Raw genomic sequence first — 288,358 nt, forward strand, 5'->3', positions numbered from 1 at the left:
ATGGGAAAAAAAATACCAGGCAAATTGGAACATCTTTAAGTATTACTTCTCTACTCTTGTGGCTTCATGACGTCTCTCTTTAAGCTTGGAGGGCTTGATTATAAAATATCTTGTGCAGACTGCACTGGGTTGAACCTGAGTGGTGAGCTGTGATATTCACATGCCTCGGTAGTTATAACTTTGTTTAGGTTTGGTAAGCTTTCTGTTATTATCTCTTTGAATATGATTTCTGTCCCATTGGCATTCTCAAGTCCATTTGCTACCTCAGTAGCAGATATTTGCTCTTACACTGACCTATCTTTCCTGTAATATTTCTTCCTTCCTTTAGGTTTTTGTCTCCTCTAACTGTGTATTTTCTAAAAGCTTGCATTCAAGCTCACTGATTTTTTTCTTCTGGTTGATCTATACTGTTATTTACACCTACCACTGCTTTTTAAATTTCCATAGTGTACTCTTCAATGGAACAATTTCTATATACTTTTTCCCTAGACATACATTTACGTATATCTAAGAATACTGAATAGTTTCACCGAGTCACCTTGATTTTTTCCCCTTAAAACAGTTAAGTGGGAAAACTTAATCTAAGTATTTGAAAATCCCAGTTTCTAGATGATTGGTTTCTGTGACCTTGTTGAGCTTGTTAGATGAGTTCATGCTTCATTGGGAGTTCTTGGTGCTTGCTTCTGTAGAATGTTGTGGTACATTGGACAATTGGTTGTATTTTGGCATTATTTGTGGTTTTCCTTTCAGAACTAAGACCGTGTTTGTTTTCTCTGAACCTGTATACCTTTCTGCTATTTTAGCAGTAGATAGCACTTTAAGCTGAGATTTTTCTGCTGGCCCACTATGGTAGCATTTTCACACTTTTGGTTGTAAAGGAGGCCCCAGACTCAGATTTGTTCCAAACCTTCCACTGGTGTGTCGTTCAGAATGAAGTGATATAGTGCCTAATGTGTAATCCATCCCACCAAGCCTCTTCCTGGGGCTGGGATCTGTTCACACGCCTAGCCCCTTAACTGCCCGTGCCACAATGATCATACTCAAAGCCAACAGTGCACTCATGTAAGCAAAGTCTAAGGATAGGACTAAAGCCCACTCTGGTATTTTCTGTCTGCTTTGAATGGAATCATAGCCTAAGGTCACTGTAAAAGGCACTGGCAATTCTGGCTGGGATACAAGACTGACAAACTGGATATAAAACTGATAAACTGATTTAAAAACAATTCTACCTGGTGCCAGAGTAGATCCAGAGGCTCCATCAACAGGCCCTGGCCTGGGTCGAGGACCCTTAGGATCTGTTTGTTGATGAGGTTTACCAGACTGGCACTGAAGACCCTGACAGCTTTGTGGGTCCTTGGTGTCCTTCTGTGATAGGAAGAAGTGTGTTTGGGGCAACCCTGTCTGGCCAGGCAGGCAGTAGGTGAGTCACACCTGAGTCTGTCACCAGACCTTGTCAGTCTTGAGAGTGCATGTCAGACCATGTGAGGCCAGCAGTGACACACACTATGAGTTCATCCTGGGGCTGCCACTGTGGCATAGTAGGTTAAGCCCCAGCCTGTGGTGCCAGCGTTCCATATGGGTGTTGCAGGTCTAGCCCTGGTTGCTCCTCTGTTGATCCAGATCTCTGTAATGGCCTGGGACAGCAGTGGAGGATGGCCCACAAGTCCTTGGGCCCCTGTGCCTGCATGGGAGACCCAGAAGATCCCGGCTCCTGGATTGGGATCAGCTTAGTTTCAGCTGTTGAGGCTATTTGGGGAGTGAACCAGTGGATGGAAGACCTTTCTCTCTTGTCTCTCCCTCTCTCTAACTCTACATCTCAAATAAATAAGGAAAATCTTTAAAAATAAATTTGTATTTTTGAAAAAAAGATTAAAAATATAAAAACTCAGCAAACAGCCAAAAATCATTTTTACCTGCCTATCTAAAATAATTCGGGATAAATGCAGTTTAAATCCATATTTAATCTCTCAATTTCATTTTACGCAATACATTAACCTCTTCACCCTACCACACGTTTTTCCTTAGCAAGATGATTTTTGACAAATAGTCATGTGTTCATTAAGATTCCTTTTTTCTGTTTTCTGAATCATCTTCTGGACGAATTATAATAGGCAGAAAAATGGACAAAATCCAAGGATCAGAAAAGAACAAAAAACAGGGCTGGGTTGTGATAATCCATAAATTGCATTATAAGCCTTAGCATAATTGAGCTGATTGTAGTTCATACATAGTGTGGATTTAAATATATCTTCCTCTCTGTATTCTCATGTTTGCACTGAGGACAAATCATTTGGTAGAAATATCTGTACTTACTCTATTTTTTTTTTTTTTTTGCTAGTGAATCCAAAGCCTTTACTGACTTCACAGAATGTTAACAAGTTAATGCATTCTTTTTAGATTCCAAGAGACTTGTGGACACTAGTGAAACACTATCGTTCATGTAGAAATATTGATAACTATGGGAAATGTGTAGTGTCTAAAGGGTGAACCCACAGATGGAAACTTTCATTTCTGCCTCCCAGATAAAATACATTTTTTAAGAAATGAAACATTTTCTCCTGATGTTTTATCTTTTTATTATAAAATATTTCAAATAATGCAGAAAAGAAAAACCCAATGATCAAACATGTATTTATCAATTTTTAACATATTGCTATATATGTAAAACATAAACGTATACAACTTTATTAAAAATCAGGAGTATACATACTAATATCACATAATGTAGAATTCATGACAATGATCATAAAAAGTAGAAATTGATATTACATAAGGGGCATAATTCAGTGAATGCAGCATTTGTAAATACTAAATATTTTAATATGTGTGTTTATATGTAATAACTTCTTCATATTTCAGAAAATGTGGTATTTGTCATTCTGTCCACTTAGTATGATTTCACTTAGTATAATCACTTAGTTTATTTCACTTAGTATAATCATATCTAATTCCATTTTTCTTGTTGCAAATAAAAGGATTTAATTCTTTTTCTATGGTTGAGTAGCAGTCTATTGTGTACATCTAGCACATTTTCTTGACCTATCCATTCCGATGTTTTCTTATGCCAATCTTGTCTAAGCTTAGACATCTCTCACTTGGAATCATTATGCTCACAGATACACACATAGCCTTGAAACTGTGTACTGCCTCACACCCACACTATCCTCAAGCTATGGATTGCTTGTATGGGCTCCTAAGATGAAATTCGAAGGTATTAAAGAAACACAAGACACCCTGTATAACACTCTGTCTACAGTCCCTCTCTCTGCCCTACCAGATCGTCCTACATAGACCTGCATTGTTCCCTGACTCTCCCACCTGGGATCTTCTTTATTTTCTGCCTTGAGAGACTTCATTTCCATTGTTGCCCCTTCCTGATTTCCTGCTTCCCTCTCTACCCATAACCACATCAAATTATGCCTGCCTTAGTCCTGCCTAACAACAGAATTGAACTTGGCTCTCATACCCTCCACATTCTATGTCTAACTATAAAATTACATATTTTATCAGTGATCAGAAGAAAAGATAGTGTGGAAGGAAATGGTGTAAGAGAAGATGACCTAATCAACTTTGTGGGTGAATTCAGCAAAGGATCAGGGCTCCTGAGGGATGAGAGCCAACCTAACACTGTCTATTTAATTATTCTTTATTTGGTATCCCTTTATAAGTTTAGTATCAACTCCAAGTAGTTAAGTTGTCCCATTACATAGTTTGATTCTATTGCAGTCACCCCATAAAGAATTTCATAGTTTCTAAGGGTATACAATTTTAAAAATGATTATAGGAAAATAACTTTTTCAGCATTTTTAAGGTACAGTAATTGTTGGAAATGTTGCAGGGGCAAACTGACCTCACGGTTTTATTGCAGCTTCCCAATCATAGCAATCTGACCACTTTTAGAAATGCAAATTAACTTTAGATTTTGTGGTAAATGGGAATTTTATATCTAATGATATTCACTCGTTGCTGTTTCAGACTGGAACTGAAGTTTTTCTGGCTTTATCACATGTGTGGCTTCATTAAAGATCACATACCATTTTCTTCCTCCCCTGAACACCTGGCACATTGGTTTTTGTTTAAGTAATTAAGCTAGATTTTGGTTTCTTTTATTTCAATGCATTCTTTTTTATCTCTTTCGAAATGTTATTGTCTCCACATTTTATACTTCATGATAGCTCCAGCACTATTATGTTTAATTCTTCTTAAGAGAAATTCATTCAATTACTAAATTCACAGCACAGAGAATGAAACCATGTAAGACAAATGAAGTAATCAAAATTATTGTAAATATTTGTATATAATATATTTAAATCTAATTAGAGGCAATTTAATTGTCTTCAAGCAGGGTATATGCATTGCAATTTAACAGTAAAATGGACCCTTATCTTCTGCTGATGCTATTTTGGGCACAGGAGCTGCTGCCTGGGACATACATAGCCCTTATCAATGTACCAATTTGAGTCCTAGTTCTCTGATTTTGATGCAGTTTCTTGGCAATGCATCCTGGTACACAGCAAATGATGGTCAAAGTGCTTGGCTCCCTGCCACCCATCTGAGAGATACGGATGGAATTCTGGGCTCCTGGCTTAAGCCTATCCCAGCTTAGATTTGAGTAGGCATTTGAGTAGTAAACCAACAGATAGAACATCTTTTTCTCTCTCTCTCTCTCTCCCTCTCTCTCTCTCTCTCCCTTTTTCAAGTTTATAAAAATAAATATGTTTTTTGAAAAATCTGAATTATTTTATAAATTAAATTTACTCATCACTGTTGATGGAATGACCCATTATCTGGTGTAAACACAGTATGCCTTAAAAATGTGATAGAGTGGGAGACTCATTGTTGTTTCTAGTGTCCTATATTGGAATGCCTGAGTTCAATCCCGGCTCAGGCTCCTGACTCCAGCTTCCTACCAATGCATATCTTGGGAGGCACTAGTGGTGTTTTGAGTCACTGGGTTCCTGACCCCCATCTAGTCCATCTGCATTGACTTCTCAGCTCCCATCTCCTGCCCAGGCCCAGCCTTAGATGCTGGGGACATTTGAGAATTGAACCAGGAAGTGGATGAGAACTCTGTGTCTGTCTTGCTCTATCAGTCTCTTGAAAAATACGTGACAATGAGAGCATTGCCTTTTGGCAGATCTAGATGCTGGACACCACATAAAGTGTCTGCCATTGAGCCAATCAAAGAAGCATGAGCAGTTGAAGTAGTGTGAAGTACCCAGAGAGTTAGTTTAATTCTTAACAAAAGCCTGATTAATATGCTAGAGGGAACATCATTCACCACCTTATCACAGGGAACTCACCTGGGCAATTCACTCAAGGAATTTTCTTTCCAAATTTAATTCCAAATTTCTGTATACCTAGATCACAAACTAATGGTCATTCTGTGGAATGCTTTACTCATCTCCCACAGGTTTCCAGAGGTGGAGCCTACATGTTAAGAGACAGCTGATGTTTTCAGACAATTAGAGTAACCTGGGAGGGGCAGTGTATGGGAATTCAAACTCCTCCAAGTACTTGTAGGCCTTTGGCAACAACTTCCTTGATTAAATGGAAATACAGACAGTACTTTTTATTTTAGCAGAATTTGGATATGATAACATTTGTAAAATACCAATCTTACTGCCTGATACATTCAGATACGTTTTGATGACTCATATTGTGATGTTGTTATTGTTAGAATAAATACCAATAATGATTGAAGTAATGTTACCTTCCTCATCATTGGAGTATTACTGCATTTTCTTCATCTACTAATTATGACTTTAAAAATCACAAGTACAGAAAAAAACTATCAAGAAAAGAGAATACAGAGAGAACAAACTACTTAAGAGTAAAGTGGCTGCTCATTCAAAAATGCTAAAGACAGTTGTATTCATATGAACTTGCTGCCAAGTAGCTTCCTATCTTTTCCTGTCAGTGCTGTTCATCAGTGGCAGCTCAGGCATGAATCTCCCCGTTACTCTTTGAGTCTCTCTGTTTCCTTATGGTACTTCGTCCCATTCCACCACAAAAAAAAGTATTACAAATATTATGAGGGATCTTTGTTATCCCTGAAAGATTTTAGCAGAAACATATATAATCCATGAAAAACTTGCCTATTGTGCCATAAGTATTAGCTCAGCTGCATATTTTTTCAATTTCACCATTTTTTAATCTGTTTCTCCAAAATATCGGAATCCCTGGCAGGGAAGTATCCCTGAAAACCTGAAGCAATTCTATTTCAATAACTACCAGCTCCTATGGGCTTTAATATACCCTGTGGGTATTTTTCTTTTAGGAGACACACACACAGAGAAGAGACAGAGAAAGCTCCCATCTATTGGTCCACTTCCCAAAGCCTTCAAAGTAGTGCTCCAACACAGAAAGCTGACAGTGCAAGAGGTGGCTTAATCCTCTGTGCCACTGCATTGGCTGTGTCTAATATTTCTTGTATCTTTTACAGACTAAGACCATTTTTTACAGGCCTCCAGCAATATTGTCTTTATGTCAGTAGCTTCTATTGTTTGCAGTTTTTGTATTTTATACAATCTAATATTATATTGTAATAATAGATAAATATTTGTGACTTAATCTTCAGTATATATCACATAGTTTATTACTATGGAATGATAATTCCCTGATTTTAAGGTATTTGCATTCATTTATAAATGTAAAATCAATTCTTTGACCTCTAATATTTTGTGTGATAATTACTTAGGTTTTCCTTCTCTCAACAGTCACACAGTAAAACATTTTATTAATTGAAGAGTAATACTATTTTACATTTATTCCTCATCTGCCAAAATTATGGACTGTCTTAATCATAGTTCTCATATCCCAATGTTATCAGAGCTGAGAAAATGCATACTTAATTGTATACTCAGTACATTATACTCAAAAGAGCTAACAATTATATATGTTATTAAAGGTTTTTATTATAATCAAAATACTTTTTTCATCCTTGAATTACTTTCATTTCTGTAACTGGCAATAGATCTATACTTTTTTTTTCTTCTTCCAGTGATTTATAATTTTCTTAATTGTATCATTAGTTATATTTTAATCAGCATTTATAATTTTGAAATCCAATGGTATGTCCACACTTTACCTGCTATTAACTCACTTCCTTGTATTTTCTTTTTTTTTTAACTTTTATTTAATGAATATAAATTTCCAAAGTACAGCTTATGGATTACAATGGCTTCTCCCCCATAACGTCCCTCCCACCCGCAACTCTCCCCTTTCCCTCTTCCTCCCCCCTTCCATTCACATCAAGATTCATTTTCGATTCTCTTTATATACAGAAGATCATTTTAGCATATATTAAGTAAAGATTTCAACAGTTTGCACCCACATAGAAACACAAAGTGAAAAATACTGTTTGAGTACTAGTTATAGCATTAAATCACAATGTACAACACATTAAAGACAGAGATCCTACATGAGGAGTAAGTGCACAGTGACTCCTGTTGTTGAGTTTACAAATTGACACTCTTGTTTATGGCCTCAGTAATCACCCTAGGCTCTTGTCATGAGTTGCCAAGGCTTGGAACCCTTTTGAGTTCACCAACTCTGATCATATTTAGACAAGGTCATAGTCAAAGTGGAAGTTCTCTCCTCCCTTCAGAGAAAGGTACCTCCTTCTTTGATGACCTGTTCTTTTCACTGGGATCTCACTCGTGGAGATTTTTCATTTAGTTTTTTTTTTTTTTCTGCCAGAGTGTCTTGGCTTCCCATGCCTAAAATATTTCAGCTGGGTCCGCATCCCTTTAGGGCTGATTCCGAGGCGAGAGTGCTATTTAGGACATCTGCCATTCTATGGGTCTGCTGTCTATCTCACTTTCCATGTTGGATCGTTCTCTCCCTTTTTTATTCTATCAGTTAGTATTTGCAGACACTAGTCTTGTTTATGTGATCCCTTTGACTCTTAGTCCTATCATTATGATCAATTGTGAACAGAAATTGATCACTGGGACTAGTGAGATGGCATTGGTACATGCCACCTTGATGGGATTGAATTGGAATCCCCTGGTATGTTTCTAACTCTACCGTTTGAGGTAAGTCAGCTTGAGCATGTCCCGAATTGCACATCTCTTCCCTCTCTTATTCCCACTCTTATATTTATGAGAATTTTGAATATATTTTGGTTTATATTCAGCTGAATTATGGATACAATCTTTTCCATGAGTGATATCTTTAAAAAATACCTTGCGTTTGGAAAACTTAGTCATTCCACTTTAACTGTGTTTTTAATATTTTTATTTTCTTTGTAGCAATAGGAAACAGTTCCAATATTTTAGTGTCTTGAAATTTTAAACTTTATTTTCTTGCTTATGTTGTATGAGAGCTATTTCTTGCTAGATGGGCTAAGTTGTCTGAGTTCCATTTTGTTAGTAAGGCTCACCCCTGTGTGCCTACTCAATTTAAAACTTAGTGTAAAGGAACAGCCACCAGCAGGTGCACTTTCCACAGGGTGAATGCTAAAAGGGCAGAGTCATACCAAGCATAAAAGCTTTGTGCTTAATAAGTAAAATTTTAATTGGCAGGAGAAGTCATATGATAGATCCAAATAGCAGTGAGAGAATCTACGCCTCAAAAAGGGAAATATGGCGTGGGCACAGATGGAATAGTAATTTTGAATGAGTACTGTAATCAAGCACACTGTCATCTGGCAGAAACTATCCGCTATCAACACGTCCCCCATCCTGTTTAAAAATTGTCTTTGCTAAAGTCCACCTGACACATTAAAAATTGATTAGCATGCAGCACTTGTATATACAGTGCAGTATTTCAACACATAAGCATACCATAAACTGATCAAATTAGTCAACTAGTTTTCCATTTACTTATACTTTCTTTTTGTATTTGATTCTTTTTTTTTTTTTTTTTCAAAAAAAGAAGATTTATTTATTTACTTGAAAGGCAGAGTTACAGAGAGGCAGAGGCAGAAAGAGAGGGACAGAGAGATCTTCCATTCACTGGTTCACTCCCCAAATTGCTACAATGGCTAGAACTAAGCCAATCTGAAGCCAAGAGTTGTGTCTGGGTTTCCCACGTGTGTGCAGGAGCCCAAGGACTTAGGCCATCTTCTATTGCTTTCCCAGGCCTTTCAGAGAGCTGGATTAGAAGTGGAGCAGCTGGGTCTCAGACTGGTGCCCATATGCGATGCCAGCACTGTAGGCACTGCTTTAGCCACAGCTTTGGCCCCTCCTTACATTTTCTTTAAGCTTGGAGCCTACAGATACTGCCTTCTAGATTTAGATTGCTTCTTTTCTTTTCTTTTTTTTTTCTAATTTCTGTATTTTTATTTGAAAGTAAGAATTACAAGGGGAGAAAACTCTTCCATTTACTGGTTCATTCCCCACATGGCCATGATGGCTGGAAATGGGTCAGTTCAAAGCCAGGAGCCAGGAGTCAGGAGCCAGGAGCTTCCTCAGGGTCTCCCACGTGGGTGCAGAGGCTCAGGTATTTGGGCCATCTTTTGCTGTTTTCCCAGACAGGTAATTGGATTGAAAGTGGAGCAGCTGGAACTTGAACCTGTGTCTACAGCATTGTAGGCAGTGGCTTTACCTGGTATGCACAGTGCTGGGCCCATAAATTGATTGTTTAAAAGTCCACAAATGAGAGAGGACATGGTGTATAAGCTGTATCTGGCTTATTTTAGTAAACAGAATGATCTCCAGTTCCATCTACTTTACTGTAAATGTGAGAATTTCATTCTTTTTATCAGTGAATAATATTCCATTTTGTGTCTATACCACATTTTCTTGATCCATTCTTAGATTAAGGGATAACTAGGTTGATTCTATATCTTGGCTGTTGTGACTAGTATGGAAATAAACATAGAACTACAAGTATTTCTTTGATATACTTGTAAAATTCCACTTACATTTTTTGGATACTTAAGTTACAGATTTTGGGGATATTTTTGCACCTAGGAAATGTTTCAAATATTGTTCTGCTAGGTAGGTGTGAATTCCTATGGGATTTTAAAAATTTGCCCTTAAAATGTATTATTTATTAATCATTGGATCCAGGGAAAATGCTAAAAGTAGACAGAAGAAGGATATTTACAAGAGATATCCATGTCTCATACAGAAAAGGAAATGAAGCTTTGACAAGATATTAAACAGAGCTGGTAAGAGTAACAGTGAAAATTTTGAGAATTTAGGTAAAGGATTTCAGTCAGTGTCTCCAGAAATATTAACCGAGTCAACTATTGCAGAGATATCAAATAAAGTAATGATTGGACAGTTTCATTAGGATCAATAAGGGTATCAGTGCTTTCTTGAGTAATAAGGACGCTATGATTCCACAGTGCAGATGAGTAAATGAGAAAGAGACATGAGCAGGTGCAGACAGTTAATACAGTTAACTGTGAAAAGGAACAAGTCCAGGATTTAGGGCATTAAGAGATGTTCTTTTTATGTATGGGGCCAACTGAAACATGCCTAAATATAATTGGGAAGGTTAGGGGAGACACACAAAAAAGTGTCAGATATGATAGAGTTTAACACTAATTATTTTTAACTTGGCTACCAGTTGGCAATGTATTTAATTTCAAATGGTGCAGTACCCAATTGACTGAACTTATATGCAGACATAGAAATCTTTGCTTTTCTACCTAGCAAGAAACCAAGAGAGAGAGAGAGAGAGAGAGAGAGAGAGAGACAGAGAGACAGAGAGACAGTTGCTGCCCGTGGTTCAGCAGGTTGATGAATTCACAATCGGTAATCTTACCACAGCCTTCATGGTGGAGGAAGGCTGTAGTGTCAGTCAGTAAGCTTAGATGCAAGCTGGCGTTTCTATTTGAGAAGGAAAAGCAGAGGGCTTCCCGGATTCCCAGGAGACTCTTCTTTATGTGCCTACCCACAATCCTACCTTTATTGCTCTTGACAAAAAAATAGGAAATAAAGGCTATCACAGGTTGAACAAGTTACCTTTTTGAAAGCTAGGGTTTTTGAACCAGGGTAATAGGTTTCAGTCAAGTAATTAAATATATTTTATTGCACTATTTATGACAATCTGAGATACCTATTTTTATTGTCATTTTACAGAAGAAAAAATGGAGTCAGTGAGGACTTGATAGGGCACCTAAAATGCCAGCATCACACAGCTAGGTCTGATTATAGTAGTATTCTATTCTACCACTAACAAATGCTATTATTTTATTATATTAATTTTGTTTACAAAAAAAACCTTCATTTTGTTCTCAACAACTGTAGAAAGTATACATACCATTGTATTTCTACTAGGGATTATCCTAATTCTAGAATTAAACACATATCTGTATTTTTCCAGTAGACTAAAAGACTATTAAATATAATCTCACATTAAATTTTAATTACTTGTTATGTTTTAATTTCTTTCTGATTTCCCTAATAGCTTTCATTTTAAATTTACATATTTCAGACCTTAAATGCAGGTTATTTATGTTTTTTGTTCCTCTTATGAAGTCATTCTTACCGAATTTAGGGTCTACCCCCATCCAGTAAAATCCCACTTTACTATTTACTTTAGTTAAATCGACAAGTCCATTTTCCAGTGAGGAATACATGCACAGGTACTTGGACATATCTTTTGGAGGGAAACAATTCAACCTACTAAAATTACCACATCTCTCAATGTCTACTTCCAGTAGAGATTCTTTTAATTTTGTATTTTAAAGTATGATGACCTATTAAGTCTCCTCCATCAATTATACTTCTTTTAGGGTAGCTATTCCTTGGTTATTCATCCTTGAATAGTTTCTCTACAGAAGTACTTTACAATAAACTTCAATTTAAAAATAAAATCCTGTTGTCACTATTATTAGGGTTACCTTCAGTTTATGTATTATCAACTAGAATTACCTGATATTGAGATTTTTACATTCAAGGCTTTGGCTTTCAGTGTCTTTTTTTTTGGTATTGATCTTTAAATATTTTCTTCCTGTTTGTCTCTAAGTATTGAGAAGGTATTTCATGTTGTTACTCTTTTCAGTTTGGTACCTGTACACATCTTCTAAATTGTTTGCTTTCTGAATTTAAATAAGTACATAGACACAAAGAATATTATTCACAATTGGGTGGAATCTTATTATTTGCAACAACATAGATTCAACTGTAAGTAATGTTAAGTGAAATAATAGAAACAAAGACAAATGTTACATGATCTCACATATAGAGGCTAAAAAATAGGTGATCTTATTCGCATTAAAATATGATGGTTGTTACAGAGGCTGCGGAGGGATGTGAGGAGGGGAGGGAAAGATAGATGGAGAGGCCCTAGGTTAGAGTTAGATAAGCATAAGAAGTTATGGAGATCTATCTCAGTAGAATGACTATAGATGATGTTAACATGTTGTATATTTATCTCTTGAATTAAAAACCTGGGAGATAGAATTTTGGATATGTTTACTGTAAAGCAATGACAAATGATTGAAGGAATAAATATTTTTGCCTTGATTGGGTATTACATAACATATAACAAAACATCACATAGTTCCCCACAAATACACACATTTTATATGCCCATAAAAATCATTTTAAGGTTCAAGAAAATAAATATGAAACTGTAAAAAATTCATGTATCTGCAAATCAGTTTGTATCCCCAAAACCTACTGATTCTTCTTGCTGTTTCCAATTGTTTTTTGTTGCCACTTTCATTGTTTTAGGTATACATATTATCCTGTGTATATATAGGTAATTTTACCTCTGCATCCAGTTTTGCATCTGTATCTCCTCTAGGAGAATGCTAAGTTAGACCTGTTTGTTGCGTCCTTCCCCAGCTCATTACTTTAGTGGATAGTTTTCTAGTATTTTCTCGTTAACCCAGGTACTGACTTTAGATTTAATAATTCTAGGCTGTAGGCTTTTAAAATACAGATTCTTGAGCTCACTTCATAGTTATTGAACCAAAAATCTTAAGGATTTTATACATCAATCTACATCATTATAATAGGCTAATAATTAGGGACAAGAGGAATCATTTCAAGTACTGTACTGAATTGTCAAATGCTTTGTCAGACTATCAGCCCCGAATCTGACATTCAAACCACTCTGTCTCTAAATACAGCCTCATTTTCAAGTATACCCCAACCCCAAAATTTAGTGTCTGTAAATTTAATTCTTCCCTCCTTACACTGTTCATAACCTAATTTCCTCCATCCCCTTCCCAGCTTCACAACGCTGATCCATGACCCTGAGACTTAAAAGGAAGAAGAGAGTATGATCAATGATTTAAGATTTCCTTTTTTCATTTCTTTGCCTACCTTACACATACCCCAAGGCACACTTGTGAAATGGAAGTCAGTGCTAGAATAAAATTTTTAAAATCTCCCTGCCTTAGCTGTGGTGTTTGTAGTTCTTTGATGACAATAACTTCTATAATTTCCTCCATTTGGCAGTGCTACAGGTTCTTATTCTGTTGTGGGATATATTTGTGTATTTTTCACTGTTTCTATAGGGAACCTCTATGGTGTAGTTCTCTGAGTGAGAAATGTACTGTGTCTTGTCTTCTGCTTGAAGCTGCCAACTCTCCCTTTTGGAAAGTGTCCATCCCAACATATCTTATATTTTAGCCTCTCCAGAGTCCTTCTCAGCCAGTCCCACAAATTGCTGAATTCCTGGTTGCTTGCTTCAGTAATCATTTACTCCACTGGAATCTCATTTGTGATTATGTCCTTAGTTCTTGGTGTTTGATCTGTGCCCAAAAGGATCAGCTCTCTGTGATACAAAAGTGTCCAGACATGAATAAGGCATCCATCTAGGCATGGAAATACTATTTCCTTGTGGGAACACTAATCTTGAATGGTTCTCTTAACACTTTTTCAATTCATCTGAATATATCAAAGAGTACCAATTTCTCTCTCCAATGCCAGAGAACAGTGGGAACTTTCTTGTAATAGGATTATAATCCTGTACTTTGGTGACTTACTGTATTTTTAGATTTTATTCTTAAATAGTTTGAAGCTAGAAAGCCAGGTAGGAGTGTTAAGATCCACAAATTTCCCTTACTATCCATAAGCCGATAAATGTTCGCTTACGCAGGATGTTAGCCAATATTATTTTCTTTAAAATTTTCACCAAGCATGTACCAATGCCATCTCACTAGCCCCAGTGATCAATTTCTGTTCACAATTGATCATAATGATAGGAATAAGAGCCAAAGGCATCACATAAACAAGAATAGTGTCTGCAAATACTAGCTGATAGAATAAAAAAGGGAGAGAATGGTCCAACATGGGAAGTGAGATACACAGCAGACCCATAAAATGGCAGATGTCCTAAACACAGCACTCTGGCCTCAGAATCAGCCCTTAAGGCATGCAGATCCGGCTGAAAAGCACATGAGAGTATTTCAGGCATGGAAAGCCAAGACACTCTGGGGAAAAAAAAAAAAAACTAAATGGAAGATCTCCACGAGTGAGATCCCAGTGGAAAGAACGGGTCATCAAAGAAGGAGGTACCTTTCTCTGAAGGGAGGAGAGAACTTCCACTTTGACCATGGCCTTGTCTAAAGATGATCAGAGTCGGTGAACTCAGGGGGCTTCCATAGCCTTGGCAGCTCATGTCAAGAGCCTAGGGTGATTACTGAGGCCATAAACAAGAGTGTCAATTTGTAAACTCAACAACAGGAGTCACTGTGCACTTATTCCTCATGTAGGATCTTTGTCCTTAGTGTGCTGTACATTGAGATTTAATACTATAACTAGTACTCAAATAGTATTTTTCACTTTATGTTTCTGTGTGGGAGCAAACTGTTGAAATCTTTACTTAATGTAGGCCGACGCCGCGGCTCACTAGGCTAATCCTCCGCCTTGCGGCGCCGGCACACCGGGTTCTAGTCCTGGTCGGGGTGCCGGATTCTGTCCCGGTTGCCCCTCTTCCAGGCCAGCTCTCTGCTGTGGCCCGGGAGTGCAGTGGAGGATGGCCCAGGTGCTTGGGCCCTGCACCCCATGGGAGACCAGGAAAAGCACCTGGCTCCTGGCTTCTGCCATCGGATCAGCGTGGTGCGCCGGCCGCAGCGTGCCGGCCGCGGCGGCCATTGGAGGGTGAACCAACGGCAAAGGAAGACCTTTCTCTCTGTCTCTCTCTCTCACTGTCCACTCTGCCTGTAAAAAAAAAAAAAAAAAGAAAAAAAAAAGAAATCTTTACTTAATGTATGCTAAACTGATCTTCTGTATATAAAGAGAATCGAAAATGAATCTTGATGTGAATGGAAGGGGAGAGGGAGTGGGAAAGGGGAGGGTTGCGGGTGGGAGGGATGTTATGGGGGGGAAGCCATTGTAATCCATAAGCTGTACTTTGGAAATTTATATTCATTAAATAAAAGTTAAAAAAATATTTTTCATAAAATTAAAATATATATATAAAAACAAACAAACAAACAAAAATTTTCACCAAGCAAGAAGCAAGAAACTGTATAGCTCATGTGATGCTTTGTGACATGTTTGGATATAAGTGTAGACCACAAAGAGAGTTGACTGAAGAATTCAAAAATAGTTTTGCTACTGCTAATGGCATGACATCGTAATTTTGGATTGTCAGTTTAATTAATGTGACCCAAAACACAGCTCTTATGTCATGGTGTTGGAGTTTGGTGGCTGCTTGTTAGGTTTCAAAGTAATATCTCAGTGATTTTGAAGAGGATCATATGATATTTTAGGGAGGTTCGTTCTCTTCAAGGTCCAGATTGAACCCGAGTTGATTATATTAACTCAGTAAGTATCAGATTGCCATTGTTTTGTTTTAGTTATAGTTTAATATGCCAAGTATCTATGAACAAAATGGAAGAATCCTTTTGTATTTCATTACCAGAATTAAATCACTTCAGGAGCCTGTGTCATTCAGATTTCCTAGAGTGAATTATGATCTAATGTTAAGATCAGAAAAAGTCTACATTTCATACTCAAGGTAATTTGAGAAGTTTTAAGGTCATTGTAATCTTGTACTGTGCTGTCTCCTTCACTTTTATTGAGTCCAAATGGCTGATCAAATCTTTTCAAAATTAAATGGCGATGCAAGCACTTCATTGTGTTGAACTTTTTAATAGTACAGTTAGTGTTGTGGCATTAAAAATATTAATCATTTAAATAAATTTATTTTTTATTGAATAGTGTCAGATGGCATCCTTTTATGTTTGGATCTATTATGTGTGAAAAAGATAAGGTAGCTGGTCCTGTTGCATAGAAAATTTGTTAAGAATAAATTTTCCTTCTTTAATAGAGACTGTAGAATAATTATTTCTGTTTGCAGATAAACATATTTTATGCCACCCACAACTATTATTCTACTTACACTCCCAACCAGAAGCCTGCCCATGGCAACTTCTATGTTTCTACTCTTAATGTAAATTAGTGCACTACAGTTAATGGTGTATGTTTCTTTATTCTATGGCAATTAATTTATGTTTTTATTTAGCTATTAAGTTTTAATTAGTTTTATATTAGATTTCAAGTAATCTATTCCTAATATTGTATAAGAATAAAAATAAAAATAAATTTAAAATGTTAATATGTTGCTTTTGATGACAATAATAGAAACTAATAGAAATCATTTTTAATTATCAATCTAACTGTTGTTAGATTTGTTTTTGAACATGGTCAATGCACAGTGTTATTTTTCTCCAATGGGAGATGAGTTGTATTTTTTTTAAGATTTGTTTATTTGAAAGGCATTGTTGCGGGGTGGGAAAGAGGAGACAGAGATGGAGAAATAAAGTGTATGTGTGTGTGTGTGTGAGAGTGAGAGAGAGAGAGAGAGAGAGAGAGAGAGAGAGAGAGTGTTAGTTAGAGACAGGGAGAATGAGAATCTTCCATCTGCTAATTCACTACCCAAATGCTTGAAACAGTCAGAAACAGGCCAGCATTAATCCAGCAGACAGGAACCCCATCCAGGTCTTCCACATGGCTGTCAGAAGCCCAAATACTTGTGCTATCATCTACTGTCTTCCTAGGCACAATAGTGGAAACCTGGATATAAAGTGGGGCATAAGCGACTTGAAGAAAAGCTTGGATAATGTTATCCCAACATTGCAAGTGGGAGGTTAGCCAACTCTCCCAAATGAAAGTGCCTAGAGATAAATGTAACTGATGCATCACTGTGTATTTTAAAATAATGCTTTATAATGCATATAGCAGAAAGAGAGAGTATCTGTATCTATGTAACTGTCCACCCACCTGTCCATCTTTCCACTAGCACATTAAGCTATTATGCACCTTTTAGCCTGTATAAATATATTTTAATGAATAAAATTATCCATTTGTAAATAACCTTAAAATTTAAGACTTTAAAAATATCACTTAAATCGAAGCAAATAATAACTATATTATCATTTCAATCTCGTTTAATGTTCATTAGAAAGAAATTAGTATTTATTTGAGAGGCAGAGAGAAAATTAGGCATTATTGGACTGGATCCAAAGCTGGAAGCAAGGAACACACTTCAGGTCTCCCATGTGGGTGGCAAGAGCCCAATTACTTGGATCATCATGTCTTCCAGGATATTTATTAGTAGCTGTAGTAAGTAGCTAGAGCCAGGAATCAAGTCCATGTATTCTGATGGGGGACACAAGTGTTTTTTTTTTTTTATTTTACCCAGAAACCTTTTATTTAAGGTAAGCAAACTTTATACAATTCATAAATATAAATTTAGGAACATAGTGATTCTTCCCACTCTACCCTCCCTCCCATGTACACGCCCACCCTTCTTTCTTCTCCTTCTCCTATTCCCATTCTTATTTTTTACTAAGACTTATTTTCAATTAAATTTCTATATATAAGTATATATAAGATTAACTTCACGCTAAGTAAAGGGTTCAAATAGTATTAAAAACAAACAAACAAACAAACAAACAAAAAAAACCTGTCCTCAACAGTCAAAATAAGGGCTTTTCCAAGCCATCACATCTCAAAATGTCAATTTCATTTCTATAGATTACCTTTTAGGTACTCTAGAATTATCACAGATTAGGAAGAACATATGGTATTTGTATTTTTGTAACTGGCTTATTTCACTAGGTATAATGTTTTCCACTTGTATCCATCTTGTTGCAAATGACAAGATTTTGTTTTTTTAACCACTGTGTACTATTCCATGGTGTATATATTCCGTAATTTCTTTATCCAATCTTCAGTTGACAGACATCTAGGTTGATTCCATATCTCAGCTATTGTGAATTGAGCTGCAATAAACATGGGGATACAGATAAATCTTTCATATTGCTAATTTAAATTTCTTTATGTAAATTCCCAGGAGTAGGATGGCTATGTCATATGCTAGGTCTATATTCAGATTTCTGAGGTATCTCCAAACTGATTTCCATAGTGGTTTTACCAGTTTACATTCCCACCAACAGTGGATTAGGGTACCATTTTTCCCACATTGTCACCAGTATTTGTTGTTTGTTGATATCTGTATGAAAGACATCCTAACAGGGGTGAGGTGGAACCTCATTATAGATTTGAGTTGCATTTCCATGACAGCTAGTGATCCTGAGCATTTTTAAAATTTTTTATTTATTTTTATTTTTTTAACTTTTTTTAAAAAACTTTTATTTAGTAGATATAAATTTCTTTTTTTTTTAACTTTTATTTAATGAATATAAATTTCCAAAGTACGATTTATGGATTACAATGGCTTCCCCCACATACCGTCCCTCCCACCCACTACCCTCCCCTTTCCCACTCCCTCTCCCCTTCCATTCACATCAAGATTCATTTTCGATTATCTTAATATACAGAAGATCAGCTTAGTATACATTAAGTAAGGATTTCAACAGTTTGCTCACACAAAAACAAAAAGTGAAAAATAATAGATGATTATTTTTAAATGATGATGAAATCAGATCAGACCTATTGTCATGTTTAATCCCAGTGAGAGTCAAGTTGGGAGTTGACAATTTTTTTTTTTTTTTACAGAGGATCAGTTTAGTATACATTAGGTAAAGATTTCAACAGTTTGCACCCCCATAAAAAAACAAAGTGAAATATATTGTTTGAGTACTCGTTATAGCATTAAATCTCAATACACAGCACATTAAGGACAGAGATCCTACATGAGGAGTAAGTGCACAGTGACTCCTGTTGTTGAGTTTACCAATTGACAATCCTGTCTATGGCATCAGTAGTCTCCCTATGCTCCGGTCATGAGTTTCCAAGGCTATGGAAGCCCTCTGAGTTCTCCGATTCTTATCTTGTTTAGACAAGCTCATAGTCAAAGTGGAGGTTCTCTCCTCCCTTCAGAGAAAGGTACCTCCTTCTTTGAAGACCTGTTCTTTCCACTGGGATCTCACTCGCAGAGATCTTTTGCCAGAGTGTCTTGGCTTTCCATGCCTGAAATACTCTCATGGGCTTTTCAGCCAGATCCGAATGCCTTTAGGGCTGATTCTGAGGCCAGAGTGCTATTTAGGACATCTGCCATTCTAAGAGTCTGCTGAGTATCTCACTTCCCATGTTGGATCACTCTCCCCTTTATTTATTCCATCGGTTAGTGTTAGCAGGTACTAGACTTGTTTATGTGCTCCCTTTGACTATTAGTCCTTTCATTATGATCAATTGTGAACTGAAATTGATCACTTGGAATAGTGAGATGGCATTGGTACATGCCACCTTGATGGGATTGAATTGGAATCCCCTGGTATGTTTTTAACTCTACCATTTGGGGCAAGTCAGCTTGAGCATGTCCCAAATTATACATCTCTTCCCTCTCTTATTCCCACTCTTATGTTTAACAGGGATCACATTTCAGTTAATTTTCAACACTTGAGAATAACTGTGTATTAATTACAGAATTAAACCAGTTATATTAAGTAGAACAGATAAAAAAAACTACTAAGAGGGATAATGTATTAAGTTGTTCATTAACAGTCAGGGCTATGCTGATCAAGTCACCGTTTTCCATAGTGTCCATTTCACTTCAGGAGGTTTCCTTTTTGGTGTTCAGTCAGTTGTCACTGATCAGGGAGAACATATGGTATTTGTCCCTTTGGGACTGGCTTATTTCACTCAGCATGATGTGTTCCAGATTCCTCCATTTTGTTGCAAATGACTGGATTTCGTTGTTTCTTACTGCGGTATAGTATTCTAAAGAGTACATATCCCATAATTTCTTTATCCAGTCTACCGTTGATGGGCATTTAGGTCGGTTCCAGGTCTTAGCTATTGTGAATTGAGCTGCAATAAACATTAGGGTGCAGACCGCTTTTTTGTTTGCCAGTTTAATTTCCTTTGGGTAAATTCCAAGGAGTGGGATGGCTGGGTCGAACGGTAGGGTTATCTTCAGGTTTCTGAGGAATCTCCAGACTGACTTCCATAGTGGCTTGACCAGTTTGCATTCCCACCAACAGTGGGTTAGTGTCCCTTTTTCCCCACATCCTCGCCAGCATCTGTTGTTGGTAGATTTCTGAATGTGAGCCATTCTAACCGGGTTGAGGTGAAATCTCATTGTAGTTTTGATTTGCATTTCCCTGATTACTAATGACCTTGAACATTTTTTCATGTGCCTGTTGGCCATTTGGATTTCCTCTTTTGAAAAATGTCTATTGAGGTCCTTGGCCCATCTCTTAATTGGGTTGCTGGTTTTGTTTTTGTGGAGTTTCTTGATCTCTTTGTAGATTCTGGTTATGAACCCTTTATCTGTTGCATAGTTTGCAAATATTTTTTCCCATTCTGACGGTTGTCTCTTCACTCTCCTGACTGTTTCTTTTGCAGTACAGAAACTTCTCAATTTGATGCAATCCCAATAGTTGATTTTGGCTTTGACTGCCTGTGCCTCCCGGGTCTTTTCCAGAAACTCTTTGCCTGTGCCAATATCTTCAAGGGTTTCTCCAATGTTCTCTAGTAACTTGATGGTGTCAGGTCGTAGATTTAGGTCTTTAATCCATTTTGAGTGGATTTTTGTGTAAGGCGTAAGGTAGGGGTCTTGGTTCATGCTTCTGCACGTGGAAATCCAGTTTTCCCAGCACCATTTATTGAATAGACTGTCCTTGCTCCAGGAATTGGTTTTAGATCCTTGATCAAATATAAGTTGGCTGTAGATGTTTGGGTTGATTTCTGGTGTTTCAATTCTGTTCCATTGGTCTATCCATCTGTTTGAGAAGAATTGGAGTTAGTTCTTCTTTAAATGTCTGGTAGAATTCAGCAGTGAATCCATCTGGTCCTGGGCTTTTCTTTGTTGGGAGGGCCTTTATTACTGTTTCAATTTCTGTCTCAGTTATGGGTCTGTTTAGGTTTTCGATGTCTTCCTGGTTCAATTTAGGTAGGTTGCATGTGTCCAGGAATCTATCCATTTCTGATAGGTTTCCCTGTTTGCTGGCATACAAGTCCTTGTAGTAATTTCTGATGATTCTTTTTATTTCTGTGGTGTCTGTTGTTACGTTTCCTTTTTCATCTCTGATTTTATTGATTTGGGTCTTTTCTCTTCTTTTTTTAGTTAGTTGGGCCAATGGGGTGTCACTTTTGTTTATTTTTTCAAAAAACCAGCTCCTCGTTTGGTTGATTTTTTGGAATGTTTTTCTTGATTCAATCCTGTTGATTTCTTCTCTGATTTTAATTATTTCTCTTCTCCTACTAGATTTGGGTCTGGTTTGCTGTAGGTTTTCTAGATCCTTGAGATGCACTGAAAGCTCATCTATTTGGTGCCTTTCCAATTTCTTGATGTAGGCACCTATTGATATAAACTTTCCTCTTAACACTGCTTTTGCTGTATCCCATAAGGTTTGGTTTGTTGTGCTGTTATCCTCATTTACTTCCAGAAAATTTTTGCTTTCTCTTTCAATTTTTTCTGTGACCCATTGTTCATTCAGTAGCATGTTGTTCAGTCTCCATGTGTTTGCATTTGCCTCTTCACATTGCTGAATGTTTTCTTTTGCAGTACAGCAGCATCTCAGTTTGATATAATTCCATTTGTCAATTTTGACTTTGACTGTGCTTCTTGGGTCTTTTTCAAGAACTCTTTGCCTATGCCAATGTCTTTCAGGATTCCTCCAATATTCTATAATAATTTGAATATATCAGCTAGTATATTTAGGTCTTTGATCCATTTTGAGTGGATTTTTATATAAGGTGTAGGGTTGGGTTCTTGCTTCATACTTCTGCGTGCGGAGATCCATTTTTCCCAGTACCATTTGTTGAAGATACTGTCCTTTCTCTAGGGATTGATTTTAGCTCCTTTGTCAAAAATAAGTTTATTGTAGAGGTGTGGATTGACTTTGGAGTTTTTATTCTGTTCCATTAGTCTACCCATCTGTTTTTGTGGCAGTACCAGGCTGATTTGCTTATAGCTGCCCTGTAGTAATTGAAATCTGGTATTGTGATGCCTCTAGCTTTATTTTTGTTGTTTAATATTACTTTAGCTATTCCAGGTTTCCTGTGTTTCCATATGAATTTCATCATCATCTTTTCTGTATCTGAGAAGAATGTCTTTGGTATTTTGATTGGTATTCCTTGAACTATAAATTGTTTTGTGTAGTATGATCATTTTAATGATATTGATTCTTTCAATCCATGAACAATAAGTCATGACAATGAACTTGAAACACAAGAGTAAGCCACTGTTATTGCATTCGATAACATATTATTATTGCAATCTGAAACTTATTCATGTTCATATAAAAATCATTTTTAATTTGATTTTAAATTATGTGCCAGAGGTTATCAATACAATGGTACTGGCAATATACCAATATGCTTAACTTAAATATCAATAATTTCTCTGAGCAGAGAACTGATGGTATAATAATTTCTTACAAGGGTTTGTCCTAGTCTTTCAACTGTGGGCCTGTAATATTAGAATTAAATTTTTGTTTGAAATTTTGTGAATCAAAGCATAAATTCTTATTAACTGCTTTAGGATTCATTATTATTTTTTGCATAAAAATGTGGTTATCAGGGTATGTACTAATTGCCATGATTTTTTTGAAAGGAAAATGGCTAGGAATTTTCACTAAAGTATGTTTCTATTTGTGGAGTTTAGAAATTAATATAATCATTGATAAAAGCATTTAAATTTTTAATAATATTAAATTATCAACAAAAATTTCCAGATGAGATCCTGATTGTTTAGAAAATTAAGGGAGAGAATTTAAAAATTACTATAAGCAAAGTTGTTTTAAATGGTGACCATGTATGCTTCTAAAATTCATATTTTTACTAACAAATAATGAACAATTTCAAAGCAATAAAAATTAATACAAATGTTCACCAGAATAATTAAAATATAAAATACCCGAGAGTATAACTATGGAGAGAAATACATAAAACACATTGGAACCAGCATTGTAGTATCGCATTTAAAGTGGCTGCCTGCAACACAGCCATCACATATGGGTACATTTTCAAGTTCTGGCTGCTCCACTTCCAGTCCAGCTCTGTGCTAATGGCCTGAAAAAAGGAGCATAAAATGGCCCAAATATTTGGACCCTGTCCCCTATGTGAGAGACTTAAATGAAGTTCCTGGCTCCTGCTGGCCTTTGTAACCAGCTGTAGAAGAAAGATTGATTCATTCTTTTTTTTTTAACTTTTATTTAATGAATATAAATTTCCAAAGTACAGCTTATGGATTACAATGGCTTCCCGCACCCATAACTTCTCTCCCACCCGCAACCCTCCCCTTTCCCTCTCCCTCCCCCCTTCCATTAACATCAAGATTCATTTTCGATTCTCTTTATATACAGAAGATCAGTTTAGCATATATTAAGTAAAGATTTCAACAGTTTGCACCCACATAGAAACACAAAGTGAAAAATACTGTTTGAGTACTAGTTATAGCATTAAATCACAATGTATAGCACATTAAAGACAGAGATCCTACATGAGGAATAAGTGCACAGTGACTCCTGTTGTTGACTTTACAAATTGACACTCTTGTTTATGGCATCAGTAATCACCCTAGGCTCTTGTCATGAGCTGCCAAGGCTATGGAAGCCCCCTGAGTTCACCGACTCTGATCATCTTTAGACAAGGCCATGGTCAAAGTGGAAGTTCTCTCCTCCCTTCAGAGAAAGGTACCTCCTTCTTTGATGACCCGTTCTTTCCAATGGGATCTCACTCACAGAGATCTGTCATGTAGGGTTTTGTTTTGTTTTTTTTTTTTTTTTTTTTTTTTTTTTTTTTTGCCAGAGTGTTTTGACTTTCCATGCCTGAAATACTCTCACGGGCTTTTCAGCCAGATCTGCATGCCTTAAGGGCTGATTCTGAGGCCAGAGTGCCATTCAGGACATCTGCCATTCTATGGGTCTGCTGTGTATCTCGTTTCCCATGTTGGATTGTTCTCTCCCTTTTTTATTCTATCAGCTAGTATTTGCAGACACTATTCTTGTTTAGGCTCTTAGTCCTATCATTATGATCAATTGTGAACAGAAATTGATCACCGGGACTAGTGAGATGGCATTGGTACATGCCACCTTGATGGGATTGAATTGGAATCCCCTGGTATGTTTCTAACTCTACCGTTTGAGGTAAGTCAGCTTGAGCATGTCCCAAATTGCACATCTCTTCCCTCTCTTACTCCCACTCTTATATTTAACAGCAATCACTTTTCAGTTAAGTTTCAACACTTGAGCATAACTGTGTATTGATTACAGTATTCAACCAAAAGTATTAAGTAGAACAAATAAACAAAAAAAAAATAGAGGGATAATGTATTAAGTTGTTCATCAACAGTCAGGGCAAAGGCTGATCAAGTCACTGTTTCCCTCTCTCTCTCTCTCTCTCTCTCTCTCTAACTTTCAACTCTTTCAAATAAATCAATAAATAAATTTTTTTAAAATATCCAAAATATGTTTAAAGAAGGCATAGAATGTTTTAAAATGTTCTCAATTTAATCTGTACATTAAATGAAACTGTAATTAAATTCTCTATATCTTTGGATGAATGTAATATTCATTTGAAAGTGCAATACATAAGAATATCAAGTTTACCCAAAGTTAATCACTTTAAAAGGTAGTATGAATTCATAGAGAACAAATCACATTTATGATCAATACAATACAATATTCTCAAAAGCAAGATGATGGGCAGCTAAACAAGGATGTGTTCAATCCATGAATTTCAGAATGTTATATTTGCCCAGGAAAAGCCAAAATCCCTTATCTAATCTCAATCTATTTTCTGACCTGTATCCTAGTAGCTTAAGGGAGAAACAGTTCTATAAAAGGAAGAGAACCAGCAACATTTGCAACAAAATTACTCTGATGTCATACAATAATTGTTCTACTCAGGGGTCTATAGCTATTGACTGAGATAGTAATATTCTAAGGAAATTATTGCACCTTCCTTAGAATAAACATTTTGAGGAATCTTGAATTTGAGTCTAACTTGACACAGATATCTAAAACCCCATAGCTTCAGCATGCTCCACCCACTCTTAAGAGGAGATGATGGCAAGGTCCCTAATCAATGGAACATTGACTGAGCTCCATTGATTATGTGGGTATGCTGAGTCTACAGACGACCCCAACATGTCTAGTCTTTCAAATGGATTCACTTGGTACGAATGTACTTCAAACATTTCATGGAAAAATAGAATTAAAAATAATGTGTGGGCAAAAACAGCCTTGAAATCCATGCTTGTGAGGGATATTCAGAAGGTTCAGGCAAAATCCATATTATGAAAAAACTGATGGATTTCAAATTTTTGTGCCATAATACATTTATCTCTTACTTCCATTTTCCATGAAATTTTTGAAGTATCCTCAGGTTTGGCAGAATCATCATGTGAAATTCCTTCTCTTTGTGATAGAATAAGAGCTATCACAGTGGGAAAGACAAGTAGGGCTGATAAATTTCCTCTCCCATTGCCAGCAAGAAAGTATATAAATAATAAATACTCAGTGCCTGAGCACAAGCCACTTTTTAAAAGAGGAAATCCAAATGGCCAACAGGCACATGAAAAAATGTTCAGGATCACTAGCCCTCAGGGGAATGCAAATCAAAACCACAATGAGATTTCACCTCACCCTGGCTAGAATGGCTTACATACACAAATCAACTAACAACAAATGCTGGCAAGGATGTGGGGAAAAAGGAACACTAACCCACTGTTGGTGGGAATGCAAACTGGTCAAGCCACTATGGAAGTCAGTCTGGAGATTCCTCAGAAACCTGAATATAACCCTACCATAAAACCCAGCCATCCCACTCCTTGGAATTTACCCAAAGGAAATTAAACTGGCAAACAAAAAAGTTGTCTGTACCTCCATGTTTATTGCAGCTCAATTGACAATAGCTAAGACCTGGAACCAACCCAAATGCCCATCAACAGTAGACTGAATAAAGAAATCATGGGACACATACTCCATAGAATACCATACAGCAGTCAAAACAATGAAATCTGGTCATTTGCAACAAAATGGAGGAATCTGGAAAATATCATGCTAGTGAATTAAGACAGTCCCAAAGGGACAAATATCATATGTACTCCCTGTTCAGTGATAGCTAACCAAGCACCTAAAAGGAAATCTGTTGAAGTGAAATGTACACTAGGAGAAATGATGTGTCCATCTTTACAACAAAGATGCATGCAGACTGAAAGTGAAAGGCTGGAAAAAGATATACCAAGCCAACAGAAATGAAAAAAGAGCAGGTGTAGCCATCTTAATATCAGACAAAATAAACTTTAACACAAAAACTGTTAGGAGAGACACAGAGGGGCACTATAAAATGATTAAGGTATCAATTCAACAGGAAGATATAATGATTATCAATGTATATGCACCTAATTACAGGGCACTGGTTTATTTAAAAGATTTGTTAAGGGACTTAAAGGGAGACTTAGACTCCAATACAATAGTTACTGGGGGACTTCAATACTCCACTCTCAGAAATAGATCAACAGGACAGAAGATCAACAAGGAAACAGTAGATTTAAATGACAATATAGCCCAAAAGGATCTAACAAGATATCTACAGAACTTTTCATCCTAAACATAAAGAATTTACATTCTTCTCAGCAGTACATGGAACTTTCTCTAGGATTGACCACATACTAAGCCATAAAGCAAGTCTCAGCAAATTCAAAAGAATTAGAATCATATGATGCAGCTTCTAAGACCATAGGGGATTGACGCTGGAAATTAGCAACCCAGGAATCCCTAGAGCATACGCAAACACATAGAAATTGAACAAAATGCTCCTGAATGAACAATGGGTCATAGAAGATATCAAAAGAGAAATCAAAAAATTTCTGGAAGTAAATGAGGATAACAACACAACATACCAAAACTTATGGGATTCAGCAAAAGCAGTGTTAAGAGGAAAGTTTATAGCAATAGGTGCCTACGTCAAGAAATTGGAAAGACACCAAATAAATGAGCTTTCAATGCATCTCAAGGATCTAGAAAAACTGCAGAAAACCAGACCAAATCTAGTAGGAGAAGAGAAATAATTAAAATCAGAGAAGAAATCAACAGGGTTGAATCCAAAAAACATTACAAAATATTTGCAAAATGAGGAGCTGGTTTTTTGAAAAAATAAACAAAAGTGACACCCCATTGGCCCAACTAACTAAAAAAAGAAGAGAAAAGATCCAAATCAATAAAATCAGAGATGAAAAAGGAAACGTAACAACAGACACCACAGAAATAAAAAGAATCATCAGAAATTACTACAAGGACTTGTATGCCAGCAAACAGGTAAATCCATCAGAAATGGATAGATTCCTGGACACATTCAACCTACATAAATTGAACCAGGAAGACATCGAAAACCTAAACAGACCCAAAACTGAGAAAGAAATTGAAACAGTAATAAAGGCCCTCCCAACAAAGAAAAGCCCAGGACCAGATGGATTCACTGCTGAATTCTACCAGACATTTAAAGAAGAACTAACTCCAATTCTTCTCAAACTATTCAGAACAATCGAAGAAGAGGGAATCCTCCCAAATTCTTTCTATGAAGCCACCATCACCTTAATCCCTAAGCCAGAAAAAGACGCAGCATTGAAAGAAAATTACAGACTAATATCCCTGATGAACATAGATGCAAAAATCCTCAATAAAATTCTGGCCAATAGAATGCAACAACACATCAGAAAGATCATCTACCCAGACCAGGTGGGATTTATCCCTGGTATGCAGGGATGGTTCAATATTCGCAAATCAATCAATGTGATACACCACAATAACAAACTGCAGAAGAAAAACCATATAATCATCTCAATAGATGAAGTGAAAGCATTTGATAAAATACAACACCTTTTCATGATGAAAATTAAGCAAATTGGATATAGAAGGAATATTCCTCAATACAATCAAAACATTTTATGAAAAACCCACACCAGCATCCTATTGAATGGGGAAACGTTGGAAGCATTTCCACTGAGATCTCGTACCAGACAGGGATGCCCACTCTCACCACTGCTATTCAAAATAGTTCTGGAAATTTTAGCCAGAGCTATCAGGCAAGAAAAGAAATTAAAGGATTTATATTGGAAGAATCAGTATCATCAAAATGTCCATTCTCTGAAAAGCAATTTATAGATTCAATGCAATACCAATCAAAATACAAAAGACAGTCTTCACAGATCTAGAAAAAATGATGCTGAAATTCATATGGAGACAGAGGAGACCTCGAATAGCTAAAGCAATCTTGTACAACAAAAACAAATCCGGAGACATCACAATACCAGATTTCAGGATGTACTACAGGGCAGTTGTCATCAAAACAGCGTGGTAGTGGTACAGAAACAGATGGATAGAACAATGGAACAGAATAGAAACACCAGAAATCAACCCAAACATCTACAGCCAACTTATATTTGATCAAGGATCCAAAACCAATTCCTGGAGTAAGCACAGTCTATTCATTAAATGGTGCTGGGAAAATTGGATTTCCATGTGCAGAATCATGAAGCAAGAACCCTCCCTTTCACCTTACACAAAAAATCACTCAACATGGATTAAAGACTTACATCTATGACCCAACACCCTCAAATTATTAGAGAGCTTTGGAGAACCCCTGCAAGATATCTGCACCGGCAAAGACTTCTTGGAAAATACCTCAGAGGCGCAGACAGTCAAAACCAAAATTAATTATTGGGATTGCATCAAATTGAGAAGTTTCTGTACTCCAAAAGAAACACTCAGGAAAATGAAGAGGCAACAGACAGAATGGGAAAAAATATTCACAAACTATGCTACAGATAAAAGGTTGATAACCAGAATCTACAAAAAATCAAGAAACTCTACAACAACAAAACAAACAACCCATTTAAGAGATGGGACAAGGACCTCAATAGACATTTTTCAAAAGAGAAATCCAAATTGCCAACGACACATGAAAAAATGTTTAAGATCACTAGCCATCAGGGGAATGCAAATCAAAACCACAATGAGGTTTCACCTCACCCCGGGTAGAATGGCTCACATTCAGAAATCTACCAACAACAGATGCTGGCAGGATGTGGGGAAAAAGGGACACTAACCCACTGTTGGTGGGAATGCAAACTGGTTAAGCCTCTATGGAAGTCAGTCTGGAGATTCCTCAGAAACCTGAATATAACCCTACCATAAAACCCAGCCATCCCACTCCTTGGAATTTACCCAAAGGAAATTAAACTGGCAAACAAAAAAGCTGTCTGTACCCCCATGTTTATTGCAGCTCAATTGACAATAGCTAAGACCTGGAACCAACCCAAATGCCCATCAACAGTAGACTGAATAAAGAAATTATGGGGGCCGGTGCCGCAGCTCACTAGGCTAATCCTCCACCTTGTGGCACCGGCACACCGGGTTCTAGTCCCGGTCGGGGCGCCGGTTCTGTCCCGGTTGCCCCTTTTCCAAGCCAGCTCTCTGCTGTGGCCAGGGAGTGCAATGGAGAATGGCCCAAGTACTTGGGCCCTGCACCCCATGGGAGACCAGGATAAGTACCTGGCTCCTGCCATTGGATCAGTGTGGTGTGCTGGCCGTGGTGGCCATTGGAGGGTGTACCAATGGCAAAGGAAGTCCTTTCTCTCTGTCTCTCTCTCTCACTGTTCACTCTGCCTTTCAAAAAATAAAAATAAAAAAAGATATTAAGGGACATGTACTCTATAGAATACTATACAGCGGTCAAAAACAATGAAATCTGGTCATTTGCCACAAGATGGAGGAATCTAAAAACATCATGCTGAGTTAATTAAGCCAGTCCCAAAGAGACAAATACCATATGTTCTCCCTGATTGGTAACAACTAACTGAGCACCAAAAAGGATACCTGTTGAAGTGTAATGCACACTATGAGAAACAGTGACTTGATCAGACCTTGTCCTGACTGTGGATGTACAATGTAACACTTTATCCATTTTAGTATTTTTTTTTTGTTCTACTTAATACTATTTGTTGAACTCTGTAATCAACACACATTTATTCTTTGGTGTTTAAATTTTAACTGAAAAGTGATCCCTGTTAAATATAAGAGTGGGAATAAGAGAGAGAGGAGATGTACAATTTGGGACATGTTCAATCAGACTTGCCCCAAATGGTGGATTTAGAAATGTGCCAGGGATTCCAATATAATCCCTTCAAGGTGGCATGTACCAATGCCATCTCACTAGTCCAAGTGATCAACTTCAGTTCACAATTGATCACACTGATAGGTCTAAGAGTCAAAGGGATCACACAAACAAGACTAGTGTTTGCGAATACTAACTGATAGAATAAAAAAGGGAGAGAATGATCCAACATGGGAAGCGAGATACACAGCAGACTCATAGAATGGTAGATTTCCTAAACACAGCACTCTGGCCTCAGAATCAGCCCTTAAGGCATTCGGTTCTGGCTGAAGAATCCATGAGAGTATTTTAGGCATGGAAAGCCAAGACACTCTGGCACAAAAAAAAAAAAAAAAAGAAAAGAAAAGAAAAGAAAAGGACCTAAATGGAAGATCTCTGTGAGTGAGATCCTAGTAGAAATAACAGGCGATCAATGAAGGAGGTACCTTTCTCTGAAGTGAGGAAAGAACTTCCACTTTGTCTATGGCCCTGTCTGAATAAGATATAAGTCAGCAAACTCAAGAGGCTTCCATAGCCTTGGCAACTCATGACTAGAGCCTAGGGAGATTTCTGATGCCATAAACAAGAGTGTCAAATTGTTAAGTCAACAACAGGAGTCACTGTGTACTTACTCCTTATGTGAGATCTCTGTCCTTAATGTGTTGTCCAATGTGAGTTAATGCTATAACTAGTACTCAAACAGTATTTTACACTTTATGTTCTGTATGGGTGCAAACTGATGAAATCTTTACTTCATATATATTAAATCGATCTTCTGTCTACAAAGATAATTGAAAATGAATCTTGATGTGGATGGAATGGAAGAATGAGCAGGAGATGGGAGGGGTGTGGGTGGTGTGGGACGTTTTGGCAGGGGAAGCCACTGTAATTCAAAAGTTGTAATTTGGAAACTTAAATTTATTAAATAAAAGTTAAAAAGACTTCTGATAAACATAAAAAATTATTGGAGAACCAGAGATTAATGTCAACCTTAAACTGCTAAGAAAGGGTGCATGGTGGTTGCTATTATTTTCAAATTTATTCAACCATCTGGCTTCTGCAATAACAAGATTACCTTGAGTGTAATAGTGGTCTATCATAAATTTAACCAAGCATTGGTCTAAAAAAACAGTTTTATGAGATATTCTTCTTTGCCCAACAGATAACAGTGCTTAGACACATGATGTGAATATGGCCAGTCATCTGGCAAATGCTTTCTTCATCCATTGCAGGAATGATTTATATTCATGTGAGATAGACATCTGTTTGACTCAGGCTTAGTTCTTTCGTCATACTTTGAAAGTGCATGTGGTCCAAACTAGCTGCGTGAACATCACATTAGTGTTGTATAGCAAGGAGAAGGCATTAATCAGACCAGATGGGTAAGAGTTTACAGGTGCGTTGAAGCCTGTGGTAAAATGCAAATATTCTAAAACATAACATATATTCCCACAAGAAACTTGCAACTGAAATTTTAGAAGTATAGTGGACTGGGAATTGACAGAACACATTTTCCAAACTAAAAGTCAAATTATTGCACTTCTTACCATTAAGAAGCAAATGAAACACCTCACAATTCTCTAGAAGTTCAGAAAGTGGCATATTCTACATTTGAGAATATTGCTCTAATCCTTTGATTTGACATTTTGAGCTCTACCTACCTCCTCTCAATGCATTGGATAGAATTGCAAATACTGCATTCCCTCTCATTTGATTGTAGAAAAGGTATTTTATTCATATCTTATATGGTGCTGTGTTTAGTAGTATGTATCACCAGTGAGTATTATGGAATGTTAATGTTTCCTGGAAATATTCTTTGTTTAATTTCTTTTGTTTCATCTTTGATAAGGTATTTTTTTGGTGGTGGCAGTGTATTGTGTCAAGGTATAGTAAGGAAAAAATAGCATTCCTACTCAATTGCTTTCATCTGCTAACATGGTGATTTAATTTTCTAATATTGAAACATCCTTTGTTTTAAAGATTTTATTTATCTTATTTGAGAGGTAGAGTTATAGACAGTGAGAAGGAGAGACAGAGAGTAAATTCTTCCTTCTGTTGGTTCACTCTCCAAATGGCGGCAGTGGCCAGAACTGCGCCAATTGTAAGCCAAGAGCCAGGCACTTCTTGGTCTCCCACGTGGGTGCAAGGGCCCAAGGACTTGGGCTATCTTCTACTGCTCTCCTAGGCCATAGCAAAGAGCTGGATTAGAAGTGGAGCAACCAGGATTAGAACCGGCACCCATATGCGATGCTGGCACCACAGGCAGAGGATTAACCTACTGTGCCATGGCACCATCCCTTTGAAACATCCTTGTTTGGAAAAATTATAGGTGGTAAGGGTTATTTCTTAAATAGATGTTAAATATTAATCATTGAAAATCTCAGATATTTCTAAGATAATTTACCTATAATTACATTTTTTTATTTTATCATTTGCTTGTTACACTGTGACAGTTATCTTCAGACAGGATTTAAGAAATCCTTTATTTTGAATGTTCTGGACAGTTTATAAAATGTAGATATTGTTGGCTATTGCTGGTCTTGTAGCTGTAACAAGTGAGAACGTCTAGACCTGGAAACTTTTGAGATTGATCCTGAAACATCTTTAAATATCTCTGTAAGTTCCTGTCTGCCTTGTTGCAGTTTCTTTGGCTTGTGTCGTTAATGTACTTTCTACTCAATTGTTTTCTTAGTAACTATTAATCACAGGACTTTCCTTAGGAGTCTCATGTTAGCACTTTATCAGGGTATAAAATTGAGTTCAGTTAATTTTTTGCTATAAGTCTACAAAATGTATGCCAACTCTGAGTTCAAAATTCCCATGCTTCCAATAATTCACTTGTTCATTTCAGGAAGACTGAATTCTCATTTTGTGGAAATAGAACTGTCAGGTGAAAGGCGTGACTTTCATATTTGACTCCATTGTCATCAAGCAAATAACTAATTTTTGTCGGTTTCTATCCTCATATATATTATTGGGTAAATTTTGGAAATCTTTCCAGTCTGACTACACACTATATTTTTAATATCAAATATTGTTTCAAAATAAATTTATTTTATAATTTAATGTGAGAAGGTAATTATATAAGAAGGATTTCTTGAAATAATAATCTAGTTTATTTACAAAAATGGGGCTAAGAAAACACTGTTCCTTTATAAAAGCAAAAAAGAATATAAACCTTGACTCAATTTACTATATTCAGTTAATAGTAGCATGGGAGGATACTGAAAAATAGCCAATTTTTCACAGCTAACTCATTGAGATTAATTGGTTTGTAGCATATTTTATTAGAAACTTAACAAATATGTTTTAATGAAATATTTATTATTTGTTAAAATCACAATTATTGGATGAGTTATTCTCAGTTTCATTAATTAGAGCATCATAGACTACCTAAAATTATTTTTGTTAATTCAGGGCTCCCCCTCCCCCCCACATAGTAGTATACAATTAGACCCAGTATATAATGCTGGGGTTATTTTCATTTAATTAATTTCTCAACAGTCTTTACTTAGTATTTTTATTATTTTGTCTGCTCATTGTAATTTAAAGGACACATGTTCTAGCTTCTATGAGAGATCTTAAAAAAGTTCATGGAAATGCATATTGTGGAAAATTATCCATGGATTTCAAAATCAACCTCTTTAAAATTTGTTTTTCTTTAAATTTTTCATGTCTCCTCATATGTCTATGCAAATGACTGTAAAACATTAGCTTTCAAGAAAATCTTATGAATATGTAAATTTATATAGCCTTTATTGAAGAACATTATTACATAAAACAAAAGAAAATATGCATGATTTGTTGTTAAAATCAAGTTTAGAAATAATAAAAAACAATTCCATATATAATTTATAATATATATATATATATATATGTATAGGCATGTTAAGAACAACATATTTATTTTGCGGTTGTAACTTGAAGGAATTAATCATTCCATCATAGAAAATGTTTATTTCGGCCAGCGCCACGGCTCACTAGGCTAATCCTCCGCCTTGCGGTGCCGGCACACGGGGTTCTAGTCCCGGTAAGGGGCACTGGTTGCCCCTCTTCCAGGCCAGCTCTCTGCTGTGGCCAGGGAGTGCAGTGGAGGATGGCCCAAGTGCTTGGGCCCTGCACCCCACGGGAGACCAGGAGAAGCACCTGGCTCCTGCCATCGGATCAGTGCGGTGCGCTGGCGGCAGCGCGCCGGCTGCGGCAGCCATTGGAGGGTGAACCAACGGCAAAGGAAGACCTTTCTCTCTGTCTCTCTCTCTCTCACTGTCCACTCTGCCTGTCAAAAAAAAAAAAAATTTAAAAAAAAAGAAAATGTTTATTTCCTTGACTTGAACAACTTAATTTTGTATATGTATTATATTTCTAATTTTATTTTCGAGTATGACAGAAAACATAAGGCCATTTTCAAAACATTATGCTGTGAAATGGACTTTTTTTTTGCTTTTTATTTTTTACTCATTCCTAGAGTTTTCATTCGTTTGTGATGATAGTCTCTCTTTCTTTGTCCCAAAGTTACTGTCTTGCCAGAAGTTCAGAGTCTAGTTTTCCAAGTAAGCATTATATGAAAACATTCATAGGGAAAACTCTTAAGTCATCATACTGTGGAATTTTTTTTGTCTTGATAATGATGATATCCTGCATTTCTCCATTCTTGGAACTTACAGGGTAAATGAGTACAATGCATAGCTCTTGTTATTAAATCTTGGTATGGGGGCCAGCACTGTGGCTCAGCGGGTTAATGCCCTGACCTGTGGTGCCGGCATCCCATATGGGCGCCAGTTCAAGACCTGGCTGTTCCATTTCTGATCCAGCTCTCTGCTATGGCCTGGGAAAGCGATGGAGGATGGCCCAAGTCCTTGGGCCCCTGCACCCACGTGGGAGACCTGGAAGAGGCTCCTGGCTCCTGGCTTTGGATCGGCACAGGTCCGGCCGTTGCAGCCAACTGGGGAGTGAACCGTTGGATGGAAGACCTCTCTCTCTCTCTCTCTCTCTCTCTCTGCTTCTCCTCCCTCTGTGTAACTGACTTACAAATAAATAAATAAATCTTCAAAAAAATTAAATCTTAGTATTAAAACAATAGTTCTGAAAACTTCCAAGATACTCTTATCTCTATTATCTGAAGAGTGAAAAAAGTAAGGGAAAGACTTGAACACATTACATGATCATTTGGCTGGTAGAAAAGTCTTAAATTTGAAAAACAATAGGTTAAAAAAACAGACATATCCTAATTAAAGTCATTTTTTTGTATTTGATTGCAGAGGAATTTTATCTTTATCTGGGTTGGGAATGTATTTCAGTTTACATCCATTGATAAGAAAAATACACAGCAAGAGTGTGTGCAGATTGTAACCATAAATATTCACCTTTCTTACATCATGCATTGCAGAAATTTAGCTCCCTCTATGTGGTGGCCATTTGATGCATCAATTTGAGCAAAGAGAGACCCAAGTTTCTGGAAAAGCATTATTTTATAGTCTATCTATGAAGACATTTCCAGAAGAGGTTAGTGTTTGAATCAGTACATGGAGTAACAAGATCTGCCTTTAGAAAATGTGTGGGAACGTGATCTGATCCATTGATCCACAGATAGTCCAATCCCACATCCAGTCATTTAGTTCTGTGGGAAAAATTGCACCCAGGAAGGGCTAACTTGTTCTTTTTCTTTGTGTGTTTTTTTTTTTTTTTTTTTTGACAGAGAGAGTTAGACAGTGAGAGAGACAGAGAGAGACAGAGACAAAGGTCTTCCTTTTCTGTTGGTTCACCCCCCAGATGGCCAGTATGGCCGGCGCACTGCGCTGATCCGAAGCCGGGAGACAGGTGCTTCCTCCTGGTCTCCCATGTGGGTACAGGGCCCAAGCACTTGGGCCATCCTCCACTGCCTTCCCGGGCCACAGCAGAGAGCTGACCTGGGAGAGGAGCAGCCGGGACAGAATCCAGAGCCCTGATCAGGACTAGAACCCGGGTGCCGGTACCACAGGAGGAAGATTAGCCAAGTGAGCCGTGGAGCCGGCCTTTCTTTGTGTTTGAGCTAGGTTTTTCTGTGTATATTGAAGACCTCTCTCTCTCTCTCTCTCTCTCTCTCTCTCTCTCTCTATATATATATATATATATATATATATATATATATATATATATAATCAGCAACATTAATTCCACTCTTTGGGATGTACAATGACATATTCACAGATTTTGGGGCTTTAGATGTGTGCATCTTAGGAGAAGGTACATTTAATCTGGCTCTCCATTTATAACCCTTTGTCATATTATTGCATTATTAATATGTTTAGAGACAGCCAAAGAGTATGGAGTCCACATATGTCTCAGTCCATTCCTGTTGCTATAAGAAAATGTATTAGATTTGGAAATTTATAAGCAGTGGAAATTGATGCTTCCTACTTCCTGAGGCTGTGAAGTTGAAGATCAAGGCACCAATGAATTTCCTGTCTGGTGAGGAGTTCAGCCTCTTCGCTCATACCTTCTCTTACCCCACATTATGACGTTGGTTAGGGGACCCACTCAAGCCTCTTTTCTAAGAGTGCTAATTTCATTCATGAGGTCAGAGCTCCAGTAAGCTAATTACCTCCTATATACCACTCATTACACTATCACATTGGGTGCTAGGTTCCAACCTTGACTTTTGTGGGAAAACCAACATTTAGAACATGACATTTGCCATAATGTAATTGTTTTTAATTCTATTAAAAAGACACTATCAGGGGCCAGCATTGTGGCACACTAGGTTAAGCCACTGCTTGTGCAGCCAGCATCCCATATGAGTCCTGCTGCTTCATTTCTGATCCAGCTCCCTGCACTTGGAAAAGCAGCAGAAATTAGCACAGCACTTAGGCTGCTGCACACACATGGGAGAACCAGATGGACTTCCAGGCTCCTGGCTTCAGCCTGACTTATCCATGGCTCTTGCGGCCGATTAGGAAATGAACCAATAGATGGAAAGGCTAGCTAATTTGCTCACTCTCTCTTTCCCTCTCTCTCTCTTTCAGTAACTTTTGCCATTCAAATAATAAATACTTTAAAAAATGATTTATAAGGACACTATGATAAATTGCAGATTCTAGTTCGAACACCTCTGGCCTCGAATGCATGCTTTATTTCCAGAGGCTGAAATTGATGTCTGTGAAATATCAGTTAGGTAATCTGCAAGTTTTGAACAGGCTCTAAAGTAAGAATTTATATTTATGAGAAAAAATAATGTCAACCCTAATGAGAGGGCTTGTAAAAATGAGACTAATCATAGTTACAGCTACAGAGACCTTGCAGGGTTATCTGATACAAGATTACAAAGAGTAACACCATTGATTTTTTAATTTCAGTACCAGATTTAGAAAAAATAACAAATGCTGCATCATTTTGCCACTTTTTAAAGAATTTTTTAAAAAAAATTACTGGAGAGGCAGACAGAGAGAGAGAGAGAGAGAGAGAGAGAGAGAGAGATCTTCCATCCATTGGTTCAACCCAAAATGGCCATAACAGGGCAGGGCCAGGCTGAATCCATGAGTCTGGAACTCCATCTGAGTCTCCCACATGTGTCACTGGGGCCTAAGCAACTGGACAATCTGCTGCTGCTTTCTCAAGCTCATTAGCAGGGAGCTGGTTTGGAAGCAAAGCCACCAGGACTAGAGCCAGTACTCATACATGACATTGACATTTCAGGCGGTGGCATAACCTGCTGCACTGCAACCCCCTCCTCACTTTTGCCATGGTTGAGCCATAGCTGAGAGCTTGATAATGAACCCATGGTGAATAATGTGGTGCAGTTGCTGGTAAGCACCATTGGCATATAATACACACACTCCCTGGAGACCTTGCTAGCAATGGGAAAGAAGAGCTGGAAGGTTATATGTATATTCGGAACCCTAAAAAAGGCAGTGCATACTATGTAGAGGGAACTGAGGAGCCAACCTCCCTGAAACACCTTGGGTCAAAGACAGGGCTAAAACCTAGGAATTCAGACAAGTTCTGAGATGATGAGAACTGAGGTCTGAACTATAGAAATAGGAAAGTCTCAAGGAATGTACAGTGGATGAATAAATGAGCATTCAAAGACTAATGGGGCTCTTGAACTTCTCATGAGTTTTTTTTTTTTTTTAAAGATTTGTTTAGTTTTAGGGAAAGAGTGAGAGTGAGAGAGAGAGAGAGAGAGAGAGGATTTTTCCATCTGCTGATTCTCCTCCCAGTTGACCACATTAGCTAGTACTGGACATGCTGAAGCCGGAGCTTCTACTGGGTTCCCTACATGGGTGGCAGGGGCCCAAACACTTGGCCACCTTCCATTGCTTTTCCCCAGTCATTAACAGGGATCTGGATCGCAAGTGTGACAGCCGGGAATTGAAACAGCACTCATATGGGTTGCTGGCTTTACCCACTGCACACAGTGCTCATCCTCTCTTAGATTCTTAGTGTTGCCTTCATAAATATATATGAGTATCAGTAACTATATACATATTATATAAAATGCTACCGAGAGAGTTATCATAATTAACTGAATAAAAAGATTAAGCTCAGTATTAGATTCATATATTGCATTTTAGATATTTCTGAGACTTCTTGAAATAAGAAATGAATTACCAGGAAATGTTATAAAACCAACTATCCTTAGAAATTAATCAAAAATAGCACGCATGAACACACTTAATGCGTATGCATTAATGTAATATTTATCATCTCTAGTCTGTACAATTAACACATTCTTGAGACTGAAGATTTATTAGCGTTCTAGTATAAAATATATCTAGCTGAATTTATTCTGAGATTATAAACTTATATACTTGAACACTTCACATCAGGCACATCTTAAAAATGATGCGATTTTGTTAATGAGTTGGTGACAGAGGACATCAGGAGTGATTTTTTTTTTTTTTTTGAAAGACAGGGGTTAGCAATACTCAGAAGGCTACATTCGGAGCAATGAGCTGTTTGGAAAATAGTGGAAGGACAGTGGAAGAACAGCTGGTGACTTTAGGAATGAGTCACACTATTCTGGGGACACATATGCATCCTGCAAAGGCTCCATGTTTGCAAAAAGGAGTGGGAACCAAGCTGTTGGTCAAGGCTTACTTTTTTTTTTTTTTAATTTATTTTTTTTTTTTTATTTTTGACAGGCAGAGTGGACAGTGAGAGAGAGAGACAGAGAGAAAGGTCTTCCTTTGCCGTTGGTTCACCCTCCAATGGCCGCCGCGGCCGGCGCGCTGCGGCCGGCGCACCGCGCTGATCCGATGGCAGGAGCCAGGAGCCAGGTGCTTTTCCTGGTCTCCCATGGGGTGCAGGGCCCAAGCACCTGGGCCATCCTCCACTGCACTCCCTAGCCACAGCAGAGGGCTGGCCTGGAAGAGGGGCAACCGGGACAGAATCCGGCGCCCCGACCGGGACTAGAACCCGGTGTGCCGGCGCCGCTAGGCGGAGGATTAGCCTAGTGAGCCGCGGAGGATTAGCCTAGTGAGCCGCGGCGCCGGCCTTACTTCTGATGTCTATAGACATCGTCATGCTTTTAAATGTACACTGTTATAAGCAATACTGCATGACAAGAACTAGAGCTGTAAAAATATTCTACTATATTTTCTAGTGGCTAGAGGGTACAATAATGCTGGAAAAGGGGAATATTCATATTTGTTTCCCCTACCCTTCCAAAGTAGTTTTCAGATAAATTAAGTTATTTTCCAGTATTTTATCTACTAAATCGCATCATACATCCTAAAAGAAATGCACACAGCATAAAAGATAAAATAACACTTGTAGGTAGGAGAACAGACTAATAAAACACCATTCTGCATTTCTTGACAAGAAAACCACCTAAGGCTAAAAATTGTTGAGTATGATAGAAAAATGGGCAACTGACAAGACGCAGACAGCTCCCTTGTGGGCCTTGTTTATGATATGATTTATAGACTGAGGGCGCATGAGCATAATGAGTCACAAGACTGCACTCCTTGACGATCATTCAAGATGGTAGATATATTTATAAAAAGTAAAATCCATAGAGATCTAAGCTAGCAAAATGTTTAGATTGGTCATTTTAACTACTGCCTATTATGCTTATAATTTACCCAGTATATGCTTTGAAAATCACTAAGTTATTTTCTGCTAGTGTATAGCATCAGTGTTTTCTGCTTTAATGCCCAGGATTTAATTGGCAGGGTTTGTAAAGAGGGATTCTCTCATTTGCTGCTTAAGCATCCTTTTATTTAACAGATATGTAGCCTAAGTAGCCCAATATTGTAAGTGGTAGGTTAGATCAGGGTGGTATAGGCATCAGACCATCATTAGATCCCTGTGCAGATCAATTTATCCTATGATTTCAAAGAAACTTTAAGAAGTTCCTAAAAATGGAAAAATGGAATTAAAACATATGTTTATTTCAGTGCAAATATTTTTTATAATTCATGTGTAGATTCTCATACTGTGCATGTTTATGAACTTGTTGAAGATTACTTGCATAAATGGGTTTGCATATAATGTGTAAATTTTATTACTGATGATTTTAGCTTATTTTTCTAAAATAAGTATATAAAAGATAATGACTCTGAAACACTTATTCACTGCTATGGAAAAGACAATTCACAGTTTTTTTCACTTGGGCCCCTGCACCCATGTGGGAGACCAGGAATAAGCTCCTGGCTCCTGCCTTCGGATCGGCGCATCTCCAGCTATTGCGGCTATCTGGGGAGTGCACCATCAGACGGAAGAACTCTCTCTGCCTCTCCTCACTCTGTGTAACTCTGACTTTCAAATAACTAAATAAATCTTTTAAAAAAGGGAAGCTATGAAAGAGTATACTGTAGTAAAATTGTCAAATAAATATGAAATTTTAAGTGAATTAATTGATGCAATTCTAGATGGTTGTAAATTTTGATGTTTTCCCTCCTTAAACTAAAAGTTTTAATACAAACTTATACCTTTAGTTCCTGACAAAGACAAGAAAATTATTTAACTCTTATTAAGTTTACAATGTATATTTGCTTAAACACAGTTTCAATGGAAAAATTAAATGGCACTATGAGATCTACTGATGAAGTATCTAATAGATACGTGCATGAAATAGCCTGGATAACTGTGAGTCACTTTTGATGAACAGATATAAAAGCTATGTTATGGTGTATCATGTGTTCTGGACAAAAAACTTGATTTTGTGATGTGCTATCCCTCAAACAGGTCCTCAGGGAAAGGGATGAGAGATTCCATTCTAGCAGTTTCTTCTTCTGGAGTAGGAGATGCAATGCAATGAGCAGCGAGTTTGATGACACAGAATGAGCAAGGAAGGAATAGCTGGCTGGTTGTTTTTGGATGATAAATAATGTTCTGAGACTTTGAGTGTAAAAACAACAAAGAACAAACTTGAATCAAGTTTCTTGACCATCTGTTAGGCTGTCAGAGTGAGCCATGATTCAACAAAGCTTTTACAGCTAAAATTAAATTTGTTGGCTTTATTTAATGTTGTGAGTGTATTATACGAACACCCCATGCAAAAAAAGCTAAGCACTGGGGCTGGCACCATGGCGCAGTAGGTTAATCCTCTGCCTGCGGCACCAGCATCCTATATGGGCGCTGGTTCTAGTCCTGGCTGCTATACTTCCCATCCAGCTCTCTGCTATGGCCTGGGAAAGCAGTAGAAGATGGCCCATGTGCTTGGTCCCCTGCACCCACATGGGAGACATGGAATAAACTCCTGGCTTCTGGCTTCAGATCGGCGCAGCTCTGGCCATTGTGGCCATGTGGGGAGTGAACCAACGGAAGGAAGATCTTTCTCTCTGTCTCCCTCTCACTGTCTGTAACTCTACCTCTAAAATAAATAAATAAAATCTTTAAAAAAAAAAAAAGCTAAGCATTACCTAGAACCCAGTGCTTTTTTTCCAGACATAGAGCAGCACAGGGGCCTTCTCTGACTTTTCCTGAATTGTTATTAGGAAAATGAGAAGACTAAAGTAGATAGGTGGAATGACCAGTTTCATATAAATGCTCAATTTATTCCTCTTGTTTTTCTAACTAATTGTTATAGTGATTATTGAGATTGCTATAGGCTCTTGCCTCAGAACTTTACAGCACTTATCAGTATCTAGATTCCAAGTAGATTTGGAAAAGGTCTATAAACACTTATCTTCATGTATATGAGCTAGAGGGCACTTGTTTGCCTTGATAGCTAAGATGCAAGTTGTGCTACCCACATGCCACTTCAGAGTCCTGGTGTCAATGTCCCAGCTCCTTACCCAGCTTCTTTATAATGTAGATCCTGGGGGAGGCTCAAGTGGTTGTGTCCCTATCACCCAGGTAGGAATTTCCAGCTTCTGGCTTAGCCTGGCTGCTGTGACCAGTGAATGGAGATTCTCTCTCTCTCTTTCTCTCTCTCTCTCAATACCCTCTCTCCCTCTCCCTTTTCAAATAAATAAATTTTAAAAATATCAGCTGAATTATACATTTGTTCATTTCAACAGATGTTTAATGGGGGCTTGCTATTCAGCTTCTGTCCTGGGATATGTGGATATGTTGTATCCCAGGAATTTCAACAGAAGAGAAAGCCTGGAGTTGACATTAGCCACAGTTGAAAGACAGAGTATGGTTCCCAGAAAGATGAATATCAAAAATGTTTCTCCTACTGCACATGAAGAAGAATATATCTGTATGATTTCTATAAAAGTGAGAAAACATTTTAAAAAAATAAACAGGTGATTCATACTGAGGCCAAAAAAAAAAAAAAAAATAGCTGACCTAAATACAGCTCAGCCTTACTTACTGAGGAGTGACACGTGAATTTAAGGATGAATTATATAATACGTTCTAATATTTTGCAAAAATTAACATATTTGAAAGTACCAATTGCTGGCAAAGCAGTATTATTGATGAAACTTTGGGCATGGAGTCAGTGCTCAGCTGGATTTCAAATAAAGAAACCCAATGAAACTGCCAAGCCATTCTTTCACAGACTCAGGTCCTCTAGGTAGGGTTGCAAGATTTAGCAAATAAACATTCAGGCCACTTTGTTCAGAATAAATTTCAGGTAAACAACAACAGAAATCTTAGTATAGATGCCCCCCCAGGTCATATATGGGACATATTTACACAAACCATTTTGATTTTAACTAAAATCACATTTAATTGGTGCTCTTATATTTTATGACATGTGTAACCCCAGGGAAAATGTCACCAAGTTACAAGGACTGATGGAAAGACAGTCATCACAGCATTCTTCATGGACATCGGGCATCTGGGTAGCGTTTTATCCATCACTATGGAAATTATTTTTGAAAAATCACATTCTGTTTGTTGGCATTTCTTTTCTTGGTTTATTGTTTTCTTTGCAAAATAATTTATATATTAGAAAAATTTTTTCACCTAATTTAACAGACTGTATACCATAATAGGTTAGGTTTATTTAGATTGATTTATTTTTAATCCAACTAAATTTCTCTATTTTTATTACTTTATTTTTGTGGTTTTGATAATGTTACTATTTCTTCTATCTCTTCTCCTTGTTCTTTTTTTTAACTTTTATTTACCAAATATAAATTTCCAAAGTACAGATTATGGTTTACAATGGCTCCCCCCCATAACTTCCCTCCTGCCCGCAACCCTCCCAAATCCCGCTCCCTCTCCCATTCCATTCACATCAAGATTCATTTTCAATTATCTTTATATACAGAAGATCGATTTAGTATATATGAAGTAAAGATTTCATCAGTTTGCACCCACACAGAACATAAAGTGTAAAATACTATTTGAGTAGTAGTTATACACATTAATTCACATTGAACAACACAAAAAGGACAGAGATCCTACATGAGGAGTAAGTGCACAGTGACTCCTGTTGTTGACTTAACAATTTGACACTCTTGTTTATGGTGTCAGTAATCTCCCTAGGCTCTAGTCATGAATTGCCAAGGCTATGGAAGCCTTTTGAGTTCACTGGCTTTGATCTTATTGAGATGAGGTCATAGTCAAAGTGGAGGTTCACTCTTCCCTTCAGAGAAAGGTACTTCCTTTTTGATTGCCTGTTCTTTCTACTGGGATCTCACTCACAGAGATCTTCCATTTAGGTTTTTTTTTTTTTTTTTTTTTTTTTTTTTTTTTTTTGCCAGAGTGTCTTGGCTTTCCATGCCTAAAATACTCTCATGGGCTCTTCAGCCAGATCCGAATGCCTTAAGGGCTGATTCTGAGGCCAGAGTGCTATTTAGGACATCTGACATTCTATGAGTCTGCTGTGTATCCTGCTTCCCATGTTGGATCGTTCTCTCCCTTTCTTATTCTATCAGTTAGTATTAGCAGACAATAGTCTTGTTTGTATGATCCTTTTGTCTCTTAGACCTATCAGTGTGATCAATTGTGAACTGAAATGCATCACTTTGACCACTGAGATGGCATTGGTACATGCCACCTTGATGGGATTGAATTAGAATTCCCTGGCACATTTCTAACTCTACCATTTGCAGCAAGTCAGCTTGAGCATGTCCCAAACTGTACATCACCTCCCTCTATATTCCCACTCTTATATTTAACTGAGATCACTTTTCAATTAAATGTCAGCATTAAGAATAATTGTATATTAGTCACAGAGTTCAACAAATAGTATTAAGTAGAACAAAAAAAAATACTAACAGGGATAAAGTATTACATTGTACATCAGCAGTCAGGACAAGGACCGATCAAGGATCAAGTCACTGTTTCTCATAGTGTCCATTTCATTTCAACAGGTTTCCTTTTTGGTGTTCGGTTAGTTGTCACCAATAAGGGAGAACATATGATATTTGTCCCTCCTGGACTGGCTTGTTTCACTGAGCATGATGTTTTACAGTTTCCTCCATTTTGTTGCAAATGACCAGATTTCATTGTTTTTGACTGCTGTATAGTATTCTATAGAGTACATGTCCCATAATTTCTTTATCCAGTCTACTGTTGATGGGCATTTGGGTTGGTTCCAGGTCTTAGCTACTGTGAATTGAGCTGCAATAAACATTAATGTGCAATAGCTTTTTTGTTTGCCAATTTAATTTCCTTTGGGTAAATTTCAAGGAGTGGAATGGCTGGGTCGAACGGTAGGGTTATATTCAGGTTACTGAGCAATCTCCAGACTGACTTCCATAGTGGTTTTACCAGTTTGCATTCCCACCAACAGTGGGTTAGTGTCCCTTTTTCCTCACATCCTTGCCAGCATCTGTTGTTGGTAGATTTCTGAATGTGAACCATTCTAACCGGGGTGAGGTGAAACCTCATTGTTGTTTTGATTTGCATTTCCCTGATGCCTAGTGATCTTGAACATTTTTTCATGTGTCTGTTGGCCATTTGGATTTCCTCTTTTGAAAAGTGTCTATTGAGGTCCTTGTCCTATCTCTTGAGTGGGTTGTTCATTTTGTTGTTGTGGAGTTTCTTGATCTCTTTGTAGATTCTGGTTATTGATCCTTTATTTGTAGCATAGTTTGCAAATATTTTTTCTCATTCTGTCTGTTGCCACTTCACTTTCCTGAGTGTTTCTTTGCAGTACAGAAACTTCTCAATCTGATGCAATCCCAAATGTTAATTTTGGCTTGACTGCCTGTGCTTCTGGGGTCTTTTCCAAGAAGTTTTTGCTGGTACCTATAACTTGCAGGGTGTTTTCTAATGTTCTCTAATAATTTGATGGTGTCAGACCGTAGATTTAGTCTTTAATCCATGTTGAGTGGATTTTTGCGTAAGGTGTAAGGGAGGAGTCTTGCTTCATGCCTCTGCACGTGGAAATCTAGTTTTCCCAGCACCATTTATTGCATAGACTGTCCTTGCTCCAGGAATTGGTTTTAGATCCTTGATCAAATATAAGTTGGCTGTAGATGTTTGGGTTGATTTCTGGTGTTTCTATTCTGTTCCATTGGTCTATCCATCTGTTTCTGTACCAGGACCATGCTGTTTTGATTACAACTGCCCTGTAGTATGTCCTGAAATCTGGTATTGTGACGCCTCCAGCTTTGTATCTGTTGTACAAGATTGCTTTAGCTATTCGGGGTCTCCTGTGTCTCCATATGAATTTCAGCATCATTTTTTCTAGATCTGAGAAGAATATCTTTGGTATTTTGATTGGTATCACATTGAATCTATAAATTGCTTTTGGGAGAATGGACATTTTGATGATATTGATTCTTCCAATCCATGAGCATGGAAGATTTTTCCATTTTTTGGTATCTTCTTTTTCTTTCTTTAAGATTTTGTAATTTTCATCAGAGAGATCTTTAACATCCTTGGTTAAGTTTATTCCAATGTATTTGATTGTTTTTGTGGCTATTGTGAATGGGATTGATCTTAGAAATTCTTCCTCAGCCATGGCATTGTCTGTGTATCCAAAGGCTGTTGATTTTTGTGCATTGATTTTATATCCTGCTACTTCGCCAATCTCTTCTATATGATCCAATAGTCTCTTAGTAGAGTTCTTTGGATCCCCTAAATAAAGAATCATATCATCTGCAAAGATGGATAGTTTTACTTCTTCCTTCCCAATTTGTATCCCTTTACTTTCTTTTTCTTGCCTGATGGCTCTGGCTAAAAATTCCAGAACTATGTTGAATAGCAGTGGTGTGAGTGGGCATCTCTGTCTGGTACCAGATCTCAGTGGAAATGCTTCCAAAATTTCCCCATTCAATTGGATGCTGGCCGTGGATTTTTCATAAATTGCTTTGATTGTATCGAGGAATATTCCTTCTATATCCAATTTGCTTAGAGTTTTCATCGTGAAAGGGTGTTATATTTTATCGAATGATTTCTCTGCATCTATTGAGATAATCATATAGTTTTTCTTCTGCAGTATGTTATTGTGATTTGCGAATACTGAACCATCCCTGCATACCAGAGATAAATCCCACTTCGTCTGGGTGGATAATCTTTCTGATGTGTTTTTGCTTTCTATTGGCCAGAATTTTATTGAAGATTTTTGCATCTATGTTCATCAGGGTTATTCGTCTGTAATTTTCTTTCAATCTTGCATCTTTTTCTGGCTTAGGATTAAGGTTATGCTGGCTTCATGGAAAGAATTTGGGAGGATTCCATCTTTTTTGATTGTTCTGAATAGTTTGAGAAGAATTGGAGTTAGTTCTTTAAATGTGTGGTAGAATTCAGCAGTGAATCCATCTGGTCCTGGGCTTTTCTTTGTTGGGAGGGCCTTAATTACTGTTTCAATTTCTGTTTCAGTTTTGGGTCTGTTTAGGTTTTCTATGTCTTCCTGGTTCAATTTAGGTAGGTTGCATGTGTCCAGGAATCTATCCATTTCTGATAGGTTTCCCTGTTTGCTGGCATACAAGTCCTTGTAGTAATTTCTGATGATTCTTTTTATTTCTGTGGTGTCTGTTGTTATGTTTCCTTTTTCATTTCTGATTTTATTGATTTGGGTCTTTTCTCTTCTTTTTTTTTAGTTAGTTGGGCCAATGAGGTGTCAATTTTGTTTATTTTTTCCACATTTGGTGGATTTTTTGTAATTTTTTTTGGATTCAATCATGTTGATTTCTTCTCTGATTTTAATTATTTCTCTTCTCCTACTAGATTTGGGTCTGTCTTGCTGCATATTTTCTAGATCTTTGAGATGCATTGAAAGCTCATTTATTTGGTGTCTTTCCAATTTCTTGATGTAGGCACCTATTGCTATAACCTTTCCTCTTAACACTGCTTTTGCTGAATCCCATAAGTTTTGGTTTGTTGTGTTGTTATCCTCATTTATTTCCATAAATTTTTTGATTTCTCTTTTGATTTCTGCTATGACCCAGTGTTCATTCAGTAGCATGTTGTTCAGTCTCCATGTGTTTGCATATGCATCATATGATTCTAATTCTTTTGAATTTGCTGAGCCTTGCTTTATGGCTTAGTATGTGGTCAATCCTAAAGTAGGTTCCATGCACTACTGAGAAGAATGTAAATTCTTGAAGTGTAAAATGAAAGTTCTGTAGATATCTGTTAGATCCATTTGGGCTATAGTGTCATTTAAATCTACTGTCTCCTTACTGATCTTCTGTCCTGTTGATCTGTCTATTTCTGAGAATGGAGTATTGAAGTCCCCTAGTACTATTGTATTGGAATCTAAGTCTCCCTTTAAGTCCCTTAACATATCTTTTAAATAAATTGGTGCCCTGTAATTAGGTGCATATACATTGATAGTCGTTATATCTTCCTGTTGAATTGATCCCTTAATCATTATATAGTTCCCCTCTTAGCCTCTCTTAACAGTTTTTGTGTTAAAGTTTATTTTGTCTGATATTAAGATGGCTACACCTGCTCTTTTTTCATTTCTGTTGGCATGGTATATCTTTTTCCAGCCTTTCGCATTCAATTCTGCATGCATCTTTGTTGAAAGATGTGTTTCTTGTAAGCATCAAATAGATGGGTTTGTTCCTTAATCCATTCAGCCAGTCTGTCTCTTAACTGGACGGTTGAGGCCATTAACGTTAAATGTGACTATTGTTATGTAGTAACTTTGCCCTGCCATTTGCCAAAGATATTTTCTAATATATGCCTTGAACTTCGTGTGATCTTTTACTGTGAGGTTTTCTTCCTTTACCTTCTTTCATTTTGATGACCATTTTTCTGTGTGTAGCACATCTTTAAGCATCTTTTGCAGGGCTGGACGAATGGTGACAAATTCTTTCAATTTCTGTTTGCTGTGAAAGTTCTTTATTTCACCTTCATTCACAAATGAGAGCTTTGCAGGATATAATATTCTGGGCTTGCAGTTTTTCTCTCTTAGTACCTGGGCTGTATCTCCCCATTCCCTCCTAGCCTATAGGGTTTTGAAGAGAAATCTATTGTGAGTCTAATTGGAGATTCTCTAAGAGTAATTTGACGTTTCTCTCTTGCACTTTTTAGAATCTTTTCCTTATGTTTCACTGTGGTGAGTTTGATTACAATGTGTCGTGGTGAAGATCTCTTTTGGTCATGTTTACTAGGGGTTCTATGAGCTTCCTGTACTAGGATGTCTGTGCCCTTCTCCAAACCCGGGAAGTTCTCTGCTAGTATCTCACTAAAAAGTCCTTCTTCTAATCCTGGAAGAAATATTTCGGTGCCTGGTGTGCATGAATGTCTGTGTATGTGTGGGTTTGTCTCTGTATGTATGCACAGACACAAGTGCCTATGTAGTCTGGAATTGCTGAATGTATGTATTTGTATATGTTGTGGTTGATACCCAAAATTTGGAGACTCTTTCAAGGATTCCAATTAAACAAACTACTTATAAGTTAAAAACCTCATGTAGTACCCATAAATATGTATAATTTTATGTCAAAAATTGAATAATATTTTTAAAAACAAAGTAAAATATGCATTTAATGCTTAAAATAAAAAGCAAAAAAAAAAAACACTTCAACCTGAAAGATAATAGAAACATGGCTTATCAACTTTTGTGGAATTGAACTGATGTTGTTTAAAGAGACATGCAGAGTGTCATGACCCAGATTAAAGAAGTAGCTGGAGGTCAGTGCTGTGGCATGGCAGGTAAAGTGGAAACATCCCAGCTGCTCCACCTCTGATCCAGCTCTCTGCTATGGCCTGGGAAAGCAGAGAAAGAAGGCCCAAGTGCTTGGGCCCCTGTACCTACACGGGAGACCCAAAAGAAAGCTACTGGCTCCTGGTTTCAGATCAGCTCAGCTCTGGCTGTTGCAGTAATGTGGGGAGTAAACCAGCAATAGAAGACCTTTCTGTCTCTCTGGATCTACTTCTCTCTGTAACTGAAAAGTGATCGCTGTTAAATATAAGAGTGGGAATAAGAGAGGAAAGAGATGTGCAATTCGGGACATGCTCAAGCCGACTTACCTCAAACGGTAGAGTTAGAAACATACCAGGGGATTCCAATTCAATCCCATCAAGGTGGCATGTACCAATGCCATCTCACTAGTCCAAGTGATCAATTTCTGTTCACAATTGATCATAATGATAGGACTAAGAACCAAAGGGATCACATAAACAAGAATAGTGTCTGCAAATACTAGCTGATAGAATAAAAAGGGAGAGAATGATCCAACATGGGAAGTGAGATACACAGCAGACCCATAGAATGGCAGATGTCCTAAACAGCACTCTGGCCTCAGAATCAGCCCTTAAGGCACGCAGATCGGCTGAAAAGCCCATGAGAGTATTTCACGCATGGAGAGCCAAGGCACTCTGGGGGAAAAAAAAAAAACGTAAATGAAAGATCTCCGCGAGTGAGATCCCAGTGGAAAGAACAGGTCATCAAAGAAGGAGGTACCTTTCTCTGAAGGGAGGAGAGAGCTTCCACTTTGACCATGGCTTTGTCTAAATATGATCAGAGTCGGTGAACTCAAGGGGCTTCCTTAGCCTTGGCAGCTCATGACAAGAGCCCAGGGTGATTACTGATGCCATAAACAAGAGTGTCAATCTGTTAAGTCAACAACAGGAGTCACTGTGCACTTACTCCTCATGTAGGATCTTTGTCCTTAGTGTACTGTACACTGAGATTTAATGCTATAACTAGTACTCAAACAGTATTTTTCACTTTATGTTTCTGTGTGGGAGCAAACTGTTGAAATTTTTACTTAATGTATGTAAACTGATCTTCTGTATATAAAGAGAATCGAAAATGAATCTTGATGTGAATGGAAGGGGAGAGGGAGTGGGAAAGGGGAGGGTTGCGGGTGGGAGGGACGTTATGGGGAGGAAGCCATTGTAATCCATAAGCTGTACTTTGTAAATTTATATTCATTAAATAAAAGTTAAAAACAAAGAAAATAAATGAAATAATTTTTTTAAAAAATAAGTGGATGAGGGCCAGCGCCGTGGCTCAATAGGCTAATCCTCCACCTTGCGGCGCCGGCACACCGGGTTCTAGTCCCGGTTGGGGCGCCGGATTCTGTCCCGGTTGCCCCTCTTCCAGGCCAGCTCTCTGCTATGGCCAGGGAGTGCAGTGGAGGATGGCCCAGGTGCTTGGGCCCTGCACCCCATGGGAGACCAGGAAAAGCACCTGGCTCCTGGCTCCTGCCAGGATCAGCGCGGTGCGCCGGCTGCAGTGGCGGCCATTGGAGGGTGAACCAACGGCAAAAGGAAGACCTTTCTCTCTCTGTCTCTCTCTCTCACTGTCCACTCTGCCTGTCAAAAAAAAAAAAAAAAAAAAAAAAAAGTGGATGAAATAAATTAGCCCATCTTCATATTTGGAAGCTCGGAAATAGGGCAAATTAAATTTAAATAAGTAGAAGTATTAAACACTGAAGAAGAAAAAAACATAGGAAACAAACAATAGACATTTTTAACAAGCCCAACATTTATTCTTTGAAAATACTAATTTAACAACACATCTAAAACTCTAGCACAATTAACTCAAAGAAAGAAAGAGGGAGAAGATATTAGAAATAAATTGGAATTATTAAATAAGTGGATTACAAATTTTAAAGCCTGAAAAGGGAATGTTTTAACAACTTTCCTACTTTCTTTCATGAAATAATTGAGATCAAGTATGTAATTTTAAAACCTAATTGACCATACTAGCTCCTATAATTAAAAAGAACATGTTTAATAGAAAAAAACACTGGTTCTAGATGGACTTATTTGTAGATTCTAGCGAACATTTCAGATAGAAACCATAGTACTCTTATACTTATTCCTTACCAAAGTGATTCATTTTGATTTTAAAAGAAAAACATGACTGTGGTGCCATAGCTCCTACAGATTTTACTGAAGGCAAGATACAGACACACATTCTCTAAACATCCAGGGAAAGAACTTAGACATAAAAATAACATTCTAGTAATCCAGAAAAGCACTAATGCATCACTCCCAATGCAGTTTACCCTATGGATTTAATTAGGGGCCTGTGCTGTGGTGCTGTGGGTAAAACTCGCAATGCAGCATCCTATATGGACACTGGTTCAAGTCCAGCTGCTCCACTTCCAATCCAGCTCCCTGCTATTGTGCCTGGTAAAGCAACAGAAGATGGCCAAGTACTAGGCTTCAGCCTAGCCCGGCCCTCGTGGTTGTGGCCATTTCGGCGGTTAGTCAGAGGATGGAAGATCTCTCTCTCATGCTCTTGGTCTTTCTCTCTCTGTGAATTCTGCATTTCAAATAGATAAATAAATGATTAAAAATGTTTAGCTTAGCTTTGGAAAACTGATTAATGTATTTTACCATAATGATAGGATAAAAGGGAATCATAATATTTCATTGTTTTAAAGAAAGCTCTCAGAAAAATTACAAATAGAAGAAAAGTTCCTCAATTAATAAAGGATATCTGTATATTACATAACTGTATGACATCATATGTGATTATTTAATTGTAAAAAAAGAAATCTAAGTAATTCCTGCCTTAGGTGAGGATAAGGAAATAACATAGATTTTTCTTTCCTTTATTAACCTTGAATAGCGAACAGCAGTTAAAATAAACGGAAACAAAAGATAGAAAATGGAAAAAAAATGTTCATTTATCCATATTTGAAGAGAACAAAATGTCTCTAAAGATTTTATTTAATAAAACAAAAATGTTTTTAAACCCGTAAGTTAGAATACATGAATTTAATAAAATTCTAGGATACAGAATGTGTCCGCATTTTCTTTCTTCACCTACAATTTCTGTTAGGCAAATAGAATTTTGTTATGTTATTTTTAAATGACAAACTCCCCTATTTTGCTCTTATTATATTTGCCCTCAGTTCATGAGACACATATTTATGTTTGCTTATTTCTCTCAGGTTTTCAGCTTATTAATAACAAAATGTGCATTCCAAACAATGCAAGAATCTTTCCTTGTTCTCCCCTCAATTTCCCCCTCTGCCTATACTGTACTAGGACCATGTAGGTATCTTTTATATTATAACTATAATTTTGAAAATGTTACTACAAGATGATATACACAAGAAGAGTTTATACATCATAAGTTCTTGATGAATTTTTACAATAAATTTATGTAACGAGGTCTCACAAGAACCAGGTAAAACCAACTCCCAAAAATATGTCTTAGACTCTCATCCAGTAATTGTAACTCTGTCTCTTTTCCTAGTACTAGAAGTTAGCTTTATCAGTTTTTGTTTTTAAACTAACTTGATATTAGAGTATATGCCGTTGCATTTCTGATTTTTTTAGTTTGAAATTGTTTCTGAGATTTGTCTACCTTACAACTTGCAATTGTGGATAACCCATTCTCGATGCATAGAATTTTATTATGTTTATATATTGTAGCTGTTTATCCATTCTTCTATTAAGGTACATTTTTGGTCATCTTAAATTAACAGTTAATTCTTCCTAGTTATAGCTATTTTTAATAAGGCTCTTGTGGATATTTTTACACATGTTTGCTGTATATAAAACCTTCTCTCTTGGACGTATAACTGGGTATGAAATGTAGGATCAGAACATGTGCATATACTCAGCTTTGGTAGCTACTGACAGTTTCCAATTTGATACCAATAATATTCTCACAGCAGTGTGTAGAGTTTCAATTGCTCCTAATTCTTGCCAAGCCTTAGTGGCTTCCGTCTGTTTTATTTTAGCCAGTCCTTTTGGCTGCTACAATTTTAATGTTTCTATCATTGTGTATTTAAAATAATAAGTTTAATGGCAGTGATCAGTCATAATTATCTCCCATGTGTACCCCCTGGGTTCATTGCTGTTGGGTCTGTTCAGGCTGCTACAACAAACAACCACAGACTGCATGACTTAAGCAGAAATTTGTTTCCTCCCAGTTCAGAAGACTGAGCGTCCAAGATGCAGGTGCCATTAGGTTTGATTTCTTCCTGGTTTGCCAGTGTCTGCCTTCAGATCATGTTCTTACGTGATCATGTCCCTAAAGCCACTCTCTCCAGATAGAGTCACTTTGAGGATCAGGACCTCAGTATAAAAATTTAGGGAGAAAAAAGTTCAGTTCATGATAATTTCCCTTCTTGCTAGATCACTTCTCTCAAGAGAATTTTCAGAGAGGATTGTTCTATGTCAAACTATTTTTTTTTTTTTGAGCCAGTGCTGTGGCATAGTGGGTAAAGCTATCTGCAGTTCTGGTATTTCATATGGCACTGGTTCAGGTCCCAGCTGCTCCAGCTCTCTGCTGTGGCCTGGGAAATCAGCAGAAGATGGACAAGTCCTTGGGTCCCTGCACCCTCATGGGAGATCCAGAAGAAGCTCTGGGCTCCTGGATTCAGATTGGCCCAGCTCTGGTCATTGCAGCCATTTAAGGAATGGACCAGTGGGTGGAAGGCTTTTCTGTGCCTCCCTCTCTCTGTCTGTAACTCCACCTCTCAAATAAATAAATCTTTAATTTTTTATTTTATCGATATGATTATATGAAATGTTGGGTTGATGAACAAGTCTAAGCTTTAACAGACTTTAATAGTTCTGCAGTAATACTTGATTATGTTGCTATGGTTTGGATGTTGAGTGTTCTCCAGAGGCTCATGGGTTAAAACCTTAGTCACCAGGATGGCACCATTGGGAGTTGGTGGCACCTGTAGAAGGTGGGACCTTGTGGGAGCTCCTTAGATCTTCAAGGGCATGAGGTAGTTCCCTTGTGATCACTTGACAGTTCTTGTGTGATGTGCTGAGTTGGATTCATCCACTTTTCCCTCCTTCCCAGCTCACCATGTGTGTTCTACCATGCACCATTGCCATCCACTGCCCCCACCAGTGTCCAAAGCAATGAAGCCACTCAGTGCTGGACTTTGAACCTCCAAAACTAGGAGCTAAATTGGAGATTTATTCATTCATAAGTTAACTGTCTCAGTCACTTCAGTTTGGCACCCATGTCTCCTTGTATCTCCTGTTTCTGTCTCTTCCTTTGCCCCCCCCCCATAGCATTCTTAACATCTCTTCTGAGTTCTATTGTTTTAGTTCTGTCATCTGATAGGATACTCTAATATATATATACAATATAATATTTTATAATATTTATATATATATAATAATTTATTATATCTTTTGTTTACTTTATTCTTCCCTTTTAAAGTGGAAATTCAGGTAGAAGAATGATTTGCGATTCTGTTTATTGGTGTTCTCCATACAATTGAAAGGATACTGGGCCCATAGAATGTTTTCAATTGATATTTTTTGATATGAATTAAAATGGAAAATTTTCCTTGGAAGTACCTTAGATGGGAGGAGAAGAAAAGACAGTTTAGTTAGTGTTTAACAAGGTAAGTTTAGGGAACAGAAGAACTCACCTCAGAGAAGAGTTCTAGCATTGATATCTATGGTTAATCACTGCCTCTTTTACTGAATACCTGCCATTCAGTCACTGTTTTTATGCCACTGTCTAAGGTCTTGCATTTCTCAGGAGGCTTCCTAGCTCAAATAGATGTTTTCAAAGTCTGAAGGGTTACATACAGAACTTCCATTTCAGGCAACTTTATAAATTAAGTACCCAAAAGACATTACCTGAAACAACAAAAATACAGGGTGACAAACTATCAGAATAATCCCGCGTGGAGCATAAAGTTAATATTACCAAGAAGGCATGAAAGGAAATAAATGAGTATTGTAACCCATGCAAGCCAGCAAACTTTAGAACTTGGCTTCATTCAGAGTGTTTCCTGAAACCTGGTGAGTTTAAGTTTCCATCAAATAAAACTCAGTGTGTTTCTGTAAGCCCATATGAACAACTACTATGTGTGAAATAAAATAAACATTGAAGATCATTGAGGAGGAAAATCCAAAATTACAAGGTCATAGAGAAAATTTTAAATTTGTAATAAGGGATCTGGATAATAATGAGAATAAATTGAGAGAGACAAGAGAGACAGGTAGACACACAGAGAGAGAGAGAGAGAGAGAGAGAGAGAGAGAGAGAGAGATAGAGAGAGAGAGAGAGAGAGAGAGAAAAGGAATTGGCTCATGGAGTTTTGGAAATTGTCAAGTTCAGGAACTACACTGCAAAAGCTGGAGAGCTGGAAAGCACCAGTGCTCAGGAGCAGCAGAAGATAGATGGATGTCTCAGTACAAATGAAAGCAAATTTGCCCTTCCTCCAGCTTATTATTGAATTGCAGCTCTCAAGAATTGATGGTGCCCCCCACCCGACCCCACCATTGGATCCAAATCAAATGCTAATCTCTCCCAGAAACACTCTCAGAGGCTCGCCCAGAAATAATTTTCACCAGCTAAGGGCATCCTTTAGCCTAGGCAAGTTGCCATAATTTTAACCATTACATTAGGTATGATAAGATGAGCAGTGCTCTATAGGAAAATCGGTGCTTACTTAGATTCAAACTCTAATATTTTCTGAGCATATAGGCACAGGCTAATCACTCACTTCCTTTCCAATCTATATCCCTGGAATGAAAAGGTATATTCCAAAATCTTGTAAGAACAAAAGATAGCAAGATATTTAAGATGAAGAGTAGCCCGGAGTTTACGATTTAAATTGGATAATTTTTCTTTCTATGATCTTTGCTGCATACCTATCCTTTCATTAATGATCTGTAACGGTTTTGGAACAGAAGTGAATCATCGGCTGTTAACAAGGAGATTCCCCAGTCCACAGATGCTGCTTCTGAATCCCAACAAGAGGTGTCATATCAACAATTGAAAGGAAGAGGAAGTTGGGTTGTGTGCACTAGTGCTCCGTATTGAGGAGAGACTTGAGTGTTTGAACAGTTATATACTTGATTAGGCTTAAATGAATTTTACAAAGACTTGGTTTGATTGGTTTTGAGATTGCAGGCAGAAAATATGGACCATTAAAGGTTTACTTTAGAAATTAAAGACATGGAATGTAACCAAAATGTCATCTGCCCTTAGTTTGGAACATCACAGGTATTTGGATAATCATCTAACTTATAACACTTAAGTGTTTTTGTAATATGACTGCTTCTCAAATATTTGCCATTCTTGCTTCAGCTAAGTTGGCTTACTGAAAAATAACGGGGTTCACAGAGTAAATTGCACCATGTTGGCAAGAATTAAACCATCGGCAGCTTTGTTCCACACAGCTCACTTAACTCTGAAGGCAGAGGTTTCTTGGATAGCGATCATCAACCTTCTCATCTTTACTGAAGTTAGAAATGTTTGGCATTCCGAACTTTGGGCAATATGTTTCTGTTTCAGTATAAACAAGCCCATGATAGATAATACACTGTCCTGTGCACATGATAGAACCTCTCTTTGAAATGGCAAATTTTAACAATAGGGTGAGGGGCACAAGGACCAGCACAAAGAAGGTGGTAGCAGAAAATGAAAATCTGCATCATGCTCAAGACCTTTCATAAAAATATTTCCTATAAAAAACAAAAGAAGATGAAAACCAGAGGCAGAAGAAACACAGCAATGCAAAAACAACCTGTGCAACATTAGATGTCTCAAAAGAATATGGACAAATGGTAGTGTTATATGTCTAAGTGCATGGATTTTATGTTTGAAAAGGAAGATATTAAAAGAGCTGGAAGGGGTTGGCACTGTGGTGTAGAGGGTAAAGTTGCCTCCTGCGGTGCTGGCATCCCTATGGGCACTGGTTCAAATCCCGGCTGCTCCACTTCACATCTAGCTCTCTGCTATGTATGGCCTGGAAAGCAGTGGAAGATGGCCCAGGTGCTTGTGTTCCTGCACCCACATGGGAGACCCAGAAGATACTCCTGGCTCCTGGCTTCAGAGTGGTGCAGCTCCGGATGGCCATTGTGACCATCTGGGGAGTGAACCAGTGGCTGGAAGACTTCTCTTTCTATCTGCCTCTACTTCTCTGTAACTCTACCTTTCTAATAAATAAATAAATCTTAAAAAAAGAGCTGGAATAACATTGAAATCAGAACCAGGCAATTCTTTTCTATAGTGGGTCAATTGGAAGCAATCCTAACAAATACTACTAAAATAATTACAGAATACTGATCAAAAAATAAATGAAGTTAATGAAATAAAAAATCGTACTAAAGAACCACACACACACTACAAAAGGGAGATGTCACATTATTAACTTCATTTATTGCACAATTCAGTCTCTTTCATTTGATTATGAGTTCAAAAATATTATAGAAAAATTTATGTTGAAAAACCATCACTGAATAAGCAAATGTAGGATTGGCTTTAGGTATGTTTTTATAGCTGTTGCAATCAATCACATATCTAGCCTCTTCAATAAAAGCTAATTTTTGGACAACATCTTCTACAGAAGCTGTAGTGAACACAAAGGTGTCTTTTTCAATCCCGTCAAAGAGTGATGTAGTTCTTACGGCAGATTTTCCAATGAAGTGAATGTTATTAGTTACTCAATTCATTACATCCACAGGCAGGTAACATTTCTTCTGTCAACACACATTTGGATATTTATATTTGCAGGCTAAACAAACTTATCAACTTAAAAATTAGCCTGCTATAGATTTATTGAATTATGAACCCTTCCTCTGGTCACCTTGGTAGGGCCAGAACAAATGATTTCCGGGCCTTGTAGGGCCGTGTGCCAGATGTTCTCCATCCCTGCTCGACCCATGACAGGTTACCCTAGCAGGGCCTCAAGTATTTTTCACATACTCTTTTCTCCCAACTATTTGTAAGTTTCATTTCTTTTTTTTTTTTTTTGGTTCAAGATTCATTTATTTATATGAAAGTCAAAGTTACACACAGAGAGAAGGAGAGGCAGAGGCATAGAGAGAGAGAGAGAGGTCTTCCATCCGCTGGTTCACTCCCCAGTTGGTCCCAATGGCTGGAGCTGCACAAATCTGAAGCCAGGAGCCAGGAGCTTCTTCTGGGTCTTCCACGCGGGTACAGGGGCCCAAGGACTTGGGCCATCTTCGGCTGCTTTCCCAGGCCATAGCAGAGAGCTGGATCGGAAGTGGAGTAAACAGTACTTGAACCAGTGTCCCTGTGGGATGCAGGCAATGCAGGCTGGGGCTTTAAACACTACACCACAGCACCAGCCCCAGTTTCATTTCTTAAGGTTCAGCATATCTAGAGAGAAACACATAATCAACTTGAGTGAACAATATTGGTGTTATTTGTGTTGATTTTGGGGGAAATACTGGGTTCCATGCTAACCTTATGACTATTTCCAGTATTAGAAACTTAGACCTTAAATAATTGTGTGTCTATGGCTTAGACTGAGAAGGGAAAGTATGAGCAGCCCACTTTCATGGTGTGCCAATTTGTTCCACTAAAACCACAGCTACATCATGATCGTGCCCTGGAGTATGATGGACATGATTCTCACCAGTGACATTCATTAATGACTCTGCCTTAGCTCACTTTAGTGGAAAGTATATCAACTTCTTCACAGTTACTTAAACAAACGGGTCCAGTTACTGAATTGTGGACAATTCCCTTTGTTAGAATGCTCTTCTTGCACTTACTCAAATGTCAGATTCGAAGGGAGAGCTTTCACTTTTAATTGCACATTCCCCTCAAAGGCAGTTGTCATGCCCCCTTCCCTGCTTCACTTTTCTCCTCTGCAATTATCAATGAATTAAATGATACATTTTGCCCTATACTTTTGTTTACTATCTGTATCATTCAATCCCAGGTAGATTTGTGAAAACAGGGAAATTTGGGCTAGATTGTGTGTGTGTGTCTGTGTGTGTACCCAGAACAAAGGACAGTGTATTTTAAATATTCAGCTACCAAAATTATTGATGGGATGTAATTAATGAATGATAAGCCTGTGATTATAGAGTGGATTGAGATTATATTTTTGGGAAAAAAAGCAAAAAAACACAAACAGGGTAGAAGGGGAGATGTTTGAGGGAAGGAGACAGGGGAATGGATATATGGTTACCTTCTTACAATAGTGGCTTAACCAATTCGCATTCCCACCAACTGTGGGTTAGTGTCCCTTTTTCCCCACATCCTTGCCAGCATCTATTGTTGGTAGATTTCTGAATGTGAGCCATTGAATCATATCATCTGCAAAGAGGGATAGTTTGAATTCTTCCTTCCCAATTTGTATCCCTTTAATTTCTTTTTCTTGCCTAATAGCTCTGACTAGAACCTCCAGAACTATATTGAATAGCAGTGGAGAGTGGGCATCCCTGTCTGGTACCAGATCTCAGTGGAAATGCTTCCAACATTTCCCCATTCAATAGGATGCTGGCTGTGGGTTTTTTTTAAATTGCTTTGATTGTATTGAGGAATAATCCTTTCATACCCAGTTTGCACAGAGTTTTCATCATGAAATGCTGTTGAATTTTATCGAATGCTTTCTCTGTGTCTATTGAGATAATCATATAGTTTTTCTTCTGCAGTCTCTTGATGTGGTGTATCACATTGATTGTTTTGTGCACATTTAACCATCCCTGCATACCAGGGATAAATCCCACTTCGTCTGGGTGGATGATCTTTCTGATGTGTTGTTGTATTCTATTGGTGACAATTTTATTGAGGATTTTTCCATCGATGTTCATCAGGGATATTGGTCTGTAATTCTCTTTCAATGCTGCATCTTTTTCTGACTTAGGAATTAAGGTGATGCTGGCTTCATAGAAAAAATTTGGGAGGACTCCCTCTTTTTCGATTGTTCTGAATAGTTTGAGAAGAATTGGAGTTAGTTCTTCTTTAAATGTCTGGTAGAATTCAGCAGTGAATCCATCTGGTCCTGGGCTTTTCTTTGTTGGGAGGGCCTTTATTACTGTTTCAATTTCTGTCTCAGTTATGGGTCTGTTTAGGTTTTCAATGTCTTCCTGGTTCAATTTAGGTAGGTTGCATGTGTCCAGAATCTATCCATTTCTGATAGGTTTCCCTGTTTGCTGGCATACAAGTCCTTGTAGTAATTTCTGATGATTCTTTTTATTTCTGTGGTGTCTGTTGTTACGTTTCCTTTTTCATCTCTGATTTTATTGAATTGGGTCTTTTCTCTTCTTTTTTTAGTTAGTTGGGCCAATGGGGTGTCAATTTTGTTTAGTTTTTCAAAAAATCAGTCCTCATTTGGCTCATTTTTGTAATGTTATTTTGGATTCAATCCTGTTGATTTCTTCTCTGATTTTAATTATTTCTCTTCTCCTACTAGATTTGGGTCTGGTTTGCTGCATATTTTCTAGATCCTTGAGATGCATTGAAAGCTCATCTATTTGGTGCTTTTCCAATTTCTTGATGTAGGCACCTATTGATATAAACTTTCCTCTTAACACTGCTTTTGCTGTATCCCATAAGTTTTGGTATGTTGTGCTGTTATCCTCATTTACTTCCAGAAAATTTTTGATTTCTCTTTCAATTTCTTCTGTGACCCAGTGTTCATTCAGGAGCATGTTGTTCAATTTCTATGTGTTTGCATATGCTCTAGGGATTCCTGAGTTGCTAATTTCCAACTTCATTCCTTTATGGTCTGAGAAGCTGCATGGTATGATTCTAATTCTTTTGAGTTTGCTGAGACTTGCTTTATGGTCTAGTATGTGGTCAATCCTAGAGAAGGTTGCATGTACTGCTGAGAAGAATGTAAATGCTTTATGTGTAGGATGAAAAGTTCTGTATATATCTGTTAGATCCATTTGGGCTATAGTGTCGTTTAAATCTACTGTTTCCTTACTGATCTTCTGTCCTGTTGATCTGTCTATTTCTGAGAGTGGGGTATTGAAATCCCCCAGTACTATTGTATTGGGGTCTAAGTCTCCCTTTAAGTCCCTTAACAAATCTTTTAAATAATCTGGTGCCCTGTTAGGTGCATATACATTGATAATCATGATATCTTCCTGTTGAATTGATCCCTTAATCAATATATAGTGCCCCTCTTTATCTTTCTTAACAGTTTTTGTGTTAAAGTTTATGTTGTCTGATATTAAGATGGCTACGCCTGCTCTTTTTTCATTTCTGTTGGCATGGTGTATCTTTTTCCAGCCTTTCACTTTCAGTCTGTATGGATCTTTGTTGGAAAGATGTGTTTCTTGTAAGCAGCAAATACGTGGGTTTTGTTCCTTAACCCCATCAGCCAATCGGTGTCTTTTAACTGGAAAGTTCAGGCCATTAATGTTCAATATGACTATTGATAAGTAGTAACTTTGCCCTGCCATTTGCCAAAGATATTTTCTAATATATGTTTTGAACTTCCTGTGATATTTTGCTGTGAGTATTCCTCAGTTTACCTTCTTTCATATTGATGACAGTGTTTCTGTGTTTCTGTGTGTAGCACATCTTTAAGCATCTTTTGCAGGGCTGGACGAGTGGCGACAAATTCTTTCAATTTCTGTTTGCTGTGAAAGTTCTTTATTTCACCTTCATTCACAAATGAGAGCTTAACAGGATATAATATTCTGGGCTGGCAGTTTTACTCTGTTAGTACCTGAGCTGTATCTCGCCATTCCCTGCTAGCCTGTAGGGTTTCTGAAGAGAAATCTGCTGTGAGTCTAATTGGAGATCCTCTAAGAGTAATCTGACGTTTCTCTCTTGCACATTTTAGAATCTGTTCTTTATGTTTCACTGTGGTGAGTTTGATTACAGTGTGTCATGGTGAAGATTTCTTTTGGTCATGTTTACTAGGGGTTCTATGAGCTTCCTGTGCTAGGATTTCTCTGTCCTTCTCCAAACCTGGGAAATTTTCTGCTACTATCTCATTAAAAAGGCATTCTAATCCTTTCTTCCTTTCCATGCCTTCAGGAACTCCTAGAACCCGAATGTTGGGTTTTTTAATAATATCCTGAAGATTCCCGACAATATTTTTTAGATTTCTAATTTCCTCTTCTTTTCTTTGGTTTGACTGTATATTTTCCTGTTCTCTGTCCTCTATTTTTTTTTTTTTTTTGGACAGGCAGAGTGGACAGTGAGAGAGAGAGACAGAGAGAAAGGCCTTCCTTTACCGTTGGTTCACCCTCCAATGGCTGCCGCGGCCGGCGTACCGCGCTGATCCAATGGCAGGAGTCCGGTACTTATCCTGGTCTCCCATGGGGTGCAGGGCCCAAGTACTTGGGCCATCCTCCACTGCACTCCCTGGCCACAGCAGAGAGCTGGCCTGGAAGAGGGGCAACCGTGACAGAATCCAGCGTCCCAACCGGGAGTAGAACCTGGTGTGCCAGCGCCGCAAGGTGGAGGATTAGCCTATTGAGCCACGGTGCCGCCCTTCTTCTAAGTCCGATATTCTCTCTTCTGCTTCACCCATTCCGTTTTTAAGGCTCTCTAATGTGTTTGTCATTTGATCTATTGAATTCTTCATTTCATTATGATTTCTCGTCACTATCACAGTTTCATGTTCTACTAGTTGTTTCATTTCATTTTGATTCTTCCTTAATATTTCGTTTTCACGAGAGAGATTTTCTATCTTGTCCATAAGGATTTCTGTAGTTCAAGAATTTGTTTTTGAGAACTTCTTAATGATCTTATCATTTTTTTGAGATCAGCTTCTTGCATTTCTTCTATCTCATCATCTTCATAATCTGGAATTGGGGTGTCCATTTCATTTGGGGGCATCATAGTGTCTTCCTTGTTCTTGTTACCTCAGTTTCTGGGTTTGTGTTTGACATATTGGAGATATTCTTTGGTTTCTGCGCTGTGGTGTTTTTTCTTGTTATACTGTGACTCTAGATTAAGTGGACTGTCTGCTTTTAATGGATCCTTAGAGGCTGTGATGGGTGTGGCCAGAGAGCTCTGTTTGGTTCCTCAGGGTTAAGGGTGTGCCAAAGGTGACTCACCCAGATTGTTCTCTCCCTTGCTGGCTCGCTCTCTCTCTCTCTCTCTCTCTCTTTTTTTTTTTTTTTTTTTTTTTGACTCAGTTAGGAAGTAATTTCACACAGCTGAGTGGAATTGAGGGTAGTTGATGTATGGAACCTGACTCCTGTGGGTATTCATCTGCTTACCTCTGGGACCACACAAAATTTTATGCAGCCCTCAGTGTGGTCACAAATTTCTCCACAGTCTCTCACCAGGTTGCCCAGGTTACCGAGTTTGTGTACTCGGTGAGTTCTCTCAACCCCCCTCAGATTTTCACAGTCTCAGTTCGTTAGCTCCCCACTTTCACTAGGTGTTAACCTCCTGTTATTTCTCCCCACCAGAGTCTGGTTTTTCTGCTTGGCTAATGGCAGGCACTGCTTTACATACGTAAAATGGCGCCTGATCTTTGTCTCGCTCGGCTTTGTAAGGTGAGTGGAGAGAGAGGCTAATGTCTGTGACGGTTCCCCTTATTTATTCGTTTTTTTCTCTCCTCCAGTCAGCCTGGTGAACTTTCCCCAGTGGGGCTTCAGGCCTCGTTCCCTGTAGGCTCTTCGCCTTTCCCCGGCAATGTCTCCGGTTACTGGGGTTTTTGTCTCACCTCCCCTTCCAGCGCTGGCACGCATCCTCTGCGGCTCGGCTTCTGCAGCAGCTCGGCTCCCGCAGCTCGGCTTCCACGCAGTGGGCAACCTTGCTCTCCCTGTAGGTTATCCGTGTCACATCCACTAGATCCAGAAGAGTTTCCTCTGCAGTTTTTTCCTGAGCCTTTTCCTGAGGCTACAGTAACTCCACTTTTATTAAACTATCTTTTCCCAGACTATTGGTGCATGCCCTCACTATTCCGCCATCTTGTCTCTGCCTCCAATCCTTAGAGTGTTTTACAATCCACCACTTGCCACTGAATGAGTTTTGTGTTCTCTGTTATGTTCATTGTGAAGCCAGTCTCACATCTCTTTTAAAACTGTGGCATAAACTATGCTAATCATGATCAACCTGGGTGTTTTTCCCTTGGTATTACTGATAGTAAAATAAATAAAGTTGGTGTTGGATTTGGGATAGCTCAGCATTCTGGCCTTTCATACTTCCAGAAAAGAGAGATGGAAAGAAGGAGATGGAGCCAACCTCAACAGACACAGGTTGCATTATTGAAGCAAAGAGGTGGCAACAATCTCTAAAGAGACTGCACACAAAGCTCATTTAGGGTTGGGGGTTTTATCTGGTGACAGAGGGAGTTTGCTGCTGTGGGGGCAAAAGGCGGGAAGGACACTTTGCAGCTGGTGGAAAGTAGGGAGTAGGGGGCCCTTTGCAATCACTGGAAACGTTTCCCCTTACCTGTTTCACAAGCTGCTCCGTGCAGCGCATCTGTTTGGCTAGTTGTTTTCTCAGGAGCATGGACGAGGTTCTGCCTGGTTCTGCACTAGGGTCTCAATAAAAAGGCAAGAAATGAGGCGCGGGGAAAAGGAGTGGGGATGGAGGAGAGGATGAAGTGGCAACATGCCCTTTAGTTGGAAGATTATAAAAAATCATAATTGCTAATTGCTAAACCATTTTTACTGATGTTAAGGCTTTGGTGATAGAGATTAAACAAATAAAAAATTGCCTTTGATTTATATTTCATATGTGGATTTTTGAGCTTGCTTACAGAAAATATTCTACCATCATGTTAAAGCAGTGATGGAATTGAAATTGTCCCCGATATGAAATTCCCACATTTGCTTCTTTTATGATATACTACTGGCTGTAGAATTGTGATGTGGTATGCTAATAATACATTTTTTATATTTAGAGATCATTTGTTGTAACTGCTATGTAATTGGCCTTGCACAATGCCAGCCAGCATGAAATAAATATAATAAACAGTCAGAAAATATGTATCTCATGAATAAATGGGATTTGACATCTCATTTTATAATTGAAACATCAAAACCCCATGGAGTGTTCCCTTCCTGCATTGATAAGTTTGCTCTCCTGGCATTCTATCCTTCACATACGAGACAAAGACAACTTACTCTTCACTCTTAACATGCATTGACATTTAAGGTTTCTAAAAAAGAATCTTTATGGGAGACTATCTTTGACTGAAATTAATGGAACACATGGAGTTGCTTTTCAACTACATTGTTCACACACAGAAAGATTACAAGCACCACTCTCTCATTATAGCCTACACCAGTTCTTCCATGCAGCTGTCAATCTGATATGGTCTTGTCTTCCTGCATTGTTGTTATTATAGCATTCCTGTCTTCCTTATGACTGCAACCAACTGGCTCAGATTTTTTTTTTTTGGTACTAATTTAACCCTATTCTGTTTCTCAAATTTTTCAGTTACTCATACAAGTTGAAATCATTCTGGGTATGCAATATTTTCATTGCTGGCCATCTCCAGGTCTCTGGAAATTATCCTCTCAGTATATTAGTGTAGAAAAGAAACAACCTTATACTTTCAAATGTTGGAAACAGTGAGGTTTTGTTATCTACTTGATTTATTCTCCAAACATTTCCCATATTAATTAAGTTATAAATGCAAAAGGTTTAGAAAATATCCCTAAATCTCAGGTAGAATATTCTGTCCTTATTTGCAAATCAAATGTTAAGCCTATAGCTTATGCAGCTAATTTTGGAATGCATGTTGTCAACTCTATAAACACGTAAGCTGTTGTTTATGTTTGCCAAATAAACATTATTCATTAATTTTGACCTCAATAGTCTATGTAAAAATTCGTATCATAGACTCAGCATAACAATTACCTTTTTACAGAGAAAGTGCTTTAAATGAACTCTGCATCCTCTGAAATTTACACCATGTTTATTTACATGTTACTATATAGGGCAAATTCAAGTTTAATATGTGAATGTTTTATAAGCCATAAACACATAGGTGTTGTTATTTTAATAGAGGACTTTTAAAATATACATCTAAGGAAGAAAGGTTTTGGATTTTATGCCATCTTATATCATAGAGGAAATAAGTTCTTGCTCTAAATTGACACCAAATTGGATAAAAGTTTTCACTTAATTGCTACTCATTTTGCATGATAGCAAAGATAATGGTAGCTTTTCAAATTTCCTCTTTAGTAATATGAATTCTTCTTATGTTATAAAGATTATGACTCTCCATTTTCAGAAAGATGTTTGTTTTTTTATTTGATTTGTAGAGAAGAAGCCCAGCTCAGTTTTCATTCAATTTCAGATCAATGTATTTGGGGAAGAGAATTGCTTCAGATATTGTTATTCTGTTCACTAAGAACATTCTAGAATCCCAACTAAACACATTTAGTAGAGTATCTCTGATACATATTCACAATTGTTGCATGGATAACCACACTTTTTATTCAAATTTATTATATCTAAAGTATAAAAACTTATACAACCATTTAAACTCAATGTGACTCCAGCAGGTTAGGAAGTTTGACAATTTCAGAAGAAAAGTTTTTTTTTTTTTTTAAATTCCACGTTGTTTTGATTTAGTTCTTCTCTCCAACACTCCCAAAATTCATTATGTCCAAAGTCATGATGTTCAAAAGGACATCAAATAATCTCTTTCCTTAATTTGGTTCTTATTTGGGTTTTTGTTTTATTCTCATTGTTTGAAGTAAATATTCCATATAATTTACATATTCCTTTACAAGTTACTATGTACAATAAAGTATATTCTTAATTTAATTTTAAAATGTTCACATGTAAGGAATTGTTGATTACCTTAATACTTTTTTTAAAAAAATATTTTTATTTGTTTATTTGAGAAGTAGAGCTAGAATGGGGTTGCGAGAGTGAGAGATCTTCCATCTGCTGGTTCACTCCCCAAATGGCCGCATTGGTTGGAGCTGGGCTAGTATGAAGCCTGGAGCCAGGAGCTTCTCCCAGGTCTCCCACAAGAGTGCAGGGGCCCAAGCACTTGGACCATCTTCCACTGCTTTCCCAGGCCATAGGCAGAGAGCTGGATTGGAAAAGTAGCATCTGAGACTAAACCAGCGCCCATGTGAGTTGTTGGTACCGTAGGCGGAAGGCTTAGCCTACCATGTCACAGTGCTGGCCCAGTTGCCTTAGTTCTTAATGGTTAAAGGTAGCATCCAGTGTGATTTGGGCTTATACAATGTGGTCTATGCTTGGTGCTTTTTTCTCCCAATTTGTGCTTGGATGGCTCCTTGTTTTAGGACTTTTATTACTGAAATCATAGTTTGTGTATGTGTGTGTGTTTACAGTAAATGTATTAAAATACATTGGGTTGTTCCTTCACACACATTCTTTTCTACCATTGTTGTGCCTACCCTCTACTGCTTCAGGAAACCAATGTTAACTCTCTGATGTGTATTCTTGCATCGTGTGTACTGCATGGTCACTTAACTACTCAGAAATGTCTTCACACACACTCATGTTCATTTACATGCCTATTTTTGTTTTCTGTTTTACAAAAATATGGCTGTGGATATTTAATTTTCTGTATCATGCTCTATCACTTTTTATATTATTAGGAAATCCCTCTCAGTTGTTATACATTCAACTATATAGTCTTAAATTTCTGTATAGTGTTCTGTGATTGGCCGGCGTCGCTGCTCTCTTGGCTAATCCTCTGCCTGCGGTGCCAGCACTCTGGGTTCTAATCCCGGTCGGGGCACTGGATTCTGTCCCGGTTGCTCCTCTTCCAGTCCAGCTCTCTGCTGTGGCCTGGGAAGGCAGTGGAGGATGGCCCAAGTGCTTGGGCCCTGTACCCACATGGGAGACCAGGAGGAAGCACCTGGCTCCTGGCTTTGGATTGGCGCACATCCTCACTAATATTTTTTTGTCTATTGATTTCTATATGAAAGCCATTTTAACAGTAGTGAGGTAAAATCGTTGTGGTTTAGTATTGTATTTCCCTGACAGCTTGTGATCCTGAGCATTTTTTCATGTGTCTGTTGGACATTTGGATTTCCCTTTTGAAAAATGCCTGTTTAAGTCCTTTGCCCATCTGTTAACTGGGTTGTTTGTTTTGTTGTTGTTGAGTTTCTTGAGCTTGTTTATATATTCTGGATATTAATAATTTATCAGTTGCATAGTTTGCAAATAATTTCTCTCATTCTATCAGTTGCCTTTTCACATTGCTGAGTGTTCTTTTGCAGTGCAGAAGCTTCACAATTTGATGTAATCTCATTTGTCAATTTTGGCTTTAATTACATGTTTTTCTGGAGTCTTTCCCAAGAAGTCTTTATCTATGCCAATATCTTGTAGGGTTTCCCTAATAATTTGATGGTATTGGGTCATAGATTTAGGTCTTTGATCCACTTTGAGTGGATTTTTGTGTAAGCTAAAACAAAGGAGTCTTGGCTCATACTTCTACATGCAGAGATCCAGTTTTTCCCAGCACGATTTGTTGAAGAGACTGTCCTTGCTTCAAGGATTGATTTGACTCCTTTGTCTAAGATAAGTTAGTTGTAGATGTATGGATTGATTTCTGGAATTTCTATTCTGTTCAATTGGTCTATGCATGTGTTGTGCCAGTACCAGGCTCTTTTGATTATCACTGTCTTTTAGTATGTCTTAAAATCTTGTATTGTGATACCTCTGGTTTTGCTTTTGTTGTGCAAGATTGCTTTAGCTATTTGGCGTCTCCATTGTTTCCATATGATTTTTAGCATTGTTTTTTCTATATCTGAGAAGAAAGTCCTTGGTAATTTGATTGGTATCACATTGAATCTGTAAAATGCTTTCAATAGTATGGGCATTTTGATGATATTGATTTTTCCAATCCATGAACAATGAAGATTTTACCATGTTTTTGTGTCTTCTTCTATTTCTTTTTTTAGCATTTTGTAATTCTCATTGTAAAGATTGTTGATGTCCTTGGTTAAATTTATTCCAAGGCATTTTTTGTAGCTATTATGAATGAGATTGATCTTAGAAGTTTTTTCTTAGCCAAGGCATTGTCTGTGTATACAAAGCTTGTTGATTTTTCTGTATTGATTTTATATCCTGCCACTTTACCAAACTCTTCTATGAGTTTCAATAGTCTCTTAGAGGAGTCTTTTGGATCCCCTGTATATAGAATCCTGCCAACTGCAAATAGGGATATTTAGACTTCCTCCTTCCGTTTTTGTATGTCTTTGATTTCTTTTTCTTGTCTAATGGCTCTGGCTAAAACTTCCTGGACTATATTGAATAGCAATGTTGAGAGTGGGCATCCTAGTCTGGTTCCAGATCTCAGTGGGCGTGTTTCCAAATTTTCTCCATTCAATAGGATGCTGGCCGTGGGTTCGTCATAAATTGCCTTAGTTGCATTGAGGAATGTTCAATCTATACCCAATTTTCTTAAGTTTTCATCACAAAGATGCTGTATTTTATCATATGCTTTCTCTGCATCTATTGAGATAATAATTTGTTTTTCGGTTGGTTAATGTGATGTATCATATTTACTGATTTGTGAATGTTGAAACATTCCCTGCATACCAGGGATAAAAACATCTGGGTCTGGGTGGATTGGATTTTCTTGGTTAGAATTTTGTTGAGGAATTTTGTGTCTGTGTTCATCAAGGAAATTGGTGTGTAGTTCTCTTTCTCTGTTGTATCTTTTTCAGCTTTAGGAATTAAGGTGAGGCTGGCTTCATAGAAAGAATTTGAGAGGATTTTCTCCCTTTCAGTTGTTTTGAATAGCTTGAGAGAATTGGAGTTAATTCTTCTTTAAATGTCTGGTAAATGGGGCCAGTGTTGTGACATAGTGGGTAAAGCCGCTGCCTGCAGTGCCAGCATCCCCTAAGGGTGCCAGTTGCAGTCCCAGCTGCTCCACTTCTGATCCAGCTCTCTGCTATGGCCTGAGAAAGCAGTGGAAGATGGCTCAACGTTTGAGCCCCTGCACCCATGTGGGAGACCTGAAAGAAGTTCCTGGCGCCTGACTTCAAATCAGGATATCTGTGGCCATTGCGGCCACCTGGGGAGTGAAACAGCAGATGGAAGACATCTCTCTACCTCTAACTCTCTACCTCTCTACCTCTCTACCTCTCTACCTCTCTACCTCTCTACATCTACCTCTACCTCTCTCTTTGTATAACTCTGATTTTCAAATAAATAAATAAATAAATAAATAAATAAATAAATCTTTAAAAAAAATTCTGGTAGAATTCAGCAGTGAAGCCATCTGGTCCTGGGCTTTTTTTGTTGGGAGGGCCTTTAATGCTGATTCAATTTCCATCTTGGTTATTGGTCTGTTTAGGTTTTCTATGTCTTCATGGATGATTTTAGGTAAGTCATGTGTGTTTAGGAAACTATCCATTTCTTCTGAGTTTCCTGTTTTGTTGGCATAAACTCTTTGTAGTAATTTCTGGTGATTCTTTTTATTTCTTTGGTGTCTATTGTTACATTTCCATTTTGACCATAGTTTTATTAATTTGGGTATTCATTCTCCTTTTTTTGGTTAGTTGTTCCAATGGTGTGTCAATTTTATTTTTTCAAAAAAACAGCTCTTAGGTTTGCTGATCTTTTATATTTCCTTTCGGTTTCAATTTTGTTGATTGCTTCTGCTTTTCTTCTACTAGTTTTGGAATTGGTTTGCTGTTTTTTTTTTTTAGATCCTTGAGATGCATTGATAGGTCATTTATTTTGTGGCTTTCTAATTTCTTGATGTAGGCATGAATTGTTTTTAACTTTCCTCTTAACACTGCTTTTTCTCTATCATATAAATTTGGATATGTTGTACTGTCATATACATTTGTTTCCAGAAAATTTTTGATTACTCTTTTGATTTTTTTCAATGACCCAGTGTTATTTCAGGAGGATGTTGTTTAATCTCCATGTGTTTGTATATGTTCTAGAGATCCTTGAGTTGTTGTTTTCTAGCTTCATTCCACTGTGGGGAGAGAAGATGCATGGTATGAGTTCAATGTTTTTGAAGTTTCTGAAACTTGCCTTATAGCCTATAATGTGGCCAATTCTAGAAAAAGTTCCATGTACTGGTGAGAAGAATGTGTATTCTGTGGCTGTAGGATAAAAAGTACTATAGATATCTGTTAGGTCCATTTTGTCTATAGTGTCTATTAAGTCTGTTGTTTCCTTGCTGATTTTCTGTTTAGTTGATCTGTCCATTGCTGAAAGTGGGATATTGAAATCCTCCATTACTATTGTATTGGAGTCTATGTCTACCTTTAAATCCCTTAACATTTTTTTAAATTGCCAGGTGCCCTGTAATTGGGTGCATATATGTTTATAATAGTTACATCCTCCTGTTGGATTGATCCCTTAATCATTACATGATGACCTTCTATGTCTCTTTTAACAGTTTTTGTGATAAAACATATTTTGTCCAATATTAGGGTGGCTACACCAGCTCTTTTTTGGTTTCTATTACCATGGAATATCTTTTTCCATCTTTTCACTTTCATTCTGTATGCATCTTTCTTGATATGATGTGTTTCTTGTAGGCAGCAAATAGATGGTTTTGTTCTTTAATCCATTCAGCCCATCTGTATCTTTTAACTGGAGAATTGGGGCCATTTACATTCAAGGTGACTATTGCTGAGTAAGGACTTGTCCTTACCATTTTTCCATAAATATTCCTATTGTTTGCTTTGGATTCCCTTTGTACATTTACTGGGAGATTTTCTGCTTTCTCCTTCTTTCAGTAATGATGACCATCTTTCTATGTGTAGCACATCCTTTAGCATCTTTTGTAAAGCTCGATGAGTGGTTACAAATTCCTTTAATTTCTGTTCGTTATGGAAGGTCTTTATTTCGTTCATAAATGAGAGCTATTCAGGTGACAGTGGACAGTTTTTTCTCTTAAGACTTTTTTTTTTTAACAGGCAGAGTGGATAGTGAGAGAGAGAGAGACAGAGAGAAAGGTCTTCCTCTGCCATTGGTTCACCCTCCAATGGCCGCCGCGGCTGGTGCGCTGCGGCCAGTGCACTGCGCTGATCCGAAGGCAGGAGCCAGGTGCTTCTCCTCATCTCCCATGGGGTGCAGGGCCCAAGCACTTGGGCCATCCTCCACTGCCTTCCCTGGCCACAGCAGAGAGCTGACCTGAAAGAGGGGCAACCGGGAAAGAATCCGGCACCCCGACCGGGACTACCCAGTGTGCCAGTGCCACTAGGTGGAGGACTAGCCTATTGAGCTGCGGCGCTGGCCTCTCTTAAGACTTAAAATATATCTTGTCTCGCCATTCTCTCCTAGCCTGTAGGGTCTCTGATCAGTTATTAGCTGTGAGCCTAATTTAAGATCTCTGAAAATTATCTGATGTTTCTTTCAAGAATGTGGGGAGCAACTGGGAGCAACTCGGACTAGACTAAGTTACTGGAATTAAGACTTATTCTATGCATCTCCTCTCCTAAAATATGGCACTGGGAGAGGAGGAAACAGCTTCTACACAGCTGCCTCCAGTTCAACCAATAAACTGTAGGACCTGCTCCTGATTGGAGGAGAGCTGCGTACTTGGCGTGTGGGTAGCAGAGTTGGGATTGGTGTAAAAGGACTATAAAGGAGGAGGCAGACAACATGCACCAGGAACATCTATCTGAAGGAACACCTGTGCAGCCCCCGAGAGAGCCGGCCGGCAGTGTGCCGCTCCCCCGCGGAAGTGGGGAAAGTGGCAGGGGGAACCGCCCTTCCACGGAGGTGGAAGGGACGGTAGCCAACCTGGGAAGAACCAGCAGCAAACCCGGGGAGGGCCGAGCAGACAAAAGAACAGTGCAGGGTCCTGTGTCGTTCCTCCACGAAGAGGGGGAGCGACACAAGAATATTTTAGAATCTTTTCTTTTTGTTTTATTGTGGAGAGTTTGACTACAATGTGTTGTGCTTCAGATCTTTTCTGGTCATGTCTATTAGATTTATGAGCTTCCTGTACTTGAATGTTCCTTTCTTTCTCCAAATTAGGGAAGTTTTCTGTAACCATTTAACTAAAAAGGCCTTCTAATCCATTCTGTCTTTTTATGCCTTCAGGAACTCCTAAGACCCATTATGGTGCGTCATTTGATAGCAGCCAATAAATGTGCAGCCCTGTCTTTATTTTTCTAATTTCTTTGTCTTTTTTCCTAGGACTGACTATAATATTTCCAGAGATTTGTCTTTTAATTCAGATGTTATTTCTTCTGCCTCACCAAATCTATTGTTAAGACTTTCACTACATTTTTTATTTTATCTAATGAATTCTTCATTTTCTTTTTTTTTTTTTTTTTTTTTTTTTTTTTTTTTTTTTTTTTTTTTTAAACTTTTATTTAATGCATATAATTTTCCAAAGTACGACTTATGGATTACAATGGCTTCCCCCCCATACCGTCCCTCCCACCCACAACCCTCCCCTTTCCCACTCCCTCTCCCCTTCCATTCACATCATGACTCATTTTCGATTATCTTAATATACAGATCAGCTTAGTATACATTAAGTATGGATTTCAACAGTTTGCTCCCACACAGAAACATAAAGTGAAAAATAATAGATGATTTTTTTAAATGATGATGAAATCAGAGCAGACCTATTGTCATGTTTAATCCCAGTGAGAGTCAAGTTGGGAATTGATAATTTCTTTTTTTTTTTTTTTTTCTTTTCTTTTTTTTTTTTTTTTTACAGAGGATCAGTTTAGTATGCATTAAGTAAGGATTTCAACAGTTTGCACCCCCATAGAAACACAAAGTGAAATATATTGTTTGAGTACTCGTTATAGCATTAAATCTCAATGTACAGCACATTAAGGATAGAGATCCTACATGAGGAGTAAGTGCACAGTGACTCCTGTTGTTGACTTTACCAATTGACACTCCTGTCTATGGCATCAGTAATCTCCCTATGCTCCAGTCATGAGTTTCCAAGGCTATGGAAGCCCTCTGAGTTCTCCGACTCTTATCTTGTTTAGACAAGGTCATAGTCAAAGTGGAGGTTCTCTCCTCCCTTCAGAGAAAGGTACCTCCTTCTTTGATGACCTGTTCTTTCCACTGGGATCTCACTCGCAGAGATCTTTTGCCAGAGTGTCTTGGCTTTCCATGCCTGAAATACTCTCATGAGCTTTTCAGCCAGCTCCGAATGCCTTTAGGGCTGATTCTGAGGCCAGAGTGCTATTTAGGACATCTGCCATTCTATGAGTCTGCTGAGTATCTCACTTCCCATGTTGGATCACTCTCCCCTTTATTTACTCCATCGGTTAGCGTTAGCAGGTACTAGACTTGTCTATGTGTTCCCTTTGACTCCCAGTTCCTTCACCATGACCAACTGTGAACTGAAACTGATCACCTGGAACAGTGAGATGGCATTGGTACATGCCACCTCGATGGGATTGAATTGGAATCCCCTGGTATGCTTCCAACTCCACCACTTGGGGCAAGTCAGCCTGAGCATGTCCCAAATTATACATCTCTTCCCTCTCCCATTCCCACCACCATGTTCAACAGGGATCACATTTCAGTTAATTTTCAACACTTAAGAATAACTGTGCATCAATTACAGATCTAAACCAGTCATATTAAGTAGAACAGATAAAAAAAACTACTAAGAGGGATAATGTATTAAGTTGTTCATTAACAGTCAGGGCTATGCTGATCAAGCCACCATTTCCCATAGTGTCCACCTCACTCCAACAGGTTTCCCTCTTGGTGTTCAGTCAGTCGTCACCGATCAGGGAGAACATATGGTATTTGTCCCTTTGGGACTGGCTTATTTCACTCAGCATGATGTGTTCCAGATTCCTCCATTTTGTTGCAAATGACTGGATTTCGTTGTTTCTTACTGCGGTATAGTATTCTAAAGAGTACATATCCCATAATTTCTTTATCCAGTCTATCGTTGATGGGCATTTAGGTTGGTTCCAGGTCTTAGCTATTGTGAATTGAGCTGCAATAAACATTAGGGTGCAGACCGCATTTTTGTTTGCCAATTTAAATTCCTTTGGGTAAATTCCAAGGAGTGGGATGGCTGGGTCGAACGGTAGGGTTATCTTCAGGTTTCTGAGGAATCTCCAGACTGACTTCCATAGTGGCTTGACCAGCTTGCATTCCCACCAACAGTGGGTTAGTGTCCCTTTTTCCCCACATCCTCGCCAGCATCTGTTGTTGGTAGATTTCTGCATGTGAGCCATTCTAACCGGGGTGAGGTGAAACCTCATTGTGGTTTTGATTTGCATTTCCCTGATTGCTAATGACCTTGAACATTTTTTCATGTGCCTGTTGGCCATTTGGATTTCCTCTTTTGAAAAATGTCTATTGAGGTCCTTGGCCCATCTCTTAAGTGGGTTGTTGGTTTTGTTTTTGTGGAGTTTCTTGATCTCTTTGTAGATTCTGGTTATTAACCCTTTATCTGTTGCATAGTTTGCAAATATTTTTTCCCATTCTGTCGGTTGTCTCTTCACTCTCCTGACTGTTTCTTTTGCAGCACAGAAACTTCTCAATTTGATGCAATCCCAATAGTTGATTTTGGCTTTGACTGCCTGTGCCTCCCGGGTCTTTTCCAGAAATTCTTTGCCTGTGCCAATATCTTGAAGGGTTTCTCCAATGTTCTCTAGTAACTTGATGGTGTCAGGTCGTAGATTTAGGTCTTTAATCCATGTTGAGTGGATTTTTGTGTAAGGTGTAAGGTAGGGGTCTTGCTTCATGCTTCTGCACGTGGAAATCCAATTTTCCCAGCACCATTTATTGAATAGACTGTCCTTGCTCCAGGAATTAGTTTTAGATCCTTGATCAAATATAAGTTGGCTGTATATGTTTGGGTTGGTTTCTGGTGTTTCAATTCTGTTCCATTGGTCTATCCATCTGTTTCTGTACCAGTACCATGCTGTTTTAATTACAACTGCCCTGTAGTATGTCCTGAAATCTGGTATTGTGATGCCTCCGGCTTTGTTTTTGTTGTACAAGATTGCTTTAGCTATTCGAGGTCTCTTGTGCCTCCATATAAATTTCAGCACCATTTTTTCCAGATCTGAGAAGAAGGTCTTCGGTATCTTGATTGGTATTGCATTGAATCTGTAAATTGCTTTTGGGAGAATGGACATTTTGATGATATTGATTCTTCCAATCCATGAGCATGGAAGATTTTTCCATTTCTTGGTATCCTCTTCTATTTCTTTCTTTAAGGTTTTGTAATTTTCATCGTAGAGATCTTTAACGTCTTTGGTTAAGTTTATTCCAAGGTATTTGATTGTTTTTGTAGCTATTGTGAATGGGATTGATCTTAGAAGTTCTTCCTCAGCCATGGCATTGTCTGTGTATACAAAGGCTGTTGATTTTTGTGCATTGATTTTATACCCTGCTACTTTGCCAAACTCTTCTATGAGTTCCAATAGTCTCTTAGTAGAGTTCTTTGGGTCCCCTAAATACAGAATCATGTCATCTGCAAAGAGGGATAGTTTGAGTTCTTCCTTCCCAATTTGTATCCCTTTAATTTCTTTTTCTTGCCTAATAGCTCTGGCTAGAACTTCCAGAACTATATTGAATAGCAGTGGTGAGAGTGGGCATCCCTGTCTGGTTCCAGATTTCAGTGGAAATGCTTCCAACTTTTCCCCATTCAATAGGATGTTGGCTGTGGGTTTTTCATAGATTGCTTTGATTGTATTGAGGAATGTTCCTTCCAAACCCAGTTTGCTTAGAGTTTTCATCATGAACGGGTGTTGTATTTTATCAAATGCTTTCTCGGCATCTATTGAGATAATCATATGGTTTTTCTTCTGCAGTCTGTTAATGTGGTGTATCACATTGATTGTCTTGCGCACATTAAACCATCCCTGCATACCAGGGATAAATCCCACTTGGTCTGGGTGGATGATCTTTCTGATGTGTTGTTGCATTCTATTGGCGAGAATTTTATTGAGGATTTTTGCATCTATGTTCATCAGGGATATTGGTCTGTAATTCTCTTTCAGTGCTGCATCTTTCTCTGGCTTAGGAATTAAGGTGATGCTGGCTTCATAGAAAGAATTTGGGAGGACTCCCTCTTCTTCGATTGTTCTGAATAGTTTGAGAAGAATTGGAGTCAGTTCTTCTTTAAACGTCTGGTAGAATTCAGCAGTGAATCCATCTGGTCCTGGGCTTTTCTTTGTTGGGAGGGCCTTTATTACTGTTTCAATTTCTGTCTCAGTTATGGGTCTGTTTAGGTTTTCGATGTCTTCCTGGTTCAATTTAGGCAGGTTGCATGTGTCCAGGAATCTATCCATTTCTGATAGGTTTCCCTGATTGCTGGCATACAAGTCCTTGTAGTAATTTCTGATGATTCTTTTTATTTCTGTGGTGTCTGTTGTTACATTTCCTTTTTCATCTCTGATTTTATTGATTTGGGTCTTTTCTCTTCTTTTTTTAGTTAGTTGTGCCAATGGGGTGTCAATTTTGTTTATTTTTTCAAAAAACCAGCTCTTCGTTTGGCTGATTTTTTGTAATGTTTTTCTTGATTCAATCCTGTTGATTTCTTCTCTGATTTTAATGATTTCTCTTCTCCTACTAGATTTGGGTCTGATTTGCTGTAGGTTTTCTAGATCCTTGAGGTGAATTGAAAGCTCATCTATTTGGTGTCTTTCCAATTTCTTGATGTAGGCACCTATTGATATAAACTTTCCTCTTAACACTGCTTTTGCTGTGTCCCATAAGTTTTGGTATGTTGTGCTGTTATCCTCATTTACTTCCAGAAAATTTTTGATTTCTCTTTTGATTTCTTGAATGACCCAGTGTTCATTCAGGAGCATGTTGTTCAATCTCCATGTGTTTGCGTATGCTCTAGGGATTCCTGAGTTACTAATTTCCAACTTCATTCCTTTATGGTCTGAGAAGCTGCATGGTATGATTCTAATTCTTTTGAATTTGCTCAGACTTGCTTTATGGCCTAGTATGTGGTCAATCCTAGAGAAGCTTCCATGTACTGCTGAGAAGAATGTAAAATCTTTAGCTGTAGGATTGAAAGTTCTGTATATATCTGTTAGATCCATTTGGGCTATAGTGTCGTTTAAATCTACTGTATCCTTGTTGATCTTCTGACCGGATGATCTGTCTATTTCTGAGAGTGGAGTATTGAAGTCCCCCAGTACTACTGTATTGGGGTCTAAGTCTCCCTTTAAGTCCGTTAATAAATCTTTTAGATAAACTGGTGCCCTGTAGTTAGGTGCATATACATTGATAATTGTTATATCTTCCTGTTGAATTGATCCTTTAATCATGATATAGTGTCCCTCTTTGTCTCTCTTAACAGTTTTTGTGGTAAAGTTTATGTTGTCCGATATTAAGATGGCTACGCCCGCTCTTTTTTCATTTCTGTTGGCATGGTATATCTTTTTCCAGCCTTTCACTTTCAGTCTGTATGGATCTTTGTTGGAAAGATGTGTTTCTTGTAAGCAGCATATAGATGGGTTTTGTTCCTTAACCCAATCAGCCAATCTGTGTCTTTTAACTGGACAGTTCAGGCCATTCACGTTCAAAGTGACTAATGATAAGTGGTAACTTTGCCCTGCCATTTGCCAAAGATAAGTTCTAATATATGCTTTGAATTCCCTGTGATCTTTTGCTGTGAGGTTTCCTTCCTTGGTTTCCTTCCTTTACCTTCTTTCATATTGATGACCGTGTTTCTGTGTTTCTGTGTGTAACACATCTTTAAGCATCTTTTGCAGGGCTGGACGAGTGGCAACAAATTCTTTCAATTTCTGTTTGCAATGAAAAGTCTTTATTTCACCTTCATTCACAAATGATAGCTTGGCAGGATATAATATTCTGGGCTGGCAGTTGTTCTCTCTTAGTACCTGGGCTATATCTCGCCATTCCCTCCTAGCTTTTAGAGTTTCTGATGAGAAGTCAGCTGTGAGTCTGATTGGAGATCCTCTGAGAGTAATCTGACGTTTCTCTCTTGCACATTTTAGGATCTTTTCTTTATGTTTCACTGTGGAGAGTTTAATTACAACGTGTCGTGGTGAGGATCTCTTTTGGTCGTGTTTATTAGGGGTTCTGTGGGCTTCCTGTACTAGGATTTCTCTGTCCTTCTCCAAACCTGGGAAATTTTCTGCTAATATCTCACTAAAAAGGCCTTCTAATCCTTTCTCCCTCTCCATGCCTTCAGGAACTCCTAGAACCCGAATGTTGGTTTTTTTAATAGTATCCTGAAGATTCCCGACAATATGTTTCAGATTTCTAATTTCCTCTTCTTTTCTTTGGTCTGACTGTATCCTTTCCTGTTCTCTGTCTTCTAAGTCCGATATTCTCTCTTCTGCTTCACCCATTCTGTTTGTAAGGCTCTCTATTGTGTTTTTCATTTGATCTATTGAATTCTTCACTTCAGTCACTATCACAGTTTCCTGTTGTACTAGTTGTTTCGTTTCATTTTGATTCCTCCTTAATATTTCATTTTCACGAGAGAGATTTTCTATCTTGTCCATTAAGGATTTGTGTAGTTCCAGAATTTGTTTTTGAGAACTTCTTAATGTTCTTATCAATTTTTTGAGATCTGCTTCTTGCATTTCTTCTATGTCATCATCTTCATAATCTTGAATTGGGGTGTCTTTTTCATTTGAGGGCGTCATGGTGACTTCCTTGTTTTTATTACCTCGGTTTTTGCGTTTGTTATTTGGCATATTGGAGATATTTGGTTTCTTCACTGTGGTGCTTTTTCTTGTTATACTATGACTCTAGATTAAGTGGACTATCTGTTTTTGATGGAGCCTTAGGGCTTGAGATGGGTGTGGCCTGAGAGCTCTGTTTGGTGTGCCAAAGGTGACACTCCCAGGTTAGGCGTGGTAAATCTCTCTCTCTTTCTTTCTTTTTTTTTTTTTTTTTGATTCAAAAGGGAAGTAATTCCGCACAGCTGAATGAAGTTGGAGGTAGTTAGCAGGCAAATGATATACCCACCGGAGCCAGAGATCGGAAGCTCTTTCCCAAGATCCCCACAGGGAATCTGTTCGGCCCTCAGAGTGGGCTCAAATTCTCCTTCAGCCTGTCACTGGGTTGCCAAAGTTACGGAATTGTAGCATCTCTGGAGAGTGCTCACGTGAATTCCGTGAGTTCTCTCCCCCACTGTCTCTTTTTTCACAGTCTCAGTTCAGTAGCACCACAAATTTACTAGCTCCTAATCTCCTGTTAATTCGCCCCGCCCAGAGTCAGGTTTTTCTGCTAGGCTCAGGGCCGGTGCAGACCTGAGGTCGCTCTGCTTATGACGTATGTCCAAGATGGCGCCTGCTCTTTGTCTTGCTCGCCCTTGAGAGGTGAGCGGAGAGAGAGAAACCCGTGTCCGTACTAGTCACCCTTTTTTTTTTTTCTCTCTCTCTCTCTCTCTCTTCCAGTTAGCCTTGTGAACTTCCCCCCACCGGGGGGTCGTTCCCTCTAGTCTCCTCTCTCCGCTTGCCTGCCGGTGTCTCGGGCTATTGAGGTTCGGCTCACCTCGCGTTCCAGCGCTGGTGTGTTGAGTCTGCCGCTGATGTCCCAAACTGTGGGCTCCCACGCTGTCCACGCAGGTCCGCTGTGAGTCACGCGTTCCGGAAGAGTTTCTTCTGCTGTTTCCTCCCCTACTCTTCCTTGAACCTGCAGTACTCCACTTTTATTAAACTATCTCTCCCCAGACTATCAGTGTGCTCCCTTCCTATTCCGCCATCTTGCCGGGAGTCCCGAATTCTTCATTTTCAATTTCATTGAAACAATTTTCACTCATGTCATTTGTGGATTTCTTTAATTCTTGTTTTGCTTTTGATTACTTTGTAATCGTATGATAATTTTTTAAATTCTGTTTCTGGCATTTCTTCAATCTCTTCATATTCACATTTTTTTTTTATTTGACAGGTAGAGTTATAGACGGTGAGAGAGAGGCAGAGAGAAAGGTCTTCCTTCTGTTGGTTCACTCTCCAAATGGCCGCTACGGCCAGCACTGTGCTGATCTGAAGCCAGGAGCCAGGTGCTTCCTCCTGGTCTCCCATGAGGGTGCAGGGCCCAAGGACTTGGGCCATCCTCCACTGCCTTGCTGGGCCACAGCAGAGAGCTGGACTGGAAGAGGAGCAACTGGGACTAGAACACAGGGTGCCAGGACCACAGGTGGAGGATTAACCAAGTGAGCCATGGTGCCAGACCTCATCTTCACATTGAGGTCTTGAAATGTTGTTGTGTTCCTTTGGGGAAGTTATGTTGTCTTCCTTATTCTTGTTTCTTGAATTTGTGTGTATGTGTGAGTGTGTGTGTATGTGTGTGTTCAGGCATTTGTGGAGATACTTTTATTTTTCCCCAGTGATGACTTCTATCTTTGTTCAATGACTCTGTAGCTAATGAAGTGTCTGCTCTTTCAGTGAATTTACAGAGGCATGTGGTGGATGTGGCCAAGGAGCTCCATTCCGTTACCCAGGGTGAGGGGAATGTGCAAGGTACCACCCAAGCTGGGTGTGGTAAATCTCCTCCTTCTTTTTTTTTTTAAACTTTTATTTAATGAATATAAATTTCCAAAGTACAGAATATGGATTACAATGGCTTCCCCCCTATAACGTCCCTCCCACCCGCAACCCTCCCTTTCCCACTCCCTCTCCCCTTCCATTCACATCAAGATTCATTTTCAATTCTCTTTATACACAGAAGATCAGTTTAGCATACGTTAAGTAAAGATTTCAACAGTTTGCTCCCACACAGAAACATAAAGTGAAAAATACTGTTTGAGTACTAGTTATAGCATTAAATCTCAATGTACAGCACACTAAGGCCAAAGATCCTACATGAGGAGTAAGTGCACAGTGACTCCTGTTGTTGACTTAACAAATTGACACTCTTGTTTATGGCATCAGTAATGACCCTAGGCTCTTGTCATGAGCTGCCCAGGCTATGGAAGCCCCCTGAGTTCACTGACTCTGATCATATTTAGACAAGGCCATGGTCAAAGTGGAAATTCTCTCCTCCCTTCAGAGAAAGGTACCTCCTTCTTTGATGACCCATTCTTTCCACCTGGATCTCACCCCGTGGAGATCTTTCATTTAGGGTTTTTTTTTTTTTTTTTTTTTTTTTTTTTTGCCAGAGTGTCTTGGCTTTCCATGCCTAAAATACTCTCTTGGGCATTTCAGCCAGATCTGCATGCCTTAAGGGCTGATTATGAGGCCAGAGTGCTGTTAGGACATTTGCCTTTCTATGGGGTCTGCTGTGTATCTCACTTCCCATGTTGGACCATTCTCTCCCTTTTTTATTCTATCAGCTAGTGTTTGCAGACACTATTCTTGTTTATGTGATCCCTTTTGTTCCTAGTCCTATCATTATGATCAATTGTGAACAGAAATTGATCAATGGGACTAGTGAGATGGCATTGGTACATGCCACCTTGATGGGATTGAATTTGAATCCCCTGGTATGTTTCTAACTCTACCGTTTGAGGTAAGTCAGCTTGAGCATGTCCCGAATTGCACATCTCTTCCCTCTCTTATTCCCACTCTTATATTTAACAGCGATCACTTTTCAGTTAAGTTTCAGCACTTAAGAAGAATTGTGTATTGATTACAGTATTCAACCAAAAGTATTAAGCAGAACTTACAAAAAAAATACTAAGAAGGATAACATATTAAGCTGCTCATCAACAGTCAGGGTGAGGGGTGATCAAGTCACTGTTTCTCATAGTGTTCATTTCACTTCAACAGATTTCCTTTTTGGTGCTCAGTTAGTTGTCACCTATCAAGGAGAACAAGTGGTAGTTGTCCCTTTGGGATTGGCTTATTTCACTCAACATGATGTTTTCCGAATTCCTAACAGGGATAACTTTTCAGTTAAAATTTAAACACCTGGGCCGGCGCCGCGGCTCACTAGGCTAATCCTCCGCCTAGCAGTGCCAGCACACCGGGTTCTAGTCCCAGTTGGGGCGCCGGATTCTGTCCCGGTTGCCCCTCTTCCAGGCCAGCCCTCTGCTGTGGCCAGGGAGTGCAGTGGAGGATGGCCCAGGTGCTTGGGCCCTGCACCCCATGGGAGACCAGGAAAAGCACCTGGCTCCTGGCTCCTGCCATCGGATCAGCGCAGTGCACCGGCCGCAGCGCGCCGACCGTGGTGGCCATTGGAGGGTGAACCAACGGCAAAGGAAGACCTTTCTCTCTGTCTCTCTCTCTCACTGTCTACTCTGCCTGTCAAAAAAAAAAAAAAATTAAACACCTAAGGACAATTGTGTGTTAATTACAGAGTTCAACCAATGTACTAGAACAAAAAAAAAATACTATAATGGATAAAGTATTACATTGTACATCAACCGTCAGGACAAGAGCTGATCAAGTCACTGTTTCTCACAGGGTCCATTTCACTTCAACAAGTTTCCCCTTTGTTGCTCAGTTAGTTGTCGCCAATCAGGGAGAACATATGATATTTGTCCCTTTGGGACAGGCTTAATTCACTCAGCATGATGTTTTCCAAATTCCTCCATCTTGTTGCAAATGACTGGGTTTCGTTTTTTTTTTTTTTTGACTGCTGTATAGTATTCAATAGAGTACATGTCCCATAATTTCTTTATCCAGTCTACTGTTGATGGGCATTTGGGTTGGTTCCAGGTCATCTCTTAAGTGGATTGTTTGTTTTGATGTTGTAGAGATCCTTCTTTTTTTTGTTATCAGAGGTGAGTGTTTGATCAGCTCTGTTGGCTTAGTCTCATACTCACTTCCTCTCTTCCAAGTAGACCAATGCCCAGGTGCTAGCCCCACTGTGTGCAATATTCATCCACGCTGCCACAGGAACCACACAAAGGATCCGTGCAGTCCTCAGTGTGAGCGTGGGCCTTACAGCAATGACCCTCACCAGGTAATCAGGAAGTTCTGAGTGTGTAGAACTACCTGCAGGGACTGCCAATCCAGCCATACCCTTTGCCCTCCCACACAGCCACAGGCTTTTCACAGGCCCAGCACACAAGGTTCCCACAGTCACAGGCATCCAGCCTTCTGTTTATTCTCCCAGCCAGACTCAGGCGTCTCCTCTTAGCTGGTCACTGGTTCTGCAGACACAGGCTGGTGCAGCTATTACGTATGTCCAAATTTGTGCCCACCCTCTCAGCTAGTTAGTGGATGCTGGTGCTGTGTTGTTGGGGAGAGAGAAACATGCCTCCCTCTTTTTTCCCCTCTAGGTTGACAGGTATGCTCTCCCCCATAGGACTCCAAGCCAGACTCATGCCTGGATCTTCCTGCAACTTTATGGCCAGTGGCTTGGGCTGCTTTAGCCTGTTCTCACTTCATTCTCCAAAGCTGGTGCTGAGGCTCTTGGCTGCTGGGCTCCTGAGTTGTGCACATCCACACCCTCCATGTAGGTCCACAGTCTTCCTCCAGTTTGTGTGGCATTTCCCCTGCAGTTTTCTCCCTATCTGTTCCCTGAGATTGCACTCTCTACTTTGTTTTTAAACTATCTTTCCCTAGACTAGAGCAGTCCTGTTTGACTCTTTGCATCTGTTCTTCACTGAGATACCCACATGTCTCACTGGCTCAGCCCATTCCACTCCAGCACCTCACTCCAGCTTGTCTGTGGCCTGAGACCTGATCTCATTCTGTAGCTTCTCTGATGCGCTGGGACACCACCTTTCCTGCCATGCTCAGGTCTAATTGGCCCAAACATGATGTGCACACTAGTTCCTTTATTGTGGTTGTGCTACAGGTGTGAGCATGGGGGACAGGATATCCTCACAACACGCAGGGCTCCCCGAAGGGGAGCAGTTCCTTCCTTCGTAATCTGCAACTGCCTGTACTCTCATGACTCGTCTCTAGTCCCTGTCTTTCTAGTCTCCAGTTTCTCTGCAGTAAGATTTCTCAACCTCACCTTAGAACTCTTGACGTGCTAGGTTGTACAAATCTTTTTGATGATGGGGATGGAGCTCTCTTAGAAGTTCTAGGATGTTTACCAACATTTCTGATCTCTGCTCACTGGAAGCTAAATGCATTACCTCAGTATGGTTTCACAGTGAGATTCAAAAATTGCCCCCAGATATTATCAAAGGTTCCCTGGCTATGGTGGTTACAAAATTAACCCTAATGAGAAGAGATGTACAACCTTCAAATCTCACTTCATAAACATTTAATTTTTTAAGAACTTTAGTACTTATTGAAATAAGTTATTCCCCACAAGACAAATATCATATGTTTTCTCTGATTTCTGGTAACTAATATATAGAGTACAAAAAAGATGTTTGCCAGTTAAATGGACATCTTGAGATTTGATTATTGTTTATAGCTCTTGCCTATGTTCCAGAGGAACAATGTTTTTCTACTTACTACTTGTTGGATACTTTTTTAAAAAGTGGAGGATTAAGCTTGTGATTAAAAATTAAATTGAAAATATGGCATTACAAAAATTAAAAGAACAATAAGAAAGAATGGAAGAGGAAGGGTGTTCTTAAAACTGTATGAAATACATGAAATATGTTCCCTTTATATAAATTTTTAAAAGGCATGAAAAAAAAACCAAGAAAATACACATAGAAACTCCCAATGAAGTAGAATAGTCACTAATTCAAGCTAACTCTGTAATTTAACAAGCAAGAAGAAAAACATGTTTGACACATTAGAGATTTTTCAATGTGAGATGTAATCTACATATTATAAATAGTGGTTTTTTGAGGCTTGAATATAGTACATTTGTATTAACTTGTTATTTAACAAGCAACCTTCTGTGTATTTATGATGGTCAATGACAAAAACTTGTGAATGAAATTGAAGTTCTCTTTCTGAACAGTATATTGTATAGCAATTTGGTGAAATGTGGCTTAGAACTTAGTGATTTTTTTAAACCTGTGTTATATTTGTTCTGATTACATATATTATAATGTAGTTTTATACTTGTTGAATCTAATAAAAATAGGGGCTTGAATTTTGTAAAAAAATATTATTTTGGAAATAAGTCAGTAGAGATGTCCAGAATATTTCCTGTTTTCCATCCAGTTCATGCCCTTCACCCTGAGCTAATGCTTTCTAATTTGCCTTGATGTTGCAGAACAAATGAGGAAATGTCAGAAATAAACATCAGTTAATATTTCAAAAACAATGCTCTGTCATGTATACATGTTCTTCTTACAGACTGCATCTTCTGTATTAATGGGTCTTTAAATTGCTTTTGGGAGGAAGTAAAAAAATGAAAATGGAAAGATCTCTCCCACAGCACACGCAGCATCCTACGTCAGAATATCACTGTGCAGTAGCCCATAACTAAGATCTCGGGGCTATAAAGTCTGTCACATACCTCTGCCCTTCTGTCTTCCGTTTAGGTTGCTTTATTCCCAAGGCTCAGATTCTGAATGGACTCTTCTATCATTCTCATTGATCCTAGGCCACTAGCTGTGGAAACAACAGGGTCCAATAATTTCTAACATACTTTGCTCCAGATCTGAGATCACAATGTATGTGTATGCACATGTCCTATGCACAGAATACATGGGGACCCCTTCTGATCTCTGACTGTAGGAGTTGTTTTGTTTTATCATTTTCCCCCAACTTGTAAGGATTTCTTTTAGCTGGATTATCCCTGTACTGCTATTTTCATCTTGATTTTATTTTAAAAGTAATTTTGAATACAATACTTAGCCTTCATTGTGTATGTGTTGAGTTACTTTCAGTCATACAAGGGGTTCCCCTGCAGTTCTATTTCTCGTGTCCCGTGGAGGATAGGTTTACTTTATGATTCTTATTCATTTGGGATTATAGTACCCATTTTCAGTTCAAATCAATTTTTGCTTAAATGTATTCTTATGGATTAATAGGATATATTTTCTTAGAAGAAGCAGCTTTCAGTCATCCGTGACTTTCCTCTCACAGCCAGCGCTCTGGCTTGTTTTCTGATCTTCCCAAGCGCTGGACCACTTGTCTTGAAATGGTTGGTCTTGGGTAATATTTGCTGACTGAATTAATATTGGAATACAGATAAAAATGTTATTATCTATGACTTAATAAACAAGTATATGAAAAATCAATAGCAATGCTAATAATGCCAGAATATATTTTTGCCCAGAAGAAATAACAAAAACATTATAGATAACTCTAATCATATTTATCACCATTTTTATTATCTCAAGAAAATGCTCTTATTATCTCTTAAGAAAATATTGATTATCACCAGACAACTAGTAATTACAGTTACAAATTCAAATATTTCCTTATCTATTAATGGGGAACAAAAATCTCTTTGTTATATAGTGATGAGCCCTTCAAATTGCAAAAGTGTTGTTAAATGCCTGATTCATCTCATCCTTCCAGGGTTGCTTTTAATTAAGATAATTAACAATGAACATTGCTCATTCCAATATTTATATATGTAATTTTAATATGAAAAGTGGACAGTGAAGCTCTTAACTTTTTCCTGTGACTTCATACAGTTTCTTAGGGTAAATTCATGATTATTGCTCGTATGTACAAAATGAAACTCTAAATGTATAAGAGAATTTGCTATAGAAACACTGGTGTCTATGTATTTCATAAAATTTTTGATGTTTTTCTTCTGGGCAAATATGGTGTCTGATACATTGAAGAAAATTGAGTGTGTGTTAAATCTATTAATGAAATGGTAGAATATGTGATTCTAAAGTCAGAATTATGTATTTGTGGAATTCCAGGATCTTTGATTTTTATGTGAAATGTGTGTGTGTGTGTGTGTGTGTGTATACGGGAGAGCTGACATAGTTTTTTCTTTTGAATTTTGCCAAACAACATTTCTTAAGTCTGGGTACATTTATTTCCACTTCTTTTTCTTTTTTAAAAATTATTTATTTATTTATTTGAAAGGCAGAGTTACAGACAGAGAGGAAGAGGCAGAGAGAGAGGGACTCCTCCATCCACTGGTTCACTCCCCAGGTGGCCGCGATGGCTCGTGCTGGGCTGGGCCAGGCCAGGTCCAGGAGCTTGCAGTTTCTTCTGGGTCCCTCAAATGGGTGGCCAGGATCACGTACTTGGGCCATCTTCCCCTACCTTTCCCATGCCATTATGGTGCAGTTTTATCAGATGCCCTTGACATTTACTTTGTGAAAAATGATGGATGAAGGATCAGTTAGGTAAATTTGCTTTAGCTGCCCAAGAATCCTGGTAGAAGTCAAAGTAGGTGAAGTGTTCATTTATTACTCTGAATTTGGGTCAAAATATAGAATTTCATATAAAACGTATCATCTGTTTACATTAAAAAATCCAGATGTCTTATCATATATTCCTCAATGTGTCTTATGTCATGTGTCTTGTCTTCTTCCATTTGGTTTCAAAAGAAAATTTGCCTAATTGGCTCTGTTTGTTTTTTAGAGTGCTAGACTTGTTAGATTTCCTTCTGCATTTTTACTTCTCATTAGGAAACAGTTTGATCAAAATATGTATTTTTCCTGTCCTGTTTAAGTGTGTGAAAATATTCTCGGAAGCCATTCCTTTACCTATGCTTTCATGTAGGTGCCAATTTGCATTACAAACGCAATTAAGCTTGTATTCACGATACCCATTAATGAATACTCCATAAAGAGATTATATACATATACATATATATATATATATATATATATCATAAAAATAAAGAAAGATAGCCGGCACCCTGGCTCACTAGGCTAATCTTCCACCTAGCGGTGCCGGCACACCGGGTTCTAGTCCTGGTCGGGGCGCTGATTCTGTCCCAGTTGCCCCTCTTCCAGGTCAGCTCTCTGCTGTGGCCCAGGAGTGCAGTGGAGGATAGCCCAAGTGCTTGGGCCCTGCACCCCATGGGAGACCAGGAGAAGCACCTGGCTCCTGCCATCGGATCAGCGTGGTGCGCCGGCAGCAGCGCGCTGGCCGCGGCGGCCATTGGAGGGTGAACCAATGGCAAAGGAAGACCTTTCTCTCTGTCTCTCTCTCTCTCACTGTCCACTATGCCTGTCAAAAAATAAATAAATAAAAAAAGAAATATAGTGACCAAGTATTTTTAAAAATACAAACATTTGTTGATAATAATGAGAGTCCTTACATACTGTGGGAATTTTATCAACCAAGGCGATTGAGAGAGAAAATGTAAGTGAACTCACCTCCCTGTGTCATTTTATATTTAGAAATAAATTAAATAAGCAATACATAAAATATGTAATTTCAAAGTGGTTTAACATGTGTGAAAAGCACTGTGAAAATTAATGATGTCAACATAAACTGAAATTTGCCTTTTCAAATATTGAAAGCAAGGTTTTGGGGTCGGTGCTGTGGTGTAGTGGGTAAAGCTGCTGCCTGCAGTGCCGGCATCCCATATGGGCACTGGTTCGAGTCCCGGCTGCTCCACTTCCAATCCAGCTCTCTGCTATGGCCTAGGAAAGCAGTAGAAGATGGCCTTGGGCCCCTGAACCCACATGGGAGACTGGAAGAGGCTCCTGGCTCCTGGCTTCGGAACAGCACAGCTCTGAATGTTGCAGCCAGCTGGGGAGTGAACCAGTGGGTGGAAGACACCTCTCGATCTCTCTCTCTCTCTCTCTCTCTCTCTGCCTCTCCTCCTCGCTCTGTGTAACTCTGACTTTCAAATAAATAAAATTAAAAAAAAAAAAAAAAGAAAGCAAGGTTTTGTTTTGCATCCCCTAATTCCTAGTTAATGCTAAACTGCTTTATTAATAAATGGTAAGATATTTTCAGCTTATGCTTGATGATCAAAATACCTAGCTACAAACATTAGAAATGTAAGAAAGGAGAGGGAATGAGCTTAAATATGTTTATATTCTAGCACAGATTTGGCTCAAGAAGATATTTTCATCACAAATTATTACATGATGTGTTCTTAAATTGTAAATAACTTACATAATATAGATACTTAAAGAGTTTATTACATTAAAGGTAAATAACTTTATCGTTAGTACAATGATTAGTCATAGAATGTCTACAGACAGAAATAAATAATTATCTACTAACAACTCTTCATTAAGATGCTAACAGTAGCTCCATTGTTAACATCTAGGTTTTAATTGGCTGAAATGCCCATGAGAGTATTTCAGGCATGGAAAGCCAAGACACTCTGCGGAAAAAAAAAAAAAAAAAAAAAAAAAAAAAAAAAAAAAAAAAACAACAACAACAACACCTAAATGAAAGATCTCCGCGAGTGAGATCCAGGTGGAAAGAACGGGTCATCAAAGAAGGAGGTACCTTTCTCTGAAGGGAGGAGAGAACTTCCACTTTGACCATGGCCTTGTCTAAATATGATCAGAGTCAGTGAACTCAGGGGGCTTCCCATAGCCTTGGCAGCTCATGACAAGAGCCTAGGGTGATTACTGATGCCATAAACAAGAGTGTCAATTTGTTAAGTCAACAACAGGAGTCACTGTGCACTTACTCCTCATGTAGGATCTTTGTTCTTAGTGTGCTGTACATTGAGATTTAATACTATAACTAGTACTCAAACAGTATTTTTCACTTTATGTTTCTGTGTGGGAGCAAACTGTTCAAATCTTTACTTAATGTATGCTAAACTGATCTTCTGTATATAAAGAGAATCAAAAATGAATCTTGATGTGAATGGAAGGGGAGAGGGAGTGGGAAAGGGGAGGGTTGCGGGTTGGAGGGACGTTATGGGGGAGAAGCCATTGTAATCTATAAGCTGTACTTTGGAAATTTATATTCATTAAATAAAAGTTAAAAATAAAATAAAAAAAATAATAAGTTATTCAAGGTGCCTGAAAACATTTATTTCAGAAGTCAGTCAATCATGGATAGTACTGAAATTTCCTGAATAATTATATCTGTATCTATATAAATATCTATATAAATATACACATCCCTTTCTACTTTCTTTATAAGAAAGAATGGACTGGACTAGCATTTACAGTTTTATTTCATAATTTCACAATTCATTCTAAGAATTAAGAGTTGTTTTGAGTATTGGTTACTGAAATGATACTAAATGATATAGATGATAATAAATGATTCCGTATGTTGACTATTATGAATAAGTGCTAACATGAACACGGGATACAAGTGTCTCTTTCCAATGCTCATTTCATTTCCTTTGTATATAGACCCAGAAGGGAGTTAACTGGGTCAAATGGTGAACTTATTTTTGATTCTTTGAGGAGCCTTCATACTGTTCTCCATACTGATTATACTAATGTGCATTCCTACCAATAGTACATTAAGGTTCCTTTTCTCCAAATCTTTGCCGACATTTGCTATTTTTTTTCTTGCTTTTGGTAACAGTCATTCTAAGTAGAGTGAAATAGCTCACTGTGGTTTTGATTTGTATTTCTCTCATAGCTGTTGCTGTCGAGCATTTATAAATAGATTTCTTGGCCACTTGTATTTCTTCTTTTGAGAAACGTCCATTCAGATCTTTTGCCCATTTGTTAACTGAATTGTTTGTTTCTTTGCTATTAAGTTTTTTTTAAAAAATCATTTTATATTTTGGATATTACTCATTTGTCAAATAACTTGCAAATATTTCTTCTTGTTATATAGTTTATCTCTTCCCTTTGTTTATTGTTTCCTTTGATGTGCAAAAACTAGTTTTATATCTCTCCATCCATCCATTTCTGGGCTTCTATAATGCGTGCTTTCGAGGTTAGCCAAAAAGTTGTTGTCTATATCAAAGTCTTGAAAAGTTTTCCCTATGTTTTCTTCTAGCATTTTCATGTTCTACATTTAGATCTTTGACCAGTTAGGAGTAGACTCATGTATAGGATGGGAGGCATAGGGCATTATTAATCTTCTGCTCATGGATATTAAGTGTTTGTTTTCAAAGATTTATTTTATTTACCTGAAAGGCAGAGTGACAGAGAGACAGAGAGGGTAAGAGAAAGATGTTTTGATCCTCTGGTTAATTGCCCTCAGTGGTCACAATGGCTTGGGCTGGGCCAGGCTGAAGCCAGGAGCCTATATCTCCAACCAGGTCTCCAACATGGGTGGCAGGATCCCAAGTATTTTGGATATTTTCTGCTGCTTCCCCTGATGTGTCAACAGGGATTTTAATTGGAAACAGAGCAGTAGGACTCAAACTGGTGCTCCATTACAGGATGTTGGCTTTGCAAGCGATAGCTTAACCCACTGTGCCACAGCACTGGCCCTGGATATCCAATTTTGACAACACTATTCATGAAACAGGCTCTCTTTCTTTAGTATTTGTTTTTGGCATCCTTGTCAAAGAATCAGTTGGCTATGGATGCATGGATTCATTTATGGGGTCTCCATTCTTTTTTTTTTTTAAGATTTAATTAATATATTTGAGAGGTAGAGGTACAGAGAGAGGAAGAGACAGAGAGAAAGGTCTTACATCTTCTAGTTCAGTTCCCAAATGGCCAAAAGGCTGGAACTGAGCAGACCCAAAGCCAGGAGCCAGAAGATTCTTCTGGGTGTCCCACATGGTTACACAGGCCCAAGCACTTGGACCATTTTCTACTGCATCCTAGGCCATAAGCAGAAAGCTGGCTGGGAATAGGAGCAGCCAGGAAAGGGAACTGGCATCCATAAGTGATGCTGGTGCTGAAGGAAGAGGCTTAACCTACTATACCACAGCACTGGCCAGGAGTCTCCACTCCGGTCCCTTTTTCTACATATCTGTTTTCATGCCAGTGTTGTGTTTAGGTCTTTTTTTGTTGTTGTAATAATTCTTCATATCTGGTGTTGTCATGTATCCAGGTTTGTTCTTTTGTTCAGGATGGTTTTGGCTATTTTGAAGTCCTTGGTGTTTTCATATGAATTTTAGAATTGTTTGTCAAGTTTTGTGAGGATTATCATTGGTATTTGTATTGATTTTTGTATTGAATCTTTGGGTTGATTTGGGTTGTAAAGAGATTTTAATTACTATAATTCTTCCATTCTGAGAATAGGGAAATTCTCTCCATTTTTGTATTTTCTTCAACTTCTTTTTCTTTTTTAAAGATTTATTTATTTATTTGAAAGTCAGAGTTACACAGAGAGAGGAGAGGCAGAGAGAGAGAGAGAGAGAGAGGTCTTCCATCTGCTGGTTCACTCCCCAGTTGGCTGCAACAGCTGGAGCTGAGCCGATCTGAAGCCAGGAGCTTCTTCTGGGTCTCCCACATGCGTGTAGGGACCCTAGCACTTGGGCCATCTTCTACTGCTTTCCCAGGTGATAGCAGAGAGCTGGATTGGAAGTAATGCAGGCGGGTCTCAAACCAGTGCCCATATGGGATGCCAGTGCTTCAAGCCAGGGTATCAACCCACTGCACCACAGCCCAGCCCCTCTTCTTCAACTTCTCCCATTAGTGTTTTGCAATTTTTATCATGGAGGTCATTCATATCAGTGGTTACATTTCTTTCAAGAAATTTTTTTAGCTTTTATGAGTAAGATTTTTCTTGTAATTGCTTTCTCAGGCAAAGTGTAGTGGGTTTTTCAAAATGCTATTGACTTTAGTAAGTTTATTTTGTATCCTGAAACTCTACTAAAATCATTTGTCACTTCTGATGTGTCATCTTGGTATGTCTTTCTCTATACAGAATGATGTCTTCTACAAGTAGGGATAATTTGACTCCCCCTTTCCTATTTATATGTCTTTCATTTCTTTCTTGCCTAATTTATCTGACTGTAATTTCCAGTACTATTATGAATAAGAGGTATGAAAATGTACATCCTTTTCTGATTCAAAATTTATAGGAAGTGCTCTATTTTTGCCATTCAGTATGTTGGCTATAGCTTTTCATATATAGATATCATTATGTTGAGATATGTTCTTTTGCTACCTAATTTCAAAATTTTAATCATGAATAGATATTTGACTTTATCAAATGCTTTTTACTGCATTCGAGATGATCACATGATTTTACCCTCATCTGTTGATGTGATATATTACATTTATTGATTTATGGAAGTTGGTCATCCAATATCCTTGGGATAAATTTAATTTGATCATGAATTACGATTTTTGATGTGTTGCTTAATTCAATTTGCTAGTATTTTCTTGACAACTTTTACAACTTTACACATATATTCACAGTGGATATCTAGCTACAGTTTTCTTGGTGTATGTGTGTCCTAATATGTGGATCAAGCTTTTTATAATTTTTTTTCTAAAATCTTTTATAAATCTAATTTAGTATTGCTGGTTGCTTTTGACTTCCATTAATGTTGGTAGCTTTTTTGATACTTGAACTTTCAGTCAGTCTCTGTGTGTCTTTTTGGATGAAATGAGTTTCTTGTAGTGTCTTGCATATTGTTGAATATTGTTGAGTCTTTTTTTTTTAATGCATTCACCCAGTCTCTATTTTAGTTGGAGAAGGTAGTCCAATTACATTTAAAGTAATTCAGAAGTACTAAGACAGTTACTTCATTTTGCATTACTTCTTTTGATTTTGAATATCCTTTATTCTTTTTCTAGTTGTTTTTATAATTTCACGTGTTTTCATGATGGTAATTACTGTTCCATTATTTCTGTCTATAGGACTCCCTTAAGCATCGTTTGTAAAGCCAGTGTGGCAGTGTTAAATTCAACCTGAATTGTTGTGAAACATCTTTATTTCTCCTCATATATGAAAAACAGATTTTCTGGGAAAAATATTGTGTGTTGGCATTTATTTTTTTTCAAATTGGGTATATAGCCTTCTAATCCCTCCTGGCCTATAAGGTTTATGTTTAAAAACAATCTGCTCAAAATGTCATTTTCATTCATATGCATTATATTGTTTTGTACTCTAAATATTAGTTACCTCAAATTAGAAGAAACACATTGTATTTGTCTTTTTGTTGCTGACTTATTTCAGTAAGCATAATGGTTTCCAATTATTGTTTATAGCTCTTGTCTGTATTCCAGAGAAACAGTGCTTTTTCGACTTAAATCCTTTATTTTAATGGAGGATTAAGCTTGTGATCATAAAGCAAATTGAAAGTGTCATTGCAATAATTAAAAGACAAATAGGAAAGGGAGAAGGGAGGGCAGAAGAGAGTAAGGGAAGGCAGGGTGGGAATTGTCATTATGTTCTTAAAACTGTATATATGAAATACATGAAATGTATTGCCTTTATATAAAAAACATAATTATAAACAAAAGAAATCTACTGTATTTCTAATGGAGTTTCCTGTAGAAGTGACTTGGCACTTCTGTCTTGATTATTTTAGAATTCTCTCTGGTATTATACTTTTGATAGTTTGATTATAACATGTTGTGTTGAAGAGCTTTTCATCTGGCCATGTCTATTTGGGTCCTAGGGGACTTCTCTACTTGAGTGTCTATATCTTTCTATAGATTTGGGGCGTTTCTGACTCTTATTTATTAAATGAATTTTGTAGGCATTTTTGTGCTCTGCTCTCTCAGATTTCCACAATTCAAACATTTACAAAGATGTGATTTTGCAAGACATGATTTTTATCTACTCCACACAATTTTTATCTACAGGCTTAAGGGAGTGGAGGGAGGAGAATGGAGTAGGAAACAGGGAAGTGAGAGAAGTGTTGTTGTCTTCTTGAAACCCTTGGAACCATACCAATGGAATGCATGGTCTATACTATTTATATTAATAAAATTTTTAATGGTGCCCCAAAGTATTTGAAGACCATCTCCATTCTGATGTTTTTCTTTTTATTTCTTTATTTTTTTATTACTAGTATATTTCAAATGAATTGTTTGAAGTTTGGATATTCCTGTTATTGATCAAGTTTGATTTTGAGGCTTTCAACATATTTTTATTTGACTTATTAAAGTATTCATTTGCAATGTTTCTGTTTGGTTCTTTTTAGAATTTGTGTCTGCTGAATTTTGTGTTCATATCATATATTTATTTTCTGATTTCCTTTTTTAAATGCTTTTAATTTATCTAAGGTAAATAAATTTCATGTATTTTATAAACACAAATTTAAGGGTATAGTGATACTTCCCACCCTATTTTTCCTCCACCTTCTCTCCTCCTTCCTTATTATTTCTTCTGATTTTCACAATGACATACTTAGTTTATTTTGTAATCGTAAGCTTAACCTCCACTAAGTAAAGAATTCAGCAAATAGTAAGAAGAAAAAATACCCACTATTCCTCAAGAGTATAGACAAGGACTTTAAATAATAATCAAATCTCAAAATGTCCAATTTGATTATATATTTTTGTACTCTGTATATTAGTTACCAGAAATCCAGGAAAACATATGATATTTCTCTTTTTGGGACTGGTTTATTTTATTAAGTATAATGGTTTCCAGTTGCATCCATTTTGTTGCAAAATACAGGATTTCATTCTCTTTTTATGGCTGAGCAGTATTCCATAGTGTGTGTGTGTGTGTGTGTGTGTGTGTTAATATATATTTGAGTGTCCTTATGATTCTTTTGATTTCTCTGTCAGCAATTCATCAATCTCTTTTGCTTTGGGATCTTTTGCCGAACAGTCATTGTGTCCTTTTGGCAAAATCTTGTGATCTTGTGTCCTGTATTGCTTGTAACCCCACAGTTTTATTCATGCATCTGATGGGGACAGTTGCCTCTGTTCTTTTATAGGTTGACTTTCATGGTAATGTGTGTGCTCTTAGAGATATGACTCAGTGTGTCAGTTCCATAGGCAGTGTTGGCTTTTATTCCACTGGAATACTTTTGTGTGATCTCTTTGATTTTTTGACTGTACTTGAAGTTGTGGTGTTGCAGCAGCTCTTTCTGGGGGTTCAAGCAGGAGTAGAGACACTCTAGCATCCCAAACCATTGTGGTGCATACAATAATGAGAGGAGGGGTGTCCACTGTGTATCCATCTTGTAAAGGAAGTTTTCTCAACTAGATCAAAATAGATGATTCTTCGGATACTGCTGAGCCATGGTCTTCGGTCAGAACTGTTCTCCAGGACTGCCACCCCAGCGGAGGTGTGGTGCTTGCAGTACCCACCCTTAGTTCCCAGAGCAGGGTGGGCAGAGGAGCAATAAGCAGCGGGAGGGAGCACTGCCCTGGTCTTCAATCCCAGTGGTGGCAGTGGCCCCAGTCAGCTGGTGCCTGGGGAGGTGGCAGCATCTCCTCGTGTGTGCGCGTGTTTCCAGCTCCCAGCAGTGCCAGTGAATACATGATTTAGTTACGGGGAGAGAGATGGGCAGAATTGAGGCAGTCACATTCAGCAGCTGCTGTCAGTCTCCTGAAGAGGCAGTCAGAAAAGGCAGGAGCCCAGGGGAAGGGGTAGATGAGATTGTAGTTCTCCCTCTAGGCAGGAGCCCTCTGTCCCCAGCGGATGTGGCCAGGAAGCATCTAATTGAGGGGAAACAGGTTGGTGAGATCACAGCTATACCTCTAGGACTCTGTTAGTAGACCCTGGCCTGGGCAGCTGCAAAGCAGCTAGCTAAGAAGGACGCATGCAGGGGAGAAATTGCAGTTTACTCTATGCGTGTCCATTCTCAGACCCTGGCAGGAGGGTCTAAGGTACAGCGAGCTGGGAGAGAGAGGTTGGCAGATAGCGGTCCTCCTTACAGGTACTCACTTTCTGTTCAGGCTCAGACTGAAACAGTATCACCTTTCTCAGAGTACTGCCGAGCTGTCATAACCTAGGCTCTGGGTCCCGGGGGAGACAATGTGGGTTCCTCTGTGCAGGAACACTACCATGGGCACTCCAGGTATCTCTCACGATGGCGTCGGACGCCTGCAGTGGGCATGGATTCTCAGCATCCGCTGTGATGCTATCTATCACGATTTCCCTACAACCCATTCCCTTACATTGGGGTCTGTCTTGGCTAGGGAATCTGGATTGAATGTGCTAATACCCTCCATTCTAGTTTCTATGCTGCCATCCCACGTTTTCACGAAATAGAAGGTCCCAGCCTCTCCCTTGCTAAGTGTCAGGGTTCTCCCTTATATACTTATCTCAGAGGGCAATTTTCTGCCTGAAGCTTTCGTTCTCCTTTGTGTAAGAGAACGTATATCTGATATTATGGTATTGAAAGTGTACTATTTTCTCATTTTCAGCTTTTTTTTTTGCAATTGTATATAAATCAAATTATTCTTTGTATGTTCAAAAAAAGTGAATGTAGGGCAGCTCAATTTGGCCATCTTGGTACTCTCTGGATTTTTTCAGGAATTTCTTCTTTGCTCCCTAATTCATTATCCCATATTTTTTATTGAAAAAATAATTATAGGGGCCGGAGCTGTGGCGCAGTGGGTTAATGCCCTGGCCTGAAATGCTGGCATCCCATATGGGCGCCAGTTCGAGTCCTGGCTGCTCCTCTTCCAATCCAACTCTCTGCTATGGCTTGGGAAAGCAGTGGAGGATGGCCCAAGTCCTTGGGCCCCTGCATCTGCATGGGAGACCAGGAAGAGCTCCTGGCTCCTGGCTTCAGATTGGCACAGCTCCGGTCATTGCGGCCATCTGGAGAGTGAACCATCGATGGAAGACTTCTCTCTCCCTCTGCCTCTCCTCTCTCTGTGTAACTCTGACTTTCAAATAAATAAATAAATCTTTAAACAAAAAAAAAGAAAAAAGAATTATAAAACCTAAACATGTTCCTGTAATTTAAAACTCAGAAGTTGTTTATGTCTTCCTAGAAACCTCAGGACAGAACTCAAAATATTTTTGACAGATGCTCCATAATCTGGCATCTCACCAATGTCTTTGCAAACACCTGCTCATCCATTATCCTGTATTACTTTTTTATATTTTTACACTCTGGAATCTATCATAATACATTGTTTTGGACTCAAATCTTAACAGTAGTCTTTTGCTGATTATTTTTGCTATCTTTTAGGTCACAAATAAGATGATGTTTGATCAGAGAGCATTTTACTTCCTTAATTGTGATTATTTTTATTTATTTTTTATTATTCCAAGGTATGGGATTCATTTTTTTACAAATAAATGGAAAGAAAAATCTTAGCACTCTTTTCCAGGTCATATTTAATATATTATTGTGCGTGGAGTGATTGCTGTCCTATCTCATAAAGATGTCTTTTGCCCTGTCAAATGCCAGCATCTGACAGTGGTGAACTCCTCACTTTGTCGAGCAAGTGCTAACTGTGGGAAAATACCAGGAGTATATGAGTGATTGACCTTTAGACAAGCATAGGCTTTTATTGGAATTTTTCAGTCTCTGTGGCTTGAACTCTTCTCCAAAGACTTTTCCTATTGTATACTATTATAAATATAATACTTATAAATTGCCAAATAATGTCACATTCCATGTGAGTCAAAATATCAGACAAAACTGAAATAGCTGAATGGCCTGACCATTACAACATCACTACCCCTCCTGCAGGTACATAGGTTTTCATTTGTCTGCATGTCCCTCTGCACTTCCTGTTTTGCTGTATATAAAAGCAGATCGGTCAAGTTCTATGCCTCACATTGCTTTATCTTCTCCACAATGCCTGTTAAGTATATATCTTCTTTGGCAACGTCAGCTGACACCCCTGCCTCACGTGTTTCTCATCAGTAAAATGAAGGTTTCTGGGTAACAGCCTAGTGGGCTTCCTTCATTGCTCTTCTCTAGGTCATGGGTTCTCAGTGGGGGGGGGGGGGGGGTATTATTCCTAAGGATGTACAAATTGTTTCCTTTTTTTCTCTTAAATTTATTTATTTATTTGAGAGGCAGAGATACAGAGAGAGGGGGAAGAGAGAGAGAGAGAGAGAAGAGAGAGAGAGAGGTCATCCATCCACTGCTTCACTCGGCAAATGGCTGCAATGGCTGGAGCTGAGCTGATCCAAAGTCAGGAGCCAGGAGATTCCTCTGGGTCTTCCATGCAGGTGCAGGGCCCCAAGCACTTGGGCCACCTTTCACTGCTTTCCATGGCCGTCATCAGGGAGCTGGATTGGAAATGGAGTAGCTGACATTCAAACCAGTGCCCATATGGGATGCCAGTGCCACAAACAGAGACTTAACCTACTACGCACAGAGCCAGCCCCATAATGTTATTTCTTAGGAAGTGACATCTTAAATATTACAATAGTTTATTGCCTTCCAAATGTCCACTGTATGTAAGCAAAATCACAATAAATCTATGAAATTAAAATTCCAGGGAACAAAGGGGAATAATTAGAATAAGTATGTCTAGAAGGTCCTTAGGGGGTGCTAATTTTCTTAAGTTGAGAAAAATTGCTCTATATTTTTGTTCATCTCAGTCCATGAGCTCTAATGACATCATTTTTACAACACTATCTAATCCTTCTTCATTCATGCCCTGGTATTTTTATGTGGGTCATGGGTCTAGGCATTCAGTGTGATTATTTTTCATCAAATATTTGCTTGTGTATAGACCTTGCCTCTTTCAAATGGCGTTACTGAATTATATAAAAATAGAGCATAAATAAGTCTAGCATTATTTACTACATAATAAATAAATAAATTTCTTCCATTTTTAAATATTAGCTCTAGTGAATAAAGAATTATAATGCTGAAATTCAACATTTTGCAGAAAATCTGAGCATGAGTATTTGCTAAAATTCTTTTAGCAGAATTTTTTAAAATGTCCTTTAGATTTTTATAAGGCAAATTAAAGCCTAACAAAGCAAAAAAAAGTATAGCACATATAGTAAATGACCTAGAATAATAACAGTTCTGTCATCAAAAGGTAGTTTTTGCAGATTTATAGACATTCTTCTCTATATGAGTTCATACTTTAGAGCAGAGAAACACATCAAGTACTCAAATCACAAAATTATCAGTTTGGTTCCCAAAAATTTGAGTTCCCAGAATAGATAATCCATTACTAGCTGTAAACAACAAGAATCTGTGGATTATCTTGCCAACCATCACTTCCTAAACTCTGATGAGAATCCTCGTAGTGGTATCCATGTGGCTTTGCTTCTGGACAAGTGCTAATTTCCACAAAGTACTAAATCATTAGTGTTTAACGCAGGGAACCTTTTTTTTTTTAAGATCTTATTTATTTATTTGAGAGGTAGAGTTACAGACAGAGAGAGGGAGAGACAGAAAGAAAGGTCTTTGATCTGCTGGTTCACTCCCCAAGTTCCTGCAATAGTAGGAGCTGAGCTGATCCAAAGCCAGGAGCCAGGCACTTCTTCTGGGTCTCCCACAGGGGTCCAAGCACTTAAGCCATTTTCTGCTGCTTTCTCAAGCCATTAGCAGAGAGCTGGATTGAAAGAGAAGCAGCCAGGATATGAACCAGTGACCATATGGGATACTGGAACATAGCCTGTAGACCACAGCACAAGCCCCACAGGTAATCTTTTTTAAACCATAAACCAATAAGCAAAATGTTTAAGCTTCATTCAATTAACTGAATGCTTAATTTACTTTTCCATTACATTGTGATGTCAACACATAACAAAAACACACATATTTTTATAGATTATATATTTTGCACAAAATATATAATGTAAATACATAAATACATAATCTTAATAAACAATGAATGTGAAGACAGAATAATAGCCCCCCAAAAATGTTAATGTATATCTGAATCCCCTGAACCTGTGGATATTTATATAGCAAGGGAGAATTCACATTGCAAATGAAGTGGAGGTTGTTAAACAAACTGACTTTTTTTTTTAAAGATTTATTTTATTTATTTGAAAGAGAGTTACAGAGAGAAAGGTAGAGACAGAGAGAGAGAGGTCTTCCATCCGCTGGTTCATTCCCCAGCTGGCTGCAACGGCCAGAGCTGCACCAATCCGATTGATCGGAAGAGGAGCAGCAGGGACTAGAACCAGCGTCCATATGGGATGCCAGCACTTTAGGCCAGGGCTTTAACCCACTGCACCACAGAGCCAGCTCCCAAACTGACCTTAAAATAAAGAGATTATCCTGGATTATCATACATTATCCAGTGTAGTCATGTGGGAAGATAATCTGAGGAGAGAGGGACAGAAGGGTGAGAAGTTGATAGATAACCTCATATAAGACTCAACTGACCACAGCTGCCTTTGAAGACAAAGAGGCCCCAAGGACTGAGGGAAGCCTGTGGAAGCCAGAATCTTAAAACATTTTTTCTATTTCCCAGGGTCGTCTTAAAGGAATGCAGCCCTGCGAAGATCTTGATTATCTCAGAGCTCATTTCAGACTTTTGAATTCTGGAAATACAATACCGCATTTATTTTAAAATGATAAGTGCGTGATAATCTATACGGACCACTAGGAAACTACATACTGATATTTTAATGAAGTAAAATATTCAAGTACATAATACATTATTAAGGACAAACAAACTGCAAAAATATCAGAAGTTATGCTTGTATCTTTGAAAATATGACTTCTCTAGACAGGCAGGACTGCAGAGCGCTTCCAAAGTATGCAATAGTTGCTTGCCTGGTCTTAATGTCCTGATTGCACCATATTCTATGTGGTAACCCTAAATCCAACTGCTTATCCATTTTCTCTCTTCATAATAGATGGAATAGTAATTTTACCCAGAAAATTAGAGTCAATAAATAAATATAATATTATAATCAACAGTATATGTATATTTATCATCACTAGTATTTATTATTTGCTATTTGTGCTGTGATTATTATAAGATATGACACTATAGCATTCAGCTTAGTTTTCTTTTAGTTTTTTTTATTTTTTAGGATTTATTTATCTGTTGAAAGTCCAAGTTACAGGGAGAGGGAGAGACAGTGAAAGAGATCTTCCTTCTGCTGGGTCAATTCCCAGATGACCACAATGGCCAAAGCTGGAACAGGCTGAAGCCAGGATGCAGAAGCTTCATCCAGCAGGTCATTAGCAGGGACCTGGCTGGGAAGTGGATCAGTCAGGACTTGAACCAGCACCCATATGGGAAGCCAGCTTTGCTGGCAGTGGCTTTACCAGCTATGCCACAGTGCCGGCCACCAGCTTAGTGTTCATATTATAGATTCTATAACCAATAGAGTTCTTTTGGCTTCAGTATAAAATCTCACAGAACAAGGAATAAAATGCTTTAGCCCATGGTTATTTCTATGGGTTGATAAAGGAGCTGTACTAAGAGTTGCCTTGTAAAATCTCCTAGATGAGGCATGAAGTAGCTATCTCAGATCGCGTTCGTGATTAGCCATGCACATGGTCTATTCAATGCTATTAGTGTCTTGAACATGAATTTTGTATATCAGAAGTAAATGCGGGAAACTTGATAATATTGAAGCTATTGGTTTGTAGGCCTTTCACAGGTAAATTAGCCTTCCTCAAAGATATTATTCCATTCTCAAACGTAATTAGCTTATATTTCTCTCTGTGTTCATACACTCATCAGTAGAGATTTACTAATTATTATTTTCAGCAGTTTTGTGTTATATTTGTACTAAATAGGACTCATGACAATGAGGCTGCTGGTATTGTAGTAAAGAGACAGTTCACATATAACATAAAAGTGAAACTTCTCTTTATTTGTCTTCACCTTGTAGAGAAGTGATTATGGTAGTGATTTCTAAACAGTAAAATGTGTAAATCCTTTAATATATTTATGCCACTTCAAATTCACTTACACAAGATAACCTCAAGGAAAGAAGAACATATTGTAGGTGGCTCAAAGTTACACAAAACCATTGAGAAGTAAAGTTATCTAATGACATTTTTCCTATTTTTAAAATAAAATTACTTTAATACAAAGAAAAAAAAAGGAACCCAATAACTTCAAAATGTTAGTTTTCTTCCCTTAAGGTCTGTAAAATGAAACAAGATAAAACATCTCTAGGTTTATTTCAATTTTTATGTCTATTTATATTGTACATGATGGAAGGATGTTCTGTAGTTATACCTACATCAGGTGGGGAAGGGAAATACATTGATAAACCTTCCAATTCATGAAATCATGAAATTGGAAAGATTTTGAGGTGTATCAAGTGCACAAAAACCCAGCTAAAACTCAACAATATTAAATAATCCATTAAAATGTATAACAGTGTTCATTTTTGAGGATATTATACATCTGGGATATTTATAATAGCACATATGCCTTTTGTCCAATCTATGTAGAGTGAAGATGGCAAAATACTGGATTGTTGTTTAGCTTTGTTTTTAATGATAAAAGTTCCATAGCTTTGAGACTACTTAATGTTCTTCCTCCTCTGTACCTCTTCTGATTATATATGAAATATACCATTTTTCTTTATTCTTTAGTTTATGGTTTCCAGCATCTGAGTTTTCCCACCAGGGCTTGCAACTTGACTTTGAGTGTCTAATCATTATATTGACTACAATTAAATTTCCCTAATTCATTTTAAGGGTAAGACATCTGCTTGTTTCTCATTAGATATCATTAGAATGAATATGTTTCATCAATCTTTTCCTCATTGAATAAATTTGGCAATCAGCACACAAGCCTGATTTTAAAAATATGATCTAATGACTACAAGAATTAGATAAAAAATTTATTTTCTTTAGAATGACAAGTATCCAACTAAAACTAAGATGCTTATTTATAGAAGGAGTAAAATCTGTCATTAACAGAAAATGAGTTATCACAGCTGAACTCTGCCTGAATTTTCTTTATCTTATGAAATGTGGATCTCATAGGCAAAAAATCGACTTACCTTAACTATGGTTTTATTAGACAAAGCAATCATGGATGAATAACAGGGAATGTTGCGGTATTATTTGAGAAAATAGTGTGTGCAAATATTATTAAAAAGAAAAAACAATGCAAGCATTTCCATCTAGGCAATTTCAGTAACAATTTCAGTCACTGTGCACTTACTCCTCATGTAGGATCTTTGACCTTAGTGTGCTGTACACTGAGATTTAATGCTATAACTAGTACTGAAACAGTATTTTTCACTTTATGTTTCTGTGTGGGAGCAAACTGTTGAAATCTTTACTTAATGTATGCTAAACTGATCTTCTGTATATAAAGAGAATCAAAAATGAATCTTGATGTGAATGGAAGGGGAGAGGGAGTGGGAAAGGGGAGGGTTGCGGGTTGGAGGGACGTTATGGGTGGAAAGCCATTGTAATCCATAAGCTGTACTTTGGAAATTTATATTCATTAAATAAAAGTTCTTAAAAAAATAGGTGTGAGGGGAGAAAGAGGTAGTTTAAATTGGAAAAAACTGTGTTAAAACCCCTACTTTGAAACTTGGAGGGCTGGAGATGTTTGTCCACTAAAGGAAATAATGTTTCACATTCAAGGTGGAAGTATATGACATATGACACAGGTTTTTAAGAAGAGACTCACGATGGAATGAAGAACATAGGAAAGAGTGTAAACTAGTGAATATTATTTATTAGTATCTTTCCCTTTGTTCTGTGGTTGTCCCAGTTGAAAACAACAATAAAAACCTAGTGTGCCGGCCTTCTCTACATAGAACCAGGCTCAAGTGCAGTGCCACTTCAGCTCCTGCAGGGAGAAAGCTGCAATGCAATCCTGTTAAGCCATGGTCCCCTGCCAGCAGATGGTGGCCTCCATGGGCGGCTTCACTGGCCTGGTCCTGGTGGTCTGTCACTGGGTGTTTCCCATGGGAAGCCAGAAGTCTCCAGGAGCCCTGGCCAGTTCATCCTGTCCTCTGGGATGGACCTGCTGAAAGGTCTGCTGGTGCTGCGTTTGCCTGGGCTCTGCATCGCCAGCCTCTTCTATGGCTCCCTTACAACTTTCATCCTTGCCTTTGTGTTCATGGCCAACTGTTACAAGGGAAGACCTGATGCAGCCATGGTACCCTGAGTTCTCTGAAGCCTGGGGAATCATGCTTTTTAGAAACCTGGTCTTTGGCTCTGGGCTACTTGGTGTAGCAGTGCCCAATATTTCCTCCCATGATGGGACCTGTGCGGCAGGCCACAATCAGCATTTCTGGCTGGGGCAGGGGGCTGTGGCCTGCACTCTTTCCCCAGGGTATTCTTTCCCTGTGCCAACTGTCTTGGCACCATGCTGAGACTGTTCCCCGGTCTCCTCTGGCCTTCTGAATCAGCACTGGGGGCACAGTGGCCACCATGGGGTCTGGCACGTCACCATGTCCACATAAGGAATCCAGCTTCTTCCTACCCAGCAACCTGACAGTCACCTCTCTGACCATCCTCATGCCCTTGACCACCCTCTGCATGAACACAGAGCTGCACGTGCCTCATTCTCCATCATGTTTATGGTCCAGCCATCACAACTCCACCGCACTCATTGTGGTGCATCCGTTGGTCTACTCACCTGGGAAATGTGGGGCCAGCCTCTGAACCCTGCGTCCACTTACCTTACCCACTGCTGCCAAGACTCCTGGCCCTCATGCCCCTATCCTGTCTGAACAGCTTCAGAGCAGAATCCACAGCCAGGACCTCCTTGTGGACACCAGCCTGTTTCTGCAGCTGAGAGGCAAGGAGCTGAAACGCACCATGGACAAGGAGGCAATGTCTGAGGATGCCTCAGCGATGCAGAAGAGCAGCCCCACCTTCATCCTCCAGGGGACTTCCCGGAACACGGACTCAGGACTCCACCCTCTGTGCTCGATGTCAGTAACACAAGGATCAGCCGCCTGATGAGCCCTGCAGGGATGGGCCCACGCAAACACCTAAGAACCTTGTTCTTCCAGGTCTCGCCTGCGGTGGAAACTCGTATCTTGGGTATATGAAGGTTGAGCAGGATTTCTCCCTGTTTCTCATCACTCAGTTCTCTAAGGGACCAAGCTTGCAGGAGGCAGGACTGTGTCAAACATGATGACATGAATCCTCTGGGAAAAGGATATTGACTGCTGATTCAACAGTGCCAGCAGCTTTGAAGTGAATGTCAACAGTGCTTGTGGTTATAAAAGCCCTGGGGACACATCTGGAAAGATGAACCATCTTCAGCGTAAAGCTCCATACTACATTGCCTGACTTTGCCTCCTTCTTTGAACATCTCAGCACCAGTTCTCTCTGCCATAGAAGTCCTGTGTTCCCTTCACTCTCTTTTGTCTTCTGTTCCCTTGAAAAGGTAGTTTTGGTGTCCCTGGCCTCAGAATAGATGATGTACTTTGATTTCATCTCCTTAGGGTAGAGTAGGCAACTTTTCCTCCTCATTACTGCATCAGTGATGGGCATGTGGACCTGAGAAGCCAGCATTGTGTCTAGGTCCACTGCGAAATATGCCATCCTCCTGAGTCCTGAGCCAGGCCAACCTAGAGTCATTCTCTCATCCATGACCCTGTATCCCTTCAGGGGTTCTTCCCCGTGTATCTTTGTTCCTGGGGAGTATGCTTGCATATTGTGTGTATGCAGTATACATATGTCATATAAACACTTGTACTTTTAATAACATGAAATTTGACAAGTAGGAAAGAAGCCATAATGTCCTCATTTATTCAGGATACTCATTAATACAAAAAGTTGCTTTTAATATTCACTTTACAAATATTACTGAGGCTTTCAGATGCTAACATGCATCTCCAGTGATAATTATTGCTTTTATAAGAAAGTGCTTGGAATTGTTAAAAATAAATCTTTTTGACAGCTTAGGAAACAACCAATACAGTAAACACTTATTTAAAAATTTTTAAACACCACGATTATAAAATAACCATAGCTATCTTCCTGCTTTTAAGTGGTATTTATTATAAAGTTCAATTATTAAAATTTTAGTGGTAGGATGTCAAATTCATTATTTCTAAAATGTGAACTTGAGTTGTTGTCTGCCAATGGGGAACGACTGCTGACTAATTCATGTAAATGGGTCTGATTTACCAGTTTATTAGGGAAGACAATAAAATGATGCTAAGCTTTAAAAGCATATTAGAGCCAAAAAATTACACTAAGTCAAGACTGACTACAAGCATCCCTTCCTCATGTGTTTTTTTTCCCTCCCTTGGGAATTACATACTCTCATATTTTGTCACATGGCTTTTTTCTAAATGGTTCACATGGTGAACAGCTGTGGAGATAGGGACAGATCGTTCATTAGTATTCCTGTATTTCATTTAGCAAATTTACACTAGACAGAATAAGCCCAAGGAATACAGTAATAATATATTATCTAATTTGGTCCCTCAACTATATCTGAGAAAGGACAAGTGTAATAATTATAAAGGGGCTGATAATTGAAAGGACTTGAGCCTCCACAACGAGTACTGACAGAAAGATTTAATGAAGGAAGGGAATGCAGTATAGCAGCTGATGTGTCTGGCACTTCCAGGTGCAACCCCAAGTTCAATTCTTGATACATAGAATGTTCTTTGTCTTTAGATCATAAACTGACAAGAGATGTGAAAGAAGCTTTGTTTTGGGGTTGCCCGGGGCAAAGATTATAGGGCAAATTTTGATACCCTATTAGTTACACAAATAAAGCAAAAGAAGTTGAACCAGGTGGAAGCAGCATAAGCTGTTTATGCATTCCTAAAAAGCTGTAGGCAATTTGGCACTTGGCATCTCTAGAGAGTTTCAAGGTATAAACTATACTTTATCCAAAAAAAATCATACAGCTTATCCTGAACTTGGTAAAAGGTCATTACTTAACTTCCAGGCATTCCTGGAGATAATCACAGAATTGGCCCACTGTAGATGTAAGGGAACCCTGTAACACAAACTGCTGGTATCTATTTTGTGGAAGAGAAGACAGGAAATTAATATCAATAATCTTCTCTGAAGTACATTGTTGAGTGAGCCAACATTGGGATCTATCAGCAGAAATCTTGCCATGAGTGTTCTAGTGGAATGCAGAGTCTCTTAGGGAAAATGTCTGATGTTTGACAGTTGGCTAGAATTCAGCAGTCTTTACATTCAGGGTTCATTTGGCCAGTGTGGTAAATATTTACAAAGAGATTGAGAGCTTTTGTTTTTCTATTTACCCTGAGGACATTGATATCCCTTAATGATGTGAAATATGATAATTATCATTTTCATTGATTTCTTTGGTTTAAATACATATTTTGTACATATAAGTATGTGAATTTTACATCTGTTATTTTACAGCTGTATTACACAAAAATACACTCATTTATTATTTATTTTTATATAAATTTATCTTATATATATGTGATATGCAGTGATTTCACACAAATAAGACTGGCAAGAAGAATCTAATTCATGAAAACTTACAGATGCCAAATCAACATTTTGCTTTTTGGCAGTCCCACATATTCATTCAAATCACAATGCAAAACAAACTAATAAACTCAAAGAGTGATTTAGTAGTGGAAGAATATGATAGTAGCATAAAACCACAATGCAAGGTTTTAGGGGGCTAAACCAGTAATGGGAATTTCATTTTACACTCACATTCAGCTTTGCCAGGGCGAGGCTTATAGTTTAAGAGAGCATGGTGTGTACACAGATATTCAGTAAACAGTGTGTGTGTGTGTGTGTGTGTGCATGTGTAGGGTAATCTACACATTTTAAAACTCATTGACCCATTTGGATTCTTAGAGTTATCAAAGAGAAAAATAAAACCAGTTACTCCTAAAATCATATTGAGGAGGGAACTTCCACTTTGACTATGACCCTGTTGGAATAAGATCGAAGTCAGCAAATTCAAAAGGCTTCCGTAGCCTTGGCAACTCATGACTAGAGCCTAGGGGGATTACTGACGCCATAAACAAGAGTGTCAAATTGTTAAGTCAACAACAGGAGTCACTGTGTACTTACTCCCCATGTGGGATCTGTCCTTAATGTGTTGTCCAATGTGAAATAATGCTATAACTAGTACTCAAACAGTATTTTACACTCTGTATTTCTATGTGGGTGCAAACTGATGAAATCTTTACTTAATATATACTAAATCGATCTTCTGTATATAAAGAGAATTGAAAATGAATCTTGATGTGAATGGAATGGGAGAGGGAGCGAGAGATGGGAGGGGTGTGAGTGGGAGGGAAGTTATGGGGGGGAAGCCATTGTAATCCATAAACTGTACTTTGGAAATTTATATTTACTAAATAAAAGTTAAAAAAAATCATATTGCAAAGGAAAAATATTTGAAGGGATACATTCTAGGAGAATTATTTAATTCTCAAGGAAAACATCTTTTGAAACCCTGTGCCTGAGCTCTTACTTCGTTTTTAGCTGCCTCCATCCAAATAACACCATGTACTTCCAGCATGAAGCCATTTGTTCCTTGCCTTTGAAAACTGGAGGCCGTCTTTGTTCTTGATCTCACTTCAGAGAAAAAGAAATGTACTTCTTTTGGCAGGTTTTCTGGGTCATTGAGAGTCCATAATGTTCCTTGAGCCAAAACTGAAAAAGAAAAATGTTTTTATCTAAAATGGGGGAAAAAGTAACTGGGAATATAAAAATTGCCATTCACTTTCTCACTTTTCCTTATTAGCAGAATTAAAAAGGCTTTCCCGTCATTTTAAGAAATGCATACCATTATGCCAGCAGTGCAGCCTCTTATGTTTGCTGTGTCGTGGTGCGGATGGACAGGCTGCTCATGCTGATGTTTCACCACATGTGGGCACAGCAGCTGTGAAGGGGCACTGTTCCCTGGTGGCTTCTCCCTGGAGAGCAGGGGTAGCTTTCCGATCACGCCTTCAGTGGTTTAGACCTTCCTTAAGTCCTTGTGTAAAAGATGCATGCCAAGTAAGGAAAAAGGGGCAGGAGTGCAAAGGCCTAAAGTAGACATTTATTATAATGTCACTGCCCTTTTTTGAAATGCTCTGTGCGTCTCAGCCTGTACTCTGAAGGACAGTGTTTTTGTTGTCTCTGAAACTGTTTGGAGTGTTTATCATTTCCTTTCTTGTCCTCATGGTCGGGAGGATGGGACATCCTAATTTGTTTCCCCTCTCTCTGAGTGCTCAGTAGATTTTGGGGAATGAGTCTTAATTTCTTTCAGCTAATTCACAGTAGAGTTGTTGTGAAGAATAAACAGTTCCAGGAATAAAACGGCATGCTATACTGATGCAGTGCTCACTCTATCCAGAATTAGGTGATATTGGTTTATCATCGTAATTCACAATTTAGATTCATGTTGACAGTGGTTCTTAATAGATACACCTATGTAATTTATTCTATCTTTGGGTTCATCTCTCTGTTTCCAGATATCAAGATATAGCGGGGCATCAAAGGAGAAAGATATCAAAAAAATAAACTTTCAAGGTCGCTAAAAGAATTCAAATGTATACTACCGACAACTCTTGTACACCACGATATCCTAAGGGAATGAGTGTGTATTCAGCTTTCTATTTTTGTGTTTGTTAATTTATCTGGTTAATATTCACTTAGTTCTGACTATGTAATAGGCCTTATTCCAAGTACTAACCATGCAGAGTCCTCATGGATCTGATATTCTCATGGTGGAGGACACTACATGTGCCTAAGTGGAGACCTCGTAAAGTTCATAGAAAAACTATAATGAGAAACTGTTCATGGATTTCATTTTTTATGCAAAACAAACTGATTTTAATATTGTTTTTTTCCATGAAATTTGTTATGTACTCTCATGAAAAAAGTGATAACTATTGCAGAGAAAAGTAAAGTACTGAAAAGTTATAGAGAAAATTGAGGTAGGCAATTGCTAATCATTAGATGAGGAAGACATCACAGAAATCAAGGTTGTACTTGATAAAATATTGGAAGTCAGTAGAGACCAAGATATGTGGCTTGAGTAGGAGAACATTCAGGTAGAAGAATCCCAAATGAGAACTTTTCTTGACACAAAATTTAACTTTGCTGGTATTATTGCTTAGTCTATGTGAGCATTAACTGCCTGTGAATGCTGGACAAAGTTGTTCATAGGGGTTTGCATTTTCACCCAACTTCAGCCCTTAAAACTATTTTACAAGGCAAAGTTACACTTTTATCCAGTTTTTATTTCTTTCTTTATTTGAATGATTGAGTTGCCATCCACTGGATCACTCCCCAAAGGCCCACAATAGCCAGGCTGAAGGTGGGAGCCAGAAACTGAGTCTGGGTCTCCCCCAAGTATACCAGTGACCAAACCACCTGAGTCATCCCAGGCTACCTCCCAGTGTGTGCACTAGCACAGAGCTAGTCAAAGAGCACAACTGGGCTCAGCCATCCCATATGGCTTCTTACCTCCAGCTTAAATGCCTGTCCCCAGAGTTGTCTTTTAAACATATTTTTATTATTATCATCATTAAGTAATTCATACCTTCTGAAAATTGAGGAGAATGTGTTAGATATCTAAAAATCAGAGAAACAGTGAAGATAATTATTTTCCTGAATTATTTAGTTATAGAAGATCCTATGAGGACCACTTTGTGGGCTGACTTTAGGTCCAAAAGTTACTGATTGCTGTATGGTTCTTGCTTGCAGAAAAAAAAAAAAAATCCTTCAGTAGCACCCATTCAGGAAGATACTTTTCCTTTAAACAAGGAGAGAGTGCCTGCAGAGAGAAAGACTACCAGGAAGAGGGTATGCTCAGCAAAGAGCTTTGAATTGCTGGGATTCAACTTTGCTGCACAAGTAATGCACACATGCATGGGTTTATCAAGAAGCCAAGAAAACAAAGGCTATCATGTTCTCAGGTGATAGAATAGAATGCAGATACATAGAGAAGATCTTCATCCAAAAAAAAAAAAAAACATGCTTGGAATGCAAACAGTGTGACAGACCAGAGATCCAGTGGGAGAAATGTCCTGTGAACATTTCCGTAAGTACACAGAAAGGGTTTGAGTTGGTCAGAAACTCACAAACTTCCACTGAAGAGACCATATAAAGTTCATAAGGACACCATTGTCCACCATTAAATGGAAATAATTTTGCTGCCTTGATTTACATCTTTTAGGCCAGAGAATGCAAAAGGTGGCAATGTCTTCATTATTACAAGGTACAACCAAATATTAGCATTCACAGTTAGATACTAAAGGTTTATGGAAGCAGCAAAGAGCCCAGCGCCTACATCCTTGAGCTCTTTGGAGAAGTGCTCCTTGATGATAAAAATGAAGAAGAATAAAAAGAGCCCGGAGCACACAGATATTCTCAATGCTAATAACCATGTGGTTCAAATGAAACGCATGTTAAAATAGAGTGAATCACGTACCATCGCAAAGGTGCTCATTAAGCCTGAGTAATATATACATCCAGTTACTTGTTTGAAATAGTAGCAGTCCTGACCATCAGCCAGGAACTGGGTAGTCTAATAAATAATGTACAAATGTACACATGAAACTTTGAAATCTCAGAACAGCAAAGAGCTTGGAGACAAGTAGAGAAATGTAATCCAAAAAGACAGGTGAGGAGAATGGCCACTGACAAGGTGAGAAGCTTTACAAGTGTGGCCTGCCTCTCATGGAAGAATTGCAAAGTTCCCTGCAAAGTCACCTTGACATCCACAGTGGGCGACACGTAACACTCAAATAAACATCTAACTGGTGTTTCTTGGGAATCTACCCCTCTAGACCAGGAAAATATGGCATGGATTAATTTTAACTGGTATAATATATTTCACTGGATTAAGTCAAAGAGTAAGCAATAATTGAGAGCTACAATTAAAGTGTATAACAAAGCTGGACGGAACTAGCCATCTGTAGATTCAGACACTCTGCACATACTGTGGAGTCTTACCTTTCTTCAAACTTAACAGCACCACTCGGCCACCGAGGTTAGGAAAACTGGGTTGTCTAGCTTCCTAAAGATCCAACATAACAACACTTTTTCGCTCTAAATTGCTTCTGTAGTTTCTCACATAATGTTCTTAAAATCTTTTTAAAAAAATCTAGACATTTTTATTAAACTTCTTAAGTATTAAACTACTTTTTCCATTGGAATTTTATATTTTCTTCATGTATAATCACAATGGATGATGAGACAAAAAAATTAAGCTCTTTTTTTTTTTTAAATATTTGGAATTGCATTGGCTTTGTTGACACAACTCAGTTGGAGCAGTGATTCTCAAACTTTAACTTGCATAACGTGATGTACTTGGAGCTCTTGTTACAATGCAGATTCTGATTGAGTAAGTTTGAATCAGGTCTTTCTAGTCTCCATTTCCAACCAGATTCCAGGTAATGTTGATGCTATTGTTCCAAGAACTTGGTTCCAGGACAGACTTCTCTTCACCATTCCCATGCAAACACTGGCCAGGGGATAGCTTTCAAATTAGTAAGTGAAGTCAGAACTGGAGACTATGTCAAAAGCCGGCATGAGATATTATAGCAATTTTGAAATACGCATTATATCATGCACTAAACAAACAATTTTCCCAAACTATTTTTCTTGTGGCCAAATTGTTTGCTCTGTAGAGATGTAAATAGATTATTCTTTATATGACATAAGCTTGCCTTAAACACTGCTATTTTTTAATTAACATGTAGCAAGGAGCAGGCTTCTGAAAGTTAAGAACCACAAAACAATAAAAGAAGTAAACCCTTTTGTTGAAAAGCTCCAATTCCCATGTTAACGTCTCATTCGCAGCCTAATTGTAACCCAATTAGGAAAATTAAGATAAGTAGAAACAGCTGGAGCAGAAGGCACTTGGAGTGAAGTGTACCCTCTGCACTCATTATTTGATGGAGATCATTACCCAACTCTACACATAGTGCATGATATTTAATATGATTGGACTAATTTATGTCTAAAAAGAGTCTTATGTTAAGAAATTGTTCACTTATTATCTCTGATTCTTTTTACATTCCATTTTCTGATGGCTTGCATGCAATCATGTGATAAACCTAAGAAATATTAATCCTCTTTCAGTATCTTTTCATAGCTTTCCCTTTTTTCCTTTGTAAAAAATGAATATTCATTTATTTAAGAGGGAAGGAGTGAAACACACAGAAACAGATAAGAGAGGAAGGGAGAGCTCCTATCCACTAATCCACTCCCCAAATGCCAGGACTGGTTCTGCATTTAAGGTAGAGGCTAGGAAACCAATAATAATAGGCAGGAAACCAATTCCTTGAGCTTTCACTGCTGCTTCCCATGTTTACAGGAACAGGAAGTTAGGTTCTAGAGTCAAAGGTGGGAATTGAACCTGGGCAGTCTTTTTTTTTTTTTTAAAGATTTATTTTATTTATTTGAGAGGCAGAGTTACAGACAAAGAGAGGGAGAGACAGAGAGAGAGAGATCTTCCATCCATTGGTTCATTCCCCAAATGACCACAAAGGCCAGAGCTGGACAGATCTGAAGCCAAGAGCTTCTTCTGGGTCTTACACATGGGTGCAGGTACCCAAATATTTTGGCCACCTTCCACTGCTTTCCCAGGCTGGATCAGGAGTGGAGCAGCCAGGATTTGTATCAGTGCCCACATAGAATTCTGGCGCCACCAGAGGAGGCTTAACCTGCTATGCCACAGCACTGGTCCCTAACTTGGGCACTCTTCCTGTGGATAACTTAATCAGCATTTTAACCTCTAAGCTAAATCCCCATTCCTTTTACTTTTGGTCATGACATTATATTCATCTTAGCAGTGTTGTAACTAGCCTTCCATTGGGGATAATATTTTAATATTCCATGTTGAGTTGTTCGCATGGTTGGTTGTAAAGAGAGAATAAAGTCTTGGTTTGAAATTTGGTAATTTCATGAACATGGCCTGGCAATTCAAGAAACTCTCACATACAGGAAAGTCTCACATTGTTACAGCATGATGTTTAAGAATACGATTTATGCAGTTTAAAGTTAAGACTTAACCTTTAAGACTTACTTTTGTTCTGTGTGAATGATAGACAATTGTAGTGCATACCTTATAGGGCTGTTGAGAGGACTGAATGAAATAATTCACATAAAGCAATTGGATTGTTCCTGACTCATGGAACTACTCAGTAAATGTTAGCTGTCCTTTGTAAGGGGGCTCAGTACTTGGTTGAAAATTCAGTCTTTCCACACTACAACAACCTTGTAGATTTCTGGTGTATAAATATAGGACAACTCAACATCCCAGCAAGCCTATGTAAAATTGTGCCTGGAGTACATGAGTACATAAACTAATGACAAAGTAAGCCACTTTTCATACGGACATCAGCAGTATCATTATAAGCTGAAGCATTAATGAAAACACAATTTCAAATTATGTTGATGTACCTCCATTTAAAGGAGAACCAAGATATTACATTTTTTTGGTCTAAATCCTGTTTAGCTATCTATGCTTTTAACCTTTCAGGTAAATGAGGGTAAGCAAACATAATGATGCAATATAATCCATAATATTTAAACATAGCAAACTCCCACCCTCTGCATAACCCAAGCACATGTGATACACACAAACACATATTTATGGGGAATGTGATATCTGAAAAGGGTCTGGGTTGTTACCAGTGTAGAGTCAAAGTGGGTTAAGCCACTGCCCGTGATGCTGGCAACCCATATGAGCACCTCTTTGAGTCCTGACTGTTCCATTTCCACTCTACTTCACTGCTAATGCACCTAGGAAACCAGTGGAAGATGGCCCAAGTGCTTGGGCCTCTGCCAACCATGTGGTAGAACATGGGAGCCCGAAATGGAATTCCAGGATCTTGACTTTGGCTTGGCTGAGCCTTAACCATTATGGTCATTTGTGGAGTTAATCAGTGAATGAAAGGTATCTCCGTCTCCTTCTCCCTCCCCCTCTATGTCACTCTCTCCCTATACAACATTGCATTTCAAAAAAGAAGAAATCTTTAAAAACCAAAACAAAGGTTCTTGGGTAAAGTCTGGTAAAGTTGATCTCTGTCTCAACATTACTAACATGGTTCTTCAGTTAGTTAGCTCACTTACCCATTCAGTTGACACGTTTGATTTGATAAGTATGAAGAGAGAGTCTGCCAAAGTCAGTAGCTTCCAGCACTGCTCTAGTTTACATTGGAATAGTGGTTTCTTGGTAGTGTACCATTTTGAAGTTAGAGGGAGTCCTCAGACACCATCAGAGAATGAGTTAGTAGCTACATTTTGAAACAGTAGGGAGAAAATGCATCAAATATTTGTGCTCACTGGTACATATATAATTCTTTATATCCACATGATAAATAGGCCTACGCTCCTCTTTTGAGATAGGCAATCTCAGATACAAAAACAAAAATAATATATTCATGATTGTGACCAATTTGCAATAATACAGCCAAAGGTAAAATTTTACCCCTTGTGTTTATGCTTCTAGACAATCTGATACTTATTTTTTGGGGGAATTTCTATTTCTAATATCCCCAGGAAATATGCATGTCAACCCATAGAAATGTTCAGCTACTTAAAATTGACATGGAAGCAATTCTGCATATCTTTCATGACTAATAGAAACACAAAAAAGCAATTTCTAACTAGCTAAGCCTGACAAATTTAGATTTATACTCAGAAAGCCTGATTATTTATAGTCAATTTATTTCCATACTAACTATAGAACAACAAAATAGTCAATGAAATTGCTCTATTACTACGAAGGTTGGTAAATGAATTATTTTATACATTTTGTTTGAATTTTTCCCAATTAAGTTGTTTTTAAGATTCTAAAGAAAAATAATGTGAGTTGTACAAAGAAATAAATAATGAACCAGGGAAGAAAAATAATTTTAAGTATTTTTTCTACATGTTAAAGCAATCAGTTTTTGTAAAGGACCACCATTCATCAATTCAAGGGAGAATTTAATCATCATTAAGATAATGTGGGATTTTCAGGAAAATAAAGTATAAAGGTCCTCTCTGAAAAAGTATAACTGAAAACAACCTTAACACTTACTCACATATCCAGAACTTCAAGTTTGTAAAAAGACTTACCTCTGAAACATTTGTGAAAGAAGTATATTTAAGAGGCATTTCAGTGATTATTGGATTATTTTCAATTAAGAAAGACCATTAATTTCACCAAAGCTCTTAGCCCAAGTTTTTATCTCACTTAAGCCTCCTGTCTACTCTTAAAAGTACATACAGTCTATAAAAGACATCAAAGAGAGAAACTCTGTAGGTTTTCTAAGAGGACAAAATTTAGATTTGAGGAATCCTCACTGATTGTAATGCCCATAGGCTATGAAAAATAACAGGAGAGGGGCAGGAAGAAGACTCCAGAGAACATATGTTTGTAGGAAAACCACCATCTAATGATGTTATTTATTTTTTTTTCATCTAATGATTTTAAATACATGCATGATAATTCTTTCATCCCTTATTCCTTCAAAACCTCCACAAAATGTCTTAATTGTCTTCATTATGTACCTGAAAAGTCCATTATTTGAGCATTATTTTAGCTGATTTTACCAAGCTTATCATTAATTTGCATGTTTATTCTCCCAGTGATAGACTCTGAAATCAGTACATTCCTTATGATATTCTTCTTTGCTTAAACCACTCTTCTCCTTCCATTTTTTAATTAACTCATATTTATCCTTTTACACTGAGTTGTGATCTTCTTTATTAAGTAAGTATAGTTGTGTTATTCTTCAGTTAAAAAAACAGTTCCGAAATCTCTATAAGCACAAGTTAAATAAAGAATTCAGCAAGTAGTGAGTAGTAAAACCACTGTTCCTCAAGCGTACGGACAAGGGCTATGAACAATATTCAAACCTCAAAATGTCAATTTCACTCATATGCATTACCTTTTTTTTTGTACTCTGTATATATCAGTTACCTCAAATCAGGGAAAACATGATATTTGCCATTTGGGGACTGTCTTATTTAAGCATAATGGGCTCCAGTTGCATCCATTATTTTACAAAAGGCAGGATGTCATTCTTTTTTATGGCTAAGTAGTGTTCTATTATGTATTTATACCATGATTTCTTTATCCAGTCATCAGATCCTGGACATCTGGGTTGATTCTATATCTTAGCTTTTGTGAGTTGAGCTGCTATAAACGCGTGGGCACAGATAGCTCTTTCATAGGCTGATTTCATTTCCTTCAGGTAAATTCCCAGGAGTGGAATGGCTGGGTCATGTGGTAGAACCATTTTCATATTTCTAGAAATTTCCAAACTGTCTGCCATAACAGTTGTACTCGTCTTACCAACAGTATATTAGGGTACCATTCCCCCACAGCCTTGCCAGCACTTGCTATTTTTTGATTTTTCTGTGATAGCATTCTAATTGGGGTGAGCTGAAGCCTTATGATTTTAACTTGATTTTTCCTAATGGCTGGTGATCCTGAGCACCTTTTCATGTGTCTGTTGGCCATTTTTATTTCATCTTTGAAAAACACCTGTTCGTATCCTTAGCCCATTTCTTAACCAGATTGCTTGCTTTGTTGTTATGAGTGTCTTGAGCTCCTTATATATTCTGGATATTTATCCTTTATCAGATTTATAAATTGCAAGTGTTTTCTCCCATTCTGTTGGTTGTGTCTTCATTTAGTTGAGTATTTCCTTTGTAGTGTAGAAACTTCTTAGCTTGATATAATCCAATTGGTTTATTTTTGCCTTTTTGCATGTGCTTTAGGGTCTTACTCAAGAAGTCTTTGCCTATGCCAATGTGTTGCCATGTTTCCCCCATGTTTTCCTCTAGTAATTTGATGGTTTCAGGTTTTAGATTTACATCCCCGATCCGTTGTGTGTTGATTTCTGTATAGGGGAGATTTGTGAGTTTTTATCTGATAATCTTTCTGCTCTTTAAATATATGAAAAATTCTCCTAGGTAAATGGAACTAGATGGATACATGGTAAAAGCACTGTGCAGAAAGATAAAGGATAAGAGTATTTTTGGGGTCTAAGAAGAAATATATTTTCTTGTATGAAATAAGTGATCAACAAGAGTCTTAATAAAGCAGAATCTCATTTGCTATTGTACAACAATGGACAGAGTCCTGAGCTCATTCTAAAAATGATTCCAGATTTCCTTTATCAATAGATTTTATTTTTATAGCAGTTTCAGGTTTACAGAAAATAGGACAAATTATACAGGATTTTCATATACTCTATTTTTCCTTTTTCCTCTGAGATTCCCTATTTATTAGAAAGTTCCATCAGGTACATTTGCTATAAATCATGAACCAATACTGAAACTCTATTTTTGACCGAAGGCTATAATTTACATAAGGATTCTATGTTTATTTTGTATAGCTGCACGGTTTTGGAGCAATGCTAAATGTCATTATAGTGTGGTAATTCAGTAAAATATTGAGGTGATTCATTGATCTAAAAATCATTTGTTCTCAGTATTTTCGTTGCGCTGTCTTCTCACAAGCTCCCAGAAATCAAGAGCTTTTTTTTTATTTTTACTTTAACTTTTTTTCTGGTTGTACCTTTCCATAATGTCATAGAGCTGGGATGATAACAAACTACAGTCTTTTGAGACCTATTTCTTTTATTTAGCAGTACTTGCATGTCTTTTATATCTTGATAATTATTTTATAATGCTTAGGATATACAGTGTGATACATATACATAATGAAGTGATTACTAATGATTATAATGATTACTGTGTTCAATATATTTCTGTATCCACATCTTTCCATAATTACCTTTTTAATCCCTGGTGGCCAGAGCACATAAAATCTACATTTTAGCAACTTTTTAGTATATAATCCAATATTATTACTTAAAACTCACATGCTGTTAATTAGATGTCTAGATTTATTCATTTATAAGTTTTTACCCTTTGACCTACTTCTTGTCTTTCTCTGAACTCCCCACTCCTGTTAGCAACCATTATTTTCTGTTTCTATTTATTTGACTTTTTAAAATATTCCATACATAAATGAGATTATGCAGTGTTTACTTTCTGTGGCTGCTTATTTCACTTAGCATAATCATGTTAACACACTATATTGAGTTCTATCTATTATAATTCCCTTAGCATCTTGAGCATAATGGATTCTTGACATAAATGTTTCATGAAAATGATGAGGCTCTCATTTAATGAATGAGTGTAATGAAGTCCAGAAAATTTAGCAAATCGATTCTGTTCTTTTGTGTAAAAATTCTATAGAATTTGAAAAGAATAGTCATTGGAAAACTTTGTGGGAGGAAATGTTTTCCACCTTCATCCACTTTGGACATTTGCAGAAACCTACTTTTAGTGTGTTTCTAGCGTTTTGTACCAGGATGCTATTTCATTTTCACAAAGTGCCTTGTATATCTCTTTATGTATGTTTCCATAATAATACCTTTTCCCCATTGTCTTTTATTTTGATGGAATAGGTGAGGGTTGTTTTGACAATTGTAGTAAGACAGCAAAATTGAGCTTAACTTTTCTTTTCCTTTAGTCTTCATCAGGATTTAGCCAGCAACAGGCTTGCTTTTTCAGAATTGTAATAATACCTTACACTATAAAAGATGATTCCTGTAAAAGTCAACAAAAAGAGAGTAGTCATTTATTAATTCCATATCTAAAAGATTTGAGGTATGTTCTGAAAAATATTCTCTTTTTTTCCATTACTTGCAGGAGTAAAATCCATTATGGTGGTTATCTGTCTGAATTTTAGCATATATATTAAAGAGGTCAATTGAAATATCATGACTGTATTATATTTTCTGCCACAGGTCCATATTAGGTGAACAACTTTAACATTTGCACATTAACTTCTCTTAAAATTAGAGAAAGAATGCTTAACCATTCAGAAATTAAGTAAAAAATCCATATAGTAAAGGAGCTATATAATACACTTTGGGTATAATGGTAAACACGAGCATGTGTCTTACCATCCACTAGAAGACAGAGAAAGGCAAATAATTGGTTACCACAGAATGAGATGAATGCCATAGAAGAGAAGCTAAGGTGTCCTGTGTCTGGGACTAGCTGCAGAATAGTGTGTGGCACGGTTTTACCAAGAAAATTAATACTGAAACAAAGATCTATAGATTGAATAGTAACATAATGAAAGATTGGAAATGGAGTGCACGTGGTTTAATTGTATATGTGTATGTATGTGTATGTTTATATCTTGTTGAGAGACTGAGAGACAAAAAGAGCAATGGCAGAGAGCAGAGACCCATTTATGAAAATGTTGAAAACAAATGGTATAGCCAAAATCTGCTCTATAATTTGTGTGATCAGGCAGAAAATAAAAGTTTATGATCCTCATTCAAAAAGCATTAAGAATTTCAAGAAAGTAGAGCAAAGTATTAACCAATTTTGAGGCCCTTCTAAGTGTAGGGCTCCTTATAACTTCCCATGTTGAATGCCCAAGAAGCTGATCTCATTTAAGGGGAATCTGAAATTTTGAAATATTTAAAGCATGACAGTGTGAAAGATCTTTTGAGGAGACCTGCATTGTGGCTTAGTGAGTAAAGCCACCTCCTTCAGTACCTACGTCCCCTATGGGCACTGGTTCGTGTTCCAACTGCTCCACTTGTAGTGCACGTCCCTGCTAATGGCCTGGGAAAAGCAGCACAAGAAGGGCCAATGTTTTGTCCCCTGATACCTGTGTGTGAGACCAGGAAAAAGCTCCCGGCTTTGGCCTGGCTCAGCCCAGGCTATTGCGGCCATCTGGGGAGTGAACTGAAAGATGGGAGATCACTCTCTTTTCTCACCAACCCCCTGTGGCATTGACTTTCAAATAAATAAATAAATAAATAAATCTTTTTTTAAAAAAAGTTCATTTGAATTTTAGACATACTCACTGGCTCTATCATGGTGTATAGCTTTGAAAGAAGACCATATCAGAATCCCAGACACTTGCCTGAAAGCTTCAGAAGTTACTGACATCATAGATAACCTCAGCTTAAACTATGGCCATGGCCATAAAAATAAAGTATAGAATTGGAAAAGGAACAGAGAGGAACTGTGGTAGAAAGGATGGTAGAGATAGAGAGGAAAATTCAACAGTGAATTTCAACATCTCTGATGCAGCATTAGGAAGAGAGGAAATGAAACAAATCATCTAACCTGAAAATTACTATGATAAATTATATGTAGTTCTGAAATAAAGATATCTATATTAACAATAAAAGCTAGTAAGTTAATGATATTTCAAAAATAATTTGAAATAATGGAGGTTTTGATACCACCCAGATGCACTTATACAGTGAGTAGACACCAAGGCTAATATTAGATCCCAATGAAAAACTAACACAAAGACAATAGGTAGAGGGAGAAAATTCTGAAAATAAAAATTCTGAAAACAAGAAATAAGTGGAAAAACAGAAAAGGAAGGCTCCCACAAGCCAATGGAGGTACGTCTCAAGGAAAAAGAAGTTGGGAACAATGCAAAGGGTCAAGTATGTAAAAAATGGAAAGTATTTCATCATTATAGAAAAGGTCACAGTGAATTTGATGGAAGTAGTTTCTGTAGCGTGTGCATAGAGTGATGGGGAAAAATTAGTGAAGACAATTTAATAAGATTAGTTCTGAATAAATCATAAATAAAATAACTACAAGTAGAGCTAAGGAGTAAACATAGAGAAGCAATGCAGATCTCTAAGTACTGATAAAGGGATTGACATATTGCCCACTGGTTAAATCACTAGTTAAGATTCCAGTGTCCTTATCAGAGTGTTAGGATTTGATACTTACCTGCAATTTTTTATTCCAGCTTTCTGTTAATGCAGACCCTGGGAAGTAGTGATGATAGCTCGATTAATTGGGTTCCTGCCACCCACGTGGATGACCTGTGTTGAGTTTCTTTCTCCCAACTTCAGGTACTGGAGGAATTTGGGAAATTAACTGTCACATTAGATCTTCTCTTTCTCTCTCAAATTTAAAATAAACGTATTTATTTTATATAAAATTTATTTATTTAAATTTAAAGTATGTATAATAAATTTAAATAAAAATTTAAATAAAAAGTATGGATAACGAGGTGTGATGAACTGAATAATGGTTCCCAAAAGATGTCCATATCCTTATCCCAAAGTCTGTGAGTAGGTTTGCTATCATAATGAAAGTAACAGGACAGGGGCCGATGCTGTGGTGGAGTGGGTTAACGCCCTGGCCTGAAGTGCCAGCATCCCATGTGGGCGCGTGTTATAGTCTCAGCTGCTCCACTTCCCATCCAGCTCTCTGCTATGGCCTGGGAAAGCGGTAGAAGATGGCCCAAGTCCTTGGGCCCCTGCACCCACATAGGAGACCCAGAGGAAGCTCCTGGCTCCTGGCTTCAGATCAGCGCAGCTTTGGCCATTGTGGCCAATTGGGGAGTGAACCATTGGATGGAGGACCCCCCCCCCCCTCTGTGCTTCTCCTCTCTTTGTGTAACTGTGACTTTCAAATAGATAAATAAATCTTAAAAAAAAAATAAAGTAACATGACAGATGTAATTTATATCTTGAGACAGGAAGGCCATCCTGGAACATGTGAGTCAGCTCAAAATAATCACAGGGATTTTCAAAAGAAAGACAGGAGTGTCTGAGATACAGGTGTGACAACAGGAGAGATTGAAATTGTTTGATAGCTAAATGGGATCCACAAGTGAAAAAATCATGGAAGCCTCTAGAATCTAGAAAAGCAAGGAAACAATTTCTCCCTTAAAAACTCCAAAATGAACATAGTTTTGCATATGCCAGATTACTTTCAGAGGATACCAATATGGCTAAAAACCGATTTCTCATTAGAAACCCCACAGGCTAGGAGACAATGAAGACATTGTCCAAATCCTAAAATTAAAATACCATCCACCCAGAATATAAATCAAGAAAAGCTCTCATTTACAAATGAAGGTGAAATAAAAACCTTCCAAAACAAAAAGAAGTTGAAAGAATTTATCACCACTCATTGAGCCTTACAAATTATTCCTAAGGATGTGCTACACATAGAAACAGAGAATGATAAACATCGTTATGAAAGAATGTGAAAACAGAAAATCCCCTAATAAAAACAAAAAAGAAATGCAAATCAAATAATAGGAGTTTTAATGGTAAAATGGCGGGACCAAGTTGTTACTAATCAATGAAAACCTTGAATGTAAATAACCTAACTTCTCCAATTAAAAGATGCAGACTTGCTACCTGCAAGAAACGTACCTCTCCAACAAAAATGAGTGCAGACTGAAAGTGAAAGGATAGAAAATGTTTTTCCATGCTAATGGAAAGCAAAAATGAGTAGGTGTAGCAACCCATATCAGACAAAATAGACTTTAACACAAAAGATGTTAAAAGAGACAAAGACAGGCATTATGTAATGATTAAGGGATCAACTCAACAGGAAGATGTGACTACAGTAAATCTCTATGCACCCAAGTCCAGGGCACTTGGCTATGTAAAACAAATGTTAATGTATCTAAAAGAAAACATAGATTCCAATATAATAGTATTTGGGGGACTTTAACACCCCAGTTTAATCATTGGACAGATAAAATCAACAAAGAAACAACAGAGCTAATCTACGCTATGGAACAAATGGACCTGATAACTACAAAACTTTTTATCCCATAGATGAAGAAAATACATTCTTTTCATTGGTGCATGGAACTTCCACTGGGATACACCACAGGCTAGGCTGTAAAGCAATTCTCAATAAATTAAAAAAAAATGCTGTGTGTAATTTTAGAGAACTGGATCAGAAGTAGAGCACCCGGGACTAGAACCGGCACATATAAGGGATGCAAGCACTGTAAGTGGCAGCTTTACCCGATATGCCACAGCGCAGGCCCCCAACTCTTCATATAATCTTAAGTGGATTGTTTTAGCATTGATTAAGAACTATTCCTTAATTCATGAATATAACTATTATTCCCTACATAAGATGCCAAGCTTATCAAATTCAATATTTTATGGACTGAAAAAAGATTAAATAGTCTTGAGAAAATATGATTTACCTTAGCTGATAATGTCTATATGCAGAAGAAATTTCACATAAAATTATAGAAATAGATAACTTTAAATATTAGCTTTCCTTAAAAGAGTGGGAAGATTTAGGCTCAAGAATAGCAAAAAACAATAATTTCTGGGCTGCACTAGATCCTGATTTGTAAGTCTACTTAACAAATGTAACCCATGAATACTTCTGGTGGGTTTTAACATGTGTTGCATGCTCTGTTGATAGACACATACTCATGTCTTGTTAATCAGAGTTCTCCATTCAGTAAATAAGTGATTAGTCCAGATATCAGTAATTAAGTCAAGCTGGGCTAATGAGAATCTTTGCTGAGACTTGTACTGGAACTATCGGGAAAATCACATTTTAAAAAAAAATCTCTCTTGAGTGTCAACCTCCAGGGAACACATATGTTGACATTTGGCTGGGGAGTGTTGCTATTTTTATTCAAAGAATGTCTATCTGAGAGTGGAGTCAAAGGGAATTGAGATAGGGATGTAAAAATAAGACTTTTTTGAATTTCTGGTGGCAGTCATACCTGTAGACAGTGCCAGCTTTGAGTGAAGTAGTTAGCTTTTTTCTTATGCTAAGGCTTATATTGAGTTGTGTTGTCATCTGTAACCAAAATAACCATGACTAACAAAAGGGTTTAGTGAATTTTTGCCTTTATTAAGGCTGATATTTAAATTCAATGTATAAATTCTATTATCCCTAGTTCATTTCTCTGTTTGAAAGTCTTAGTGATGCTATTAATTCAACAGCAGTTTCATGTCAGAGATAATTTTTACACAATTCTGAGAGCAGAGAAAACTTTTATCTAATTACAAAGAGAATCATTCTGTGAATTTTAATGTAAGAGATGCATACAAGAAATTATTTTATAATGGGACTGAATGGATGAATCTGGAAGTCAGGAACTGAAGGAAACACAAGCACAACATGATTATTAGGAATTTGAGGAAATGATGTTGGTTCATGAAGATGATCAATAATCTGCCTGTATTTACTTAAAGTTAAATGTAATTAAAATGCTAATCCCATTTATTAAATGTGAAAATTTGAAGAGGAGCAGTTCTTATTCCATGTAGAGAACTTTATGTTGTATATTTAAGCTGTTCCTTAGAAAATGTTTTCCTCTATGTTTAACATCTACTAAGTTAGTTGACATTGAATAATGTACCACAATTCGTGCAGTGCTTAAAATCTTTTTAGAGTACTAAAGATAGTATCTTTGAGTCTTTATACCAAAATTGAACTTGTGCTTATGTAACTCCTTGCTACTACACACAGAACTAATATACATGCTAAATAATTATAATTTATTGTTAGTATTAATAGGCTTATTTGCCAGTATTTAGTCTAGTAAGAAAATATATCAGCTGTAACAGTTAGCTTGTCATAAAATGCCTCCAACATTCATTACTTAATGATCCTTGGGAATTTTAAGTTTTTCATTGAAACTAATTCATTGGCTGCCATTTTGTGGTTTACCTGCCTTCCCTATTCAACATTATTTTCTGTTATGTTTTGTTTCCCATTGGTAGATGACAATTTGAGAGTGCAGTGATATCAATAACTCTAGATAAAGCATATTAGTATACAGTAAACTCATTTGTAATATGGGAAATATGTTTCAAAGATTATACTAGTGAGGGAAACACAAACGTTTATACACAAATATATTAATAGTAATCTAATAGTATTAAGAAAAATTAAGCCTGGACCTCCTCTCAAGGGTTCAGTAGGCAAAGGTACAAGACCATCTGCTGAAGATATTTTTATTTGTACATTTTATTTTGTAGATAGTAACTTCCATGATTTTGGTTTGTGTATTTAATATCACTTAATAATTTCATAAATGAATTTTTTCATATCATGTACTATCCCACTAGTTATATGTGATAATTGACATCTTTTTTTAACTTTTATTTAATGAATATAAATTTCCAAAGTACAGCTTATAGATTACAATGGCTTCCCCCCATAACGTCCCCCCCACCCGCAATCCTCCCCTTTCCCACTCCCTCTCCCCTTCCATTCACATCAAGATTCATTTTTGATTCTCTTTATATATAGAAGATCAGTTTAGTATACATTAAGTAAAGGTTTCAACAGTTTGCTCCCACACAGAAACATAAAGTGAAAAATACTGTTTGAATACTAGTTATAGCATTAAATCTCTATGTACAGCACACTAAGGGCAGAGATCCTACATGAGGAGTAGTGATAATTGACATCTTTAAACATTAACTACAGGGCCTGTATTTATACTTATTTTCTATTGTATTTCATCATATTTTAATTTTGCACGTAATAACTCCATATTGGATAGTAAATAAGAAATGCTGTCAAATGTGGACTTATCGTCCAACATATTTTTGATTTCATTACTTTCCATTGTCTGACCACTGAATAATCCTGAATGTTCCTTTACTATTTATGGGTCAGGAGTAAAGGAATAACTAATTCTTACTCAACAAAGAGAATAGAGTGTAAAATGCAGTAATTGAAGAGATGCTTCTGGCCACTCAGTCTCTGAACCTGATGAGAGAACATCTATGTGAATGAGTTCACCTCCGTCTAGGAGCTAGCATTTGCTCAGATATTAACAGACTACTTTAGGGTGAACATTTTTAAAGCAACCGTATTTCAGATCTGGATACACATTACCAAGCTCCTGCAGACTAACACAAATGCTAATGGGCTCTCTTAGAATAAAAAATCTTAATGTGATAAAAATGTCAGTCAGTGCTTTTTCTTCCTGAAGGCAAATATTTTTGTAAAGTCAAATTATAATCCAAATGGTATTTTATAAAATGCACAACAATTTGTTCTTCCTCACTGAAGGCAAGTTAAAATCAGGCATCAACAAGGGGATTCACTGATATTAATAAATCTTTTTTGGTAATGAGCCATACTGGGGAGCCTTGATAAAGCAACTCAGATGTTGGATTCTCTATAGCCAGAAGCCCCTTCTCTAAGACCAGCCTCAAAAGAAACATTGCCATGCTTGCTTTCTACTTATATCTGATTCTCATGTATGAATCTGGACATCAAGAGTGTTCCCTAATGAAAACATATTTTTTGTAATAGTGGAGTATTATCTAGATAGCCCTTGGGGAATCTGTGAATTTAAATCAGTATTAAATAATGCTTTAGTCAGTGTCTTGAAATGTATGCTTCAAGAAGTCAAGGATCTCACCTGTTATGTTAATGGTTGTATAAAAAATTTTTAACACACAGCTAACAATTGATACTTTTTTGTCTGTTTCAAATGACCACTAAATCTCAGTCTATACTTGGTGTGATGTATGCTTGATCAAATATTGACATTAAATTCAACTCTGATTTTCCATGAATATTTTCATGATCTAATTATTCCCCCAATGGCTAAATTTATTACTATACATGTCCAGTAAACCCTTCAGCCAGTCACCTATTTTAAGATTCTTAGATGGCCACTATTGCTACTTTTATGTTCCTTTCTCTGAAACATCAGGATTTTAGGACAAAAAAAATGTTCAGATATATACACTAGGAGCAGTTCCTTTTAAACAATTAATTTTGATGATGTATTAAAATATATGTTTTGTTCAACTAATTATGTCTGTCAGTACACAAGGGAACATGGATGCACTTAGAACACTCTGTTACCTATATGAAGCCTAAAAGCACAAGTCCATGTGTCTCATGCAGTTAGAGTTTTCCAAATTGAATGACAAATAAATAAATAAGAAAATAGAGTGGTAGATATTTATATAGTAGAATGAAATTTCATTTTAATTAGATTTGCTTAATCCAATTCAAAAAGTGCCATTATGCTATGAAAATAGTTACCTGAAGATAAACAGATACTGCCCCATAGGAATCAAAGGGCTCTGATTAGCCCACTGACTACTTGATAAATACTGATAACTATCAAGAACTAGGACCAGAGGGACTGATATTGTAACCTACCCATTGCCATCATTTTGTAGATGGTGTGGTAGAATACTTAAGTTTCCCAACTAGGAACCAAAGGGCAGCTTAGGTTACTTACAGCAGTAGCAATAATCAAGTATCATCATTTTATATCAATTCCCAAATCCAAATTCTCATGTGGGAAAGAAAGAAGAGCCAGATGATTATGCAAAAAATAATATATTTCATCATAAGAGCATAATCCTGGACACAGGTGGCTTCAGACTTCTATACTGCACACTAAGAATGCCCATCCTTTGCTCCAGGGAAAAGCTATATATCCCAATGTTGTTTGCTATGCTGACAGTTTTGAAAAGAGGGTCTGGAAAAAAAGTAGTTAGTGTGTTACTAGCAAGATATGAAGAAACGTGAGAGATTCATGCAGAATTGTCTTCCAACAGTGACTATGAAAGGATTGAACAAGGATCACCATGGAGCATTGTGACTGTATGTTGATAGTGATGCTGATCATTATGCTTGTGATGTTTTCTCTCAACTACATCTATAGGAGCAGAGGTAGATGATCCTGCACTCAAGGCTGATTGGAGATTGCTTGGGAAAATGTGTGAAAGTTTTCAGTGGAGTCATGTTACTAATAGGCCCGTCTGTACAAATTGAGTGGCAGTGAACGTACAAACAAGAGGGTACTGAGGGATGCAGAAAATTACTACCGTAGAAGCCAGTTGGACCACTAAGAGGTGGTGGTAGAAAGGTCAGATGTCTACTGCTAGATCTGAGGGATGCAGGTGAAGCATTAAATTCCTCAGTGAGCTGTGGAATGTTAGGCAAGGTCAAGAGGTGAGAGAAAGCAAAGACAGAAAATGCATGGGTTGGTAGCTACTAATTCACAGCTTCTAAAGGGCATGGTGTTTTAATTTGGGACTTCACAAAGTGGATGAAAGATGAAATCCAAAGAGGAAACATCCAAAATGCTAAGAACATAGAGTTCAGGTGATAATCTATAAAGTGGAGCACTTGGTTTCTGGAAGTTATACACTTTTCCTACATTAAACAATGCTAACCAATGGGATTAATACTGATGGCATCTTTGAACAAAATGGTGTTATGAGTTCTTTTTATTTGACTTTTTTTATTTGACAGGTAGAGTTATAGACAGTGAGAGAGAGACAGAGAGAAAGGCCTTCCTTCCGTTGGTTCACCCCTCAAATGGCCGCTACAGCCAGTGCTGTGCCAATCTGAAGCCAGGAGCCAGGTGCTTCCTCCTAGTATCCCATGCGGGTGCAGGGGCCCAAGCACTTGGGCCATCCTCCACTGCCTTCCTGGGCCACAGCAGAGAGCTGGACTGGAAGAGGAGCAGCCAGGACTAGAACCCGACGCCCATATGAGATGCCAGCGCTGCAGGCGGAGGATTAACCAAGTGAGCCACAGTGCCGACCATTGATTTGATGTTTAAAAAATTATATAAGGTGAATAAATTTCAGGTATTTCATATATATAGATTTAGAAACATAGTGATACTTCACACCCTACCTCCCTCAGCACACTCCCACCATTCCTCTTCCTTTCGTATTCTTTTAATTTTTACAACATGTTTTCAGGATTTTTTTATAATCACAAGCTTAACTCTACCACTAAGTCAAGAATTCAACAAATAAAAATTAAAAAAAAAAACACTATTCCTCAACGGTAGAGATAAGGGCTTGCTTTTTGTTTGTTTTTAAAGGTTATTTTATTTATTTGAAAGGCATTTGAAGAGAGAGAAAGAGGAGAGAGAGCGAGAGAGCACAATCTGCCATTCAGTTGTTGACTTGTCAAATGGCAACAACAACCAGGGCTCGGCTAGACCAAAGATAGGAGCTTTTTCTGGGTCTCCCATGTGGGTGCAGGGGCTCAAGCTGTTGGGCCATCTTCTGCTCCTCTCACAGGCACATCAGCAGTGAGCTGGATTGGAAGTGGAGCAGCTGGGACTTTAACTGACACCCAAATGGGCTACTGTCACTGCAGGTGGCTTTACCTGCTATACCACAACACTTGACCCTGTTACCAGTTCTTGAAACCATTAGTCTATCTGACAGTTAGGACTGATATGACAATATTGAGTAAAGTGACTGTGTGAGAAGTATTCTCCCTAGGTCCTAAGGTAATATGGTTAATACTATAAAACTGGAAAAATAAGGCTAGATTTCAATACTAGCTGCACAACCAAATAGCTAGGAGAACTATGTAACTTCAATCCAAGGTTTTTTAATTTGTTTAGAAAAAAATTTAAAAAATTGGAGGGGTGATGTGATGGTTGTAGACTAAATGAAATGAGATGTAGGAAAGTACTCACAGAGAGCCCAAGTGTTATTTTCCTTTCTTTCCTTTCTCCTTAAGGGTCCTCTGCCTCCCCCGCCCAACCCTGTTCTTCTACCCACTACCATATCAGTTGTACACATTAGTGTGCAAAGTCTTAAGAGCTAGGAGACTTTAATAATTGACAGAAGTGGTGAACATTGTTTGCTGATAGCCTTGTGCTACTAAGTGCCAAATATATATATATATATATATATATATATATATATACACACTTAGTTCAGGAAATGTATACCAATGAATAAAATAAACTATCTGATGATGGCGACTTTTGTACTAAGCACTACGACTATAATCTCATCATCTGGAAGCATGTTAAACTAACCAACAATTTAGTTAGATAGCTATTGGTATTTTAGTTGTTTTTTTATTTTTTTATTTTTAAGGAAACCTCTCGATGTAAAGTGAGGAGCCATTCAAGATAGAATTATCCACTTGTCAAAGGAGTCAATTTGTGCTAGAAACAAGGTTGCCAAAGTAAGAAAGACAGCCACATAATTTATTGTTTTTTTAGCTCATATTTCAAATATTAGTGTTATTCTATTTTCTAGGGTGAATGACAGGTGCCTGGCGTTACTGTTTTTCTGCTTTGTGAATTCTCACCAGCTCCGCTGATTAATGTTTACTAACTTCCTCAGAAGGCATGACTCTCTCCCTGGCATTGAACTTCATCGTTTCCTCGAGCTGACGAACCAGCACTACCAGATGACAAAATGACCCAATACATGAGTACTGCACACAGAAAACAAAATGCGTTCCATCAAAATAGTTCTTCCTCCTCCTGCATTGCCTTTGTCTTTAGGGGCAGGCAATCAAGCATTGTCTTTGCCTCACTTCATGGGATGTAACCTGAGTCGTGCGTGAATCATACTTTTCTGTCCCTTTTCTGCCTTTATTCAGAACTCATCAGTGGGCTGCTTTCCCACAGAGAATCGGGCTTCTACCTTCCTCATGGACCAGCTGCTCGTTGGGATTCTGGGAACCCCTTGACTTGTCTTCAGACTAAGGAGCTAGAAACTTGAACATTCTGCCAGTGAGATACATTATGTTACCTCTAAGGACTAATTGCAGAAAAAGAATATTGTGTTCCAAGGCTGGTTGCTGCTTTGGTCTGACATTTTTAGAGTTCATCCTGTTATTTCCAGTGGTTTTCAAAACTTAACCCTAATGACCTTGTGTTGTTTCTGTCTACTTTGATTTGCTTGATAGAAAAAATTTCGAATTAAAATTTTGACTGGGTCAAGCTTGCCATTTGGAGTATCTCAAAGCACACAGTTCCCTTGGGACAATGTAGAGCCTTGGCTCCTTTATTCTATTAACTTTTGCTATTTTATATTGAAAGACAGCTCCACCCTTTTCCCATTACTATCCAGCAGAGTAAAAATATTGGCATTTAGCATGCAAAAACTGCCACTCGTATTCAAAGTGTTGGTGGGTCAGCAGAAAAATGTCCTTCTACATTTAAAGTTAATTAATGCTTACTTTCTCATTATATTTGTGTTTTACACCAAAGGTGCTACAGAATTTGAAATCCATTAATTTCCATAAATAAGCCATTTTCTTTCTTTTATCTTTTAATGACCTTTTCCCCTAGTATTTAATCATAGCTTTTGGCACAAATCTGTAAAAGCAATTATGAGACAACGCATGTTTGGCAGAATTGTCATTATCTTATGAGTTAAGAAAGGTCATAGTCTCTCAGTATTCTGTAAGGAAATCTCAAAAGAAAAGCCAGGTGTTTCATGGACAGGCACTGGGGATTCACAGAGGGGTAGGCTGTGCTTCGAGTCAGAACACCATACTCTGCCTAAGAGGGAAGTTCTCTCCAAACCCCTAATGAAGCAGCTCTGGAGTTTTCAGGATAGGAGCAAAATAATAATAATAATAATAATAATAATAATATTAATAATAATCCAAGAATGTAAATGTTCAAAAATGTGAACAAATGGATATCAGCAACTTTTTAAAACAAAATACTTCTAAGAAAGCACAAATCATTGACCCTGTAGGATGCAGGTTTGTTTACATTAATGCAGTGACTCTATTCTTCTCTCTCCCTTGTAATCTCCTCGAGGGAAAGAGAAACGGGCAGGTATTCCTGGTGATTAATTACAAAAACATATCTCCCCAGAGTCATATCGCAGTGATAGATGCCTGCATACTGCTGAGGTCCTCTAATTAGGCTGACTGAATATGGTAGATTAAAATTCTAAACATTGGGCTTTGGGGACAAATTCCAGCCCCCATTCAATTTTCATTTGCGTGAGTCACTTCATAGATTCAAAATCATCTGAGAAATAAATACAGATTCTCTGAAAACTAGAGCTGCATCCAAGGAATTGACTATAATTTTAAATCCTTAAGCAGACTGGCTCTTTCTGGGGGTACCTTCTGTGCAGAGGCAATGCTTTCACATCATTAATTAAGAGTACTGAAAGAAAACAAATAGAATGTCTTTGGAATTATTGTATTTGTTTTGTTTGTTCTTTGCTTTTAAACCCTTAACTCAAGCTTCCCTAAGATACAGATTCACCACTTTACTTAACATTTGCTTACTCTAGTCTTTTAAAGCAGAATTTGTATTCCTTAAATATTTTAGACCTAAATGCATTATTTGGTGGAGTATGTTTTCATTTTATCTGTTCTTAGTTTCCAGTGTTTCATTAAAAGGGGAAGTTTTATTTTAGAACAGCATTATATAAAGTAAACAAGGTAATTGAAATATTTAGTTAAAAATTGAAGCTAGGATGGGGTGGGTGCTATGGCTCTGTGTATTAAGTCACCACTTGGGGTGCCCACATCCAATATCAAAGGGCTGGTTTGAGTCCTGCCTACTCCATTTCTGATCCAGCTGCTTGCTAGTGTGCTTGGGAAGGAGCAAATGATGGCCCAAGTCCTTGGATTCTGTATTAGAGACTAGGATGGAATTTCAGACTTCTAGATTCATCCAATTCTGGTGGGCTGTTGTGGGCAGCAGTGGGATAAGCCAGCAGATAAAAATTGTTTCTCTCGCTTTCTCTTTCTCTCAGTTTCAATCTCTTCATTTCATTGTGTCACTTGGGTTTTCAAATAAATGAGTAGACCTTAAAAAAAGAAGTTAGGAAAATAGTTTTATCAGTTACTTAGAGTTACCATAACAGAAATTTAATGCTATAACAAGATTTGTTAAACTTCCTTAAAATCTAGTTATTTGTTCTTAATGCTAATTTGTTCTTCCAGAAAGTCAGGGCAAGTTGATGCTGTCCCTCATGGTCAGTTTCAGTACTTGCCTGATTGTTCTCAGCATGAGCTCCAAGAAGGCACATTTGCTTACATAAATGTGCTAAGACTGAGTAGAAGGGCTTGGATGGAAGGAAAGAACAAAGAGAGAATTCTTGATCTGAAATGCAGACAGAGCCTCAAGCAAGGTTTCCTATTACTGAACTAATTCCAGCTTGAAGACTATCACTTGTCTGTCAAGCTGAAAGCTTAATGAAAAACTTCCTGGGCAAAATGACAATCTGAATGTAGGAAAATGAAAATCAAGCCTTGAGCATGTAACAAAATAAAATAAATACTTTCCTTGTTTGGCTCTAGCCATACACTTTGGGAGGTACGTGGGTCATTGCTGGCATTTTGTATTGGTTTCCAGCTCTACACATTCATAGAGAGATGGTGTATAATGGGCATCTACTCCTGCATATTTTGTGCAATGTCACTGATTTCATGACTGAGACAGATCAAGAATGGGAATTTTTATCTGCTTATTTCATCATTCTGATGATTTCAGGTCAATAGAAAATGTCTCAAGTACTGACCGTGTTCCTGCTTAGAGCATCTATCCACCACTTAAAGACACATTTATACCACCTCTGCTTTTAAGATGGTCCTGGGAAAGAGATCTTAGCAACAAATAGCACTAGTTAAGATACAACTGACAGTTATCTGTGAGATACAAGGGAAAGAATCTTGAAGTACAGTTATGAAGAAACTATGTTGGGTTGTATCTTACTTGTCATTTATAGTTTTTCATGCTCTTTCATCCCTTTGTCTGTCCCTCTGGTTTTCACATGGCCAGAAAGCCTTGAGTGAAATATTCCTACTTCTTGCTGCCCTGTTATTATTGAGACTTTTCCATCGCTGTTTCTCCAAAAATTTGAGATGTAATACAGAAATATTAAAAAAAAAAAGGCAGAATGAGGGAGAGAGGGAGAGGAAGAAGTTGGAAAGGGTGAGAGATCTCCCATTTGCTGGCCTACTCTCCACATACTACAAAGGCCACAGGGCAGAACCAACCTGGGAGCCAGGAACTCAATCCAGGTTTCCCATGTGGGCAACAGGGACCCAACCACCTACACCATCATATGCTGCCTCCCAAGGTGCATCTTAGCAGGAACCTAGAAGCAGGAGGGGTACTTGGCACTCACACCAAGGATTCTAACCAACACTGGATGCAGGCATGCCAAGCCAGCATCTTAACTGCTAGACCAAATGCCTGCCCCCAGAACAATGTCTTTTTTTCAATTTTGAAAGCTATTTAATTATTCTTAGTATCAAGTGGAGTCTGTCTAAAAATAACAAAATACTAGATTTATCAATGGCTTGGCAATATCAGACTTATTTTTCTGAAATGTCAAAGTCTTGGGATAAATTATTCAACTGATTTTATGCAAATTCTTTTATGGAAAATCTCTGGGAACTCAGGTTTTTTCCACATTATTGTTTTTCTAGGAGTGCTTTTATCCATTATGTGTGTCCATAACCCAGTGTTTGCTTGACTCCAGACTGGATAATCAGATCCAAAGAGAAAGGGTGAAGAGGAAGGTGCAGATGACATCCAATTCCCATCAGCTGCCTCCTATGGGCCAGGCTTAGCCTTATGCTATACATAATTGCAAATGGCTTAAGAAATGCAGGACTCAACTACAATTAAATGTTGTGTTACTATGATATAGTTGAATATAGATGTTGGCTTTTTTTATTTTAACATTTTTAATTTGAGAACTTTGCAAACAATCTCTGGCTTATTTATTTATTTATTTTAATTTTGAGAACTTTGCAAGCAGCAGATCATGCTCTGGCTTCTGACTTTACTCTTGCCTTGTCAAAAAACAGATAAGGTAATTGAGCACTCCAAAATTTAGAAATTTAATAATAAGATGGTAACATGATGTCATAATTCTCAGAAGACATGATAAAGACTACCATATACAAAAGAACCAGGATGAAACCCTCTATGAAACATCTTAGACAAGTTTTATGTTCCCTCTTTTCTAACTTTTACCCCTATAAGCTAGTTTGTAGTACTGTAGGAACTTTAATTATTACATAAAATCAACCAGCACTTTGCAAGAAAAGTAATATGGCCCAAAATGTGAATAATGAAAGTGAATATATTTAAATGTACATTTTCTCTATCCACATTAAAAAAATTAAAAGAACGGAATGAAATTAGTTTAGTACAATATTTTAGTTAACTTTATGTAGCCCAGTATTATAATTTCAACATGAAATAATTGTACAATTATTGAGATAAGTTTTAATCTTTTTTCCCTACAATAGCTAACAAAATGTTACATGTTTTATACCTATATCCCAGCTCAGTTCAAAGGAGCCACACTGTAGCTTTCAGTAGCTGCACGTGGCCAGTGACTACTGCATTAGAAAACACAAGCTGTAACCTAAGGTGTTAGTTGAAGGAAAGCAAATGCTGATGCTCATGACCATTTTTTTTTTCAGATATACTGGATATGTAAAAGCCTTTCTAAATAATTCAAATAAAATCCTTTCTAATTATATGTTCGATATAAAAACAAAATGCTCTTCTATGAATTAGAACAAGCAAAAAGAATACTGAATATACATTTGAAAATTCCTATACAGAAAGAAAATTTAAAAACCATTAAATATATTTATACCTGTTTATATATGTTTCATTTCCTGGATCTACAACTTAAATATGCTCAATTTGTTTAGCATTTGCAAAATTTTATTTTTAAATACAAAATATAAATTAAAATGTTGATGCCATAATAAGAAAATATGCATTATATTTTAATGATCTTCAATTTAATTTTAATTATTAGCAAATTTTTCATCACAACATTAAACACTGCAAAGTGATTTATTAGTTGTTAATGTTACCAGTGTATATGTAAAATAGGTCACAGAATCAATGATATTGAATATAATCAAGTTGTACTACCAAATAGAGTAAAAGAGTTGAATCAATGCTTGATTTTGCCTATGCTAACAAAAGCAGCTTGAATCATTATACTTCTACCTTACAAAGGAAAAGATGAATAGATAGAATGTGGACAGTTAAAATGCAAACAACTTAAAATTGAATCTCTAAGGCAATAAGTAAACAAAACTGATGAGTCCTATTGTGTACTTAAAACAGTTAAGCAAATAGTTGTATGATAAAATTATTTTAGTTAAAATTTATCTGAAAAATAGAATGAAGTTTCTTTAAAACAAAAGGTGTTTATTCCTATTTGAAATCTCTTATTCTGTGTATGAAGAAATTGAGGCTCATATTAAGTGAATCAATTTGCCTTTAGGTAAGTAGTTAGTTGTAGAAGTATTCCAACCAAGTTGTAAAACTAGATTAAAAAGTTCACATAAATGCCAACAACTCCAATTTTCAGTAAAGTTCTAAAGGCAGATTGTCATTTCAAATTACACAAGCGCCCTAGGAAATATGCCATATCCCTTGTTCCATGCATGTGCATGCTTTTGCTCAAGGCCTCTGCACATACTTGTACAGATAATTTTCAGGTTTCTGAGAGCATTCGCAAGAACCAACTGCGATCTTAGTGAAATCACAGTCAGACCAATGTCAAGGAGTATGTAGTAGTTTATAATTATAGTTTGGCATATAGGAGTTTAAAAGTTCCTATATTAGCATAAAACTGTAGTTATTTATTCTTTCAAAAGACACACTCCCTCCAAATGCTGTAGAGAAGAAACCCTCCTCGTGTCATCTAGCTCCTTAGCGGTGGCAGCACAACCGCAATCTCTGCACCTCACTACACATACAGGCTTCCTCCCTCTGTCTCTCTGTGTCCTCCTCTTTCTCTTATTTGGTTTTTCTCATTGGACATAGGGTCTCTTTCCTTCAAGTATAAACCTATCTCACCAATCACTACCTGATCTATCTATAAAGATCTTTTTCCAAATAACTGGGTACTGGTGCTATGACTTGGGTGTACATTTTGAGGAATATTATTCAAGCCACTATAATTCAGAGGTTATATTTGTGCAACTTATTCTTTTTTTTTTAATTTTATGGTCTTTTATTGTTGTTGGTGGAGAGTGGGCTCATGCCCTAAAGATCTCTTGACCCTGAAGCCCAAAGTAACAGGATTTATAAAGGCAAAAACCACAAAATCGGGAGGGGAATACATGGTTGCTAGGATTGGGGAGGAATACATAGTTACCAGGGTCAAGCTGACCTAAAACCAATTATAATCTTGACAATACCAGTTACAATCTTAACATTTTCAATTATAATCTTTTTTTAAACTTTTATTTAATGAATATAAATTTCCAAAGTACAGTTTATGGATTACAATGGCAACTTATTCTTACAATATAAAATGATGCCATATTCATCATGGTGATGGGATTGAGGCTGCCTCTTGTCTGAAGTTATCCTATTCCAGGATTATCTACCAAAATCAACTTGGTTTTTAGAGTATGGCATTATTCCACTTGGTATATGGTATTTCTTCTGATTTACGATTTTTGCTAGGCTGTTGGTATTGAGAACATGTCATGGGTTTCTACTTGACCTTCTTTGAATTCCACTTTCATTGCCAGTCCTGGTCATATTTTCAACAAGCCTTTCCTCTCGCTGCAGGAGATGAGGGTCCTCTTAAATGCTGCTGTAAAGGCCATGAGGCTTTTATATTTTGCTCTGAATTAATAACTGCTTTATTTGAACATGTTCACCTTTCCCTCAGTGCATTTCTTCCTTCCCAACAACCAATCAACTCAATTCCTTAGAATTTCTATCACCACCATCGCTCTCAGATGCTGGGGATACAGCACAAATTAGTGCTTTCCCTCCGATCTGCATCTCTGCATGTAGGATGCAGCTCTCTGTATGTAGGATTCTTATTAGTGTACTACTTCATTATTCCAGGGGCTACCCTTTACCTAAGTCTTTTTGGTAAATGCGGTTTGTTTATCATCTGAATGACAAGGGTTCCAACTATAATATCCTATTCATAGAATTTGCTTCCTATGTCCCCTTGTACATGTAACCAAATAATTACCAGAAGCAGGCCCTGAGACAGGATTCAAAGGCACTCAAGTTACATGAGAAGTAGAGGTAAGGGAAAACCAAGTAGGAAAGTGTGCGTGGGATGGGTGGTTCATACAGTGGAGGAAAAGTAGAAAATAAAGGTTCTGTGATCAGGGGATGCTTGGAGTTTTATATTTGGCAAAGTGACAAAACCCATACTTCAGCTTTAATCCACTTGAGAGGCATGGCCTGCAGTCCTTATAAACTGATCTCAGTCATTACAGGAGAGTGATTTCCTCGATTTGCTGACCATGATGGATGTCTGCCCTTTCTTGTCTTCAGGGAAGAAAGCAAACGTGGCCGAGATGCAGGTACTGAAATTTAAGCATCTGCTGTGGCCTCCTAAAGTGGTGTGGCTCTGGAGTATGGCAAGAAAACATATGCTAGACGTACACTGTAACTTTTCTCCGACTTCCCCAATGTCCCTTCTCTAACTGCACTCATCCTCCTTAAATCACCTGTCTCAGCATTTTATGATGTTTCTGTACTAAAATGGAAGGGAGCCAATCAGCACTGTTGTTGTCAACTAATTTGCATCTCAGACACTGACAGGGTAGTTGCCCTATAGTTGGTTCTCAAAAAATAATTAAACAAACCAAATTTTGTTGCAGAAAGCAGTATTGTGATGATTTAATTTCTGAAACTGCAGAAAACGTGTGATAGTTTCTGCTTATCTTTACTCTCTGCCTTCACAAAGAGCTAGAAATCAAATTTTTGATCACAACCTCAAATTTTGAGAGTCTGTAATATTTAGAAAGGAAAGTGTCAGAGTTTTATTGAATATGTGGGTTATTTTGTGGGAAGTAAATACTCCTCTGTTGATGCAGCTTTTATGAAATCTCAAAAACTGAACTAACAGAAGCTATTAGATGAAAGTGGTTGGAGAAAGCTAAACAAATAATTTGAGCAAGTTTAAATTGTGACACCAAAGCAACAGTGATCCAGAAACATAATTCATATTTTCTACTTGCACTCCACATTTAACACACAATGGCAATTATATTGAAAAAGCAAACACAAAGCTCTGGAGAGAAACCATAAACACACAAAGGATACAGTCTCATGGCACCTTTCTATCTCACCTGCTGTGGCCTCTTAGTAGTATTCATTCAGAATTCAATAGAATTCTCATTTATTTCTATCCAGATACATTAGTGAAATTATTTTATTTGTCATAGAGTATAGTATGTAGGTATCACCAACACTTCTTTATGTTTAAGGTCTATTTTGGTCCTCTTTCTTGACTCTTCTTACAAACAAATACAGAATTTTAAAGTTTAAGACTAGTTGATATTCATTACTGTAACTTTAAGTATTGTTTCCTGGATATTGATTCAATGATAATGTTTAAAGAAAAGTATTAAAATAGATTCCAGTATTGAGCACAAAATTGAGTTTATATGAGGAGCTTAGTAATTGTTGAAAGAATTACTGAAGATTTCTGCTCAAATTTTTATTGTAGCCCAGTGAAAGAAAGTATATATAAAACCATGGACTCTGTCATTATAGAACAAAGCAGAAAAATCTGCTGGGATACATTTTTAAACATCAATAATAATAGCAACCATTCTATTCTTTATATCTTTGTAGCTACATTGAAGGGATACAAAAATTGTTAAAAATAAAATTAATTCTGCTTAGTGGTAAGCTAAATGCCATAATGCAGTCCATTTTCTTGGCGTGAATGTAAAGACATTCTTTTCTTTTTACTAGATTAGTTGATTCAGAAGTATACAGCAAATACATATGCAGAATACTACACTAACTGAAACACGGTATAATGTTTCCTTTGATAAATCAACAATTATCAAAGAATGTAAGATGATTTGTTTACCACACTAGTGATATAATTTGTTCAATATTGCTTAAAACATGGTTGACTCTCGTAAATTATCTATACTTGAATTTTGCTAAGACAGTAGATCTCAGTTTTTCTCACCACATACACAGAAATGATAATTATGTCAAGTGAGGTATATGACAATTAGCTTAATTATAATAATTTCACAATGCATGTATATATCAAAAATTGCTTTGTGTATATTAAATACATGCTATTTTTCAGTCAATCATATCTCAGAAGAACTTGAAAAAAATCATGAAGTGGCTTAAATGATCCAAAAGAAATGAACCATAAAATGACTGTAGAACTGATAGTTGATAGATACATTAAAAACCCAGCTTTAGTATTTTACACACAGGAGAGATTATAAATAGGGTAGAGTTAATAGTATGTTATTATCGTAGTGATTAGATTTCTATTATCTTCAGTCAACACACAGGCTTGCTGATGTTAACTGTGTTCCACACAGGCACTCCCGCAGTAAGATCATCAGTTAGAGAATGTAGGGGTGACCCGCTCCCCTGCCACCTCCTCCGCTCCACATCCTGGGAGCTCTGCCTTTAGGGACAGCAGCAGTTGAGGGTGTAGGGATCTTCAGTTTGTTTACTCCAAGCAGGAAAAGGAAACAGTTTCCTAGAGTTGTTATAACATATTACCACATACTCCATAGCCTAAGAGAAATTTATTCTCTCACAGTTCAGGAAGACAGAAGTCTGAAATCAAGTGTCCCCAGGACTGGTTCCTCCTGGATGCCTTGGGAACAAATGTATGTCTTGCCCCTTTCCTGATGGTTGGTTGCAACTCATAATCCTTCCTTTTGGCATCACTAGCCTGTGACAAAAAGACAAAAATCTTATCTCTGTCTCTATGACACTCACCTTGCCTCCTCCTCCAGTTGTCTGAAATTCCTCATCTCTGTCTGTGTCAACTCTCCCTTTGCCTTTCTTTGAAATGGAAATTTTTTCCAGTGGATTTAGGGGCCGCCTGAATATTCCTGGATGTCCTCTTCATTTCAAGAAAACATTCATGGGGTCTGATGATTAGGGTATGGACATAACTTGGGAACAAACATATAATCTGCTGCAGAAAGATTGTTTACAAACAAAAATAATATGGCTTTTAAGCATTTTCTTACATGATCTAGTAAACTCATAATCATAAAAGAGAAGTTGAACAATTATTTTTGAGAATGAGGAGTTTTGAGAAAGTGTGCTCTGAAACGCCCTTAAAGTGAATGTGTGTGTGTATGTGTGTGTATGTGTGATGGTAATTTGAGACAGGTAGATGAGAGTATACTTAATCATAATGAATAACTTAAAGAAGCAGAGTTGCACTCTATAACGATGAAGAAATAAGTTCAACCATGGACAAATGGAGAAGACTATTTCTTTTAATGTTATAATATGAAGATAATATTTGGCCATTTGCATCTTTGCAGACTGTAATCAAGGAAGATGGTTAGTTCATTTTTACTCTGTGAAGCAATTCTGTAATGTTTAAATAATGAATATGGGAAGCTAGTGATAATTTTTTAAAAGGTTGGTCTCCACATTACAAAGACATACTTTCCATCATAATATCTTCATACTTTCTACACTAAAATAATTAAGAATGGATATTTCATACTGAAACGAAAGGTAATCAGTATCACTAATAGTATAAAGGCAAAACACATCCTAGTAAAAGAGAAAAGGAGATCAAAACCAAGCAATAGGAATATTTATGGGAAAATTGCAAGATCAACTCATTACTGATCAATAATAACCTTGAATATAAATGACATAAATTCTCCAATTGAGGGATACAAACTGGCTGCATCCATTACAAAAACAAAACCAACTATACGCTGCCTATACGAAATACACTTCACCAACAGAAACACACAGACTAAACGTGAAAGGATGGTAAAAGATATTCCACACAGATAGAAATTTAAAAAAAAGTATGAGTAGCTAATCTAAGACAAAATAGATTTGAAGACAAAAATGGTTAAAAGAGACAAAGACAGTCGCTATGTGATGATAAGGGATCAATCCAACAGAAATATGTGACTATGGTAAATGTATATGCACCCAAGGCTAGGGACCTGGCCATGTAAGAAATTTTAGTGTATCTAAAGGAAGACATATGCACCAGTAAAATAATAGGGGACTTCAGCACCCTACTTTCACTGATGGACAGAGCAATCAAAATCAACAAGCAAATGACAGAGTTAATGTCTGCTACCCAAATGATCTAATTGATATTTATGCTACACTTCATCCCTCAGCTGTGTGATACGCAGTTTTCTCATCAGTCCATGGAACATTCTCTAGGATAGACCATATACTAGGCCATGAAGTAAATCTCAACAAATTCAAAAACATTGAAATCATACCAGGTACATTTTCTGACCACAGTGGAATGAAGCTGGAAACTAACAACATAACTAAATACATGGAGAGTGAACAACATCATCCTGAATGAACAGTAGGTCATACAAAAAAATCAAAAAAAATTTTGTAAAGGTTTACTTATTTAACTTGAAAGGTGGAGTTAGAAGGAGAGGTGGAGAGAGAGAGAAAGAGAGAGAGAAAGAGGGATCTTCCACCCACTGATTCACTCACCAAATGGCCGCAACACTGTTGTTTTTTATCTTTGTTTAGGATTATTGTAAAGGCAGAGTGATAGGGATAGGGAGGGGGGAGAAAGAGAGGAGAGGAGAGGAGTGGAGAGGAGGGGAGGGAAGGGGAGGAGAGAAGAGGATAGGGGAGGGGAGGGGAGGAGAGGCGAGGCAAGGCAAGGCGAGGAGAGGAGAGGAAGAGAGGAGAAGAGAAATGGAGGAGAGGAGATCTTCTATCTGCTGATTCAGTCCCCAGATGGCTACAGCAGCTAGGGCTGGGCCAGGCTGAGGCCAGTAGCCTGGAATTTCATCCCTATCTCCCACAAGGGTGGCGGGCATCCAAGTACTTGCTGTATTCTGCTGCCTTCCTAGGCTCATTATGGAGACCTGGATTGGAAGCAGAGCAGCCATCCCTGAAATCAGTGCTCCAATATGGGATGCTGGCATTACAGGCAGGACGTAACCCACTGCACCACAACCCCAGCCCTGGAAAGAATTTCGTATTTATTCTACATTCACAAACTGAGGTTCCAAAATGCAAAGATTGATCAATACTTGAATAAAATTCCTGAATTGAAAAAAAAAGGTCAAAAACACACTATCATAAAAATATAAGACAGTGGAGGCAAAGGGGTTGCCAGGAGTAGAAGTAATTCAGAAATATAAGGAAATGTAATGTTTTCAGAGGAATTTCAAAAAGAGATTATATTCATAAAATATGGACAGAAGCAATAAGAAGAGTGAGCATAGCATATATGAGAAATAAAAAGATGATAGTAGAAATCTCTTTAAAAAATCAAAAAGAAAACCTCACATCACTGAAACCAAAATAGAAGGAATTTAAGTTGATCACCTTGAGGGTCACACATCTCTTTCAGAGTTACTAAAGGATAAGAAGAGAGATGAAACCTAGATCTTCCTATTATCAAAGAAATAATTGAAATGTGCTTTTTCAGGATCAATGTCCATGAGTTTCAAAAGGAAAGATTCCCCTAAGTGCCCAGCACAATAAATGAAACACACACACACACACACACACACTCCCATAATCCTGAAATTAAAAAACGAAAAGGGAATAGGTATAAAGATTTGCATATAGGAGACATCAGGACATGGAATGGAATTGTATTTCTCAGCATCAGCAAAGGAAGGTGGAAGGTAACGCGGAAAAGTCTTCAGACTCCGAAAATAAATCAAGCTTCGTTTTACTAAACAAACTATAAGACTGAAATTGATTATATACTCAGACATTAGAGAATTCAAAAAAACTATATTTTCCCAGATGATTTTTTACAGCTTTATTTTATTTATTTGAAAGGCACAGTGACAGAGACAGAGGGGGGAATACTGAAAGAAAAGAGCTCTTCCATTAGCTAATTCACTCCCCAAATGGCCGTGGTGGTCAGGTCTGTATCAGGCCAACAAAAGGAGCCTGGAACTCCATCCAGGTCTCCCAGATGGAAGGCATGAGCCCATCTTCTGCCACTTTCCCAGGATCATTAATAGGGATTTGCATCAGAAGCAGAGCAACCTCCATTAGAGCTAACATTCTATTATTTGATACTGATGTAGCAGACTGACGTGCTGTATCACGAAATTGGAACATATCTTGTGTATATTTCCCAGGAAGTCTCTCAGAGATGTGCTTTTTATAAATGCCATGGTGAAACAAGAAAAAGAAAACTATGAAACCCAGGACACTAACAGCCTTTTACATGGCAGAGAAATGAAACACATTTCTTGGGTGCAGAGGAAGAATTCCAATGCCACAGCTACTTAGTAGGCCCAGGAGTGACCAACTCTACTGCATCAGGACCACTGAGGGATAGGTCCAACATAAGGGAGGTGGCAGGAGCCTGGGGGCATCAAAAGAAAGCTGTCAGAAACAGATAGATTTCCTGATGTGTTTCAGTGTTTATAAGAAAACTTTCAGCTTTGTCAGATTTGTAAATGAATTTCTATACGTTTTTGCTTTCCATTTATCTTTGTATAAAGACTACAGCTCTTCATAAATATGAAAATATATAATGAGAACCACGGAGTTGTGATTGTTGAAATAAATAAGGCCACTAATTCTTTGAGTCTAAGTAGTATAGAGAAGAGTGACAATAATTAAACTACAGGGCAGGATATCAGTGCCTGTTATGCAATATTAAAGTAGTTTGTTAAAAATATTTCTGACATTTTTGTTGGCTCAGACCAGATGTATGAGGCTGTATCCTGGGTTTTGTGGTCAGAAAGTGCCAGCACACTAAAAGTCTTTTTCCATTTAGAAAGTTCTTTGTTAATGTGCTGTAAGGGAAACACAATTGGGAATTCAGTTGGGCCACCTGGAAAAAAATAGAGGAAAACAGGACAATTCTATCATTTTACTAATGGACATTATTGTTATTTGTTTTCCATGTCTTGAAACAATCAAGATCAAATTATAATGTATCCTCATGACTTATGAAAGTTAAATATTTTGAGCCGGCACCACGGCTCACTAGGCTAATCCTCCACCTTGTGGCGCCGGCACACCAGGTTCTAGTCCCGGTCGGGGCAACAGATTCTGTCCTGGTTGCCCCTCTTCCAGGTCAGCTCTCAGCTGTGGCCAGGGAGTGCAGTGGAGGATGGCACAAGTGCTTGGGCCCTGCACCCCATGGGAGACCAGAAGAAGCACCTGGCTCCTGCCATCGGATCACCAGCGCACCAGCCGCAGTGGCCATTGAGGGTGAACCAATGGTAAAGGAAGACCTTTCTCTCTGTCTCTCTCTCTCACTGTCCACTCTGCCTGTCAAAGAAAAAAAAAAAAAGAAAGTTAAATATTTTGCCATATCTGAATGTTTGTGATCTAACCAGGAGTTACATAATTTCACACGTTTGTAATAAGGAAATGTATGACCAGTAGAACATGAATGTAAGAACTTTGCCAAACCCTGAAAATGCATCCTACTAGACAGGAGTGATAGTTTCGCACTATTTGAGTCCTCATTTATAAAACATTGATTTAGCTCTGTAAATAGCTTATTTTCTCAGCCACACTAATCATCTACAAACTCTAATAGTCTATGAAAAATATGCACTTAGATATAATTTGATCTTAAGTGTCCACACGTATGTTCCTTAGAAATGATGACATGGTTGGAGTTTATAGCTATTTTCATTATATTTTAGTTCTCTGGTGAGAGAAGACCATATCTAGCCTGGTAAGAATCAATATTCTTTCAAAAATCCTAATTTAGTGAGTTGCATATAACTAAATATGTCAAGTAAGATTCTGTTCTACAGTTTTCACAGAGCTCATCCAAATGTCATGTTTAGTTCTAAGAAACCATGTTTATTTTTATTGTTGAGAGTTATTGAAATAAACTCTATTTTGTCCTCTGAGAGAATTTCTATGCTATAAAAATAAATAAAAATTCTTTTAGTTAAACATTTCCATATTTCTACTAGTTATTATATTATAGTTTCTTTTTTTTTAATTTTTTTTAACTTTTATTTAATGAATATAAATTTCCAAAGTACGACTTATGGATTACAATGGCTTCCCCCCAATACCGTCCCTCCCACCCACAACCCTCCCCTTTCCCACTCCCTCTCCCCTTCCATTCACATCAAGATTCATTTTCGATTATCTTAATATACAGAAGATCAGCTTAGTATACATTAAGTAAGGATTTCAACAGTTTTCTCCCACACAGAAACATAAAGTGAAAAATAATAGATGATTTTTTTTAAATGATGATGAAATCAGATCAGACCTATTGTCATGTTTAATCCCAGTGAGAGTCAAGTTGGGAGTTGATTATTTATTTTATTTTTTTTTTTTACAGAAGATCAGTTTAGTATGCATTAAGTAAAGATTTCAACCGTTTGCACCCCCATAGAAACACAAAGTGAAATATATTGTTTGAGTACTCGTTATAGCATTAAATCTCAATGCACAGCACATTAAGGACAGAGATCCTACATGAGGAGTAAGTGCACAATGACTCCTGTTGTTGACTTTACCAATTGACACTCCTGTCTATGGCATCAGTAATCTCCCTATGCTCCAGTCATGAGTTTCCAAGGCTATGGAAGCCCTCTGAGTTCTCCGACTCTTATCTTGTTTAGACAAGGTCATAGTCAAAGTGGAGGTTCTCTCCTCCCTTCAGAGAAAGGTACCTCCTTCTTTGAAGACCTGTTCTTTCCTCTGGGATCTCACTCACAGAGATCTTTTGCCAGAGTGTCTTGGCTTTCCATGCCTGAAATACTCTCATGGGCTTTTCAGCCAGATCCAAATGCCTTTAGGGCTGATTCTGAGGCCAGAGTGCTATTTAGGACATCTGCCATTCTAAGAGTCTGCTGAGTATCTCACTTCCCATGTTGGATCACTCTCCCCTTTATTTACTCCATCAGTTAGCGTTAGCAGGTACTAGACTTGTCTATGTGCTCCCTTTGACTCCCAGTCCCTTCACCATGACCAACTGTGAACTGAAACTGATCACCTGGAACAGTGAGATGGCATTGGTACATGCCACCTTGATGGGATTGAATTGGAATCCCCTGGTATGTTTCTTACTCTACCATTTGGGGCAAGTCAGCTTGAGCATGTCCCAAATGATCAGCATAGCCCTTACTGTTAATGAACAACTTAATACATTATCCCTCTTAGTAGTTTTTTTGTCTGTTCTACTTAATATGACTGGTTTACTTCTGTAATTAATACACAGTTATTCTTAAGTGTTGAAAATTAACTGAAATGTGATCCCTGTTAAACATAAGAGTAGGAATAAGAGGGGGAAGAGATGTATAATTTGGGACATTATAGTTTCTATGGAGTAATCATACTTATCATAACAAGCTGTATTTTATAGGTGTGTACATTTGTTGAGTTTATATAAGATTGCTACTATAATGAATGGTCTGTCAATGTTTGCACCAACATGAACTTTATCTTGTATAAAGTGTTATAGTAGATAATGACTTAGGAGTATAAAACCTTACGTTTTTACTTTTCTCAATTATCACAATTAGTATTTAAGCTACAAGTATCTCACAAAACATATACCTAATCATGTGATATCTCTAGTTCTGATTCTGAATAAGATTAAAATAATAAGAAAAGACAATCTCATTTTTGATGGCTGACTTAAGTTTATTTCATATGAAGGAGCTAATGAAATGTATAAAACAAATTCTAGCTACTAGCAGAAATAAATAAGAATTTATTACTATCAATAGAAATTTTCATTTCCATTTAATGAAATCTGATAAAAGACACTTTAATGTGTTTTGAAATTGTTTAGTATATTACTATATATTAAGGTATTGGAATATGTTTAATGATGAATTTATCATATATTCTAAACCCCTACCATGGGCTGAGAGGGTAGAACAAAATCAGGTCAAGGTATGAAGGTTTATAATTCCAAATGGTTTCTGAGTAATGCAGTTACTGTAGTCTGAAAGGTGAATCAAAAGGTTCTTCATTTTGGATAGGACTTTTCCTTTCGCTCTTCTATGGTTGAATTCCCCATTATTTTGCAGTTTATTATTTTTGGCAAATGGAAATGACTTGTAAAAGTAGCAGAGATATTTCAGGCATGAGCTTGAGTCAGTTTTAATCAAGTGCAGGTATGACTGGAGGCCTTCTCACTACTGTGGCTCTTGTAGACCATAACATGTTCTCTTTGTGTTGACGAATTTTCACATGCAGTTAACTTTTTCTTCTCAAATAATAGCAGAGGTGATTTTTCTATCTCAAGTCACAAATGTTTGGTTCAAGAAAAACTTGTTATACTTGGAGCAATAGATGTACAGAATTGAAAAATCATGGCCTTGTAAAATTAAAGGAATCATGCACACAGCTAATTATGGTATGTAAAATTCACACATATTTGAGTCAGGGTAACATGTTGCCATATAATTATTTCCCCCAAAAAATCATATGTTGAAGCCATAACCTCTCATGTGACTGTATTAGAGACAAGGTCTTTAAGGTGATTATTAATTTCAAAAGAAGTCATATTGGTATATCCCTGAACCAAGAGAACAGATTCCCTTCTAAGGAAAGGAAAATATCCCAAAGTTTCCTGTCTACCATGTCAGAACATACAGGGAAAATGGTAGTCTATAAGTATAAAAATGAATCTTGGGCAATGGGGGTTGGATATGATATAAATCATTCTAGAGAAATTCGTTGTGATATGTAGAATGGTGTTCCCTCCCAAACATGTGTGCATCCTGGTAGTTCTTCCAAGTTCCTTAAGGTTTGTTGTGAGGAGAGAGGGGAAGGTTTCAGACAGCGCTGTTATCCTTGGAGATGCATTTATCAGGAAACTGATAGAAACATGCTATGAGGGACAGATCTGAGGATTTGGAGTGGGGATAATTTTGACCTTTATGAAAGCCACTTAGAGGGTTAAAAAAAAACAATGCATTCTTTTTTTTAACTTTTATTTAATGAATATAAATTTCCAAAGTACGATTTATGGATTACAATGGCTTCCCTCCAATACCGTCCCTCCCACCCACAACCCTCCCCTTTCCCACTCCCTCTCCCCTTCCATTCACATCAAGATTCATTTTCGATTATCTTAATATACAGAAGATCAGCTTAGTATCATTAAGTAAGGATTTCAACAGTTTTCTCCCACACAGAAACATAAAGTGAAAAATAATAGATGATTTTTTTTAAATGATGATGAAATCAGATCAGACCTATTGTCATGTTTAATCCCAGTGAGAGTCAAGTTGGGAGTTGATAATTTCTTTTTTTTTTTTTTTTTTTTAACAGAGGATCAGTTTAGTATGCATTAAGTAAAGATTTCAACCGTTTGCACCCCCATAGAAACACAAAGTGAAATATATTGTTTGAGTACTCGTTATAGCATTAAATCTCAATGCACAGCACATTAAGGACAGAGATCCTACATGAGGAGTAAGTGCACAATGACTCCTGTTGTTGACTTTACCAATTGACACTCCTGTCTATGGCATCAGTAATCTCCCTATGCTCCAGTCATGAGTTTCCAAGGCTATGGAAGCCCTCTGAGTTCTCCGACTCTTATCTTGTTTAGACAAGGTCATAGTCAAAGTGGAGGTTCTCTCCTCCCTTCAGAGAAAGGTACCTCCTTCTTTGAAGACCTGTTCTTTCCTCTGGGATCTCACTCACAGAGATCTTTTGCCAGAGTGTCTTGGCTTTCCATGCCTGAAATACTCTCATGGGCTTTTCAGCCAGATCCAAATGCCTTTAGGGCTGATTCTGAGGCCAGAGTGCTATTTAGGACATCTGCCATTCTATGAGTCTGCTGAGTATCTCACTTCCCATGTTGGATCACTCTCCCCTTTATTTATTCTATCGGTTAGTGTTAGCAGGTACTAGACATAAAACAATGCATTCTTACCTCACTTTCCAGGTCCATCCTCTTGTCTCTTATAATTACCTGAGAGATCCAATAATTCTCTGACATTTTGTAATGATCAATCTGTTCAACTTCTGTTATCCATAAAAAAGTTAATGATTATAAATTTTGTATTATGAGAGAACAATACCAGTGCTTTTTTTTTTTTTTTTGAAAGGCAGAGTGGACAGTGAGAGAGAGACAGAGAGAAAGGTCTTCCTTTGCCGTTGGTTCACCCTCCAATGCGGCCTGTGCACCGCGCTGATCCAATGGCAGGAGCCAGGTATTTATCCTGGTTTCCCATGGGGTACAGGGCCCAAGCACTTGGGCCATCCTCCACTGCCTTCCCGGGCCACAGCAGAGAGCTGGCTTGGAAGAGGGGCATCCGGGACAGAATCTGACGCCCTGACCGGGACTAGAACCCAGTGTGCCGGCGCCGCAAGGCGAAGGATTAGCCTAGTGAGCTGCGGCGCCGGCTATGTTTTTTCTTTTTTTTATCTGATAAGTTATTTCTTGTTTCTGAATGATGGAATCCTTACTGCTTCCCAAGAACCTGTTAATTATGAGAAATGCATGGAGGTTCCTTCTTTGGAATTCAGGTTAGAGCAGATACATTCAACACTCAAGGCCAACTTTTTAATCCACACTTTTGACAACAGAAAAATTTTCTTTGTGCTAATGTTCTACATATAAATCAATCCTGACTTTTAGAATATTAACATATAGTCAATCACAAAGAGAACACACTCAGAAGGCAGGGGACAGTCTGAATGTATGAGCTTCCATCTCTATGAAGTCATCAGCATATCCTGCAATTATTATTTTACAGTTTCTTTTTTGTCTTTTTATTAATATAAAGAGAACAGATTTCATACATTTGTTTTTGAAAAGAAATAATTTTAATCTGCTTTATATTCACAAGCATAACATAATTTTCAAAAAGTAAAAAATAGAAAGACCACCATTCCATGGGAGTATCAACAAGAGCCAAAAGCAACAATCAAATCAAAAAACATTAGTTTTTTTCCTAGATTTTTTTGTATTCTATATTAATGACCACTTATCAGAGAAAACATATCATGTTTGTCTTTTGGGGAATGGCTTGCTTCACTAGGCAGAATGGCTTCCATTGCATCCATTAGGTATTACAGAAACTGTTTCCCCACATCCTTACCAGCATTTATCATTTTTTGATTTTTAGATGATAGCCATTGTAACTGGGGTGAGGTAAGACCTGACTGTGATTTTGAGTTGCATTTCCCTGATTGCCAGAGATCCTGAGAATTTTTTCATGCGTCTGAATTGTACATTTGTATTTCATCCTTTGAAAAATGCCGGTTCATAGGGCCAGCACCATGGCTCACTTGGCTAATCCTCCTCCTCCACATGGCATCCCATGTGGGCACCAGGTTCTAGTCCTGGCTGCTCCTCTTCCGGTCCAGCTCTCTGCTGTGGCCCAGGAAGACAGTGGAGGATGGCCCAAGTGCTTGGGCCCTGCACCCACATGGGAGACCAGGAGGAAGCACCTGGCTCCTGGCTTTGGATCAGTGCAGAGCCGGCCATATTGGCCATTTGGAGAGTGAACCAATGGAAGGAAGACCTTTCTCTCTCTCTCTCTCTCTCTCTCTCTCTAACTCTACTTGTCAAATAAGTAAAAAAAAATAAAACAAAATAAAGAAAAAGAAAAATGCCTCTTCATGCCTTTATCCATTTCTTAATTGGATTATTTTATTGTTGTTGGGTTTCTTGAGCTGGATATTAAACCTTTATCAGGGCTGGTGCCACGGCTCACTAGACTAATCCTCCGCCTGCGGTGCCAGCACCCCAGGTACTAGTCCCAGTCGGGGTGCTGGATTCTGTCCTGGTTGCTCCTCTTCCAGTCCAGTTCTCTGCTGTGGCCTGGGAAGGCAATGGAGGATGGCCCAAGTGCTTGGGCCCTGCACTTACATGGGAGACCAGGAGGAAGCACCTGGCTCCTGGCTTTGGATCAGCACAGAGCCGGCCATATCAGCCATTTGGGGGTGAACCAACGGAAGGAAGACCTTTCTCTCCGTCTCTCTCTCTCACTGTCTAACTCTGCCTGTCAAAAATAAAAATAAAGCACTTCAAAAAAAAAAAAAACCTCTATCAGTTGCCTAGCTTGCAAATATTTCTCCCATTCTGTTGGATGCCTCTTCACTTTGCTGAGTGTTTCCTTTGCAGTGTAGAAACTCCTTAGCTTGGTGTAATCCCACTTGTCTATTTTGTTTTTATTGCCTAGGCTTCTGAAGTCTTATCCAAGAAGTTATTGAATATACCAATATCTGCCAGAGTTTCCTTGATGTTTTCCTCTATTAATTAGATGGTATTAGGTCATAGATTTGGATCATTCATCTGTTTTGCGTTGATTTTTGTATAATGTGTAAGGTAGGGATCTTGTTTTATACTTCTACACACATGGATCCAATTTTCCCAACACTGTTTGTTGAAAAGACTGTCCTTTCCCCAAGGATTGATTTTAGCTTGTGTGGGGACCCATGAGCCAGCCATGGGCCAACATGCTAAGGCTTAGCTTGCTGACCATTGGCAATAGTTACTGCTGTGTGGATGTTTATGGTTTCTGTTGAGCTGCGATATTGGGACCGTTCCATAGCCCCAGGCTAGAGTCAAAACAACTATGGCCTTGGGACTTCCTGTACTTCTTTTCCCACTGACCAAGGCTGAGAAAACACCAGGTGGAAGCTTGTTGTTAGCACCGGAGTCGCCTGCTATGTGACCAGGAGCTTGATTGGGATGAAGGCACGTGATCACCTTTATGGTTGGACAAGGAGCGCATGGACTGTGCGTGATCAGGCACCCGATTGGAGCGCCGCCACATGGACTGCAGCATGGACTAAGCTTACATTACATGCTTCTGCAATGATATACTATATAAGCCGTTCGTGGAATAGTAATGGGAGCTTCCCCTTTCTTTCGGAGCTCCCCTTGCTCAAGGGTTTCTTTTTCTATCCTGTTTAAATAAAAGTCTACTGAAGACCGATAAGCTTGGAGAAGTGTCGTTCCTTTGTGGGCAAGGGAGCGACAAGCTTGTTTGTCCAAGATTAGTTGGTGTAGCTGCATGGATTAAATTCTGGGGTTTCTATTCTAACCCTTAACTACATGTCTATTTGGTACCAATACCAAGCTGTTTTGATTAAAACTGTCCTGTAGTAAGCTTTGAAATCTGGTATTGTAGTACCTCCAGTTATGTTTTTGTTGTTTAAGATCACTTTAACTATTTAGGGTCTCTTTTGTTTCTGTGGTAATTTTAGCATTTTTTTTTTTTTTTAGATCTGAGATGATTGTCATTGATGTTTGATCAGGATCCCATTGAATCTGTAAATTGCTTTGGGTAGTATGGACCTTTTGATTATGTTAATTCTTCCACTCCACAAACATGGAAGATTTTCCCATTTTTCTGTGTGCCTTCTTCTATTACTTTCTTTAATGTTTTATAATTTTCAATCTAGCAATCTTTCAAATTGTTAGCTAAATTTATTCCTGGGTATTTAAAAAATTTTGTAGCTAATTTGAATGGGTCTGATCCTACAAGTTCTTTTTCAGCCATGACATTATTTTAACTTTCAAGTGAAATTTCTCAAGTATCCTCATATGTAGCAAAAAAAAAAAAAAAAAATCAGAATTGAGGATGCTAAGTAGCTGAAGAATATTTCACATAAAAATGAAATAGTTGTCTTGATAAGACACATTAGCATGTGTATTTCACTCAGACCCATAATCTGCAGGTAAGGACTCTTTCACATTAGCCAGTCTTCCAGATAACATCTAGGAAGGACTTTTTTTTTCACTATATAAAAGTGAGCCATCTAACAATTGCCTCTAAGGAAATATAGTATTATTATTCTGAAAATGCTCATTGTTTAGAATTCTTTTTTTGTCATAGCCCTTAGAACTTTCATGATTTTGACTAATTACCCATTTTAATAACTTTGCCAGTTAACTTTTTCTGTGTGTTTATATACTTGAAAAAGTAACTTTAACTAAAGTAAAGGATTTTACTATTTCCAGAATCTACTCTATCAGCAATAACATCAGATGGATGAGAGCTAATCTCATTAATATTAATGGATTTTTTCAAGTAAATCTCATCATGTATCACTGATGGACTATAGGTTGGTGAAAATTCGAAGTCTCATGTGCCAAGGACATTAGCAAAAATGGAAGTTGTCATAGGATAGAAATCTTATTAAAGCATGATCTTCTCAATTATGTTCACTGATTTAAAGATTTAGTTGTCATCATTTCACAGAGAAATTTGACAAACTGAAATAGATTCAAGAACTTTTTTCACTTTGTGCAAAGTAATATACCTAAAGTTGGAAAAAAAATCACTGAATATATATTTTGGCATAATGTACTATTTCTGACAGTAGTCTAAATTCTTTTAAAATTATTTTTTCAGCACTGTTTATTTATTTAAATCAGGCAGAAAACATTGATTAAGTGATTATTCCTCTCCATAGTTCAGTCTAATGTCTGGGTAGCTACCATTTGTTGCGTTTCAAGAAGCCTCAAGGCCATAGAATAGGCAGAAGCTGTAGCAATAAGAGTGAAAGTGATATTCCATCACAGTAATAATGAATTTTCATCAACAAGCAAAATTAGCCTTAGGGTGAGCAGGGCAGAGGACCTGTGAGAAAGCTCATATTTCAAACTAAGAATTTTAAGTCTGGAGCGCAAATACACCAATGCATGTGTCAACTAAAAATATTTTATTGGCAATATGTAGGAAGCAATGGTAGCAAAGAGTAAAGGATTATCATTCTTTCTTTTTTAAAATATTTATTTATTTGAAAGGCAGAGTTACAGAGAGGTAGAGGCAGAAAGAAAGACAGAGAGGGAGAGGGGTCTTCCATCAGCTGGTTCACTCCCCAGATGGTTGCAATGGCCACAGCTGTGCCGATCTGAAGCCAGAAAATTTTTCTGGGTCTCTCACATGTGTGCAGGGGCCCAAGGACTTGGACCATCTTCCACTGTTTTCCCAGGCCATATCAGAGAGCTAGATTGGAACTGGAGCAGCCAGGACTTGAACCGCACCCATAAGGGACGCCGGCACTACAGGCAGCTGTTTTACTCACTATGCCACAGCACTGGCCTCATCCATTTCTTTTTATTCCCTTCTACATAATCCACGATTGTTTTTGTTCTGAATCAAAACATTTCATATAATCGTTATTAAGCATCATTTCAACTGCATTATATGTATTTTATATTGAATATAAGAAATATGTTGATGAAAGCAAATCAGATGAGAAAAATAAGATGGACTAGAAAGGGAAAATTGATTATTTGCTATTAATCCATGAAATTTGCAAATTAATACATCAAGTCCATCAAACTCATCAGTTCCATCAAACCCAACAGAGCTTACAGGATATTACGCTGAATAGTTTTAATTTACTCATTTATGTATTCAACGCATTTGCAAGCACCTTCATTTAGTACCTATTATGTATGATAACAGGTAGAGTGGGCATTAGAGGTGAAAGTACACATAAAATACGAGTAAATGTTTAACAGAAAATATATTAGGGTAAGTGCTGAGGAGAAAATGACAGGAGCATACGTCAAAGAGAAGTACCTAGACAGAGACTGGGCGGAATGAGTGAAGCCTTCAGGATGAAGTAACATCTAAGAAGTGAGGAATGTGTACGTGGTGGAAAGATGGCTGTGGCATTGGTGAATGGGGGCCTCTAGACAGAGGAACAGGGACTACACTGGAGAGTGCATATTATTCAAATCAAGATTTTCATGTTTAAAACATTGTAAAATACCGGTAGCCATTCAGACTACCCTTTAGGAAAGCAATGCAGTTCTGGGATTTCAAATTCTAGTTAGACTAGTATATAAAATATTCAGTAATTAAATTCAGTGTTTGAGTTTTAGAAGTATTTTACATTAAAAGGCATTTTAGAAGTATTTTACATTAAAAGACTGTAGCATGGGCCACAACACTTGGGTCTCCCATATGTGCAGACTAGAGCTAGGGCACTGAGGCAGACGGACATTTAAACGCTCAGTTGTATAAGGCCTCTTTATTAGCTTTTGTTTGCACTGCAGTGGAAGTTCGTTCAATTATTCAGAACTTGTCCCATCGGCACATTCATCAGTAAAAATGAACAAGACCCTAAAATCATTTAAAATTAGCATTTAGTGACACAAAAAGGAAGGCATTAATTGGTAGAAGGATGCTTTGCATGCAGAATGCATAAGGTCCATTACCTTTAATTTATTGCCATGGGAAGTTCCATACTGACCCTCCTGGGAAGGTAAAGCTGTCATTCACTTACCTCAGACACAGGGCATGGGACAACTTATAATTTCCAGACCACCGGAGGGTCATTCTGAATATCCTCAGAGCAGTTTCTGCCATTCTCTAGTGGCTAAAATATAAAGCATTATCCATGTATCATGGGTATACTCGGGATTTCCAAGCCAGTAGTAGGTGGGAAGTATCATTATGTTCTTAAATCTGTATTTGAAATATATGAGGTTTGTTTCATTTTTATAAATATAAAATAAAATATAAAAAAGAAAATTCTGATAGGTCAAATATGTTTTTATTTAGTTTTCAATTGGAATGAGACTTGGTGTTACTGAGTTTCTCAAGTTCTCTAAGTCATCAATGACAAATTGTAGATATATTTAGATATAAAGCAAATTGAAGTCTTATGGTACTTATTACTTGTTATAGTTATTGATTTTAAACTACAGATGTACTGTCTCCTGGATAAAAAGGCTTAGTTTTTAAACAACAACAAGTAAACTTACTTAGTAGAGTATTTCTTTTTTTTAATAAAAATAAGTCTATGTTTAAGATTTATTTTATTTACTTGAAAGGTAGAAAAGAGAGACAGACAGACAGACAGAGGTCTTCCATCATCTGATTCACTCCCCAAATGACCTCAGTGGCCAGGGCAGGGCCAGGCCAAAGCCAGGAACGCAGAACTTCTTCCAGGTCTCCCACATGGGTGCAGGGGCTCCAGGACTTGAGCCATCTTCCACTGTTTTTCCATGTGCATTACCATGGAACTGGATCAAAAGGGGAGTAGCCAGGACTTGAACCGACACCCATATGGGATGCCAGCTCTGTAGGCAGCAGCCTTACCTAGTAGGCTACAATGCGGGCTCCATTAGATTTCTAGAGCTAGTGTTTTAGGGCTGACTTGAAACTAGCTACAACAAAATTTTTTTTGAGCTTATTTGAGGTGGGGTGCAGTGTGGAAATACAGAGAGATCTTCCATCCACTAGTTCACTCCCCAAATGGCCACAGTAGCCAGGTCTGAACCAGGCCAAAACCAGGAGCCAAGGACTCCATCTAGGTTTCCCACATGGGTGGCAGGGTCCGAAGTTGTTGGGCTATCTCCTGCTGCCTTCCCAGGTGCATTAGGAAGCTGAACTGCAAGCAGAGCCGCCAGGATGGGAACTGTCATCCAACATGGCATTCTGGCCTCGCAAGCAGCTGCTTAAACTGCTGTGCCACAATGCTGCTCTCTACTGTGTTATGTTGAGCAGACTTTTAGCTTTGTTCCTTTAAAAATATTTTCTTTAAATTTTTCCCTGAAATAATTAAGTATTGAAAATAAGTGAAGCAGAAACTAACAATTTTATACATAACACACAGATATATATAAATATTTATATATTATGCGAATTATGTAAAATATGCCTATTAATAGTTGGGTTTTATGTATAATACACACATTTTTTTCTAATCATAAATATATTCTGGCTTTAATTGATAAGGAATTTTTAGCCTTAAATTATGTCCATCCTTCTGGGTCATAGTGTTTAATAATATCAATGACATCCATTTATAGTAGTATTCATAGACATTCTTCTATTGAATTCTGACAAATGCAATGGATAAAATATGCAGATGCCTATATAGTGTTAATAGGATACATATCCTTTCCATCAGTGTTGTTTTCCATCAGGGACAGGAAATATTACCTGATGTGCGTGTTGAGTTTGATCTGTAACAAACCTTTCTAGAATGAATGATTTGCATGGCAGTTCCTGGTCACTGACAAAGTCCTTGACCTGGGGAGAATTATCTAACAGTCAAAATAAAAACCATAGATTTTGATAATATGAAATAATAATTTTATTTACTGAATATATTTTAATATAAATTTTCAAATATATTAAAAATGAACTGGGGCTGGTATTGTGGTACAACAGGTACCACCTGTGATATTGGCATCCTGTATGGGTGCCGGTTCATGTCCCAGCTGCTCCATTTCCGATCCAGCTCTCTGCTAATGCACCTGGGAAAAGTGGCTGAAGATGGCCCAAGTGCTTGGGCCCCTGTCACACAATTCAGAGACCTGGAAGAAGGTTCTGTTCTGGCTCTGGCCTGGCCCAACTGTGGCCAAAGTGGCCATCTGGGGAGTAAAATAGCAGATAGAAGATCAGTCTCTCTCTCTGCCTCTGACTCTGCAACTCCGACTTTTAAAATAAATGAATAAAAAAAAATGAACTTAGCTTTTAATGTATTATCTTTCCTCATTCTTTGCTTTGTTCCATCATGCAATGTTTTATGTAAGTATGTGCTTATTTAGTAATGTAATGGTAGACTTATTCTAGAGTTTGGCTTATTTTACCTGTAAGTGTTAATAGTTACCTATATAAACTTAAGCTTTGATAAATAGAATACAAAATGAGAGAACAGAAGCAGCTAGAGTCTGGAAAAGCCAAAACCAGTGGGATGACATAAATATAAGAAGTAGAACTCATGCAAGAAAAATCACCATTACCTGTTCCTCCGAACACGGCAGTGGAAGACAGGAATTCAGCAAGCACAGCTTATATATCGGGGTGTCGTTTTTGTAGTGCTTCAAATATTTAATTAAAGTTCATTCAATAAGGCTTTGAAATGAGTTCTGCTTTGATGTTGCACATTATTAAGGGAATAATAACAAGACACTGGTTGTGGATTCAGAGCGAGTGCATCACTTGTACCAGTGGTCACCACACAGGGGAGCAGCCTGAAGAGCCCAGGAGCCGAGGCACATCTGAATTCAGAGTTGGTAGTTGCAACTTGATAGTAGCATGAATGTTATGTATTCCTTTAAAATTTTGTTCTTGGTAATTATCACAGCTGGTTTAGTAGTTTTTTTAAAAAGACTTTTATTTATTTATTTGAAGGGTAGAATTACAGACAGTGAGAGGGAGAGATAGAGAGAAAGGTCTTCCTTCCATTGGTTCACTCCCCAAATGGCCACAATGGTCGGAGCTATGCTGATCTGAAGCCAAGAGCCAGGTGTTTTCTTCCCACTCTCCCATGCAGATGTAGGGGCCCAAGTACTTGGGCCATCTTCTGCTGCTTTCCCAGGACATGGCAGAGAGATGGACTGGAAGAGGAGCAGCCAGGACTAGAACCGGCACCCATATGGATGCCAGTGCCACAGGCAGAGGATTAACCTACTGCACCATGGCACCGGCCCCTGGTATAGTGGTTTGGTCATTTCTTATCAATCTCCCCCCCAACAACACTCATGCAAAATAACTTACATGGATTTTTGGTAATTTTGATATTTTTGAACTTTTGTATTTTTCATGTTTTTGTTTTTATAAAGAGAAGTCATAGAAAGTTATGAAAGTCTCTTATTTTTATGTGTTATTATAGTATTTGTGCTTATAATTCGTTCTTATGAGCTAAAGGGTTCAGAAAAGAACATAACTCCTACTGTGTGTATTCAGTTAGCAGTCTTCAGAATAATTTTATTTTCCTTCTTATTATCTATGGATGATTTAAGGATGTTGAAAGAAAGTGAAAAAGAATAAAAAAGAATTATTAATTTTTATGTAATATGCCCTCTACAGCAGCTAAGAAAATAATCTGGAGTCTACATTCAGATAGGCATAAATTATTTTTTAATTCAAATTTGATTGCATTCTCAACCTAAGCTGTCGAGAAAGAAAGAGAGAGAGAGAGATCTTTATAATGAATGAATGTGATATCATATTGAAATGTGAATTAGAATCTCAACAATATTTGAGTATAAAATATGAGGATAAAATACTTGCAGCCTACATTTTTTAAGACAGAAATTTCTAGTATGTATCATAGTGACTGGCCTTTCATAAGGTATACTACTGATCTATGAAATTAATGAGCAAAATGGAGGAGAAAAACCACACAGTCTCTTGGCTCAAAATATTCTAATTATATAGAGAGCTGCCTGGAACAAGTTCACATTACACTATTAAAGGCTAAGCTTAAAGTGCTACAACAGAGATAAGTAAAGGTTCCTTAGGTTACTCATGTTTTAAATCAAAAGGTGAAGTCTATTTTAATAAATTTAGTAATCTCTGCAGTTACACAAAGATGAAATTTAAAGACATTTTACCATTATATTAATCTACCAAACATTTGAAACCTAACTAGACAGAAAAATTAGGTGAATCTCTTTATATATTATTATTTATTCTGCCCGTAATAGGTAGCAATCGCTCTGACATGTTGGTCCCAACAAAGACAAAGCTGAGTCCAAGTTGTGCGTGAAGTCTCATGCCAGGTAGACACTGGAGGCTTCTAGTCACACATGTCAGAAAGCGTGGACAGTGTAAGAGACACACAGGTGAGAAGACACCAGCTGAACAGAGACCATGTAACAGGAAGAGTGGAGTCAGTTACCGAAGCTCTGCAGTTCTGAGGGCTTGCACACAAAACAAAGCACTCAGAAGGCAAACCCAAGTCTGACTGGGATTTATGCAAAAAAAGGAAAAACAGAGACTACCAAGTTCATGCATAGTTAATACAAATCAGAGATGACAGTACAGAGTTAATACAGAATGAAGTGCATCTTGGGTTGACGAGAATCAAAATGGGGGTAACTAAACACGTCTTAGAACTAGTTCAGGCAACATGTGCTTATAGGCTATGATGCAACCCACTTTAAAAACCCAAAGATTTCATTGTATGTGTCTTTGGGAGAGAGCACACTGATTCCATGAGATCCATAAGACCATACTCCTTGTGGTTGTTTGTTTTTTGCTTACTTGTGTCTTTTTGGTATGTGCCAACTGAGTTTTACTAAGGTTCTAAGACATGCTACCTAGTTCTGTGGAGTAGCAGCTGATGATGAAAAAAATATAAACATTCATTTGAAGCTAGGAGTAAAGCAACAGAATTTATGAATGCATGGTCATCCCCTGGTGTTTTGTTCTGGGACAATTTTATTAGTAGTTTGTAAGATGGAGATGAGGACGATGGGCACTGAGAAATCATCCCCACCATCTCCAAATACAGAAATATCAGGTAATTACTGATTTTCTTTAACTGTGGGGTTCAGGAAGCTTCTGTATATACCCTTTTCAGAACATATATGTACAAGTTTTTGAATTGAATACTATTATTAATCTTGTGAAGAGTAAAGAACTTTTGAGAACTTGAAGAAATGTCTATGAACTTGATCCTAGAAAACAGGACTAACTCACATTGCTTTATTAGATGCTTCCACGGTCAGCAGATGAAGCAATTATGTTTGCCCACCACAAATGACACTAATATGGAGGAGGTAAAAATTGAATTCAAGAGGCAGGCACTGTGTCACAGTGGGTTAAGCTGTTGTAAATAAAACTGGCATTCAGTATGGGCACCAGTTCCAGTCCCAACTGTTCCACTTTCCATCCAGCTCTCTGCTATGGCCTGAGACAGCAGAAGAGGATGGCCCAAGTGCTTGGTCCCCTGCACCCACATGGGAGACCAGGAGGAAGCTCCTTGCTCCTGGCTTTGGCCTGGCCCCGCTCTGGCCATTGTGGCCATCTGGGGAGTGAACCAGCAGATGGAAGATCTCTCTCCTCTCTCTGTCTCTCCCTTTCTTGCTGTAACTCTAACTTTCAAATAAATCAGTATTTTAAAAATTAAATTCAACAAATAAAACTAGAAAGATTATGTGATTATGGCCCCAAAGTGAGCATCAAATGGGACTTTGGTACTGTCAGGGGAACCCTCCTATCAATACTGACCCATCCTGTTGTTGGTATAATGTGTCTACAAACAGCCTAGGAAATGCTGGCTCCTGCTCTTTTGATCAAACACAACTTAGATTTCGGAACATAAACCTAACAAACTAGTACACTTTTGTGAAAGAGAATTCTCATTTTATCAGAACTAATTTTTCCTCCACGATTTCTGGATATAGTCTACATGTAACTGAACAGCCTATGGCAACAGGATTGCTGCATGAAACATTTCTTTGAGAGACAGGGACTGTTGAGGTAAAGTATGTTCCACAGTTAAAGCAGTTTGTAGAAAGACAAAAGTGGCGGACTGTCTTTAACAGGGCAAAAGAGAAACGTGCAATGGACCTTCTTATCTTGAGAAATTCTCTCATTGTGAAAAGAGTGTTTGAGGAAGACGGAACTCGAAAGCCAAAGTCAAGTGACTTTGTTTTATTAATAACTGTAAATTGAGTTGAAAGAATGTGTGACTCCTCAAGAATAAGCAACTATTCGATGAAATAAATTTAGCGTTTAATTCATTATACCATATTTTATTTTATTTTTATTTTTTTATTTTTTTGGACAAGCAGAGTGGACAGAGAGAGAGACAGAGAGAAAGGTCTTCCTTTACCATTGGTTCACCCTCCAATGGCTGCTGTGGCCCGCACGCTGTGGCCAGCGCAGCAAGCCAATCCAAATCCAGGAACCAGGTGCTTCTCCTGGTCTCCCATATGGGTGCAGGGACCAAGCACCTGGGCCATCCTCCACTGCACTCCCGGGCCACAACAGAGAGCTGGACTGTAAGAGGGGCAACTGGGACAGAATCTGGTGCCCCGACCCAGACTAGAACCCTGTGTGCTGGCGCCACAGGCAGAGGATTAGCCTAGTAAGCCACGGCGCTGGTCTATACCATATTTTAACAAAATACTTAACAAAAGTCTTTGTAAAGAATTTATTTATTTATTTATTTATTTGAACGTTTGAGTGACACATAGAGAGGGGAATCTTCCCTCCCCAAGTCACTGCGATGGCTGCACCTTGGCCAGATTACATCCAGGAGCCTGGGATTCTGTGCACCTCGTGCACACGGTTGGCCCCTTCCGTGGTTTTCCCAGGTGCATTAGCAGGACTAAATTGGAAGAGGGGCAGCCAGGACTAAAATGGATTCTCCAATATGGGATGACTGTATAGCAGGTGGTGCACTATTGATTAGATTTGCATAAGGAGTAAGATGGTTTGCAAACTAATTTTTAAAATCTTTGTATTTCTCTGGTCAGTACTATTCATTCATCATATATTTATTAATAATCAGCTGTGAAGAAGCTGCTCACAATGGTGCTAACATTACTACTTTCTTTTATTTTTCTCTTTTAACTGATGCACTAAATGCCCCTTCTTTCCTTCCTCCTTCCGTCCTCTTTCCTTTTATTCTTCCTTTCCTTTCTCTTTTCCTTCCTTCCTTTTAATTTTCTTTTTTCTTTAAAGGTTTATTTATTATTTGAAAGTCAGAGTTACATAGAGAAAGAAGGAGAGGAAGAGAAAGAGAGAGAGGTCTTCCATCCATTGGTTCACTCCCTAACTGGCCACAACGGCCAGAGCTGCGCCAATCCGAAGCCGGGAGCAAGGACCTTCTTCTAGGTCTCCCACACGGTTGCAGGGGCTCAAGGACTTGGGCCATCTTCCACTGCTATCCCAGGACATAGCAGAGAGCTGGATGGAAAGTGGAGCAGCCAGGTCTTGAAATGATGGCCATATGGGATAGTGGTGCTTCAGGCCAGGGCGTTAAACCTCTGCGCCACAGCGTGGGCCCCCAACATTACTACTTTCATAGTTTATGAAAGTACTTCATTCCTCATAATTAGAAGAGTTTTTTGGTGTTTTGTCATAAAAATTTTAAAATGAACCTAGATTAGTATAAAGGATAAAAGAGGAATTCTCATGCTCACAAAACTGAGTTTTACCAAATAAGAACTCATGCTCAATCTTTCTTCATCTATATCCTTTCCTATTTCTCCTGTTCCTGTATATGCAAATCCCATACTTTTTCTATTTTATCTGTTAATACTTCAGTAATCGTTGGCAAAATTTAAGCTTTCTTTTATGGGTACATTTTGTACAAAACCCCTTCAGCATTGCCATACCTAAAATCTTTTGACTACCTGTTAGTATCATGAAATACCTTGTAAGGTGCAACATTACAATGTTAAAAAAAATGTCCTATGGAAAATAAAAAAAATACACAAATCCCAAAAACTGATTGAGTCTCTCGAAGTATAAAACCTTTGTAATATATAGATCAGGAAATTGAATGTTCCTGGAGTACCGGAAGTCTCCATTTTTTTTTTTTTTTGACAGGCAGAGTTATAGACAGAGAGAGAGAGACATAGAGAAAGGTCTTCCTTCTGTTGATTCACCCCCCAAATAGCTGCGATGCCAGCACGCTGCGCCGATCCGAAGCCAGGAGCCAGGTGCTTCCTCCTAGTCTCCCATGCGGGTGCAGGGCCCAAGCACTTGGGCCATCCTCCACTTCCCTCCTGGGGCATAGCAGAGAGGTGGACTGGAAGAGGAGCAACTGGGACAGAACTGGCGCCCCAGCTGGGATTAGAACCCTGGGATGCTGGGGCTGCAGGTGTAGGATTAGCCTAGTGAGCCACAGCGCCAACCCAGAAGTCTTCTCCTGCCCATGTCTAACTGAAGAATCTGTCCTGACTTCTAATATCCTGGATTAGTTTTGGGTTTGATGTTAATGGAATCATTAGTGCACCTACTGTTGCATCTGTCCCATTGTACTTAATGTTACATCCATGGCATTAATCCATTTTATTGCATGTAGCTGTGGTTCATTCATTCTCAGTGTTCTGCATCATGCCCCTATGTATCACAATATATTTGTCCTGTCTGTCAGTTCCATGTGGAGTCATATTGGAACCTTGGGATAAAAGAAAAAGCAGTTATATGGACTCTGACTTCAATGTAAAATTTTGTATTTTATTCATTACAGTTTCTTGCATTAATTTTGATTTTAAAATTTTTGTTTGTTATTACTTATCTTGATTTTGATTTATGTGGTAGCCCCTGCATGCTTCTGAGGTTTAAGCTGGACTTATCTTATTCCAGATTCAGTGCTGTTTCTATCTACGGACATGGGAGGTGTATCGTGAATTATTTGTGGCATTTGTCAGTAGTATTGGGGTGAAGCTACCACACATGTTTTCTGGTGAAGACATTCAAGCATTTTTATTAAACAAAGATACACTTAGAAATCAAATTCTAGCCAAATTTATGTGCTGGTGGTAGGTGTGTTCTTCCATTCACAAGCACACAATATCTGGATGTCTAATGATTTTTATTAGCAGCCTTTGACAATTGTGCCATTATTTTATCAGAAGTTGTGAAATATCCTAATGTTAGCATCCCTTCTTAATTTCTTAGGCAAAACGCATCTACAGGGAGAAAGATTGTGTACTTTATGTTTTGATTTTATAATAGTTTTAATATAAAAATATGACAATGCTTATTTTGAAAATAAAGCATTACATTACTAGAATTCTACAGTGGTGAATGATTATTATTTGATTGTTGGAAAAATGCATTTAAACATATATGACCTATTTTGACCTGTGACAGTTACTTTCCTTAGTGAAGCTAAAGTCATTCCAGCTTTGCTGTTAGGAGCTGGATCCTAAGAAGAGCCAGTGGTGTGGTCAGTTTGCATGATCAGTTTAAGGACGGTAAGTTTTAGAACTGACTTGACAATTCCCAGATCCAGACCTGGAATAATTTACTTCTAATTTTTGCAAAAGAAAAAAAAAACTTCATTTTTAATTTATCAGTATCTTTCATGGTCAGATCAGACCATTCATTCCTGGTTAAGAAATGACCTCAGTGATGCTGTGTCCTTAGAGAGTGTCACTCCTGCAGACACTCACTGTCAGTCTGTCTCATCCTGCTGCTGTGTTCTCTTTTACCCAGTCAGGCTGTTGTTCTGCTTCTCAATTTTGGAGTTTCAGATTATGCAAATATTCTATGTATCATTTTAAAATATCCTCTAGGTTTAGCAATCATTAATGATTGTTGCCTGAAACAATCTTAGCACTGTGATGGTTGCAAAAATGTTTCCAGACATGAAATCCTTTAACATTACTTAGGTGACAATTGACATTGTACTGTGGGAGGCCATGAGAAACTGTTTATTAATCTGAGGTCTCAGATATTTTCTCCTACTTTTACTTTTAAAATTTCCTTACTTGTATGTTTTACATGTTGATTTTTGAGGCATTTTGAGCTAATTTCTCTATAAGGTAGCGTTGTGATGAGATTTGGTTATTTTGTTGCTTCTTTGTTGTGATATCTAAATAGCTTCTGCTTACATTATGCTGAGATTTTATGACTTCTGTCATTGAGAGAGACAGGTGAAGGTGTGTAATTTATCAACCTCAGTGTCTCCAGTATGTTCTTTAATGGAGAAACACTGGAAACATTACAACTGAGATAAGGTACAAGACAAAGTCAACTACTATTATAGTGGTATTAATATTAGCCAATGCATTTAGAATGGATAAATTAATTAAATGAATAATGTGGAAAAAGAAGAAGTAAACTAATCTCTATTTTGAGATGATATGGTAGACACCATAAAACAATAGTAATAATTAATGATAAAAACAAGATATATTTCAAGTAGCAGAATTTAAAATTAATATTCAGAAGTTAATAGCTTTTCAGTTCACAAATAATAAACAATGGCATATTGATAGGAAAAATCTATTTATGGGAGCAGCAAATGATATTAAAGATGAAGATATTTAACATGAAATGTGCAAAAATTATGCAGAAAAGTTTTATAACACTTCTGAAGAGTACAAAAATAGATGCCAACAAAAACAATAATGTGGCATTAAAAAGATGACAGTTGATTTATTAATGTATGCCATCTATGCAGTATTAGAAACAAAAAACAATTCTAGAGAGTAAGTTAAATTCGAGCTAAAGATCTTATGATAAAATAAAAAATATTCAAGAAGTTTTGAAAAACAAATTGATGATGGGGCTAGCTCTAGTCTATAATAAAACAAACTGTACCTTTAACGTTAAGCAGTGAGGTGTAAGTTCACAAATAGACCAACATATTATTAGAAAAGAATAGAAAGTCCAGAAATGAGTCCTTACAATATAATAATTTAGTATGTGATAAAATGGCAGGTTAAACCACTAGGGTAAAGATGGAATTTTTGATGAATAATGCTAGAAGAACTATGTAGACATATTTGTTTCATATCTCCACACCACACACAAAATAAACTCTGAATTAATTAGAGATACAAAAGTATAAAAATTAAAAAGTAGAGGTTGGTGTTTTGGCACAGGAGCTTAGACCGCTACTTGCAATGTTGGCATTCCAAATAGAGTGCCAGTTAAAGTTCCAGCTGCTCTATTGCCAACCCCACTTCTTGCTAAAACACCTAGGAAGGATTCAGAGGTGGCCCAAGTACATGGGTCCCTGACACCTATGCGGAAGGCCCAGATGGAGTCCCAGGCCCCTGGCGTCAGCTTGGCTCAGATATTGCTGTTGTGGACATGTGGGAAGTGATGGAAGACTCATTCATTACTGCCCCTCCCTCTCCATCTCTGTGTTTCAAATTAATAATACTTTAAAAATTAAAAAAGTAAAAAATAAGGCCATCCAAGTGTTATAAGAAACCTGGGTGAATCACTCTTTTACAAAGGGACATTTTAAAGCTGACTCAACAGCCAGCAGCCATGAAAGAAAGTTATGAATTTGATTACATGCAAAATGCAAAAAAAAAAAAAAGTTAATAACAAAGAAAGCCAAAAGATGATTAAGATATTAGCAGATATTTCTAGCCTGTGTTGTTGACAAGTTACTAATAATGGTGATGGAAAATGGAATCAAGAAGCTAATTGTGGGGGCTGGAGCTGTGGCGCAGTAGGTTAATCCTCCACCTGCATCACTGGCATCCTATATGGGCGCCAGTTCTAGTCCCAGCTGCTCCTCTTCCCATCCAGCTCTCTGCTATGGCCTGGGAAAGCAATAGAAGATGGCCTAAGTCCTTGGGTCCCTGCACCCAGGTGGGAGACCTGGAGGAAGTTCCTGGCTCCTGGCTTCAGATCAGCACAGCTCCAGCCATTGTGGCCATTTGGGGAGTGAACCAGCAGACAGAAAACCTGCTCTCTGTCTCTCCTTCTCACAGTCTGCAACTCTACCTCTCAAATAAATAAATAAATAATCTTTAAAAGAAAAAAGAAGTTTATTGTTGTATAAAAATTTTTTTGAAATCCCTCCAGGGTTGTTCTTAATATACTTTTTCCATGACATTTTTTAAAATTCCTTATATGTTACAGCCTCTTAAAAAATGAAGAGCAAAATACCCCAAAACACGAGTTGTCAGTTGAAAATGGGTATTGTGTAGATGGTGGCTGAAATATAAAGTTAGGAGATGAAAGGAAATCACCTAGGGAGAGAGTGTAGATAGGAGATGTGGATGACCGAACCCTGTTGTGTTCAAGTGTGAAGGTGATGGGGAAGTCAGAAGAGATGAATTGAGAAAGAATACCCGGTTAATGAACACATTTGTACATTGTGCATTCTTCTCCACACTTTGTCAAGAAATGGCATGGAAGTGAATCTTATAACATCATGAAGACATGAGAAAATGCATTGTTATTTTATTCCATGTAAGCAATCAATCAGTGTCAGTACCAGATTGAATTAATGGTCCACAATGTAATTAAAGGAAATTAGGGATGGGCATTTAGCCTGGAATTAAGGTGCCAGTTGAAATGCTCTACTTTGGAGTACCTAAGTTTGACTCCTAGTTCCAGCTCTTGTCTCCAGAGCCCTACAAATGCAGATTCTGGGAGGCAGCTGCAATGGCTCAAACTGATGACCTCCTGCTAGGACTGCTGTCTCACTCTTGGCTTAGTCCCTGATCCAGCCCAGCCATTGTGAACTGGGGAGTGAACTTATGCACTGGTTAAGAAGTCTGTCTTTCTCTATATATAACTCTGTCTCTGTCTCTGTGTCTGTGTCTCTGTCTCCCTGCTTCTCTATTTTTTAAGTAAATAGATTCATATAATATCTAAAGTATCACCTAACATGGAGATGTAGCAACTTTTGGTGATTTGCTTTTATATACATTATTCTCTGCGAATAATTGACATTTGGAAACATTTAGGAAATTATGATCAAATCTCTGCTGTACAGCACCATGACAGCGAAGCTTTTCAAAGAACAAAATGTATTTCTAAGAGAAAACAAATGGCAAAATCACATGGCTCTACTAAATAGCACATCTTAATTGTGAAGTAGCCCTCTCTCCAAACCATTCAATTCATAAATTGAATGTAGAATATAAATTCGCTGACCAGTGTTTAATCTCTTTTGTCTCATACTTGGTGGCATATATTAAAATGCAGTAAGAATAAGTAAAACCTGCTGAGGCTGACACACTATTTAGAATAACTAAGGAGAGTAAAAGAACATTTTTAATATTAGCTTTTTAATATTAGCTTGAAATGATTGATAGGCAGTGTTAGTGGTGCGCTAGTCATTTAAATATAAAAGCACTTTGAAGTTTCTAATTTTAGAAAGAAATAATTGAGTAAACATTCAAGTTAATCGTGAATACCTTAGTGTCAAGACAGGTAATTCATAATTTTGAAAACCAATGATATAAAGTAAAAAGTAATCTCATCAAGTTGATGTGATTTGTTTCCTGAAACATTGTTTAGGTGAAAACTAGAGTCACTTTGACACAGATTGAGTCTAGCAAATAAAAGAGAAAAAACTGGCATCCCAGTTTGAAGACATTCGTGATTTGTATCTGTCCTTTCCAAAAGCAGTTCATCACTTCAGAAATGTGTCCTCATATACATCATCTGGAAGGGCTTATAATAACCAAACTCATATACTGAATGTCTGCTATATTTTAGTACCCAATGTTTACTTATCATTTGTTTAAATTGGAAGGTAAAATCAGGGAAGGTATTTATTCCACCTGATAGTTGAAGAATGAGAAGATGGTAGAATCAGAGACAATGTTATATTTACCTTTAAAAGTCTAAGAAATTTGTTTGTAAAAGTACTGTTTTCTCCTGTAACTCCCAAGAGTGTAGAGTCAGTTCCTCTAAAATTTTTATATACAAGTTATATACATGTATATTTCAATGTAGATAGTATTAACAGGTTGGAAGTTCTGTCCTACCTTGCACAGTTTCCCTTCATGTAGGTCTGTCTGTCTTTCTTATTCTACCTGTGTGTGACTAGGGAGGAAGGAATCTTTGCATGCAGTGTTGTTGACTGTTGTATGAGTGTTCTGGAAGGTGAATCCTTTAGGACATGGAAATTGATATAATTTGTGCTTAGAGAAACACTAGAGTACACAACAGTAAACCTGAAATTAGATTGTAATTTTGATAGAATGAAGATAATGAAGTTGATCTTAACAGTTTGTTTACTTCTTGGAATGCCAGTTAGAAAGACTGGAGTATAATTTAGAAGACATAGTTTGGAATAACAGAGGATTTCTCCAACATGTCTTGAAACATATATAATGGCAAAATATTTTACACCTAATATAAAAATATTTTCACTAACATATCAATTACAGGGAAGTATCACTGAAAACTTCAGCTTTGCTGATGAGTTTTCCTGCATTAATCCAAATTATACTCTGAAAATAATTAAGGAATCTCATGTGAACTATATTAAATTCTCTGACAACAATCTTTGATCAATATAAGAATTTGTAGACTTAAAAACAACTTTGAACAGGTCAAGTCTCCCTAACATAAACCTCGCAGTTTCCACCCCAAATATCCACACCCATTGTGTTTGTGACTCAGTAGCTAGAACACTCTCTTAAAAGTATGGTACATGAATACAGGTATGCATATAAACACATGGTAAATAAATTACTGATGAAAGAAAACATTGTTTGTGTTTTAAAATACTGCAAGTCACAATGAATATAGGTAGTCCTGAGATCATGAGAGTATTGTTTCTTAAAGTCTATGTTTTAAATGCTTCAAAACTGAAGCTATTTTTCTGATGAGAGCAGTAATGGTTAACCTGTCACAAAGGAAATTTTTCATACTTTTCAGACGATGTATTTCTAAAATGCCACTTAGGAGGCAAGCGCACTTCACCTGTGTACTAGAATGACTATCTGTTTGGTAGCTTGGTAACCAGTAGGCTTTAGAAGATGTATGTACAAAGGTATTTCAAAACGTCTTTGAAGGGCAGGCTTCGTCGTTAAGACTCTGGGTGCCCATATTGGAGTACTTGGGTTCAATTCCCAGCTCCGGCTCTCCATACCACTTTCCTGCCAGAACAGATCCCCAAGTGGCAGCAAGTTGACCCCCAGTCTCAAGTATTTTGATCCCTGCCACCCACGTGTGAGACCTATGCTGCATTCACAGCTCCTGTGCTGCATTGTCCAGCTCCTGGCCCAGCCATGGTAGTTGCAAATGTCTGTATAGTTAACCAGCTGATGAGAGTGCTGCTGTGTGTTCTCTCTCTCTCTCTCTCTCTCTCTCTCTCTCTCTCTCTCTCTCTGTTTCATTCAACTCAAATCAAATAAACTGTGGGACATAGAAATATGTGAGGCATTCAGAAAGTCCATGGCAACTATGTTTGGTGAAAAAAGAATACATGGATTTAATAACATTTTGTATCAAAAAATATTTTACACTCCATCTTCATAAAATTTTTGATTTTTAACAAATGTTAAAATTTTTTTCAAAGGCAGAGAGATGCTCCTCAGATGCTGGAGGCCAACGCAAAGAGGAGACTGGAACTCAGTGTGACCCTCCCACATGGGTATCAGAGCCCCAATAATTTGAGCTGTCAACTTCTGCCTTCCCAGGGTGCTCATTAGCAGCAAATTGAATTGGAAAGGGAGCCAGTACTCAAACCCAGGCTCCCAAATATGGGAAGAAGGGACCTCAAACAGCAGGCCAACCATTAGCAACTTACCATTGCAAGCCATTGGTTTTGGTTTCCTTAACATCGGTTTAAAATGAGACAAATTTCTGCTCAGTGCTTGGGGTCTTACACCCACAGTACATGCAATCAAGTGGGTATAAGAAGTCATTTGTTTGCACCATAAAGTAGCTTTATGCCAAGTTCTAGTTGTTCTTGGTTCCTTTAATATAAATACCTATCAATGGGGTTGGTGCTGTGGCATAGCAGGTAAAAGCCACCATCTGCAGTGCCAGCATCCCATATGGGCGGTGGTTCAAGTCCTGGCTGTTCCACTTCTGATCCAGCTCTCTGCTATGGCCTGGGAAAACAGTAGAAGATGGCCCAGGTCCTTGGGCGCCTACACCCATGTGGGAGACCCAGAGGAGGCTCCTGGCTCCTGGCTTTGGATCAGCTCAGCTCCAGCCATTGTGGCCAATAAGGGAGTGAACCAGTGGATAAAAGACCTCTGTGTGTGTGTGTGTGTGTGTGTGTAACTCTGACTTTCAAATAAATAAATAAATCTTTAAATAAAAATACCTATCAAGTGGAAACGCCTTGACTCTTATACCATGAGAGGTGAAAACTTTGACACTATAGTTTTGTGTTCTGTTGTTTTCCAAATGTGCATGATGTCATCCTAGTGGCATCTTTCTGCTGATGCATTTTAATTCTGGTAGAAAGCCGTAACCCATGACACTTAAGAGAGTTCATTGTCCATAGAATTTTACATTTGACCTTTGTCCTGAGATTTCCAGCAGTGAACTCTTATTAATATCAATTTTCCTGACAGCTTTCTTGATTTGGACACATTAATACTAAGAACTGGACTGTGATCACTGACATAAACTACTGGACTGCTGTCATAGAGCAGTGGCTTTGATCATTTACAGGGGATTTAATGTACTGAAGAAAATTAACCTCATCAAGAATTTAGCTTGTGTAGGAAGTAAGGAATATATTTATTACTTCCTGGTCAAAAATGAATTGATAGAGAACATGCTTTAATGGTTCCAGTTGAATAATAAGCATCAAAACATGAGATCCCTCCTCCATAATTACTAGTGATATGAGTGACCCTTGGCAAATCCTCTGCTTGGTCCTTTCTGTATTATCCCATCAACAATAAGGTGTATCATGACTATTTAAATAATGTTTGCCATTCTCAATTCAACATCTCACTTTGAATATGTGGTTTGCTGATATAGTTTTCCTTCATATACTCTGGAGAACCGCCATTGTATTCCTAAATCAAGTATACTCATTTCAAAATATCTGAACATAAAACTATAGCTTTTGGTTCCTTTTTTGGATGTTTTTTGCATTGTTCAATAACTTTTAATAAAGTGAGTATTTCTTTGATTGTGGCAATAAAATTCCTGAAATTCAGCCTACTCTCTATATAGACAGCCTGACTCCCACTTCCTGCAAATACTCTCTCTCTGGGAGGCAGTGGCACAGTTAAAATAATTGGGTTCCTGCTTTCATGAAAGACTGGAATTGCATTCCTGACTCCTAGTTTCAGATCTGGTACAGCCTGTTTTGCAGTTACTTAGAGAATGAACCAATGAATGGGATCTCTAGCTGTCTCTCACTGTCTCTGCCTCTCAAATTAATAAGTGGAAAAAATTAAAAATAATTTGGAGGTACGTGCATATACTTTTATACTCATGTGTGCCCATGCACATATTAGAGAAATGTAATTGAAATAGAAATTATCTGTGGCAAAAATAAGTTTGACAGGACATACAAAGAAGCCACCCAAAATGCAGATCACAATAACTATGATTTTGTCAGTGAGTTTCCTTTTTTGAGGTTTTTAAGTTGAAATGAAACATTGGCTTTGTTGGATTAGTACGTATAACTGAAGAAATAGATATGAGCCATGCTTAATCATGTTTTGCTTTGCTAATGATTTCTCTTTGTAGTTAGAACAAATCAGCCCAGAAGGTTTTCCGTGGTGTTCTTCTGACTCCGGTCTCCACTGGCATCTCCCTCCTCCACACACTTCACTGTGTTCCTCCCAATTTCCCTGCTCTAGCCACATTGACTTTCCTTCTGCAAAAGAATCAGAACACGTTCTCCCATGCCGGGAAGATCCACTTCTGAGCTTCAGTTGTGCTTCCTCCAGGAAGGCTTCATGCATGATCTGCCCAAAATTCTACCTAGCTCAGCCATTCTATAAATATAAACCTGCAATATATTTGTAAAGATTTATTTATTTATTTGAAAGTCAGAATTAAACAGAGAGAGGAGAGGCACAGAGAGAGAGAGAGAGAGAGAGAGAAGTCTTCCATCCACTGGTTCACCCCCCAGTTGGCCGCAAAGGCCAGAGCTACGCTGATTCAGAGCCAGGAACCAGAAGCCTCTTCTGGGTCTCCCACGCGAGTGCAGGGGCCCAAGGATTTGGGCCATCCTCTACTGTTTTACCAGGCCACAGCAGAGAGCTGGATCCGAAGTGGAGCAGCTAGGACTAGAACTGGTGCCCATATGGGATGTTGGCACTTCAGGCCAGGGTGTTAACCCGCTATGCCACAGTGCTGGCCCAGGTAGGCTTCATGCATGATCTGCTCAAAATTCTACCTAGCTCAGCCATTCTATAAATATAAACCTGCAATATTTTCTTTTTAAAATTAGTTTTATTTACTTATGTTTAATGTTTTTAAACATTTTTAAGTGAACAAATTCAATTTATTTCATATACACAGATTTAGGAACATAATGATATTTCCCAACTTACCCTCCCTCTGCCCATGGACCCACCCTTACTCCTCCTTCCTCACTTATTCCTGCTTTTAATTATTACAATGATCTACTTTCAGTTTATTTGATACTCATAAGATTAACCCTGCAGTAAATAAAATGTTCAACAAATAGTAAGAAGAAAAAAAAAAAACTGTTCCTCAATAGTAGAGGCAAGAGCTAAAATCATCGAATCTCAAAATGTCAATTTCACTCTTACACGTTATAATTTTGGTTCTGTACCAGATGTCAAGAAAAATATATGGTATTTTTCTTTTGAGGACTGGGTTCTTTCACTAAGTATACTGGTTTTCAGTTGCATCTATTTTGTTACAAGAGACAGGATTTCATTCTTTTTAATGTATCAGTAGTATTCCACGGTGTATATATGCCACAATTTTGTTATCAGATCATCCGTTGATTGATAACAGGCTTGATTCCATATCTTAGCTATTGTGAATTGAGCTGTAATGAACATGGGGGTACAGGTAACTCTTTCATATACTGATTTCATTTTGTTTGGATAAATTCCCAGGAGTGGGAATGCTGAGTCATGTGGTATAACTATTTTAAGCTTTCTGTGGGGGTCTCCATACTATCTTCCAAAATGTCTGTATTGGATTGCATTCCCATCAGTAGTGGATTAGGTTACATTTTTCCCTCCATCCTTGCCAACACTTTTTGTTTGATTACTTCTGTATAAGAACCATACTAACTGGGATGAGATGAAACATTGTTGTAATTTTTAGTTGCATTTCCCTGATGGCTAGTGATCTTGAGCTTATTTTCATGGCTGTTGGCCATTTGTCTTTTCACTTGAAAAATGCCTGTTCAAGTTCTTGCCCATTTCTTAACTAGATTATTTGTTTTGTTGTTGAGTTTCTTGAGCTCTTTATAGATTCTGGATATTAATTCTTTATCAGTTTCATAGTTTGTAAATATTTTCTCCCATCTGTCAATTGTCCCTTCACTTTGCTGAGTGTTTCCTTTGAAGTGCAGAAGCTTCTCACCTTGATGTAGTCACATTTGTCTATTTTGTCTTTGATTGCCTGTGCTTCTGAGGTCTTTTCCAAAATGTCTGCCTATGCCAATGTCTTGCAGAGTTACCACAAATGTTCTCCTTTAGTAATTTGATGGTATTAGATCAAAGATTTAGATCCTTGATCAAATTAGAGATGATCCTTCTATAAATATAAGGAATGAGTCTTGTTTCAAATTTCTGCATGTGATCGGCACAGAGCTGGCCTTAGCGGCCATTTGGGGGATGAACCAACGTAAGGAAGACCTTTCTCTCTGTCTCTCAGTGTCTCACTGTCTAACTCTGCCTGTCAAAAAAAAATTTCTGCAAGTGGATGTCCAATTTTCTCAGCAACATTTGTTAAAGACACTGTGCTTTCTCCAGAAATTGATTTTAGCACCTGTGTCAATTAGTTGGTTGTAAATGCATGAATTGATTTCTGGGGACTTTTTCTAGATCTGAGAAGAGTGTCATTGGTATTTTGATTTTGATTGCATTGAAACTATAAATTACTTTCAGTAGTATGAATATTTTTAATGATTTTAATTCTTCCAGTCTAGGAACATGAAAGATTTTTCAATATTTGTGTCTTCTATTTCTTTCTTTAATGCTTTGTAGTTTTCATCGTAGAGAATTTTTACTCATTGGTTAAATTTGTTCTAGGATATTTAGATTTTTTGTAGTTATCATGAATGGGATTGATCTTAGAAGTTCTTTCTCAGCCATGACATTGTCTTTGTATACTAAGGCTATTTATTTTTGTGTGTTAATTTTAAATTCTGCAACTTTACCAAATCTCTTATGAGTTCCAGTAGTACCTTACTGGAGTCTTTGGTTTCTCCTCTATATAGAATTATGTCATCTGCAATCAGGAATAGTTTGACTTACTTCTTTTCAATTTGCATCCCTTTGATTTCTTTATCCTTTCTAATGGCTCTGGCTAAAACTTCCAGGATTATACTGAATAGCAGTGGTGAGAGTGGGCATGCTGGTGTGATTCCAGATCTTACTGGAAATGCTTCCAGTTTTCCCAATGAGATGCTGGCTGTGGGTTTATCAAAAATTTCCTTGATTGTGTTGAGGAATGTTCCTTCTATACCCAATTTGCTTAAGGTTTTCATCATGAAAGGATGTTGTATTTTATCTAATTTTTTCTGCATTTATTGACAAAATAATATAGTTTTCATTCTTCAGTTTGTTAATGTGAAATATGACATTTATTGGTGAGCATATGTTGAACCACCCCTGCATACCAGTGATAAATCATACTTGGTACAGGTGACTGATCTTTCTTATATGTTGTTGAATTTGAGTAGTTAGTATTTTCCTGAAGTTTTTGCATCTATGATTATCAGTAATATTTGTCTATAATTAACTTTTTTTGTATTTTTTTCTGGTTTAGGAATTTAGGTGATGCTGGCCTCATAGAATGAATTTGTGAGGATTCACTTCCTTTTATTTGATTTGAGTATCTTGAGAAGAACTGGATTTAATTCTTCTTTAAAGTTTAGTAAAATTCAGCAGTGAAACCATCTGGTTCTGGGCTTTCTTTTTTGGGAGGGTCTTTATAGCTGATTCAATCTCTGTCTTGATTATTGGTCTGTTTAAGTTTTCTATGTCTTCATAGCTCAATTTTGGTAGATAGTATGTGTCCAGGAATCTATCCATTTTTTCTTGATTTTCCAATTGGTTGGCATGTAGCTCTTTGTAGTGGTTCCTGATGATTCTTTTATTTCTGTGGTATCCATTGTTACATTTCCTTTTTCCTCTCTGATTTTATTAATTTGGTTCCTCTCTCTCTCTTTTTTTTCAGATAATTGGGCCAATGGTATATCCATTTTGTTTAGTTTTTTTTTTTTAATATTTCTTTATTTCACTGATCTTATTTATTTTTTGTTTCAATTTTGTTTCTTTTCAAGTTTTAATTATTTCTTTCCTATTACTAATTTTGGGTTTGGTTTGTTGTTGTTTTTTCAGGTTTCTGAGATATATTTATAGCTCATTTATTTGATGCTTTTCTGATTTCTTGATGTAGGTATTAGTTACTATAAACTTCCCTCTTGACACTGCTTTTTCTATATCCCATAAGTTTTATTTGTTATATTGTCATATTCATTTGTTTCTGGAATTTTTTTTATTTCCCTTTTGATTTTTCTTATGACTCACTGTTCTTTTAGGAGCATATTCATTCTCCATTCATTCTTCATGTGTATGTATATTTTCTAGAGATTCTTAAGTTGTTAATTTCATTCTCTTGTGGTCACAAAAGATGCATGGTATAATTTAAATTTTTTTGAATATGCTGAGTCTTGCTTTATTGCCTATCATATTCTCTAATATAGTGAAAGCTCCATGCACTGATGAAAAGAATGTGTATTTTTTGATTGTGGCATGACAGGTTCTGTAGATATCAGGTAGGTCCATTTAATACTAGTGTAGATTAGCTCCATTGTTTCTTTGTTGACTTTATGTCTTTAATTTGTCTATTGATGAAAGTAGAGTGTTGGAGTCCTTCAGTACAATTGTATTGGAGTCTATGTCTTCCTTTAGATCTGTTAACATTTGTTTTAAATAGCCAGGTGCTCTGGCATGGGTGCATATACATTTATTATAGTCTAGTCTCCCCAGTGCATGGATCCTTTAATCATTACATATTGCTCTTCTTTGTTTCTATTAACAAAAACAAAGTCTGTGTTAAAGTCGGTTTCATCTGATATAAGGATGATTACACTTGCTCAATTTTGCTTCCATTAACATGGGATCTCTTTTTCCATTCTTTCACTTTCAAGCTGCATGTGTGTCTTCACTGGTGCAGTGTGATTCTTGTAGGCAGCAAGTAGATGGGTCTTGTTTTTAATCCATTGTGACAATCTGTATCTTTTCATTGGAGAATTTAGGCAATTTACTTTCAAGGTTACTATTGATGACTTGGCCCTGCCATTTTTTCTGTAAATATTTTTATTTTTTGCTTTGGATTTTCTTTGTACCTTTATTCAGAGGTTTTACACCTTCACATTCTTACATAATGATGACTTTCTGTATTTTTGTGTGTATCATATCCTTATGTATCATTTGTAACTGGTGATGAGGGGTGACAAATTCAAATTGCTTGTTATGGAACATCTTTATTTCACTTTAATTCATAAATGAGAGCTTTGCAAGGTACAGTATTCTTAGTTGACAGTTTATTTTTTCTTTTAATATCTCTTCATTCTCTCCTAGCCTATAGGGTTTTGGATTAAAAGTCAGCTATGAGACCAATTGGATATCCTCTTAAAGTAATCTGGCATTTCTCTCTTGCACATTTTGGAATCTTTTCTTTATGTTTTACTATTGAAACTTGATGTCAATTTGTTGTTGGGAATATCTTTTCTGTTCGTGTCTACTATGAGTTCTGTGTGCCTTTTGTACTTGGACATCCTTTTCTTTCTCCAAACTAGTGAAGTTTTTGGTAATTATCTCACTGAATATAATTTCTAATTGATAGGATTTCTAATCCATTCTGCCTTTCCATAGATTCAGGAACTCCTATGACCTCTATTTTGTGTTATTTGATTATATCTCATAAATAACAAACATTGTTTTTAAGTTTTCTAACTTCTTGACCTTCTCCGCTTTCATCTGACTGAGATATTTCCAAAGATTGGTCTTCTCTTGAGGATATTCTTTCTTCTGCCTCATCAAGTCTACTGTTAAGGCTTTCCATTGTATGATTTTGTAAAAATTTCATTTATTTATTTGAGAGGTAGAGTTATTGACTGAGAGAGGGAGTGACAGAAAGGTCCAAATGGCCGCAACAGCTGGAGCAGGGTGGATCCAAATGCTGTAGCCAGGAGCGTCCTCCAGATCTCCTACGTAGGTGCAGGGCCTGCTCATTTGGTCCATCTTCTACTACTTTTCCAGGCCATAGCAGAGAGCTGGATTGGAAAAGGAATAGCCTTGGCCGGCACCACAGCTCAACAGGCTAATCCTCCACCTGTGGCGCCGGCACCTCGGGTTCTAGTCCCAGTTGGGGTGCCAGATTCTGTCCCAGTTGCTCCTCTTCCAGTCCAGTTCTCTGCTGTGGCCTGGGAGTGCAGTAGAGGATGGCCCAAGTGCTTGGTTCCTATACTTGCATGGGAGACCAGGAGGAAGCACCTGGATCCTGGGTTCAAATTGGCGCAGTGCACTGGCTGCAACACGCTGGCCATAGCGGCCACTTGGGGGGTGAACCAATGGAAAAAGGAAGACCTTTCTCTCTGTCTCTCTCTCACTTTCTAACTCTGCCTGTCAAAAAAAAATTTTAAAAAGGAAAAGGAATAGCTAGGATGTGAACCAGCATCCATATGGGATGCTGGTGCCTTAGGCAGAAGCTTACCTATGCTACAGCACCAGCCCCTTCAACTCATCTCTTAAGAGATGTACAATCCTCTGAAACGGCTTCAGTGAAATCCAGCTTCATTCTTGTAAATAAAACATAACACTCAGCTTAATTCTAACTACTGTACCATATTATAAGAGGATAATTTTGACAAACTTATGCCTTTCACAGGAAATTTTCCATGAGACTGTTAAAACACAATTCACAGCAGAACAGAACAATAGAAAGCATAGAGTAAGAGTTGGTGGAAATGCAGTCATAATTTGCTTAAATTGTAACACAAGTATCATCAAGCATAGGAATAAATTTCTAAAATACATCCCATACAAAGACTACTTTGGTGGAAATGAGATTTGTAGAAACCTGTTTCGCTGGGGGCAGGGGTGGCATCCATCTCCTCTCTCGGTCCCTTAGCCACTCTGTCACAGCATGTCTATCGCCTCTCCCTCTTATCTCCATTGTATTTTTATTTGACATATTGAATTCTTCATTTCTAATGTTTCAGTTTGAATTCTCTTGAAAATCTCAATTTCTTAGTAATATCTTTCCTCCATGTCATGTATAGATTTCTTTAACTCATGAATATGCTTCCCATTACTCCTGAGTATTCCTATGGACATTCTTTTGAATTCCTTTACAGACATTTCATCAATCTCTTTGTCTTCACATTCTAATATTGAAGTTTTGTTGTGTTCCTTTCAGGGACTCATGTTGTCTTCCTTATTTTTGTTTGTTGAACTTCTGCATTTATTTTTAAGCATTTGTAGAAATTCTTGTTGGTTTTCTCCTCTGTTGGAAATTTATCTTTGAACTATGCCTCTATGGCTTAGTAGAGTGTCTGCTCTTTCTGTGAATACCAAGAGGTGTGTTTTGGGTGTGGCCAGGGAGCTCTGTTCAGTGATCCAAAGTGGGCAAAGTATCCAGGGTGACTCCAAAATTGGGTAGATCTACTCTTCAGTAGGGGCTAGAGTATGATCACTTCTGTTGGTGTAATCAACCCTCTCCTCCTCTCTTCCAAGGTTATCAATGCCCAGGGTTAGCCCACAGTGGGTAAGATACTCATCTGCCTGCCACATGAACCCCACAAAGGATCTGTGCAGTCCTCAGTGTGAGCATAAATCCTTCTGCAGTGACCTGCCTCAGGCAATCAGGGATCTCGGAGCCTCTGGTACCAGGTGCAGTGATTTCCCAGAGACCCATCTACACTCTGAGCTCTATCATGCAATCACAGACTTCCCACATTCACAGTGCTCAAGGCTCCCAGTCATGGGGTGTATAGGATCCGCTCTGCCAGCTAGCCTGTCTCATCCACAGAGAGTAGAGATGTTACCAGAGCCAGCTGTCTGTGGGTGCTCCACCTTGGCAGTTTGAAACCAAGAGCCTGTAATATGTTGACAGAATGGGGTCACCTAACATTTCTACATGGATGCTCAGCCCCGTGTCAACCCTTGCAGTTGGACTCAAAGTGAGTGTTGAACACAGGTTTTACCCTCAGGTAAAATCCCCTCATCACACAAGCTTGAAAGAGCCACCATAGCCTCTACTTGTGTCAAAATGGCACCTTCTCCCTGTCATTTGCTGGGAGCCCTTGTTGTGGGATAGGAGAAAGAAACATTGTTTTCCTCAGCTGAATTAGGTGGGTACCCTGCCCCTGTTAAGGCTTCAGGCCAGACTCAAAGACAGTGTGGTCCTCAAGGCTCTCCCTCAGACAGTATCACCATGGGCGTGGGCTGCCAGTCTGCTCTCCCCTCCTCTGCAAAGCTGGCGTCTCCTCCAGCTCCTGGCTGTGGGGCTCCTGTGTGGTTTTCTGCTCCTTGCCATGCATCCACCTGTTCCACACTGCCCCATGGCATCCCTCTTTCTTCTGTAGAATTTCCACTGCAAACTTCTCTCCATCTCTCCCCTGCGGATGCACTTCTCCACTTTTCTTCTGCTGTTTTGCCCTGGTCTAAAGCAGTATATCTTTTCCCTATTTTGCCATTTTGAAATCTCAATCTGCTTTATTTTCTAAATAGCAGTTGTCCCCCTCTGAGAGCTTCTTTTATCCCTCACTCATTCATTCATTTTATTACTGGATTTCCTACAATTGCAACTCTGAATGTTAGTTCCTGAAGACCTGTGCCTAGCTCATTTATTCCAGGGCTGTCACAGAGTGATTCTTCAAATAATGAGGTAGATACCTAATCATGATATTTGCTAAAACAAGTAGGTTTTACTCGGCAGTTCTTATGTTTGAATAAGGAACATCACAGAAATAAAACTGCTAAATGTAGCAGAATAATAGGATAATTTAATAAAACTATGATAAATATGGGATTTTTTCAAATAATATGTGGTATAACCACATATTTCAAAGTACTGTAAAAATTATTTCCTGCTATTTTAACTCAACACAGAGCTGCAACTATTATAAATTACCATATAAAATTATAGAATTTTGCAAGTTTTTTCTATCCAAAGAAATTAATAATATTCATCAATTTAAGGTATGTAATAAAACAGATGACTGACATAACCGTTTTCTTTTTAAAGAAGAAAACAATAGGAAAACATTATGTACGTAGATATTCAGCTGAATCAATGTAATTAGCATTGCATTGCCAAAAGCGGTTTTAACTTTGCTATGTTTTTCCATGTCTGCTCTGGGTCCAATGAAATACACTGAAAGTTAATGAAGGTGTCCCTAAATCTTAGTTCTCTTTTGCTCACTCTGATTGCATAGATACTATTCCTTTCCCTGGAAGTCCAGGCTGCTTGAAACACATACTTCTTTGCTCGCCTATAATCCAGTCTCCTCAGTCACTTCAATGATGCAGAACTGATAATATCTCCCCTGTTAGTAATATAAATCAATTGGCCGTGTCACTCTAAGGACAAACTCCCTATTGTGGTGCGAAATCACTTCAGGAGTTTAACCTCTCTTCCTCAAACCTCCTGCTGCAAACCATATCTTTGCAACCGCCCTCTTTTCCTTGTCTCTGTGTATCTGCACATATTATTTATTCTGCCAGAAGCATCCTACCAATTTTTCCCTCCTTGAGGTTTGTGAGACTAATTCCTAATCACTATTACAGCCTCAGCTCCGTTATCTGATCTGTGAGCAACCTTCTCTGAATGCTATAAGGACTTCTAATAGCCTTTGCATCCTTCTATTGATCATATGGTGTACTCCTACATAATTGCCATTTTGTTATCAGCATAATTGGACTTTGAAATTCTTGGGTATGAGGACTCTGTCTTATATTTTATATCTCTAGCCTAGACAAGAAATATGACATATACTCATTAATGTTGTTAATAAATTGATAAATATGTGAAAAAGAATCTGAATGAATAATTTTCATTTTAATACGCTATCTTATTTCCCATAAAAATGAATGTGACATTATCTGGTTAATTATATTTGTGAAATCTATCACAGGCCTGGCACAAGCATAGAGTTTAATAAAGACACATTATGGACAAATTAAGTTAACAATGAACAGTACTCAGATGCGATGATGCAGTTCCAGTGGTTCTCTCAGAATGGAAAGCATCCAACAAGAGAGGCAAATACTGAAGTTCTGGGTTTAGGACTAATTACCTGATTCTTTTGAGATCAGATGAAATTGGGCACATTCAGGGTGGTATGGCCATAGACAACCTTATACTTTAAAGCTCACATTTTTTAATACTTCAGGATTCTTTGGAGAAGAAACTCAATATACAGTTAAGATCTAGCACAAAAGTGGTCAGTGAATATGTTACTCCCAGTGTTATTTCTACTGCCATTTTACTCTGTCTTCCATCAATCTGTACTACTAAATGAACGTTAGAATCTTAAAAATGACAAGATAACAAAGAAGCAGTGGTTATAATTAATGAGAACATGATACTTTTTTAAACTTCTCATGGTCATTAAAGTGTAAGCCTTCCACACTGAGAAAGGAATGCCTCAGAAAGCCAAAAAATTAGTGGAAAACTCTCAAAGCTATACCACTAGGGATCAACATTGTGGAATAGAGGCTAAGTAGCGCTGGTCAGGTCCTCACTGCCCCAGTACTGAACCAGCTCCTTGCTAATGCACCTGGGAAAGGAGCTGAGGATCGCTCAAGTGCTTGGGCCCCTACCACCAATATGAGAGACCTGGAACAAGTTCCTGGCTCCTGACTTCAGCCTGTGCCAATCCTGGCTGCTGTGAGGACACCACTGGATGGAAGATCTCTACCTCCCCATCTCTCTTTCTCTTTAACTCTGACTTTCAAATTAAAAAAAATAACAAAAAGGCACACCACTGTATTTTTTACTATAAACAAATTATGTATTTGAATTAGTATAGTAAATATATACCACTGTATGTATAAAAAATATAAAATATACTGCTGTATTTTTTACTATAAACAAAGTATGTATTCAAATTAGTATATTTGAATACATCTTACAAATGGAATTGCACTAAATTAAGCCAAATATATATTTTATTAGAAATTAAATGGAAATAATCAGAGTAGTAAATATTGAAAGTATAAATCTGTATGTCCTTATGAATATGGATTGCCAACCAACCAAATCAGTAATAGATTCCAATAATTCTCATTTAATATGCTTTTTGCCTCTAGCCTCAAATGCATAACATCAATTTTCTAATTAAACATGTTTGTTTCACTTCATTTTGTGTTGCAACAGTCTTCTTTGGCACAAAAATAGCTTAAATTGTTTTATGTTTCCAGTTTTCTGACTCATTGTTACGCATAACACAACATGTACTTTTCCTTTCCAGTACAACCAAATGGGAATGCTTTCATTTGTATTCCATACAGCTCGGGTAGCAATCTGGATTCTCTGTCAACATTCCATAAGTATATGTTCTTGAGATTCATTCTTCAGAATGAATGTCGGAGAGATTTATAAGCTTTCCTGATGTGACGGGCCAGCATGACGTTGCCCATGTTCTAACAGTGGTTTGCAGTATTTACCAAGGAATCATTCATATGCATGCTTTCCTGATTGTGCACTCTGCCCACAGAGTGATGATAACACACTCTGTATAGGAAGAAAGGTTTACACAGACTTGACAACACTCATGTAGCTTGCACCTTCCTGTTTTGAGACAGCTCTACTGGAATTGCTAGCACAGTTTTTTTCCTCCTCTGTAAAGTACTAGTTTATCATTCATCTTGAAAATTCTGGATAAGATGATAACAGGAGAAACAGTATTCAGGACTTCTATTCCTAATCTATGCAATCTATAATATTCTCTAGTCTGCGGGAGAAGTACCTTCAGGATTAGGTAGGGAGAAGAGAGGAAACTTAAACTACAACTTAATTTTTCTATGTGGATATGGTAAAGCTCTGTGGTCTGGAAGGTAAGAAGGGGCTGCGGAGAAAATACGGCAGGATGGTTTAGAGCCCATCCCGAAGTCCATCATAGATGTTCCTTTTTATTTCTTTGTATGGCCTTTGACGGTCACTGGGATTGCTACACCAGATAGAAATTCCTGTCTACCAATTTTTCTACTCTTACTTCTTTCTCACCTTTCACCCAAATCCCCAGCTTTCTGCTAGGGCCTTAAGAGATGGCTCTATTTAGAAAATTGCTTATTATTTTTTATCAGACTACTCTCAATGACTTTCAGAGAACAAACTTTCCTTGGTATTTCTTTTGTACTAATACCAGGGAAGTCTAAGAAAGAACAGTAGTGAAAAATGCAAATTCTTACTCTGAATAAGATAGAAAAAAATATGTTGTTCAAAAAAAAAAAAAAGACGAAAGTATATCATGAATATCTGAATGCCAAAAGTAACATCCTTTACGATAGAATAAATGTAATTCTTGACACAGCAGAAAATGAAATGAGTTAGCAGAGGCTGATTGTAATAAACATACTTTGGTATAAGAGAAGAAGCTTTAGAAGGTGGAGATTATGGGACAAGAGATAATATATCAGGATAAATTTTGTGTTTTAAAACTTTAGAATAGGCGAAAGAAATTGACACTATGAGAAACAGTGACTTGATCAGCTCTTGTCCTGACTGTTGATGTACAATGTAATACTTTATCCATTTTAGTATTTTTTTTTCGTTCTAGTACTATTGGGTGAACTCTGTAATTAACACACAATTATTCTTAGGTGTTTAAATTTTAACTGAAAAAGTGATCCCTGTTAGGAATTTGGAAAGCATTATGCTGAGTTAAATAAGCCAGTCCCAAAGGGACAAATACCATATGTTCTCCCTAATCGGTGACAAGTAACTGAGCACCAAAAAGGAAACCTGTTAAAGGGAAATGGACACTATGAGAAACGGTGATTGATCAGCCCTTGCCCTGACTGTTGATGAACAACTTAATAATTATCCCTCTTAGTATTTTTTTTTGTTTGTTCTACTTAATACTTTTGGTTGAATACTGTAATCAATACACAATTCTTCTTAAGTGCTGAAACTTAACTGAAAAGTGATCTCTGCTAAATATAAGAGTGGGAATAAGAGAGGCAAAAGATGTGCAATTCGGGACATGCTCAAGCTGACTTACCTCAAACGATAGAGTTAGAAACATACCAGGGGATTCCAATTCAATCCCATCAAGGTGGCATGTACCAATGCCATCTCACTAGTCCCGGTGATCAATTTCTGTTCACAATTGATCATAATGATAGGACTAAGAGCCAAAGGGATCACAGAAACAAGAATAGTGTCTGCAAACACTAGCTGATAGAATCAGAAAGGGAGAGAATGATCCAACATGGGAAGTGAGATACACAGCAGACCCATAGAATGGCAGATGTCCTAAACAGCACTCTGGCCTCAGAATCAGCCCTTAAGGCATTTGGATCTGGCTGAAAAGCCCATGAGAGTTATTACAGGCATGGAAAGCCAAAACACTCTGGCAAAAAAAAAAAAAAAAAAACAAACCACCACCTAAATGAAAGATCTCCATGAGTGAGATACCAGTGAAAAGAACAGGTCATCAAAGAAGGAGGTACCTTTCTCTGAAGGGAGGAGAGAACTTCCACTTTGACTATGACCTTGTCTAAATATGATCAGAGTTGGTGAACTCAGGGGGCTTCCATAGCCTTGGCAGCTCATGACAAGAGCCTAGGGTGATTACTGATGCCATAAACAAGAGTGTCAATTTGTTAAGTCAACAACAGGAGTCACTGTGCACTTACTCCTCATGTAGGATCTCTGTCCTTAGTGTGCTGTACATTGAGATTTAATGCTATAACTAGTACTCAAACAGTATTTTTCACTTTATATTTCTGTGTGGGAGCAAACTGTTGAAATCTTTACTTAATGTATGCTAAACTGATCTTCTGTATATAAAGAGAATCGAAAATGAATCTTGATGTGAATGGAAGAGGGAGGGAGAGGGAAAGGGGAGGGTTGCGGGTAGGAGGGAAGTTATGGGGGGGAGAAGCCATTGTAATCCATAAGCTGTACATTGGAAATTTATATTCATTAAATAAAAGTTAAAAAAAAAACTTTAGAATAGTTGATGTGTCTGGAAGGAAAAATCAAATGAAGTGATATAATATGGGACTAAGGATATTTATTTTAAAATGGACCATGTCTGAAACCATTACAAATGCAGGTACATGCTTATATACATATTTAACTTCCAAAAAACTAACACATAATCCAATAATCCTTCAAGCACACAAAAAAGAAGGAGCAAGCACTCAAAGATACCAAAATAAACAGCTTACTTGCTTAAGAAGCAAAGTGAATCTGGTTAAAGGCTGCTTTGTATTATTAAAAGCCCTAGAAAATATAGTGCCCTCTGATATATGAAAGACTTTAGTTGGTGTGGGAGCCAACTAAATAATATATAGGGCAAATTTAAGGCCCTATATATTGTTTCCTATAGCAATTTGTTTCTTCATATATGAAGACTAAAAGTGAAGATATTTTGAGAAACACAAATGTTCAGGAAATTAATCATGAACCTTTTCTGAATGAAATATCTGCTTTCTTGTATGTCATTAGCATCCTGAAAAATTAATCAAAATAGGAGATTGAAAATTTAGAAGTAATGAGTAAAAACGGCACAACACAAATAATGAAAACATCTAAAATAAAAGAATAAAGATAGGTGGAATCACAAGCTTTTATGTGTTTAAACTTCTTTAAAATGTGATGTGTGTATGATTGTATGTCATGTGCATATATGATTGCAGGTGGTTGTGTGTGTATGTGTGTTTGTGTGCTAAATTCATGGAGTTCCTTCTGGTAAACTGGTCCCACGTCTTCTGTTGCCCTTTTTCTACCATGAGTTAGCCTAAAGGGAGCTCTTTTTGCCTTTTAGCTGATGCCATCACTGCATGTCTTCTATAAATGTTGCAAACAATTTTTTCCATTAGTACATCATTTCATTTTCTTTATTGCAACAGATTGATGGATTGATTTTGCCTTGGATTTGTTCACTTTTGTTCCAGAAGGATCTTGATAAGAGTATGATGCATTCACCCTTGTATATTTGCAGCTAATAAAAGCAAATTTAAGGTCCTGTATATTATTTTCTATAGCAATCTGTTTCTGCACATTAAAGTTCATTGTAGTTAATCAAAATGATATGCATCTGACTGAAATATTTAATAGAAATTTAAAATTAGATGAAGGACATCTATCATTGAACAATCCATTTCACTTTTTGATATCTTCAAGGTACTGGTTGTAGACACACACACACACACACAAATATATCAGGATATTTACAATAATGGTAGATGTTTATACTCTATTTATTCATGCCACACTGATGCCACATTGATAAACTTTATGTTTTGAAACTATTTTAATTTTGCTTAAGAAATATTTGAAGGTGAATTATTGCTACGTCAGTGCAAATTGTGAGTTTATCTTCTGCAATCCTGTCTATATCACACTTAAAGTACATGGATTTTACCTTAACAAAATTAGTAATATCTGAAAAAATACAAACAGAATATTTCATTTGAATGAGCATGATATGGAGAATCAGGACATGTGGGATTTAGTCACAATTCTCCAAATGTGGATGACCTTGGACATGTCTTGTAGCCTCCATATGCTATGTCTAATTTATAAAATAAAGAAATAAAAATAGATAATTTGTTGGATCACTTTCTGGTGTTGCTTTTTTCAGAGTTAAGGGAAGAAGTCTGGCAGTATAACATATTTTAAATAAGAATTTTAACAATTTTATTATAGTTCAATCAGCATTGGATTGGTTTTGTGAATATCTGTGTTATGTAAAGAAAATTATGCAAGAAAAGCCACCTAGGGGAGCATATCTTAATTTAAAATCGAAACCATAGGGAGAAGACAAAAAGTCATTAACAAATAATCTAAGAACTGGACTGTCTAGAAAGCAGGAATGTATTCCAGCAATGCCTCTGGAGTTGATTGGCACAGACAGGCAATATTACTAGGAGAAAGAAAATCTTATGATACTCATGTTCTTAATTATTTCATTCCATTTTTAATATTATATATGTATTTCATAATACTATGGATTTCAAAATTAAAATGGTCTATACTTTGAAATCATGAAATATATTTTAGCAATATAATACTGTGAATCTCTGCATTAATTTTATAGGAGGGAATTAATTTTTTTTTCCTGCCCATGTTTCAGAGCTGAGTTTGTAATTATAAACAGAACATGGGGGATCTTTCTTCTTGAACATGTTGGTGAGTAAAATCCTTACATTTTGATACCTGGAATTTGGATTCAAGATAGGAAGTCTCCAAGAGAATGAGTTTCAAATCTATTCCAGAGAGATGAAGCTCGCCATTAGGTCTGATATTTATTCTTCTTCGGGCAAAACTACATTTTAGAGTTTTAGAAGTGAAGATTTAAATCAGAAAGTCTGAACTCCAGAGGTCAATTATCTATGGAATATGTTCAAAGAGTTTTGATTCATAAGCAATATTGTATCATTACAGAACATCCTTCTTAAAGGAAAAAATCATTTCTCCTTTAAGGAAAACAAAGATTTCTCTGTATAGAGAAAAGGAAGTTTTATTTCATGTTCTGAAGGAATTATCTGAGACTGAGGTCAAAGAGGTTGCTAATGTGATATAAGAAACAGAGAACTAAACCCTCAAGGAATTTGTGGTGGTTGATTTTTGTTGTTGTTGTTCCAATGTGACTGGGCCACAGGGTGCCCAGGTATTTGGTTAAACGTTTCTTTGGATCTGTGTTGGGATTTTCGTGTGAGATCATCATTTGCATTGATGGGCTGTGTAAAGATTTCCCACCCCAGTGTTTGCATATTTCTTCCAGCTCACTGAAGGCTGACTAAAAGGGCAAGAGAGAATCCCTTCTCTGCTTGATGATCTTCACAATGATGGGATATTGGTCCTCCCCTGATTTCAGACTGAAATGAGAATTTACACCATTGCTTTCCTTTGTTGCCTGAGGCTAACCATTGGCCTATATATCTTTATCTTAGAAATTCTAAGCCTGTATAATCACATAAGTCAATTCGTTATAGTCGCTGTCTCTCTCTTTCTGTCTCCACTCTCCAGCTCCCCACCTTACATTTTTAGTTCTGTTTATTATAGGGAACCTGCCTAATACCCTTTTGTAAAGGAGTGCTGCTTGTGGACCTCAGGTGACCAAACTGGGATGAGAGTTCTCCTGTATTTGCAGACGAGCTCCCACCACATCCACATTAATGCTAGTTGTGGTCTTAGGAGGATAAGACCTTCCCCCCATGACATTCAAGTAGTCACTCTCACAAAGGACAGAGGAGGGAGCACCAGACACCCGACAGTTTGAAGTCAGGGCCTAGTTAGAAGGTCAGTGAATTATTACTGAACTGCATTTTCAGTGGTCCCCAACAATGACAGGAAGCCCCTTAGATGGGTTTCTGCATCTCTTGGTAGCTTTAGTATATCTTTTTTGCAATTTCAGTATAAATGTAAATAAACTTTAAATATACCATTTTCACACATAACAGTTATACATCGTATTATTGTACTTGGGTCACTTACTGCCTATTCCATTTCTCTAAAAACTCATGTGGCCTCCTGCCCTGTCTGTATTCAGCATTGCAGTCATCCAAATTACTCCTAGTGACTCCCTCATCCCAGGAAAAAAATGAGAACATTCCATTTTAAGTGGGAATTTAAATTTTCTGGAATAGCCGAGTGAAGGCTACCTTTGGTTAATGAAACGAAAAAAGAAAAAAAAAAAATAATGTTTCCCTACTTGGTTGGTGGAGAGGCAAATGTTCGAGGACATTATTTTTATTGAGGTGTTTTCGTCTCACATTACAAATGTAGCAAGTTAATTCATAATGCTTCCTCATTAGGAATAAAGCAATTAAAAATGACTGCAAATGCATAATTGCAACCCTGTTTTTAGGTGCGTAATTCTAGGACCTCTTCAGGATGATGGGATGTCAGCTTATTAGAACACAGCTGTTATTATTCGAAGCAGACTATAGCCAATTTAAAAGGTGCCATGTTATAGATAGCCATTAATCAACAGGGTATATTACTAAATTATTCTCTATCAATCCTTAAATCTGCATTGTATAATTCTAGGTGAGGTTTATTGCTTACGAAAACAATGCGAAGGACAAAAAGGAAAAGAAAACTTTCATTCAAAAGTTTTCAGATTGATTTTAATTATGTACTTTAAGAAAACCTACCTTATGTCTTCATTTTACAAAGAGGTTTAGCTCTCTTTTACCCCAATTTCTGAATCTGCAGGTTTTCTGCTCTTGTATAATATTTTAGTCTGAAAAGCTGCTTTTCATACTGAAATTCTTCCAGTGTTTTACTGTTGGGTCTTAGTAGCAGTGAATCGTTGTAGGTTTTATATCCAAGGGATGAAAATTTCAGGCTACTTTCCATCTGGTATACTTTCATAAATAAGTGATTCTCTGAGGCCCCATCTCTAAACCTGAAAGGGCAAGGAGGTGATGGGCTCTGACCCTGCTTTATCCTGGTGTTGATACTGACTAGCTTTCCCCTAACTACTTGTTACCTAATAGCCATGTTGAAAAATTAATAGTTTTATCATTATTCTGAGTGTGTTATTGTCCTAGTGAAACATGCAATGTCCTACCAAGTTGTGCTATTGTTTTACTATTGACATTTTCTAAATGTAAACAATTTCAAACAGGATCACACCTTTCAATATCGCAAATAAAGGATTAGCCCACAAACCACACAGTGACAAAGGTAAGAAAGGACAATTTGATGAAACAACTTGAAAACTTCTCTGTAAACCTCTATAGTCATGCAAATCTTGTTTCCCATTACCATCTTTCCAAAATGGTTGACAGAGCTTCGACGTATCCTTCCTCCATTCTAGACATGGTTTTCTGCAGTGTGAAACATGATTTGGCTTGCATGGTTTGTAAAATCCTTTCCAGTTTTGACACTTAATGACTCAATTTTAAGAATTCAGTATTTCTCAGCTGTCAAAGGAATTGCACTTCTCCTTTTATATTCATTAAAGTAATTTGTACTGCTGCCCTCCTGTTCCATTAGTAGTATTTGAAGAGCAGAGAAGTGCAGAGGTCTGTACTCACTCCTATTAAACATGAGCTCAAAATGCTCCATGAAAGCAATGAGAAGAATTTGATCAGTATGAGAGTATAAATATTTATTTCCTCTGCACACCATGATAGCTACAGAATGAATGAGTCATAAGAGGATTCTATCTCCACGTTACTAACAAGTCCTTCTCAAATATCAAATGAGAAATTTCCCATTATCCTAGAAAGGATATCCCAGACCAACACAAGCAGAGAATTATTTAGTGCCAAACACTCTAAGCTGAGATCACCATGACCAGGTGAGATCAGCCAGTTTTGCTCAGGGTTAATTGAAAGCCTTGGTAACTTGGCTGTCCAAGCTCTTGCCTCCTCATTGAGATCAACATAAGAAGAGGGCTGAGAAGTTTATAAATCTTTTGGAGCGTGCAGGGTCCATGACTACCATCACTGACCACTTGCAAACACTCAGTGTCCTTTAAAAAAAAGTGCCATTGGCATCTTGTCCTCAAGCTTGAGAACTGTAGAGCTTCGGAACATGCTCACCCATCTGACATCCAGGTAAGAGCAGAAGGGGGGAAATATTCCTGAGAACAATCCGAGGGCTTGGTCACTTAGATCTTGTAGCTGACTCATTCTTTGTGGCTAGAGTGTATGGGAATAGTGGTATACATTTCTACTAAAGAGTGGCATCCACGTCTGATGCAGAAATTTCTAAAGAAAGACTGATGAAGCCCTCTGAGCAATAGAGCGGGAAGTGGTTTTTGTGTGCCTGGGAAAAAGTGGTGGGCCATTCACTGTTTATCTGGAGCCAAAAGTTCTGCACCTCAAGGAGCATTGGGGAGGTAGAATGCTTCTGAGCTAAGAAAAAGTATGCCCAACTCGGTGGCATATGCTCAGAGACATGCATGTGAAGACCAGTCTGGGCAGAGGGTAGATGAATAGAGATCAAAATTAAGCAAAGCCTACACAGGAAGAACAGAATAGTTTGTTTCTGCAGGCCACTCCCTGGCAAATTTTGTGCCACACTAGAGCCCATGCTTAGAAATAAGAAGGAAGGCTGGCGCTGCGGCTCAATAGGCTAATCCTTCACCTGTGGTGCTGGCACACCGGGTTCTAGTCAGGTTGCTCCTCTTCCAGTCCAGCTCTCTGCTGTGGCCCGGGAGTGCAGTGGAGGATGGCCCAGGTCCTTGGGCCCTGCACCCGCATGGGAGACCAGGAGAGGCACCTGGCTCCTGGCTTCGGATCAGCGTGGTGCACAGACCACAATGCACTTGCCGCAGCGGCCATTGTGGGGTGAACCAATGGCAGAGGTAGCCCTCCCTCAGGTAAGGAGGAAAAATCAAGTATCAGATTGAGTTTAGAATAAAATATTAGATGTGAAAATAAGCAAAGGCTAACTACTAAATAAGGGTATTCTGGTGATATACACTCACAGAAATTGTAGAATAGAGCAAAGATAAATGAAGCCTTCACAGTTGAAAGGGGAATTCATCAGCATATCATTGGAGACAGTTATTTGAAAAATCAAAATGTGTGCCTTTGAGAGTGAAAACTACAAAATTCAAGAAAAGATCCAGTTGTCCCTTTTACTCAGCCATGGACACAGTGGGAATGGAACTCATTGCTTTGCCTTTAAGCCACAGAATGTGTTCTCAATTTTCCATTTTTTTTCCTCAGCTGATTCAAGATTCTCTCTCTAACTTGAAAGACTCAGAGGGAGAAGAGTGTTAAACAAAAATAGATGATTTATTGAGGCATGGCAAAATTCACTTTGATACTAAGTTCAGAGGTAGATAATTCTCTCAGCCTTCCATATCTCTACTTTCATTTCCAATTTTCTTGGAAACTACTAGACTGTACTTTTCTGACATTGGCCGTTCTTAGATATTAGGCCATCTAACCACATCAGTTGTATTAATCAAAAAAACTCCTTCAAGCTAAATAATCTTTATGGAGAAATAGGTAATCATCATATTTGAGTGAAGAAATACCTAGCCTACAGAACTATTTTAAGAATAAAACTCTTCCGTGCATTATGGTTGTTGATACCTTGACTAACTGAATTTTTCCTATTGCAAATGTTAAAATTTAAGTATTCGCTCTGTTTGTTTCTATGTGAGCTTGAGTTTAGTCTCATTGCCTTAGGAATTGCCTTCTAGTGACTTTCTAGTTACATGGCATATAGAGAATGCTTAACCAAATGCATTATAGATATTAGTATGTTCATTGTCAATAACAATTTTGATAGGTAATATTCACATGCGTGCAATCTTAGCACGGGTTTCGTTCATGCTACACTTGACTGTGTGACGTGTGTCCTCGGTCGGTTTTTGGAGAATCTTGAAGGTGATAAATACAGGTCTTTATCTCGCTTTAAAGAGGAGGGCTAACTCACTTGTATTTTGTACAAATACTTCACTGAGTGAAGCAATTTCCGAAGAATTTTGTTGCAGATTGAAATGCACACATGTGAAAAGGCCATTCAGATCACAGGCACAGCATTGTCGTGTATGCCCTGGTCGTCATAAGCAAGTATGGCAAACTAGTTCTAGGACATTAAACCTATGGCATCTATACCCCCGGATTACTGCTATTAGAGTTTTCATTCTATTTATATTAAGTAAATATATTATGTATTGATTGATTGAGAAATCATAAAGCAACTGTAGCAACTTTAAAAAAAAAAACTGTGTCTCAGGTTAAGGTAGAAGCTAAGGAACTATAAACATAGATTTAAAAATTCAGAGGTTTAAATAAAAGGGACTTGATCCTGTGTCCAGTATCAATCTTGATTTGTGGTTAAATCACAATAAATTCATTGAAAATAAATAGAATGAAAGAATTAGATTTTTTTCAAAGAATTAAAATTGCTAGGGCCAGCATCATGACTCAGAGTTAAACTGTTCCCTAAAACACTGGTATCCCATGTGAGTGGCAGTTCAAGTCCTGGCTGCTCCACTTCTGATGCAGCTCCTAACTAATAGCCCTAGTACTTGGGCCCCTACTACCCACATGGGAGATCTGGATAGAGTCCCAGGGTCCTGGCTTCAGGCTGGCCAAGCCCTGGCCATTATGGCTAATTAGGGACTGAACCAGAAGATGGTTCTCCCTCTTTATCTGTGACTCTGCCTTTCACATAAATATTTTTTTAAAAAATATTGGCATTGTATAACCAGTGATACCAAAAATTTGGTATGCAAACTCAGTGGTTCCATACAAAAACCTCAGGTCCAAAGCCACAGAAACCAAGTGTGAAATGTGTGCAGAGTGGCCAAGTAGATCAAACTATACAATTGTCCAACTTGTCTGTAGCCATGTAAATTAATAGAAAAGGGAGATTTTTTAGATGGATTGAAAGTTCAAGATTGCCAAGGACAATGAGCAAGAAAGTTCATTCCAGAGTGCAGAACCAGGCCCTCAACAAGAACTCAACCCCATGCCAGTGGCGGAAGGCTGCCATGGTTCTGCTCAACATGTTATCAACAGATGGCAAGTGTTTCAAAACTTTCTCTTTCCTAGAGGGGACGATTTCTTCAATTATATTTTTATGATTTATTAGCTTCCCTGTTTGCTTTTGTATATATCCTGCATTTCTTCTTCACCATGATGGAAAGGCACCTGATCTCTTAGTTTATAACTCTTGGAATCAGAAGAGCAGTTCCAGACTTGAAGGAGAGGAGGCTTAGAATGACTCAGTTTCAGAGTGGCATGTCCTCCTGACCAACCCTGAATTCTTAATTCTGGACAGTTATTTTGAATATAAATAGATGCGTGTCTTGCATACATTATTGTAGAAATACCCTTCAAAAATTCATGAAAAAAGGAATTAACACATAATTTTTATTTAGTGCAAAGATTTTTGAAATCTATGATGTCACAGGTCTTCATAATCTTTTCATGATAAATACATATTATGGAAAAAAGCTGAATGGATTTCAAGACTTACTGCACCAAAATGAATATGTTTTAGTTCTATTATCCATAAACCTCTGGAAATTCCCATATTTTTGGAACCTTCTTATGAGTACAATTTAGTCTATGCTTAGTCTCCATGGTCTATAGGCTATCACTTCTGAACTCAATCTAACAATTACCTATTTTTATAAAGAAACTTTAATAGTCATACACATTTATTTACGGTGTCACAGCTGCTTTTGTAGTACATGTGTAATTCTGAGTAGATTTAACAGGGACCATGTGCCTTGCTAAGTTTAAAATATTCTGATTGTCATGGAGAAAATTCACTCAGTGTCTAAACTCTAAATAATGTAAATTCATATGGTAAATGATATAAATAATATGGTCTAAAGTAGCCATTTGCCTGAGCCATGAAAATCTTTTAATTTGAAGAGTTATGGGCAGAAAAATAAGGAAAGAAATAGAAAAAGCAAGAGGGATGGGGAAAGTTTTGTGCTCTTCCTAGAATAAATCGATGACTTTGGTTAATTTAATTCATTTTTTTTTTTTTTAAATCTCTTCCCTGCTTGTGTATTACTGTCAGGATCCTGAGTCTTGCTGTGGCCTTGGCCTTTGTCCCAGCTCAAGAGAGAAAATAATCTCATGAAATCCATGCCATTTATAAACAGAGTTTAGCATTAATCAGGAGTGAACAACTTGTGACAAATCCTAATACGAAAGCAGTATTTCCAGGTAAATGGATTTAATCTCCTTTACCTAAAACCCTACTTTCTTTCAGTTATTTTTCTAGCCACTTTGATACTCAGCATGACCTGACAAAACTTTCTTCAGTCATGCAACAACCTTACCAAAAACAATCATAAATCTTATTCTGAGCTCCCTGGAACCAGTAGTCATTGAATTCGCTTTACCTGAACTTGTACTCATCTGGCTGCTGCCTTCTTTGATGTAGTCATATCTTCATCAAATATAAGCACACATCAACTTGAAGCTTTGCAACCAAACTATTTCTGTATATCATACATGACTTCATTCCCATTCATTTTTTATAATGATGTGTGTTTTGTGGATTCTAACTATCACTTTAAGAAAAAGCTGCCATCTGGACACTTTATTAACCAATTTGTTACTATTTAAATCTAATAAGATATTTGGTTTATCTTTTGTAATTACCGTCACACACCTAATAAAATTGAGAGTATTGTCAAGAAAGTAAATTTCTATAAGCACTAAAGTCTAGCCTTCATTAGCAGTATGAGATAATTGCTTCTTTCCGTTACTTGGGAAATGCTGCATGATGGGTGTCTCTTTCATAGCCTGCACAATCTAATGATATTTTATGCTGTGCTTTTCTAAAGATAATGAGTGCATTATCCTGAAGTTCTCAACACTTAATTCAATCACTGATAAACTCTATGCTCTACTGAATTTTCATTGAAAGCTTTTTTTCAAAAAAAAAAATAATAAATAGCACCACACCTTCTCCTCCCTCCTCAGATTGAGTTATATTCTTTCAGATTAGCTAACTGAGGTTATCAATAATTGCTGAAATTTTCATAAAATAATATAAAAATTAAATATTTCATAAAGAATTTTCAGAAATAAAGAAAATTAATAGTAATTGGATATAAATCAAGTTGTAATTAAACTGAATGTTGAATAATTTTAATTAGGAGAAGAAAAACAGGAACTTTTTGTAATTTTTCAAATGACTTTAGACCTGTTCTTTTCATTTGTGTCCTAATAATTGAAGATGCACATTACACAATTTTTGCATATAGTCCATTTGAACAAAAATATCATAGACTTCACTCTTGTAAACATTTTATAATATATTTGTGTAAAAGTTTGTATTTTATGTATTAGTAATAGATCTTTTAACATTTATAGAATGATTTTATAGCCAAAATGGAAATAAGTAAATACCTTAATGATGAAAACAAATTATCATTATCTAAAGCACCTAAAAATATTTTCATTCACATTTGGGCACTTTTCCTTCTAGACATTACTGTATGCTTATTTTTTTTTTACATTTCCTGTTAGGTTTATATGTAATTTTAATTATTCTTTTTAAATTTCCCTACACCTTATTTTGAAAAAACAAAACACATGAAATGAACCTTTAAAAGAAAAGTTTGGGTATTATATTAAATATTGAGATGAATCAAATACATTTGTAGCATAAATATTTGTTTATGTCTCTTCTATTGGTTTCTTCTTATTTGTATGCCAATTTGTGTACATTCTGATATAATATCAGGATTAGAATTATGAGTTATTTTAAACATTGAGAAGATTTTTTTTTAGCTTAGAGTTTAAGGATCTAATATCCTAGTGGTAGGTGTTTGACCTAATAGGTAAGACACTGCTTCAGATTCCCACTTAGCCATATCACAGTGCCTGGGTTCAAGTCTTGACTCCACTCTGACTCCAGCTTCCTGCTCAAGTGCACACTGGGTGGCAGCAGGCCATGGCTGCAGTTAAGGTGTCCCTGCCAACCACATGGGAAACCTGGATTGAGACTTCAGCCCCTGGCTTCCACCTGGTAATATCCTAGTCACTGCTAGGATAATATTTGTAAATGTGGGAGGAATATTTCAAAGACACTTCAGTTATTTATTGAGATTCATGTGCCCCCCAAATCCACTCATTTAAAGTAGGCAACTCAGTGTTTTTTTCCACATTTTAACAGGGTTGGAGAACCGTTACCACAATCAATTTAGAACAGTTTCACTACCCTGAAAAGAAAATTCATCACAATTGCAGTCAAACCTTAATCCCTTCAAACACCTAGCCTCAGGCAACCACTTACCTACATTCTATCTTTATGAATTTTCTTATTCTGGGGATTTCATATAAATAGAATTATATAGCATACGGTATCTTGTGACTGCATTATTTTACTTAATAGGTCTTCAAGGTTCATTGCTGTTGTAGCATGTACTGCATGCTACTGACTTCCTTTTTTAAAATATTTGTTCTATTGACTTGAAAGGCATGGTGACACAGAGAGACAGGGAGAGACCGAAAGAGATCTTCCATCTGCTGGTCTACTACCCAAATTGGTCACAATGGTCAGGTTGGGACAAGGCTAACTCAGCAGCCAGGAGCTACATCTGGGTCTCCCTTATGTGTAGCAGTGTTTCAAATAATTGAGCCATCTTCCTCTACTTTCCCAAGCAAATTAGCAGAGAGCTGTTTTGGAAGCAGAGCAGGCAGGACTTGAACCAGTGCTCTGAAATGGGATCTTGGCATCACAGGTGGCAACTGAACCCAGTATGCCACAGTGCCAGCCTCGTACTTCATTTTTAATAATTGAATAATATTAGATTGTGTGGATATATCACATTTAATCTATTCCTTTGTCAAATGATGCATATTTAAATTTCTATTATTAATAGTTCTTGTGTTAATATTTCATACAATTTTCATTTAAAAAATAATAGAAATGTTAAATACTGCATGTATTTATGGAGTACTCTGTGCAGGTTTGTAACAGGTGTTTATTGTGTAATATATAGTTGGGATAAATAGGTCTTTGGTGAAAATGCCCAAAATGATATCTTGTGGTGTGTTTTATTTTATAGAAAATTATATAGTAGATTACCCTCATGCATACTCAACCTAACATGCAATAGAAACCTATAACTTTTTACTCCAATATAGCTATAACTTTATACCAGTTAATTAACATTTTCCCATCTCTTCCTTCTCTCTTCTTTCCCCAGCCTGTTTACATTTCTTCATGAAATGGACGTATGTTTTTATTTCTCTTGAGTATTTGTCTAGAAGTGGAATTTCTGATCATGTAACGATTCTGTGTTTGGATTTCCAAATAACTGGGAGACCATTTTTCAAAGCACATTCTGCTCAACTGAGTACTAGTGGGTCAACTTCTTCCCATCCTCTATAACATTTGCTATGGCTTTTCGTGTTTAAAAATGAGCTATCATAGGGGACGGGATGTAACGATTCATTGTAATTTTGTGTTTTAGTCCCTCTAATGGCCTAGGGTGCTAAGAGTTGCTTCACGTCTTTGTTATGCAGTGGAATATCTTCTTCAGATAAACAATGATTTATCTCCCTGGCTCCACCTCTTTTACTATGGTCCATCAGAAACTTTATTTCAGATTAGACACAATATAGGTCTAGGAAGCACTGGGCACTACTTGATGTAAAAATATAAAATGGTAATTTTGATTAGCTCTATCTCTAACACTAGTACATGATATTGGTCTTATGAATGTTAGAAATAATGAACTGAAATAGAATAATTTAATTTATATGTAAAAAAATAAGAGTACAATTCTTTTGTGTAATATCTTTTTAATCATTCACTTCATTCCTGAATAAATCCATATCAAATTATATTATGTAATTTTATCTTAGGCTGCAGTAAGGTGATCTACATGCACATCTTTGATAAAATGTGTTTATTTATAATACAGGAACATTCTTCATGTAGCAAATAAAACACTGAGAGCCAAATAACATTATAAAACACATATTTTGTATAATTTTTGGATATACATAAACTACTATAATAATTATTAAAAATCAGAACAAATTACAGCCAGATAGACCTAAATATCACTTTATTCTTCATAACTACTGCAAGGATTACCACGTAATCCTAAGAAAACATGGGGGAGGGGGAGTAAGATTGATATTAGTTTCAGGGGGGCAACATTGTGGTGCAGTGGGTTAAGCTGATGCTTGCAATGCCGAAATCCCATATTGGAGCACTGGTTTCAGTCCTGCCTGCCCTGCTTCCAATCCAGCTCCCTGCTAATGTGCCTGGGAAGTCATCAGAAAATGACCCAACTTCTTGGGACCCTTCCACCCACGTGGGATACCCGGATGGAGTTCCAGGCTTCTGGTCTGGCCTGGCCATTGTGGCCATTAGAGGAGTGAACCAACGGATCACAGATCTTTTTGTCTCTGTGTATCTCTCTCTCTCTGCCACTCTGCTTTTCAAATCAATAAACAAAACTTTAGAGGGGCCAGTGCCGCAGCTCACTAGGCTAATCCTCCGCCTGCGGCATACTGGGTTCTAGTCTCGGTCGGGGCACCAGATTCTGTCCAGGTTGCCCCTCTTCCAGGCCAGCTCTCTGCTATGGCAAGGGAGTGCAGTGGAGGATGGCCCAAGTGCTTGGGCCCTGCACCCACGTGGGAGACCAGGAGAAGCACCGGGCTCCTGGCTTCAGATCAGCGTGGTGTGCTGGCTGCAGCGCATTGGCCGCAGCGGCCATTGGAGGGTGAACCAAGGGCAAAGGAAGACCTTTCTCTCTGTCTCTCTCTCTCACTGTCCACTCTGCCTGTCAAAAAAATAATAATAATAAAAAAAATTAAAAAAAAAACTTTAGAGGATAAAAGTGAATTTATGGAGTTAGGGAGATATCAGGTAAAAGGAATAAATTCAAGGGATATATTGTACATTTATTGCATTGTTGAAAACTGCTAGGAGAGTAGATTTTGAACGTTATTACCAAAAAATTTAGTTAAGTAATGCATGTGTTAATTAGTTCAATTTAGCCATTGCACAATGTATGAATATTTCAAAAAAGTTATAAATTATAAATACATATAAATTTTTTAATCAACAAATGCATTAATGACCCATAGAAAGGTATTTTATTTTATATTTACCTTTAATTTACTTATGTACATGAGTCCCCAGATTAATCACAGTGTTTCACATATCACAGATACCAGCATTTTTTTTTCCTTTCTGATCAGCCTGACTCCTAAATTGCTAGTGACTTGCAGGCAGAGAATTTATATGACTTTTGTACCAATCATTTTTTTCTGGGAAATATGAGAGTAATTCAAAAATTCATAGAAAATTGAAGAAAAATAAAATGTTATTTTGGTGCAAAAAATTTGAAATTTGTGCAGTTTCTTCATAACTTGCATTCTCCACAACTTTTTTGAAGGCATCTTGTATCTTCCATGTATTACATACACTGACCAAATCAGTGTAGAGGGGCCAGCACTGTGGCACAGCAGGTAAAGCCGATGCCTGCAGTGCTGGCATCCCATGTGGGTGCTGGTTTGCATCTCGGCTGCTTTACTTCAGATACAGCTCTCTGCTATGGCCTGGGAAAGCAGAAGATGGCCCAAGTCCTTGGGCCACTGCACACACGTGGGAGACTCAGAGGAAGCTCCTGGCTCCTGGCTTCGGAGGAGCCATTGTAGCCATCTGGGGAGTAATCCAGTAGAAGGAAGGCCTCTCTCTCTCTCTCTCTCTCTCTGCCTCTCTGTAACTCTGCTTTTCAAGTAAATAAGTAAACTTTAAAAAAAAAATCAGTGTAGAATATAAATGAGCTGTCAGTATGCACATTTACTTTCCTTCTGAAAAAGTGGTACTATAATATTTTCCTGTTGTTGGACATAGTCTATTGATAGTGTACCAAAATATTTCTCATTACATTTATCCAAGCTAATTAGGAGCTTGATAGGTAAAAATATAGAGGGGAAAATGTTCATATCATTTCTTGTAGCTACTACTTATTATATTAGAATTTTATTTATTTTCAAAAAAGTAAGTAAAAAAACAATTCAATTAAGGCACTAATTTAGTTGTAGTAATTTTGTAACTCTGGAAAAAATAGAAGATTTTTGTAGGCCATCAAAGATACAACATAAATGCTTGACTAGCAATATCAAAGCATTGAGAAATCCATTAGCACTCAATTTGGAATAATAATATGATTCAAGTTCTATTTGTTGCAATATAAATACAATTATGCAAAGAGAATTTATGCACAACTTTAATATTCTCTAAATGTCATAAAATGTTCTTATGAGCATGATAAAATTAATCAAGTTTGAAAGGCAAACAATATCATTTATGTTAATATGGGGTTAATGGCGTTAAATGGAACAGTAACTTTTTGCTTAAGAATAAAGCAGCAAAGTCCAGATCAAAGGAAAATAAATGCTAAATTATGTACTTTTTAGAGGTTTTTTAAAATGAAATAGTGTGTTTTGCTGGTTTTAAAGACATATCCTAAAATTTTTTAGTCATGTGTAATTCGCCATGTGAACTTGCAAATTGATATTAGATATATTAAATTATTTTCATGACTGCCAACATTCAGCTTATAATTGTTAAAAACCTGCATTTTGAGAAGCATGACAAATTTAGAAAAAGTGCCAAATTATTTCTTTTTCTACGGCATAGTAAAAATAGATTTATGTAGCAACAAATAAATCTCTTAACAGCCACCTTCCAACTGTATGGCAACATACCATCCTAGCCAAGAGAGGCTAGAACTGGGAATTAAGCCAGATGTAAAAGGTTTTTGCAGGTACATTAAATTAAGTCGTTCACTGGGCAAGACCAAATAGGGTAATTAGGGACAAAAGATAATAACACACATTTACTCAGCACCCAGAAACATAAAACATTGCTGAAATATTCAAATTAGTAGAATGATGGTGTGCTTAATGTAATTGTGACAGAGTGTGACAAGGATGTCACAAAACTTCCAACTGGACACAGTGGACAATTGGATATGTGTATCTGCAGTTTTCGAAAGATGCCCAAGATGGTCATCAATGTTTAGTTTTTAGAAGATTTATTTTGAAAAGCAAAGAGAGAAAGATTTTCCATCTGCTGGTTCACACCCTTAATGTCTGGGTGTCAGGCCAAAGTCAGGGACCTAGAAATCCATCTTGGTCTCACACATGAGTAGCAGAGGTCCAAGTGCTTGGGCCATCTTCCTTTGTTTTCCGAGGAGCATGAGCAGGGATTTGAGGCTGAGCAGCCAGTACTCAAACCAGTATTACGATAAGTGATGCCAGCATTGTGGGCAGTGGCTGCACCTGCTGCAGCACACCAGCTCCAGTCATCAGTATTGAAGTGGAAGGGATTCAAGAGAAGACAGTGGAGATGAGAAAGAATGGCTAGTATGAGAAGGGAAGAGGAATAGGAGTAAGGCATGCCAGCAGGTAAGGGGGAAAAGGAGCAGAAGATTCATCTACAAAAGGGTTTGAATGAGATGACCCAGGGAAACAGGAAAGAAACCAAGAGCATCTGATGTCAACAAAGGCAACATTCTGTATTTTCCACTGCTGATTTGAGAGCAAGACATGAAAAGTAGTAAACTGTTTAGTGGATACAGGGATAAAAAGACTTTGGGTGATGCTGGCAAGAAATAATTTAGAGAGCTGGATAGAGGGGCAGAAAATGGGCTTCCGTGGATTGTGAGGCAGCTTGGCTTAATGAGCCTCAATCAGAAAACAGGAAAACAGCACCAAGGCTCATTAAATTAAATTTGCTCCGAACCAGTTGTAAAGAGAAAATCTTAAAAACAGCCAGTGTAAAACAGTCTTTTAAGGCAAAGATGTTTAGCAAATATCTTGTCAGAAACAATTAAAGTCGGGGAAATAGTTGAGAAGTATCTTAAGGAACTGAAAGGAAAATAATAGCCTGCCATTTAAATTTATGTTCTTTGCAAACACCTTTAAAGATTAATGTGAAATATAGATATTGAAGACATATAAAAGTGAAGAATCCATCAGCAGCATGCCCTATCAACAACAACAAAATGAGAAGTCTTTTAGGCAAGAGGAAAATGATAAAAGCAGGAAGTATGGACCTGCACAAAGGAATGATAAGCTCCAAAATGAAATTTTTGCCCCAGTCATTACAATCCTCTGGGTTTGCTCCAGAGAAACAAAGAATAATCCATAAAATGACTTACACATGGCAATTCATAGCATCTTACTTGTAAGATACCAAATGCCAGTCAACAGGCAAATGGAAAATAAACTGTAGTATGGTATACTACTCAGCATTATAAAGGAACTAGGAATACATGTACCAACAGAAATGAATTTCAAATAATTATTCTGGTGAAAGAAACCAGGAAAAAATGTATTTAATATAAAATTTCACTTTACAAACCATGGAAAGTAAATATCTTTAGTGCAGGGGAAAATGACAATATCTCCCAGACTTTGCATTATTAATTTCAATGTAATTTGAAGAACCATAAAAATTAGGTGAAATGCACATAGTAGAGAACAAAGTAGTTATCTAATTTAAAGGTTCTTTAAATTTTCAACAGTGTAGAGCTTTGAAGTTCAAAGCGCAAAGGAAGGAAAAGATACTATAATAGAGAAGTTTGTTTGATAAAATAGGGATCCAAACATATGTTCAAAATATGATTATTACAATATTTTCCTGCAACACATATTTAGTAAAATGATTAAGTCATGTACAGATATAGGCTCTGAAGTCTCAAATGTGATATTACAATGGTTTTACTTTAACCCCAAATTTTATATATTTTAGGGCTGGAAGCATTCATGAGTTATTTGCTTCAGTGTCTCTATGCTAGTCATCCAAAGGACATTAAGATGTCCTTCACTTCACATTTATTTCCATTACACACTACAATTAGCATATAGATGAAATCGCAAAATTATGTCTCTCTACTCAAAATTGTACTTGTAAAAAGTGTAAGGTACTACTGTAGTAAGCAAGTAATATATGTAGATATGTCTTAGATGAAGATGTATGTGGGTGACTTGCCTTTTATTAGCACTTATTGTTGATTTAAAAGTTTTAAAATTTTATTAGGGAGTTAGAGTGACAGAGAGGACACAAGAGAGAGACAGATAGGGAAACAGCTCCCACCTGCTGGCTAACTCTCCAAATGCCTACAACTTGTAGGGTTGGGCCACCCCACAGCCAGAATTTAGGATTTCATGTCAGGTTTCTCATGTGAGTGACCAGAACCCAGTTAATTGAGCTGTCACTGCTGCTTCCCAGGTCCACACTAGCAGAGGGCTGAAATCTGGAGTATAACCAGGAAATTCAGTATGGGACTCAGGAGTCTCAATGGGTGTGTTAACATCAATGCTCAATGCCCTACCTACGTAGTGTTTAGATACACTCACAGCAAATGATCAGCTAAACATTGATTTCTTCCCATCCATTTTAAAATATCTGAGTGATGAACCATGTCTTTTCTTAGATCCTTGCCTGATAGTACATTGAAGTTAAAGCACTGTACACCATCTTGCCATTTTAGTGTTTTTTTTTTTTTTTTTTTTTTTTTTTTTAGCTGAAAGAGACAGTGAGAGATTTCAAAAGAGAGCTATCTCCCTTCTACTGGTTCATTCTTCAAATGCTGCCCATCCAGTGGTTCATTACTCAAATAACTGCAATATCCTGTGCTAGGCCAGGCCAAAACTAGGCTCCAGGAACTGAATCTGGGTCTCCCAGGTGGGTGGGAGGGACAATCATCATCTCCTTTCCAGAGAATGCGTTAGCAGGGAGCAAGACTCAAACCCAGGCACTCCAACAGGTAATACAGGCATCCCAAGTGTTGTTCAATGCTGTATTAACTGCATGCCCTCACTTTGTCATTTTTAAATTCTTGTTCATAAGTAATCTGGGACTGTTAGAATTACCATCTTTAACTAAATTGCAATATGTCATCATTACCTTGATTAAGACATCTGATTGTTCCCTGATTGGTGACATGCATCAGAGTAAATTGCAGTGGTAGAAGCAAGCGCTTCCTCCTCATTGTCAAGTTCCCCTATTGGGAACTTTGAGGGGTTTAAGCATGTGAAGTGGTATAGTGACTGTCTGGAGGTCAGCCGACCTCTTTTTGGAAAAGATTCACTGTCTTTAGGTATGCTGCACAAAGATTCTATAAATTGACAACATGTTACTGGTCATTTGAATATCCTGGAAGAGTGACAGAAGTGCTAAGGTGTAGCGAGTATCATCACTGGTGCCCCCTCACAACATAAACATGCATACACATCCACAAAGACACGCTCAGAAAGACATGGAAAGAAGAGACCTGTGTGTGGTGTATTTCTAAAAGAGGGGGGGATGAAAAAATATGCCAAGCTGTCCCCTTTCCAGCAAACCCAACGAAATCCTATGATAAAATTTCTTCTGAGTGCATTTAATAGGCTACACTCTTCAATAAAATGAAGCCAAGCATAAAATTTTCTACAGAGTTCACTGAGGTTTTGGACTTAGATGTCTTTTACCAATGAAAGCATTTTATTCAGATGTAACACTGTAGCAATAGTAACTGACACCTAATCACATTCTGTTACAAAGGCCTTTGAGACAAGTACCTGGTATAGGGAAGCCTTCCTGGAAACTCTCAAAGTGGTCTCAGGTGAATCAATCCTTTTAACTTTGGAAAATCTCCAGAGAAGTCTGGAATTTCTGTCTTTGGAATCCTGAAGGGAGTTTTATCAAAATTATATAGAAAATTAACCTTCAATTTTTGAATTAAAATCTTTGAAAATGCAGTAAGTGGAATGTTTAGTAATTATGTTTTGTCACTGTGAATTTTATAGTCAAAACTCTATGGCTTGTAATTTTCTTAAGATATCTATCTTAATAGCATACTAATAATGGTGATTGCTAAGCAAGTTAGTATCACTTTAGCTGTTATGAAATTATAACATTATAATATATGCTTTAGAAGTACTAACGATCTCAAAGACCCTGAGTAACTAAAACAATATTGAGGAAAAAGAACAAAACTGAAAGCAACATGCTTTCTGATTTTAAATTAATTTAGAAAACTATAGTAATAGAAACAGACACGCAGACAATGAAACAGAATAGAAGGCCTAGAAATAAACCAAGCATAGATGGTTAATAAATCCTCAACACAGGTGCTGGGGAAAGGATGGTCCGTGTAATAGATGATGCTGCAAAAACTGGATACACACACACACACACACACAAATGTGAGTGGCTCCTTACCCTACACAGTACACATAAACCAATGTAAAAATGCATTAAAACTTCCAGAAGAAAATGGGAATAATTTTATGACTTCGGTCTTGGCCTGGATTTTTTGGACATGTCACCAAAGACACAAGCAAAAGAAGCAAAAATAACTAACTAGGATTGCATCAAGCTAAAAACCTCCTACTGAGAAAAGGACACATCTAAATGAAACACCAGCCAACGGAATGGAAGAAAACATTTGCAAACCCTACCCAGAATACACAAGGTTCCCATACCATTTAATAACACAAAGGTAAATTACCTGGCTGAAAAATTGGCAAAAGATCTTTCAAATTAAAAAAAAAAATGCAAATGGTCACCATGTGTGGGAAATGGTACTGAACATGATGAGTCATCAGGGAAATGCCAGTTAAGAATAAGTGTTGTGTCACTTCACCCCTGTGAGGAAGGCTACCATCCAAAAGACAAGAAGTAAGCTTTAGTGGGACTGTGGAGAAAGGGGAAACATGAATTCAAACGGTGGGGATGCAAATTAGTACAGCCATTATGAAAAACAGTGTGTAGGTTCCTCCAAAAATTAAAAATAGAACTCTCACCCTATCCATCAATCCCAGTATTGGGTATGTATCCAAAGGAAATAAAATCAAAGAGAAACTTCCTGTCCCATGTTCACATGTTCGTTGCATCATGACTCATAAAAGCTGAGATGGGAAAACATTGTGTTCATCAACAGATGAATATGTGAAGAAAATGTGACTCAAGATGTGCACCTATGCATGTGTGCACACACACTGGAATATTGTTAATAAAAAAGGAAATCTCATTTGCAACAATATAGAAGAATCTGGAGGATGCTATGCTAAGTATGATAAGGCAGACAGAAAAATAAACACCTAATAATTTCATTTCAATGTGGATTCTGAAAATACCAAATTTGCAGAAAGAGAATGGAATGGTAATTACTACTGGATGAGGGGTTCAGAAAAACATTCAAAGGGTACAAACTTTCAGTCATGAGATTAATATGTTTTAAAGGCTTAATGTACAATATGGTGATATTTTTGTCAATTATTTCTCAATAAAGCTAAAAAATTACAAGTATATTAATTTTCAGATGAATTCTCTGACATATAAATGTTTATAGCAAACATTTTACATGCATGTTAAAAGAGGCAATGTATTATATATTACTATATTACTATTATTACCTTTGTTGAAGTTGGAATAATAATATTTTCAAAATAAGAAAATGCCCAAATAGCACTCAAACAATCTATTGATGTCTCTATTTACTTACAAATGTTAAATACTGGCTTTGTTTCTTACGCACTTTTCTAAACCAATTCGAGAGTAAAATGTACCACATTGCTTAATCAATATGCTGAAAGAGGGTACCTCTGAGTGAAGTGAGTGCAAATGATGATGAGCGTAAACAAATTTGATTATGGCCTCCTCAGTAAACAGTTCTCTGAGAACTGCAAGAAAAAAGTGAACTATGAATTGCTTCCTTGTGTTTAAACAAAGATGTTTAGGAGTCCAAGAAGCTTATCAAAGTCATTGTCCCTACCGGATAAATATAGTCTTGCAGAGATAATTTCTGCATTTTCATCATGTTGGGAAATACCACAGAAAAAAATCCAGTCACTGGGATGTGTACATATTTTGTACAAACAGTTACATGCAATTGGGCTATGGAATGAATAAATGAGGGAGCCAAAGAAAAATCTCTCCTCTCTAAATTTTGGGGAAAAAAATAGCACGGGTTTTTCAAGGCCAAATAGGAAGGACATTGTTTCCTGCAATTAGGTATTGCTAAATTAGGGAATGAAGGTGAGAGGGAGGGTAGGGTGGAAAGAATCTCTGTGTTCCTAAATTTGTATACATGAAATGCACAGAGTTTGTATATAGTAAATAAAACTTAAAACTAAAATGCATTCAAAGTATTAAAAATGATATATTACATTAAGGTAAAGAGATTTCTGTAATACTATTGATATTTGATAGTACACATTCTCTTAGGGGTTGATGAAAGAATAAATTGTCACAACATTTCTGGTAAAGCTTAATATTTGGCAATATGAGAGTCTGTGTGCATACATTTTGGACTATCAATTCTATTTTTTGTGCATTTATCTTAGGAAAACTAATTATGGCTGTGTACAGAACATTACTGATATGGACGTAAATTTTGAGCACCCCAAATACCAAATATAGAACTGGCTAAGTAGTGAGATACGTTCATTCAATAAAATATTGTGTAGTTTAAAATTATGGCAAATGTATTGAGTTGCCAATATGAGTTTATTAATAACATATTCTTAAATGGAAAAAATACAGCAGTATTTATTTTAGTGTGGTTGGTGTTAAAAAATATGTAATTACAGACGACATACACTGAGTTACTTCTAGCAGAAGCTGTTATCCTTTTTTTAAAAGATTTATTTTATTTATTTGAAAGACAGAGTTACAGAAAGAGGTAGAGCCAGAGAGATTAAGAGGTCTTCCATCTAATGGTTCACTCTCAAATGGCTACAATGGTCAGAGCTGAGCTCATGTGAAGCCAGGAGCTTCTTTTGGGTTTTCCACATGAGTGCAGGAGCCCAAGGACTTGGGGCATCTTCTACTGCTTTCCCAGGCCATAATAGAGAGCTGGATTGGAAGTGGAGCAGCTGGGACTTGCACCAGTGACTATACGGGATTCCAGCACTGCAGGCTGGGCCTTTAATCTGCTGCACCACAGCGCCAGTGCCAAGTTATCCATTTAAGTTTAAGTAAGATTTCACTGCACCCAAAATCCTAAGGATTTCTTTCCTGGTTGCCCTATTTATTGGCCATCGAACCTCCCTCTCATCCCAAACACAACTGATTGATCATTACAGCCATGGGTATCTCACCCCACTCGGACCAATTTGCATCTTTCTCAAGTGACTTCTAAGAGAAACAAATCTTTTTTTTTTTTATTTGTTTTTATTTTATTTTTTATTTATTTATTTTTATTTTTGACAGGCAGAGTGGACAGTGAGAGAGAGAGAGAGAGACAGAGAGAAAGGTCTTCCTTTTGCCGTTGGTTCACCCTCCAATGGCCACCACGGCCGGCGCGCTGCAGCCAGCGCATCGCGCTGATCCGAAGGCAGGAGCCAGGTGCTTCTCCTGGTCTCCAATCTGTCTGTAACTGCAAGCCTGTGAGATGTCAGAGATAATAATATCTGCTAGGAGGTCTGTAAAACTTAGATATTGTATAGAGAAAGATGTTCGTGAGCTAACAACACTCAGAACAAATGGCAGAGGTTGAATAAAAGAACTTGCAAGCTTTCCAGCCTGTGAATGTAGCCAGTGTCATCTCCATGAATGCAATCTTTTAAAAAGCTTTACATTTATTTTTGTTTGTATTTGCAAGGCACAGAAACAAAGAGAAAGAGAGATGGACAGAGAGAGGGCTTGCATCAGCTGATTCACTCCCCAAATGCCTTCAGGGTGGCAGGGATGCAAGTGCATGAGCCATCATCTGCTGCCTGCCTCCCAGCATGCATATTAGCAGGAAACTGGATAAGAAGTAGAGTGTTGGGTCTTGAACTTGATACCCTGATGCAGGATGTGGGCATCCCAAATGGTGTCCTAACCACTCAGGCAACCACTTGCCCCGTGAATGCATTCTTGTGTTTAATTCAATGAAAAACTAACAATCTATATAAATAATCAGTATATGTGAACTTCAGAGAGTTTTTGTAACATGTCAATAAACATTCTCTGAAAAAGTTCTGCATAGATATTCAGCACAACGTTACTACTTGGTATTAATATGTAGTGAAATGGCAATCATATACTGTGATTTCTGATATTCTCTGAATTTTGTAAAATGATCAACTGTTACGTTTTAAGTAGAAATATTATGAAATAAACAAATTAAAATAAAAATATTTAGATGTTTTTGAGGGAACATGAATTTATAGGATGGAAAGCAGAAACACTCATTTATCAGAAATTCTAGGATACTTTGAAATTATTACCACATAATTTCATAAATACACTAAGAGATACACCTATTGTCGCTCCCCCTCTTCGTGGAGGAGCAACACAGGACCCTGCGCTGTTCTTTCGTCTGCTCGGCCCTCCCCGGGTTTGCTGCTGGTTCTTCCCGGGTTGGCTACTATCCCTTCCACCTCCGTGGAAGGGCAGTTCCCCCTGGCCGCATTCCCCACTTCCGCAGGGGAGCGGCACACCGCCGGCCGGCTCTCTCGGGGGCTGCACGGGTTCCCTTAGATGTTCCCCATAGATGTTCCCGGTGCATGCCGTCTCTCTCCTCCTTTATAGTCCTCCTCCGCCAATCCCAACTCGGCTGCCCACACGCCGAGTACGCTGCTCTCCAATCAGGAACAAGTCCTACAGTTAATTGGTTGAACTGGAGGCAGCTGTGCGGAAGCTGTTTACTTCTCTCCCAGCGCCATATTGTGGGAGAGCAGATGCATAGAATAAGTCTTAATTCCAGTAACAGTCTAGTCCGAGCTGCTCCCCACACCTATTCTCATATAAATAGGCTTAATTTAATCATTTTTATAGTAGCAAAACATTCTAAAATGTTCTATATATATATCAACATGAGGATAATTATAAAAATACACCCATAATTTGGGACATGCTCAGGCTGACTTGCCCCAAGTGGTGGAGTTGGAAGCATACCAGGGGATTCCAATTCAATCCCATCGAGGTGGCATGTACCAATGCCATCTCACTGTTCCAGGTGATCAGTTTCAGTTCACAGCTGGTCATGGTGAAGGGACTGGGAGTCAAAGGGAGCACATAGACAAGTCTAGTACCTGCTAACGCTAACTGATGGAGTAAATAAAGGGGAGAGTGATCCAACATGGGAAGTGAGATACTCAGCAGACGTCCTAAATAGCACTCTGGCCTCAGAATCAGCCCTAAAGGCATTCGGAGCTGGCTGAAAAGCTCATGAGAGTATTTCAGGCATGGAAAGCCAAGACACTCTGGCAAAAGATCTCTGCGAGTGAGATCCCAGTGGAAAGAACAGGTCATCAAAGAAGGAGGTACCTTTCTCTGAAGGGAGGAGAGAACCTCCACTTTGACTATGACCTTGTCTAAACAAGATAAGAGTCGGAGAACTCAGAGGGCTTCCATAGCCTTGGAAACTCATGACTGGAGCATAGGGAGATTACTGATGCCATAGACAGGAGTGTCAATTGGTAAAGTCAACAACAGGAGTCACTGTGCACTTACTCCTCATGTAGGATCTCTGTCCTTAATGTGCTGTGCATTGAGATTTAATGCTATAACGAGTACTCAAACAATATATTTCACCTTGTGTTTCTATGGGGGTGCAAACTGTTGAAATCCTTACTTAATGCATAGTAAACTGATCCTCTGTAAAAAAAAAAAAAAAAAAAAAAAAAAAGAAAGAAATTATCAATTCCCAACTTGACTCTCACTGGGATTAAACATGACAATAGGTCTGCTCTGATTTCATCATCATTTAAAAAAAATCATCTATTATTTTTCACTTTATGTTTCTGTGTGGGAGCAAACTGTTGAAATCCATACTTGATGTATACTAAGCTGATCTTCTGTATATTAAGATAATCGAAAATGAATCTTGATGTGAATGGAAGGGGAGAGGGAGTGGGAAAGGGGAGGGTTGTGGGTGGGAGGGACGGTATGGGGGGGAAGCCATTGTAATCCATAAGTCGTACTTTGGAAAATTATATGCATTAAATAAAAGTTTAAAAAAAAAAGAATTCTATATAAACAAACACACACATATATAGTGATATCAGACATTTTAAATATATACTGATGAGTAAAATAAAACAGATTACATGGACTATAATACATATAGGGACACACATATTTTCAGATAAAACTACTTTGGGTACTTTGTATGATATTAACTGTGGTCAATTCCTGGGGTAAAAGAGTAAAGAATGAAGCAAGGCTCAAACTTCAGATGCGAATAAAGAAATGTTTTTAACCTGTGAGGGTACATCAGAAGATTTATGTAAAAATGGAACTAACACAATTTTATATTGGTGAAAAATTTTGAAAGTGATTCATAGTGGTTTTCATAATAGACATTTTCCAGTAACTTTCTGAAGACACTTGTATGTATGGATTTCAAAAATTTTTGCACAAATGTATCTTTTTATTTAATTTTCCATGAACTTTTGGAAATGCCTTTATGTATAATTTTTACATCATAATTTCTTATAGTTTCAGTTTCTTTTATTGGTTTATTTTTCAAATTTTATTTTTATTTTGATTGAACAGCATAAAAATAGGGGAGAAACAGAGACAGGCTGAGAGAGAGCTTCCATTCACTGGTTCACTTTCTAAATGCCCTCAACAGCTGGGGAAAGGCCAGGAAGAAAACAAGAGCCAAGAACTCCATCTGGGTCTCCCACATGGGCAGCAGGAACCCAAGTACTTGAGCCATCATCCACTGCTTCCCAGGCACATTAGCAGGAAACTGGATAGAAAGTGCAGGGTAGATGGGACTCAAGCAGACACTCCCATATGGGACGTGCACATCTTAAGAACAAGTTAACCTGCTGTGCCACAATGCCTGCCCCTGTATTTTTAAATTTGCATGTGCTGTGATCACAAATTGTAATGAATTTCACTTGTAAAAATTGCCTTAATCTAACAAGAAAAACCTGGAGAGGGAGAGGGAAAGGGAGAGGGAGAGGGAGAGGGAGAGGGAGAGGGAGAGGGAGAGGGAGAGGGAGGGGGGGGAGAGAGAGAGAGAGAGAGAGAGAGGGAGAGGGAGGGGGAGAGAGAGAGAGAGAGAGAGAGAGAGAGAGAGAGAGAGAGAGAGTCTTCCAGCTGCTAGTTCACTCCCCAAATGGTTGCAATGTCAGGCCTGGGCCAGGCTGAAGCCAGGAGCCAGGAGCTTCTTCCAGGTCTCCCAGGTGGGTGCAGGGGTCCAAAGACTTGGACCATCTTCTGCTGCTTTCCCAGATGCATTAGCAGAGAGCTGGATCAGAAATGGAGCAGCCAGGACACAAACTGGCACCTAAATGGGAAGAAGGCACTTCCACAGCACTGGCCCAATGGTTTTGTTATTCTAAGTGTAGAGAAACTTATCATCTTTCTCATTGGCATACTGAGGTACCTGTACTGTACCAGGGTGAAAAAAAATTGTCTAAAAACATATAATAGTATCCCAGAATAGTTGTGAAAAACCAAGTTACAATTCTCAGCATTTTCCAGAAACCAATTTACCCCTATAAAATGCTATTTCATTTCTACTTCTGTGTCTCTGCCAATGGATTATGTGATTATGTATGAATCTGCACAATGAAGCTTTCAGCTACTGCATGTTCTGAAACTCCATTTTCAAGATTAAAAGGCTGTAGAACTAAAATATATTTGCTCATAAGCCAAAAATAGAAGTGCACTTATAAACAGCAGGGAATATAGATACATCAAGAACAGAAAGTGTTATTTCTCTATTAAATTTTGTTCTCATTTATATAGAAAAATCAAATTATTAAAACTTATATACTAGAGATAAGAGTTTCCTGATGTAACCTAGGAGCTGCCTACAAATCCTAGCAGCAAAATAAAAATGAAATTTTGTCTAGTGATTTGCTTGAGATTAAGAAATGCGTTGAAAACCTGGATAACCACTAATCTCTGATTAAAAACACATTTAATGATTTTTCCTTTAAAGCTATTTACTTTGAGAAATACATATCTGATGTTCTTGACATGAATTCCATCTATTTTGTTTTCTGCAGATACTTTCATAGGTACAATATGACAGTAAGCCATAAAATGAAAAAAGGCTTCACTGTGAAAATCAGCATGAATGCATTTGCAGTTTTACACTCTTCCATCAGCACAGGCCAGGAGTTTAATGTTCTTTTTTATGTTAATGACCCTCTCTGTTCCATCCTTCCTTGTAAAACTATTCTTGCTCCCATTACAAAATGATGAGAACATCCAATAATATTGCAGGTGTCAGCCTATTATGTCAATTAGATATTGAACAATGCAATATTTTTCTATACTTGTATCTAAATATCTAAAATTTGTTAATATGCTGGTAAATAACAAACTTCCACAACACATATCCCTTCTGAGATTTCACCTTTCTGAGTAATAGACAAAAGCTCAGTAGATGCTTTCACTCCACTGTGTTGCATATTTCAGGACAGAGTTATATTTAAAATCCATGTTTACATGAAAATATTACAAAACTCTTGTTGAAGTAAAATATTTTCTCTGACTTGTTTTTATTCAAGAGGTACATTTTCATAACTTTTTTCTACATGTTTATTAGAATATGATATTTTTTCTCTATGGAATGAGACCATTTGTCATTATCATCCCCAAAGCAATTCTCTTCACATTTTTTTATTCCCACTATGAGTTGTCTGGACTAGGTGGAATCAGGAGGAATACAGTGTGTAGGCCACTGAAGTAATGTACCTAGCAACAATCATTACTGTACTTTCCATAAGCACTACTCGAAAAAGGGTCCATGCATTCTCTTCATATCACTAAACCTTGTTTATTCTTTTTAAGGAATGCTAAATCATGGATTCACAGTATTGTTAAGAGGATCTATGATGTACCCATGTGCTGTTAAATAGTTTCCTAACACATTTTTTGGCTTGACAATTGTATTTCCATGTGCAAGATATGCTTTCTTTCCTTGACTAAATACAAACTCAGTAATAACTGTAGATGTAACACAGTTGAGAATAGCTATTCATAGTGAGTCTACAAGTCATTATAGTAAATGTCTATGTTTTAAAGCTCATTATATATACATAGATTTGTTGCAGAGAAGTATAAAACCATAATTAGCATTAAGCTTTAGATTGTAAAGATTTCTGATATAGCCCACCTTCTGTGAGGAAATTGCCGGGATATTTGAGTGCTGGGAGCAAAAGAAATGACCACTAAAGAAGTTATAATTCAAGTACATTTGAAATGAATTAGATGGGAATAATATTGCTGTGATACAAAAAGTCCATTTGTTTCTGGATCTGTCTAACGTTACCCTCCATTCTAGCTTTCATTTACTTGGAGAGATTGGAAATGGATGACATTTTCAGATTCCCTTTCATCTATCAATCAACTTCTGGCAATTAAATATATTCTTAAGTGATTTGAAATGTTGAATTGAGTCTAAGGACATTTCCCTGCAGGTACTGGCAAAATGTCTGGTCAGTGATACATTCACTGTGTTAACAGCAGCCATTCTATGACAAAGTACATTTTGCTGTCCACTGTTTCAGATGAGAGTCATATCTGTTATGACAAAAGCTTGTGCAGTAGGCATAGCTCAGTGGAGCGGTACAGTACTGATTGGGAGTCATTCTTAGAAGAATCCACTTAGAACTCTCTCTTTCAGAACTCTCACTAATGTAAAATAACAGACTTCTTGTTTTAATTTTATTTCATCTCAAAATAGCTGAGTCTTTTTTGCATCTGACATTGACCTCTGAATAATGCAATATTTTATATTAGAGTTGAGATGAAATTGTTCCTTTTGACATACTTTGATGAAAGAAAAGGACAAAGCATCTAAAAGCAAATACTGAGGGCTAAATATTTATTTTTATGACTACGTTATGAGAACTTTTATTTTTTGCAAAACTTTACTGGAAGGGCAGAAAAAAAAAACAAGCAAATTGGTATGCTGTCATAGGTACTAATAATGTAAATTGAATTTACAGCCTTTCTGGATGTATGAGTAACGCTTTTAGAACTTATTAGGAAAAATTTAGACCTAAATAATTGTGGTGACGACATCTGGGTGAACTGAGGTTTCACCTGGGTGAACTGAGCCAGAACACAGAAGCATCTCCTCCTTACCTGTTAAGACTAATCCTACCTTGCATATAGACCTAATTTACCTATTTTCCTATTTTACTGTAGATTTCTGCTTCCAGACCTAAAGTAATATAATATCAGTACCCTCATAATATTTGAAAGTGTTAGCTCAGAACGAAATGTCAGTGTTTGTCTAATGAATTAATTAATGTTGTCAAAAATCTGAAAAATGGATCCTAGTAGTGCTAAATAAGAAGCATGAGAATAAACTATATTGGATAAAGAAAGCTTCTAATATGGATATGTTTGTTGGTCTGTTTACTTCTATCCATTATTAAAAATGGAGTATTGATGTCTCCAAGTTTTATTGCCACATTTTATTTTTATCATAAAACATTATCAGTTTTTGCTTCAAACAATTTGGTGCACTTTTGTTAACGGCTGTATCTTTATAATGATTATATTTTTCTAATGGATTAACACTTTTATTGTTTTAAAATGTCCCCCCTTTATATCAAGTAGAATTCTCTACATTTAAGTCTTTTTTTTTTCTGATAATAGTGTAGGCATTCTGCTTTGTTATGGTTGTTGCTTGCAAAAATGTATCATTTTCTATCCTATGCTTTTTTAAAAAGTTGTTACTTTTTATTTTAGTGATAATACACACATCTGGTATGATGGAGTAAATATTAACAAAAATTAAATTATCAAACACATAAATACTGATTTTCAGAGTTTCATCTCTATTGTGGAAACTATTGTTCAAAAAAGTTATACACCTAACAGGATAAACTGTCTCATAAAACCACAAACATTAAGAACTTGAAGTGTTGTTTAGTGGATCTATTCAGTTTTTTAAAATGACTACATTTTATTTTATTTTATCTTGTACCTTGAACAATATTTACCTTTTTTATATATCATCACTTATATTTAAACAGAAATATAGATCATTTAAAGTGTATGAACATAGAACACAAAATGTAGTTTCTACTTAAGTTACATGAATAAGGCTGCTAAGTTTCTTCAGTGACAACCCATTTGTAACCATGGAACAAACTGTACTTAAATTAACAGTAGTAAAAATGTAAAAATTCAAATTTAATATTTAAACATGAAAATATGGAATAATAGCAACAAAAGAACTGAAAATATCTTTATTATCAAACAGATTACCATATTTGCAGACACTCAGATATTTTCTGAGGCATATCAAAACAATTACACCAAAGGTGACATTCATTTGAGAAGTATCAATACATGTTCAGTGCTGAGACTATTTGTAGCACTTACAGTATACACAAAGCAGCATTAGCCTACTCTGGTTCACATTTGAGAAACACAGATTTAAGCTTTATGCTACAATTTGCCAATTTAACATTCTAGCTAATGCAGTGACAATTACTCATTTCCTATTTTTTCTTCTGTAACTCAATAAGCAAGTTATCATTTAAGCACGTGCAATAATGCCATTTCTTCTTCATTAAAATAGTAAATTTTTTTAACTTTTATTTAATGAATATAAATTTCCAAAGTACAGAATATTGATTACAATGGCTTCCCCCCCATAACGTCCCTCCAACCCGCAACCCTCCCCTTATCCACTCCCTCTCCCCTTCCATTCACATCAAGATTCATTTTCGATTCTCTTTCTATACAGAAAATCAGTTGAGCATACATTAAGTAAAGATTTCAACAGTTTGCTCCCACACAGAAACATAAAGTGAAAAATACTCTGTGAGTACTAGTTATAGCATTAGATCTCAATGTACAGCACACTAAGGACAAAGATCCTACATGAGGAGTAAGTGCACAGTGACTCCTGTTGTTGACTTAACAAATTGACACTCTTGTTTATGGCCTCAGTAATCACCCTAGGCTCTTGTCATGAGTTGCCAAGGCTATGGAAGCCCCTTGAGTTCACTGACTCTGATCATTTTTAGACAAGGCCATGGTCAAAGTGGAAGTTCTCTCCTCCCTTCAGAGAAAGGTACCTCCTTCTTTGATGACCTGTTCTTTTCACTGGGATCTCACTCACAGAGATCTTTCATTTAGGCTTTTTTTTTTTTTTCCCCAGAGTGGCTTGGCTTTCCATGCCTGAAATACTCTCATGGGCATTTCAGCCGGATCTGCATGCCTTAAGGGCTGATTCTGAGGACAGAGTGCTGTTTAGGACATCTGCCATTCTACGGGTCTGCTGTGTATCTCACTTCCCATGTTGGATCATTCTCTCCCTTTTTGATTCTATCAGCTAGTATTTGCAGACACTATTCTTGTTTATGTGATCCCTTTGGTTCTTAGTCCTATCATTATGATCAATTGTGAACAGAAATTGATCACTGGGACTAGTGAGATGGCATTGGTACATGCCACCTTGATGGGATTGAATTCAAATCCCCTGGTATGTTTCTAACTCTACTGTTTGAGGTAAGTCAGCTTGAGCATGTCCCGAATTGCACATCTCTTCCCTCTCTTATTCCCACTCTTATATTTAACACAATCACTTTTCAGTTAAGTTTCAGCACTTAAGAAGAATTGTGTATTGATTACAGTATTCAACCAAAAGTATTAAGTAGAACAAACAAAAAAAATACTAAGAGGGATAACATATTAAGCTGCTCATCAACAGTCAGGGTGAGGGCTGATCAAGTCACCGTTTCTCATAGTGTTCATTTCACTTTAACAGGTTTCCTTTTTGGTGCTCAGTTACTTGTCACCTATCAAGGAGAACAAGTGGTATTTGTCCCTTTAGGATTGGCTTATTTCACTCAACATAATGTTTTCCAAATTCCTAACAGGGATCACTTCTCAGTTAAAATTTAAACACCTAAGAATAATTGTGTGTTAATTACAGAGTTCAACCAATGGTACTAGAACAAAAAAAAATACTAAAATGGATAAAGTATTACATTGTACATCAACCGTCAGGACAAGAGCTGGTCAAGTCACTGTTTCTCATAGTGTCCATTTCACTTCAACAAGTTTCCCCTTTGGTGCTCAGGTAGTTGTCGCCAATCAGGGAGAACATATGATATTTGTCCCTTTGGGACTGGCTTAATTCACTCAGCATGATGTTTTCCAAATTCCTCCATCTGTTGCAAATGACTGGGTTTCATTGTTTTTGACTGCTGTATAGTATTCTATAGAGTACATGTCCCATAATTTCTTTATCCAGTCTACTGTTGATGGGCATTTGGGTTGGTTCCAGGTCTTAGCTATTGTGAATTGAGCTGCAATAAACATTACTGTGCAGACTGTGTTTTTGTTTGCCAATTTAAATTCCTTTGGGTAAATTCCAAGGAGTGGGATGGCTGGGTCGAATGGTAGGGCTAAATTCAGGTTTCTGAGGAATCTCCAGACTGACTTCAGCTATTTGGCTGAATTTTTGTAATGTTTTTTTGGATTCAATCCTGTTGATTTCTTCTCTGATTTTAATTATTTCTCTTCTCCTACTAGATTTGGGTCTGGTTTGCTGTAGTTTTTCTAGATCCTTGAGATGTGTTGAAAGCTCATCTATTGGTGCCTTTCCAATTTCTTGATGTAGGCACCTATTGATATAAACTTTCCTCTTAACACTGCTTTTGCTGCATCCCATAAGTTTTGGTATGTTGTGCTGTTATCCTCATTTACTTCCAGAAAATTTTTGATTTCTCGTTTAATTTCTTCTATGACCCATTGTTCATTCAGGAGCATGTTGTTCAATCTCCATGTGTTTGCATATGCTCTAGGGATTCCTGAGTTGCTAATTTCCAACTTCATTCCTTTATGGTCTGAGAAGCTGCATGGTATGATTCTAATTCTTTTGAATTTGCTGAGACTTGCTTTATGGCCTAGTATGTGGTCAATCCTAGAGAAGGTTCCATGTACTGCTGAGAAGAATGTAAAATCTTTAGCTGTAGGATTGAAAGTTCTGTAGATATCTGTTAGATCCATTTGGGCTATAGTGTCATTTAAATCTACTGTCTCCTTGTTGATCTTCTGTCCTGTTGATCTGTCTATTTCTGAGAGTGGAGTATTGAAGTCCCCCAGTACTATTGTATTGGGGTCTAAGTCTCCCTTTAAGTCACTTAACAAATCTTTTAAATAGACCGGTGCCCTGTAGTTAGGTGCATATACATTGATAATTGTTATATCTTCTTGTTGTATTGATCCCTTAATCATTATATAGTGTCCCTCTTTGTCTCTCTTAACAGTTTTTGTGGTAAAGTTTATGTTGTCCGATATTAAGATGGCTACACCCACTCTTTTTTCATTTCTGTTGGCATGGTATATCTTTTTCCAGCCTTTCACTTTCAGTCTGTATGGCTCTTTGTTGGAAAGATGTGTTTCTTGTAAGCAGCAAATAGATGGGTTTTGTTCCTTAACCCAATCACCCAATCGGTGTCTTTTAACTGGACAGTTCAGGCCATTAACGTTCAATGTGACTAATGATAAGTGGTAACTTTGCCCTGCCATTTGCCAAAGATAAGTTCTAATATATGCTTTGAATTCCCTGTGATCTTTTGCTGTGAGGTTTCCTTCCTTTATCTTCTTTCATATTGATGACCATGTTTCTGTGTTTCTGTGTGTAACACTTCTTTAAGCATCTTTTGCAGGGCTGGACGAGTGGCCACAAAGTCTTTCAATTTCTGTTTGCTATGAAAAGTCTTTATTTCACCTTCATTCACAAATGAGAGCTTTGCAGGATATAATATTCTGGGCTGGCAGTTTTTCTCTCTTAGTACCTGGGCTGTATCTCGCCATTCCCTCCTAGCTTGTAGGGTTTCTGATGAGAAGTCAGCTGTGAGTCTGATTGGAGATCCTCTGAGAGTAATCTGACGTTTCTCTCTTGCACATTTTAGGATCTTTTCTTTATGTTTCACTGTGGAGAGTTTAATTACAACGTGTCGTGGTGAGGATCTCTTTTGGTCATGTTTATTAGGGGTTCTGTGAGCTTCCTGTACTAGGATTTCTCTGTCCTTCTCCAAACCTGGGAAATTTTCTGCTAATATCTCACTAAAAAGGACTTCTAATCCTTTCTCCCTCTCCATGCCTTCAGGAACTCCTAGAACCCGAATGTTGGTTTTTTTAATAGTATCCTGCAGGTTCCTGACAATATGTTTTAGATTTCTAATTTCCTCTTCTTTTCTTTGGTCTGACTGTATCCTTTCCTGTTCTCTGTCTTCTAAGTCCGATATTCTCTCTTCTGCTTCACCCATTCTGTTCGTAAGGCTCTCTATTGTGTTTTTCATTTGATCTATTGAATTCTTCACTTCATTATGATTTCTCGTCACTATCACAGTTTCCTGTTGTACTAGTTGTTTCATTTCATTTTGATTCCTCCTTAATATTTCATTTTCACGAGAGAGATGTTCTATCTTGTCCGTTAAGGATTTCTGTAGTTCAAGAATTTGTTTTTGAGAACTTCTTAATGTTCTTATCAATTTTTTGAGATCTGCTTCTTGCATTTCTTCTAACTCATCATCTTCATAATCTTGAATTGGGGTATCTTTTTTGTTTGGGGGCGTCATGGTGACTTCCTTGTTTTTGTTGCCTCGGTTTTTGCGTTTGTTATTTGGCATATTGGAGATATTTGGTTTCTTCACTGTGGTGCTTTTTCTTGTTATACTATAACTCTAGATTAAGTGGACTGTCTGTTTTTGATGGAGCCTTAGAGGCTTGAGATGGGTGTGGCCTGAGAGCTCTGTTTGGTGTGCCAAAGGTGACACTCCCAGGTTAGGCGTGGTAGATCTCTCTCTCTCTCTTTCTTTCTTTTTTTTGATTCAAAAGGGAAGTAATTCCGCACAGCTGAACGAAGTTGGAGGTAGTTAGCAGGCAAATGATATACCCACAGGAGCCAGAGATTGGAAGCTCTTTCCCAAGGACCACACAGGGAATCTGTTCTGCCCTCAGGGTGGGCTCAGATTCTCCTTCAGTCTCCCACTGGGTTGCCAAAGTTACGGAATTGTAGCGTTATAATAGTAAATTTTAAGACCCAGATGCTTTGCATCATGGAAACTTTACCTAGCTGTAACAAGGCTCCCAAATACAGTACAGTCATAAAGTTTCTTCTTTGTAGATTCCATTACTTAATAGTTATTTTAGTACAGATAAATTAAAGACACTATTCCAGATTACTGGATAACAAAAATGTCAGTGTCACTACCTATACTTAAGTATGAGCAGAGCACAACCACAGCCTTGGCAGGTAAATGCCCTCACCTGTCCTCTGCTTCTGGGGTTCCTTTTCATGTCACAGGAGCTAGTTTAATGGATACCATTGGGTCTCAACCTATCTCTGAATGTTCCTTTATTAAAAATTTTGAAATTTAACTAATGGGACATCTACAGTCTCAACCAGCTAGGTTTTTTTTCTTACTCTTCATTGATCAATTCAAACATAAATGTAATGTTTTGCATTTTTATAGACACCTTATTAAAATGATTATGAGTATCAAAAATACCATTGGTGGTTAAAATATTAACCAAAAATGACACTAGAGTATTTTTGAGAGTTTTCCTCCTAACTAGAATGCTATGGGATTCATAAAAAACACAGACATAATGACACTTTAACCCTGCTGTTTTACAACATCAGTAATAAGAGTAATGCATGAAGCACAGAAAGGAAGAGCAGGATTCAGGAGAAAGATCTGGTAAACACTTGAATTTTGCATGCCTCCAACACAAAAGGGTTCCCAGTGCTTATGAACACTATCATTATTTTTATCCTTAATGTAATAATTCAAATCATTGTTTCATTTCTAATTTCATCTAGAAATTAAGACCTAATTTATTATATAATGTATTTTAACAATCTCAGTTTTCAAATATTCAAATAAGGCAAACCTAAGTATTATCTGTTGTGGCAGCAAGACTTATATGGACTAAGCTTTAAAGACAGGGAAAAATTCATTTAAAATAACTGACACACTCCCCTGCTCAAAGACATAAGTACTAAGACTTAATACTGTAAATCCAATATAATCAATATCTTTTTTTAAAAAGATTCAAGAATAGATTGCCTTAGTATGTGGCTAGATTCCCAGTATTAGGGTATTCTGAAATCTAAGGAACTACAGGAAAAAAATGATAATAAATTCAATTTTCCTGTCATTTTTCCATAAATATTTCTTTTGTTTACTTTGGCTTTCCTTTGTATTTTCACTGGGAGATTTTCTGCTTTCATTGTCTTTCCTAGTGATGACCTTATTTCTGTGTTTCTGTGTGTTACACATCCTTAAGCCTCTTTTGTAAGGCCAGATGAATGGTGACAAATTCCTTCAATTTCTGTTTGTTGTGGAAGGTCTTTATTTCACCTTCATTCATAAATGAGAGCTTTGCAGGGTACAGTATTCTGGGTTGACAGTTTTTTCTCTTAAGACTTGGAATATAGCTTTCGTCATTCTCTCCTAGCCGGTAGGGTTTCTGATGAGAAATCAGCTATGAGCCAGATTGGAGATCCTCTAAAAGTAATCTGGCATTTCTCTCATGCACATTTTAGAATATTTTCTTTATGTTTCATTGTGGAGCGTTTTACTATAATGTGTCGTGGTAGAGATCTTTTCTGGTCACGTCTGTTAGGAGTTCTATGTGCGTCATGTACTTGGACATCCTTTTCTTTCTCCAAATTAGGGAAGTTTTCTGTTATTATTTCACTAAAAAGGCCTTCTAATCCATTCCGTCTTTCCTTGCCTTCAGGAACCTCTAAGACTCGTCTGTTGGGTTGTTTGATTGTGTCCCATAAATCTCCAACACTGCTTTTTAGTTTTCTAGTTTCTTCTTCCTTTTTTATTTGGTCTGACTGTATAAATTCTAGAGGTTAGTCTTCTAACTTAGATATTCTTTACCTCACCGAGTGTAAAGGCTTTCCATCACATTTTTTATTTGATTTATTGAATTCTTCATTTCCAATATTTCATTTTGAATTCTCTTTAAAATCTCAATTCCATAGGAAAAATGTTCATTCGTGTCATGTACGAATTTCTTTAATTTGTGCATTTGCTTCTGACTACTAAGTAACCATATCATTTTTTTTTTAATTCTGTTTCTGGCATTTCTTCATTTTCATGACTTAGTCCCATAGTGTTGTTGTGTTCCTTTGGAGATGTCATGTTGTCTTCCTTATTCTTGTTTGCTGCATTTATTTTAGGACATTTGTGGATATCATTTTTTTTTTCTTGTGATGGCTTTTACCTTTGGACTATGTCTCTGTGGCTTAGTGGAGTATCAGCTATTTCAGTGAATACCCTGAGCCTGGTGGTAGGTGTTGCCAGGAAGCTCTGTTCAGTGCTCCATGGTGAGGAGAGTGTACAACATGACATCAACATTTGGTGTGGGCAATCTCTCTCTCTTTTTTTTTTTTTATCAGAGGGGAGGTTTAATCTGCTCGTTGGTGTAGTCTCATGCTCACCTCTTCTCCTCCAAGGAGATCAATGCCTGGTCACTAGCCCCCGTGGGTATACTATTTGTTTGCACTATCACAAGAACCACACAAAAGATCCATGCAGTCCTCAATGTGGCACAGATCCCACAGCAATGACCCTCAACAGGAAATCAGGGAGCCACCCATAGTGATTGCCCAGAGATCCAGCCTTACTCTGAGCACAGCACCGGCCTAGCGGCCATTTGGGGGGTGAATCAATGGAAGGAAGACCTTTCTCTCTGTCTCTCTCTCTCACTGTCTATAACTCTACCTGTCAAATAAAAAAAAGAATAATGATGAAACATTTTATACTTTTAAACATGAGAGTACAATTGACTCTTTTGTGATTGAATACCTACTTTCAAAGTAGAAATTCCAGGTCTTGTTAATAGATTGCATATAAGTCTTTCATGTCTTATTATTTAATTGAATCTAAAAAATCTTGTCTATAGCATTAATTAAAAGAAAGAACTCTTATATTTAATTTTTTTAAGTTTAAAAGCAAATCAACAAGTCATTTCTCTAAAATCATTAAAAATTTAATGAGTCCAAAAATGGAACAGTAATGGCAAGAAAAATGCTAATATATACACAAGGTCATATTTTGCTATTCTTACATAAAAATATCTTTTTGACATATTTCATCCTTTCCATTATTATGTATAACTTTTTGTTATAGCATATTTTAGGCACATATCACAAATTATTTATTCTAGTGTTGTTATTAATTTGGCATTATTTCACTTATCTTTCTCAAATAAATGAGCTATAAAAATCTCAAAAGTTTGATTTAACAGTTTGCACCCCCATAGAAACACAAAGTGAAATATATTGTTTGAGTACTCGTTATAGCATTAAATCTCAATGCACAGCACATTAAGGACAGAGATCCTACATGAGGAGTAAGTGCACAGTGACTCCTGTTGTTGACTTTACCAATTGACACTCCTGTCTATGGCATCAGTAATCTCCCTATGCTCCAGTCATGAGTTTCCAAGGCTATGGAAGCCCTCTGAGTTCTCCGACTCTTATCTTGTTTAGACAAGGTCATAGTCAAAGTGGAGGTTCTCTCCTCCCTTCAGAGAAAGGTACCTCCTTCTTTGATGACCTGTTCTTTCCACTGGGATCTCACTCGCAGAGATCTTTTGCCAGAGTGTCTTGGCTTTCCATGCCTGAAATACTCTCATGAGCTTTTCAGCCAGCTCCGAATGCCTTTAGGGCTGATTCTGAGGCCAGAGTGCTATTTAGGACATCTGCCATTCTATGAGTCTGCTGAGTATCTCACTTCCCATGTTGGATCACTCTCCCCTTTATTTACTCCATCAGTTAGCGTTAGCAGGTACTAGACTTGTCTATGTGCTCCCTTTGACTCCCAGTCCCTCCACCATGACCAACTGTGAACTGAAACTGATCACCTGGAACAGTGAGATGGCATTGGTACATGCCACCTCGATGGGATTGAATTGGAATCCCCTGGTATGCTTCCAACTCCACCACTTGGGGCAAGTCAGCCTGAGCATGTCCCAAATTATACATCTCTTCCCTCTCCCATTCCCACCACCATGTTCAACAGGGATCACATTTCAGTTAATTTTCAACACTTAAGAATAACTGTGCATCAATTACAGATCTAAACCAGTCATATTAAGTAGAACAGATAAAAAAACTACTAAGAGGGATAATGTATTAAGTTGTTCATTAACAGTCAGGGCTATGCTAATCAAGCCACCGTTTCCCATAGTGTCCACCTCACTCCAACAGGTTTCCCTCTTGGTGTTCAGTCAGTCGTCACCGATCAGGGAGAACATATGGTATTTGTCCCTTTGGGACTGGCTTATTTCACTCAGCATGATGTGTTCCAGATTCCTCCATTTTGTTGCAAATGACTGGATTTCGTTGTTTCTTACTGCGGTATAGTATTCTAAAGAGTACATATCCCATAATTTCTTTATCCAGTCTATCGTTGATGGGCATTAGGTTGGTTCCAGGTCTTAGCTATTGTGAATTGAGCTGCAATAAACATTAGGGTGCAGACCTCTTTTTTGTTTGCCAATTTAAATTCCTTTGGGTAAATTCCAAGGAGTGGGATGGCTGGGTCGAACGGTAGGGTTATCTTCAGGTATCCTCTATCCTTACTTAATGCATACTAAACTGATCCTCTGTAAAAAAAAAAAAAAAAAAAAAAAGAAATTATCAATTCCCAACTTGACTCTCACTGGGATTAAACATGACAATAGGTCTGCTCTGATTTCATCATCATTTAAAAAAAATCATCTATTATTTTTCACTTTATGTTTCTGTGTGGGAGCAAACTGTTGAAATCCATACTTAATGTATACTAAGCTGATCTTCTGTATATTAAGATAATCGAAAATGAATCTTGATGTGAATGGAAGGGCAGAGGGAGTGGGAAAGGGGAGGGTTGTGGGTGGGAAGGACGGTATGGGGGGGAAGCCATTGTAATCCATAAGTCGTACTTTGGAAATTTATATGCATTAAATAAAAGTTTAAAAAAAAAGTTTGATTTAAACTTATTAATAGCTTTCTTTTCTTGCTTCCTTTATTTCCCTTTTTGTCCAATTTGAGTTTTTTATCCCATGTCCTATGCATATTCTCATTTAAATTGTGATCTTTAAATACACTAACTTCATGACATTGTAACTGAGTAGTTATAAAGTATTTGTCCTGCTGAAAATACATATTTATATGCATGTCATGCACCTGTATATATGTGCACATGACTATCAAGATTTTGAGGAAGTCTAACCCCTAGCATTAATTGATGAAGTGTAGCCCCCAATCCACAATTCTCTGTGGCTTAATGCAACAGAGGTTTATTCCTTACTCAAATCCAGCAATGTCTACTGCAGTTCTAAAGCAACTGTTATACGTCTCTAAGCAACTCAGAATAAAGAAGTCTTTGCCAGCTTCTATACATCGGGTAGTGGAGGTTATATCAGGAAGACGCTAGTTCTGTGGCTTCTCTATACTCTGGCCAAAAGTTACTCCCATCTCTTCTACGCTGTGTACCTAAATGTGTTTTCCCACCTACCTGCTGGATGCCCAAAAGTGCAGTCTTCCAGCTATCCAGAAGAGGCAGAAATACAGATATTGTTGATAAGCATTTACAGTATTTTCCATAATTCTATATTTGGGCCATCCTCTGCTAACTTCCAGGGCACATTAGCAGGGAGCTGGATTGGTAGTGGAGAAGCCAGGACTCGAACTGGCACCGATAAAGAATGCTGGCACTATAGGCCAGGACTTTAACCTACTGCACCATACGCACGCACCCTCAATGTGTCAGTTTTAACAAATGTATGAGAATACATACCTTCCACTGCTTTCCAAGGCATATTAGTACCAACCTGCTTTGGAACTGAAGTTACCAGGATTTGAGCTGGCACTCAGATGGGATGCCAGTGTCTCAGATGGCAGTTTAATCTGCTGTGCCACAGCATTCGACCTGTTTTTGTTATTGTTTTGTTTGTTGGTCTGTTTTGTTTTGTATATGCATGTGGACATCCACTTGCTCCAGCATCATTTGTGAAAAAGTCTCCTTTTTCTGTTATATTGGCTTTGCTTTTTTGATCTTAGATGTAATTGTGTGTGTTTACTTCTTAAATCTGTATTCTCTTTGATCAATTTTACTGTGCATATACCAATTCCACATTGTTTTTACAGTTTTTCCATCTATAAATTAATGAAAGATACTGGTCTATAGTTTTCTTTGTCTGATTCTGGACTCAGTTAGAAAACAATTCCTCTGCTTTTATCTTTGTGAAGGGATTTTAGACAATTGATTTAATTGCTTCCATAAATGTTTGATAGAATTCACCAGATATCTAGGCATGAAAATTTCTGTGTGTAAAGTTGTCATTATTTATTGATTCAGTTTCTTTAACTGATGAATGGCTATTCATGTTTTTGTTTCTTTTTGATTCACTTTTGACTCAATGTCATTTTCAAAGCATTAATCCATTTATCTAGGTTACCAAATTTGTGAGGACCATGTTGCTCATAATAATCTTGTATTATTTTTTTAAAATAAGTCTTTAAATCAGACATGCAGTCTCAGTTTCAGTAGTTTCATTTTTTAAAAAAGATTTATTGTAATTATTTGAAAGGCAGAGTTACAGACAGGGATAGATACAGAGAAAGAGAGAAAGAAAGAGAGAGAGAGAGAGAGAGCAAGAAAGAGAGAGATCTTCCACATACTAGTTCACTCCCCTGATGATCACCCAAGCTGGTCCATGTTGAGGCCTGCAAGAGGAACTCATCCAGGTCTCTCACATGGGTGACAGGGACCCAGAGACATGGGCTAGCCTCTGCTGATATTCCCAGGCCATCAGCAGGGAGTTAGATCATACATGGAGAATCTGGGACATGAACTAGCACTCATATAGGATGCTGGCATCCAGGCAGGAGCTTTACCTACTGTGCCACAACACTGACCCCATAATATTTCTGTATTATCATTTTAAGGCGCACAAAATCTGTAGTGATGTCCTGTTTTTCAATTCTGATGATAAAACTGATTTTTTTATCTTGTTTTCTTTTTGATTTAGTTAGCCTTGCTAGAGGCTTATTGCTTATAACCAACTAATATGTTTCTAACAAACAACTGATAAAATACATGCCATTTGACTGATTTATTTTATATGCACAAGCACACACATATGTTGTGGGGAGCAACTCGGACTATACTGTTACTGGAATTAAGACTTATTCTATGCATCTGCTCTCCCACTGTGGGGAGCAACTCGGACTATATTGTTACTGGAATTAAGACTTATTCTATGCATCTGCTCTCCCACAATATGGCGCTGGGAGAGGAGAAAACAGCTTCTACGCAGCTGCCTCCAGTTCAACCAATAAACTGTAGGACCTACTCCTGATTGGAGGAGAGCAGCATACCCGGCGTGTGGGTAGCAGAGTTGGGATTGGTGGAAGAGGACTATAAAGGAGGAGAGAGACGGCATGCACTAGGAACATCTAAGGGGAACACCTGTGCAGCCCCCCAGAGAGCCGGCCGGCAGTGTGCCGCTCCCCTGCGGAAGTGGGGAAAGCGGCCAGGGGGAACCGCCCTTCCACGGAGGTGGAAGGGATAGTAGCCAACCCGGGAAGAACCAGCAGCAAACCCGGGGAGGGCCGAGCAGACAAAAGAACAGCGCAGGGTCCTGTGTCGTTCCTCCACGAAGACGGGGAGCAACATAATGGTGCCGTGACTCGGATAGGAAACCTAGGACGGATAGGAAACCTAGGAGGGAAGAAACGGCAAGAAGTGGAAAATACCGGAGAGAGAGACTAGCAAAGAGCCTAGGTGCCGGAAGAAGCTATTGAAAGCCTAGGCATAGACTCGGATATGGACTGTGGGAAAGAAGTTAGGATTGAAAGCGAAAGTGAAAGCTTTCATAGACTCGGATGCGGACTATGGCGGGGAAGCTAGGAGATTGAAAGCGAAAGTGAAACCTGGAGGAGGCTTGGACTCGGATATGGACTGTGGGAAAGAAGTTAGGATTTAAAGTGAAAGCAAGAAGAAACTTAGACTTAGATACGGACTGCAGGTTTAAAGTGAAAGTGAAACCTATAAGAAACTTAGACTTGGATACGGACTGTGGGGAGAGGCCAGGAGAAATGAGGGAGGAATATTGTTGGAAGAAAACTTAGGGAAACATACCGGGTAGAGAAAAATGTTAGGGAGGATGAAGCCGCGAGTGCAGGCCAAGCCATCTTGGAATTCTTCAAGTCAGCCCGGGGAGCAAGAGGCGAAGATCTGGAACCAGAAGCAGAGACGTGAGCCGCCAGGTTGGAATTCGCCAGGTTAGTCCGGGGAACTTGGACTGAATGCCGGTGGTGGCGGAAACATTCGCGGAAGCCGCTGCGTGCAGAGAGAGCACGGGGCGTGAATAGATGGGGAACGCGGGGCTGGTGCGAGGCCGTGGTGCGGGCGCGAAGTGCGTGGAGACCGCGGAGCGTGCGCGCAGAGCCGGGAACCCGCCGGCGGGGCGAGGCGCCGGGAAGCCGCGCAGAGCCGTGAAGCTGCCGTGGGGCGAGGTGCCAAGAAGCTGCTGCGGGGCGAGGTGCCGAGAAGCAGCCTCGGGGCGAGCGCCGCCGGGAAGCCGCAGGGATAAGAGAAACAGAAGTTTAGAAGTAAAAGGAGAGAAATAGGAATGCTGGAAGATAGAAGTAAAATGGGAGAAATAGGAATGCCCGGAGATAGAGAAATAGAGAAATAGAGAGGCCTCCCTACAACACTGCAATGTGAGAGCTTGGATTCGGTCTGCCTGATTAGGGAAGTGGTGAGCACCTGCGGGTGGCTAGCAGCTTATGCGCCGCAGGTCACCGAAGACAGGCACATTATCAACACCAATAAGTCACCCCACAATATGGCAATGAGAAGGCTTGGATTCGGTTTGCCTGATTGTTAGGGCTTGTAAGCCCCTGCAGGCAGAGCAGAGCATGCGCTGCGGGGCACCGAACACAGGCACGCATCAGCGCCTAAAAACCTCCTCACAACATGGCGAAGAGAGGACCTGGATTCGGTTTGCCTGATTGATAGGACTTGTAAGAACCTGTGGCAACTCTAGCAAGCAGAGCAGAGTGTGTGCCGCGGGACACCGAAGACAGGCGCGTATCAACGCCAAAAAATAAAAAGAAAGGGGGATCTGTGAGGAGCAACTCGGACTATACTGTTACTGGAATTAAGACTTATTCTATGCATCTGCTCTCCCACTGTGGGGAGCAACTCGGACTATATTGTTACTGGAATTAAGACTTATTCTATGCATCTGCTCTCCCACAATATGGCGCTGGGAGAGGAGAAAACAGCTTCTACGCAGCTGCCTCCAGTTCAACCAATAAACTGTAGGACCTACTCCTGATTGGAGGAGAGCAGCGTACCCGGCGTGTGGGTAGCAGAGTTGGGATTGGTGGAAGAGGACTATAAAGGAGGAGAGAGACGGCATGCACTAGGAACATCTAAGGGGAACACCTGTGCAGCCCCCCAGAGAGCCGGCCGGCGGTGTGCCGCTCCCCTGCGGAAGTGGGGAAAGCGGCCAGGGGGAACCGCCCTTCCACGGAGGTGGAAGGGATAGTAGCCAACCCGGGAAGAACCAGCAGCAAACCCAGGGAGGGCCGAGCAGACAAAAGAACAGCGCAGGGTCCTGTGTCGTTCCTCCACGAAGACGGGGAGCGACAATATGTATGTTGTATGGCTATATCCTGACGTATATCTTGGAAGATATATGACATCCAGCCATAGTCAAAGTTTCGGGCAACCCTGGCAGACTTGGTGAGAGATCTCCAAAGACCAAAAAGCTCAGTTAATTCACTCCCAAATCTAGATTGTAGAAATTGTGCAAGATAACAAACATTTATAGTTTTAAGTGGCTAAATTTCAGAATAATGTGTTAAATAGCAATGCCATCTCACTAATTTTTCGCTACCCAATCCACATGACTTCACTTCCCAAAAACAAGACGAGATGATTCATAGTCTGGCCATGTGACTTGTTCTTCCAAGTTCACCTCTGACAGACTAGCTGAATGTTGTGTTGATGGGGTTCCATTCTTAACAGTAAAATTTTTAGCTAAAGCTACTCCTGGTCTTTATTTTACTCAGGAATAGCATGATCTTTCAATCAGACTTCTATGATATGCTGGATTATTTCATGTCTTCTGGCTATCATCCTCATTTTCCCAATCACCTACATCACCAAACATTTTTTTCTAAATGTGAATGAAATGCCCAATTCATCTTCTCAAATCACTAGCAATTATTGGCCTTCTCTGCATTGCCTTTGAAGTGCATGTGTATGTAGCCTAAAGTGATATTAAACTGTATATTTTCTTTATTGGACCCCCTAAGAAGTCTTTGAATAAAAGACTTTACCTCATTTGATTCTGTGTCCTCAGCAACAAGTTTTGGTTTTGTTTCATTTCTTTTCCTTTTCTTCCTTTCCTTTCCTATCCTGTTCTATCCTGCCCCTTGTTTTTTCTTCCTTCCACTTCTCCTTCCCCTATCCCTTCCCTTCACTTTATTCCTTCCTTTCCCTACCCTCTCTTTTCTATATTTTCCTTTCCTTTCTTTTCTTTTCCTTCTTTCCTCCCTCCCTCCTTTCTTTCCTCCAAAATGCATTCTGGGTATATTTGTTGTAAATAACCTGGAGTCCTCAAACTCCTCACAGCAGTATTGAGTAAAAGAAAGCAAGTGATAAGGAATTGACCAAGGGAATGTATTGTTTTCAGTTATGAAGACTTACACAGGCAACTGGACATGAGGGAAGGGGAAAGAGTGGAGAAATGTATCACGATTCAGTCGTGAAAAACAGCTTCCTAAGTGATCGTCCAATAGGATGTTGAAGCCAAGAGTTGTTGATTAAATGCTGAGTTAAGAGAGACGAGTACCCTAACAGACTCTTTATAGCACTTCTGAAAAGGGAGGTCAGAGGAAAGACAGTCCTGAGATTGTTGTGTTCTGATTTAAAAAATTTTCCATTTAGAGAAGTTGATTATCATAAGCAAAATTTCTTATTTTGGGGGCTGATGGGAATATACAGTTGAGGGTTTGAAATGAACTTTGAAGATTAAAAAGCTTGATGAACCCAGTTGATTAATCTATCTTTCTGATAAAGTGATCCTTTACCCTGCCTAGGGCAAGTTGAATGAACTATTTTTCAGTTCTGGATGCTTGTAAAACAACAAATGAAGTTATTTTTCTTCCTGGGAAAGATTCCCTGGATAGTCACATCATGATTATGAAGCCAGGATTCATTTTTCATCTTTTCAAACTATAGGTTTTTGTCTAGTTTTCATTTTTCACTGTGAGTTAAGGTTGAAAGTAAAAGACCAGATTTTATATAACATGGTGAACAACATGATAAGGAATGTGAGACCAGGGCACAGAACCAATATTACTGTGTTTTCAAGAGATAATGATCTTGCTTACATTCTATGAATGTCATTTTGCCTTTTGGGTAGACAATGGATCAGAGAGTGAAAAAAAAAAAAAGTGTGACACTGTTTTGAGTCTGTTTCTATGCTAGGTTGAATATATCAATTTCTCAAACCATAAGAGTACATAAGAGTTCTAAATATAAAAAAATGACTTGGGGGGCCAGTGCTGTGGCACACAGGTTAAAGCCCTGGCCTGAAGTGCCAGCATCCCATATGGGCACTGGTTCAAGTCCCAGCTGCCCACTTCCCATCCGGCTTTCTGCTATGGCCTGGGAAAGTAGTAGAAGATGGCCCAAGTCCTTGGGCCCCTGCACCCATATGGGAAGACTCAGAGGAAGCTCCTGGCTCCTGGCTAGGGATCAGCTCATCTCTGGCCATTGAGGTCATTTGGGGAGTGAACCAGCGGATGGAAGACCTTTCTCTCTCTCTCTCTCTCTCTCTCTCTCTCTCTCTCTCTCTCTCTCTCTGTAACTCTTTCAAATAAATAAAATAAATCTTTTAAAAATGACTGGTATTTATCTATTTCAAGATAAACCAGCTGGCGCCATGGCTCAATAGGCTAATCCTCTGCCTTGAGGCGCTGGCACACTGGGTTCTAGTCCCAGTTGGGGCACTGGATTCTGTCCCGGTTGCCCTTCTTCCAGGCCAGCTCTCTGCTGTGGCCAGGGAGTGCAGTGGAGGATGGCCCAAGTCCTTGGGCCCTGCACCCCATGGGAAACCAGGAAAAGCACCTGGCTCCTGCCTTCGGATTAGCGCGGTGCGCCAGCCGCAGCGCGCTGGCCGCGGCGGCCATTGGAGGGTGAACCAACAGCAAAAGGAAGACCTTTCTCTCTGTCTCTCTCTCTCTCTCTCACTGTCCACTCTGCCTGTCCAAAAAAAAAAAAAAAAAAGATAAACCAAGACTAGTAGATTCTTCCAAAGTCCAACCCTGAATTACTAAGAATACAGCACTTCAAAAATAATAGGAACCATACCTTTCTTTAAGGTTTATTTATTTATTTGAGAGGCACAGTTAGAGATAGAGTCAGGGAGATACAGAAAAAGAAAGAGGTCTTCCATCTGCTTGTCACTCCCCAAATGGCTGCAGCAGCTGGATCTGAGCTGTACTGAAGCCAGGAGCCAGGAATTTCTTACAGATCTCCCCTGTGGGTTCAGGGACTCAAGGACTTGGGCCGTCCTCTGCTGTTTTCCTGGCCATTAGCAGAGAGCTGGAAGAGAAAGGGAGCATCTGGGATGCCCATCTGGGATGCTGCCAGTGGCTTAACCTACTACACCACAGCCCCAGTCCTAGACCATGCCCTTTTTTTTCCCCAAAGATTTATTTATTTACTTACTTACTTACTTAAAGTTAGAGTTACACAGAGAGAGAAGGAGAGGTGGAAAGAGAGAGAAAAAAAGGGTTTCCATCCGCTGATTCACTCCTCAGATGGCTGCAATGGCCAGAGCTGCACTGATCCAAAGCCAGAAGCCGGTAGCTTTTCCTGGGTCTCCCATGTGAGTACAGGGTTCCAAGGACTTGGGCCATCTTCTACTGCTTTCCCAGGCCATAGCAGAGAGCCAGATGGGAAGTGGAGCAGCCGGAAGTTGAACCGGCGCCCACATGGGATGCCAGCACTGCAGGCAGTGGCTTTACCCACTATGCCACAGTGCCAGCCCCATGACTTTTTAAGAAGCATTCAAAATCATGTTTCATAAAACCAGTAGAATTTTTGTGTATTCTACAATTAAGTATGGGATCTTTAGCTTGGGAATTTACTTTTAAGACTCGAAGCTCTCCTATAATAACTAGAAAGGTGAGTTATGATTGGCTTGCTTGATTCTTTCTGCTCAGAGAACTTTTTATCTTTTTTTTATTATTAATTTTTAGGGATAAGTCCCCTGTGTGATTAATGACTTTCATCATTCAAAACCTGTTTGTGGGAAATTTTGTTTAAAGATGAAAAGAAAAAATGGGGCAATGAATAGAGGTGTTGTAACTATACAGGCAAACCACTATGAAATTTGCACTAATTTAAAGGGCATCATAACAGATAGAAACAAATGTGCCATTCTGGACACTAAGAAACACATATTGAGTCTTTAGTCTCACTATTATTGCTTTCGCTAATGTTCCTAGGTTAAATGAATACAGGGATATTACATATGATCCTGGAATAAGGCAGAAGTTATTATTTCAATTCTAGTCACCAACAATTTATAAAATTTCCCCAATCCACAACTATTTTCCGCATCACCACAGCTAAGACTTGACTTCAAGTATTCACTTCCTCTTGCCCTCAACTTAAAGCAGACAACTGAACTGCCACAGAACACGGTGAGCTCCCTGTCCCCTGGCTGTCATAGTTGACAGAATGACCACTTGAAGAGGATACGGCAAAGTTCAATGCTGGAGTTCTTCATCCTCAGACCGTGAGGGTTCACAGTAGAATCAACATATTTTTAAGACCCCTGTGCTCACAGTTTTCTGCTGTGATATTTTATTTGGCCTCATGGACTCTGAAATCGATGGGATAGCGTGTCTAAAGGACATGACCTTGTGAGGTCCAAGGTTGATACTGATTGTGCCTTTGTCAGTGGCCAGCAGTAGTAGTGATATCTCCCAACAGTAGTAAAGACAGAAGGAGTTGAGCTGCTGCCAGAGCCGGGTTGCCAGTCCAAGTGACCTAGTGTGTCACCACCTGGCACAAATGGTAGAGGTTGCCAACCCCTTCGGTTAGAATACTCATATGTATCAGCAGGTTTCCTGTCTTCTGTCATCACCCACAGACCAGTTCAAATAATACATTTTATGAAAAATGAGGTGCTGAGGTTCTCCATGTTGTTATGAAGATAACACTCAAAGTAATTTTTTTTTTCCTTGAAATTAACTGTAACCCTTACTCGGGTAGTAAGTCAACACCTCGGTATAATTTAAAAGAAGTTCTCATTGCCTACATGTAATCATGAAAATGTTCATTATCAATAAAAATTATAGCTGTGTCAGAGTAAACTAAAAGAAAAAAATCCAGTATTTTTCAATGGCTTGTTTTCATTGTAATAAACCAACATTTTTAAGACAAATGAGGCAATAGTGTCCCTATAGGTAAGCTTTATAATATTTTACTAGGTAGGCCATTGGCAGCCTAACTAAAAAGAAATTCTGCCCTGCCTTTTTTAAAATGGAAGATTTGGTTTGAAATTTTGACAATTGTGTGAAAAGACTGTGAAAACCAAAAAGTTCTTTTTCTCAGAAGAAGAAATATACTGAAATTATGACCCTTAAGGGGTTCATCTTCATGAAAGGAAAATGAACTAAACAAGATTATGCTAAGGACATGAGAAGCAAGAATCTTTTCTGTGATTTTAGAAGAAACCCTTTAATTTTATTTTCTTATTAAGAAATGCTGTTGGAATTTCAGTTGGTGAACATTGAGCATGTTGAATTAATAATGTTTGCCATTTCCCAATATCAACATGGATATAAATATTTTACTGTTAATATAATGACTGTCGTCATAGGCATATCTCCTTGGCATTTAAGATAGTATCATTGCAAACAATCCAAATGCAGGATGTATAACAAAAAGAAAAAGCAAGGAGTTGGTAAAGGAGAAAATGATTGATCTTTTCACAGTAGTTCTTCAAAAAACTTGTGGACTAAATAAAAGTAGGATAACTTCCCATAATTCTTAAAATAAAAGTCTGCAGATTAGTTAAAAATCTTTTCTTGGGGGGCCGGCACTGTAGCACAGTGAGTTAACGATCTGGCCTGAAGAGCTGGCATCCCATATGGGTGCCGGTTCAAGACCCAGCTGCTCCGTTTCCCATCCAACTGTCTGCTATAGCCTGGGAAAGCAGCGGAGGATGGTCCAAGTCCTTGGGCCCCTGCACCCATGTGGGAGACCCAGAAGAAGCTCCTGGCTCCTGGCTTCGGATCGGCAAAGCTCTGGCCCTTTAAAAAAAATCTTTTCTTGGGTGCCTGTAAGTGAAGTTGGCATTAGTGAACGTGTTCAGAGTATCTGAATTCTGAATGTGTATCAACATTACCAAAACAGAAAGTAATAGAAAAAATGAATGGGGGTGTATTACTGTGAAAATACTTTTAGTTGTTAATTTGATATAATAATAATAATGACAACCCTTATTTGTATGTTGGTTTTGAAGTTTCAAATATTTCTCAGTGTCTCCAGAAAAGCCAGATCCTAGAATAGATAATAAAGAAATTATTCTCAAGCATAAAGAAGAAAATTTTAAATTAAATATAAATAACTTGAAAATATGACATTTCATATAATATGAATTAGAACATGTGTTAGAACATTTTCATCCAAAATTATTCTTTTAATATGCTTAACAGGAAATTTTTAAAATGCACCTGCTATACCTCGAGTACATTTGTGGTGCCTATTATATAAATGACTAGCTGGATAAGCCTAAAATTCCACCCTGGTTGATAGTGGTAAGGAGTTGGCATAATCGAGTACATTCTAATAAGCCTTTTCTCCTTTGTTTATGATTCCATGTATGTATACTAATAACCTAGGATTTTCATACATTGGACCCATGCAGATTTTCATTATAAAGAAGAATGTGAGATATGCAATATAATGAATGAATGAAGAACTATTAGAATATGATTTCTCCCTCAGAAACAAAATTGGATAGAATCCAAGAAGGCCATTATCTGTTCCATGGGACAAGGATATTTTGATTTTAGCATGTAATAATGCTAAATATGAGACTGTAAATAAAAAAGAAACAAATAATCTTACTAAGTTATTCTCTTAGATAGTCCTTGAGATTCCTTTTAATATGGAACACTGAAAAAGGCAGGGTTTTTTTGTTTTTGTTTTTGTTTTTTGACAGGCAGAGTTAGACAGTGAGAGAGAGAGAGATAGAGAGAAAGGTCTTCCTTTTGCCGTTGGTTCACCCCCCAAGTGGCCTCTATGGCCGGCGTGTTGCGGCCTGTGCGCTGCGCCAGTCCGAAGCCAGGAGCCAGGTGCTTTCTCCTGGTCTCCCATGCGGGTCTGGGGCCCAAAAACCTGGGCCATCCTCCACTGTACTCCCGGGCCACAGCAGAGAGCTGGACTGGAAGAGGATCAACAGGGACAGAATCCGGCACCCCAACCGGGACTAGAACCCGGGGTGCTGGCGCCGGAGGCGTAGGATTAGCCTAGTGAGCCGAGGTACCAGCCAAAGGCAGCCTTTTGACATGCCTAAATTTCAGATAAACTAACCTCAAGAAATTTTCTCTTCTGTATTTCACCTGTGTTGCTCATAAATTTTGTTACATTCCTTTTCTCTTGTGTTCTCCATGATATGAAGATGGCCCTTACCTACCAAAAATAGATTGTGTTACCACTTGTCAAAATGTGATCCCAAAAATCAGGTGTCAGGTCAGAGCAGTCAGAGCTAACATTTTATCATCTGCTATGATGAAGCATTCCACAAAATCTTGGGTGTATGGGTTGAAAACACCAACTCCACATATAAAGTTACCCATTATTTTTAATAGTGGACTTCTCATATCTAAATGAAAAGCGGTCTCAAATGTAAAACTTTAAGTGTAGCCTTAATTACACAATCAATTTGCCCAATTATATTCTGGTAAACAGGGAGCCACTTTTGGTTGTTGTTGTTGAAAAAGATACACATGACCCTGTTGCCCTAAAATACAGAATGTCTCAGAAAAAGTTGTTTGTTTCTGAATTCTGGGTTAAGAAATCTAACGTACTAAATTAGTGATTACTGATAACTTCTTGTATGTATAAGAGTAGAACATTAAAACATCATCACCATTATTTCAAACAAGTCGCTGAAGTCAAATTCACTAGTGTTTTAGTCCTTGGAGATTCTCATTTTCGTGCATTCTCTATTTGTAGTATGTTTCCATGGAGTAACCTGGTTCTGGACTAAAAAGTCTGGACATAAAATCTCAATCTACCCAGGCAGTCTGAAAATTGCTTAACTGATGTCAGCTTTGAAACCTGTACCCAACGGTTTATTCATTGAATTATCCCTAGCTCCAATTGGCTAATATAGTCTTTTCCTCAATGCATTGTGATTATCCCTTCGTTATTGAACACAAATTCTAGCCTGAAGCTTATAGCAAAGCCCCAGGCAACCATCAGAGGGAAGCAAAAACCTGTTTGATACTGAAACCAGTGATACTACATGACTTCGGTCCATTTATAATAATGTCAGAAGGGGGAAAAAAAAAGTCAAATTCCACGTTGGGATAAAGTATATAGCTATTTCTTAAAATTAGATCATGTTCCCCACGAGTATTGGACAAGTCTGAGACAAGTCTTATGGTTAAACTGAGCCAATTTAAATATATGGAGCATTACAAACATATCTATTTATTTCTGCTGTCTCTCTCTCTTTTTTATAAGTAGAGAAATGGATCCATATAAATTTCTGAGATGATTCTGGTAAACATAAAATGCATCTTTAAGGGTTAGAAATATTCCTTATCAATTTTTTTCCTCTAAATTGAGGACCTGGCCTTGGGATAGAAAAATACAAAGATTTATCCCGGGATTTTTAGCCTCTACATCAAACAGGGTCTTGGAATCTGGGTTAATGCAATTTTAAGGTAGGGTATCTCTTTCACATGTGACAAAACTGTCCTGTTTTTAATAATAAAGGGCATGATAAAGTCATTCCAAAGAAGATAAAATTATTATAGCATGGCACGGATTCCCTGCTATCTGGGTTGATTGCACAGAGGTTAAAAAATAATTTGTATCATTTTAACAGTGAGAAAGCCAACTTCCAGTCTGGCATTAATATTCGGCAGTTAATGCTTGATAGCATTTTCTAAATAAGCACATCAACCAGAGCCAACTTTGTTGAAAAATATTTATTCAGACCTTGTATCATTACAGATCCAGTATTTGCAGACAGTATAGACCAAGGCAAGTAAAAACCCTCATTGTGCAAATATTGCAGGCATTTTTAACATCATTCACATCTTGCTCTTCATTGTCACCTTTCATATTATGGAACAATAGGATCATCTAAGAGTACTCTCTTTATGCACTAATTTAAAAAACACAAATTTTGTTATTTTTTATTATACTTCTCCATCACTATTTTCCTCAATGTTATCTCAACAATGCATGTTAATTATAACATTTCACCCAAAGAATGTAATAGAAATGATGGGTTATGGCATATTGAGAAATATCTGTTATAGGAGAGCAGGTTTAGCAGATTCTCATGAATTCATATAACACAATTATCTGTGGTTACATACATTGCTTTTATATAATTTAAAATTGCAAAGTGGTTATCTTCATTAACATGAGTACAATCTTAGAAACATAAAAATGAAAAGCAAACTATATAAATATAAAACTATGCATAGTAATTGGTATTTTAGTCTTCAATATTACTGAATAAGTAAACAGATACTAAAATACTTATATAATAGCTTCATTTCATATTTACTCATTTGGTGAGTAAACTAAGCAGTGGGCGATGGCTCAGAGCTGGTTTTGTGTCACATAAATGGGAGACCTGGATTGGGTTCCTGGCTCTTGACTTCTGCTAGGCCACGTCCCGGCAGTTGTATTGAGGAATGAACCAGAAGACTGATTGTGTGTCTGTCTGTCTCTCAAATAAATAAAAATGCATTTTTGTGCTATATTCAATGTCGGTAAATCAGAGGAATGCTATAAAGCTGATTTTTAAGCAGTTTTAATCCAAGATTATTAAAAGATTCAGACTTGTCCAAAGATTTATTGCAGCCAAATGAATCTTGATTAATTAATTGTTTCTGAGAAAGCAGCTTGAAAAAGAAGTTTATGTTTAATCAAACACTTCATTATATTAAACGTTTGACTTTCTTAATTTCTGTGGTTTGGAAGTATTCTCTCTCTACAAACCAATCTGAACAGAATTCATGTAATTTAAATGATGCAATCACCTAGTTTAATGAATAGAGTAAAATACTTCACATTCCCCTACAGAAATATAAACTGTTTTTCCTCAACAGTAGACGTAGAGACATAGAGAGTCATTATAGTTTCAGAATGGTACATTTAGCCACAGACAAAAATCCTATTCAAGACCTCCAAGAACTGCTCTTCTTGACAGCAGGTACATAATGTTTAATGCACTTGAACTCATGACTTGATTTATGTTATTCACCTGGTAGAGGTCACTAAATGCTCAACCATAATACTCAGTTACTATCCATGTTTTCCACCAGTGAAAACAATAACTCTTCAGTCTGCATGAAGCAGAAACAAAAATGAAAGATATAATTATTAGTTGAAACAACAAACCAACCAAACCTGAGATAGAGAGTCAGCAGAATTGAAGTTCTATTGCGCTCAGCTTGTGCCCATGGTTAAAGAGCCCTTTAATTGTATGTGTCTATCCAGCAAAGCAATTTATTAGGCTTTATTGGATGGATTCTGTAGATGACTCACAAAAATTTTAAACTCTGAGAATTCTTCAAGGCATGACTTCAAGTAAATATAAAAACAGGTTTAAAAGTATTTTATTTAGTTCATTAATTAAAACCATATTGTCATAAAATTTATAAAAATATGTAGACTTTCACAAATTTGTAAAATTTGTTCAAGATAGATAGGATTTGAGGAGATAGTCATTACAAAATTTAATAACTAATTGTAGGTATGAACACTTTATCATCCTCATTTATTTCTCTTACAGCCATCAACAAGCATAATGCAATTGAGTGGCCTGCCTTATTCTCTGAATATTAGTAATTTGTGTGCATATGTAAATGCATGTGCATTTACTCAGAAATAAACTATAATTTGCAGATTATAGCATGCTTCTATCAGGAATCTGAAGATCAAATATCCCCAATATTAAACTCATATTTTTATATAGGACACATTCATTTTATCAGAAGATCAGAGGAAGCAAGTATCACTTATCATCAGAAATCCCCTTCAAGTATTTAATAGAGTTCTATTCTGTAAAATTAAATAAACAGCTCAGAAAAGGAACAAGTACAGTATCCTTTTAAGGATATTGAGTGGAGATCCAAGGAAACACCTTGGTGGCTAAAGCGGAGTTTGCTTGCTGATTTGCCAGGATGAATTTTAGTTTATGACCTAATTTCTCATTTTACACTAAGATATTTGAGGAGAGATAAGTTAAATAAATTTTCTAAGATTTTACAGCTCATCCAAAAAGCAAAAAATTAATTGAACAAGGTATATTCTGACCAAGTCTATTTTATTCTTTTTTTTATAGAAATATGTTCAATAGGTTTCCCTAATCAAAGAGATTCAGGAAACCAATCTGAAACTATACAACATGATCTGAGAGAGTATAAAAGCCAGAATTTATATAAATCACTTTTCTATATACCTTATCCATGACTTAGTTCCTCCATGTTAAAAACTGTTATCAGACACATTTTACTTATAAGTGTTTGAAGCCATAGAGAGATTCAATAATTTGCTCAAATATTAAGTGGGAGAGTCAGTCTTTGAACACAGGAATCTGGCTACAGGTAAACCTTTAAACTTCAATAGTATTTACTGTCCCATGTAAATATTTTGTAATGTTAATATTAAATATTATAATTATTAAAAATTGATGTTATAAAAATTGATTGAAACTATGACCAGGGACTAGCATTAGGTTTTGAGAATTCACATAGTCACAATAGTCAAGATATGCAAACAGGGTCTGGTGTGGCACAACAGGTTAACTCACTGCTTTGTATGCCACCATTCCATATCAGAGTGCCAGATCAAATCCAGATTGCTCCACTTCTGATCCAGCCTCCTAAAAATGCTTCTGGGAGTGCAGCAGATGATGGCCTAAGTGCTTGGATACCTGCCACCCACATGGGAGACCAAGATGGAGTTCCTGGCCCTGAGTTCTGCCACACTAGCTGTTGAATAACTACAACTTAAAATAACATGAAAATATGATAAAGGTTCATTAATGAATGGATAAAGAAAATGTATATATACGCAGCAGGATCTGTTTAGCCTTAAGGAAATCCTACCATGTGAAACAACATGAATGATCATATAGGACCTTGCGCTGAGTTATATAAGCCAATTTCAGAAAGGACACCTGTTATCTGAGTCCATTGGCGTTGGGTATCTCACATTATACCTCAATGCTTGGGTCCCTACCACTCACATGGGAGACGTGGGTGGAGTTCCTGGCTTCTGGACCAACCCTGGCCATGGCATTCACTTGGGGAGTGAACCAGGGGATAGAAGATTGATCTCTATCTCTCTTTCTCTTTCTCTCTCTCTAACTCTGCCTTTCAAATAAATAAATAAATCTTTTACAAAAGAATTTTGTGCACTTAAAGATTTAGAAAAAAGCTTGAAGAAGTAGATTTCATGTTAAATTGTCTTACCACAAAAAAAAAAAAAAAAGAAACAAACTGGAATGTACATAGTACTGGAGATTGTATACCTTAGGATTAAACATTAAGAAAACAATGCCACATAATATACATGATAGGTAAAAAAAAAATGACAAACCAGTAACTCTGAAGAGCTTGATAGAGGCTATTACTTTATTTAATTGTTGTATTGGGTTGCTTGGGTCAAAAGTAAGTAAATCTGGTATGCAAGGTGCTTTCACAAGACTACAAAAATCAAGTCACACCAGCCTGTCCTAACTCTCCTTTAGTGCACCATGAGATGTGTATAGCACTTCATTCATTGTACACAAGCAGAAAAAGCTTAATGTTCACTGAATGCAGATTTATAATTAGAATCGAGAGATGAAGCAAGGTGTACAGTGTTCTTTAACAGTGTAAGTGTTTGGTTTTCATGTGCCCTTAGTGTCAAGAAGGAGAACATTGATAATTGTCCAAGACATTCATTGTTGAGGCACAGCATCCATCTGGCTCAGTAAATGGAAAAGCAAATACAATGTCAGGCAGAAGGAAAACATTAAACCTCAACTAGAAAACTTCATGTGTAAAAATACCTGACTGTCTAAAAGCCTCATTTTCTGGCCACTTTATTTTCTGTTTCAGACATGGGCTTGCCAACTGAGTATTCATTGTGTATAAAAACAGTAATTTATTTGAATTGTAAACTGTCTTTACAAAAGAATAGTTCTAATTGTATTATAATACTTAACTCTATGGTAGTTTGCTAGGGATGTCGCAGTAAGTACCACCACCGTGTCTTAGGCAACAGAAATTTGGTTTCTCTCCAATTTAGAGAGTAGATTTCAGAGGCCAGTGTGTCAGCAGGGCTGGCTTCTTCTTTGTCGTCTCTCCTCAGATTAATGGTTGAGTGTCTCTGTCTTCACATTCTATTTCCTCTGCATGTCTGAGCCCTATTCTCTTCTGGTAAGGAAACTGGAAATATTGCGGTAGTGGCCACCCATATCACCTCATTGAATCTTGATTACCTTTGTGAAGACCATATCTCCAATTACAATCACTATCTGAGGTGTTGGACTTCAACCTGTGAATCTGATGACAGGATTCAGTCTTCCATAATTACCCTCCCTGCACTGTTGCTAATTCATATCTATCACTCCTGTTTCTTATGAATTGAATGATTCACAGCTCAGGAAGCTGATGTGGTAGCAAAGGCCACTTCCTTTACATCAGTGACAGCGCAGATGTCAAAAGTAGTCAAAGAGGAAAATATGAATGAAGTCACAAAACACCTTTTCAAAGGCTTTCTACAGGTAGCACTGCCCATCTATCTCTAAACTCTATCTCTATATCCTGTCCTTGAGTTCCAAAATGATGATTAATAACATCCATGAGAAGCAGCCATGGGGAGTTGACTCAATGTTTTTAATGATATCTCATATAATTATATTATTGGAACTTTGAAAAAATTCAGCAAATTAAGTAGCTGGTTTTAGTGAATATCTTGTTCTTGAATATTGTGAAAGAAATGCAAATCACTGAATGAGGTTATAGGGTTTTACAACACACACAACATGTTAATGAAAGTTATGGAGAGTGTCATGGAAATATAAAAGTGACATAGGGGAAAAGGGAGATTATAAAAGGAATAAAAATAAGCTTCAAAAACTTTATACACTTCTTTTAGATGGCTCCAATCAATGGTAGTTGCACTCAGGATCTCCTAAGTTCCTAATAATGCCTCTGTCTTTTCATCCTATATTCAGAGTATCTATGCAATCCTGGAGGAAAAACCTGTTCTGAAAATGTGAAAGGGTATATTTAGGAGTTTGCAAAAAAAAAAAAAAAATGCCTCATATGATAAAACTACATATGCATTTCAAAAATTTTTGCTACAAAATAAACCTATATTTTAATTCATTTTTTTCACAAACTCATTGAAGTACTCTCATATTAGGCCTTTTTTGATTACAGTTCCCTTTGTATCCAAAGCAAAAAGAATTTCAGTTGCCCCACTCTTAAGCCAAGTGAATTCATTTTAATCTGATATATAATGTACAAAACATATGTATTATTGAATAATGCCTAAGAAGAATTTATTTTCTCAGAAAAAAGTGTTATATATACATAAGATATAATGACATGAGATGGGTTAGAATCAAAGCCATAAAATTGAAATGAAATATATGTAGTTTTATGTTCTGAAAATGGAGCACTTTCTACTCATTGGTGTGTTTGCAGTGAGATGGCAGTTGTATTTGGTTTTTTCTTTTTTAAAGATTTATGTATTTGGGCCGGCGCCGTGGCTCAATAGGCTAATCCTCTGCCTGCGGCGCCAGCACACCGGGTTCTTTTCCCGGTCGGGGTGCCAGATTCTGTCATGGTTGCCCTTCTTCCAGGCCAGCTGTCTGCTATGGCCAGGGAGTGCAGTGGAGTATGGCCCAAGTGCTTGGGCCCTGCACCCCATGGAAGACAAGGAGAAGCACCTGGCTCCTGACCTTTCTCTCTGTCTCTCTCACTGTCCACTCTGCCTGTCAAAAAAAAAAAGAAAGATTTATGTATTTATTTGAGAGAGAGAGGAAGAGACAGGGAGAGAGAGACATTTTCTGGTTCATTCCCCAAATGACTGCAATGGCTAGAGCTGAGCCAATCTGAAGCCAGGAGCTTCTTCCAGGTCTCCCTCACAAGTGCAGGGGCCCAAGCACTTGGGTCACCTTCTATTGCTTTCCCAGGCCATCAGCGACAGCAGGATCGGAAGTGAAACAGCTGGGACATAAACCAATATCCATATAGGATGCAGCGCCACAGGCAAGGCTTAACCTCCTATTCCACAGCCCTCACCCCTGTTTAAGGTTTTGAATATGAAATACTTAGACTCTAATTCCAGGTAAAAGAAATACATACCATGAGAAATATTAGAGATAGACAAGGGTGCGGCCTCTACAAGGACTGTGGAATCTATTTAACTAAATGGTAAATGAACAGCAATACAATTCAGAAACTGCAATTAATTTTAGGAAATTTAAATCCCATTCTTTAAGTAAATGAAATAAAAAAAATCCAGGAGAAATAAATATGCTTCAGTAGCATTAATGCTGAGATAGTATTAAAAGGGATCTGAGAAGGATTCACAGAGGGTCGAGTGGGATAGCCTGGGTTAGCTGTGTGGCCAGAACAGCAGCAATGGTGGTGAAGAGGCTTCTGAGGCCAGTGCCGCAGCTCAATGGGCTAATCCTCTGCCTGCGGTGCTGGCACTCCGGGTTCTAGTCCCGGTCGGAGTGCTGGATTCTGTCCTGGTCGCTCCTCTTCCAGTCCAGCTCTCTGCTGTGGCCTGGGAGTGCAGTGGAGGATGGCCCAAGTGCTTGGGCCCCTGCACCTGCATGGAAGACCAGGAGAAGCACCTAGCTCCTGGCTTCAGATCAGTGTGATGCTCCTGCCGCCTCACACTGGCCACAGCAGCCACTGGGGGAGCAGAACCAACGGAAAAGGAAGACCTTTCTGTCCTCTCTCTCTCACTGTCCACTCTGCCTGTCAAAAAAAAAAGGGGGGGGGGAGGGCTTCTGAAAAGACATATCCATAAACAATGAAGTCAGCTGGCTCTGAGAATCAGAAAGACTGTGGTCCTCCTGACTGAGAAGATACTGGTTTTAACAGGAGTGCAAGGAAGGGGTGATTTGCAAAGGAATACTATGAATTCAGTTCTGCATATAGGGACAACCATATTCTACATACTCCAGAATCCCTCACACGTGGGTATGAGAGATTGTATTGCTTTGGTTAGGTTAACTGTATGGCACAGTTGGCTTTATTTTTTTTTAAGATTTATTTTATTTATTTGAAGAGCAGAATTACAGAGAGAGGTAGAGCCCGAGAGAGAGAGGTCTTCCATCCTCTGGTTCACTCCTCAGATGACTGTGATGGTTGGAGCTGTACTAATCCGAAGCCAGGAGCCAGGAGCTTCTTCCAGGTCTCCCACGTGGGTGCAGGGGCCCAAGGACTTGGGCCATCTTCTTCTGCTTTCCCAGGCCATTGCAGAGTGCTGGATCAGAAATAGAGCAGCAGGGACTAGAACTAGCGCCCATATGGGATGCCAGCATTGTAGGCCAGGGCTTTAACCTGCTGTGCCACAGCACAGGCCCCCAGTTGACTTTAAAAATACAGATTATTTATGTGGGCTTGACTTCATCACTTGAGCTCCTAAGAGGATTGAGTTTTCCTGGGCCGGTGATAGAAATGGGAGTTGGAGATGAAAAGCACAAGAAAGATGGAATACACATTGCAGGTTTGCAGTGTTTTCTTATGCGTACTAGCAGGAGTTTATTTGAATTGTGAACTCTCTCCGGGTAGTTCTAATTGTATTATAGTACTTATGATCAGGCCACATGGGAATACCTCTCACTTCTCAGAAGAGAATGCAGTCTCTGATTGACAGCCAGCAAAGAACCTGGAACTTCTGTTCTGTAGTCTTAAGGAACTGAATTCTGGTAACAACTCATTTGGGAGTAAATTTTCCCCCATTGAAACTTATGATGAGAATTCATCCTGACTGACACATTGGCTTTGGTCTTTTCATTATTAGAGCAGAGCCCAGTATACTGGGCCAGACTAGTGATCTACAAAACCATCAGTTAACAAATGACCGCGTTGCGTTGCTAACCTTATGGTAATTTCTCTCTAAAGCTAATGTTGACGCATTGCCATTGAGTTGTCTGGAAATTATTGAGGACGCAATTTCTTGACCTTAGCACTATTGTTATTTTGTGATGGATAATTCTGTGCTGTGAAGTCCTGTTCTGTACTTTGGAGGATGTGTTGCAGCATTCTTGACTTCTACTCACAGAATGCCAGCAGCATCTAAAGTGTGACAACCAGAAATGCTTCCTGGCAATATCAAATGTCCTCTTGAGAGCAAAGTTTCTTTCACTATGGCACTACTTATTGAGAGTACAAATTAGCAGTAATTTATGAAAAAGACATCTTACTGTCTTCAGAATACTATTAGCAAAATCCTATAAACTTGGGTAGCTTATCAATTTAAATGTTTACTTTTAACTGGCCAAGGCCCATTTCTGTAGAAATGGTCTTGCCTCTCAGTAACACCTCCTTCTATGTCCACATGTCAACATACGTGTTTTGAGGGGAGGGAGTACAGAGGCACTTATACCATATCAGGTGCTGTAGTTGAAGAAGTTGATGTAAAACACAAAGTTAAAAATCAGCTGGGTAGAGATGATCATTGGAGCTGTGAAATTCTAAAGAGATAAGATACAGGAGTTTCAAGAAAGGTATTTGGAGTGTGTTTTCTTAAATAAGAGTTGTAGTGATCATTTCTATAGTTTGTGATTTATTTATTTAGAAGGCAAAGTGACAGGCTATGAGGAAAGGGAGAGGGAGAGAGAGAGAGGGAGATGGAGAGGGAGAGGGAGAGGGAGAGGGAGAGGGAGAGGGAGAGGGAGAGGGAGAGGGAGAGAGAGAGAGTTTGTGCATCCTCTGGTTCATCCTCTAAATGCCTGCAAAAGCATGAATTTCCAGGCTAAAGCCAGGAGTCAGGTACTCTTCCAGGTCTCCCACATGGATGGCAGGGACTCAAATACTTGGGTCATCATCCACTGCCTTCCTGTTGTATTAACAGTTAGCTGGTTGCCAGTGGAGAAGCCAGGATTCAAATCGGCACTCCAATATGGGATGCCAGTGTCACAAGCACTTAACCCACTGCGCCACGATGATAGCTCCAGGAGTGTATTTTTATTTAAGAAACATATAAACAAGACTAGTGTCTGCAAATACTAGCTGATAAAATAAAAAAAGGGAGAGAATGATCCAACATGTGAAGTGAGATACACAGCAGACCCATAGAATGGCAGATGTCCTAAACAGCACTCTGGCCTCAGAATCAGCTCTTAAGGCATGCGGATCCGGCTGAAAAGCCCATGAGAGTATTTCAGGCATGGAAAGCCAAGACACTCTGGGGAAAAAAAAAAAAAAAACCTAAATGAAAGATCTCCACGAGTGAGATCCCAGTGGAAAGAATGGGTCATCAAAGAAGGAGGTACCTTTCTCTGAAGGGAGGAGAGAACTTCCACGTTGACCATGGCCTTGTCTAAAAATGATCAGAGTCAGTGAACTCAGGGGGCTTCCTTAGCCTTGGCAGCTCATGACAAGGGCCTAGGTTGATTACTGATGCCATAAATAAGAGTGTCAATTTGTTAAGTCAACAACAGGAGTCACTGTGCACTTACTCCTCATGTAGGATCTCTGTGCTTAGTGTGCTGTACATTGTGATTTAATGCTATAGCTAGTACTCAAACAGTATTTTTCACTTTATGTTTCTGTGTGGGAGCAAACTGTTGAAATCTTTACTTAATGTATGCTAAACTGATCTTCTGTATATAAAGAGAATCAAAAATGATGGGAATGGAAGGGGAGAGGGAGTGGGAAAGGGGAGGGTTGCGGGTGGGAGGGACGGTATGGGGGGGAAGCCATTGTAATCAATATTCTGTACTTTGGAAATTTATATTCATTAAATAAAAGTTAAAAAAAAAGAAACATAAACAAGAGGAATGATTCAAGCCAAACATCCTGCAGACGAAGGACAAGAGAAGAAACAAAACTTTCAAAGTGCTCAAAGCATAGAAACTTGAGAACTGAGAATAAAAAGAACATTGAAACTACAACTCACATATCAGTGACAGACGATTTTGGAGTAGTGGATGGGACAGAAGCTTACTAGAAAAGGATTAAGTAAATCTTTAAAAGGCACTAAGTTTTACAAGGTTGTGAGAAAATTAATGCTTTCATGGTAGGAACACTGTGACAGATAGTGGAGAAAGGTGACAAAAAATTCAAAGAAGATAAGTATTTGTTGTGCCTAAATGCATAGTGTCAGACCTTGCCTGTTGCAGTTATAGTCCCAAAATAAAAGTAAACCACAGGCTGTGTCTATGTTTCTGCTGTTGTTAAAGAAAACTTCTTGCTATTCCACTATTTAAATATACTAGATTTCTTTTGCAGCCTTCCATTGCAAATTCTTGGTATGGGTGATTTTCTTGTTGCTCTGAACTTACCTGCCCTATGGGCTCTGGAATCACCCTTTGAATTCCAGGTTCACTCTTAAGTGAGTCTTAAACTTTGTTTTTCTATTTGCACCCAATACTGAAGCCATGGTGTTGAATTCCACCCATTTACTACTCCGTTTTGTGACAAACCTTCCCTTAGCCCCTGTTTTGGAGAGATTTTTCTTCACTGTATGTTCACTATATATTTATTAATCTCTTAATATATTGTCACATTATCCTTATAACACCATGTACTCTTTTTAGAAATCAGGAAATAACTTATCCACCTTCACCTAGAAAACAAGTGAAAGTTGGAATGAACTCAGAACTGTTTGACTCCATCAGATTTCTATTGGAATGTTTTCTTCCAACTTGTTCATCTTAAAGGAGGAAAATAGTGCTGAATTCATTCTGAGCCAGTGATACTGCATAATATGTTCTTTAACTTTGTGACATGGGAGAACATTTGAGTTGATTTTTTGTGTGTAGGAAATAAGGTATGTGTCCTGTTTCAAACTTCTGCATGTGGAAATCTAATTTTCCAAATACAATTTACTGAAGAGGCTGTCCTTTCTCGAGGGAAAGTTTATATCACCTTTGTCAGATGTAAAATGGTTGTAGATGTATGAATTTATTTCTGTTTTTTTTTCTATACCATTGGCCTATCTGTCTACTTTGATGCCAGTACTATGTTTTTTTGGTTAAAATATCCCTATTGTATATCTTGATATCTGGAATTCTGATGCCTCTACCTTTGTTTTTATTGTTCAAGATTGCTTTGTTTTTCAGGGTCTTTCATGTTCAGTACTTATCTATTGGACCCTTAAAAAGATCTTCTGAATAATTGATTTGTTTAAGCAAGAGGTGATATAACTAAGATGGCTTTTTGGGAGAGAAAGAATTGTTGGTAGCTACATAAGACGTTCTATTTTTGTAATGGCACAACTAATGGCGGTGATTCTTCTGGGTTTTAGAAGTATGGCTTATTCATTTCATTTAAAAGTAAGGACTCACTTATTTTGGTTTGACACAAATAGCAGGGCATATTATTGTGCAGAAAATTATAACTATACGTGGATTTTTAAGTTAGATCAACAATAAAGTAATATTTCTTTGAATTTCCATCAAATATTTAAAGGCAATTATGTGCAATATCATGACACTGGCAGTAACAATTTTTTAAATATAAATTTACTGAATTTAAATAAGTAAAAATTTATTTCCTTAATCATATGCTCAATAATCATATATTGCTGAGAACTACCATATTGGAGAAAGCAAATCTATAACATTCCATATTGCTTTACTGGACAATGCTACCAAAATATTATAGTATTTGAGATTTAGAAAATGTGCAATTAGAATATGAAAACACATTATGGTTTTATTTTATTTTGTTACATTTTACAAAATTATGTTATATGATAAATATGATAATTTTAGAAATTAATTGCATATAATTAATTTTGCTCCAATAATGCATATTAGTGGAAGAGTTGTGCATTAATCATTGAATTAAACATTTTAAACTCAATTGTATGTTTGCATTCTGAATATTTAGAAAATTATAAATATTAATATATTGAAAATGCTCATTTAAAATTTCATAGTATTTTGAATAAGCAAAACTTCAGATATAAAAAATACCAACTTTCAGAGTATAAAACACATTTCCAACCCTCCTTCCACTGAAGATCATGGATAAATGTATTATCAAAAACAGTACAAGTAAGCAGACTATCTAGAAGATTTGGTCGTGAACTACTGCTAAAATGGGTTGACTTCTAATGTAATTATGAGTCTTACGTTACTCTAATCAAATACAATTAGGCTTCTTTCATGATATTTCTGGAAAGCAAAGATCCAAATATACTTAAATCCTTTTCCTTCCCCTCATTTTCCCATGTATTTAATACATTCTAGTTTACTGTTTGGATATAATTCTGCATGATAAATTTGTTGAAAATCAAAGGCTTACATCACAGCAACATTGAATAGAAGCATTAGGGATCCAAGGACAATTTGAGAATGGAACATTGAAACTTTCCTCTGTGGCATTCAAGTGTTTTTATGCAGTGTTGGAGCAATCATTTCGTCCTGTCCATGAGCTAACAAGAAGCCTTTGACAGGCTGCCTCTCTTTGCTGCTGTAATTTTGCAACCAAAATGAAGATTTTTGAATCTTCATGAAGTATTGACCATCACCATGCAGAAGACAATATCTGAGTATAAAGTCATGTTGAATATTAAATGGGAATTATAAAGCAAATTTGAAAGAAACGTGTGTTTACTGGTTGTTAAAGGCAACAAACCGCCTTAACATTTGCATCCCCCTCAAATTGTGTGTCTTTGATTTCTGGAAACATTTTACTTGTACTCCTCCATTATTCTTGGATGGAGCCTAATGGCTTTGAATATTTTTGTTCATATTTATCTTTTAAGTGATCAAAAGTGAATAATTTACCTGATCTCTTGGGCTCAAGAATGAAGGTCAGTTATTTCCTAATGATTCCCAGTTCATCAGGCATTTCCGCATTTATAAAAACTACCTGGGTGTCAATGAAAAAAATTCAAGTTCTGGTTTCGGATATAATTTAAGCAGTGTTGCAATATGTTCTGAGAATTCATATGGTGGAGATTTTACCAAAACTAACGGGAAAGAACATTAAGTCCCCACATTACAGCTTCACCTGAGAATGACCTCCAAAAAGAATTGTGAGGGAAAAGTGTATGTCTGAAATGTGATGCCTCGGACAAGAAATGGAACTTCTCTTCCGCTAGGTGCATCAAGAGGAGGTAATTTCATTGTTTATGGTAGAAGAAGCAGAGCCATATGTTTAATATTGTGTACGTTGTTGTCATGCTGAAGAAAATAATTTCTACTTTGAGGAAGTCAGTGTTGTCCAACCTACAGAAGCTAATTAGCAGAAACTAATTCTCTTCAAATTGTGTCTCACTCTTCCAGCATATATATATATCCAACATGTTCATTGATATATATATGTATACGTAAACATATATATGTGTATATAATATTATTTGCCTTTAAATGTAGATCTTCAAGTCTCTTAATAAAGGTGAAATAAATTTAACAGATATCAACTACCAAAAATGCAGTGATAATACTAAATCATGATTTGAATTTTGAAAACTCCAACTTGAAAAACTGATTCTAGAGAAATATAAGGGTGTTTCAGAAATATTGTGGAAAATGGAATTAAAAGATAAGTTTATTTTGGTTGCAAAAATTTTAAATCCATGCATTTTTCATAGTGTATTTTCCATTATGTATAAATTTCTAATTTTACATCAAAATAAATATATTTTAAATTCCATTTCCATGAATTTTTTGTAATATCCAACATTTATTTAAACCCATATTTTATGTTTCCATATTAAGACTTCACAGATGTGATTTTATTGCTATAAAATTTGAAAAACGCATTTTATTATATATTTCTATGTATCTTTTAACCACAGAATTAATGTATCAGGGTTAAAATAAATCTCACTATCATTACCTGCTCCTCTTTATTATTTATATGCAGTGCTCTATTTATGAACTAAACTTATTTTCCCTAACACAGATTCTTTAACATTTGGATTGCAGTAAAAGTTTTTTTTTTAAATCTAGCTAAAAAATTCAGTTATCTCAATACACAGCGATTGGTTTATGCCTCCCCCATATAAATGTCATAGATATTAGACGTCTCCTGCAGTAGTTGTCCTATTACTTTATAATTTTGTTGTTTCAACAAGTACCTATTGAACATCTTGATCACCAGAAATTTAAAATCATTAGAGTCTGTTAATAATTAACCACCCTCTGCCCCTACATATGCTCCTTTTCAGTTGCTGTTTTCGTTGTGCATCTTGTCAAGTTAACTCCTTTTCAGGTCTTCATATCCTCCCTGCACTTACTGCACTAATTCCTCCCCGAGTTCCCTCCTTCTGTCATTATGTCCAGTTTTTTGTTGTTGTTGTTGTTTTTTCCCTCTTAGTTTCCTTGTATCTTTACTCTTTCTCTCCCTGGTTAACTCCCTCCCTTTCTTCCACCCAGTGGTTTGCTATTCATTGAGAAGAATTAATCTAGTTATTTACTATGGTCACCAAGGCTTATTAATTTTTTATCAAGATGTTATACATTTCTGGCAAGACTGTTGGAGCTATTAGCTAAATGCTGTTTGGAGGCCCGCAGCCCATAGCAGAGTTCCTGGATAGCATCCTGACTCTGGTTATTTCTGGTATGCACACTGAGACGCAGTAGATAATGGCTCAAGTACTTGGCTCCCCACCTTGGCTGTTGTGAGCATCTGGGGAGTGAACTAGCAGATGGAAAATCTCTCTCTCTCCTCTCTTTCTCTCTTTCCATTTCTTTGCCTTTCAAATAATCTAAAAAAGAAATGAAAGAAAAAATTTATGACATGGTACTTTTCTTATTTCTCAAGAATTTGCTTTGCTTTTCCCAATTAAAAATGTTTTACGTACATTAACAGGCAAAATGTGTGATCATGAGATTGCATTTTAGTCAACATAATTGCATTTCTGTCACTTAGAAATGTCAACTTTGGGATTTATATAAATTAAACTCTGTTCTTATATATTTATGACATATAAAAAATAATCTGTTTATTAGTAATTTGTAATTTTTTGAAAAGTTTGTTTGAATGGTAGATCAACAGTGTCTGCTCATTTCCTCAGATGCCGGGGCTGGGCCAGACCAAAGTCAGGAAACAGGAACTCCAGCTGGGTCTGTCATGTGGCAGGTAGGGACTCAGTTACCTGAAGCATCAACAGCTGCCTTGCAGGGAACCCATTAGCAGGAAGGTGGACCAGAAGTGGAGATGGGACTCAATCCCAAGCACTCTGGTACGGGATGGGGCATCCCAAGTGGCGACTTAACTGGCTCTACCCCGCCAGGAACATGTATCGTAAACTCCATTTTCCAGTTCATAATTTATAGTGGTTATAAGAAAATGTATAAGATATTAAGGTAAAAGACCAATGAGGCTTATATAGAGTTACATAACTGACCACTGCAGCACCGTTGTTTCTTGTTTAATATACTTAGCATTCTCTTAGTATGTTTGCATTGCCTTATTTCTGGTTACAATTATCAGTGGAAGTTTGACATTTCTATTCTAACCTGATCAAAGAGAAAGTTTAGAAGAATACATAGGGAATTTTTAAAGTACCAATGCCCTTCAGCTGTCGTAATGAACTGTGGAAAGTCGGAGTGTGCTAATGTTGGAATATGCTAATCCTTTGAATACTGCTCAGATAGGATTTTTCATTGTGGCTGGTCAGCACAATGGCTCCAGGAAGACCATCCTGATGAGACTGCTATTTGACTGCATGCTCCAAATTGCAAATTGCATCCTACATAAAATTCTTTCTCCTTTGTTAAGTCAGATCAATTTGGTTGGATAATGCTACGAAGCATCACTCTGCACAATTTGGTGAATCCTGTGCAGAAAGTACTGGAGTTAGGACGTCTCATTAAATAACTGACCTCTTCAAAAAAAAAAAAAAAAAAAGAAAGAAAAAGGATTTACAGTTTTAAGATGTCATCAATTTTAGGAAAATAAATCTATATTGAAATAAATTTATATTTAAAGTCTATAAAATGTTACTATGGGGAATAGTAAGCTATTTTTGCTATATTTTTTCGTAGAATGTGCTGAGAAGTGAGAACGTCACCCTAAGGGGCAATCAAGCACAAGCCCATTCTCATCTAATGTCTTCTTTGTTTCTCAGCATTTATTTGGAGAAGTGAGAGAAAAAAGTAGGAAAGTACCAAATTGGAAGTTGTCAATTTGGGAAACTTTATTAATTTGACATGAAGAGGTCCTTTTTGATTAATAAAAAGCTGCATTTTACCTTCCTTAGAAGCTAAGAAGGCAGAGATTTTCAAGGCTGTATGGTTGCTCTGGGGTGTTATTGCATGGTCCAAAGACACAACCTACTCGGGAACCGTGGGCCCAGGATGAGCTCAGCAGAGTAAAACATAAGAAAAGCACAAATTATATGTACTTTTCCACCAACTCCCACATTTCCTTTTCAGTTCCGTGATTTCAAATGCTTTTATTGCTGTGTTACAAATAAACTGGGCCCCTAGAACAGATGACCAGAATTTAATGATCCTCATTAATAGAAATAAAAATGTTTGCTGTATTGCAAAATATTCAATAAATAAACCTATATAAGTGTATACTTTCATGTGAAAATCAATATTGTTGTTAAATAATAATAAACCAATTTTTATTATATCTGGGGATTATTTAAATGTTTTTGATCCCAAAATTAATTATATGACATATTTTCTGATCAGTGAAATTACTTTTTTGAAACGTTTATATTAATAGATATTTTTTAAAAATTCCTTGAATAAAATGTCATTTCTATGTTTTTATCATTTTTACAATACATGGTGGGATATTTTTATAGGCTTTTAGTATCCTAGTATGGCATTTCTTAAAGTATGACCCACAGGCTGTTTGTACTGTCCACTCAGGCCCTGCTGGGCCCAGATATAAATGAAAAGTAGCTTTCTTAGTCTGACCACATGCGTGGTTAGCACGTAATAATCAATTTAGCTCTCTGAAAGATCGGACCATACATTCTGTTAAGAATCACCGTGGGCTTTGATCCTAATAGGGAAAGATTCATTCTGGCATTAAAGACAAGTTGAAATGATTGGTCTCTCAGCTTGTTTCCAGGAATGTTTTGCCTGGTGGCTCTATGGGAGGAGATAGAGACATACAGGTAGGCATGTGTGTACTCCTTAGGTCTTACCATACGATGCTCTGTACCGCCCTCAGTCTCCCTCAGAAAGAACACCATCACCACACTGGGAATGAACCATCAGGCCTGCCCAGTCTTGGGCTGTGACCCTCCAATATTGTAAACAAAATAAATCTTTTTTAAGCATATTTATTTATTTGAAAGGTGGAGTTACAAAGGCAGATGCAGAGAGAGAGAGAGGTCTTCCATCCGCTGGTTCACTCCCCAAATGACTGCAATAGTCAGAGCTGAGCAGATCCAAGCCAGGAGCCAGGAGCTTTTTCTGGGTCTCCATGCAAATGCATGGGTGCAAGGACTTGGGCCATCTTCTACTGCTTTCCCAGGCCTTAGCAGAGAGCTGGATAGTAAGTGGAGCAGCCAAAGCTTGAACCAGAGTCCATATGGGATGCCGGCACTGCAGACAGCAGCTTTCCCCACAATGCCACAGTGCCGGCCCCCAGAATAAACCTCTTTTGCTTGTAAGTAAAATGAAGAATGCGTTGCCTAGTTTGTAGCTGATACCTTACCACTGACTGCCCTGGTGTCCATTTTTTTGTAGTTTTGTTTCCATGGTTTCAGTCAATGGCAGCCTGAAAATATTAAGCAAAAAGAGTAAAACCATACATTAAGATATTTTGAAAAATAGAAATACCATATTCTAATAATACATGTTACAATGTATTGTTATGATATGCCTATTTTACTAATTATTGTTGATAATCTCCTGTGCCTAACTCATTGATTAAACTTTTACCGTCTGTGTGTGTGTGTGTATGTATGTATGTACATAGTATATAGGGTTCAGCACAATATCTATTTCAGGCATCCAGTGGGAGTCTTGGATCATAACCCTTCTGGATAAGGGGCTATGACTATATTTTCAACTTACTGCCCTGTTGTCTCTAATGAATTTACCATAGGAGCTTGATTTTAGGGTCTTTCCGTAAACCCCCTTCTGCCAGCTTTGCTTTTTGTTTAGATTCCCCCAAAGGCAACATTCTATGTGATGGTCTTTGCTTGCAGATATACCACGCTGAGGCAGTTTTGGAACTAGTATTTTCCTGTAATTATTAGAGAAACTCTTTTAGGACCTTTCGTGCCACCTTCTCTTGGAGACACATTGTCCACTGATATGATGAATGATGAGTGGTGATAAGAGTTGAATAACAGAAGGTATTGCTCGCTGCTGGTAATAAGAGTAGATTTGCCAGACAGTTCCTGAAGGCACCATCGTAGGCCTAGGCTAATGACTCAGTAGGTGGTTACCGTAGGAGAAATTTGTGTTCAGGAAAGAGTCATTGTATCATCTTTAAATCATAATATGTAGGCCACCTCCTATTTTGCCATTGTAATATTTGTTGTTTATCCCTTATCATTACATGTGCCTGTAAGGTCCCTTCACTGATTCTGAAAAATATTGAAATCCTAATGAATCCATTAAAATTTAGAAGTAAGTTTTTCTTTTTACAGATAAAATGTACTCGTCAATTAGTACAGCAAATTTTCTGAGTTTCACCTGAAATGAACTCACAGAACTACCCAAAACTCACTATGATTCTTGGCTACAATAGAAGTAGTCCACGTGAAAATGTAACATATTTAAGTACAATGATTAAAATATTCTTAAATTTTTTAGGGGGTTAATAAAAGAGAGGTACTATTTCTCCATGGAATACAGAGCCCGGAATTCTATTCCCAACTTCATCAGTTACTGCGCTCTCTGGTCATCCTTTTCTGGATATATAGCTCCTTTTCTCATGTTTAACTAAGCTGAATCTCCAGCTGAACACTGTGGTGTTCTTCTATGCTGAAAAGCCTGTCTTTTATGTGAACTTGTACACAAGTAGAAAATTCCATTAGCAACACTGGAAAACAGAAGACGGAGTTATTTCCTCTCAGAATTGGGTTGGAATTTCTAAGCTGGCAAGCGTTAATTATAGAAGATTGTGGTGGGACAGAAATAAAATTTCTATTTTACCAATTTCTGGCCAATTCTCTTATCAGTTAACTTACAAGAAAAATGAGGGAAACTTCACTGTTTTTCTTTTCCTTTTTTTTTTACTTCAGAGCACAAACTAGAGTTAAATTTGAATTTACAGAATACAGAAAACACTTAGGACTATCTATATCTATCTACCTGTTTATCTATATAAATCCTGTGGCAGGCTGCAAGCCAGCTGTGTGATTGATTCAGCAGCAAAGATAGGAGTGGGGATAGATTTGGAAACAATCACAATCTCAGAAGGGGACTGAAGGAACCCGGCCAAGAGCAGATGACGGAAAGGACATTTGGGCTCCTAAGCAATAATTCACCATGAGGATGGAAGAAATGGGCTGAAGGTTGGGCTGCGAAATAAAGTCCCAGGAAGCACTGAGCGCAGTACCACGCACAATGGCCCCAGTTGCCCTGCATACAGACCAGTGCCCAAGGGAGCAGCTTCTGGGAGCAGTTCCAGAAGTTACTTCCCTCGAGATTTGCAGTGATGAAAGAATGGAACAGCACCTTATCACTCATCTCAAATCAGTGTTTCCTGACAACAGTTAGTAGAGCCCACTGGGGAAAATGACAGTGTTGGTGTCACACCCATGATGATATTTGCATTGTCTGCTAAGTTTGATGATGATCCTCCAGCTTCATCACTTAGAGCAGCAACATCGTTGGCTCAGTAGTCTAACAAAATGGTATGTCTATCGCGGCTCATGCCTTGCACCCTGGCTAGGAGCAGTGTTGAGAGCAAGAACAATTTCTCTGCAAGCCTGACGTGTTTCAGAGAATTGCTTCAATAAACATAACATGGGGACTGAGTTTACGACTTTTGTTCACCTGGCACTCCATCTAACGCCATCTCTGAAAACCCCTTGCTCCGTGTCAAGAAAATATGACATAGAAGCAACTGTGCTTTATCAGTCTCCCTCCTGGTACCTCTTATTCTAGCTACTGAAATGGGCAAAACTCCTCACTTCACAGTTTCTCAGTGTAGGAACAATGATATCATCAAGTGCCCAGCTTCCCAAACATTCCCATTTGGCAGTGGCAGGAGAGTCTCTGCTTTCTGTAGCATCTCTGAGTTGAGGGCACAGGATGAAGACCAGGACTCACGCTACAGATTGTTCAATGCTGCCTTTAAAGAATCAGGGATTAAGAGCTGAGCGGTAGGTCAGGAAATATCAATTTCTTGTTACTTGGGAGCAGGTGGAAACTCAGGATCATTGACAGCATAAATAGAAAAATGACATTGCCCATGTTGTTAAAAAGTAAATTTAGAAGATACTTACTAAATGTTTTGTTGAATCTCTAACAGAGTTTAAATCATCCCTGTAATGACAGATACCAGACATAATCTCAAAAAGGCTAAGGAAAAATGTGGCCAGCAAGAGATATTTACATATTATAAAGTCGTCTGCTGTGTGTGCTGTATGTCATATAAATGATGGAGCATCCATTTGAAAGTTGAAAAGTTGCATTCACACATTCGTTCAGGAAACACGTATTCTATACTTTGGAAAAAGTACTCTGCTAGATACTGGAGTGTATGTAACAATGAACCTAACAGCAATACTTCACTTTAAACTTGTTTCACTGAATATATTATATAATATATATATATATATATATATATATATTTTCATGTTTGCTAATGCACCATTATACTTTTAAGTTTTGTGAACTGTCTATGTATAAGTATATACAAATTTGCCTATCTCTATCTGTAATATTTAAAGCAGTTACAAACATTTTGGTGCATAAAACTTACTTCCCACATTAATTTTTCTTTACAATTACTATACATGGAACTGAATCTCTGCTCAATTCTTCATTTCCACAGGGAGAATTGATTTTTTGAGCTATTTAAAGCTTTTGGTGTTGGTTGTCAGATGTGTTACACAAACCTTATGCTACTTTGTTCTCCAGTCAGCAGTGTGTAAGATATTCCATTTTCTCCTATTATTGCAATGTTGAGTATTATCACTTAAAAATTCTTTCTGATTTGATCATTAAAAATAGTGGCTCATAAACATGTTTATTGTTGTTTCTTGTATTAGTGAACTTCAAAATGCCTTCATATAGTTTTTTTAGCCATTTAAATTTCTTCTTTTATGTATTGCTCAGGCATGTTTCCTTTAAATTGCCTACTGTGTTCACTTATTTTTTATAATTTGTAAAAACTTTGAGATTAATTTAAATGTATATTATACATATATTTATATGTATATGTTATATATTATATTACATTATATATTCATATATATTTATGTATAATAGATATAATATAATGTAATATATTTATATGTATATTTAATAATATTATACATATTACTGTATTATTATAATAATATGTATTATTATACACATTAATAAAATTGTGCCTCCTATGGCCAGTGTTGAGGCACACAGGGTTAAGTTACTGCTGGTGGAACTGGCATCTTATATATAGTAATAGTAGAGTACTATTTTGAGCTCCAGCTTATCCCCTTCCAAGCCTGCTTTCTGCTAATGTTCTTGGGAAGGCAGTGGATGATGGTTACATTATTTGGGACCTGGCCACACATTTGAGAAATATAGGTGGAACTCCTGGCTCTTGATTTTGGCACAGCAACAGCCCTGGCTATTGCAGCCATTTGGGGACAGAACCAGCAGTTGAAAAATCAACCAATCTATGTATCTGTCTGTCTATTGATTGATCAGTTATCTATCTTTATCTGCCTCTGTCTTTTTCTCCCCATCTCCCGCTGTCCCTCTACCTTTCAAATGAATAAATAAGGAAATTTTTGTGTCATCAGAGATTTAAATTTTTTTCAGGTCTTCTACAAGATCCTTGCACTAAGACTTTAGTAATGTATGTCATTTTTTCCTTTTCATCTCTCTGTGTCTTTATTCTTTTAACCGAGTTAGTTAAAAGTTAGTTCAAGGGTAGCATTTCTTCATTGCATTGCTTTGCCATTTACTGGGTAAGCAAAAAAAAAAAAATAAACTCCAGTAGAAGTGAGGAAAATCCACTGGCCATTATACTTACAGTAAAGAAAGATTAGTTCAAGAAATTCAATTTCCTGATACAAGTAGTTTCTGAGTATGTAATAGATGTCGTTCCATATAGACAGATAGACAAACATATATATATATATATATATATATATATATATATAGTTATAATGGAAGCCATTATGGTGCTGATTAAGATGAGATGTATGAAGCTCTATTAAGTAATCTAAGGGAATGAAAATTTATACAAGAAACTAATCTGTTGGCAACTATACAACCAAGAGGTTCAGCTTGTCCAAATTAAGCTATTATAGGAAGCAGCAAGTGTGTTAGTCCTGAAACCTCTGAATTTTCTCGTAATATTCCTTGATCATTGTAGAAGGAAGTCCTGTTAGGGACTTTTAATCAGACATTTGGGAAGCTTTTAACCTCTTTTAGTGGCATTTAGAGGCATAACATAACTACCATGAGCATATTCCTTTTCCTTTTCCCAGTTTCCTGCTTATTACTAACAGTTGGAGTAGAGGGAGTTTTCATTACAATACCTCTTGATTCTAATAGAGACACTATTATTTGGTTAACTGCTGCCAGATATGGATAGCAACACATGCATATTTTTTGTTTTTCCCCACTAGAATATACAGGTTATCAAGGAGGTGTCATAAACAAACAAACAAACAAGGTGGAATAGGTATATTTTAAATGAATTAGTCATGTGCATGTAAGAGAAATATTTCTAAAAATGCTATTGTGTTCTCAGTTCTACTAAAAACTATGCAAAAACAATAGGGCTAGCCGGTGCCGCGGCTCACTAGGCTAATCCTCCGCCTTGCGGCGCCAGCACACTGGGTTCTAGTCCCGGTCGGGGCGCCGGATTCTGTCCCAGTTGCCCCTCTTCCAGGCCAGCTCTCTGCTGTGGCCCGGGAGTGCAGTGGAGCATCATGGCCCAAGTGCTTGGGCCCTGCACCCCATAGGAGACCAGGAGAAGCACCTGGCTCCTGCCTTTGGATCAGCGTGGTGGCCCGGCCGCAGCGCGCTGGCCGCGGTGGCCATTGGAGGGTGAACCAACGGCAAAGGAAGACCTTTCTCTCTGTCTCTCTCTCTCTCTCACTGTCCACTCTGCCTGTCAAAAAAAAACACCAAAGCAAACAAAAAAATAGGGCTTTATTTTTTGTTATACAGAATCTTCCCCTATGGAAAAATTAGAAGGAATGGCATGCAGTGAACAGTTAGGATTAAAAGAAACCTGTAAGTGTACAGTATCTGCTCTAAGTATGCATTCCTGTTTTTCAGCACTAGTTTCTGTGTTCTGCTATTTCAGTCAAATTCTCTGCATTTAGGTTTAGCTGCAGATTTAGTTGAGCACAGTCAGAGATCATGTAGTCCATCCTCCTCATTTTACACATGACGAAACAGGGATCTTGCAGGTTAAGTGATTTGCCCGAGGTCACACAGCTAGTTAGTGACAGAGTACAAGCTAAAATACAGGGCTCCTGATTCCCAATCAACCTTTTCCACTTCACTATGTCATCTTCTAAAATAGTACAAGACCTCAACTTAACCTTCTCAAGAATTAACTTTTTTTAGATTAACAAGAATTTTTTGAAGCAAGTACAAAATGATATTGATTTAATTCATTTTACTCTTTCAGGTAACTGTGCGATTTTTCCTTTATAAAACACACATATGCACAATGCAATATTTTTAATCTGATGACCTACCAACTCACACCCACAGCTTTGCAAAACTCTGAAGTAACTTATTAAACTCATAGGATTTTTGTACTTTCTATTTATTTTAGTTGATTTGGGAATTTTTTGTTGCGTGTACCCAAAGATGTGTGTTTTAGGACTGTAAGAACTCTATTTGCCCCTGTCCATTCTCTCTTCACATACTTTAATAACGTTGGCCTACCTGTAATTTCCTATAGGCCTTGAGATAACTTATAAAGCACCAAAATCAATTTAATGTAGAAAATTAAAGGCTTTATTGACTCCAAGAAGCTTGCTAGCTATGTGTGAGCCTAGTAGAAACCTCCAGCCAACCTCAGAGGTTTGGATATTCCCAGTAGTTTGTAGATATTGTTCCCCTAACAGCATTACAATATATTTCTAATCCCTTCCTAATTAACCTCTCTCACTACTGAAGGATTTAAAATAATTAATAAGTGGGATAATTATCAGGAGAGGCAGAAGAAGGAAACATTCAGTGCTTTCCGACAGGATCCCTGCCCTTGCCCTCATCATCTTCATGAGAGTCTCTAAGAGCCCACCATGATACACATTACTCAATAACTAGTTCTCAGGAATATTTACTTCTTTCCAACCCTGTAAGGCATAGATCCCAATTACAGTCACAGATCTCCTAATCAACATTCAATATATAAAAATTGAAATGAAATAGCTTCAAAATACACAATGCTACAATGAAAATGATGAAAATTTAGATTGATTTTCTTGTTGTGGCCTACTCTTAAAATGAAAACTGTACATGTTGATTTAATAAAAGGAAGTGTGGAGTGACTCCTGAAACAAGAGAAGAGAATGAGATGTTACATAGGGAAAAGTAAGATACATGCAACACAAACCAGCGTAGTAGGTTAAGGAATCCAGTACACTAGCAAATTCAAAGCTAGGGAATTTTTTTTTTTTTTTCAGAACTACAAGCTCAAGCCTATTGCTATTTTGTCTTACATGCTAAGTTGTTCAGAATAATTCAGTCTGAATTCATTATGAATATAACACTTATTTCAGATTGAGCTCTCTTGGTATAAATTTTGAGATGGAGAATTTTAGACAGAATTCCATTGTGAAGTGCTTTTTGGAGATTATAAAGAAGAGGAAACAGCAGCAGTAGCAGCAGGAGCAGGATTAACCAGACAAAAGAATCAACTTGCAATGCAGTTGCAACTGAGGCTTTACTAAATCCTGTATTAGCTTTGGTGATGCAGTGACAGGGTTGACCGGCATGGAGGCATGGAGGACACATGGTACTCTTCTTCATGAACTTTGAGCTGCTCAGTAGGAGGGAGTGTAAACTTGACTGAGCCAATTCACTGTGGACTGAACAATTCCTTGTAAATGTAGAAGTTGTAACCCAAATGGCATCCAATGTGACCTGCTGGTTTAGGCTGGTTGTGAAAGACCTAAAAACGATCTGGGTCAAGAACGTGAACAGAGTATCATGATTTTTTTCCTTTTATTAAAGTGACTTCTTTCCTAACTATTCCCTTTTGTTTCTTTTTGTATATTGATTAAATATTATAGGTTGTCTTCTTTGTCTCATTAATACTGCCTTCCTTTATTTTCTGTGTTGAACACATCATCTCATAGGAGTAACTGTAGAACTCCCCTACACAACTCTCTCATTCAGTCTGTAATACTTTACTCTGAGTGTATACATATGGAGCCACTTTTAAGATATCTGAAAGCAGGGTAGATTGTAATGGTAGATTCTTGGGTAGGATTTTAGGGATTGGCTAGTTGGCAATGAAGAATCCATCCCTCTTTGTAGTTGGAGGCTGAACAGCCCCTGCTTTGATGCAGTTGTACAATTGTTAAAACCGTCATTGGTGGCAAGCTATGATATGATAATGGTGGTCACGGAGATGATAGTTTTAATGTCTTACGCATCTAAGATGAGTGTAGAATAATGGTCACTAAAACTTCTATAAAACTGACTAACAGAGTGTGCCATAGATTCGCTGAAGAAAAATAACAAAGCCTCATAGTTACTAACTATTGATGCAAGGCAAAATGTTAAAGCAAAGAACTTCCTGTATAGTATTTATATTAATTCTAATCTACTCTAGCTTTATCTTATGGGCGAAAAGAATAAGAATCAGTCTGAAGACTTGGTCATATAGATAGTTTTATCTGTCATCAGAGATCTTGTAGATAAACTACTTGTTTATCATAGAAGCGTAATGTGATGCAACCACTTTGAAAAGGAGTCTAGGAGTTGAGTGAAAGGTTAAATACACATGGATCTACCTTATGACTCAGACTTTCCATTGATGGTTATCTGAATGAAAAACATAAACTCACACAAAGCCTTCTCTCTAAAGGAAAAGGTCAAGCCACAGGGTCCTGCTTCTGTCTCCCATAATAACACTACCCAGATTCTTGGTTCTGGTGTTATTTTCAATATAACCATATATGTACAGGACATTTTTTTTTGAGGCAAGATTTTTCAGTTTGCATTACAGTCACAGGCTGATCCCTCCACTAAATAAAGATATCAACAAATTAAAAAGTAAAAAAATGATAGTTCATTAGGAATATAGACAGAGGCTTTAAATAAAACCAATCAAATGAAAATATGTTGAATCCACTCATAAATTTAAAAAACAATCATAGATCATTAAAAACTATAATAGTATAGCATTTTTTTTAAAAAAAGTTTTATTCATTTATTGGAGTGTCCTAGTTGAGAGAGAGGGACAGAGAGAGAGAGAGGCTCTTCCATCTGTTGGAAGGCCAGGAGCTTCTTGTAGGGCTCCCATGTGGCTGAGTACAGGGGATCAAATAATGATCTGGGCCATCTTCTACTGCTTTGCCAGGTGCATTAGCAGAGAGCTGGTTTGGAAATACAGCAGTCAGGTTTCAAACTGGCATCCATATGAGATGCCAGTGTCGTGGGCAGCAGCTAACCCTGTGTACCTCAGTGCCTGCCCCAATATAATCATTCTTTTTTTTTTTTGACAGAGTTAGACAGTGAGAGAGAGAGAGAGAGAGAGAGAGAGAGAAAGGTCTTCCTTCCGTTGGTTCATCCCCCAAATGCTGCTACAGCCGGCACTGCGCCAGTCCAAAGCCAGGAGCCAGGTGCTTCCTCCTGGTCTCCCATGCGGGTACAGGGACCAAGCACTTGGGCCATCCTCCACTGCCTGCCCTGGCCACAGCAGAGAGCTGGACTGGAAGAGGAGCAATTGGGACTAGAACCTGGCGCCCATATGGGATGCCAGCGGAGGATTAACCTAGTGAGCCATGGCACCAGCCCCAATATATCATTCTTAACTATTGGTTTGAGAAAGACTATAAAAACAAAGTTTTACAAAACTATATTTGCAGCAGCTATGCTATATACAGGTTTTGTATTGTTTTTGTTTTATGATCTTTTTTCAAGTTTTATCTTCCACATTTAAGTGAGAACATGCAGTATTTGTCGCTCTGTGTCTTACTTCAGTCAGCATAATGTCCTCCAACTGAAACTATGTTGATGCCAATGATAGAATTACATTCTTCTTTGTAGCTGAATATATATCGATGTATAGGATATTTTATCCACTCACCAGACCATGGGCACCTTCGTTGATTACATATTTGCATCAGTCCAGAGGAATAAATTGGGACACAGAGAAGCAGTATGATTGTTATTTTCTCTAAATAAGTAGTAATAAACTCTGTTTCAGAAACTCTGTGTGTAAATTACAGATGCATAATAAGTACAGATATTAAAAACTTAACTACCTTTTCAGTGATTTTTGAACGCACCATGAATGCTCTATGTTTGATTTTCAAATTGTCTTTCAAAAAAAAAAAAAAAAAACTTATTTTCATTGTATTTAAAGTCAGAGAGAAAGAGAGGAGAAAAGAGAAGTCTTTGTTTTGTTTTCTCTCCCCAAATGCCTGCACCAGCCCAGGTTGGGCTGGACAAAAACAAGGAGCCTGAAAGTTAATCCAGGAGCCCCAAATGGGTGGCAGGGACTTGACTACTTGAGCAGTCACTGGCTCCCTCCCAGAGTGTGCATTAGCAGGAAGCTGTTCCAGAAGCAGAGTAGCCAGAACTCAAGCTAGGCATTCTGACTGGATGTGGCAACCAAATCAGCACCTTCATTCCTGTGCCAAATGCCTGCTCATGGGATTTTTGATACACACACACACACACACACACACGCATGCACACACACATGGAAGATAGTCTTATTCACCTAGAAGTTTCCATTCCATTGTTACCTTCCTACAAATTTCATTCCCTTTACCCTGCAATACTCTATCCTGGTCTCTCTTTCTTCACAGCATTTAATGCTACCTAAAATACCAGTTCAGCTGTCTACACATCGCCCCTGTTGTTCCATAGAACTTTCTGAGAGGTGGGGCTCTATGTACAAGTGTCCCCTGCTTTGTCCCCCAAAGCTTACCTAGTACGTGTTTAGTGATCAATGACTGCTTGTTAAATGAGTGCTGAATAAAGAGGAGCCACTACCCAGTGTAGAGATATCACGGACGCTTTCCCGGGATTTGTCATTTAAATTAGATTTTGAAAAAAAGGGTAGAGAACTACTGAAGAAGAAAGTAAGCAAGGACCTCCCAGCTAGGTGGTTAGGTGTGTAGAAGAAAGCAAATTAGCATCAGCCCTGCCAGTGTCTTAGGGAAACTGAGAGTAGGTCTGATTTAGCAAAGGCAGCTTGAAGAGCGAAGTGTGGCTTCTTCTCCTACACTTTCTTTAATATATATAGTAAGATATTCATATATGAGAGGGTGCTTCAAAATGTTTATGAAAATAGAACAGAAAGCCAAGCTTATTTTGTTGCAAAAATTCTGAAATTTATGCTTAGGTTTTTCATAATACATATGTCATATTGCTTTGTATCACAACTTTGCCATTGTTGGCTGTACTAGTTCTTTTAGGTTAGTTCTTTGATGACAGAACTGAACATTTGCATTCTTCTTCAGGCTTTTGCACTTATTACAAGAGTCAGTATTTATAAGCATTTCATAAAAATAGATTTAAAATTTAAATATCAAATCATTTCATTTTGCTTTCTACATTACAAGTAAAGATGTTTTTTTAAAAAATAGAGACATGGCTAAGAAAGTGGAAAACCCTCATAATGAATTTACTTTCAGGTTAATCAATGCGATAAAATGTTTCTTAAATCTTGCATTTTCAAGTATTTATTGAAAAAAATAGCATCATCTTAAAAAATACAAACATGATTATTGAACTTCTTTCTATTAATCTTAAGTGTTGGGAGATTTACTTGACTTGAAATCACCAGAGAAATTTTTACCCAAAGTCCAAAGCCAAAAGGTATTTAGATTACTGCTGTGAGCTTGCCAATTGGATGAGTAATTATTAGTTGCGTTGCAGATAAATCTTAAATGCTCAGTGACTTTGAACAAAAGCAATCTATTAGTTATGTTCGATTTAACATGGGCTGGCAGGAGGAATGGGGCAGATTTTCCTCAATCTGGTGCCTCTGAATTTAGGTTTCCTCTGTCTTCTGTTCCTGCCGTCTCATCACATGAGCTCCAGGTTGGTAGTGTCAGTAAAGAGGAAGCAGCCAGTTAGTACCCAGGATCTCTGGTGCCTTGCTATTATGCACTACACTAAGCACTCTCTCTCTAAAGCAGTAAAGACATCTTCATTTTCAAAGTAGGTTAAGAACTTCAGTCTTCCAATGTGTCAAAGAAAAACAGCAGACCTGGTATCAGTGAATTCCACTTGTTTGCACTACCTGTGGGGAAAATGTGATACCTTAAGTGGCTTTGTGCAAAACTGAACTCTCTCTGCTCAATTATCTGCATTTTCTGTTCTTACATTTCTGCTTAACCTGTAAAATACATGCATTTTTATGGGCTACAGTGCAGTAGGTGAGTGCATGTATACACTTAATGGAATCAGATAATTAACAAAAATAGCATTTCCATTTCCTGATTTTTCTTTATGTTTGGAGCCACTATCCTCTTCCCTTTGAGCTCTTTGTTCAGGATACATACACTATTGTGAATGACTTAATTTTCAGTTATTAAAGTAATAATTTTATTTTATTTAACATTTCTTTTAAAAATCATGATTTTCTTTAAAAGCATATTATAATAATTTTACCTACTTAGTCATAATTTTCTTTACATACTAGATAGGCTTGCTTCTAATACAAGATGCAAGTTTTTTAAATTTTTATGTATTTTCCATCAATATTGTCTCAGTTGAACGTTTATATATCAAATTGTTTTAAAGCAACATAAAAACAACAAAAATATAATTGCTTCTTGTTCAAATTTATTTTTTAAAGTTTATTTTTATTTATTTGAAAGTCAGAGTTACACAGAAAGAGGAGAGGCAGAGATAGAGAGAGAGAGAGAGAGAGAGAGATATTTCCATCTGGTGGTTCACTCCCCAATTGGCCGCAATGGCCGGAGCTGCATGGATTCAAAGCCAGGAGCCAGGAGCTTCTTCTGGGTCTCCCATGTGGGTGCAGAGGCCCAAGGACTTGGGCCATCTTCCACTGCTTTCCCAGACCATAGCAGAGAGCTGGATCGGAAGTGGAGCAGCCAGGTCTTGAACCAGCGCCCATATGGGATGCTGGCACTGCAGGCCTGGGCGTTAACCTGCTGCGCAACATCACCGGCCCCTCATGTTCAAATTTCAAGTCAAGTCTTCTTCGTAGTGGGAAGTGTAAATTATCGTGCAGATATATGTTTGCTACCATGCAGTAAAAACACCATCTATCAATTCACTGAGAACAAGCCCACAGGATAAGTTGTACTAACAAAAGCCATCATATAATTAAGTATCACTTTTTTGAAGAGAAAGGTAAATGAAATTTGTAAGGAATGCTTTTTCATGGAGCTCTCAGTTTAGCAAACTTTTATACAGCGTGAATTGTCGGCTTGAATCCAGGAGTAAATTCAACATTAAGATAATTAGCAGATGAATATAGTCTTAAGAAAAAAACAGAACAGATCATATCTATACTTATAATTTAAGTGGAAGAATTGGTCAAATGCTACAAATCTACATAGGTCAAAACAATTTCTGATCTGCCCTGTTTGGCTTTTGGTGATTAATTCCAGGAGAAAAAGTTTAAACCCCACTCAAAAACAGTTCTTACAATTTCCCACTTTTCTTTCAAATATGGTCACAGTGAGGACAGTTGATGCTAATTCATGATCAAATGCTGTACTATTATTTGGATGAAATAGTTCTATGTTAATATATATAAAAACAAAGAACGCTTCCTGGTTTGGTTTCCAATGTAGCCATATAATGATCTTCAACACAGAGAAAGAAATATACTACTTCTTCTCATTCTATACACAATTTCTTAAATTTAAATGATTAATAGCATTTTTCATCAAGAAATTTAAGTGATTTTTCAGAAAAAAATTATTGTAATTTCAATTGAAATTATATTAGTTATTCACAGCATTTTTATCCAACTACTCAAAATAGAAACAATAAAATAAACAGACCCTCAATTAATTATTTGGCAGGCTTACTTTAATGTTTAATTCATTTGCCACTTGAACTGCTTTTCCTGATATTACTGTTATTTTAGCAAGTCCTGCCTCCTGTGTGCAGATACAAATTGTTTATGGAAAATATTCCCAGTCTTGAAACCGCTGCAAAGATTTGCAGGTAAATATAATGATGACATGTGCCCATCTTTATTTTTTCAAATGCACAGCAGAACATTAGAACCCTGTTTTTTTACTTTGCGATTCTTAGAAAAAATTTTGTAGATATCATCGTTTTTCTGATTTTGCATGAAAACATTGACTCATGAGTCTGAAGCATTAGGAGAGGCATCTTTATACTCTTTTCATAGGTTTAATGCTTATTTATTTTCAACTACTTCAAAGGCAGAAAGCCGGGGAGGGCCGGGGTGCGGGAGGATGTCTTCCATTCACTGGTTTGCTCTCCCAAATGCCCTCAGTAGCCAAGGCTGGTGCAGGCCCAAACCGAAGCGTGGAACTCCATCTGATTGTCCATTCTCCCATGTGAGGGGCAGGGGCCCAAGTATTTCCCTGTCCTCAGGATGCGATAGCAGGAAGTTGAACTGCTAGCAGAGGAGCCAGAAACTGAACAGACAGGCTGAGAAGGGGGGCTGGCATGCAAGCATGGGCTCTACCCGCTGCTACACAATGCCAGCCCCATCATCTTTGTGTTCTAATGAGAAACATGTATTAATGAGCTCTTGCTGTTTTCTTGTGTCAGAATAAACCTCTGTCAAACAATTAATATAAAAGACGCACTATATGTACATGTAAAAATAAATTTTAGCAAAACCAGAGACAAATAAGCCTAATTACTTGACAACTTTGGTCAAATGAGAGTATATTGATTTTTGGCTAAAACCATTACAAGATTTGTAGTACAAATTATACCTTGTGACTGTCACAAGCTTCAGTATATTTCTTTATTATTTCTGACAAACATTTTAAAGAACAGTTAGACATACCTACATTCCCATAGCTTAACACAAGAATCTTTTAAGTGATGGCATCTAAGGGGTGGATATTTGGTCTAGCCATTAAGTTGCTCTTGAGACACTAGTGTCCCACATCAGAGTGTCTGGGTTCTAGCCCCAGTTTCACTCCCGATTCCGGATTCTAGGTAATGTACATTCTGGTAGGCAGCAGGCCATTCCCTGCCAGGAACATCTGATTGATTTACTGGTTCCTGGCTTCAAGATGGCAAAGGCCAGGCTATTGTGGACATCTGGGGAATAAACCAACAGATAGGAATAATTTCTCACCCTCTCTCTGTATTCCTCTCTCTCTCTTTCTTTCTTACTCTGCCTCTCCAGTACTTAAAAAGTTATGATATATAAATGCCACCTTTTAAAAATATGTATGCCACATTTGCAGAATAATTTCAAAACAAAAAAAATCAAAAAATGAAAGGGAATTCAAAAGAAAACAGAGAATCAGAGTTCAGAATAAATTTTATCATGTGCATATCACAACTAATTTTTGTTCTTATAACTAATCAAGAAAAAGAATGTTTCAAGGCTAAATTATTATTAAAATGTATTCTTTCAAATTGATCTGAATCTGAGTATAAATATATAGAATAGGCCAGTGCCGCAGCTCAATAGGCTAATCCTCTGCCTGTAGCACCGGCACCCCGCTTTTGCTCCTCTTCCAGTCCAGCTCTCTGCTGTGGCCTGGGAGTGCAGTAGAGGATGACCCAAGTCCTTGGACCCTGCACCCGCATGGGAGACCAGGAGAAGCACCTGGCTCCTGGCTTCGGATCAGCGCAGTGCACTGGCCACAGTGTGCAGGCCGCAGCAGCCATTGGAGTGGGGGTGAACCAATGACAAAGGAAGATCTTTCTCTCTGTCTCTCTCTCTTACTGTCCACTCTGCCTGTCAAAAATAAATAAATATATAGAACACAGATTTCTGAATTATTAAAAAGATTTCAGTTAGATGAACAATGTCTTTGAAAACCCATAAATGATATATGTGAGGTTGTTACAAAAATGATACATCCAAGAAAATTTTAGATGACAAAATAAATATCAAAGCCAAAAAGGAGAAAAATCAAGGTTGTGTTTGTAGGTGCGTCATGTTGGTGAGATAAATATGTGTGCTTATTTCTTAAGAAAATGCGTTTTACAAAAAAATGGATAAACCACATAACAAATGTTAAGTGTTGAGTTCATCAAGTGAAACTTTAAAATACCAGCATTTTAGTTTATGTTATTTATTATTGCATGCCACTAACATGAAATATCCTAATTCAGGCAAATATTTGTGTGCTTATACCAATCTCAGCACTGAGAAATGATTATTACCATGCATGTGTCAAGAACATCATATCAACCTTGGCCTTAAGTTGCTTACATTCAAGTCAAGGAGAAAAGCATATCTTTGTGGAAGCCTTAAATAGAATATCAAACTCACTGTAATCAAGTCCCAAGTGTGGGTTTCAGAGAATACCATGGTGCAAGATCCAACAAAAGAGAGATAAATGTACTCCAGAATATCCAAATAGAGAAAGCCTCTTGGATAAAGGTTGACTTCAGCTATGTCCTTTAAGATAGATATGATTGGTGTAGGGCGGCCGTGCTAAGCTGTACAATAAAGTAGTGTTCTCACTTATAATGTTACCTAAGGTGACCTAAGTAACAACTGAAGATAGAAAATTGTCAAAATATTAAGTATAAGGAGATTTATAATAGTATGGGGATACAATGTAGGGGTTTTTTTCTCTACAATGATTTAACATATTTAGCTATAATCAGAAGAAATAAATGATTGAAAAATATTAACACAAGGAAACCAAGGATGCAAAAAGAGAAAGATAATGAAATTGGATTAAAATTAATAGTAAGAATGAGATAGAAAACTGTGAATTTAACCCCGTGAAGAATGACTATTGTCACAGAGTTAGGGCATTGGCATCTTGATTTAAGAACTATTAAATAAGCGTAATGTCTTTATCTAGAGCCAATTAACCTTATGGACATCATGGTCATAAAGATGCCAGGTACAAAGCAAAATATTTTCAGTTCCTATTAGGAGAGGGAATCCCCCACAGACCTTGTGGCCCTGCAAGGGTGTTAAGAAGGAGATGCACCCTTCTCTTTAATCAGGCTGCTTCTCACGACTGTGACTGCAGCAAAGGACCTTGGAAGATGAAGTAACATTTTACCTTAGATAAAGATCAGGCATCCTCTCACCAAGTTCATGATTGCACTACTGTAAGGCAACACACTGAGTGTACAAACATCTAACAGAGGCCCTTTATGTTGCCTGTGAGTGGGACTGAGGAGTCATGGAGAACCAAAGAAAATGCAACTCTGGATACAGCCTTTTCTGTGAATAATAAAGTTTATCTCATAAAGAAATCTCATGCCTTTTGCCAGTACCCATGATACAATAACAAGCAACGTATGCTTTAGGTAAAATCTCAGACCCACCCAGACAATGTCCACATATTGAGACTTGCGGTTATCCAGTTCCTTTGACCCAATAAATAATTAAAAATAAGTTAAATAACATCAGCAACTTTATAATGACACCAAACTTCTCTGTGGTGATAACTATGTGCAGGTCACTGTCCTCTATGAGTTACCTATATTAATTATTTTCTCGTAAAAACCTAATTGGTAGATATTATTTATTACTTCCAATTTTCCTGTGGAGACAATGAAACCTGAGGAGGTATTGTAACTTGCCCACTGTCACATAGTTATCAAAGAATTGGCATCAATAGATAAATACTCAGAAGTAGGTCGAGATATTCCATTCTTTAAGGTCAAACCACATGACCTTAATTAGCATATGACCCAGCATCCAAATGCTTTTGGTACTAATGATGTTCACAGTGGGGTTGATAACAATTAAATAACTATTTTGCTGACATGTTAAAATAAGGTTGCTATTTTTATCTGTTTGATTTCACCTGTGGCCAAAATATTTGAGACTTTTAAAAAATATACTAAATCAAATGGAATTGAGCATTCCTATAGCCTGTCCAATTAAAGCTTTCACTTTTGCATTATTCTCTCCACTAATCGTTGGATTTCATTTGGAATTCACATGTTCATGTTTTTATAGATGTTTAGGTCACTGAACATATTAACCACTGTTTATTCAAATATTAGCTTTGTTTATTTAAAAATTTGTATAATGAGTTTCATAAATGGCTCAACTAAAAGCTTGGGAGTCACATTGAAAGTGCATGAAAATAATAAAACTCTGCTAAAAATAAACAATTTTCCATATTTTGGGGAGTAAATGATACGTGGCCTGTGGATACAGGAATTGCTATCTCTGTGCTTCCCTGTTCATGTTCAGCAAGTTGTTTTTTACAAAATGAGAACAGAATTTCAGAAAGAATCAGTGTCACTTGGAAGTGATTCAAGACAGCCTTAGGCTCCATCTTTGACATTCGTTTTTAGATACGTGTTGAATTGCTGGTGGTGACAGGAAACAGGTTGGCCAAGCTCAGAACTCATATCAGAAACAAACCAGAGTAAAAACATTCAATAAATTGAACCAAATAAGGTCAGTTTAAAAAATAAATTAACTCTTCAAGTCTTGGTGAGAAAGAAAAATGAGGAGCTACTGATAGAAACCTCGTTTCTCAGCAGACAATTAAATTGGGAAACCAGGATGGAATGCACTACTTACTGCTGTTAGTAGTGCAATGCGACTGCTTTATTTCCCACCAATCGTAAGGCATCTAAGTTTATGAGGAAGGCCACATAAACTGTATTTTTTTCCAATGAAATTGTAAAATAGAAGTGGAGTGTGTAAAACCTGCATTGTTAGAACCCATTTGTAAACGGACAAGATGCTGTTCAGCTGTTCCTCTATCCATGTACAAGTCTTGGCTTTCTCTGGGGCGGCCATCGTTCTGAGGCTTACCCCAGTGTGGAAGGGAGAGGGCTGAAGCTTCGCTTTGCTGTCCTCATGGTAAGCAAATATCGTAATTTGGTCTCAAAAGTAAAATTAGTTTTTCCCAGAGGATGTATTGAAGTTTATGTTATCTACAAACTGTTTCCATAATTAATAATAATTAAAACCAGGAATTAGATGATAATTGTTCATTGGATAATCTACAATTCAATAGACATCAGTAAATGAATATCCTGACATCATACAAATAAGCAAACAAGAATAAAAAAATACAGTTCATGTGACACAGGGACTAAGAGCTTGTTTTGGAAACCTGCATCCAAATCTTTCAGGGTCTGGGTTTCAATCTTGGCTCTGCCCCTGGCTTCCAGCTTTCCAGGAAAGCCAGAGGTGATGGCTCAAACCCTGAAACCCTGCCACCCACACGGGAGACCAAGATTGAATTCCAGGCTCCTGGCTGTGTCCTGATCCAGTCCTGGCTGTTGCTGGCATTTGTGGATTAAGCCAGTAGTTGGAAGATCAGTCTCTCTCCCTCTCAGCCTCTCTTTCTCTGGCACTCTGCCTTTCATATTAATTTAAAAGTAAATAAAAATTTAAAAGAATAAAAGGAAAAGGAGAATTGAAATTATCTACAGCTACATTTAAAAATATAAAAATTTTGATCATTATTATGCTTCTAACCAATAAAAAGGTCTTTAAAAAGGAAAATAGTCATGCCAGTACAAAAGATGGGCATTTAAAATTTAGCAACAGGAAATTCTATCAGCCCTCATTAAACTCAGATTTTATCAAAGCTTTTCTGAGTAGAGTCAGGGAATACCTCCAGAAGAAAACACAGAAGGCTTTATTCTGAGACAGAAAAAATCCTCAGTAAAAATCTAAGGCAATCAAAATTTGACTTTCTCAAAAATATAGTAATAGTTTTTATCCTTTCCTGTGGGACTGAGTTTTCTGATAATCATAAAAGATTACAACATGGCTCTCTAACAAAGTTAATCAGTGTACTTCACTAATGGATACTTTTGAACTCTGATTGCTCACAAATTCTGTCACATTATTTTTGAAAAAACGTGTAAAAAGGCAAACATCCTTCATTTTCAATTTGTCACAGTATTTTGATGTGCAAATTTTGAAATCATCTCGGTTGTATAGTTTTGAAACTACACTTGGATATCCAGAAAAGATAAATGAAACCATGCAAGGACATTACAGCCATCTGAATATGGGTCACTAGTCAAGCGCCCCCTGTGAGGGACCTGGCCAGGTATCTTTCAGTTACCCAGGAGCCAGCATTTCTCCACTACCAAGTCTTTCAATAAAGCATGTCCCGGTTTGGTTGGAGCTGTCTTAAAGGAACTCCTCACATGGAAAAACGCAGTATCTATTATTTATTAATCTATTGTTATCTTATTAGTGCAGCTGATCTCAGTAAGCACAGAGAAAGGCCTATGAAATTAAGAGGCCTAATGTATCATTGGTGGGAATTAGCAGTCAAAAATCATATGCCTACACCATATTCACTGGGTGTTGAGCTGACTGCTATGAGGGAAATACCATAAAGAAAAATGCTATTGTTTATTAATATTTGCATTTACAATAAAGATATTGCTAGCATAGGGATAGGGTATACTGGCAACAGCTTTCCAAACAGATGTCCCCAAGCCTGCCCTGCATAGAGTGCCTGAGTCTACATTAGAAAAACTGTAGTCTTACTGTTTATCGGCTGGAAGAACAAGGAGACCTAGTTCTCACAAAACACTATAATTTCGTTTTTACTGACTACCTCTTTTGAAATGTCAGCTTATCAGAATGCATGCAGTGAGGAGGATAGTGAACTATAAGATTTGCCATTTTCATGCCAAATATTGTGTGCCAGATTGAAAGTAGCTGTTGGTACAAATATTTAATAATTTTCTATTTAAATTTCTAGTATATAATGGCTTTCTTTGGAACACACTGAATTTTCTCTGAGGGGTATATGAAACAGTTTAAATAAATGTGAATTGGGCTTTTATGCATGGACTGATTGGATACAGTAAGGAATTCAAATTGTTCTGCCTAATAGAATAATATCTGTTTACTACCAAATAAGTCAGACTGACACTCTAGAGAGGTAAGTCAGTAAGTACAGCAGGAAATAATTATAAGCAGAACTTTTTAAACATGCCTATAAAAAGCAAAGCCTCACTTCATGATGATTTTCATTTTTGATGCTCTATGCAATTAATTTCCATATAGCTGTTTAGATCATTATTTAACTTGTTTGGCTTGACCTCTGTTGGATTCAGAAACACATAATTGCTTAAGTGACAATAGTAAGTTTTGAAAACATGTAATAGCATATTGATATCAAATAGGGATTGTCTCCATGGTTCAAGGAAGCTATTATTTTGTTATTTCAGTCAATGCAGTCATATTCCTTTAAATTGCAAGCTTCACAAGAGAAACTTCTACCTGGTTAGCTTTTTAGAACTTTTCCTGAAGAATTTAGGGGGCTTAAGTTTTTTTCAACTGAAATAGTTGCAACATAAGGTAAATTAACATCTTCCTCTTGAGGCAACCACATGAAGAAATTTGTTTTCTAAAATTCTTTTAATGTGTCTAATTTTGCATCATTACGCATGTATTTGAATCAGCAGGATAAGCAATAGCCAGTGTTACCTGTTTTGTACTCCCTGAGAAGAATCTAGGACAGTACTTAGGAGGCATCTTATTCCGCATGCCAGCAGCCAAGAGTCTGGAAACTACCTCAGGGTGTGCAGATCTCAAATTGCAGGCAAGACATTGCTAGAGACTGTAGAAATAAAAGGGATTTATTTTCTCCAGGTTACTTGGATGCTGCCTTCTCACACAGACACGTGCAGATACACCAGCCCAGCCTGCCCCCATGTTTCAATCTCACTGCTCAAATAACTTTGCCATAAATAACAGACATGTTTCCTTAACTGGCAGGTATCTTGAAATTCAGCACACAAAAGCATGAAATGGAAGCCTGAGCAAATCTTATAATTAGAAAATGTGTCCCTTGGAGCAGATTTTGTCTCAGCCAAAAATATTATTTTACGGCCAGATTGTCAGCTTTTTATTTTCAGTTGCTTTCTCCAATTGATGTGAATGTGTGTGTACACATAGACACATAATACAAAAACACATCCATTAATGACAGCAACTAAAATATTTAAAAAATTTTCAAATCAGGGCAAACATACAAATGTTCTTTTAACTTTAAATATTGTATTATTATTGTATTATTATTTAGATTGCTTTATATATTATATGTATTTGCTTTACAAGCATGTTATTTCACAGTAAGAAAAGGTCTTAAGTATGGAGTTTACAAAAATCTCTTCTGTAATAAAAGAATTTTGATATTTTTCCCTGGAGCTGTTTTAATCCAGGGAAGAAAATTATTTTGCTTCGTCACTATATTCAATGTGTTATCTATCTTCTGCATGAGACATAGGAACATTAAGAAAAAGTGATTATTTTGCTCATTTCTTCTATTACTCTTCATGTACAGCATTTGTATTCAATTTGTTCCATCCATTTATATTTTCTTTAATAAAATTTTATTGTTTCCTAACAAAAATGCTCAAGAAATAAAAAAAATAGCATGAATATTGTCAAGCCACTATTATCCACAATATTGAAACATGTTCGGGAGACAAAAATAAAATTCTGATAAAGATTTAGAGAGATTCTGCCTGGATAGATTTCATTTATCTGTTTATTACAGTTTGATTGTGCACAGCTTAGTTTTAGCTCTCAGTGAGACTCCAGAAAGCCAACAGCGTTCTGCTAAAATTATGGTCATAGTAACAGTGGTAATTAGAAATAAAGAGTATTTCCTCTCTTTTTTGGTCTTGCATAAATTAGCTTTCATCTTTTTTTTTCCTTTTTTTTTAAGATTTACCTCTTTACTTGAAAGTCAGAAAAAGGAGAGAGAAAGAGAGAGAGATTTTCCCTCCTTTGGGTCCACTCCCCAAATGACTGCAAGAGCTAAGTCAAAGCCAGGAGCCAGGAGCTTCTTCCAGGTCTGCCACGTGGGTGCAGGGGCCCAAGGGCCGGGGCCATCTTTTGCTTTTCTCAGGCCATTTGCAGGGAGCTGGATCGAAAGCAGAGCGGCTGGGGCACAAACCAGCGCCCGCATGGGATGCTGGAGACACAGATGGTGGTCTATCTGGTATGCCAGAATGTCTGCCCCACCTTTCATTTTATTTCAATGATATATTAGTCACAGTTATTATTTTCTAAACACTATAGTTTTCTAAGCTTAATAAACTGAGAATTATGTATCTAATTAACTTATATAAAAAAGCAACCATAGTAAAGGGATGCTATAGTTTAAAGATTCCATGTAACAAAAAAAAATTTTGCTGAATTTATTTTCATTCTCAGTATTTTAAGTTAAATTATTTTATTCTTACCTTTATGCCATACTACATTTTTATGTCTTAACTTTTCTCATGTAAGTTATATAAATAATTAATTCATTTTAGAACAGTAAAGTGATTTAATTTCTATGTGAATAATAAATTGAGACCAGGAAATTCTAGAGAAAAGTCACACTGTGAAGTGATTTACTTGGCTTTCTTTCTGTAGTGATCATAGCCAATCTCTTTCAATTACTTCATCTCCTCCCTCCCGTTGCTGTGTCCTCATCAGATGTACCAAAGGAAATCAATATACGCTTTTGTGTCCGAAATTGCAAGTCAAGGATGAAATCATGAAGTAATTCTTGCACATTGGTCTTTGCAGGATCCATGTAAATTAAAAACAACAATATATTTAGAGAATAATGTTACAATTTATCTTCTATTAAACCATTTTCAACTAAACCTTCAGTCTGTTGGCCCAGTTCCCCTTATTAAAGGAGACATAGTTGGCAGCCGGGCATTGTGGCCCAGCAGGTCAAGATTCTGCCTGTGATTTTGGCATCCCACATGGGTGCTGTGTGGAATCCCAGCTGCTCTACTTCCAATCTAGCTCCCTGATGATGGCTGGTGAAAAGCAGCAGAAGACGGCTCAAGTACCTGGTCCCTGCCAAGATCAGCATGAAACTCCTGCTTCCTGGCTTCTGCCTGGCCCTGCCTTGGCCATTGTTGCCATTAGGGGAGTGATTCAGATGGTTCTCTCCCTCTCCCTCTCCCTCTCCCTCTCCCTCTCCCTCTCCCTCTCCCTCTCCCTCCCCCCTCCCCCACCTTTTTCTCTGTAACTCTTTCAAATAACATTATTAAAAAAGAAAAGAAAAGAAACATAGGTGGCAACCATTCACTGCTTTTGAAATCGGACAAGACCCCCTAAAATGTGTCCTGAAATGTGGCATGAGGTCACACAGGGGCGTGGTCTTCCAGTTCACAAATCTGATCAATTTTAACCTGTATGCCTGCCTACTTCACTTTGACAAGTCTATTAGCAGTGAGCTGGAATGAAAATTGGAGTTGTCCGGATTCCAACCGACCCAGGTGGTGGCTTAATCCCCTGTGCCACAACACTGATCCATAAACACAACTTCCTAACAACTTTGTTTTCCAATAAACAGGTCAAATCAGTTCAGTGTTAAATGGGCAATGTTTATGAGAGAATATCTTTAACAAATTTGGTTTTTGTCTTTCTTAAGTAAATTTTGGAAAGTTTCCTCATAAAATTATTGAAATATAAGTGATCACAGAGAGAATTAATCTCAAACGATAATCACATTTGTTGTCACATGACCTGCCTGGAGGATTCTGCCACAGAGGATGTTTATTTCTGTAGCAAAACAATGTCTGCAACTTTTGAACAATTATCTTTTGTAAATAGGGAAGAATTGAATTTGTTCAAATGTAAAAGGGGCCAATATCATAAAACCTTGTCAAAAGGCAATGAATAGAAAACATAAAACATCATGTTCTCTGTCTTCTGAAATCCTAAGATTTCCTCATTTTTATTTCAGTTCTCAATGCTTCCACTGTTGTCTGTGTAAACCATATAAGGATAAGAAATAAAGCAGTAAGAGTCTCCACTGTCTAATTCAAAACAACTAAATGAAAGCTAGAAATACCACAGAGAGCTGGCGAGGTGAATTCACCCTGTGGGAGAAGAGTGAGTCGTGGTGTACTGCTGGCCTTGCCAGCTCTAAGGAAACTGGCTGTAGAGGTTTTACTAAGAAATGTTAAAAGAAAAGCATTTGTCAGTTCAATAACTACATGCTAGGTATTGGGGAAATGTGTTAATTTGTTCAAGCAATGACACAGCATCCATAAAACAGCTACAACAGAACACCTGGTTAAGTGTATAATAATCCACCATAATTCTCTGATATTCATCTGTCTTTTGCAAAGGCCACATAAGCAAGTTGAATGAGAATTTGGTGGGAATCAACACACCTGCATCTTTAAAGTCCTTGTTAATGTCACAAATCTCAGGATCCCTCCAGGAATGCAGCGCTTGCAATTGTTTGCTATTTTCCTAACTAGGGACAATTTTAATGGTTTTCCTTTGGGCTTTACCACCATAGTAGCCCCATTCATGGCCCAGGGAATGAAATGTGGGAGGTTTTGGCTGCTGCAAAGTTGTTTAATTCTAATTGTGCATTCTTGAGCTGGGAAGATAAAATATGTTAGGTTCAGATTCCTATGACTTCCTATTCCCATCAAACAGACCTGCTGGAAAACTTCACCAGTTCCTGGGCCACCATAAGCCTCTACCCTGACTGGTGGCAGGAGTCTTCTGGAATCAGTGTCTATTCAGAGACAACATCCAATGCCAGGGGAAAGTGTAATTATTCCCTTTTCCTCAATGCACAGTTATCCTCACTAAAGGTCATAGGTCCTTTAGGGGAAGACTGCAAGAATGATTAACAGTTTCTCTCTTCAGCCATATCCATAGCCCTGTCCTCCAGGGGAACTGGCTTTCCCTTTCTTCAAGGGATTCTGGGTCTGGAAACTGAATCCTATCTGGAAATTGACTGTGGATCCATGACTACCTGTTTTTATGATTTTATGATGATAACTTGTGTTTACTTAAACTTGTACTTTTCTGCTTATTTAATTCAAGTACTAATTTAGAGGACTTCTTATCTTGTATTTTAAGTAATACTATGGTTGTGCTTATGTTAGTTCCACCATTTTATTATTTATCTTATGTTTGTGTGCCCTGCATCTTATTCAACCTTTTGGGTTGATTAATGTATACAGTTTAACTTAACTATTGGTTTTTCAGACATAACCCTTTCTATAATTGTTAGTAGTTAATAGATTTCAATATGCATCCTTACAATCTTAGGCTTACTTAGAATTAATATTAAGCTGTAAAACTTAAGTACATAAATGCAAAAACATTTCAATTTCATAAATACACTTACCCCTTATACATTTTACTATAGTTGCTGTAAGGCATAAATAG

The sequence above is a fragment of the Oryctolagus cuniculus genome, chromosome 12, assembly GCF_964237555.1.
Source record: "Oryctolagus cuniculus chromosome 12, mOryCun1.1, whole genome shotgun sequence".
Taxonomy (NCBI): domain Eukaryota; kingdom Metazoa; phylum Chordata; class Mammalia; order Lagomorpha; family Leporidae; genus Oryctolagus; species Oryctolagus cuniculus.